The sequence below is a fragment of the Oryx dammah genome, unplaced genomic scaffold, assembly GCF_014754425.2.
Source record: "Oryx dammah isolate SB20612 unplaced genomic scaffold, SCBI_Odam_1.1 HiC_scaffold_19, whole genome shotgun sequence".
Taxonomy (NCBI): domain Eukaryota; kingdom Metazoa; phylum Chordata; class Mammalia; order Artiodactyla; family Bovidae; genus Oryx; species Oryx dammah.
In genome coordinates this window covers 27,557,276-27,845,633 of record NW_024070203.1, presented here as the reverse complement: position 1 = coordinate 27,845,633, position 288,358 = coordinate 27,557,276, and the positions used below count along the sequence as shown (strand labels likewise).

Genomic DNA, 288,358 nt, shown 5'->3' with positions numbered 1-288,358 from the left:
CCATGGAAATTCTCCAGGCAAGACTACTGGAGTGGGTTGCCATTCCCTCTTCCAAGGGATCTTCCCAACCTAAGGATTAAACCTGCGTCCCTTATGCCTTCAGCATTGGCAGGCAGATTCTTTACCACTAGTGCCACCAGGGAAGCCCATATTGTTTGGTCAGTTTGACAAATTTATACACTTATGGAACCATCACCAAAATCAAGGTAATAAACATATCCATCCCCTCCAAAAATTTCCTTATATCTCTTTGTTTTAGTTTTGGCTTTTGGTAAGATGACCTAACATGAAATCTACCTTCTTAACAAATTTTAACCACAATGACATCTTATTGTTAGCTATAGGCTTTGTGTTGTATGGAAGATCCCTGAAAGTTACCCATCTCATATAAATGTAACTTTATACGCACTGAACGACTCCCCTATTCCTGTCCCCCGTCCCTTGGTAACCACCACTCAGCCAGTCAATATTTGACTTTATGATATGTCAGAGTCCAGCTCCAGCAGCCAGGGGATCAGCCTGAAGGGATGAGTGGTGTCAGTGGGAAATGATGTAGCCTCTGACTCAAGGTACCGGTACATGTTTATTTCAAGCATCAGGTTCTCGTTTATCCTTTTTCAAAAGCATTAGGTCAGAGGTTTGACACTTTCAGTTCCCCCTCACCCAGATTATTGTCTCATTGTTGCCCTTCAAACAGAGTTCTTGCTTCAACAATTCTCTCAGAATCATGTTTACTTGTGATTACACTGTAACTCATGCTTATGTCTGGGCTGCATACCACATTCCTCAGTTTACTTCTTATGTTTCTAAATCCTGCTTGCCCCTAGTATCTTAAACTCACTATCTCCTAAAAAGACTTCTAGCTATTCTTAATTATTCCTAAATCCTAAGCTCAGCAAACTTCCTTTGCCATAAACATTTCCCTCACAAACAGGTCTCAGATAACAATCCTTCCCATGGCCTCAAGCTGCAGCCTTTGTGCTCATCCTGGGACATTCTTTGTAAAACTCCTGGAACAAATGTCAATGGTTACTTTATTGATTATTTTCTGGGCACAACTGCAGAAGGCTTTGTGCTTTCTCACGTCTCTCTCAAGAACAATAAGCACCTTAACATTCTTTCCAGCCAACTCAACCAAAGAAAGAAAGAAACAAGTCAGAATCACAAGAGCTAACTCCTTCAACCCAGGTCTGGCCTGTGGAATGAGGAGAGGGGGATGGGGCCATGCCTCCATTTTGTCAGTAATGCCTAACGTGGCTCCCAACATCTCCCCCTTTCTTATTTTTTAGAGCATAAGTATGAAACTCAGTAGATAAAGCAGAAACACTTTGGTTCAGTATTCTGAAAAGGCATGGGGCAATTATACAAACCAGAACCAACAGGCATAAACACATGGCTGCATTAATCATTATTGTAAAAAAGGATCCATGGGAAAGATATCCCTAGGGATTATCAAAAAGGGAATTAGAAAGCCATTAAGAGGAAAAGTCAGACTCCTCCTGCTTCATACTCTGAATATCCTGATGTAACTTAGAAATATCAGTACTAAGATCTGAATGATTCCAGATGCCTAAAATATGATTCCTAATGCGTTCCCAAGAATCTATGGAATCATTCACTTGTAGAGGGGTAATGCACATCCATTTAAATTCACCATGGCACCTTAAAGACAACTTAGTTTTTTAATTTGTAATTTCTTGCCCTATAAGCAGGACTGCTTCTTCTAAAGCATTGACCTTATTTTCTATTTTCCTATCCATAATTTCCTGTGTAGTAAGAGCTACAGAGACATTTTTGGACAGCTGATTGACAAACGAGGCAGTATGTACCTTTTTGACAGGGCAACAGCAGAAACCGTAACTGAAGTAGTTGTGGCAATCAAGGCAGTTATTCCCACAATCAGAGCTGTAATGAATCTCTTAGGTTGAGAAATTAAGCCATTCATTTCAGTTTAGTTCAGTCACTCAGTCGTGTCCGACTCTTTGCGACCCCATGAATAGCAGCACGCCAGGCCTCCCTGTCCATCACCATCTCCTGGAGTTCACTCAGACTCACGTCCATCAAGTCGGTGATGCCATCCAGCCATCTCATCCTCTGTCATCCCCTTTTCCTCCTGCCCCCAATCCCTCCCAGCATCAGAGTCTTTTCTAATGAGTCAACTCTTCGCATGAGGTGGCCAAAGTACTGGAATTTCAGCTTTAGCATCATTCCTTCCAAAGAAATCCCAGGGCTGATCTCCTTTGGACTGGTTGGATCGCCTTGCAGTCCAAGGGATTCTCAAGAGTCTTCTCCAACACCACAGTTCAAAAGCATCAATTCTTGGGTGCTCAGCTTTCTTCACAGTCCAACTCTCACATCCATACATGACCACAGGAAAAACCATAGCCTTGACTAGACAGACCTTTGTTGGCAAAGTAATGTCTCTGCTTTTGAATATGCTATCTAGGTTGGTCATAACTTTTCTTCCAAAGAGTAAGTGTCTTTTAATTTCATGGCTGCAGTCACCATCTGCAGTGATTTTGGAGCCCCCCAAAATAAAGTCTGACACTGTTTCCACTGTTTCCCCATCTATTTCCCATGAAGGGATGAGACCAGATGTCATGATCTTCGTTTTCTGAATGTTGAGCTTTAAGCCAACTTTTCCCCTCTCCACTTTCACTTTCATCAAGAGGCTTTTTAGTTCCTCTTCACTTTCTGCCATAAGGGTGGTGTCATCTGCATATCTGAGGTTATTGATATTTCTCCCGGCAATCTTGATTCCAGCTTGTGCTTCTTCGAGCCCAGTGTTTCTCATGATGTACTCTGCATATAAGGTAAATAAGCAGGGTGACAATATACAGCCTGGACGTACACCTTTTCCTATTTGGAACCAGTCTGTTGTTCCATGTCCAGTTCTAACTGTTGCATCCTGACCTGCATATAGGTTTCTCAAGAGGCAGGTCAGGTGGTCTGGTATTTCCATCTCTCTCAGAATTTTCCACAGTTTCTTGTGATCCACACAGTCAAAGGCTTTGGCATAGTCAATAAAGCAGAAATAGATGTTTTTCTGGAACTCTCTTAAGTTCATACAAAACTTTTCAATGCATAATCATCAAACCATTGTCCTTCTAATTTTACAGGAACCATCAAATATGGTGGTTGTTTTACAATCATCACAGCCTTATAATTACTATAATCATTCCCATCAACACAATTTGATATAAAACAATCACACATTTAACATTATAAACAGTTTTTCCTTCAAAAACTCCCAAATCATTCTGAGTTTTGGCCAACAAAAAGGCATAGGGAGAATATACACAGGCCCATACAATATATCTTTGTTCATTTAAAGGTCTATGTAAAATCACAGGTGTTGTAGCAGCCAATGCTCTCCATATTTCGGGTTGTATGGGACTTGTTCCATCAAAACTCACTAAAGGAGGAACCCATCCATTAACATGCCACCTAGTGATTGCTAAAGGATAAGGGATGAATGAGTCATTTCATATGGATCTATAATGTTTTTCAAAAGTTAAATTCAATCGTTGATCTGAAAGATAGGGGCACCCCCATTCAATCAGAAAATATCTGGTGGCAACAATGGGAATAGATAACTTTAGGGTATACATGCATTCTTTCCAACAAGGAAAACCAGAAATTTTGCTTATGCTTTCCTAGGCCTGTAGTCCTTGTTCATCAGAATCCGGAGGCGGGAGTGCACAGCTCCGAAAGTCCTTTAAATGAGGGGTTGCCTGTTTTATGGCATCATATGTCTTTCTTGTGCCCCCGGCATCAGCAGCTATAAGGACCAAAAGTCTCTCTTGTCATTGTTTCTCGGAGAATTAGTAAGCATGCCTTTCAAGGAAGTGCTAACACATCCATTCAAAACCGGAGCTGATCCTTGTAAGGAGGAAGGTGTGGCAAAACAAATAGGTGGATAAACAGACACGCCTGAAAAAGTGAAGGGAGGGCTGACCACTGCTTTAGCATTATTAGGATAGGTGGAAGCCCCGCCCAAAAGATGAGTATCATTAACAAAAACACAAATGGGCTCATTCATCCAATCAACAGGCTAAAAAGAAGGTAGATTAGGCAAATAGGTCCAATGAACTTTTTCTGCGCTGGAGGGCCTCGGCTGACAAGCCAACACAACAAGCATAGCCACAAACGTTACCATTGGAGTGGCCTCATGTGTCCCGCTTTGTATTAATTCTTTAGCCTGCTGAGTGAGATGTTTTAGCTGGCCCCAAGTCGGCACCGTGCTGGAGGTAGTTGCTTGAGTACAATGACGGTGATGAGATACAGCAGAATACGGCTGGACTCGATCAACATGTCTCTCCTGAAGCGCCAGGTGCCTGAAGTGATATACTAGTGGTGAAGCCTCAGGTGAAGGGTCACTTTCCCTTTGGCTTCGCCTTGGCTCCCTCAGGTCTGGACTCGACACGCTTCTGATCTCCCCATCTTCCCTCGGTCCCGGACTCCAGGACTCCAGGGATCTCAGTGACCTCAGGGGTCTTTGTGATCTTGGAGATCTCATGGAACTGGACATGTCGAATCAGTCTGTCAGGAATCCGGACAGGAGAAGTGGAATCCTGTGGAAACACACAAGCATACCCTCTCCTGCAAATTAACAGCACATCTGGCCCTTTCCACTCTCCGGTAAGGAGGTCTTTTCACTTGACCGGGGGCCGAGTCGTAGCCCCTTCAGGAATCCAGTGTCTCATCATTATAGTTTGCCCCTGTGTGTCTACGTTTAAATGATTAATTACAAACAAAGCATGGTGTAGAACATGATGTGGAGAGGAATACTTAAATTTTCCCTGCCTTAATTTAGCTATCTGATTTTTTAAAGTCTGGTGTGCCCTTTCTACTATGGCTTGGCCTTGGGGATTATAAGGTATTCCTCTTGAATATACTATAGAAAATTGTTAACAAAATCTCCTAAAAGCAGCAGAAGTATAAGCTGGGGCATTATCTGTTTTTATCTGTTCAAGGAGTCCTATTTGGGAAAAGCACTGAAACAAGTGTTGAATTACATCTTTTGCTGCTTTACCTGATCTAGCAGAGGCTATAATAACATGAGAAAAGGTATGCATGATAACATGTACAAAGGACAGTTTTCCAAAGACTGGGGTATGAGTTACATCCATTTGCCAGAGAGCATTAGGCCTAAGGCCTCGAGGATTTATTCCTAATGGTAGAGATGGATTAGATATTGGACAATTTGGACATAACTTAACTATTTGTCTAGTTGCCTCCCTAGGGATATGAAATTCATACCTTAAACCAGCTGCATTTTGATAGTGAATTTTGTGAGAATTTTTGGCCTTGTCAATTTTTTATGTAAGTTTAAAGCAATTACTTTAGTTAATGCATCTGCCAAAGCATTTCCTTCATGTAAAGGGCCAAGCAAGCCAGAATGGGCTCTAATATGTCGCACAAAATATTTCTTATCTTTATGCTTAACCTCCTTCTGTAAATCAAATAACAAGGAGAAAATGGTAGTCTTATTTTCCAGAATATTAGCAGGCTCAATATGAGGAAACAACTGCACAATATAGCAGGAGTCAGTCAAAAGATTGAAGGTACAGTCTCTCAAATGTTGAAAAGCCCAAATAACTGCTCTTAACTCAGCTCTCTGGGCAGATGTCTCTTCAGTTACCTGAACATGGGATTTTTCATTAATAATTGACTGCTTTACCATTAGAGGAACCATCTGTGAAAACTAAAATTGCCCTTCCAAAGGTTGAATAGAAAATTTCCTTGGAAAAATCACAGAATGTGTTTTCAAAAAATGCAAAAGTGGGCTTGAGGGCAAATAAAACAAAATTTGACCCCTGAAATCTACTAGGCAACTTGCCAATCATCACTATTTTGTAAAAGAAATTGCAGTTATCATTATTAAATGGAATCACTATATTTGTTACTTCCTTTCTGAAAAGTTCCACACTTCTTTTTCTACCTTTTATAATTAATTGTGCCACCAAGCTGAGATAAGACAAAACTATTTTTCATGGGGTCACTGGTAGATGGAGCCATTCCAATGGGCCTTCTTGCCACAAGCATCCTGTAGGTGTATGTTCTGTGGCGAGAATAATTAAATCCCATCCTCTGGTAATAGTAATCCTAATTAACTAATCATTCAAAGCCTCATCCACTTTAACAAGAGCTGACTCTGCCTCACTAGTCAATTTTCTCTTAGAACTGGGATTAGGACTGCCCCTTAAGCAATCAAACAAAGGCTTTAAATCTGCAGTAGTCAGTCTTGAATGTGGGCGTATCCAATTAATATCCCATAATAATTTCTGGAAATCATTTAAAGTTAGTAAATGATCTCTCTGCAGAGGCAAAGGGGCATGACTTGCAGTATGGGTATTTAACACCCTCCCTAAATAAGAAAAAGGAGGATTTACTTGTATCTTATCTGGAGCTATTTTCAAACCCCAGTTTTCCAAGGCCTCAATCAATTCAGATAAGATTTGTTGCAACAAGGCTCTATCCTTATGAGCAGCCAAAACATCATCCATATAATGTATCAAATATAGATCTTTATACTTTCCTCTAACATTTTGCACAGCTTGATCCACAAGTTTCTGACACAAGGTGGGGCTATTTTTCATTTCCTGAGGCGAAACCTTCCAGTGAAACCTTTTATAGGGCTGTTTAAAATTAGCTGAAGGGAGACTGAAAGCAAACCTCTTATAATCCTGAACAGCCAGGGGGATGGTAAAGAAACAATCCTGTAGATCTATAACTATCACATTATATTGAAAGGGCACAGCTACTGGAGAAGGGAGACCCATAATCATGACAAGCTTCTTTAAGCTCTTTTAGTAGATTATATGGAACTGGTTCCTATTTTCCCTCTTCTTTCTTTCCCTTTCTGTTTTGGTAAAAACTACTGGAAAGGCCATAGAAAATTCCAAGTCCCCCTGGTTTTCTTCTCTTGTAGCCTGGGTGAGGCCCCCCTGAGGGGGCTTTCTCCAAGGAGCACCTCCATAATTGTGCATGTGTCTGTTTCAAGAGCTCCTTTGTTTCAGAAAACTCTATCTTCCTCAGCCTCAGGCAATGCTCTGGGAGGCTCTCCGGGCAAAGTGGGGAACTCCTGGGCCCCGGGAGGCGCAAACGGAGGCAGCGGAGATGGCGATCACCTTAAATCAGACAGTGATGGATAAATTTTTAAAGGTTTTCGTAGAGAAGGAGGGGCCTCGCTAGGGCACCCGGACTTGCAGGAGCAAGTCCTCTCCTTCCTCAGGAGGTTGAGCACAGTCTCCCTCCTTTTGTTCGTCAATGGCAGAAAACATGATCTGCGCAGAAGGTGAAGACCCACCATCCACCACTGTAGCCTCTCCCATAGCCTCATGTCAAGGGTCCAGGACATCCCTAGTCATATTCTACAGAGCAAAAGCATCTACAGGAACATTTTCTGGGCCATGTAAAGTATAAAACAAAAGTGATCTCCAAACTTAGTCTAGGTTTCTAGATTTACAGTGCCCTCCTCAGGAAACCATGGGTATTGTTCTTGAACAAAAATTAGAAATTTAGACAGTCTTCCTTTGCTTATCTTAATCCCTCTATGGGCTAACATGTGAAGTAATATTTCAATAGACATTCGTCTATTCTTGGATGCAGAGAGACCCATTTTCTTAGAGAATATTCTTATTTCTTTTGTACCCTCCTCACCCTGCCTAAACTGCAGAGGGGTGCTGGCTACCCACAGGTACAATCCTAACCACTCTGCATTGCAGTCACGAAGTTACTTACCCTTCAGATGTCCTCTGTTCGGTGCCACCTGCTGGAGTCCAGCTCCAGCAGCCAGGGGATCAGCCTGAGGGGATGAGCAGTGTTGGCGGGAAATGATGTAGCCTCTGACTCGAGGTACGGGTACATGTTTATTTCAAGCCTCAGGTTCTCTTTTATCCTTTTTCAAAAGCATTAGGTCAGAGGTTTGACATTTTCAGCTCCCCCTCACCCAAATTATTGTCTCATTGTTGCCCTTCAAACAGAGTTCTTGCTTCAGCAATTCTCTCAGAATCATGTTTACTTGTGATTACATTGTAACTCATGCTTATGTCTGGGCTGCATACCACATTCCTCAGTTTACTTCTTATGTTTCTAAATCCTGCTTGCCCCTAGTATCTTAAACTCACTATCTCCTAAAAAGACTTCTAGCTATTCTTAATTATTCCTAAACCCTAAGCTCAGCAAACTTCCTTTGCCATAAACATTTCCCTCACAAACAGGTCTCAGATAACAATCCTTCCCATGGCCTCAAGCTGCAGCCTTTGTGCTCATCCTGGGACATTCTTTGTAAAAATCCTGGAACAAATGTCAATGGTTACTTTATTGATTATTTTCTGGGCACAACTGCAGACAGCTTTGTGCTTTCTCACATCTCTCTCAAGAACAATAAGCACCTTAACATTCTTTCCAACCAGCTCAACCAAAGAAAGGAAGAAACAAGTCAGAATCACAAGAGCTAACTCCTTCATCCCAGGTCTGGCCTGTGGAATGAGGAGAGGGGGCTGGGGCCATGCCTCCATTTTGTCAGTAATGCCTAACGCGGCTCCCGACAAAGATATACTGTCATTTGAAAGGCAAAAAAGAGCAGTGATCTTAAGAACTGCTGTCATAATAAGACCAACTAACTTCAAACCCCAGGTCCCAAGAAGACAGGAAAATATTATATGGTTCTTAAGGAAAAGATAGAGAGTAGGGGAACTGAAAAGTTCTATTAAAACTGAGAAGCCAAAACCTGATATTGTGGCCACCATGTAAATAAAGTATGATTACAAAGGTATTGGAGTTAGATTAACCTTAGTTAAAATCTTGCCTCTGCCCCCAAGGGCTGCAATTTCTCAGACCAGTTAGCTTCTTTGAGCCTTCTTTGCTCAGTTTCCTTCTTGGAAAAATTTATACAATAATGTTACCTACCTCCCAAAGTCATTAATATATTTAAGTGAGATACAGGCATAGGTCATTTTATTGCACTTTGCTTTATTACACTTCCCAATTACTGTGTTTTACAAATTGAAGGCTTGTGGCAACTCTGCATTAAGCAAGTCTTCTGACACCATTTTTCCAACAGCATTTGCTCATTTCATGTCTCTGTATTTGGGTATTTCTGTCAATATCACAAACCTTTATATTATTACTATTATATATACTGTAATGTTCTGTGATCTCTGATCTTTGATATTACTACGGCACTCACTGAAGATTCAGATGATGGTTAGCATTTTTTAGCAGCAAAGTATTTTTAAATTAAGGCTGTACATGGTTTTTTAGATATAATGCTATTGCACACTTAGTATAGACTACAGTATAGTGAAAGTATAACTTTTATATGCACTGGGAAACCAAAAATTCATGTGACTTGCTTTAGTGAGTTATTTGCTTTATTTTGATGGTCTGGAACTGAACTCATAATGTCACCAAGGTATGCCTGTAATGCACATGAAGAGTTTTGCAGAATGCCTGGATTACATCATGTACATTTTGAAAATGATAGATTCTTTTTTTTATTATCAGTGTTGAGAACTGTTAGGCAGTTGTCAAGAACACTCACTAGTTTTTAATCAAACAGAGCTGGGTATATCTTATTAAAAGTGATGAAGGAGGGGACTTCACTGGTGGTCCAGTGTCTAAGACTCCTCACTCTGAATGTAGGGGCCCAGGTTAGATCCCTGGTCAGGGAACTCATCCCACACATCACAACTGAGTCTACATGCTGCAACTTAGAAAGCTTCTGTACAGCATAGGAAACAATCAACAAATGGAAAGGGAATTTGTAGAACGTGAGAAAGTATTTGCATACTATGTATCTGATAAAGGGTTAATAACAAAAATATATGAATAACTATTATAACTCGATAGGAAAAAATAAGAGGTAAAAATGGGTAAAGGGCCTGAAAAGACATTTTCCCAATGAAGACATTCAAATGGCCAATAGGTATATGAAAAGACATTTAATATCACTAATCATCAAGGAAATGCAAATCAAAACCACAATGAGATATCACCTCACACCTGTTAGCATCATTAGTACCAAAAGACAAGAGTTGGCAATGGTTGAATAAAAGAGAACCCCTCTTGCACTGTTGATGGGAAGGTAATCTGGTCCAGCAATTATGGAAACAGTATGAAAATTCCTCAATCTGGGTATATCAAAAGGAAATGAAATCAGGATCTTGAAGAGATACCTGCTCTCCCATGTCCGTTGCAACATCATTCACAATAACCAAGATGTGGAAACAACTAAAGTGTCCTTCAACAGATGAGCGGATTAAAAAAAAAAAAGGTGGTATATTGCTAAAATAAAATAAAATGAAGACTGCTTGAAAATCCTTCAGGCAGAAAAAACCATTTAAGCCACATAAGCAAAACTCAAATGCAGCTTATTTGATGTATGTAAGCAAAACTCAAGTTAATTCTTCCTCCACTCTTTCCAGTTGCTATAAAGTTAAAGAATTAGTTCTGCTGATCAGTTTCATAGTAATAGCAAATCATTATTTAGTATTCACAACATGGAAGACACTGTGCTAAGTACATACTTCATCTCATTTAATCCTGTTAGCCTTGCAAAAGTAGCTTTTGTTATCTTTGGTTTGTAGATAACAGTAATAACAATTTATAGTGGAAACATTTTTGACTGCTTGGCATGGCCCAGGCACTATGTTAAACCTTTAATATAGATTGCCTCTCTTTATTTTTATTAATAACACTATGTGGTAAGAACTATTTTTAATCCCTATTTTTTAGATGAGAAACTAGAAGTACAGGCAGGTTAAGTAACTTGCCCAAGGTCATACAGCTAATAAATGAGACAGATTCAGACCTCTGTTCTCTGTGATTCTAGAGTTCAAGCTTATTCCCCTCAAAAGCCTGGCCCAAGTTTAGGCACAGACATATCTCTGTGTAAGTCTCAAGGTTCCTCAAAATCAAAAAGTCTGTTTTCCCTCTTGATAGCTCCAGCAGCAATTTCCTTCAATAAATCATCTGTTGCCTGACTAGCTTCACGCATGTACACCCGTGGTGGATTCATGTCAATGTATGGCAAAACCAATACAGAATTGTAAAGTAAAATTAAAAATAAATAAATAAATAAATAAGAAACAGGTACAAGATAAAAAAAAAAAATCTCCAGTTTGAATTTCCCCTTATCATTACCTGTTTTAACTACCTCAAATGATTTCTCCATGTAATGTTGTCCCTGAGGCACTGGAAAATATATCATTTGAGAAATAGTTGTGTAAGATAATATACAAAATATGTTTAGGGTATTATCTTAGTCTCCATTAGTCTCCATTGAGACTAACCATAGCAAAATACATTAAGCAGGATTAATATATTTCCACTTTTCCACTTGCAAGTATTTATTGGCAAGTTACTCTCTGCTTAGCATTGTACTTGACATTCTGACCTCTCAGATCCATGACCTCATTCCCCCCCAATGATTCTTTTCTCCTTCTCTCTTTAGCCACTAATCCCCATGGTCATATCTGGCCTGGCCATCGCAAATAATGTCAATACTTTGAACTTCCCTGATGGCCCAGTGGTTAAGAATCCGCTTGCCAATGAGGGGACACAGGTTCAATCTCTGGTCCAGGAAGATTCCACCTGCTGCAGAGCAATTAAGCCTGTGCACCACAACGAAGAGTAGCCCTCACTCACCTCAACTAGAGAAAGGTCACACAGCAACAAAGACCCAGTGCAGCCAAATGTTACATAAATGTTTTTTAAATGTCAAAATCTCAACGTTCAATTAATGCACTCCTCTCTCTGATCATCATGTTCTATTCTTTTAGACATTCTTAATCTTACTCTTCCTCACTCTAGTTTTTGACTCTATAAGGAACTTCAATCCATTGACTCTACCACTTTTTTTATTATCCATCAATCATCTTGTGTCTTCCCTTCTCTTTGAGCCCATCTTATATAACACAGCCTTATCATGACTCCCTTTTAAACACTGTTAACTTGCTTGCCTTTCTCTCTCTCCATACTCCTTCTTTGGCAAGTTGTCAACTGGCTAAACTCAAATATTTGCCAGGCATCCACACCAGCTCCTGAGTTTTTAAATTTTTTGAATGCACCACGTGGCATGTGGAATCTTAGTTCTGCAACCAGAGATCAAACCCTTGTCCCCTGATACGGAAGCACAGACTCTTAACCACTGGACTGCCAGGGGAGTCCCTCTCTCTTTACAACAGAGGAGGAGTTCCTTCTCTCATTAGAGGTGTGGTCTATGGATCTTGCTTGCCCAGGCAGACCACTGCTAGTGTGAATCCCCAGTTTCTTGCATCTTTAAGTTTTCCCCACTGGATAAAGCATAAAGGCATCTCCCATTATCTTTCATCTTTAAAATAAACCTCTTGAGCACACTTATTTATAGCTTCTGCCCATTTGTCTGTTTCACTTCAGACCAGAGGGGTTCGTGCTCAGCTTCTCCACTTCCACACTTCACACTTACTCTTTAACCTGCTCAGTTATACCCCCATCCCCACCACTACCCTGAAACTGTTTTTATCTGACAATAAGGGCAGTGTTGCCAGATCTAGTGTTCACTTTTCTATTTTGATTTTCCTCCAAATTGCAAAGGTTTGTGAGATGATGAACTAGCCTCCTCATGTTAGAAATGCTCTTATTTTTTTGATGGTGCTAAAAGTCATGTGGGATCTTAGTGCCCAAACCAAGGTTGAAACCCATGCTCTGTAGTGGAAGCATGAAGTCCTAACCACTGGACCACCAGGAATTCCATACATTTATTTGTTTTTTGACATCTGGGAAAACACTCTTCTGGTTTTCCTACCATCGCATTGGCTGTTCCTTCCTCTAAGTGTCCTTTAAAGGCTTCTCTGCAGTACTCTGGCATATTCCAGGGATTGTTCCTCAGCTTATTTCTCTACCTACACTTGATCCTTAGGTGGTCTCATTCAGTCCCACAGCTATAAATGCCATCTATATGCCAATGATTTCCAAATCTCTATCTCTAGACTAACATGTCCAGACTCCTGTATCTAGCTGTTTCCTAGACATCTCCAGTTGGATGTCCAATCTGCATCTCAAATGTGACATAGGTAGAGAACTCTTGATTCTACACCAGTTACCCCCAGTCTAGCCTTGGGTAAGCAGCACTACTATCTACCCAAATTCTTGGGTCAAAATCCTAGAAGTGGAAACTTCCCTGATGGTTCAGTGGCTAAGACTCTGCTTTCTCAATGCCTGGTCTGGGATCTAGATCCCATATGGTACAACTAAAAGTTTGCGTACCATAACTAAAGATTCCACATGATGCAAGTAAAAGATCCTGCATACTGCAATAAAAAAATATTTCACATGCCACAACTAAAGATCCTGCATGCTGCAGGGAAGATCAGAGGTCCTGCATGCTGCAACTACAACCCAGTGCAGTCAGGTAAATAAATACATTTCCAAAAACCTTGAAGTGAAATGTCTATAATATTCAAATTTACTGAGACAGAAAATAAAGTAGTGATTTCCTAGGTGTCCTGCATTGAATGATGGCCCCTAAAATGATACGGCTGTGTCCTAGTCCTAGGAGTTTATGAATATGATGTTGTTGGAAAAGAGTTTTTGCAGATGTAATTGAGAATCTTGGGATGCATGCATCCAAGATTCCCCAGGTGGGCCCTAAATCCAATGATAAGTGTCTTTACAAGACAAGAAGAGAAGACATGGAAGAGAGAAGGCCACGTGAAGATGGAGACAGAGACTAGAGTGATGCAGCCACAGGCCAAGGAATGCCTGAAGCTTCCAGAAGCCAGAGAGGTAAGGAAGGGTTCTCCAGTCGAGCCCTGGGAGGGAGCACAGTCCTGCTGACAGTTGACTGTTGGCTTCTGCTTTCCAGAACTATGAGAAAGTAAGTTTCTCTTGTTTGCAACTGTTGAGTCCTGGCAATACACAGGGCTGCCAGGTGGGTGATATTGATGAATGAATGCCAAGAGGCGGGAGGTTTCTTTTTGGAGTGAATGAAAATGTTCTAAAATTATAATAATGGTTGTACAACTCTGAATATACTAAAAAAAACCATTGAATTAAGGCACCAAATGGATGAATTTTTTGGTATATGGAGTATATCTCAAAAAAAAAAACAAAAAACTAAAAAATGTCTCAGAGTTATTTTTTCACTCTGAAATTTAAAAACTAAAGATTTCTTTATGCTCAAATCCAAATCCACCAGCAAATCTTTGGGCTGTCTTCCAAAATGTGTCTCAAATATAACCACTTCCCTTTATATCCATGGCCATCATTTTAGTTCTGGCCTTGTCATCTCTGGACAATATAACCACAAGAACCTGTTTCCCTGTTTCCACTCATTTAATCCCTAGTCCTTAAAGCAGATAAAATGGTTCTCTTACAGTGTAAATCCAACCATGTCACTCTCTTGCTTAACCCCTCTCTACCTATCCCCCATGGCTTTCCTTTGTACTTGGAATGGAATAAAAACTCTTCACTAGGGACTTCCCCGGTAGTCAGGTGATTAAGAATCCTCCTTGCAATGCAGGGGACACGGGTTCAATCCCTGGTCAGGAAACTAAGATCCCACATGCCTACACAGCGCAACTACTGTTGTGCACCACAACTAGAAAGTCCATGGACTGCAATGAAAGATCCTGTATGCCACAACTAAGACTAGAGGCAACCAGATAAGTAAATATTAAGAAAAAATAAACAAAACACCTCTCCACTGAGTCCCAGTGGGCCTTCTATGACCTTCTTGGCCTCTGTCCACATCTGATAGCTCTTCTCCATACATATGGCCTTTGCTCCACACTTTATCTGCCCAGATGTCCCTTTAAGATCCTGGTGGTTTAGTCACCAAGTTGTGTCCAACTCTTGCGACACCCTGGACTGTAGCCCGCCAGGCTCCTCTGTCCATGGGATTTTCCAGGCAAGAATACTGGAGTAGGTTGCCATTTCCTTCTCCAGGGGATTTCCCAGCCCAGGAATCGAACCCGCATCACCTGCATTGCAGGCAGATTCTTTACCAACTGAGCTATGAGGGAAGCCCCTTATAATCCTAGGACAGATAAATCTTTGTTTTTGCCTCAAGGCTTCTGCCCTTGTCATTTCTCCCACATGTTGCACTTGGCTTCCCAGTTGCCCCACCACTGTCTTTTTGTCAAAACCATCGTGACCACCCTGTATAAAGTTCAGTTCAGTCACTCAGTCGTGTCCGACTCTTTGCCACCCCATGGACCGCAGAACACCAGGCCTCCCTGTTCATCACCAATTCCCAGAGTCCACCCAAAGCCATGTCCATTGAGTCAGTGATGCCACCCAACCATCTCATCCTCTGTCGCCCCCTTCTCCTCCTGCCCTCAATCTTTTCCAGCATCAGGGTCTTTTCAAATGAGTCAGCTCTTCGCATCAGGTGGCCAAAGTATTGGAGTTTCAGCTTCAATATCAGTCCTTCCAGTAAACACCCAGGATTGATCTCCTTTAGGATGGACTGGTTGGATCTCCTTGCAGTCCAAGGGATTCTCAAGAGTCTTCTCCAACACCACAGTTCAAAAGCATCAATTCTTCGGCGCTCAGCTTTCTTTATTGCTGGCGACAGAATGAAACACCAACACTGCAGAGTGGTTTGAATCTTTATATTTTAACACTTGCTTCTTACAGCTGCTTTATTTTATATCCCTTGCACAACAACCTACAGGGCAAGTTGCCAAGCACTATGATTCAGAGACTATACAGTGCACAGGTGCAGGGCGAGATAACCTTTACCTTGACTTATTTACTGCAGCTAAGACTTGGTTTTGGGGAACTTCCTTATCAACTTAGAATCCGTTTTGTCCCTGGGTCTGTTCCTTTTGAGGAATCAGAGAAACATCCTTGTGTGCAAGAAATGTTCTTTTCCCATGGGAACAAACAGAGGATTCTTAGCTGAACATCTCCTTTGCAAGAATGTTCAGCCCTGGTTGGGAGTCTCGTTTGCAAGCACTTCTCAACCTTCCTTATACCTTGTTCCCTACATCTCCCCCTTTCTTTTCTTGCAGATGCTGAATAAGCGCTTGAATACGCAAAGCTGCTTCTTTCAATTGTTTCGCTTTTCCGCCAGCGCAGGTAGACTATAAAAGCAATAAAACATAAAGCAACAATTAACAAAGTATTTACAAAGGATGTTGTTAACAATGTAGATATATGCCCTAAAGGATTAAGGTTATCTAATCCTTCTTGAAGACTCTTCAGTATATCAGAACCAAGAATATCAGGCAGCGTCTTACTAAAAGTTGACAATATAGTTTGTTCCAATTCCATAATTTCAGCAGTTAAATTCTGGTGTCCCACTAAAGACCTTTTCATTTTTTCCCAACTCTCACTCATATTAAAGGGAACAGGGGTTACACATAGGTGAGATGAGTTCCAGTCACATTTTAACACACTCTTTGTAGCTAACACAGTCACTTGATCTCCTAACCAGGAAACAGTGTGTTGTAAATTCAATACATCAGTAGCCAATTGAGCGTCCAAATCATGCTGTTGTTGCCACAATAAATGAGCATCCTTATGCCACTCCCTGACAAAATCAGCAGTCTGTATGCCCTGATGCAAAGCAAGACCTGCTACAGTTGCTGTTGCTGTTACTGAAGCCATGGCGAGAATCGATGCGATGACAATGCCAAGCATTCTTCGAGATCGATGGAGAAGAGTTTGTACAGCATTCACAAGATGAGTGACAGCAAAAGAGTCCGACCAAGGTCGAGTAAGATTAACAGGCAACCGAAGTTCAGTCTGTGCTTTCACAATAACCAAAGAGTAATTACTGGAATGGACCATCTTGTTTTCAACATTTTTCCACCAGGAACGGTTTATACTTTGAGTCAAGTTACAATAAGAACATGATATAACTCCCCACATTTCATTCCAAATCCATTGTCCATACAGTAAAGAATAAGGAAATTTTACACATGCTATAGCAGAGTAAGATTTATTAATATGCAAATGAACTTGAAATGGCCCTCTAGGATCATGAATATTCGAAGTAAAGTTTCCCGTCCAATAGTAAGGTTACCTGACACTGCCCATGATTATACACTGGAAGAGTAAAAGCAAATTTATTTCTATCTTTTATTTGCAAAGGAATATTAAAAAAACAATCCTTCAAATCTAAAACCATCAAAACCAATTCCGTGGAATCAAAGCAGGAGAAGGGAGACCTAATTGCAAAGCTCCCATAGGTTCTATACATTTGTTAACTTCCCTTAAATCAGTCAACATTCTCCATTTACCAGATTTTTTCTTAATGACAAAAACAGGAGAATTCCAAGGAGACATGGAAGGTTCAATATGGCCAGATTGAAGCTGTTCTTCTACTAATTGTTCTAAAGCCTCGAGCTTCACTTTTGGAAGCGGCTACTGCTCAACCCATTTAGGGACATCAGTTAACCATTTCAATGGGAGAGCTCGAGGAATCTGAGCAGTGGCTACAAGTTTTCATACGAGATGGTGAGCGTTGTTCCTAAAGAAAATAAAAGATCCCTTCCCCAGATATTAATAGGTATATTAACAATGTAAAAAGAAATAAATACTTTCTTTCCATTAGACAATTGGCATGACAAAGGTTGAGCGCTTCTCCACACATCTGCTATAGATCCTAAGCCTGTTAAAACAAGAGGAATTTTTTCTTTTTTCCAGTCATTAGGCCACTGCTGGAGAGAAATAACCGAAACATCTGCTCCTGTATCCACTAATCCTTCAAACTGTCTATCTTCAATAATTAGTGACGTTGAAGGACGAGAGTCATTAATAAGCATTTCCCAAAATATACTTTGTCCCGTACTTCCAAAACCACCGACTCTCTACAGAATCTGAATCCTCCCCTGAACTCACATCTCTATCTGTCTCTGTGGATGAATCTGTACTATCATCCGGAGGTTTGGGCGGAGGCCAAGGTGAAGCCCCCTCCTCACATTTGCCTTCCTTCTCCTCACTCACAGGCACATCCTCATACGGGGGATCATCCTTCTTAAGAGAACATGAGACGGCCTCACTATCAGCAGCCATTAATTTTAAAGCCTGCATTATAGCGCTACTTAGAGTCCACAGCCTTAAAGGAATCACATTTCCTTTTTGCTGTTGCCTTAACTCTTTCTGCACCACTTTCCATTCCTTAAAATTCTGCTGTACTTCTGTTTGATATTGAAACCAATAGCAATGCTGCTCTGTAAGACAGAACAACTCACTCAAGCGGCGAGTAGACGTTTTAATTCCTATAGAATGCAGGAGCCCCTTAACCAGCTCCATATATTGTGACTTTAAAGACGGGGAATTCCCCATAATTTTTTCTTTTTCTCGAAAGTCCCCCTTTCAGCGTTTCGCTCTGGGGTGCTCACCTTTTCGGATTTTTTTTTTCTTTTCTATTTCCCGAAAGTCCCCCTTTCAGCGTTTCACCCCCGGGGTGCTTACCCTTTCGGTTCCCTGCCCCGCGCTGGGCGCCAGATGCTGGCGACGGAATGAAACACCAACACTGCAGAGCGGTTTGAATCTTTATATTTTAACACTTGCTTCTTACAGCTGCTTTATTTTATATCCCTTGCACAACAACCTACAGGGCAAGTTGCCAAGCACTATGATTCAGAGACTATACAGTGCACAGGTGCAGGGCGAGATAACCTTTACCTTGACTTATTTACTGCAGCTAAGACTTTGTCTTGGGGAACTTCCTTATCAACTTAGAATCCGTTTTGTCCCTGGGTCTGTTCCTTTTGAGGAATCAGAGAAACATCCTTGTGTCCAAGAAATGTTCTTTTCCCATGGGAACAAACAGAGGATTCTTAGCTGAACATCTTGTTTGCAAGAATGTTCAGCCCTGGTTGAGAGTCTTGTTTGCAAGCACTTCTCAGCCTTCCTTATACCTTGTTCCCTACACTTTATAGTCCAACTCTCACATCCATACATGACCACTGGAAAAACCATAGCTTTGACTAGATGGACTTTGTTGACAAAGTAATGTCTCTGCTTTTTAATATGCTGTCTAGGTTGGTCATAACTTTCCTTCCAAGGAGTAAGCATCTTTTAATTTCATGGCTGCAATCACCATCTGCAGTGATTTTGGAGCCCAGAAAAATAAAGTCAGCCAGTGTTTCCACTGTTTCCCCAACTGACTCTCACTCTTGTCACTTTGTTTTGTTATTTAGCAGTTTTTATCTGAAATAACCTTGTTCATATAGTTAGATACTTTTTATAGTCTATTTCTATTTTAAAGATAAGTTCTATGAAAATAAGGACTTTATCTGTCTTGCTTGTTGCTAAATCCCTGCTCCTGCCACAGGGCCTGACAAAACATGCTCGATAAATATTGCAGATGTGAATAAATGAAGGATACAAATCATATTGCACAGCCTTTTGCCCTGGAGATGCTCACAGTCTATCAGAGAGCTAAGACATACTTGTACTCTCATGAAAGATTCAACAGCATGGGACTTCCCTGGTGGTCCAGGGGCTAAGACTGTACTCCAAGTGCAGGAGGCCCAGGTTTGATCCTGGTCAGAGAACTAGATTCCCACATGTTACAACTAAGAGTTTTCATGCCGTGACTAAAAATCTTGCATGCCACAACTAAGACCCAGCACAGCCAAATAAATACATTTTTAAATAAAGATTGAACAGCAGTGTAGACATGAAAACTGCCAATATGTAAATAGAATTATCTTCTCCTGGAACAAATCTGATGGCCATCCCACAGTAAGAAGCTCTGGGAAACGCATTCTTTCCCAAGCCTGCACTGACTGGGCAGCTGGGGTGACTGAAGCGGGTGGTGAGGTCCATGAGCTGTGCAGGTGCTCATGACTTTTGATGACCTCTGCTAAGATGCAAAAGCAAGTTCAGAGACCTGTGGCCCCTTTGGGCCAAATTCCAGGACCAGTTCCTGTTTCTTTACAGTATGTATTTCTCATTCTTATCCTTCTCACCTTCTAGATTTCAGTCTCTACTCTGTGAGTTCAGTGCGTACTTCTGGCTCAACATTCTTGGCTTTTGTGGCATTTTGAAATGTCCCTTTGTTGGCCCAGTCCTCTACAGGACTATCCCCTCAATCCTGGAGTGAGAAATTCCCTTCCCCAACTCTGGTCTCCTAGATGCCCCTCTATCCCCCGAAATCTTCTCTCTCTACCACAGAGGAATTCAGGCAACTGATATCAAGGTTTAAACCAAGATGTGGTATAGAAGAAAAAAGCACGAGACTCGGTGTCAAAAGAAAAGTTCGGATCACAGCCCTACCACTTACTATGTGTGTGATCTTGAGTCTTCCTTTCACCCTTTTTGAATCTCCAAAGTAATGTGTACATGACAGGGTTGTTGAGATGAAAAATAAGGAAAAGCCCTCTTTTAACCGCTATTTCTCCATCACTCCCTTTTACAATGTATTCTGTCTGAGCATTATTACCATTTACCTGGTGGCTCAGACAGTAAAGAATCTGCCTGCAGTGCAGGAGACCTGGGTCTGATCCCTGGGTCGGGAAGATCTCTTGGAGAAGGGAATGGTAACCCAGTCCAGTATTCTTGCCTGGAGAGTTGCATGGACTGAGGAGCCTGGCAGGCTACAGTCCATTGGGTTGCAAAGAGTTGGACACGACTGAGCAACTAACACTCACTTCACCCAGCTGCTCAAGTCAGAAATCTGGGACACCTTCTTTAGGATTTCTCCTTCTTTAGGATTTCTCTGGCTGTTCCAAAGCCAAGACAGCTATCATTCAGGTTCACTTTTTTTCCCCCCATTTCACTGTCCTAGACAATCATCTTCCACCTGGAACATAACAACAGTCTTCTAAAAGAGTCTTCCAACACTGGATCCATTCTTCACAGCAACCATAGTTATTTACTAAATGTAAATTTCAGCATCTCACTTCCTTGAAATTTATCAAAGGCTTTTCTTTGGTATCAGGACAAAGTACACAAAGGTTGCCATGACCCAGATCCCTCTCCAGCTTTACCTTGACCCCTCTTGTGCTGAGCTCCAGACATACTGGCATTTTGTCCCTTCTAGAACCCTTCAAGCTCCATCCTGGCTTAGACACTATCATATACTCTTCAGTCTGCCTGGAGCCCCCTCCTTCTCTCTCCACCTTTCTGTTCCTTGTACCCAGTTTATTTCTGCCCATTCCTCAGGTCTGAATTGAAACATTATCACATCCTCAAAGATTTCTCTCACTCTCACTTCCCTCAAACCGCAGTATGTCCTCCATCAAGTGCCTCCATCACACACACACACACACACACACACACTCCTCATCACTCTTTCAGTTGATTAGTATCTTATTCTCAGCTATATCTATGCTCCCTGAAGACTGTGCCTATTTTGCTTAGCTTTGGGTCTCTGGTGCCAACAGTGTATAATAGGTGCACAAAAAAAATGCTTATCAAATTAATGACAAATAAGACAAATACGTCTAAGTGTTTTTTAAACTATAAGTGGATGGACTATAAAAATAGCAAATTTCACTTTTTTATTGCAGTCACATAATTAGAACATGAGGAATCTAGCGTTGAGCTTGTGCAGTCATCATGCTGCCCATAGCTATGGCATATTTGGGTTCCTGGCTATTTGATGCTAATCTAAATAGCTATAAAAACTTCTGACACTTACATTTCCTTTATCTTTATCCTATAGGTTTCTTCAGCTGATAAAATTAATGGAAGATAGCATACACTTCATAATGGCAGAGACATTCTCTGCCTCATTCATTGCTTTTCCTTAGATGTAGACTGTAAGCACATATTACATGCTTATTGAATTGTTTGCTAATGAATTATCCCTTCAGTTCAGTTCAGTTCAGTCACTCAGTCGTGTCCAACTCTTTGCCACCCCATGAACTGCAGCACACCAGGCCTCCGTGTCCATCACCAACTCCCGGAGTGCACTCAGACTCATGTCCATCGAGTCAGTGATGCCATCCAGCCATCTCATCCTCGGTCATCCCCTTCTCCTCCTGCCCCCAATCCCTCCCAGCATCAGAGTCTTTCCCAATGAGTCAACTCTTCGCATGAGGTGGCCAAAGTACTGGAGTTTCAGCTTTAGCATCATTCCTTCCAAAGAAATCCCAGGGCTGATCTCCTTTAAAATGGACTGGTTGGATCTCCTTGCAGTCCAAGGGATTCTCAAGAGTCTTCTCCAACACCACCGTTCAAAAGCATCAATTCTTCAGCGTTCAGCCTTCTTCACAGTCCAACTCTCACATACGTGAGCACAGGAAAAACCATAGCCTTGACTAGACAGAACTTAGTCGGCAAAGTAATGTCTCTGCTTTTGAATATGCTATCTAGGTTGATCATAACTTTTCTTCCAAGGAGAAAGTGTCTTTTAATTTCATGGCTGCAGTCACCATCTGCAGTGATTTTGGAGCCCAAAAAAATAAAGTCTGACACTGTTTCCACTGTCTCCCCATCTATTTCCCATGAAGTGATGGGACCAGATGCCTTGATCTTAGTTTTCTGAATGTTGAGCTTTAAGCCAACTTTTTCACTCTCCACTTTCATTTTCATCAAGAGGCTTTTTAGTTCCTCTTCACTTTCTGCCATAAGGGTGGTGTCATCTGCATATCTGAGGTTATTGATATTTCTCCCAGCAATCTTGATTCCAGCTTGTGCTTCTTCCAGCCCAGCATTCCTCATGATGTACTTTACATATAAGGCAAATAAGCAGGGTGACAATATACAGTCTTGACGTACTCCTTTTCCTATTTGGAACCTGTCTGTTTTTCCATGTCCAGTAACTGTTGCTTCCTGACCTGCATACAGATTTCTCAAGAGGCAGGTCAGATGGTCTGGTATTCCCATCTCTCTCAGAATTTTCCACAGTTTATTGTGATCCACACAGTCAAAGGCTTTGACATAGTCAATAAAGCAAAAATAGATGTTTTTCTGGAACTCTCTTGCTTTTTCCATGATCCAGTGGATGTTGGCAATTTGATCTCTGGTTCCTCTGCCTTTTCTAAAACCAGCCTGAACATCAGGAAGTTCACGGTTCACATATTGTTGAAGCCTGGCTTGGAGAATTTTGAGCATTACTTTACTAGCATGTGAGATAAGTGCAACTGTGCGGTAGTTTCAGCATTCTTTGGCATTGCCTTTCTTTGGGATTGGAATGAAAACTGACCTTTTCCAGTCCTGTGGCCACTGCTGAGTTTTCCAATTTTGCTGGCATATTGAGTGAAGCACTTTCACGGCATCATCTTTCAGGAATTGAAATAGCTCCACTGGAATTCCATCACCTCCACTAGCTTTGTTTGTAATGATGCTTTTTAAGGCCCACTTGACTTCACATTCCAGGATGTCTGGCTCTAGATGAGTGATCACACCATCATGATTATCTTGGTCATGAAGAACTTTTTTGTACAGTTCTTCTGTGTATTCTTGCCACCTCTTCTTAATATCTTCTGCTTCTGTTAGATATAGACTATAAGCACATATTACATGCTCATTAAATTGTCAGCTGATGAATGAATCAGCCAGTTGCATGACAGTTCAAATGAAGCATTCCTACCACCACCAACATATCCCAAACTCAAATTTGCAATATAAGTGATATGTATATAATAGGTAGATGATGTTTTATTAAAAAGAAAAAAAAATCACTTAGTGTGCTCAGAGAGGAACACAGGTTAATCCATTTCCTTGTTTAAAAGATTAGACTAAATGAACACAGAGTTCCCTTTAGTTATAAAATTCAGATTCCAGGGTTATATGTTAGGTGATTTGAGAACAGGTAGACAAGCTTACTATGAAATCATTGGGTTCATGGGACAATGGTGCAACTGACACCCCAGTTTAGTACTGACTTTTCCCAGGACATTAACAAGGACTTTGCATTAATTAGTTTTAAAACTTGATGACTACAGCATTCCTGTTAATAGATCATCTTGTAACTTAAGAACAGTTTTTCAAAGAGACTCAGAAGAAGGTTCTAAATTCTTCCTCATTAGTACTGGCTTACAGTGGCAAGGCCAAGTACTAGAACAGAAAGAACAGTGGTCTGGAGCCAGAATTGGGGCAAATCCTAGTTCTCTACCTGCACTGACTGTATGACTTTAAATACATCATCTACCTCCTGTCAGATTTAATTTTTCTTAATATGTAAGTAAAACTTTACCAAGTAATCTCTAAAGTACCTTCAGGTTCTAAAGACTCATGATTCTAAGAAACTGTAATAGCTTATAAACATGCACATGTTGTTCCCATGCTTTAAACTTCCCAGTGCTTTCCACTGTACTTAAAAAATCCAGATTCCTTATCCTGGTCTAAAATCTCTGTACGATATGGCTCCTATCTACTTACTTCTCCACCTGGTCTCAATTCTTACCACTTGCTACTTTATTGGCTGTGCCAGGCATGTCGCTACATCAAGGTGGAGCATGTACTTTTCTAGCATGTATAGGCTAGAATATTCTGCCCCTAACTCTCTACTTTGCTGGCCCCTGATCTCATTCAGAGTCAGCTCAAATACTACCTTGTGAGAGAGGCCTTTCCTGAATATGCAACATGGAAGACATCCCCACTCCTCAAGCCCTTCTCTGTCGCTTCATCCTTACCTTATTTCCTCCATTGTACTTACCCTGATCTGGAATTATATTGTGTAGTTATTTGTTTCTTCACTAATTGATTCACCCTACTAGTAGGTGCAGGCATACCTGGAGATACTGCAGGTTCAGCTTCAGTTCACCACAATAAACTGAGCCACACACGTTTTTTTTGGTTTCCCAGTGCATGTAAAGTTATATGTGTACTCTGCAGTAGCCCATTAAGTGTGCAGTAGCATTATGTCTAAAAAAACAATGTACATTCCTCAATTAACAAACACTTTTTTGCTAAAAAATGCTAACCATCATCTTAGCCTTCAGCAATTCATCATCTTTTTGCAGTTATGGCATCAAAGATCACTAACCACAGGCCATCATAACAAATATAATAATGAAAAAGTTTGAAATGTTGAGAGAATTACCATCATGTGATAGAGACACAGTGTTGGAAAAGCAGCACTGATAGACTTGCTTGAGGTAGGTTTGCCAACTTTTAATTTATCAAAAATACAGTATCTGTGAAGCAAGAAAGCAAAGCACAATAAAACAAGGTAAGCCCCTGCTGCTGCTGCTGCTGCTGCTGCTACTGCTGCTGCTAAGTCGCTTCAGCCATGTCCGACTCTGTGCAACCCCATAGATGTCAACCCACCAGGCTCCCCTGTCCCTGGGATTCTCCAGGCAGCCCCTACTGCTGTCCAAAAGCAGTAAGTAGTACCCTGTATAATGCCCCATTGCAGTCCCAGTACCTGCCCAGCCCAATGCCTGCAACCAAATTAGATTCTCAATAAATATTTACTAATTTTCAGGCTCATGGTCAAGTCCAATTATTTTATCTGCACCAGCATTATTTATTTGCCCTGTTGACTTTTTTTGCATAATTAAGATATGCAGTATAACTTTTGTGCAATCAAGCTATGTACCCAAATGTGAAAATGTGTTCAGAAAGAAGAAAAATCAGAGGACATTACTTTAGCTTTAACAACACATCACTGGTGGTCCCACTGCAGGGGACACAGGTTTGATCCCTGGTAGGGGAACCTTAGTTTCCATGTGCCATTTGGCATGGCCAAAAGAAAAAAAAAACAAAAAACACCACATCACTAAACTGAATGGATTGGGGCTTGCAATTACATCACTGAAAAGTTATGGTGAGACCCAGCAATCCCACTATGGGCATATACCCTGAGGGAACCATAACTGAAAAAGACACATGTACACCAGTGTTCATTGCAGCACTGTTTACAATAGCCAGGGCATGGAAGCAACCTAGAAGTCCACGGACAGATGAATGGATAAAGAGGTTGTGGTACATATGTAAAATGGAATATTAATCAGCTGGTAAAAGGAATGCATTTGAGTCAGTTCTAATGAGGTGGATGAACCTAGAGCCTATTATAGAGAGTGAAGTAAGTCAGAAGGAGAAAAAGATTGTATATGAACACATATACATGGAATCTAGAACGATGGCACCGACAAACCTCTTTGCAGGGCAGCAATGGAGACGCAGACACAGAGAACAGACTTGTGGACACAGTAGGGGAAGGAGAGAGAAGAGTAACAGAAAGAGTAACATCAAAACATGTGCATTACTATATGTAAAATAGAGAGCCCGAGGGAATTTGCTCTGTGATGCAGGGAGCTCACCCAAACGAATGCCGATGGCTGATTCATGTTGATGTATGGCAGAAACTAACACAATAGTGAAGTGAAAGTCACTCAGTAGTGTCTGACTCTTTGCGACCCCATGGACTAAACAGTCCTTGGAATTCTCCAGGCCAGAATATTGCAGTGGGTAGCTGTTCCTTTCTCCAAGGGATCTTTCCAACCCAGGGATTGAACCCAGGTCTCCTGCATTGCAGGCAAATTCTTTACCAGCTGAGCCACAAGGGAAGCCCAAGAATATAGGAGTGGGTAGCCTATTCCTTCTCCAGGGGATCTTCCTAACCCAGGAATCAAACCAGGGTCTCCTGCAGTACAGGCAGATTCTTTACCAACTGAGCTATCAGGGAAGCCAATTATATTGTAAAGCAATTATCCTCCAATTAAACATTTTAAAAGTGATGGTATCACTGGATATCTAAAGTAACAACCTTTATCAATAAGCAATAAGGGGCTTAGATGAATGCTATCAATTCATATTGAGCTGCTGAAATTCTTCTCCAATAAATATTCACTTTTTTTGCAATCTGTAATTTGTCAATGGCTAGAATCCTAAAAACTAGCTTGATAAATTGTTTGTTTGCAACCTGGGGTATGTTTGTCCAAGAAAATTATTCTTCTCAGTGGTGACATGTCAAGCAAGGCAAAAAAAAAAAAAAGTACTAAATTTAAGACCAAATTTAGTGCTGTACTAATATATCAGGTCCCCATGATTCACACTGCTTCTATTAAAAAAAAATAGACTATAGACTCCCAGAAAATTACTTCTGGCAGCATCCCTTACTTTACCTTACCCTATCCTCTCAGGCTTCCATGCTTTTGTTTTTTAAAATTTTTTAGTTCTTGCCTTCTCTTCCTTGCCACAACATTAGGCAGTATAAACTGGAGAGCACTTCTGTAAATTCAGCGGAAGGTAAGAGGATGTCTCAGTTGGGGTGCTTTACAGTTTCTCATCTGTATTCAGCTTCAGTGAAGGAGTTCATGACATTTTTGCCAAATACTCTGATGGATCCCCATCAACATGGCAGTCGTCTAAATCTCAGCCCTGAGAGAAGAATTGACTTCACGAATTGCAATCAGAACTTTCACAAAACATTAAAATGAACAGTGAAAGTGAAAAAAGGGAAAGTGTTAGTAGCTCGGTTGTGTTTTTGCGACCCCGTAGACTGTAGCCAGCCAGGTTCCTCTGTGCATGGAATTCTCTAGTCAAGAATACTGAGGTGGGTAGTCATTCCCTTCTCCAGGGGATCTTTCCAACCCAGGGATCAAACCTGGATCTCCTGCTTTGCAGGCGGATTATTTACCATCTGAGCCACCAATAAATATTCAATATGTACATGAATGGATTGTTGGAGCTGGGTGTGAAAATGAAGATCACATAAGCTGAATCTTTTATGTCTCACACAAAAGAGAAAACTGATATGGGGAGACTAAATAACTTATCCAAGGTTACACAGTGGTAGAGTCAAGGTTCCAAGTGACTGCTCTTTCCAGTAGGGGACAGAAGAATCCACTTTGATGGTCCTCTCACATTGCAGGCAAGGGGCTGCTTTAAGGTTTGCAATAAACATTTGTTGAATAAATGAGACTTTTACCTTCAAGTTCTAGCCTTATTTTAGTCCATAAAATAAGGTATTTATCCATAAAATAAGCTAGACACATATTTTCATGACTCAAAACTGACACTTGATGAATTTTGCTCATTGGTTCAATGCAGAGGGCCTTCTTCCCATTTTCCTTCCCCCCACTGCCTGGATTCCATGGATAAAATTTAGGAAATCCATAAACTTTAATGGGAAAAAATTACATCTTCATTATCACTAACCTTCAACTGAAATACAGCAATATCTTCAACTATGGATAGAGAAAACAAACCACAGTATTATTCACATTGACCACCCAGTAGTAATCACAGATGTTTTGTATTTTTCATTATAATTTTTGCAACTATCTCAAATTATTATTTATAATAAACATTACTTAAATATTACAGTAGTGATTGGGCCCAGCATGGATCATGTTATTTAATATATTTTTAAAGAATCACATGTATTACTGTATCATAAATTTGTTTTTATAACTCTTCAGTAGGCATAATAATGGTTCCCCAAACAGAATCAGGGATGCAGAGAAAAGACTGGTGGTTGTCAAGGGGATACTTTGTCAATACTTTGGCCACCTGATGTGAAGAACTGACTTGTTGGAAAAGACCCTGATGCTGGGAAAGATTGAAAACAGGAGGAGAAGGGGACGACAGAGGATGAGATGGTTGGATGGCATCACCGACTTGATGGACATGAATTTGAGCAGGTTCTGGGAGTTGGTGATGCTGCAGTCCATGAGTTGCAAAGAGTTGGACACAACTGAGTGACTGAACTGAACTGTCAAGGGGAAGAGGAGTAGAAGAGGGTTGGATTGAGAGTTTGGGATTAGCAGATGCCTGTGCTTTGCAGAAAGAGAAACCACTGCAATGAGAAGCCCTTGGCACTGCAACCAATAGCAGCTCCTGCTTGCCACAACTAGAGAAAGCCCACATGCAGCAACGAAGACCCAGTGCAACAACAACAAATAATAATAATAATAAATAAGTAAATAATTTAAAAGCTAGTTCCCATTCTAACCTTCAGAATGTGAATACATCACCCTACAGGACAAAAGGAACTTTACCAATGTGCTCAAGGATCCTAACATGGTTAGATTATCATGGGCTATGCAGCTGGGCCCCTTCTAGTCACAAAGGTCCTTAACAGGGAAAAAAAAGAGAGGAGAGTCAGAACAATGGGGCTGTGACCATGGAATCAGAGGGACACAATTGCTCCCTGAATGTTCTGAGCCAGAGAATGTGGGCAATATCTAGAAGCTCAAAAGGCAAAGAAACAGATTTTCCCCTACCTAGAGCCTTTGGAGGGAACACAGCTGTGTCAACACCTTGATTTTGGTGTCACAAGACCTGCTCTAGATCTCTGACCTCCAGACCTGTGAGAGAATAAATATGTGTTGTTTTAAGCCATCGGGTTTGTCATAATTTTTTTACAGCAAAATATGATCATTCATTGCAGCTATCTTCCTTTGTAATTTTCTCTGCAGTTTATTTTTTGGATTTAAAACGTTTTAGTTCTGCCAGTTACTAGCTGTTGTGACGCAGAGCAAATTATTTCCCCTCTGTTTCCTCACCTGTAACATGGGAATAAAAAAAAAAAATCTGCATGCCAGGGTTGTTGTGAGAATTAAATGTGACAATTTATGTAAAAATCATAGAGCACCAGGCTCATAGTAGGAACCCAGCAAAACATTCTTTCCATTGTTTGTTCCCCCAAACCCCAATGATTATGAATTTCTTAATAAATTTCAAGATAATAATCAGCGTAGGGCATTATGACATTTTCCAGACCCGAACAGTGTTGTTAAGTCTTCATTGTAGCTACTGCTAAAAATATCTAGGACCAAGTTGCTTACTTTGACTTTGACCTTGAAATATTCAAATACTCACAGTGTGTTTAGAAGCCTAGTTCCACTTTTGACTAGCATTTTCTGAATAGCTCTGGGCAAAAAAATTTATTGTTTCTATTTATACCATTGCTTCCTTCCTTTGCAGTAACCTTTGGTACGTAAATTCAAATATAATTTATAATTGAGATGGCAATTAAGACAAGGACGTGACTGGGTATTTTCCCCAGAAAGTATGTGCAAGAAACATTACTGTCTTAATGATTAAATTGTACTTAATAAACTCCATATTCTGCCAGTGTTTGAAACAGTCCCTTGTTAAATAGGCACCTTTGAAGTCCTTTGACTTTGGTTGTCTATTTGATATCAGGAAGGCGTGGCAGAATAAGTAGCCAGATTATCCAAGTTTCAAAGTTCAGTGCATTAGAAATCAATAAGTACTTATGAAATCCCTGCTTTTCTATTAGTTCCTTGAGGACAGGGATTTTGTAGTTTTCTTTCCTCACATTTTTGGATAATTTGGACAAATTATTTAGTATGTATTACATTCAGTGATGTCTTCAAAAATTTTAAAGCAGGGTAAGAAAACCCCAAATTGCAAACAAATTACTTTGCAAAAGTTTCTTTTTTCCTTAGCATAGTTTTCTATAGAAACTGTATGTCTTGTTTTCAAGCCATCTCTCTTTTAAAAAAAATTATTTATTTATTTTTGGCTACACTGGGTCTTCATTGATTTGCTTGGGCTTTGATCTAGTTGCAGCGAGTGGGGGCTACTCTCTGCTGCAGCGCGCAGGCTTCTCATTGCGGTGGCTTCTCTTGCCCTGGAGCATGCGCTCTACAGCAGTCTCAGTAGTTGTGGCATATGGGCTTAGTTGCTCCGCAGCGTGTGGAATCTTCCTGGACCAGAGATGGAACCCGTGTCCCCTTCATTGGCAGACAAATTCTTAACCACTGGACCACCAAAAAAATCCATACCTACCTCGGGACTTCTTGCTATGAGAGAAATAAAAGCCCATTTGATTGAACCAGTATGGAGAGAGGTACATTTTCCACCAAGGTTTCAGTGGATTTGGGGTAGGGCTTTGGAAAGTGAGTAAAAATGAAAGTCACTCAGTCATGTCCGACTCTGCGAGTCCATGGAATTCTCCAGGCCAGAATACTGGAGTGGGTAGCCTTTCCCTTCTCCAGGGATCTTCGCAACCCAGGACTGAACCCAGGTCTCCCGCATTGCAGGCAGATTCTTTGCCAGCTGAGCCACCAGGGAAGCCCTTTGGAACCTGCATCTTTAACATGAGCTCGAGTGATCCTCAGAGCAGAAATCCAAGATCAGCCTGAGGAAACTCTGCTTCTGCAGGTGTAAGTAGGAAATTTAGAACTGGGGAGCAGAGGAGAGAAGCGTCACAAACTTAAGGAGTGGTAGCAAGTCAAGTTACAAATTGCCAGTGACACATAAAAGCTTACAGATGATTGTTCAGGCTTTACATTGTAATCTACCAACATGATCCTTATATTTTCTAACTTATGAGATATCAAAGAAAAGAGCTGTTGTTCAACTCAGTCAAGTCAGACTCTTTGTGACCTCATGGACTGCAGCATGCCAGGCCTCCTGTCCTTGACTATCTCCTGGAGTTTCCTTAGACTCATGTCCATTGTCAATGATGCCATCTAACCATCTCATCCTCTGTCACGCCCTTCTCCTGCCCTCAATACTTCCCAGCATCAGAGTCTTTTCCAGTGAGTTGGCTCTTCACATTAGGTGGCCAAAGTATTGGGGCTTCAGTTTCAGCATCAGTCCTTCCAATGAATAATCAGTGTTGATTTCCTTTAGGACTAATTGTTTTGGTCTCTTTGCTATCCAAGGGACTCTCAAGAATCAAGTTCTCAAGAAAAGAGAACTCATGGTAAAACTGGAAATCAGTTTTAGCAGATGCAGTAACCTCAATTCTCATTTAGCTTTATTATGAAATCCTACTGAGTATCTGAAGTGAGAGCATTTTCCTCCTAAGAATGGTTGCTCTATAAAATATTGTCTTGGGTGAACCCATACCAAGATATATAAGACCTATTCAATTTGCCTAAGTGCAATTCAGCAATTCCCTTTCTAAGAGGCAACACTGAATATAATAAATGGATGCCATCTGTGTCTAAATAAGTCAGTGATTTTAATTGTCAATGTCAGGACGAAAAAAAGATTCTAATTTGCTTCTTCCTGAGAGTTTCTTATTTACAGACATTAGCCCTAGTCCTCATTTTGAACCATGACAGATCACTTGCTGAAACAAATCCAAACAAATAATAGTCTATTGCTCCAGAAGAGATACTTTTGTTAATGTTCCTTTTTGTTATAAAATAGCAAGCTCCTTAATGAGTTTAAAATCGGGCTTTACTGAGACATAGCATTAGAATTCTTAAACAGAAAAATTTCAAAAAGTGTATATAACAAATACAATGTCAATGGAGTTTATCTTATGCAGGAGTCAGGCATTTAAGTGTGCCCAGAACACTCAGGTGTAGACATAAATTGACTTTGGAAACCTCTTAAGTCATCGAGGCAGTGTAGCACCAACAGCAGTTGCCTCTGGTCTTCAAAGACATGCATGTTTAATACAGAATTCATCCTTTCATCCTTTCAGGGCTAAAAAGGAGGAGCTGAGAAGAACTGACAAAAACAGCAGGTTGAGATTACCCATAGCTCTGAATCCTCAGAGGGCAGAGAAAAGTCATGACCCACCAGGGGTTCAGTCTTGGCGGGGAAGACAGACCTGAAAACAAATGGGGTGAGTGCTATGGGAGCGTTATGGATTAGCTGCACCATGGACCCTAAAGGAGCAAGTTCTGAGCTCAACTTGAGCTGAACTGAGCCAGAGTGAAAGGGAGGCTGCCAGGGTAGACATCTGAGAAGGTGCTGGCATTGCAGCCATTTCACAGCGAGACGTAAGCAGCTGTGTGTGTTGTCCCCGGAAGCGGGAAAGAGGCTGAGGTCGTCTCCCAGGGCGGGAGCACAGTGTGCTTTAGGAGACAGGCCCGATATTCAGTAAGAGACAGATAAGGCCCATGGCACAAAAAGCCTCAGAGACAATGCCAAGGAGTTTTAAATGTATTTTAAGACGAATGGGCAGTCATTACAGGATACTATGCAGAAAAATGCACTGATTAGACATCCGTGCAAAAAAATGAACTCTGATCAAATTTGGTGTCTATGGTCATTTCTGTAATGAACTTGGTTTTAGAACCATGGCCAGGGGACTTCCCTGGTGGTCCAGTGGCGAAGACCCCATGCTCCCAATGCAGGGGGCTTGGGTTCGATCCCTGGTCAGGGAATAGATCCCACATACTGCAACTAAAAGATCCTGCATGCTGCAACTAAGACCCTGCACAGCCAAATAATAAATATTAGAAAAAGAAAGAAAGAAAGAAACCCTGGCCAGGAATTTCACCTTCTAACATTGACCACTCTGAGCTCTTTATATTTCCTCTGAAATTGGCACTCCAAAATGAAGATGATTTCCCAGGCAACCCTGTGTACTTTTCTGACTTTCTTTCTTTGGACCATTCTAACCCTTGGAGCCTTCTCTTTGAATCCAAGAAATTAACTTAAAAATAATTTAATAGAAACTATTTATCCAATCCTTTTCATTCACTTATTTCCCTTAAAAGTCTAGTTTTTTTTTTCTTTTTTTTTTTTTTTACAGGATGCTTGGGGCTGGTGCATGGGGATGATCCAGAGAGATGATATGGGGTGGGAGGTGGGAGGGGGATTCAGGATTGGCAGATTGTATACACCCGTGGTAGATTCATGTCAATGTAAAATTGGCAAAACCAATACAGTATTGTAAAGTAAAATAAAGTAAAAATAAAAATAAAAATAAAAAAAACAAAAATAAAAAAATAAAACTAATGATGTTAATACTGAAAAAAAAAGTCTAGTTTTTTATTTTTTATTTTTTTATTTTTTTTGCTAAGCTGGGTTTTCTTTCCTGCCTGTGAGTTTTCTCTAGTTGCAGTGAGTGGGGGTTACTCTAGCTGCAGTGGGCGGGCTTCTCATCGCAGTGGCCTCTCTTTTTGCCAAGCCTGGGCTCTAGAGCACAGGCTCTAGAGTGCCAGCTCAGTTGCCCCGATGCATGTGGAATCTTCCAGGACCAGGCATTGAACTCATGTCCCTGCATTGGCAGGAGGATTCTTAACAGTGGTTAAGGTAAAGGTAGATAGTTGTCCAGATCAGAAGTGAAAGATAACACTAATAACAGAAATAAGTAAATGTATATAGTTCTGAAAGGGGCTATTCTGAGTGCTCTGCATTTCTTGACTCATTTAATCCTTAGAGCAACCCTGTAAAGGAAGCTGGTAGTGGTAAATTGTACTACCTCTTTTTGTTCATTTTATTAATTTATTTATTTCTTCCCCATCGGTAAGTTCCCAGGGCTAGCTTTTAAGTGAATCTATATGAGGGGGGCGGGGATGTGACCAGGGACCACCACTTTGTGCTTTAAATGCAAATGATAACTATTATTGAAGACAATGAAAGATTAGCCCAAATCTCTAGTCCTTGGGGCAGTATTTCTATCATATGACACGTTGTATTAGTCTATGCAAAGGAAAATTAGAATCAAAACCTGTTGTAAAGGAACCAGTTTGGAGGATAGAAATCCTGAACAATTATTCCATTTGCCCAGACACCATGCACAAGGATAGACTGCCTATCTATATTTGTTTATCACATAAATCTGTGGCTTCCCTGGTGGCTCAGCTGGTAAAGAATCAGCCTACAATGAAGAAGACCTGGGTTCAATCCTGGGTTGGGAAGATCCCCTGGAGAAGGAAAAGGCTACCCACTCCAGTATTCTGTCCTGGAGAATTCCATGAACTGTATAGTCCATGGGGTTGCAAAGAGTTAGATATGACTGAGCGACGTTCACTCACTGAGTGTAAGGTCACAAGTTAAAAAAACCTCTAACCTGAGCATACTTTAAAATAGAACTCAAGGGACTTCCCTGGTGGTCCAGCGGGTAAGACTCTGTGTGCTTTTAGTGCAGGGAGCACAAGTTCGATCCCTGGTCCGGGAACTAAGATCCCACATGCCACATGGCCAAAAAAATGAACAAACAAACAAGCAATGAAAAAATCCCAAATTCAAACTGTAACATACATCTTCATTTGTTTCTGTTAATTGGGTGTGTAGCATAGTGCCATAGTTGAGAGCAAAAGCTATAGAACTAGACTAACAGGGTGCAAATTTCAGCTCTGTCTTCTGCTGTGTGATCTTGGGTACATCCTTTAACTTTCCAGAGTCTTCCTTTCCTCATCTATAAAAACGGTAGTACAGGACTTCCCTGGTGGCACAGTGGATAAGAATCCATCTGCCAGTGGAGGGGCTGCTACTGTTGCTAAGTTGCGTCAGTCGTGTCTGACTCTGTGCGACCCCTTAGACGGCAGCCCACCAGGCTCCCCCGTCCCTTGGATTCTCCAGGCGAGAACACTGGAGTGGCTTGCCATTTCCTTCTCCAATGCATGAAAGTGAAAAGTGAAAGGGAAGTCGCTCAGTCGTGTCCGACCCTCACTGACTCCATGGACTGCAGCCTACCAGGCTCCTCCGTCCATGGGATTTTTCCAGGCTAGAGTACTGGAGTGGAGTGCCATTGCCTTCTCCGGCCAGTGCAGGAGACACAGGTCCAATCCCTGGTCCAGTAGGATTCTGCATGCCAAGGGGCAACTAAGGCCTTGCACAACAGGTACTGAGGCCATGCTCTAGAGTCTGGGAGCCACGACTACCAAGCCCACGCGTTGCAACTACTGAAGCCCTAGCACGCACGCGCACATGTGCCTAGAGCCTACGCTCTGCAACAGGAGAAGCCATCACAATGAGAAGTCCGTGCACCACAAGGAAGAGTAACTCCCACGCACTGCAATTAGAGAAAGTGCACACAAAACAAAAACAAAAGACCCAGCCCAGCCAAAAATAAATAAGTGAATAAATTAATGTTTTAAAAAGTGGTACAGGGTTGCTCTAAGGATTAAATTAGTAAAGAGATGCAGAGTAATTAGAACAGCGCCTTTCAGAACATTTTATTTGTTCCTACTAGAAAGGGTTATCTTTCACTTCTGATCTGGACAACTATCTACTTTACTTTTTTAAAAGCCTGCAAACTATTTTTAATGGCACAGAAAAAATTCTAAACATATGACTGCTGCTGCTGCTGCTAAGTCACTTCAGTCGTGTCTGACTCTGTGCGACCCCAGAGATGGCAGCCCACCAGGCTCCCATTCCTGGGATTCTCCAGGCAAGAACACTGGAGTGGGTTGCCATTTCCCTCTCCAATGCGTGAAAGTAAAAAGTGAAAGTGAAGTTGTTCAGTCGTGTCTGACTCTTCGAGACCCCATGGACTGCAGCCTACCAGGCTCCTCTGTCCATGGGATTTTCCAACATATGACTATTTGCATAATTATTTTCCTTAAAATCAAACTAGGCACTGTGCAGGTGAAAATATAATAGATTTTTCTAGGATATATCCCCCAAATACTAATACTTGACCCTATTTAATGATCTCTGATAAAATGAGCTTGTATCAACAATATTTCAAAACAATCTTAACATCCTTGGGTGAATGAAAACTGAATAAAAAACTTTATTGAAGTATAGTTGATTTACAATGTTATTTAGTTTCAGGTGTACAAGTAGAATGATTCAGATATATATATATGAAAAAGATATATAATATATATTATATTTTATATTTTCAGATTATTTTCCATTATAGGTTATTATAAGATATTGAATAGAGTTCCCGTGCCATACAATACATCGCTGTTTATCTATTTTATATATTGTATTGTATATCTGTTAATCCCAAACTCCTAATTCATCCTCCACTTCCCCTTTGGTAACCTAGTTTGTTTTCTATGTCTGTGAGTCTGTTTCTGTTTTGTAAATAAGTTCATATGTATCAGTTTTTAGATTGCACATATAAAGCTATATCATATGATATTTGTCTTTCTCTGTCCAATTATATATACAGTACATCTTCTTTATCCATTCATCTGTTGATGGACACTTCAGTTGCTTCCATGTCTTAGCTATTATAAGTAGTGCTGCTATGAATATTGGGGTGCATGTATCTTTTCAAGTTTGAGTTTTTGTCTTTTCTGGATATTTGCCCAGTAGTGGGATTTCTGGATCATACGGTTTTTAATGGAACCTCCATAGAGTTCTGCATGGTAGTTGCACCAATTTACATTCCCACAAACAGTGTAGGAGGGTTCCCTTTTCTCCACACTCTCTCCAGCATTCATTTATTTGTAGGCTTTCTGATGATGGCCATTCTGACTGGTGTGAGGTGATACCTCATTGTAGTAAAACTGATTTGTAATGGAAATCACTCTCTGAGAACAATACTGGTGAGCAATAACAGCATCATTGCGTGACAGGTCCAGACACATGCTCTCCAGCCTGTTAGCTGAGAGAACAGACTAGAACAGAGAATTTCCTGCTTTTAAACTTTGACTTTTCTAATCTATGTTAAGGCAACCACCAAATGTATGGAAAATGTTACCAGTTGCTTAACAGCAGTATTCTCTTTCTTTTGTGATTATTGAGTATGTGTATAGTCACATTGAAAATTTATACCAATTATAATTAATTTACATAATTATGTTAATTTATATTATAGACTTCTGTTACCCTTACCTTATCCTAGAGGCCTAAAAATTTTTAAATATGCACACATCTGTCATTTGGATTGAAGGTCCCAATATAAGTCTTTTCACTTCTTTTTAAGCTATATATGTGCTTGGTATCATATAACTATATTATGTATATTATAAACATATACTAAGATAGAACTTTACAAAGAATGAGTTAAAATGCTTGTTAAAGATCTGCATTAGTTCCCTGTTGCTGCTCTAACACAAACTTAGTTGCTTTCAACAACACAAATTGAAACTCTTATGGTTCTGAAGGTCAGAATCTAAGATTGAGGTGATGGGCCTGTAGACTTCAGAGAATTCATGTCCTTGCTTTTTCCAGCTTCTAGAAGCCACCTACATTCCAGCCCCTTTTCCACATCATTCCAGCCTGTTGCTTCTATTTTCACATCTCCCGTAATGCACTTTGATCCCCCCATCTCTCTCTTCAAAGGACTTTTGTTATTACTTTGGCCCACCCAGGTAACCCAGGAAAATTGCCCCATCTCAAAATCTTTAATTACAGCCACAAAATTCCTTTTACTGTGTAAGGTAACATATTCATAAGCTCTGGGAGCTAGGACTTGTACCTCTTGGGGGACCCATTCAAGTCTGGTGTCCCTAAAATCTCCTGGGTTGCATGAACCTTGCTGTAGAGATGACCAATCTAGACACCCACTGGGGGGCTAAGCCCAGGGAGCTTCACCAGAAAGCCCTCCTGGACCATCCTGTTTCAGGCTAGTAAATCCTGGCAGGCTCTGAACACATATTTGTTATTCATGTAATTTGTTATACCCAGGAAAAAAAAAAAAGCAATAATCATATGAAAGGAGGATTGATTCTCTCTAAACCCTTCCCCAGCGTGACCATGTGAGAAAAGATGTACAAGTCTGTGGGGACTGGATCTTTGAGCACAGAATGAATCAGCTGAAATCCTGGAGGAACCAATTTGAGGGGTGTGTCCTGGATGGGGGTCAGCATCTTCCATGGTTCCCATCACCTTCTGAATGAAAGCCAAGAAGTTCCAAACTGCTCACAGGCCATTCACGATCAGACCCTTGCCTCTCTGTCATCCTCTCCCTGAGCACCCCCTAGTGGTACCTTACGTGCCAGCACAACCAAGGTCCCTTCAGTTGTCCTGTCAGTCACGTGTGTTCTCTTTGCCCCAAAGACTTGCCCGGCACAGGAACACAGGAACTCCTCCTTTAAGGAATTCCTCCTCCCTCGCTGCCTCAGTGAAACATCCCCTCAGACTATGGGTTCTCTTCTCTACCCTCTTGGTAACATTAGTAATTCTGTATCTATTCTAGTGAAGATGGAGCTACATAATTTGTGGAGCTCTGTGCAAAATGAAAAATGAGGGATCCCCTTGTTAAAATATTATTAAGAATTTTAATGGAGAAGGAAATGGCAACCCACTCCAGTATACTTGCCTGGAGAATCCCAGAGACAGAGGAGCCTGGTGGGCTGCTGTCTATGGGGTCGCACAGAGTCAGACACGACTGAAGTGACTTAGCAGCAGCAGCAGCAGCAAGAATTTTAAGACAGCAATAGCAGAGTGTTAAACCAAGGACGAGGCCCTTTTAAGCCCCTGGCCATGCACTATTGCGCAGGCTGCATACTCGTGAAGCTCGCCCTTGACCCAGTGTGGGTCCCCAGGCCTAGGTTAGGGCCCCCTGCATGTTGGCACAGAAATATGACAGTAGAGTACACCCACAAACAAATGGATGAGCTTGTAGCTGCTTCATGCCAGTCTGGCTCCATCAGCACATGGCCTTCTTTCCTCTGTGTGTGTCTTTGTGCGTCATCTTGTCTTCTTCTTCTCTTGACTGTGCCACATGGCATGTAGAATCTTAGTTCCCCAGTGAAAGTAAAAGTTGCTCAGTTGTGTTAGACTCTTTGCAACCCTGTGGACTGTATAGTCCATGGAATTTTCCAGGCAAGAATACTGAAGTGGGTAGCCTTTCCCTTCTCCGGAGGATCTTTCCAACCCAGGGATCAAACTCAGGTCTCCCATATTGCAGGCTGATTCTTTACCAGCTGAGCCACAAGGGAAGCCCAGGAATACTGGATTGGTTAGCCTATCCCTTCTCCAGCGGATCTTCCCAACCCAGGAATCCAACTCAGGTCTCCTGGGTTGCAGGTGGATTCTTTACCAACTGAGCTATCAGGGAAGCCCCAGGTTATCAGGTTAGTTCTCCAACCAGGGATCAAACCCATGACCCCTGCAGTGGAAGTGTGGAATATTAACCACTGGACCACCAGAGAATTCCCCTCTTTTGTTCTTATAAGGACAGCACTCATTGGATTTAGCACCCACCTTAATCCAGTATGACCTCATCTTAACCCATCACACCTGCTAAGACCCTATTTCCAAATAAGGTTACATCCTGAGATTCCAAGTGGAGGTAAGTGAGGGGGAGGGCACTCACTATTCCACCCACTTCATTTGCTACAAAAACTTCAGAATGTGGCAAGAATATTATTTACGGGTAGGTATTTAACAGTTCATATGACTTATAACTTAATTTGTATTTGCTACAGAAACTTAAGGGAGTCATAAAGCCACACAAGCTGTAAAGGAGGCATGCATAAGAAATAGACCTTAATTATAACCTGAAGAACTAAAAAAAAATTGGATGTGATCATGCAACTAATAACAGTTATGATGGAGCATCTTGGAAATATGAAAACTAACAAAGAAGGCGGGGAGGAATAGGATAACACATATTTTTTTCATAAGAAAAGTAAGGTGAAATCCAGAACTGCTCTGTTTTCTTCCACGTCTGTTTGTAAATGACTGGGACTTAACTGGCTAGAGTTTCCTAGGTAGTTCCCCTCCTCCCTGAACAGACTAGGGGAAAATCTAAGAGTTTAGAACATCTTTGGGACTCAGCAGTTGACATAAGTGTTCCTATAAGGGTTAGGAACAATATATCACTTTGAGCATGTTAAGTAGATGGGGATCTGAGAGAGTCCTCTTGAGGGTTTCATTAAAGTGTTGACATTTTGCAGTTCCTTGCTGAACCATTACTTCATTAACTGTTTAAACTATTATGGAAGTATGGAGGGTTTAAGGAACTTTTTTTAGTTTCACTGAGGTATAAAATAACAATAAGTAAAATTGTAATGAGCTTCCCAGATGGCTCCATGATAAAGAATCCGTCTGGCAATGCAGGAGACTCAAGAGACACAGGTTCAATCCCTGGATGAAAAAGATCCCCAGAGTAGGAAATGGCAACCAAATCCAGTATTCTTGCCTAGAAAATCCCATGGACAGAGGGTACAGTCCATGGGGTCAGAAAGAATTGGACATGACTGAGAGCACACACACACACACAATTACAATATATTTAAAGTTGTACAAAATAATGATCTGATATATGTCTACATTGTGAAAGGATTCCCACAATCAAATTAATTAAAATATCCATCGCCTCATGCCTCTTTTTTTTTCCTTTGATGAGAACACATAAGATCTACTCTGTTAGCTGACATTCAGTTCATTTCAGTTCAGTTGCTCAGTCGTGTCCGACTCTTTGTGACCCCATGAATTGCAGCATGCCAGGCCTCCCTGTCCATCACCAACTCCCGGAGTTCACTCAGACTCACGTCCATCGAGTCAGTGATGCCATCCAGCCATCTCATCCTCGGTCGTCCCCTTCTCCTCCTGCCCCCAATCCCTCCCAGCATCAGAGTCTTTTCCAATGAGTCAACTCTTCGCATGAGGTGGCCAAAGTACTAGAGTTTCAGCTTTAGCATCATTCCTTCCAAAGAAATCCCAGGGTTGATCTCCTTCAGAATGGACTGGTTGGATCTCCTTGTGGTCCAAGGGACTCTCAAGAGTCTTCTCCAACACCACAGTTCAAAAGCATCAATTCTTCGGCACTCAGCCTTCTTCACAGTCCAACTCTCACATCCATACATGACCACAGGAAAAACCATAGCCTTGACTAGACAGACCTTAGTCGGCAAAGTAATGTCTCTGCTTTTGAATATGCTATCTAGGTTGGTCATAACTTTTCTTCCAAGGAGTAAGTGTCTTTTAATTTCATGGCTGCAGTCACCATCTGCAGTGATTTTGGAGCCCCCAAAAATAAAGTCTGACACTGTTTCCACTGTTTCCCCATCTATTTCCCATGAAGTGATGGGACCGGATGCCATGACCTTCGTTTTCTGAATGTTGAGCTTTAAGCCAGCTTTTTCACTCTCCACTTTCACTTTCATCAAGTGGCTTTTTAGTTCCTCTTCACTTTCTGCCATAAGGGTGGTGTCATCTGCGTATCTGAGGTTATTGATATTTCTCCCGGCAATCTTGATTCCAGCTTGTGTTTCTTCCAGTCCAGCGTTTCTCATGATGTACTCTGCATATAAGGTAAATAAGCAGGGTGACAATATACAGCCTTGACGTACTCCTTTTCCTATTTGGAACCAGTCTATTGTTCCATGTCCAGTTCTAACTGTTGTTTCCTGACCTGCATACAGATTTCTCAAGAGGCAGGTCAGGTGGTCTGGTATTCCCATCTCTTTCATAATTTTCCACAGTTTATTGTGATCCACACAGTCAAAGGCTTTGGCATAGTCAATAAAGCAGAAATAGATGTTTTTCTGGAACTCTCTTGCTTTTTCCATGATCCAGTGGATGTTGGCAATTTGATCTCTGGTTCCTCTGCTTTTTCTAAAACCAGCTTGAACATTGGGAAGTTCATGGTTCACGTATTGCTGAAGCCTGGCTTGGAGAATTTTGAGCATTACTTTACTAGCATGTGAGATGAGTGCAATTGTGTGGTAGTTTGAGCATTCTTTGGCATTGCCTTTCTTTGGGACTGGAATGAAAAGTGACCTTTTCCTTAGGCCCTCAGAACTTAATCATCTTATAACTGAAACTTTATACACCTTGATCTTTATCATCGCCCCATTTCCCCCACCTCCCACCCCCTCAGAACCACCATTTTGTTCTGTTTCTGTGAATTTACCTTCGTTCTTTGTTTAGATTTTACATATAAGTAAGACCATATAGTATTTGCCTTCTCTGTCTGCCTTATTTCCCTTAGCATAATGGCCTTCAACTTCATTTTATTGAAAAAAACAGCAAGATGTCTTTCTTTTCTATGGCTGAATAATATTCCAGTGTTTGTGTGTATTTGTGTGTGTGTGTCATATTTTCTTTATCCGTTCATCCATCAACAGGCAGATTGTCTCCATATCTTAGCTATTATGAATAAAGCTGCAGTGAACATGGGGGTGCAGATATCTCTTTCACATAGTAATTTCATTTCCTTTGAATATATACCCAGAAGTGGGATTGCTGGATTATATGGTAATTTTAATTTCTTGAGGAAATGTAATACTGTATAGTGGTTTTACCAGTTTCAATTCAGTTCAGTCACTCAGTTGTGTCCTACTCTTTGCGACCCTATGGACCGCAGCACGCCAGGCCTCCCTGTCCATCACCAATTCCTGGAGCCTGCTCAAACTCATGTCCATCGTGTTGGTGATGTTATCCAACCATCTTGTCCACTGTCATCCCCTTCTCCTCCTGCCTTCAATCTTTCCCAGCATCAGGGTCTTTTCAAAGAGGTCAGTTCTTTGCATCAGGTGGCCAAAGCATTGGAGTTTCAGCTTCAGCATCAGTCCTTCCAATGAATATTCAGGACTGATTTCCTTTAGGATGGACTGGTTGGATCTTCTTACAGTCCAAGGGATTCTCAAAAGTCTTCTCCAACACCACAGTTCAAAAGCATCAATTCTTCAGTGCTCAGCTTTCTTTATAGTCCAACTCTCACATCCATACATGACCACTGAAAAAAACCATAGCCTTGTCTAGACGGAGCTTTGTTGTCAAACTAATGTCTCTGCTTTATAGTATGCTGTCTAGGTTTGTCATAGCTTGTTTTCCAAGGAGCAAGCATCTTTTAATTTCATGGCTGCAGTCACCATCTGTGATTTTGGAGCCCCAGAAAATAAAGTCTGTCACTGTTTCCATTGTTTCCCCATGTATTTGCCATGAAGTGATGGGACCAGATACCATAATCTTAGTTTTCTGAATGTTGAGCTTTAAGCCAGCTTTTTCACTCTCCACTTTCACTTTCATCAAGTGGCTTTTTAGTTCCTCTTCACTTTCTGCCATAAGGGTGGTATCATCTGCGTATCTGAGGTTCTTGATATTTCTCCCAGCAATCTTGATTCCAGCTTGTGCTTCTTCCAGTCCAGCGTTTCTCATGATGTACTCTGCATATAAGGTAAATAAGCAGGGTGACAATATACAGCCTTGACGTACTCCTTTTCCTATTTGGAACCAGTCTATTGTTCCATGTCCAGTTCTAACTGTTGCTTCCTGACCTGCATACAGATTTCTCAAGAGGCAAGTCAGGTGGTCTGGCATTCCCATCTCTTTCATAATTTTCCACAGTTTATTGTGATCCACACAGTCAAAGGCTTTGGCATAGTCAATAAAGCAGAAATAGATGTTTATCTGGAACTCTCTTGCTTTTTCCATGATCCAGTGGATGTTGGCAATTTGATCTCTCGTTCCTCTGCCTTTTCTAAAACCAGCTTGAACATCAGGAAGTTCACGGTTCACGTATTGCTGAAGCCTGGCTTGGAGAATTTTGAGCATTACTTTACTGGTGTGTGAGATGAGTGCAGTTGTGTGGTAGTTTGCGCATTCTTTGGCATTGCCTTTCTTTGGGATTGGAATGAAAACTGTCCTTTTCCAGTCCTGTGGCCACTGCGGAGTTTTCCAAATTTGCTGGCACATTGAGTGCAGCACTTTTACGGCATCATCTTTCAGGATTTGAAACAGCCCAACTGGAATTCCATCACCTCTAGTAGCTTTGTTCGTAGTGATGCTTTCTAAGGCCCACTTGACTTCATATTCCAGGATGTCTGGCTCTAGGTGAGTGATCACACCATCGTGATTATCTGGGTCATGAAGATTTTTTTTGTATAGTTCTTCTGTGTATTCTTGTCACCTCTTCTTAATATCTTCTGCTTCTGTTAGGTCCATACCATTTTAGACTATTTTCATTTGTTTCTGCATTTTCTTATTTTTCTGATTAAACTTATACTTTGCCTAAAGATTTTTGTACAGACAAGAGGCAGGCAGAGGACATAGAATGGTCCTTAGGGGGACCCTAAGGTCCCCCTCCATAGGGGGTGAAGCAGGCAGTCTGTCCTGGGAAGGCTCCATAGGGTCCTGCTCAGTTACAGTTTTATGTAGTCTCACTGGTTTAATTTTGCCTTTGTTGTCTTTGCTTTTATTTATTTTATTTTTATTTTTGGCCATGCCTTTAGGCTTGAGGGATCTTAGTTCCTGGACCAGGGATCAAACCCAGGTCCCCTGCAGTTGAAGTGCAGAGTCCTAACCACTGGACCACCAGGTAATTCCCATGCCTGAGACTTTACTGTCATGCCCAAAGAAATCATTATGAAGAACCAACATCCAAGGAGCTTTCTCCTGGGAATTTTATGGTTTCAGGTCTTACATTTAAGTGAAGTGAAAGTCGCTCAGTCATGTTCTGACTTTTTGTAACCCCATGGCCTATACAGTCCATGGAATTCTCCAGGCCAGAATACTGGAGTGGGTAGCCATTCCTTTCTCTTGAGGATATTCCCAACCCAGGGATCGAACCCAGGTCTCCCTCATTGCAGGCAGATTCTTTACTAGCTGAGCCACCAGGGAAGCCCTGGAATAAAAGTCCATAAAAGGAATTTTATGGCTTTAGGTCTTACATTTAAGCCTTTAATAATTTTGAGGTGAAGTTTGTATATGTGTAAGATAAGGATCCAAATTTATCCTTTTGCACATGGATATTCAATTTTCTCAAAACCATTTATTGAAGAGAGTGTCTTTTTCCCATTGTGTCTCCTTGGCATCTTTGTTGAAAATTAGTCGATATGTGAATGTAAGGTTTTATCAATGCATTCCTTGTAAAATTCCTCATGCCTCAATATGTGAAATTTTCTTCCATTAGCAAGAAGCCTGGGGGCAAAATTTTAAAAGGGAAAATCTGAAAATATTTAGGATGGGGAAGTGAGAGAGGAGAAAGGTCCTAAGGAGCCAAGCTAAAGAGAGAAACAGCCACCACATCCCAGAGTGGATTTCCCTGGGCAAACAAAAAGACAGGGAGGCTCCCCAAAGTCCCCTGACCCACCAATGTGGGGAGACCCAAAAGGCCACGCAGATGCATACAGTTGTAGTTGCAGCTGACCAGAACCCTCTTAACCCCATACTTCAGCATCATCATAATTTTGAAATTATGTCAAAATTCCAGGTGCAAATCTATAGCCCAGTCCTCAATGGGAAGATTCTATCAGTTGGGAGGAAGGGAACCTTGAGGATAGAAATTAAGTTGAATTACAGAAAATAAAGCAGCCCTTGCTTGTTCTAAATGTAGTGGATAAGTATCAGGGGCAATTCACGGCCAAGACAAGGAGTCTTTCCTATTTAATTTTCTCTCCTGAGCTGTACTGATGTAGTTGGCATAGGGAAGGGTAATGCCGGATTTTCCTTTCCTTATTTCAGCTTACATGAGAAATGTAAACTTTTGGAAAATCCTCAGCCAGCAACCAGTTGGTTTAAAAATTTTTTTAAATTAATTAATTTGGCTGCACTAGGTCACATAGGATCTTTGTTGTGTCATGTGGGATCTTTCCCAATTAGACTCTCTAGTTTCTGCATGTGGGCTTCGGTAGTTGTGGCCCAAGGGCTTAGCTGCCCTGTGGTATGTGAGATCCTAGTTCCCTGACCAGGGATTGAACCTGAGTCCCCTGAATTACAAGGCAGACTCTCAACCACTGGGCCACCAGGGAAGTCCTAAAAATTTCTTGATAAAGGATCCAATCACATTGTCAGAGAGATTACCTATTAGACTTTTTTTTTTTTTTCTGTTAGACTTCTTAAGACACATGGGTTGAATGACAGGAGATTCTTCAGAGGAAGGCTAAGGTGAGCCCCAACCATCAGATGTGTGTCTTTGCCTGCCTTCTGCATGCACTGACTGTGCTGCTGATGTCTGATAAACAGGTTGCCCTTTTATTCCTTCCCTTCTCATGACTAAGAGCGATCGATGTTCCTGCCCTAGAGCAAATTTCTTCTTGTGAGATATTTCTTTATGCTGTTCTGCCAAAATGAGAGCTAAACCTGAAAACTTGAAGATTCCTGAGACTGAAGAGTGAATTTGGCATGATTAAGACAGGAAGTGGAGAAGGCAATGGCACCCCACTCCAGTACTCTTGCCTGGAGAGTCCCATGGATGGAGGAGCCTGGTAGGCTGAAGTCCATGGGGTTGCTAAGAGTTGGACATGACTGAGTGCCTTCACTTTCACTTTTCACTTTCATGCATTGGAGAAGGAAATGGCAAGCCACTCCAGTGTTCTCTCCTGGAGAATCCCAGGGACGGGGGAGCCTGGTGGGCTGCCGTCTATGGGGTCGCACAGAGTCGGACACGACTGAAGTAACACAGCAGCAGCAAGATAGGAAGGCTGGAACATAGACCAGCAGCTTCGGGCTTTTGTGCTTTTTTCTTCTGTTCTAGCAGTTTACTGAGTGCTGTGTGCTTTTAGTGAGTTAGAAGAGTGTGTCTTAGTGAGTAAAACTTGTGTTGAATGTAATTTTTCATTAGATACTCTACTTAAAAAATTTTTAAATGTCTAGTGTATTTATGATTATATGTGCTACATTATTGAACATATTCCTAGCAGGAGACAACTTCCATTTTAACCAGACATTATCAAGAACTGAATCTTCTGTTTAAAATTGTACCTGTCTGGGGACTTCCCTGGTGGTCCAGTGGCTAAGACTCTGTGCTCCCAATCAGGGGTCCTGGGTTCTATCCCTGGTCAGGGAACTAGGTCCCACATACCACAACTGAAGATCCTGTGTGCCCCAACTAAGACCTGGCACAGTCAAATAAATAAATATTTTTAATAAAAAAATAAAATTATACCTATCTGAAGATTAAAGGAACTTTCTGTACTCTAGTTACTGATGTCTTACTTTTGAAACCTGGTTTCTCCTCCACGAACAGTGTCCTTCCAGTGCTTAGCACCAGAGAACACATTCATGTCATAGCGTGACAGTTGGCCTGCATTTTTGTGTCAAGATGCCCATGAGTCAGCAGTCAGCCTTAGGAGTATACTTCTCAAACCTGAACAGCTAGCTAGAACTTAACCACACACAGAAGTGGATTGCAGCACATAAGTGTATCCCACTAACCCCCAATTAAATGTATTCTCATCTTAACCTGCTCGGTCCCCAGATTCTCTGCAGCCACTTGAAGGTCACTCTTCAAAAGGGAAATGGGCCAGGCGGAACGTGGCATGGAGTAACACGGTGATCTTAACCATTTGTGGTGAAGACATCTTTACTTGTGCAAATTTTACCCAAACACATGACCTAGCGAAACAGTAGTGAAGGGGCCCATGCAAGGCCTTTGGAAGGGGCCTATGCAAGTGAAGGAACCTGAGCTTTTAGCTTCATTTATGTCACAGTAAACCTGCTTCTGAGAACAGGAAGCTCACTAGCTGCTGCTCTGCTGAGAGTGAGTCTTGTGTACCCACCTTAACTCAGCTGGCAAGGTGGCTACACATCTGCTCATCTAAAGCAGAACAGCTTGACTCTGAAATAGTCATTTCTCTCATTATTTTGGCCACACTGCACGGCATGCAGGACCTTAGTTCCCTGACCAGGATTGAACTTGTACCCATTGCAGTGCAAGTTCAGAGTACTACCCACCAAGTTGCCAGAGAAGTCACTGAAAAGTCATTTCTCCACGAACAGTTATTTGCTGTGCACCTTCTTGCTCAGGCACTGTGCGAGGATCAGGACAGAAAGAAAATGTGGGCCCCTGCTCTTGAAGGGGTCACTGTCTGGCCAGGTGGACCTCTCTACTCGGTGGCATGTACCACATGTGAAAAATGAACAGCAACTTTAACGGTCCCCTAGAAGAAGCATGAGCCCCTCCAGACGTGAGGGTGTGGCAGAGGCAGGGAGGGAGGGATGGTGTTGGGGAAGGTAGGGAAGATGATGCCTGAGTTGAGTTTCAAGGCGAGGAGGGTGCAGGTGGAGATGCAGGATAGAAATGCCCTTCAGCCTTCTCCCTGGGCTGTGATAGGTCATCCTAAAGCCTACAGGTGGATGGACTGGCCAGGTGGGTAAGAAGCATCCATTGCGCAGAAGGAAAGAGGGGAGTATGTTCACAGAGCCGTCACTACAGCCACACAAAGGAACTGAAGCAGTCCCTCCAGTGTGTTTCCCATGAACACACCCTTGCAGAGACTTGGTAACACATGTGCATTCAGACTAAGTGTTCACTGGCCCCAGGCTTTTAAGCCAGCAACTCTAATCTCGAGAGCCCTAAACTTTCTATCTACATATTTTATTTATAAATTTTGGAAAAGAGTTATAGTATTGATGTATTATGTACTATATTAAATATATGCAGATATAGAAATTAAAGATATGAGATGTCAGGAAGCATTTAACAGGAGGCTTCCTTTGTGCTGTTTTGGATCTGTCAGGAATTCTCTGTTCCTTATTAACTCCTGAATATTCAGGAATTAAGAGGAGAGGCAAGCCTTTCCCAGGGGCTGAGGAATCCAGACATTTCCTTCATTAGTTTTTCTACACGGTGATAAGTACCCTCTTCCTTTTTATGAACCATATGGTAAAAGTGATTATTTACAACTCTCTCTCTCTTTAATATGGATCGCCTATGTTTTGTAAGTCTGGAATTTTAATCTTTATCTTTGCTGAGTATAACTACAGTATATATTCCCACACCATGTTGATTAAAACACCTTTGCTCCATCAGAGCTTTGGTCCCCGTGTCTTGCTTTCTTTCTCTCTCTCAGCACAGAGGTCCTCTGTGTTCACTTTCCTGCCCGGGCTTCTAAGACCCTCTCGAGAAGGCGCTCTGTGCCTTCACCCCATCGAGAGGGCACCCGAGGCCTTCGTGAACAGAGCAAGCCCTGTGCAGGGGCTTCATTGGCTTTCTGCGTAAACCAAGGAATATCAGCCTCTTTCTCTCTCCTTTACTTTCTTATCGGTCGACTCTGGACCACCAGGTTCTGGTCCATTAAAGGACCTCAACAATGAGATATAAAAAAATTTTGAAATTTGAAAAGTTTAGTATTTCCCCTTCTCACCCACTGGGACCATCTTGCATACTCATGGGGTGTACTCATCATTTTGGAGCCTTCTGTAAAGCAGTGTGGTCAAATTGTTCTTAGAAGCAGTATCCAGAGAGTGTTTAAAAATGTAGATGCAGGGACTTCCCTGGTGGCCCAGTGGCTAAGACTCTGCACTCCCAATGCAGGGGGGCTCAGGTATGATCCCTGGTTAGGGAACTAGATCTTACAGCCTTTTAGCAGCAACTAAAAGAACCCATGTGCCACAACTAAGACCCGGCACAAGTAAAAATGCAGACTCAGGAGCCAGCTGACCTTCATGCAAATCCTGGCTCCACCACTTCCTCCCTGTGTGATAATTTCAATATCCTTTTCTTTAAAACACAAATAATAAGAGTACACACCTCACTGAGTTCTTGGGAAGGTTAATTAAAACATTGACATCAGTGCTTGGCACATCGTAAGCACTTGTTAAATGTTAATTATTATTTTCCTTAGTTCCCCTATTGAAAACAATTAAAAATTTTTTGCTTTACATTGTCCTTAAAAAAAAAAAAAAAAAAAAAGATGGGAGGAGAAGGAGAGAGAAGCCTGGAAAGACTTCCTGAAAAAGGCGATCCCCAGTCTGAGTTGGAACTTTCAGAAACACACTGGAGTTTGCTGGGTGAAGGTAAACAAGAGTCTGCTCAGCCTTTTCTTAGGTAAACTGTACATTTTATGAACACTTTTTCCATAGATGCTATTCTTGTCTCTTAGGTCTCCTTCCTGTTGTTCTTCTAAACTCCTTGTCACGACTCTTTGTTGTTTCCAGGGGCTTTTTCACCTAGCGCCTTAGAGGAATGTCAACCTAGTGCCTGGCTTTTGCTCAGTCTCCCTTATGCGTTCTTGATTAATTCCACAATCAAACAGTAAAACCAACCCCATTTCCAGCCTCCGTAGCTGTCAGAAGATGGCAATAAGACCCCTTTCTGTCCCAGAGGTGTAGGCAGAAGTCCATGCACAGGCACTTCTTGTTTCCTCTAGCTCTGCCCTATTTTTCCTGCCCCAGTGAGCTCACAGAGCCTGGAAAGGCAGTGCCCGTTTCGAAACCATAGGGATGAAAGGATCTCACTGAGGCTGAGAGGGAGCCTGGTGAACTGAGGATTTCCCTGAGCAGCTACACCAGCCCTGGACTTTTATATTTATACACCTCCCCACCTGCTGAGGAGCTGCTGTTTTAGGGGTTTGTATTACTAAGGAGATCCAACCAGTCCATTCTGAAGGAGATCAGCCCTGGGATTTCTTTGGAGGGAATGATGCTGAAGCTGAAACTCCAGTACTTTGGCCACCTCATGCGAAGAGTTGACTCATTGGAAAAGACTCTGATGCTGGGAGGGATTGGGGGCAGGAGGAGAAGGGGACGACCGAGGATGAGATGGCTGGATGGCATCACTGACTCGATGGACGTGAGTTTGAGTGAACTCCGGGAGTTGGTGATGGACAGGGAGGCCTGGCGTGCTGCGATTCATGGGGTTGCAAAGAGTCGGACACGACTGAGCGACTGAAATGAACTGAACTGAACTGAATTATTTGCTCCCAAATACACTCACACGTCTGGATTTACCATGTCAATAAGGCATGTCTAATAGAGATTAATGAATAAAGGCCTATTGGAAAGGATAGGCTCCTTGAGAAGTCGGGAAAATCCAAACCATCTGAAACCCGGGAATTCAGACACTTCAACTACTCTGGTACTGGTTATTGCTGCCATCTAGTGGCAATATTCTGGAACTAAAATTCTTTTTGGCCATGAACAATTTTCACCTGCAGAATTTTCTTTCTTCATTCAGTTACTCGTGTTCAGTCTACAAATATTTTATGAGGAAGTACTATGTGTGGTGAGACCTTTTAAATACAGTAAGGAATATGATAATGAGGAGAGGAAATCCAGTTTCTTGCCACTTCAAACATACACATCTGGGGGAAGAGGGCCATTAATCAAATTTAAAGATGAAAAAGTATTGGGAAGGGCTATAAGAGAAGAGCATGCAGCTATTATATCATTGATAAAGATCTGATTTGAACAGCAGATGGGGAGGAGGTCAGAGACAGTTTTCTTGAGGATGTGCGTATCCAGCACATCCTGAGATTTATTCCTGAAATCTCAGGGAATAACCAGGTTAGAAAGAGAGTGAGAGCAGTCCTGAAAGTGAGCTTCAGTGAAGGGAGGGAGTATGTTGAATACAAGGGAATAAAAGAAGGCCAGGCGTTTAGATACACTCAATACTCGGCATTCTGGTTTCTGAATTGAGACTATGTCTGTGAATTGTAGTGACCACAGAATTACTTCATCTGAGCATGAACTTAAAAAGGGATCAGCTAACACACAGGCCTGTTAGCTCCACCACCTCAAACAGAATACATATTCTTCTTCTCAAGAGCACATGGAACATTCTCCAGGATAAACCAAATACTAAATCATAAAACAAACCCTGATAAATTTAAAAGGATTGAAATCATACCAAAGTATGTTCTCTGACCACAGTGGACTGAAATTAGAAATGTGACAAGAGGGACTTCCTTGGTGGTCCAGTGGGTAAGAAGCCACACTCCCAATGCAGGGGGCCTGAGCCCTGGTCAGGGAACTAGATCCTGCATTCATGCTGCAACTAAGAGTCTGGATGCCGCAATGAAGATCCAGTGAATCACAGCTAAGACCTAGTGCAGCTAAAATAGATTTAAAAGAGAGAGAGACAGGAACGGATTTTTTTTTCAAAAGATGACAAAGAGTTAGACATGACTGAGCAATTAGAAGTGTCACTGTCTAAGGGAGAAAGGTTATTAAGTGTAAACAAACAAATAGCAAATCAGGGGCTAAAGAAGGAATCACCATGTTAAATAGATATAATGTGGAGGGGAGAGAGTGACACTTTTGAGTGTTTAATGAAGGCCTCCTAAGAAGATAACCTTCAGACAAATCTGGCATTGTATCTTCTGGAGAAGGGCATTTCAGCAAGTGTAGAGGCAAGAGCACAAGAAAAAGTTTGGCCTGCTTTAGAAAGCGAAAGGAGACCAGTGTCCCTAGAGCGTGTTTAGCCTTGAAAATAATTTCATCTCAGGCTGAGATTTAGGGGCAGCACGAGACTAAGGGAAGCCTTTCTCCAAATATTGGGCATCATTTCAGGTTCATGTATCTCTTTTGATTGGTAAACAGCATGGAAGAGAGTTCCTGAGGCTTCCGGAGGATACCAACTGATTTGAAGTTTATAAGTCGACAGTTCAAGTCGACTAAGTTTATAAGTCCTTCTCGTTACTAATTTTCTCATAGGCTGGAACAAGTAATGATTGACCACAACAAAGATGGCGGCGGCGGCTTCACACCCAACGGCGACCCCGACGTCATTCGCCAACAAGTGAGATAATATAATTTAGTTCCGGCCTGCCTGTTTGACGTCACTTCCGGCCCCGCCGGGGCTGTGGGCGCTTTTCTTACTGTTTTATGCGTGGATGTGCCGAGGCAGAGCAGAGGAAGTTTCTTGGAGGGAGTCGGAAAGAATGTGGGGCCAGCAACATGGAAGAGGCAGGCGGGAAGCCCACGGCTGTTGCAGTTGTAACTGAGCCTCGATTTACCCAGCGATACAGGGAATATCTCGAGAAGCAGAAACTCCTGGATAGACAGCACCGTGTGAAAAAGCTGCGGGATGGCACCGTGGCGCTACCGGTTCTGAGAGAGGCCCTCCTTGAGCAGCATCTGCGGGAGCTGAGGAATCGTGTGGCTCCAGGCAGCACCTGTGTGCTGAGGCAGCTCCAGGATCCTGTTCCTTCAAAGAAGGCCCAGAGTTACTCACCTGCCCAAAGGCTGTGTCTTGAGGTGAGTCGCTGGGTAGAGGGCCGCGGAGTGACGTGGTCTGCAGAGTTGGAGGCTGACCTGCCCCGATCTTGGCAACGACACGGTGACCTCTTGTTGCTGAGTGAGGACTGTTTCCAAGCCAAGCAATGGAGACATCTGGAACCAGAACTCTGGGAGACGGTTGCCTCGGCACTTGGCGTCCAGCGTTTGGCCAAACGAGGGCGAGTGTCCCCGAATAGCACTCGGACTCCAGCAGTGAGTCTGCTGCTGGGCGACCACGGCTGGGTAGAGCATGTGGATAATGGGATTTGGTATAAGTTTGACGTGACCCAGTGCATGTTCTCCTTCGGAAACATCACTGAGAAGCTTCGTGTGGCGTCGCTGCCCTGCGCCGGAGAAGTGCTGGTGGATCTCTATGCGGGGATTGGTTATTTTACCTTGCCTTTCCTAGTTCATGCCGAGGCTGCTTTCGTCCATGCTTGTGAGTGGAATCCCCATGCGGTAGTTGCTCTGAGACATAACCTTGAACTCAATGGAGTAGCTGATCGATGCCAAATACACTTTGGAGATAACAGAAAACTGAAGCTATCAAACGTTGCCGACCGGGTGAATCTGGGGCTGATTCCCAGCTCTGAAGAAGGCTGGCCCATTGCCTGCCGAGTGCTAAAACAGGATGCTGGAGGCATTTTGCATATTCACCAAAATGTGGAGTCTTTCCCAGGGAAGACTCTCCAGCCTCCTGAAAGCAGTGAGTTGGAGGAGCATTGGCCTTCTCAGCAGATTATCAGCAACCAGTTGAAAAATGGAGCTACCAGTGATTCTAGGAGGAAAGCGCTGTCAGTGGCCACCAAGCCAGAGTGGCAGAGCTGGGCTGAAGCTGCAGAGACTCGAATTGCCACTCTTCTTCATCAGGTGCATGGAAAACCGTGGAAGACACAAATCTTGCACATCCAACCAGTGAAATCCTATGCTCCCCACGTGGATCACATAGTCTTGGATTTGGACTGCCGCCCCTGTCATCTAGTTGGCTAGAAGAGATGGATCCTGAGACGGGAGGATCTACTTGTGAGTGACCCTGAAAGCATCAGCTCAGGCCAGGTCTCACCCCTCTTGTCTCCTGGTAATCTAATATTTTGTGACCCTGAAAGCAGGCTCTCAATCAATACATATAATTTCACTTGTCTTCCATTAACATGCTACAGAATGAGCCATATATCTGGGAGAAAGTAGTGTGGCTTGTTGAAATGAAACTTGTCTGTGCAGTTACAAGTTCTGAATTCTGACCTCAGCTCTGTCAAGTGGAAGACACACGCTGTTTTCAAAATCACTGCAGCTGTAATATGGAAACTTGCCTGGAGTGGTGCCAGAATGGAAGCAGGGAGATGGGTGAGAAGGGCTTCTGTGGTTATTGAGGCATGAGATGATGGTGGCTTGGACTAGGGTGGTGGCAGTGGGAGGAGAATGGACTTGAGAAATAAAATCTGCCCAAGCAGTGGCATCCAAAGCAAGACAGAGTGGTGCTGCTTGGTTATTATGACTAAATTAGGGAGGGGCGAAGACAACAATTACTCCAGTGTACTGATTCCATTCCCTACTTTAGCATTCCTAAATAAGTGTGTGGGGAGAGTGTGTTTTAGGTTCATTGTGGCAGAGAAAGTGTTAAAGAACGACTACATTAAATGATAGGAAAACTAGATTTCCAGGTGTAGCTTGTGCAGTAACTGCCAATTGCTAAAAAGTTTGAGTTAAAATTGAGGATCTTTACAGGCCCCAAATTCCCTTTCCATCTTCCTTCCTGGGAACATCAGGGCCAACATAAGGACCCCTAAGGAATGTCGGAGATTGTGAGTTTTCCAGGCTTCACCTTGGTTTATTGTTGGAATGACTAATTGTAGGGAGTCAGTTTACCTTTGGGGTGACTAATTGTCAAGAATCACCTTTCAGAGCTTTGTTTTGGGGCATTTGAAGCCATATGGGCCTGTTTGCCTGATGAAAGAAATACAGAAAAGTGTGGCTTGGGAATTCATGGTGGCCTAGTGGTTAGGATTCCAGGCTTTTACTACTGTGGCCTGGCTTCAGTCCTTGGTCAAGGAACCAAGATCCCAAGAGTTGTGTGGCCTGGCCAAAAAAAAAAAGCAAAGTGTGGCTTCCTCAGGATTGTGATTGTACCTGGCATTGGGCTGGCTGCCTGTCCTTCTCTTGCAGTGGTGGCAGTAAGGACAGGATTGCTGCTGTGTGTGTTATTCTGCAAACATTAAATGCCTGCTGTCCACATGAGCCACAGGAAATATGAAGAGACATTAGATGCTGTTTCCGAGGGGCTCCCAAGCTAGCAGCAGACCTAACACAAATGCAGGGAGTTGGGACACAGGGTCATGTGGGTGATAGTTGTCGTGGGAGTGTGAAAGTGGGGAAGAAAAGCTCTGAGAATTGAACGGGGAGGTCTTCAGAGAGGTAGTGTTTGAAGTGGCTCTTAAAAACTGGGCAAAACTTTGTTAAGTGTAGTTGGTGTGGAAGCAGGTGCTGCTTGAAGAGACTAACAGGTGCCAGTTTGCTCAGAGTGTTTGAAGTGGTGCCAGTAGATCAGTTTGGAACAGAAGCAGCAGTGAGAGGCAAGCTGAAGATGAGGGTTGATGTAAGGGTTAAAAGGAACAGTGTCTGGTGCGGGGCAGGCCCCCAGGAAATTTGACTGTCACGTGATCCTGCAGAGGGAGCCTGGGTTCCATTCCCATCCTACAGAGCAGCCTTCCTGTGTTTGCCTTCATCATTTTCTTTCACACACTGGGTTTCTTCTCACATGGGTGCCTACTGCTTTCTCCTCAAGCTCAAGATGGCAGGCTGGGGCTTGAGCCAATATGGGGAGGTAGGTGGGGGGGAAACTGAGGAGCGAGTCAGGGAGCCACCTGTCCAGGGGCTGAGGCGCTGCCTTCCTGCCGTAAGGGGTGGGGGCGGCAGCTCATGTCGGGTGCGCCCAAGTGAATTCACTCACCTTGTCCTGCATACCAGGCCCTGAGTGTTAGTGGGGAAGGGAGCCATGTGCGCTCTGCCTTCATGGGATTCAGGTTCACTCATTCAGTTCCTGGCAGGTCTGCACAGAAGTGTGACCTGAGGCAAATCGTCAATCTCTATTTTGTTTCCTCATCTGTAGGTTAGAGTTAACAACTGAACGTGTCCTGAAAGGAAGGTGTTGGGGTTTAAATGAGTTAACATACGGTAACTGTCATCACAGTGACTGGTATATCATGAATATTTCCGTCAGTCTTTGTATGAGGGGTAACTACCATTACCCAGTCCACCTGTGAGTGATTGCTACACATCTGCTTTACTTACAGCAGAAGGTCCTTATTTTGAAAGCCATTCACTGGCTGATGAGGATGTTCTGTGAATTCCGTACATCAGGCACTGGGTAGAGGGCCAGGGACGCAGGTGAGGGAAGCTGAGGCCTGCCTACGTGGAATCACCATCTGGAGGCATAGACACGGGGGAAACAACATCAGTGCCACATACCAAGTGCACATACAGAAACAGATGGGTTTTTACAGGCATACATCGGGAGGCGCTGCCCACATTTGGGGATCTGGGTTGTGGGAGGTGGGGAGGGTGACTGGGAAGGTGAGAGCAGGGATGCCTAGGCTGAAATTTCCAGAGTGAGCAGGAGTTGTGTGTGAATGGAAGAAAATAAGGGTCCCTTAGCCTTTTTCTCCAGTTGAGTATATCCATTTACATTACAGTTTTCTCCAAGCAGTTGCCGGATGGCCTGACCCAGAAGAGACGTCTAATGGAACCAAGGAAAAAAGACGAAAGGAGTCAGGAGGCTCACAGAGTTCCTTACAGATTCAATCCAGGAATCTGTAGCAGCTCTAAAGCTTTCCTTTGCAGGTTTCAGGATTAGTTGCTGATTAATGCTCCCACTTGATGGAGAAGTTGTGATTAAAAAGCAATAATTTTATCAAACTCTTAACTGTGAGCTGTATTCATTAACTCCATAATTTTAATAAATTATATACTTGTAATAATATACCAGTATCATGTATAGTTTTAAATATGCAAATTTTAAATGAGAAACTAGTACATAAAAAGCATTTTGTTTTTTTCCAATTTAAACCACATCTTAGTGTTTTTTTAAGTATAATGGATGTTATTAGGTTTTTAAAATAATTATTCTATTTTGCATAATACATTTGATATACCATAATGAACTACATCAATCAGGATTTAACTGGCAGGATTTAACTGGAATGGAAATATAGGGGTTATGAGATCATTTTTCTCCTAGAAAAAGCATTTTTAATTTCAGTTTTTCCCACCCTGAACATGTGTGAGAAGAAACTCAAAATATGTCATTCTGAACAGCCTCAGGGTGCAGCCACTTCACACTGGACAAGCCATTAAAATAGTCATTTTCAAGCCGAACTATTATTTTAAATGATTAAAACTATTTTCATATTTCTAAAAACATTTTTGAGTTTTGTTCTGGAATACAGTTAAGTTACTTGGAAACAGTTGGATCTTTTTGAATCTTGTTTTTGAGCATTTGTCAGAGCAGCATTTAGTCTGGGATTAATTTTTTCCCATCATGAAGCAAGACCGTTCTTCATTCTCTGACTTACGCCTTGTGAATTAGGACATTTGTCGCCCTTGCTGGTAGGAACAGGAATTACCCACACCCTGTGTGTGAGCTTTGAGTATTGTTTCCTGTAATCCTTTCGGATGGTTCTTCTGTTGGCCTGCGGTAGTTTCCTGTCACGTGGGCTGGCCATTACTCAGCTGAATGCTTTCAGGGCCAGGTCAGCAGATCTCTGGAGTCCCCTCTGTGTGTGGTTCTCTGCTTCCTGGCATTCTGCCCTGTGAACTCTATAGTTACTTGGGCTCCCAGGACTCCCAGCCCCATCTCATCACAGGGAGTCTGCTAGCCTCCCCTCGCTTCTTTTGCCACAGCCTAGAACACTTTTCCAGGCAGTGGACCGAAGCAACTGTATGGCTCACCTTGTTTGTTTTCCAGCTCTCGTGCACCATTGCCCCCTTCACTGCCTATGTCCAGTGGCTTGCGTTGTTTCATAAATTTTGTCTATTGATTTTTAACTATTTAGAAATTTACAATAATTGTTTTGTACATAAATGTACAGCTTTCACAATCATTGAAGAAATTCACTCTAGCAATAATATATATAACACACTTCAGTTGACATGTTTCAATATATAAAGCACATAAGAATTTCTTGCTACAATTATGTTTTAGCAGGGACATCTTTTTGATTAGATATGATAACTTGCAAGATTTCTTGACCAACAATCACACATGATTTCAGAGGCCAAAAACAGAAAACAGGTGTCTGCCTCTGGGTATTTAAGAGGTAAAAGTTGAATCAAAAGCAAGCAGAAAATATTTAATATGAAGCTAAAACAATTTTGGTATAACACATTTAGGCAGGTAGATATAGATGGATAGACTTAGTAATTGAGTTTTATTTTTAAATCAAAGCTATGCATACTCATGGAAAAAAAAAAAAGCAGTTCTGAAGCTCATTTCGCTTCACTTTATTTGTCTACTTTGAACATTCTCAAGTGGGCCTACATGCCAAAGGAGATTCAGGACCTAACCTACATGTACCAACTGGAGCCATGAGTCTGGAACTGGGCCTGAGGATGTGGGATCAGAAGCAACTCCATTCATACAGGACAGAGAACAGTACCCACCCACCCTCTGTCACAATATAGTCTGGAGAGACCTGGACCATCTGAACCTTCCACCGAATGTCATTACATTCATGACATCATTACTACTTGGGCCAGATAAGTAGATAGCATATTGTATTCCCAAGGATAGGAAATAATCACTAGTAGGAACCAGCATCCTTTTTACATCAGTGAAATTTTTAGGGTCTGGTCTGCTTGAATGTCAAGATGTCTCCACAATAAAGAATGAATTTTTGCATCTCATTCATTTTATCAGTATTATTCTGCCACCAAGGAAGCACATCAAGCTCCAGCCTTCTTTGTGGGAATTCAGAACCTGGGAATACTGCTCTGATTCATACACTGGGTGACTGGGAGGCTGCCAGTTTTCAGTGGGATGCAGAGCACATAAAGGCTCTGTAGCAGGTACAGGCTGCAGTGTAATTTAATGCATGAGCCTTAATGCATGAGCCATTCGATACAGGAGATTTTCTACAGGACAGGGGTACCCGATAAGCAAAGCAGTCATAGGAGTTTATGGCAAGACTCCAACTGGAGAATCCCAAGGTAGACTTCTAGTTTCTGTAGCAAGGCCAAGGAATCTGCAGTGGAGAACATGTCATTCACAAATGGCTCCTTGCATGCTGATGGGCCTTGGTAGGAACAGCATTTTGTGGGGCATTAAGTGACCCTATAGCCCAAGTTGCCCGTGATGAGCTGTTTTGTCAGACCCACCAAGTCAATCCATCATAAGGTGAAAATGGCACACCTGGGGGCTGATGACAAGTAGGAACTGGGCCTGAGGATGTGGGGAAGTAGGGCCGGGGAAAAACAGGTGCACAAGCAGGCGGCCCAGGCTCCCAGGTCACACTTACAACTTTTGCACCAGGGTCCCTCCCACGACTCTCAACTGAGGCTGCTTGAGAGGCTCTTTGTCTAGCTGATGGAGGCCAAAAAAGCCCAAGCTAAGTTCACAGATTAGTTTGTTAGGATATGGGTTTAAAACAAAAACAGACTTTGGTTGCCCTACAGTCCCTACTCAGTAGTGTTAAATGACAGGGGAGTTTGGGGGTAGTATTCCTGATCATCCATTTTGTGTGGAAAGTGGCTTGAAGTAAGACTAGACCTTCTTGGCAAGTGGCAAATAAACTGGCTAGGGGATTAGGGGCCTGGAATGAAAAAGATTAGAAGATAGGGGACAAGGAAGCCTGGAGAAGAAGCAGCAGAGACATCTATGGGATTGGGCATGTGAGTAAAGAGCTTTGGGTTGTATAACAATGCCTACTGGGGACTCCACCACAGCAGAGGAACTCACCAACCAAGAAAATGGGCGTGGCCAGTTAACCAGCAGCCGTGTCACCAGCTAACCCAGTGCTGGCATAATGGGCCCATGTACGTAGTCATGTCCAGGAATGCAGGTTAGTGAGAGGCCAACAACATGGCCTCCACTCACCCGCTGGCCACTCCCTCATGTTCAGCCCTGAGCACCTCATACAACATCATCTGCTTGATAGCAAGTAGATTACACTGGACTCCTATCCTGGAAGGACAGTGATTGACCCTGACTAGAATCTTGCCGTCTCCAGGTATGAGTTTGCCTTTCCTGTCCACAAGGTGTTGGTCAGACTACTTAGCCAACGATTTCCAAGTGTTTGATCCATCAGTGTGTCCTGCATAATACTGCCTTTGACTTAGGGACCTGCTTTACAGCAAAGGTGGTGTTTCAGTGAGCACATGGCCATGGGATTCACTGGTCTTGATGAGTGTATCTGAAATTTAATGAGAAAAACTATAAAGTAATTTAGGATCAGAGATTATTTTTTAATTAATTCCCAAGGTCTGAGATAAAGTTATGGTATGTATTTATCCTTTGGGGAGGGCTATCAATCCCTACCCATCCTACCAGCATTGCCATCTTTCATTCAAAGGAAAAAAAACATAATACATTGGGGGGGAGGATTCTAAGTGCTGGTTTCATATTTTCTTCCACTAAGGAAGCTGCTTGTATCCACCCTCTGGTGCAGCTTCTGTACAGATGCCTGTGTGTGTGCTGATGGGTGTCTGACTCTTTTGCCATCCCATGGACTGTAGCCCCCCAGGCTCCTCTGTCCATGGGATTTTCCAGGCAAGAATATTGGAGTGGGTTGCAATTTCCTTCTCCAGGGGATCTTCTCCACTCGGATTGAACCTGCATTTTTTGTGTCTCCTGCATTGGCAGGCAGATTCTTCACCACTGTGCTCCCTGGGAGGCCCTGGGTATAGATATATAATACAATATGCTTGACCAACTGCATGGTCACTCTTGGAGCTTGAAATCTAGAGGAAATAATTAAAACAATTCTCTAATAAAATCTTCTTTTGCTTCAGATAGCCCAGAATCAGTTCCTGTTGCATGTAACAAAGATTTGGCTGATAAAAATATAAACTGAAAATTCAAATTAAGTTTTACACATTTGATATCTAAGGGCTCTTTAGAGCTACTGAAAGGCTTTTGAACCACTAATGTCAAATGAAACCGATTTTTATTTTTGAACATTGTAATTTGTTAATACATAGACACCACATTGTTTTTCTGAGTAGACTCAGTTTACTATATACATGAGCTGTGCAACATTCAAACCAATGTAGAAGCCAGAGAGATTAGATTCAGTGAATTGCAGCTATTTCTTTGAAAGTTTTATCTTTTATCTTAAAAATTCCTAAAATTTTTCTAAAAACTACCTCACTCATATAAATTAATTTTAAGGTAGTATTTTAAAGTCCTTGCCAGGATCTTATTCAAACTTTCATTTTTACAGATGGGGAAAGTGAGAACTAGTGAGTTTAAAGAGACTTGCTTGAAGTTGTATCTGAGTAAGACAAGAACAACTGTGCCACCACTCTGAAAGTTCTGGTCCCAAGGTGGTATTTAGTTTTAATTAGAAATTCTTATACTAATAAAAATATGTGCATCAGATTTAAATCAGAAACTGTTAAAACATGGATAAGAAAGTGTAGGAGAGAGACAAACGTCTTTTCCTACGTTCTGTGGCTGGGGTCCTGGAAATTAAACTGATAAAATTAATTAACAAAAGAAAAAGAAGAGTTTATTGACTCATGCGGTGCACAGACGCCTGGGAGAAGCTAAGCGTTAAATAACTCAAAGAGGTGGCTACAGTTTGGGGCTTACACAGCATCTTAACAAAGAACAATGTATTGTAGAGAAATGGATAAAAGGAAAAGGGGTTTAGGCTTTCAAGGATGGCAAACTCTGGGAAGGCAAACATTTGGGGAAAACTAATGGAAGATAAGGATTAGTTTAATAAGGTTTGAGGGTGTTTGAGTCTGAGCTGCCCTCTTGGTAAGGGGGCGGGACACAACTTTACCAATAGAAATTTACGTCTGATTTTTAGGCAAATAGAGGACTCCCAGATAGCTCAATTGGTAAAGAATCCGCCTGCAATGCAGGAGGCTCCGGTTTGATTCCTGGATCGGGAAGATCCTCTTGGAGAAGGAATAGGCTATTCACTCCCTTATTCTTAGGGCTTCCCTTGTGGCTGGGCTGGTAAAGAGTCCGCCTGCAATGAGGGAGACCTGGGTTCAATCCCTGGGTTGGGAATGATCCCCTGAAGAAGGGAAAGGCTACCCACTCCAGTACTCCGGCCTGGAGAATTCCAAGCAAAGAGTGGACACAACCGAGCGACTTTCACGAAATTAAGATTATTTAAGCAAATGGAAGGGGGGAGGTGCTGAGGTGGAGAGATTTTTGTTTGTTCCTGCTGTGTCTCAACTGTCTTCAGCTTAAAATAATCATGTCAAAGTGTCTTATTCTGAAGTCTTATGTTCTAATCCCCTACAGAAACATTAAAAAGTATGGTCTCTTCCGCCTTGAGAAGGGATTGCCTGGGTATTCTTACCTCAAAGATGTGACCCAAATACCAAGGCCAGAGGTCTTGCCGTTGAAATCCTAATGTGGCCAACTAGGGTTCGCAGTTCTGCCCAATCGGGTAGGAGACAAGGATACAAGGATACACATTACAAGGATAATGTGCAAAGGGATGTTTTTCTCGGTATTGCTTACCACACCCTGCCCAAACCACAGCGTCTGCTCCATAACCCGCGAGCAGCGACTCCTCCAACAGAACCCCAGGCGGCCTGGTAGCATCTTCGCCGGAAGGTGCCTGTCGGTGGAGTTAAGTAGCTCTAGCGGGCGGCGCCTTTTGGCTTTCCAACTACCAGCAGCTCTGAATCATGTTTATGGGACGTTTAATGGGCTCTAATAAAGCAACTAGTAATTCCGGTCCGCGGAAGCAGGGAAACCCACACTACCCCGACGCTTCTAGGGGTGAGGCGGCTACACGGAGGTTGCGCCACTGGGTGGCGCCAAAAGCCGTAAAGGCGCGGAAACCATGGTAGCGAGAGGGACGTCTGCTACGCCGAGCGTGATGACTGCACGGGGAGCGCCCCTAGCGCCGGATTATGACGCGAGCGTCGGCGCGCGGGCTCCGCGGTCTCGCGTGACCGCGGGCGCGGCCTCCCGGTCTGGCAACAGCAGCAACGGCAGAGGCGGGCGGGCGAGGTCAAGATGGTGGCTCCGCGGGCGGGGGAGGCGGTGGAGGGAGGAGGAGCCAGACCATAGCCTGCCGGAAACACCGACACCCGGAGGCCTCCCGGGAGCCGCCGCCGCTGCCTCCGCCGCCGCCTCCGCCGCCTGCTCCAGCTCGAGAGACGCGAGCGGGCGGCGGGGCGGGCCGTGAGAGAGACACAAGAGGGAGGGCGGGGGCGGAGTCGCCTGCCTTCGCCTCCGCCCCCGGCCGCCGTCCCGGGCCCTGCCCCGCGCGGCCCGCCCAGCCCCGGTGTGGCAGCGGCTCATGGCGGCGGTGGGGCCCCCGCAGCAGCAGGTGCGGATGGCCCATCAGCAGGTCTGGGCGGCGCTCGAAGTGGCGCTCCGAGTGCCCTGCCTCTACATCATCGACGCCATTTTCAACTCCTACAACTATGATTCCAGCCATAGTCGGTTCTGCATCGGACTCCAGATCTTCCTCCGGCTCCTTGGTGAGGGGAACGGGGTAGGATTCGTCCGGGGATGGCTCAGCGGGCCGAGAACTGCAGGAGGGGGAGGGCGGCCGTGTGCAGGTGGATGGGGGGTGGGGGCGTATGTGTGTCGACTAGTTTCGTTCCCCCCCCGAGTTGGGGGGCGGCGGCGTCTTTGTAGGCTGGGCGGGAGGAGATGACACTTGTCTTGGAGTTGACAGCAGAGCGGTCCTCCCGGCGAGTCAGCCTCCTGTTGGTTTTTTGCCTCTTGAGTGAGGGTGGGGAGGAAGCAGTGATGTGCGAGCATGTGGCCCTGTGCCTGCTGCTCTCTCGGGGAGTGAGTCCTTTCTCACCGCGTCCTATGCGACAGCCTTGGAAAAACAGCACCTCTGCTTACGTTTTGCCATCTCGCCGTGTGTGACCTTGAGTTCGTCGTGCCAAGACCTGGGCCTCAGTTTCCCCCTTTCCAAAATGCGCAGTATTCGTGTGTTGTCGTCTGAATGACATCCACACGAAAGAGAATGTCAGTCAAACCTTGAGATTTGCCAAAGACCTTCATGAAGAAGGTGATACTTAATAATGAGTCCTAAAATTTTCCGTGAATAGAGGAGAAGGTATTGAGAACGGTTATAAAAAGGTGGCTAGAAACTGATGAGAGATCTATGAAAATCAGTATCTTCGTTGTGTAAGAGAGGAGTGTGAAAAGCATCGTGTACTTCATTCCCCATTTTCTCTTGCATTGCTGGAGTGAGAAGCATTTATGTTTAAGTTTTTAAGGAATTGAAACGTGGCAGATTTTGTTGATGAGGTAAATTGAGTGTCAGGTTTTAGTGAGGTAGTGCCTTTGAAGTGTTGCTGAGGACGAGCGGATGGTGAGATCTTTTCTAAACCTTTCTGAGTTAGAAGCCATCTGTTGCTACTTTATTCTTTTAAAAAATGATAATATTGAGTTTTCTTTTCAGCGATAAATAACAACACTTGACATTTTTTGATACTTTACTTTTGCAATGCATCTTCACTGGTATTATCTAACCTAACTTTCAAAAATCCTTCAAATCCCTCAAAAGAGATTGGGTGGTGTTATGAATAGTTTCATTTTACAGATGAGGAAACTGAAAGCCTAGAGGTTGATACACAGCAAGATCCTAGTCTTAACGTTGTCTTAAGACATCAGGCGTGCCTCATTTTCTTCCTCAGTACAGCTGTAATCCAAATACAGAATGGTATAGCAATGATCATAACACTACGTCTTAAAACTAACAGATGTGAATGTGATGTTCCTTAACACAAGACTTCTCAGTAAGATAATCCCACTTACCGCTGCAGAAATGTGATGCCCTCATCATTTGTAGCAAAAATGGAGCTGTGTGATTTCCAGTATACAGAAATAATGAATCATTATATTGGTCACCTGTAACTATTTTTCTACCACAATATAAAAAGAGAATTAGCAACCTTAATGTTTTGTACTTAACATATTTTGTTTAATCCTGATAGTTGGGGGGGGGATAAAAATGAAATTAGTTAAATAATGTTACGGTGAAATTAATAAGAACAGGAACCTGATGGGAAAGCATTTTTTTCCTGTCATTTAGAAGTTCCTCCTCATAATAAGGCAGTTGCTTGTCTCATTATATAAGTAGAAAGGTGGTCCCAGCTGAGCCCATGACTGCCAACCCCCCCAACACACACACACACACACCCACCCACCTTAATTGATGACATGATAACATACATGCCTGCAGTCAGTACCTGTGCTGATTCCTGGAGTGGGGAGACTGAGAAATGGAGAACGTTGATCGTTTCTATTCCTGAACCCCATAGGAGAAGAGAAAGTTTGCTAGAGAGTAGAAGCCAACAGACTCCTAGAGAACTTCATGAAATTTGAAATTATGCAGTTCTGTTTTGGGCAATAAATAACAAATGTAACATGGACTTGAGGGTGGTAGGAGGGGCTTTCCCTACTTCTGCTTTGAGAGGAGGCAAGAGAGGAGGCCAAGGTGGAGGAGCCAAAAAAAACCCACAAAACTGGGTTTGAGAAGATTCACAAAGTCATTCTGGCAGCAGTGTAGCCAATGCCTTGAATGTTCTGGCCTGTATACTACAGAACCTCTGAGAGCCCCCTGGGGACCAGGTACTTTAATGCAGGATGCTCACGGTTGAGCTTCAGGCTGCTGCTGCTGGTGCTAAGTTGCTTCAGTCGTGTCCGACTCTGTGCGACCCCATAGACGGCAGCCCACCAGGCTCCACCGTCCCTGGGATTCTCCAGGCAAGAATACTGGAGTGGGTTGCCATTTCCTTCTCCAGTGCATGAAAGTGAAAAGTGAACGTGAAGTTGCTCAGTCGTGTCCGACTCCCGGTGACCTCATGGACTTCACACTACCAGACTCCTCCATCCATGGGATTTTCCAGGCAAGAGTACTGGAGTGCGGTGCCATTGCCTTCTCCGAAGCGTCAGGCTAGGGAACTTTAAACGAGTATTTTCTTTGATTAACTCTTTTGTAATTCAGGAACATTGAACTGGTATTTTCTTTGTACTATATCCATGCTTCTTATTTTTGTAGCAAATCATGGAAGTTAGTATTTGACAGGTTAAATAAGAATGTGACTCTGCAAGTTACTTACCTGCTTTGTGCTTCTTTTCTTTACCTTTGTGAAGATGAACCATAATACTGTATCTCTCTTATAGAGTGTTAAGGGCAATAGGTGTGTGTGTGTAGTCGCTCAGCCGTGTCCAACTCTTTCGACCCCGTGGACTGTAGCGTACCAGGCTTCTCCATCCATGGGATTCTCCAGGCAAGAATACTGGAGTGGGTTACCATTTCCTTCTCCAGGGGATCTTCCCGACCCAGGGATCGAACCCGTGTCTCCCGAATTTGAGGCAGACGCTTTAACCTCTGAGCCACCAGGGAAGCCTGGGCTATAAGCTCCTATAACAGTACCTGGAATCTAGTAAGGAACATGTGTCATTGTTAGCTACTAGTAAACATGGCATTAATAACTTTTAAACAAAATTTTTATACTTCAGTTAAGACCATACTACTGTGTTTCAGATATTTTGGTTTTTGGAAGTCATCAGCAAAATGTCGGTGCTGTTTATTTGAAAACTTTGATCTCAGAATGTTCTCTGGGTCAGACTTTATGAAAAATACAAAATATTTTCCAAGTCTTATCTCTTGACTGCTCCTCACATTGCGTGTGTTAGTCACTCAGTCATGTCCAACTCTTTGCGACCCCATGGACTGTAGCCTGCCAGACTCCTCTGTCCATGGAATTCTCCAGGCAAGAATACTGGAGTGGGTTGCCATTCCTTCTCCAGGGGATCTTCCTGACCCAGGGATTGAATCCAGGTCTCCTGCATTGTAGGCAGATTCTTTGCTATCTGAGCCCCAAAGGAAGCTCCTCACATTATGACAATGTAATTATAATAATTTATCATATTTGTAAGAATAATAAGATTATTAAAACTGGTTTTGGTGGGAAAAAATTTAACCCTGAATAAAAATAAATGTCCTAAATATTTGAGGACCATTCATTGAAGGACAGGAGAGCCTGGTGGGTTGCAAAGAGTTAGTCATGACTTAGCAACTGAACAACAAAACAATGAAGCATCTTGTTTTTTATTCAGAGTGACAGGTTTGTGTGTAAAAGATACCCAAAGATGGTTGAAATCAATTTTTTCCCTGGTTAGTTTTTTAATAATTGTAGACATCTCTGTACTACTGAATATAAATCTCAAAATTTGTCAATCTCACCTTTTTCTTAAAGTGGAGTTGTCAAGATGGAAATCTTTTCTGCATCCAGTTTTATTTATAGTGTCTAAAGAATTTACTCTCCTACAAGAAACTATTTTACTACTATACTTTTATTTGTTATCAAACTAATATGAGAATTCTGCAGGTCAGGATATAAAGGATCTCATTTTGGAGATCCAAATTAGCTCATATCATAATATATATAATTTTTAAGAATATTAAGCTATTCTTAGGAGGTGTTAAGTGCTAAATGAAATGTAACCCAGTGCAGTGTAATGCTGAATTAGCAAATCTAAATCCAAGGCAGAAAATGCAAGCATAGGAGTTTGTTTTAATAGTATTACTCATATAATGACAATTCATCGACGTGGAAAGGCCTTTCTAAACATAAGAGAAAATCCAGAAATTACAAAGGAAGTTTTGATAAATTTGAGTACATAAAAATGAAATACTTCTTGATGACAAAATTCTTTTTTACAAAGATTTTTTTTTTAAATGACACACCAAGGGGGAAATATTTGTGTCATATTTAGTTGAAGTACTAGTAAGAGTTTTACTCTGCCAATAAGAAAACTATTTACTCCCGGAGGAAAATAGGCCCCAGGATAAGCATATCAGAGTAAATAAAATGTACAAGGTCAATAAGCAAAACAAAAATTACTCAGTCTCATTTATAATTAAAGAAATGCAGTTAAAATTTTACTTGCAAGATTGGTAAAGAATTCAGTTTGAATAAAAACTAGTTTGGCAAACGTATGGGGAAATAGATGATGTTAAACAGTTTTGGTAAGCTGTTATTTCTATGTAAAGCCACTTGGCACTGTCAACTGAAATTAAAATTCATTATACCTTTTGACTCACAATTCTAGTTCTGAATATTTGGCCTGAAGATACAGTTTTACAGAAAATGTGGGCAAGAATATTCGTTACAGCATTGTTGGTAATAACAAAACAAAAATTGTTAATCTAAATCTCTGTTGAAAGAGAATCTATTCATTGTATATGTGTACTAGTTACAGCTATGCAGTGAAGTTGTTGAAAAAAGTGACTGCCTTTTGGTGCTGTAGAAGGAACTCAGAAAACCTGTGACTGTAAAAACAAAGTGAAGCGATTATGATGATTGACTGCATTGGGATAGCCTAGGGAGTCTGAGCAGATACCATTGACATTTTGGAGGGATAATTCTTTGGTGGTGGGGGTGGCGGGATTGTGGCCAAATGATTGGTGCAAAATCTGATCCTGGTTGAGAACCACTGAGATGGACAAATAGACCAATAAACAGCATAGAGTTCAAAGCCCAGAAACAGATCACCTATGCATGTGGAGAAACTTGATGTGTTTCAGAGGTAGAATTGAAGTACAATTGAGGTAAATTAGACTGTTCTATTTGTGGCCATTTAGTTACTTATATGGAAAAAATTATATTGAATCTTACCTCACATCAGTATATAAATAGTTCAAAGTGGATTAGTATCTTAGTGTGAAAAGCAGAACTTTAAAAAGTTAGAAGAAAATGTAGAACTTCTTTTTTAATTTTAGAGTAAGGAAAAAGTTCTTTAAAAATATATAAAAGCAAGTGTATGAAATAATAAATTCAGTGATATTAAAAATCTCTGTTAATCAAAGGGAGCATCGGAAAGAGAAAAGAACAGCCCTACATCTGGAGAAGATGGTTGCATTACAGATAGCTGCAAAGAGTCTGTAGTCAGAGTATTTTTTAAATGACTATATTCAGCAAGGAAAAATAGCTCCATAAATAAATGAGCAAAAGATAAACTGGCATTTTACAGAGGAAGAAACATGAATGGTCAATAAGTAAGAAGATTGCCTATTTGAGTATTCAGAAATGCAGTTTTTTTGAAAAGGTTAAAAAAGACTCTATTATTATAATGGGATCTCCTTTGGGTAAAAAGCAAAAAGAAGTATTTATCCATGAGTGTGTTTATTTATGCAAAATTTGGTTAATTCTTCATTTTACTACCTATGGGGTTGGACTTTAAAAAAATCATGTTCATATATTTTTAATAAAAACATACTTGTTAAAATTTAAAAGCAATTTATCTTATTAATAAAAGACTTAGTATCTTTTTTTTAAAGTTTGATAGAAAAAAATTTATGCCATAGTTTGTCAGGTGCATCTACAGATTAACATTTCAAGATGTTTTGTTTGTTCTGCATTTCATTGCATAGGTTTCCCTCGGGAGGAGTAAGGCAGTTACAACATTGATTTTAGTAAATAACATTTATTTTAGTAAAATGTTCCATCTTTATTCTGTCAGGTGTTGAAATGTTTTTCCACAGCTTGCTTTAGGTTATATATTAAAAGTGTTTAAGGTACTTGGAGAGTTGTATTATTATTATTTCCTTCCAGTTTTTAGTCCCAAACTTCCAGAAAGGTTAAGGGTGTGAATGGACTTTACACATAAGAGTTGAACATTTTGTTGTATAATGTACATGGTGGTTTGTTTTTTTGGTTTGGGGGTTTTTTTTGTCTGCTTGTTTTGTTTGCTCACTTTTGGTAATCCAAATTGAAAAGACCCTGAACTCTTTCATGAATGGAGTTCATATATATCTTCAGAGTGCCTGAATTGACTTGGATTCCTGCCTCTTTTCCTGCCTTGAGCACTTTAGTAAAACTTGAATTATTGGAGAACGAGATCCCTAAATTGTGATGCTAGTTAGTTCTATTTGTCACTGTCCCAAAGTGATTTTTCCTTGTAAAGCAGCATTTATATATAGCCTTGACCACTTATTGCAGGTCACTCTTAAATCCTAACGAGGAAACTTCTGTCTAGGAGCTAAATTTCCTTAGGCCTACAGGTTAAATATCAAGAGTTGAATGTCTGGAGTTGGGAAAATGAAACGAAACTTTGGTGTTATTGACAACACTTCCTGAAGGCCTTGAGAGGGAAGAGTACTTGAGAGACTTGGAAAGTTGACTTACTTTATTCCCATGAAAATGAGAGCTGATTCTGTATTCCATACACAGGAACATGAGTATAAAGGAAAAATTTAAGAACCTCCTATGCATACAAACTTTGGGTGGGAATTAAAATCATTCTATACTATTCTCGAATGTTTGTGGTGGCATGCATGTGCTCAGTTGTGTCTGACTGTTTAAGACCCCATGGACTGTGGACTGTAGTCCACCAGGCTCCTCTGTAGGTGGGATTTTCCAGGCCAGAATACTGGAGCCGGCTGCCATTTCCTACTCCAAGGGAGTAGGAAAGCTTCCTGATCCAGGGATCAAACCAGTATCTCTTGTATGGGCAGGTGGATTCTTTACCGCTGAGCCACCAGGAAATGTTGGTCATTATTAAATCTTGGGAAGGCATTTTAATCAGGAAAGAGTAGTATAAGATTGTTATTTACAAGGAGATATCCAGTCTTTGAAGTTGTAGTCTCACTGCCTTATTTGCCTGTCATATTCTCTTTTTTTCTTTTGGTACATTTACACAAGGCAAAATGGTACTTTTTATCCAGAAGTATTTCTAAAAACCCAAATCATTCCTTAATCTGTGTGTAAAAATAAGCTTTAGTGGTGGGGATAAAGCTATTAGAATAAAGTCTGGTTATAAGTTATAGCAAAGTTCATGAATATTGACAGGTAAAGATTAATTTACCACTTTGTGAATAGCAAGTTAAAAATAATTCACAGTTATTTAACTCTCTCCTTTTTTAAAAAGTGGCATAAAGTAGAACTGAAGTTATTTTGGTTTAGTTTTGACTTATTTTAGATTAAGTTTTGTCTCAGGAAAAATCTACTGACTTTTGTTTTTCTATTTAGAGAAAGTAAGATTATATATGGCATATGGCAGCTGATTAAATTCCATTTCCTGTTACCTTCCATGGAAGGGGGTTTCTAATCCTGTTCAAAAAAAAAAAAAAAAAAAAAAGCCCATTTTCTATTGAAAGGGCCATTCCCAGCTGTCAGCTTTTTGGGAGATGATTAGTGGGCCACTTGCTCAGCAAAGCAGGTAGTTAGTTCTTGCACGGAGGTTGATGTATTTATCTTCCAGGTGATTGTTTCCTTTTGTTCTCTTTTTCACAAATAACCTGACAGGTCGGCACAAAATGAAATTTGTGGGCAGTCATCATTTGGAGGAACTTGGCTCTTGCTTCTAACTGCAGTGGATTGTGAAATGCCTCCATTGTAATGGGCATTGTTGGTCTTGGTTACATACTGAAGTTACATGGGAGGATGGATGTTTAATTTGGAGTTGGTCACTATTTCTGTACTCCAAGGTTTGATTTCTCAGCTTTGTCTTGTCATAGTTTTTAATTTCCAAGTGGGCTGTGTTTCATGGATGCCTTTAAAAATATAATTCAGAATTCACAGAAATGTTTATTTCCCTAGTGAATAGTAATTGCACTTTATTTTCTACAAAATATTTTGGAATCCATAGACATAAAAGTTCAGATCCTTGCTTGCTATCAAGGACATATTATATAATAGGGTCAGGTTATTATAAACTGGGGCTTCCCTGGTAGCTCAGCTGGTAAAGAATCCACCTGCAACGTGGGAGATCTGGGTTCTATAGCTGGGTTGGGAAGATCCCCTGGAGAAGGGCATGGCAACCCACTCCACTATTCTTGCCTGGAGAATCCTCATGGACAAAGGAGCCTGGCGGGCTACAGTCCATGGGGTCACAAAGAGTCAGACACGACTGAGTGAGCACACACACACAATTATAAATTACAGTATCAAGTAATGTCTGAGTGTCTGTAGGATGGGTAGGATTTGGACAGTCAGGGATTTGGGAAGTTGATGGGGCCATCCTGCCAAGCAAAGAGAAGAATGTTAATACAACTCTAATTACGGCAGAGAAGAAGGGGTGTGTTTAAGAAAGAAATCTGGAGTATTGGTTCCTGTGTTAAGAGAAATATTATTGTTACTTTAAAGCAAATTGGGTCCTTGAATGTTAGAACAAGACCTGTAGATTTTAATCAGTAATATCAGAGCTGCTGCAGTATTTTGAGCACAGACATGAAGAAAGGCAGTTTGGTGGCTTGTAGATGAATTTGAATCAAAGAGTTTTTGAGACAGACTAATAGATGGGTGTCACTGAGGAAAGGGGAGGTATAGGTATAGGTATTAGTAGAATTTGTCACTGATTGTCAGAGTTTGAGAATGGGGGTCTGCTGCTAAGTCGCTTCAGTCGTGTCTAACTCTGTGCGACCCCATAGGTGGCAGCCCACCAGGCTCCCCCATCCCTGGGATTCTCCAGGCAAGAACACTGGAGTGGGTTGCCATTTCCTTCTCCAGTGCATGGAAGTGAAAAGTGAAAGTGAAGTCGCTCAGTCGTATCCAACTGTTCTCAACCCCATGGACTGCAGCCTACCAGGCTCCTCCATCCATGGGATTTTCCAGGCAAGAGTACTTGAGTGGAGTGCCATCGCCTTCTCCAGATGGGGGTCTAGAGGTACTGTTAAAAGAATAATAATGGTAATCTCTGACTGAAATTGGAAATCGAAAGGAAGAGCTGTTTGAGGTCAGTTTAGCTTTAGGTTTTAGAAATTCTGAGTATTGTAGTTGCAGTGCAGAAGTAGAAATAGATGAATATTTGGATGTGGTTTCCATAGTTGAAACCTTGGATAATAACGTTTATTGTGATCTCACTTAAAAGTTTGTCAGAGCACCAAGAAAGAAGGTGCTGGATGCATATGAGACCGTATATTGGTGCTTATAGTGTGGGAGAGGGGAGAACTTACTGAAATAGGTTTCGGTTTTCTGAATGCTGCTTTAGAGAATCAGAAGGGTGACTGTTTGAAGAAAGAGCTTCCCAGGTGGTGCTAGTGATTAAAAAAAAAAAGAAACAATAAACCCACCTGCCAATGCAAGGGTTTGATCCCTGGATCAGGAAGATCCCCTGGAGCAGGGTATGGCAACCCACTCCAGTATTCTGGCCTGGAGAATCCCATGGACAGAGGAGCCTGGCGGGCTACAGTCTGTGGGGTCACAAAGAGCTGGACATGACTGAAGCAACTTGGTACACACACACATTTGAAGAAAAAGATTCAAACATAAGGAGAAAGGAAACGTGGAGGACATGGTTGGTATCTGTAGGAAAGTATGTACAGAAAAAAAGTGAACTTGGATCCAAGGGAGAATTCCCAAATTCAAGCAGCAGGAAAAATAAGAGCCAGCAGGAGTTCACAGTATAAGTAAAACGAGGAAATAGGGGTAACTGTAAATGTAAAACTTAAACTTGACATCCTAAAGAACACTTTAAGAAAAATCTCAGATCTAATAGGAACAAATGTTTAGTGTTTTTGTAATGAAATTATCTTAACTATTTTTTAAGGTTTTCTTCAAAATTTTTTATATTATCAAAGTATGATAACACATATACAAGAGACTAGGAAAATATAAAACAAGGTTATATATAGTTCAATTATATATTACAATTAATTTTTAAGTAGATAAATTAAGATTTTTAGTTGGAGTTTCAATATCAAACTCAAAAATTAATAGAATTAGTATACAGAGAAGTAGGATATAATAGACCTGAAAAGCACTGTGAACCAATTCAACATAATTCAGATGTATACAGTTTTCACACTACAACAGGATACAAATTCTAAGTTCCCATAGACTGTAAACTAGGAGACCCTGGAACATATCCAGGGGCATAAAACAAGGTGCAAAAATTTCATGGTGCAAAGATATTGAGATCATATAGAGTCTGTTCTCTTATCACTGTGGAATTATGTTAGAAATCAGTAACAAGGGATATTTGAAAATAATCCACATATTTTCAAGTGCAATGTGACATTTACCAGGAGAGACCTTCCACCTACCCACTGAAAGCCTCAATAAAGTTAAAGAGGAAAAAAACACGGAGGGTAATTTCAGAGAAGAAAGCATTTAAATGCTTTGGTATCAAGATGAGATATTAATATTAAAGATACTTTAAACAAAATCCCATGTATTTGGAAATTAAATGTCCACTTTTAAATGATAGGTGTATCTAAGAAAACTTTTTGAATAATCTTGAAATTATACATTCTTTCAAGTTTAAAGCTTGTTAAACTGTGTATAGCACAATAATCTCTTGGAAATATTTTTGTAATTTGGTTTCTGGAGATATAATGCTATTTGAGTTACGTTGAAAATTAGAAAATAAAGAAAGGGTAAAATTTTAAGGATATGTTTGATCTGTCCTGTTGAACTCTGATTTTATATAGCACTTACTGGCCTTTAAGGCTAAATTGTCTTGAGGCATAATGTTCATCAGTTTGAAAATGTTCATACTTATTAAAGGAAGAATATCATAACTTTTAGAGGAAAAACATTCTTTAACAAAGTTTCATTTGAATGACAACTTTCTCTCTCTTTTTTTTAGGTATATTTGTATCCAGTATTGTCCTGATCTTGTCACAGCGATCGCTTTTCAAGTTTTACATGTACAGCTCAGCCTTTCTATTAGCTGCGACTTCAGTGTTGGTAAATTATTATGCTGCTTTGCACATTGACTTCTATGGTGCCTACAACACATCAGCTTTTGGAATTGAGCTGCTGCCTCGAAAAGGGCCCTCGCTGTGGATGGCACTCATTGTTCTACAGCTAACATTTGGAATTGGATACATCACACTACTCCAAATTCATTCCATCTATTCACAGTTAATTATTTTGGATCTCTTGGTTCCTGTAATAGGCTTAATCACAGAACTACCATTACACATCCGAGAGACTTTAGTTTTTACTTCTTCCTTGATTCTCACATTAAATACAGTGCTTGTCTTGGCAGTGAAACTTAAGTGGTTTTATTATTCCACAAGATATGTTTATCTTTTAGTGAGGCACATGTATCGAATTTATGGATTACAGTTATTAATGGAGGACACATGGAAGAGGATTCGTTTCCCAGATGTCCTGCGAGTCTTCTGGCTAACAAGAATTACAGCTCAGGCTACAGTATTAATATACATTTTAAGAATGGCCAATGAAACTGATTCCTTCTTTCTCTCTTGGGATGATTTTTGGGACCTCATTTGCAATCTTATAATTAGTGGATGTGACTCTACACTCACTGTACTGGGCATGAGTGCTGTAATTTCCTCAATAGCCCATTATTTGGGTCTTGGAATATTGGCCTTCATTGGATCAACTGAAGAAGACGATAGGCGACTTGGCTTTGTAGCACCTGTTTTATTTTTCATTTTGGCTCTTCAGACTGGTTTAAGTGGGCTAAGACCAGAAGAGAGACTTATCCGCTTAAGCAGAAACATGTGCCTTTTATTAACAGCAGTCCTGCATTTCATCCATGGAATGACAGACCCTGTGTTAATGTCGCTCAGTGCCTCTCATGTGTCATCTTTTCGTAGACATTTTCCTGTGCTCTTTGTTTCTGCTTGCCTGTTTATTCTTCCTGTTATACTCAGTTATGTTCTTTGGCATCACTATGCACTAAATACATGGTTATTTGCAGTTACAGCCTTTTGTGTGGAACTCTGCTTAAAAGTAATAGTTTCTCTCACTGTTTATACGTTATTCATGATTGATGGCTACTATAATGTCCTCTGGGAAAAGCTTGATGATTATGTCTACTATGTCCGTTCAACAGGCAATATTATTGAATTTATATTTGGAGTAGTAATGTTTGGAAATGGGGCTTATACTATGATGTTTGAATCAGGAAGTAAAATCCGGGCTTGTATGATGTGCTTACATGCCTATTTTAACATCTACTTACAAGCAAAAAATGGCTGGAAGACATTCATGAATCGTAGAACTGCTGTAAAAAAAATTAATTCACTTCCTGAAATAAAGGGGAGCCGCCTACAAGAAATAGATGACGTATGTGCAATCTGCTACCATGAGTTTACAACATCTGCTCGTATCACACCGTGTAATCATTATTTCCATGCACTTTGCCTTCGGAAATGGCTGTACATTCAAGATACTTGTCCAATGTGCCATCAGAAAGTGTACATTGAAGATGATATCAAGGATAACACAAATACATCTAACAACAATGGATTTATTGCACCCAATGAAAATCCAGAGGAAGCTGCAAGAGAAGCTGCTGCCGAATCTGACAGGGAATTGAATGAAGATGACAGTACAGATTGTGATGATGACACTCAAAGAGAAAGAAACGGAGTGATTCAGCACACAGGCACAGCAGCTGAAGAACTGATTAATGACGATACTGATTAAAATAGCATTTACTGATCATTGAGGTATTTGTTTAAAATTCAGTTCATCCAGAATGGAGTAATCTGCTTCACTTCAGTGTGTAACCAAGCACAAAAACAGTATCAATGTTGAATCGAATCTGTGAATGGTTTTCCGTTTACTGTGATGTGCTACTGTAAATATACCTCTTTAATTACTTCTGGTCTCTTTGGTGACCTATTTAAATTTGTGTACATTATTGTACATAGAATAAAATGTTTTCACATTTTTATGACAAATTTGAACAAATAACTTTTTAATAGATGTAATATGGTGCGTCAACTGTGCCAAAGATTCCTCAATGAAAGTCTGTGATGTATCCAACTCTGGACCCTAGTTTTTCTTTAAAATGGGTGTGAGAGAATAAAAATGCAAATCAGGGGAAACTATGTTAAATCAAGGAAATAAAACATGACCAGAGGATAAATTCTATATGTATGTAGAGTATTTTGCAGTTAAGGGGAAAATAGGCTGTCCGAAGTGACTGGGACTTTTTTGACACTTGAGATTAGCATTGTAGTTGAGCTGGGTTTGAAAGGAATGATTCAGATCAGAGACTGTGAGAGTTGAGAAGTAGGCTTATTTATATCAACTAACTTTGGTATAAACCAGGATGTGCTAATGGTTTTAATTTTGATGTAAAAGTCAGTATATTTATTAGCCATTCTGTGTTTGCAGCATTGTCATAACATTGTCCTTTTGAACTTTTAAAGAAATTACAAAATGAAATACTTTGGGGGTTTTTCACTATTTTAAACCAAAACATTAAGTGATTTTTAAAAATTCTGATCTGACTTCATGGGTGGTATGCAGTGATATGATACCTCTTTAGACAACTTCCAGCGAATTCCTTTATTGAATCATGAAATTTTATATACATGGTGGGAAAATGGGAGACACATATCAATTACATATCAGGAAAAAATATTTTAATAGTGTTGTTATATAGTGTATTGGCTAGTTCCAGTGGATCTTCATCTCTTACTGCTGACATTATCTCCAGTATTTGACTAAAACAAAACAAAAATAGATGGTTAAACTTCTAAGTACATACTCTGTTTTCAAGATATTTATCTTTTTCCACATAAATGAAAAGATACTGTTTTAGCATCTTTAGCATAAAAAGCCTAACAACAGTATAAAAGTTTTCAGCAGTATTCACAGAAAAGTTTACCTGCTAGGATATTTAAAACAAAGCAATTAGAGATAAATTTCTGGGACAGTCTTGCATGTAACTAGAGCCAGGAACCAGGTTCAAGTAAATTATAAAGCCAGCCCATATTATGTGTCCCACAGTTGTGGAACTAACCAGTGGAAATGAAAAGTCCTTTTAAACTGGGGCTCATTACACATTAGTGGGTCATGATGAGTCGGACACGACTGAGCGACTGAACTGAACTGAACTGGGTCATGATGAACTTTTAAAAAATTAAAAGTACATTTGCATTTAGTAAGGGAAATAGTGTTCCATTTTTGTTCAGGTTATATTTATATATGCAAATATGTACCAAGTCACACAGTGTGGTATTGTGGGGACAGCAGTCAGAGTTTGAAAGCCATTGCTTAGAGAACTAGTTGTCAAGGGCAGCAACGAACTGCCCCATCATCACCAGCACAGTGACAGCAGAGGAAGTTAAGAACATGTTACTTGGAAGTGTGTGGTTACGGGGGGTGGGGGGGTGGGGGGAGAGGCGCTTTCTCTTCCTGTAGGTTTTGCCTTGCAACAGAAAGGTGCCAGTCTTTCACTTTCTTTGCCTAGAACGATGGTAATTATCAGTAGTGTTTTCTAGCAGTATTGTATGTAGACAGAATATTTCTTATGCATGAATTAGAAAATTCGGTTGAATTAAACATTTAAATATTCTTTTGTCTTAAGCTTTTTGTTTCCCTTTATGGGTTTTTAAAATATGAACACCTAGAGGGATCAGAGACAGAGATTAGAGATTAACTGGAACTTTTAAGTTCTATAATAGTGACAAGTGCTTTGTTTAACATATACGAAATGAAGTGACTATGAAATTTTTATCTGACAAAGTATGCTGAAAGCAAACCTATTAACATTTAAACTGACACTAAAGGCCCAGTTTTCTTAACAAATTACAGAGTTTTCTTCTATTAACTACTTCAAATTGGAAACTAATACATAATACTGAGAAATCAGTATGATTCCTGCCACCAGTCTCCCTTCCAGTCTTTTCTCCACACGGATTGATTGATACCAGTTCAATAGCTTTCCTGCTTAAAATCCTCTGGGTCCTGGTAAAACCTAAACCACAGATGGTGGCACACGGGCCACACTCTCTGGCCTATCCTCCCTATCACTTACTGAGCATCCTACTTTCTGGCACACTGCGGTCACAGTTCCCAGCTCTTCCCAGCCTGCCTTTGCTCAAGGTGTGTGTTTATCTCGGTCTGGCCTAACTCGCAGTCCAGCTTAGTAAACAGGTGAAATCCCACTTGAGTTAAGCGCTCTATTTCCCCACAGGGCAGGCAGCTGCTCTGTCCTGTGTGTGTTCCTACCCCTATAACAGCACTGCTGTCTTCGATTATACTTACTGTCTGCTTGTTTGCTCCACGAGGATCTCTGTCAGACTTGTTTAATGCCTTACCCAAAGTGCCTGGCACAGTGTACCTACTTATCTGGTCAGGTAAGGGTGGGAACGGTCTTCATTCTTTCATGTGGGCTCAGTAACCTGTATCTCCCCTGATACTTGACAAGAGCTCCGGAATGTATTTCATGGAATTTACGATCTAAAGTTGTGTGTGTGGGGGGGGACTCTATTCAAATAATTAAAACATAAAACTCTTAATAGATGCTTTATTAGTAATTAGTATTTAGCATTAGACCAGAGGCAAGTTTATTTCTGAAATGTAGTCTAAAATTTTTCAGTTTGCAAATGTTTATTTTCCCAAGGAAATAAAATTCTATAAAGTTCTGTACTTTTTTTTTCAGTTGGAAAAAGGAAATCCTTTCTATGATTTATCCTTTTGTTCACGGCTTCCCTGGTGGCTCAGACGGTAAAGCGTCTGCCTGCAATGTGGGAGGCCCGGGTTTGATTCCTGGGTCGGGAAGATCCCTGGAGAAGGAAATGGCACCCCACTCCAGCACTTTTGCCTGGAAAATCCCATGGACGGAGGAGCCTGATAGGCTAGAGTCCATGGGGTCGCAAAGAGTCAGATGCGACTGAACAACGTTCACTTTCAGAGGCTTAAAGAACAGTGTTATTTCTTAGGTTTATTCAAGCTGTGAAATCATTTGGATTTCCTGCTAAGACTGTATAACCATCAGCAGGAAACCTGCAAGATAACTGAACTTAAGCCAGGTAAGGTGATTCTATCTATGGACAGCTTTAAGAGCTTTCCCCTTCCCTACAAAATGACAAATAACCAGAATCACTTAAAGTTCTTCCTGCTATAATAAAACCACTTTGGGTTGAGAGGGTATTAAAGAAAAAAAAAAAGCTGATACAAATTCCTCCAAGTCACTGCATTAAAATGGTCTTTGATAACTTCATTTGGATTTCACCCAACTTTAATTCTGTCCCTTGAATTCATTTTGTAAACAGTATTGGTGATTGACTTTAATATTCTGAAGGCCATGAAAACAAGATACTTACATTATGTGGCAGGGTTCATTTCTGTCTTTCAAACAGTGCCCGTTTTCCCACTTCTTTTTGGTAGGAAATGAAGTTTTTATATATTTTGATCCAGCATGTGTACTTTTGACTCCACACCAAGGTGCATCTAAAGGTAAGCAAAGAAAGATTCTCAAAGATATTTACCTTTTTAAATTATATGTTTTTTAGTGAATCTTATCAAACTATTATATAGGCCATGATTCAGCTTAAATGGTAAAAGGCAACAGAAAACAGCTTTAAGAAAAGTATAAGATAAAATCTTGAACTGTACAAATTCTTTTAAAACCTTTATTCCTCTTTTCCCCCACTAACAATATGCTTTTAAAAAATAATCTAAAGCTAAAACAAAATACAGTAGTAACATGAAAACGTTTAACTTAAAACTTTTTGCCTCCACTGAATGTAAAACAGTGGCTTTTTTTTTTTTGGCTGCACAATGTGGCATGCAGGATCTTAGTTCCCTGACCAGGGATCAAACCCATGCCCCCTGCATTGGAAGCATGGAGTCTTAACCACTGGACTGCCAGGGAAGTCCCCAACTGTGCTTTGAATACTGGGATTATTTACTTACCTAACTCTCTAATAAAGAATTAAAATACACATTTTACAGCCATTAATAATTTTCATAACTTCCCTAAGGAAATATACCTGATTTCTTCAGAATGACTGTCTTGACTTTATTTAAAAACTCCAGGTGTATAAGAATAGCCTCGAGTTCAGGCTATAGACAGAATTTTTAGCTCTGAACTTTGTATTTTGAGGCAACAGATTAATTTCTAAAATTCTTAAACCCAATTTGATTTAAATGTTTGCATTACTTTAAAAGTACTGTACAGTTAAGCTATTGTATAAAAAAAACTCAAATAGTTTTTGAACTCATTCTTGTTTAATAAAATACCTTAGTTACCACATAATCTTACATTTCATTTTTAAATGCTTAGGCTTAGTCAAGCTTCTAAATTGAAAAAATCGCTTGCATGAATATTTTTCCATTACAGCTCCCCAAAGACTTTCTGACAATTGTTGAGGTTTGAGCATGCTTTTCAAAATAAAATATTTGTTATTACTTTTCTCTAACTCTTGGGGGTATGGTTTAATATGAAAATTAAGTTCTAAAAGCAAACTTACCAGTCTCAATCATTAATTTTTCACTAGGTATTGACTTTAGAACTTCTAAATTAGCTTCAGTTTTCAGTGAGCTTTAAAAAGAAAAGTTACTCATATATAAAAGTGTATTTAATGAATAATAACTTTTTCATACTATCAGTTAGTTCAGTCACTCAGTCGTGTCCGACTCTTTACGACCCCATGAATTGCAGCACACCAGGCCTCCCTGTTCATCACCAACTCCCGGAGTTCACTCAAGACTATAAATTTGTCTAAAACAGATTACAAAACTAACCCAAAATCCTGAAGGAAAACTTTGTTTGGCTACAGTGGAAGTATACTTTAGAAAAGTGTTTGCACATCCTGTCCTTACAGAATCCAGATTAAGATCTGTTCCAAGCAGATCTGGCTTCAGGGGATGAACTTTTTTTGGGGGGGGGGGGTGGCAGGGGAGGGGTGAAATTTTTTGTTTATCAGTTGATCATCCAATAACTTTCTGTAACTGTCTATGTTAATCTTTTAAAGATTTTGCACTGCACCCCTCATTCCTCACCCTCCCAAATCTGGAAACTTGTACGATCTTCCATTACTCTAGACATTCTGAAACTTGATAATGTGTTTAGGCATGAAACTTTTTCATCCATTTAGGCAGTTGAAACCTTCTGATTGAGGTTTTCCCCCATGCCTAACTCAGGGAAAATATGGAAAAACAACGTTTCCTCTTTCATTTTCTCTCTTCCCTCTGGGGCTTTCTTTAGTCAAGTTTAGGACTCCTGAATTGGTCTCCTAGGCCCTGCTTCTTTCATACCTCTTTTTCTGGGGGGTTAATTTTCATTTTCTGACTCTGAGACAGACTGGATTATTGGTCCCAATTCTCTCTCTGACAGAATTATGTATCTGGACCTTTGCCATGATTTCTTAGTAGGAAGAAGGAACCTAAATCTGGCCATGACCTCAAGACTTGCTTTGACCAATGGGATGATACGGCCAGAGGCTTGGAATGCACTTTTGTGATTTACAGTGGCACTCAGGATCTTCTGAGATTAGCATGCACTAAGTAGCTGTTACCCGGGTGCCTAGGCGTCCAGAATGAAAATAGGGTGAGGATCTGAACCCAACATGTACCCTGTGGCAGAGAGCTCACATTATCAATTAAACCTCACCTGATTCAGACCCATGAGTGTTAAAGTTTAACATAATATGCCAGTGAGTTTTGGGATGGTTTGCTATATAATGTGATGATGACAAATACTGCATGTTGCACTTTTTATTTCAAGAACTGTTATAACTGGAGTTTCAAATAGATACACAACTAGAATATATAGAACCCTCCGCCTGTATTGATCTTGTGCATCCACTTATCCCTACTGTCTAATAAAGAAAGTCCAAATGTATGGATTCAACATTTTAACACATCTCTAAGTATAAGGACTTTTTAAAAAACAATACTATTATGTCTAAGAAAATCTAGTATTCAAATTGTCATACCTACTCCTTTTGTTTGACCTAGGGTTCAAATGAGGGACAAATATTACAGTTGGTCATCAGTGTTCTAAATTTAACCTATTAAGTTCTCCTGCATCTCTTTTATCCCCATAAAATATGTTGAAGATGTCCAGTTATTTGCCCTGAAAATCTCCCCGTCCTGATTTCATCTGTGCCTTGTCTTTTAGCAGGGTCCTGCGTCTTCTGCATTTCTTCAGGGAGCTCTGAAGTGCAATCCAGAATCTGGATCGGATTCAAGTTGAATTTTATTTTATTTTTTTGCAAGATTTTCATAGGCGGTAGTATGTATGATCTTCTGTCCAGAAGCACATAATATCTAGTTGTCCTTTAAGTCAGATGTGGATGCCCAATGCCTAGACTGATTAGTTCATAAGGAGTTGCAAAATGATGATACTGTACTTCCATCAGCCTGTCATTTATTAGCTAGAATACCTGTATAAAGAGAAAATTTCTGTCTACTAGGTACTCAGTGGTAGAGGTAAATAAAATCTTTAAAGTGTGTTGATTCCCTGGCTTCCTCCAGTGGTGCTATTAATTTTTAATCTTTTTCAAAAATTAAAGTTTTTTTAATCTTTAAGAAGCTCTTACTTTTATATTTTTCTTGTAGCATTCTGTTCATATTTTATAGATGCAACATCTCAAATCTTTATAGGATCTCTTTTAAAGTGCCTTTCCCTAAATAGTTTCCTCTAATGTTAATTTTTCTGTTTAGGTCTCTTTCTTTCTGCTGGTTCACCTCATTTATCTGATGGTCCCCTGGTTATGTTTAAGGAAGCCTGGGTTGCCCATGCTGGGTTTCCTCTGCTCTTGTGTAAATAGGACTATTTTACTGCCAGCTCTCTGAATGGAGATTGTTCCTGGAAGCTCCTTGTGGGACAGGCCAGAACTGGGCATGTTGACCCACAATTTCATTTAAGGGTGCTGCTGCTGCTGTTGTGTCTGACCCTGCGACACCATGGACTGTAGGCTGCCAGGCTCCTCTGTGCATGGGATTTTTCTGGCAAGAATACTGGAATGGGTTGCCACTCCCTTCTCAAGGGCATCTTTCTGACCCAGGGATCAAACCCTTATCTCCTGCTTAGCAGCAGGATTCTTTACTACTGAGCCACCTGTAATGTACTATAAAATTAATTAAATCATCGATTAAAATATAAAAGCATCTAGGACATTTACTTAGGTCTTAATTCTAGAGCAAATAATTTCATGTTTCTATTCTCAAAAATGGAATTTAGTAAAAAATAATAAAAAATAATGAACTAAAACTGAAGAGGGGAAGGAAGTCTTACTATTTCACAATTTGTTTACTGAGCTACACTGATATCCTGAGAAAAGACACTGGTAAAAACTCACCAAATTAAAAAACTCATTTGGAAGAAATTGAGCCCAGGGACCCAGCATGCTAGTGGACTGGACTGGGTGCCTGAGGTTTAAGTGTGTATAAAAGCAGGAAGGTCACCAAGTGAGGAAGCGCATAAAGTTCTCACACTGAGTGACTTTACACCTGTATCCTAACTTCTCTGTGCCTCCGTTTCTTGGCCTACAGAGACGGAAGACGAGTGTCATAGTGTGACCTTTCCCTCATAGATGGATATCACTTATGTATATGTATATGCAATGCTGGGAACAGATACATGTTTTAAAGGGATAAAATGATCTGAAAATAAACTGCATTGCTAGAGAAAGCTAGCTGCTGACCTCAGCAGAAAATTGTCTTCCATCACTGGAACACAGGGCAGCAGTTTATAATTTTTGAGCTTTAATTTAGAATAGTAACACACTATTTAATTTCTTACATTTATTACTAAAATGCACAGACCAAGATCAATTCAACACACAAATTTTAATAAATTTAAATCTTTATCAGCATTTCACTATAACACAATTTAAGGAATCTGCTTAATATAAAAGTTAAAAAAAAATAAAAGCACTTAAGGACCTACCAACCATTAAACCCTATATAGAGACCCAAGTCCATCAAAGCAGCTGCTGCTTCCTTGGTACCGTCAAATGAATGCACCTAAGGACATGAGGCACAAATTTATTATAATACTTTTTCTTTAAAATTCTAAATAACCTTAATAAGGCTTTCTAAATAAAAATATAAATGCAATATGGATATTTAGAACATGAGATTTCAAAGGTGGCCACTACAGTTTTTATTTTCAAATCAAACCGCACAATTATAACCTGTCATCTCCAATGAGATGAGGAAAGGAGGAGACGGTTGCCTAAAATTTGTCTGTGGCTGTGCTGAGGTCTCTGTACCTCTAGGAAGGGGACTGGAAGAGGGAGCCACATTCTAGGCAAGGCATAAGGAACAGGGGACATATACACAACTGTCTAAAATTTTAGATGTTCACTTTTCTGTTAGAGGATACTTTTTTCCCTAAGAGAATTAAGAGACAAACTTTAAGATCTATAAAGAGATTGTAAGAACATCATTAAATTGTAAATTGTTACATAGTCTATATCAGCTCAGCAAGCAAAATGGATTAAGATGGTCTTTTTCTCCTTCAAAAATAAAGGGGTTAAAGCAAAAATTTTCACACTTTTGATATATTTGTTATTTGTGTAATCAAAACAATATATGAAATGACTCCTTTAAACTCTAAACAAGTGATGTCATGTTAATACAGAATCTAGAGTCTGAACATACTGTGGATAATGTGTTTCTCAAAAATAAAGAAAACTTAACACAGCTGTTCAAAAGGGTTGGTTCTATCTCTCAGCATTTCGAGCTGACTAGAAACAAACAGAGCCTCTGATAGCACCAAGATAATTTGAGATACAACCCTCATAAACCATTGTACAAAATTAGTTCTTTATTTGGAAATTTTTAAAATAAAGGTCAAACAAGTTGGATTTGTTGTTGCCGTTAATTTTTTTTAACTGCAGCTGACCCTTTAACAACACAGGCCTGAACTGAGAAGGTCCAATTACATCTGGTTTTTTCCAATGGCAAATACTACAGTACTACATGATCCTTTGTTGGTTTAATCTGCATATGCAGAACCATGAGGGCAATGCGCATACACAGGCCTGACTGTAAGTTATACATGGATATCCGATGCACACAGGGTCAGTGCCCCTGACCACCACCACACTGTTCAAAGGTCAACTGTATTATTGTTGCTGTTTAGTCACTAAGTTGTGTCTGACTCTTTTATGACCCCACGGACTGTAGTCTACCAGGCTCCTCTGTCCATGGGATTTCCCAGGAAAGAATACCAGAGTGGGTTGCCATTTCCTTCTCCAGGGGATCTTCCTGACCCAGGATCAAATCCATGTCTCCTGCATTGCAGGCAGATTCTTTACCACTGTACCACCTGGGTATCCAACTATATTATAAAATCATCCAAATAAATTCAATTTATAAATAAAATGGTCTGAGGTAGAGCCTGAAGGTTGTTAAGTGACAATCTTAAGGGCATTAATGAAAGCCTCAATCTCCAAGGACAGCTTCTAAAGGACAAATTATAGCATCAGTAAAGTACAGATGATGATGGCATCTGTATAAAGTACAGGAGATGGCAAGAGTGAACATCGACATTTTAGGAATCAGTGAACTAATGACCCATTATATCTACTACTGTGGGCAAGAATCCCTTAGAGGAAATGGAGTAGCCCTCACAGTCAACAAAAGAGTCTGAAACGCTGCACTTGGATGCACTCTCAAAAATGAAAGAATGATCTCTATTCGTTTCCAAGGCAAACCATTCAATACCATAGTAATCCAAGTCTATGCTCCAACCACTAACGCTGAAGAAGCTGAAGTTAAATGGTTCCATGAAGACCTACAAGACCTTCTAGAACTAACATCAAAAAAAGATATCCTTTTCATTACAGGGGACTGGAATGCAAAAGTAGGAACTGAAGAGATACCTGGAATAACAAGCAAGTTTGGCCTCAGAGTACAAAATGAAGCAGGGCAAAAGCTAACAGAGTTTTGCCAAGAGAAAGCATGGGTCATAGCAGACACCCTTTTCCAACAACACAAGAGACGACTCTACACATGGACATCACCAGATGGTCAACACCAAAATCAGACTGATTATATTCTTTGCAGCCAAAGATGGAAAAGCTCTATACAGTCAGCAAAAACAAGACCAGGAGCTGACTATGACTCAGATCATGAACTCCTTATTGCCAAATTCAGACTTAAACTGAAGAAAGTAGGGAAAACCACTAGACCATTCAGTTATGACCTAAATCAAATCCCTTATGATTATACAGTGGAAGTCACAAATAGATTCAAGGGATTCAATCTGACAGAGTGCCTGAAGAACTATGGATGGAGGTTTGTGACACTGTACAGGAGACAGTGATCAAGACCATCTCCAAGAAAAAGGAATGCAAAAAGGCAAAATAGAAGTCTTACAAATAGCTGAGGAGGCCTTACAAATAGCTAAGAAGAGAAGGCAAAAGGCAAAGAAGAAAAGGAAAGATATATCCATCTGAATGCAGAGTTCCAAATAATAGCAAGGAGAGACGATAAAGCCTTCCTACAGGATCAGTGCAAAGAAACAGAGGAAAACAATAGAATGGCAAAGACGAGAGATCTCTTCAAGAAAATCAGATACCAGGGGAACATTTTATGCAAAAATGGGCACAATAAAGGACAAAAAGCAGTATGGATCTAACAGAAGCAGAAGATATTAAGAAGAGGTGGCAAGAATACACAGAAGAACTAGAGAGAAAAGATCTTAATGACCCAGATAACCACAACAGTGTGATCACTCACCTAGAGCCAGACATCCTACAGTCCAAAGTCAAGTGGGCCTTAGGAAGCATCACTATGAACAGAGCTAGTGGAGGTGATGGAATTGCAGCTGAGGTATTTCAAATCCTAAAAGATGATGCTGTGAAAGTACTGCACTCAATATGCCAGCAAATTTGGAAAAAGCGGTGGCCACAGGACTGGAAATGGTCAGTTTTCATTCCAATCCTGAAGAAAGGCAATGCCAAAGAATGGTCAAACTACCTCATGATTGCACTCATCTCACACGCTAGCAAAGTAATGCTCGAAATTCTCCAAGCCAGGCTTCAGCAGAACATAAACCAAGAATTTCCAGGTGTTCAAGCTGGTTTGAGAAAAGGCAGAGGAAGCAGAGATCAAATTGCCAATATCTGCTGAATCACAGAAAAAGCAAGAGTTCCAGAAAACATGTGCTTTATTGACTACGCCAAAGCCTTTGACTTTGTGGATCATGACAGACTGTGGAAAATTCTTAAAGAGATGGGAATACCAGACCACCTTACCTGCCCCCTGAGAAATCTGTATGCAGGTCAAGAAGCAACAGTTAGAACTGTATATAGAACAACAGACTGGTTCCAAATTGGGAAAGGAGTACGTCAAGGCTGTATACTGTCACCCTGCTTATTTAACTTATATGCAGAATACATCATGCAAAATGCCGGGCTGGATGTAGCACAACTGGAATCAAGATTGCCGGGAGAAATATCAATAATCTCAGATATGCAGATGACACCATCCTTATGGCAGAAAGTGAAGAACTAAAGAGCCTCTTGATGAAAGTGAAAGCAGAGAGTGAAAAAGCTGGTTTAAAACTCAACTTTCAAAAAACTAAGATCACAGCATCTGGTCCCATCACTTCATGGCAAATAGATGGGGAAACAATGGAAAAAATGACAGACTTTATTTTTTTGGGCTCCAAAATCACTGCAGATGGTGACTGCAGCCATGAAATTAAAAGACGCCTGCTCCTTGGAAGAAAAGCTATGACGAACATAGACAGCATATTCAAAAACAGACACATTACTTTGTCGACAAATGTCCAACTAGTCAAAGCTATCGTTTTTCCAATAGTTGTGTATGGATGTGAAATTTGGATCATAAAGAAAACTGAGCACTGAACCGTGGTGTTGGAGAACACTCTTGAGAATCCCTTGGACTGCAAGGAGATCAAACTAGTCAATCCTAAAGGAAATCAGTCCTGAATATGCGCCACCTGATGCGAAGAACTGATTCACTGGAAAAGACCCTGATACTGGAAAAGATTGAAAGCAGGAGAAGGGAACAACAGAGGATGAGATGGCTGGATGGCATCACCAACTCAATGGACATGAATCTGAGCAAGCTCTGGGAGTTGGTGATGGACAGGGATGCCTGGCGTGCTGCAGTCCTGGACACGACTGAGTGACTGAACTGACTGACTGAAAGGACCGATGAAAATGTGCAGGATGATAACACCAGAGCAGTGCAGAAAACGTGCATATCACTAGTAGTATGAACTAGGAAGCAGAGGCTAAAATCTTGAGAAAATATACACAAAACTATCAAAGCAATGCAATGTGGGCATACAGTATGCGCTCCTTGCCAGCTCCACCTCCTTCTCTGGCACAGTATAACTATGGGATTTCATACACCTGGATAACAGCTTTGCTAGAGATCTATGAGTCTCCCCTAAAATTCTATGTGAAAATTGTACACGTGAGCATTTTTCTGAGGCAATTTTCAAAGGAGTCTATGATTCAAAAAAAAAAAAATCACTGCTATGGGTATCCGAGCTAAGTGTAAGATAATATTTATGGAACTGAATGACCACAGCTCACAGACGCAAACTACAGAAATGAGAATGTGTCTAATCAGAGTGACAATAACTAACAAATACAGTTACAAGAAATTAATGCAAAGCTGAAAACAGTGCTAAAATATTTTAAAATATTATTAAATTTATATTTTGCTCAAAATTTAAATGGAAAAACACTGAAGAATGGCTGAGGGAAAAAGCCAAGAAAAAGATCATGCAGACTATTACAAGGTGTAGAACTGAATTCATGGGATTTTCTTCTGAACAGAATTCTGTACTCATTCTTGGACTCTGAACAAAGTAAATGCAACTAAAACAGTATGGTTTATATTTATACCTTATCTGGTCCATAGATTCAACAGTACATTTATATGCCCTCAATTAATTTAAGAGAGAGCAGAACCTTAGTAACTTTATTGCTGACATCTAAATTACTTTATAGTGGCCAACCTTAATAACCAAGGTGCTTTTGTGAATCATTTATTAAAAGTAATTTCTATACTTACCACTCCACCTACACACCGATCTCTATTTCTTCTCATTATGTCTGTGAATTTAAAACAGAAACTACTTTTAGCAAATAGCGTGATTTCTGCAAATTCTTATATGATATTAGCTTTAGCTCACCCAAAAATTCAGCATGTGAGTTCCGACAATGAAGAAACATGGGTAATTTCGTTTGTTCTGACAGTTCAAACTGTTTTTCAAAATACCTGCATAATGCAAAAAAAGGTTTTTTTTCCTAAGAATTTTATTTTAGCATGAGAAAGATAATTGTCAAATAATTTTTAAGTTAAAGGACTTTTATTCTCTAGAAATTATAAAACAGAAATAGTGAATTCAGGCATTTAAAATACATCAGACCTACCCAAAGGCTTTTATAAAGACTCCCTAAAGGGTTACTTGATTTTCTGGGATTACAAAATTATTTTCAGAAATGTCTGTTAGTTTTTCCATTATAACTGCCAGGTAATTAGGTAGTTCTTTACCATCTCATTGCTGGAAGTAAAGAGCTATATACGGTTTAAGTATAGTGATGGGGACTGTTTTCCCAAATAATTACTTTTTACTAGCTTTCTGACTAAATCCCAACAAATGAAGTGGACACCCTCCTAATACCCATGGATCCCTTCCCCAAAGCAGGTGTTGGTGGCAGAAGAGACACAGCCAGCCCCTTGTCCCTAAAGCTGGCTGATCACCTCCAGTGGGAATCAGTTCATTCCAGGGAGAAGCCAGGCATTACACTCAGTGGTTTTCATGTGCTGCTATACAAGAAGTTACTGCCACTGAGCAAAAAAGGAGGAGTCCCTGAAAAAACAACGCAGAGGATTTATTAAACAAATGAGCACAAAAACTGAAACACTCTTTTCCAGAAAAATGAAAACTACATGACAAAGTGGCAGTCCTGAACATTTTAGAGGACTTTAGAAAAAAGTTTTTCAAGCACCTCATACCATTATCTCATCTAATCCTCAAAGTAACCCTAGAATAGGAAAGAGCTGATGTCAGAGCGGGTATAAGGCCTTGTCTAAGATCACAACAACACAGGAGGCTTTCAAGAAGCCTCTTCCTGTTCCCAGCATATAATGACAGTATCGCAGGCATGACAGGCTAGAAGTTCAGGTCCCCTTTCATTTCAGTGGTGTTCTCTCTTGGTTTCATTAATGGTCGTGCAATTTAAGCTAAACCAGGAGTTACAGACAAGGGTTTAGCTTTTATTAAGGTGTTTGGAAGAACAATTTTTCTATTTAACTTAAATCTCCTTTGCTGGGTTTTCCTATATCCCATCTCCTGGAAATGCCAGACACCTATTTTCCTAGAGCACCTCCTTTGTAAAACTCTTGACAGTCTTCAGTTTTAAAATCAGAAATAGAAATGTACTTCTCAAAGAAACAGTCATCCTAAAGTTAGTGGTTTGTGTATTATCCATCATTTTTTTGTTTTTTGTTTCAGATTCTGCTGGACTAGAATAAGTAAAAATACTTTCAGTTAATTAGCATAGTGCTCAAACTTCACAGTGTAGGAAATATAAACAAACACTTGGAAGAAAAAAATATTTTAATAATTACTACTAGTCATTACTTCCATATCCTCTAAAGTAATTCAAATGTCAGCAGTGAAGTGTTCTCCAGTCATTATGTAAACTTTACTCTGTATCTGGCTTCTGGTTATACACAGCCACACAACCAAGACACAGATTTACAGAATCTAATGATCAGCTTGGAAATAAGCCTTCCTATCCCAGAGGAGGCAAAAGTACAATTTATGAAAATAACAGATGCCCAAACATGTGCTTACAGATATTTTATATACTTTGAGGAAAGAAAGGTCAATGTGCTCAAGCTAATAACTAGGTATTATATAAGAAAACTAAGAGGTAAAACATCATTCCTAATAATACAAATTGAGGATAATTGGTACTTAACATCATATGACTATTGGCTTTAAAGGAAAAACAACCCACAGTGGTAATGAAATAACAGAAGCTAAAGGGCAGGAAGTGGCATCTATTAAGAGACTTCTCTGCTTCTTTTATTTAGGGTTTTTAAAAATTCAGAAATGGGAATTAATGTTTACTTGAGTTAGATTTGCTCTTTTTAGCAAAGTTTTAATTTGCTTCTGGTTGTAGTACTGCTTCTTTGATTTTAGGGTCAACAAGAGCTTGCAAACTTCAACTTCAGAGTACCAGTAATTATTATAAACATACCTTGTTTTATTGAGTTTCTCGGATACTGTTTTTTTACAAATTGAAGGTTTGTGGCAACTCCACATGAAACATGTCTATTGGCGCCATTCTTCCAATAGCATTTGCTCACTTTGTGTCTCTGTCTCACATTGTGGTAATTCCTGTAATATTTCAAACTTTTTCATGATCATATCTGTACTGTATTGTATTACCGTACTTTCATGATTGGATCTGTGATCAGTGACCTTTGATCTCACTATAATTGTAGTTTTGGGGTGCCACAAACCTTGCTCATACCAGACAGCAAAGCTGATCAACAGTGTGTGTGTCCCCTCATCTCTCTCCCTCTGCTTGAGCCTCTCTGTTCCCTGAGACACAACAACATTGAAATTAGGCCAACTAATAATCCAACGAATGGCCTCTCAGTGTTCAAATAAAAGGAAGCGTTTCAGGTCTCACACTTTAAACCAAAAGCTAGAAATATTTAAGATTAGCAAGGGAGGCACTTTTAAAGCCAAGACAGACCAAAAGCCAGGCCTCTTGAGCCAGTTAGCCAAGTTGTAAATGCCAAGTTAAAGTTCCTATAGGAAACAAAAGTGCTATTCCCCTGAATACACAAATGATAAGAAAGCAACACAGCCTTACTGCTGACATGGAGAAGTTTTAGTGGTCTAGATATTAGATCAAACCAGCCATAACATTCCCTTAGCTAAAGCCTGATCAGAGCAAGATCCAAATTAACTTCAGTTCTATGCAGGCTGAGAGAGGTAAGGGAGCTGCAGTAGGAAAGTCTGAGGCCAGCAGAGGGTAGTTTGTGAGGTTTAAGAAAAGAAGCCATCTCTGTAACATGAAAGTACAAGATGAAGTTTGGGGTGGCTGCAGCAATTCTAAAATAAGACAACCAAGAAGTTTGGTTTAAAGGCGGTTTAAGAGGGAGGGGACATATGTATATCTATGGCTGATTCATGTTGATGCATGGCAGAAACCACCATAATATTGTGAAGGAATCATCCTCCAATTAAAAATAAAAATTTTTTTTAAAGTGCAAAGTGAAATAGCAAGTGCTCATGTAGAAGCTGCAGCAAGGTATCCAGAAATCTAGTGAAGATAATTAATGAAGGTCATTATACTCAACAACAGATTTTCAATGCAGATGAAACAGCTTTACGTTGAAAAAAAGATACCATCAAGGCCTTTCATAGCTAGAGAGAAGTCAATGCCTGGCTTCAAAGGATACACTCACACTCCTGTCAGGGGCTAATGCAACTAGTGACTTCTAAGTTGAAGCCAATATTCATTTACCAACCCCAAAATCCTAGGACCCTTAAGAATTATGCTAGGACCTCCCTGGTGGGCCAGTGGTTAAGACTCTTTGATTCCACTGCAGGGTGCATGGGATTGATCCCTGGTCAGGGTAGTTCCTCATGCCACATGATGCGGCCAAAACAGTGTGTGGGCGGGGGGGTGGGAAGAGAAAGGAGAAAAAAAGAATTATGTTAAAAATCTACTCTGCCTATGCTCTCACTGACGATACACCCGTTCACCCCAGAGCACTGATGGGGATGTACAAAGAGATTCATGTTGTTCTCATGTTGTGCTGCTAACACAACAACCATTCTGCAGCCCATGGATCAAGGAGTAATTTTTACTTTCTAGTCTTATTAGTTAAGAAAAACATTTTGTAAAGTTATAGCTGCCATCCATTCCTCTGATGGATCTGGCCATAATAAACTGAAAACCTGGAAAGGATTCACCATTCTAGATGCCATTAAGAACATTCATGATTCGTGGGAAAAGGTCAAAATCTCAACATTAACAGGAGTTTGGAAGAAGTTGATTTCAGCCCTCATAGATGGCCTTGAGGGGTTTAAAATTTAAGTGGAGGAAGTAACTACAGATGTTATGAAAACAGCAAGAGAACCAGAATTAGAAGCAGGGCCTAAAGATGTGACTGAATTGCATAATCTTATGATAAAACTTTAATGGATGAGAAGTTGCTTCTTATGGATGAGCAAAGAAAGTTGTTTCTTGAGATGAAATCTATTCCTGGTTAAGATGCTGTGAAGACTGTTGAAATGACATGACATAAACTTAGTTTGATAAAGCAGTGGCAGAGTTTGAGAGAACTGACTCCTATTTTGAAAGGTTTTACTGTGGGTAAAATGCTACCACACAGCACTGCATGCTACAGAGAAACAATTCGTGACAGGAAGAGTCAATCAATGCAGCAAACTTCATTGTCGTCTTATTTTAAGAAATTGCTGCAGCTAACACCCTGATCAGTTAACAACCATCAACGCTGAGGCAAGACCTTCTACCAGCAAAAAGACTGGCTGAAGCCTCAGATGATGGTTAGCATTTTTCAGCAATGAAGCATTTTTAAAGTCTGTATATTGTTTTTTAAGACATAATCCTATCACATACTTGACAGACGACAGTACAGCGTAAACCTAACTTTTATATGCACTGGGAAACTAAAACATCCCCGTGACTTGCTTTGTTGTGATGGCCTGGAACTGAACCCCTGGTATCTCCGAGGAATGCCTGTAATTTCGCTTGATGTAAATCCAAAGACCCAAGCATTCCAGCAGTACACCTTAATCTAGTGTTAATCCTGCCTCAGCCAAATGGGAGAGTGAGACACTCCATGCCATCAGCCCTTACATTCCTTAAAGCCCCAAATGATTATTTTGAAATTCTGTCTGATGTCTGATTAAATACCACTGCACAGTATCAACATTCTAAAATCCCAAGAAAAATGCCCAAAGCAAATTCCTCCCACTCAAATGAACATAACTCTTAACCTGCAACAAAGAAAGGAGGGTAGCACCAGGCAAAGCAACCGAAAATGCAGGGTATGCTTAAAGGCTAATCTTTCCATATCTAAATCAGGCCTTTTCCTTATCTACTTGCTTTTCTTTTCTCCTCTTTAAAAAAAAATTTTCAAAAGCCCCAAACAAAAACTATAGCCAGTGTCTTCTTTTAGGATGGCAATATTTCTAACACTTATTCAGTACTGACTCTTTGTCGGGCACAGCACAAGGGACTTTACATACTAAGTGTTAAGAAAGGTAGGCACAGTATCCCCGTTTTAAAGATGAGGAAATTGAAATTTACAAAGGAAAACACCAAAAGGCAGATATGATTCAAACAAAGATCTGTTGATTCAAAAGGTCTTATTTTTAATACTATGTTATCTATTGCCTTTTTTTGTTTGTTTTTTTTTCAGATATTTTGTCTACTGCATAGTAGCACTTTTTTTTTTTTTTTTTGGTATTGCCTCCTTCCTAATCCATTTTATTTTGTTTGTCTCTTCTCATACATCGTTTTCCTGACTGTACACTTTTACTTTAAAAAGCAAAACAATGACAAACTGCACACTAGTAATTGTGTCAGATGGACAACTAGCATATGTAAGCACAGACCAAAGTCTAAATTCTTCCAACAGACTCAACAGTAAAAGCTGAATTATAAACTTTTTATCCATGATGCTCTATAGGAATCAAAAAGATGCTTCCCTCATTATTAAAAATTCTGTGCACATTTACATCGTGCTCAGAGTACTGTGCTAGGTGGCATAGGAGCTAGAACGTGAGGAAGACTTGGTCTGTACCTTTGAAGAACTCAGACGCTAATGTGGTGTGGGAGTGGAAGGGGTTAACACAAACCCACTTATTACAGTGTAAGAAACGTTGAAACAAGAACAGAGTGCTATGTGGCAGAGAATCAGAGTGATGCTGTAGGTACAACTTATGGGAAAAGAGGAAGCAAAGGTAGATAACAGAGGTATCTGTTTCTACGACAAGGGTGTCATTTTTTTTTTTAACTGTCATTTGATGTTTTATAAGAAAATGAAATCTCAAACTGAACTGCCCATCTATTTAAAATTTCTATGGTACTTTAGTTTGTCCTTAGCTTAACCTGCTCTGGAAGAGGCCTCGGTCATATCCTGTCACTTTAGCAAAGCCATCTGACTGCCCCAGAAAGTGAGTCCTTCCCTCTGCTGTTCACATACTTTCTGATAGCTTTTCCAACCAATTTAATTATTTACATCCTCTATTGTCTGTAGAGGCATAAGAACCAAGTCTTTTTTAAAATTTTTATTTATTTTAATTGGAGGATAATTACTTTACAATATTGTGATGGCTTTTGCCATATTTATTCTTTGTATCAGACTGAGGGGACACTTGATAATCATTTACTTAACCAATGGAATTCAACTCTCTCTTACAGGACAACACCTGGACAACTGGCATGTGTGCTGAAGCATAAACTATATGTTGTTGTTTAGTCGCTAACTCATGTCTGACTCTTTTTGACCCCATGGACTGTAGCCTGTCAGGCTCCTCTGTCCATGGGATTTCCCAGACAAGAATACTGGAGAGGGTTGCCATTTCCTTCTCCAGGGGATCTTCCCAACACAGGGAAGATCTCAAACCTGAGTCTCCTGCATTGGCAGGCGGGTTCTTTACCACTGACCCACCACAGAAGCCCATGAACTATGCACTGCTATACACACACTGTTTTTAAGTTCTGATCTTAAGATGATGGTGAAGTATCCACAGAGCTGATACTATCAGTGTTTTCATGTAACACACACAAAAATCAGGTTTAAAGCACTTCGGTTGCATGTCGGAATCAGTTTGTGTCATCTGGATAAAGTCATGGGTAAGAAATCTTGGGGGACTCTGACACTGCCCTCGATGATCATATCACACGATCTATTCACTTTCTGAGGCTCATCTTGACCAAAAACAGCCATGAAAGTGGAGGTATTATGACCTGCAGGCTTAACCTAAGAAACTATTATAGACAACTGTTCCTCTATTTAAGTGTGAATATGTGAACGGTTAAGTGAACTGACCTACATGGTATTCAGGAGAGGTACAGAGATTTAGTAATCCTACCAGTAATCAGTCAATGTCCCTGAAAAAACACAGCAAATAACATGCTACCAACTAAACAGCTCTGAAAGGCTCTATTACCGTGAAGCCTGAAAGGAAGGGTCCATGGAACATTACCCCATCGTGTCACGCGGTTACGGTCCTTCAGGAATTCTGGACGCCTGAGTCTAGGGTACGACAGACTCACTGTCAGTCTGCTCCTCACTGCAGACACTTCACATGGACCAGACACACTGGGGCTGCCACGTGTAGGCAGGGGAGGGCAGGAGGAAGCACACTTCTGGCAGGCACAATTTACAAAGCCCCTTCAGGCCATCAAGCACTGGCTTAACCCAAGATCACATGACAAAAATGGTTATTAAATATTATGAGCAAGCTAGACAGCATCTTAAGAGAGAATTTGATCCAGACTCCTCTGTCTTATTTGAGAATCTAAGCAGGATGAAGGGCTGTTTATTCTTATATGCTCAAGGAGCAGATATTACACCTTATTTATAGTTCTGTATACTATGAGTTCCCAGCAGGTTCTGGCACATACTACTCCATAAATATTTGCTGAATAGATGAATACTTAAATTAGCCTCCTCCAGAAGCTCATTCTGTTTTACCATCTGATAATTAATACACTGTACCTGAAACTCAACAAAATGCCTAGGTCCTAAATTAAGCCCATGACACAATTTTTCTTTTCGGCCTTCAACACAACCCAACAGTCTGGCGACAGGAACTCCAACTAACAGGTATAGGCAATGGCATTATAGGAGGTCTCTGAAGCTTGTGAGCTTGGCGTTTTCTCAGAAGACACCACTTTCAAGATGGCTCCTACAAAAGGATTCTCAACTTCCAATCACAATATCCAAAGCCCAACAAGAGTGAAATATGCTTTCGTAGCTTTGGTAATTGACCCTATACTCTTTTTAAAAAATATCTTTTACTCTTAAGTCATATGCCCCACAACTGAATTTATTTCACTGGAATGGTTCATGTATGAATGCACTTATTATCAAACAAACAAAAATCAAAAGTCTAGCATGTAAAAATCATCCCTGTTTCTAATAAATTAGATAGTTAAACCAATAGGGAACCACATTCTTCCACCCCTCACAAACTCTATACAAGTGTGCATGGAATCTGTTTCACTTAACTTCTCATATACAAAGGAAAAAAAAAAAAAAAAAAAACTCTGAAGCTTAACCTAACTACATTCTGAACTGATAAAAACTGTTTAAAAACCACCCTTAAGTTTTTACAAAAATTTCTAAAGACAATAAATTTCCTTACTTGAGCTGAGTATCTTTGGAACAAAACTGTAGTCGGTCAAAATCTTTAAAAGATAAAAAAGAATCAAGAATTACTCATGATTTGTAAAGAACAAATCAGCTATTTTCAGACTGAGTCATGCGAACGGGGTGAGTTGACACTGACCAAGTCCACATTCCCCTACTGCTACAACTTTCCCCTTGTTGCTTTCAGCAAGATTCAGCAACTCCATCAGGTACTGATCAGGGCCATTCTCTTCGAATTCACCACATCTTGTAGGATGACACCCAACGGTGCTGAAAAACATATCTAGCACAAAATAATGCTTAGGATTATTTTCAAAGTATTTTTTCCATATTTATATTTAGTATGAAAAAAGAATATCACATAATTTCAATTGGTCCATTTTTAACAATACCCATAAAGTAGTCAAACTATCAGAAATGCACGAGATTAATCACATAAGAATTTCTGGAATACTAATGCCATTTTTGGACATGAATATGAAAACTGCTTTAACATGCAGAGGAGTGGAAGAACTGAGAACTTTTAAAAGCCTATCTGTTTTGGATAACAAGTAAGGAAGGTAATATGGAAGTAATATTATGTATGGAAGGAAGTATGGAAGGTAATATTCTTATACACATCAAAAGCCTCTGGGAAGATGTTTTTAAGACTTTAATCACTAAAGTGTCAGTGAATCCTGAAGTATGCATTTTCAAAGATTTCAATAAATAACAGCTTTTAATGAATAAATCAGTATTTTAAAAAATAACATGGAATGCCTAATTCTTTAGTGTCAAGCACATGAAGTATGCTCCTGGCCCCTCCCCAGCAAAAACCACAAAAAGTTTAAGTAAATAAACATCAGATAAAGGAGGGTGTTTTATGTAACTAGGGTTCTTGTAGGAATCAACTCTGAAACTTTATGTTCATATGCCTGTATTTATTTAGTCTATAAGGTGAGCATATGAAGGGTTATATACTATATTATTATTTGCATTCCTGGGGCCTTGCACAGTATCTCTGATCTACATGATAAATATTTTAATAAGTGATCTTTTGTAGCTTAAGTTAAAGAGCAAATAAAAAGCAACTCATATCCTAAACATATTACAGTATACACACAAAAATTCTGTATCAGGAATATCTGAGGTTAAATTCTATGCCTAGTGAACTTAATTCTCATTGACTGAAATCTTAAAATAATCCTTATTATATACAAGAGGGCTCATCTGATATGACAATGGGCACTTTGAATTTTTTCATCTTAATCATGTCCCACTGAAATCAGTCTATCTTCCTGCTGTTACAGTCATGATCTGCTGTATCTGTACCTGAGGCAGTTCTCAGAAAGACTTCTTCAAAATAACTTAATTCACATTGTGGGAGGTAAAAGTAATATGAGGATACCATTTGTTTGTGCCAAATGCAGTGCATCTTTACTGTCTTGTAGATTTCCACCTATAATCATAAACTGAAACAGAAAGGAATAAAATAAGTCCACTTTAACAGAGTGTCAACAAGTTTCCCAAACATGCTTTCCTGCTTTTTTTTTCCAAAATGCTTCTCTCTCTTCGACTGTCACACACCAACCTGCAGAACTCACCTGGTCACTTTTTAAAACTGAGGTTTATTTAACTTACAAGCAGTAGCTACCAAGTGCCCTGATATCATACTAGGGAACTTAAATCTTTATATATATATGTGTGTGTGTGTATATATAGTTTATTATTTTTAATTTTGGCTGGGCTGGGTCTTCATAGCTGTGCAGGCTCATTATTTTTATTTTTGACTGGGCTGGGTCTTCATAGCTGTGCGGGCTTTTTTCTAGTTGTGGTGAGCGGGGGCTACTCTCCAGTTTTGGTGCTGGGAGTTTCTCATTGTGGGGGACTGTCTTGTTGCAGAGCATGGGCTCTAAGGTGTGTGGGCTCAGTAGTTGCAGCTCCCAGCTCTAAAGCACATGCTCAACCAGCGGTTTAGCTGCTTCACGGCCATGTGGGATTTCCCAGATCAGGGATCGACTTTTGTCTTCTGCATTGGAAGGTGGATTCTTCACCACTGAGCTACCAGGAAGCCTTATGGAACTTAAATCTTATTCCCTGTGCTCATGTGTGGGCTAGCTTGCTCCTTTAAAAAATACCAGTTAAAGAGAAATATCTATTCAAACAATTTGACATTGAGCTAAAATTCATTAGCTTCGAACTCTCTAAAAGTAGTAGGAATTCTCCTGATTATTCAATTATTACCATAAAAATTAAAGTGTTCTCTCAGTTGCTTGAAATGTTGTACACAGTATAAAAGCTAAACACGTTGATTAGAGATATATCTTTTTGATGACTGCTTACTTCTAACCAAAGCTAAATTATGTTATAAAATCTACTAATAGTTGCCTCTTAAGAAACCTGGTAATTCAGATGGGTTTTAAAAAAAATTCTTCAAGAAGACTTGGCCATTTACTACATTTCTGATCGCATCGAAGAACCACCCACAAGGTGTGTGTCACTTAAACTGATGAGAACATAATATTTTGATATTTTATTTCATTAACTTGCTAATATGACAATACACGACAAAATGCTAAGTGTAGCATTGGCTCTTTCTCATCTGCAGCATTTTTAACCAAAATTTAGGTGTTTTTTTTTTTTAAATAATAACAAAAATGAAATGTTACCTTTTTAACACCAATCTGAACAGCTCTCTCTATTACGTCTTGTAAGTCATCTGCAAGAGATGAGGCCCACATTAAAATCTGGTAAATAAGATCTCACTTACCTATAATTTAATTATCCTATATTGAAAGAATACATAGAAATCACAGTTACTAAGTCAAAGTCAAATCAATACTATTTGATAAGTGCTTATCATATAATAAGACCTAGTAATACCTTAAAAAAAAAAAAAAGAAACCCATATAAGGCAAAATAGGTGAACTGTACTTGTTTTGTTGACCAAAAGGGCGAAAAGTCTGTTTGGGTTTATGGTTTGCTTTTCATTTAGAAGCTTTTATTTCAATGATGAAAAAAAGCAGTAAATGGAAACTATACTGATTTATAGTAGGCATGCACCTCTACCTGATACTGCTGTTAGTTTCTGACTGGCCCAAATCTTAATTTTCTCATTTAGGCACATCTTTATAAATTTTTTTGGACCCTGATATTCACGGTAAGTTAACTTCTTCCTTGTGGCAGTTTAGTATGAAAATTATGTTCACTGGCTAGCTTCCTTTAACTAAAGGCCTCTAGACTCTCAGGCAACCTGTCCTAGCTTGAGACCCTACTTTATATAGATATTTAAGTGAATCACAGTATAAGGGAAGGAGATAATCCAGAAAGTTGGAATGTACTGTATGAACATACCACACATTTTTGCCATCACCCATAGTCAAACACTAGATAAGGATGCCTACAGTTAAGTACCAAATTACTCTTCCCCCAGACTGCTGCCCTGAGACACAAAGATGTACACTGGTATCCCCAGAAATCTGAAATGAACCCACACAAAAAACAAATTAACAGATTGTTACCTATGTGGTCCCACTGTCAAATTATAGAGCAATTCCACTATTAAAATTATAAGAAGCAGTTAATGGGACTACGAGAAAAGCATCGTCCCACATAAAATAATATTCATCTAGTAGTTTTCCACTCATCTATCAGTTGTTTTCACAAGATTAGCATTAAAAAAACAACCCCAAATACATCTAACCCTCAAATCCCCGCCCACAACGAACACTGGTCTTTGTTCATTCTGAGAGGACAGGATGTCCCAACAGTGACGAAGGTGGGAGCCAATTCCCCTACAGCCTTCTTCAACCATCCCCTCAACTGCTCTTCATTTCTTGAACTACCTTTATTTTCCAAAGAGGTAATGCTGAGGTCAGTCAGAAAGGCTTTCCGAGAAGCCTGCCTTGGATTTCTGCGTCTGCTCCAGTCGTTTCACGATGAACCGGCTTGTATCAATGAAGCGCTCAACGCAGTTCACGAGACAGGCCTCAGCCCGGTTGTCCAACTTTGGTCCAGGCTTGTCTACGCACTTCTCCCAGCAAAGTTCCGTCATCTGGTGCACCAGCTGCTGGAAGCGCTGCTTCTGGGTCTCCACCTCGATGAAATGCCGCAGCCGCGGGTCAACTGAGCCCATACCCAACGCGGAGGATGACGACGAGGAGGAGGGATCCATCCCAGCGCCGCCCCGCGGCCGGAGACAAACCGCGGCAACTCACCGACCTTCACGTGCCTCCGCGGCGGAACCGGAAGCACTATGGCTTGCCTATTATGCATATGGTTATCTCAATTTCTGTGTTCAAAGCTGTAAACTTTGTAACATTTTGTGACAATAGCTATTTTACACATGTTCATGATCGTGGTTTACCAATATAGCTGATACGGGGTTCACTTTGTTTATAGTTTTAGCCAAGACGCACAATAAATCCTTTAATATTTCAGTTTTAAGAGTGGGTTAAGCTTTTTATGCTCTTGAGTCAGAAAATCTGTCTTCATAAATAGCTTAATAAAAGAAAAGTTTACCTTGATGCTTTTGAACCCCCCTATAAATTCCTCTGAACATAGGATCTGTCAAGTTGATACCAATATCTGTGGAAAGCAAAACAAACAAACAAACAAACATATAATCATGAAGGGCCTCTATTTGAAATTTTTACTTTAAATAAAAGGTCCATTTACTTTTCATTCACACATTCATTCATTCACACAAAATCTAAGTGCCTATTGCTTGTCAGTCACTGTGATAGACACTTGGGATACCAAATAAAAGCCAGCAGTCCTGCTCTCAAGAAACTCACTGCAGAACTGGGAAGGCATACCCCTTAATAGCCATTTAAGAAATTACAATTAGGGGACTTCCCTGGTGGTCCAGTAGTCAAGAATCTGCCTTGCAATGCAAGAGATGCAAGTCGATCCCTGGTTGGGGAACTAAGATCCCACATGCCATAAAGCAACGAAGCCCACCAGCCACAACTAGAGAGTCCAGAGATTCAGCGTGCCACAACTAAGATCTGACACAGGATCTTAAGTACTGAAATAAACAAGTATTTTTTTTTAATAGAGAAATCATGAGTAGATACGAGCACTGTGGGACACACAAGAGGACCACCCAACTCAGTCTGCTAGTTGGTCCAAAAGAGGCTTCCAGAAAGAACCACCTCTTGAACTGAATCTTCAAGGATGAGTTGGGAGTTACCCAGCAGAAGACAGGAAACTGCAGATAAGAGAAAGCAGCAGAAACCAAGCATCCGGGGTCTGAAACAGCACAGTGATCGTGGAGAGAAGTGCAGAGACGGGAGTGACCAGAAAAGGGCAGACTCAACCATGTCACAGATACTTGTCTTTAAGACACCAGATGCACCAGGAAGCACTGATGGCTTCCAAGACTGGTATTCTGGACCTCTCCTTCTGGTGTCTTTGTAGAAGGTGGGATCTGAATGGGTCAAATGGAGTCAGGACAGTTCATCTGGAAACAGTCAAGAGTTCCTCTTTGCAATGAAGAGAACCTGAATTAGGGTAATACAAGTGGAGATGCAGAGAGGGCAATAAATTATTGTCTTTATTCACCAAACAGTTATGAAGAGCAACACTATGCCAAATATTATGGAAGGAGTTAGGGGTACAGAGATGAATAAGACCTGTGGCTTGGTCCCAGCCTTCTAGGAATTTACAGTCTATATAGGAACTGCCAACATTTGTGATATAGAATAAAGTGGTTTGACAGAAAACAAAATTCTGTAAAACAATTATCCTTCAATAAAAAAAATAAATTTAAAACAAACACACACAAAAATAAGCTGGACTGTAAGCAACATGAGGCAAGAAGTGTTTATCTTCTTCAAAGCTCTATCCCTAGAACCTAGCATAATGGTTGGACTATAGTAGGAGCTTTATACACTTTTAAGCCTGTAAGTAATCACTTTGTAATAATCCCAAAGCACAGCTTTGTGCTTCAGAGCCCCAAGAAGGAGCACAAACAGTTTTGGCAAGAATGATGAAAAAGCTCCACAGAAGATCTAAATCTTGTAGAAAGCTAAAGCTCAAAAGCTGACATAAAGGGCATCCCAAATACAGGTGTGTGTAGAAGTCTGGAAGAGATTCACTGTGCTGTAGAGCAGAGGTTCACAGTGGAGAGTGATTTTACAGTCCCTCTTCCTTTAACCTCTCCCCTCCCTGCCAACCCCTGCCCCCAGCATCCAGCAATGTCTGTATTTATTTCTCGTCCTCACACTGAGGGGAGTGCTCCTGACAGTTTCTAAGAGCCCCCAGCTGGTTGACCCCCCAGGATCAACCTGAGGTTGAGGTAATTGTTACTAATTACTGCCAGCTGCTCTCTCACTGGTTCATCTGATGGGAGCACAGAAGCTACTAGATGGGCATCTTCTAAACCTCTGCTTTTCAAATGAGGGGTATTCCAGAGAATGTAACACCCTGAGATTTCCTGGAGTATCCATTTTACTTTGGAAAATCTTGGGGATAACATAGCCTTTAATTTTAGAAGGGCACTATATTATTTCAATGTTAAAAGACAAGACATCCAGAGAAATTCTGTAAATGCATCAAGATTTACATACGATCCTTCACTCTGGGTCCTTAAGTGACCTTTGGTGGGTGAGTTTTAGAGCAGGAGGGCTTCCCTGGTGGCTCAGCTGGTAAAGAATCCACCTGCAATGTGTAAGACCTGGGTTCGATCCCTGGGTTGGGAAGATCCCTTGGAGAAAGGAATGGCTACCCACTCCAGTATTCTGGAGTGGAGAATTCCATGTACAGAGGAGCCTGGTAGGCTAGAGTCCATGGGATTGCAAAGAATCAGACTGAGTGACTTTACTTTTTAGAGCAGGAACTCACCAGAATTGAAAAGGGAGCTTCCACTCCATTCCAAATTTTACCACTTTGCAATGATTAAGCATATTCTTATTGCTATTCAGATTGAGAAGACGGTCGCTTGTGGTATGATATGCAGACAATGTCACAGAAATTAGTCTTAAGTATAACCTAAGACACAATCTTGAAGTGTCTCCTAGGAGGGAGCAATATTTCCCATAAAATACAAATACTTCTGCTTCCTGCCCTCCGTCCCCAGATTAGAAACACAGGCAGCCATTGGTTATGCGATTTGAGAAGGGGGTAATATAGGATTACAACCTGGGGATAGTCAGCTTTCCGAAATAAAAATCTAAGATTGCTCTTATAACACTGGTTTAATTTTTCTATTATTGAAAAAAAAAAAAAGTTGGCCACACCTTTTGGCTTATGGGATCCCAGTTGCCCAACCATGGACTGAACCTCAGCCATGGCAGTGAGAGCACTGAATTCCACCCACTAGACCACCAGGGAACTTCCTCCACTGGTGTAATTTTTCATGCAACTGCTACATGTAAAGCTTGTTCATGGAACAACTGTCCATGGGTCTAACAGGTTGTTTTCCAAAGTATTGCTCATGAATACTATAGGCAGAAATTTGTGTAGTGGGTCATAGGCAGAACTTTTTAAACGGCATGGAATAAACTCACATAACAAAGACAGAATGCATAGTATGATCCAATTTTTGTTATAAAAAGACATCTGATATGTTTGCTATTTTTATGTCTCTGTATAAATTTAAAAATTATGGAAGGATATAAAGTTTAAACATTGTTTACCCCTGGAGAGTGGAAATGAAGAGCATACAGAAAGAAATGTTTCAATTAAACCCACCTTCTGTAAGAAGTCTTTTCTAGCTTATCTAGTTGAGATTCCTTTATCAATTTTCTTACCACCTATACTAAGATTACACATCTTTTACCCACTCATTCATACTTCCACTGAACAGTCACTGTACTAAATAAGCCCCTGGGAAACAAAGACAAATACCACCAAGTATCTGCCTTAAAAGAGTGTAGACTAATGGGAAAGGCAGATACATAAGTATTTTAATTATAAAATAATGTGGTAAAGTAAAGGGTAGGTAAAAATCAACCAGGCAAGAGGATATTAGAGACAGAAGGGACATTATGGTCCCAAACTGCCACTCTAAAACCTTTTCAGAAGGAAGAAACAGCACCTCCAAGTGTTTACAGAGCATAAAAGGATGCGGTTGGGAAAGCGGGCAGGACTAGACCATAGAAAGGCTTGTATGCTGTGTTGTGTTCCAGGTCACTTCAGTCATGTCTGACCCTTTGCGACCCCATGGACTGTAGCCCACCAAGCTCCTCTGTCCATGGACTTCTCCATGCTAGAATATACTGGAGTGGGCTGCCACTTCCTTCTCCAGTGCTATGTTAAGGCACTTCAACTATCCTGAGGACAGTAACTAAAAGATCTGAAGCAAAAGAAAAAGTGTAGCTGACTTTTTTTATAGACCACTCTGGATGCTGGAGAAAGGATTAAAGAGACATAAGTTGAGGCAAGGATTAAGTTTTTATTACAAACATAAAACTTTTAAAAAGTTGTGTTTCCTTTTCTTTGTGGAGTGTTTCATGGCTCTCATCCCGTCTACCCCATCAATTATATCACAGACTGTAATAAAGAGGCTGAGAGACACCATACCTGCAAAGTGTCTACAATTTCTGAGGACCTACCTGTCCCCCACACCAGGCTCTCCCACAGTATTTTAAAAAACCTCTTTTGTGGCACTTTAAGGTGCCACTTAAACACTCTCCCCTGCATTTGCTTTGACTGTACATACCTCTCCAGCCTGAATACTAACTGTACCACTAGATTCTTTATAATTCCACATACTTAGCACAATATCTTTGTAAAAAAAAAAATACTGCCCAAAACAACTCTTAGATCTAAGTTTATAATCCTAACCTCTTTGAATGCAAGACATTTCCAACTGACCAGTAACTGTCTCCACCTGATGTCCTGTAAGATTCTCACATTTACCTAACCCAAATGGATTTCCTTACATCTCCCACCCATTTCAGTTTTACATTTCATATTGAGGTATTTATCCCAACCCTGAATCATGTTTACTCTCCCTTGTCATAAACTCTCAGCCACTAAATGCTGCATCTGTACCTCTCCCCCATTTCTCTCTCCCTTTTCCAATGCCCTTGCTCAAGTTCTGATACGCTTCCCTGCCTCTCCCTGTGACCTACCAAACCTACACAACAGCTGTCATTTTCCCACTTCAAGCGGCTAGAAAGTTCACAAAGAAGGCGCATGCTCTGCTTTACCCACTGCTGTATCCCACAGCCCAAGGCTCCCAATGTGAAACTGGCATCCAACGATTTGCTTAAGGAATGCTCCTTGTCAAAAGCCTCCAGTGAACCTCCACTCTATACACAGTAAAATTAAACTCAGCAACACATTCAAGTCCCAAGTCAGCCTTCCAATTCTAGCTCTCACAATATCCGTGCCCTCCCCTCGCCCCAGCCCCCCACCTCTCCTGAGTGCCTGGTACTAAATACGCTTACTCCTTTAGTTCCTGTAGAATTCTTCCTCTCTTGTTCTACCGATGCTGAATGGTTAGTGTACTTGCCAAATACAGAACTTGTTTCTCTTCCCATTGTCTTCCAGTTTCCCCACCAGATGGTGATGCCAGCAGATTAGGGACAGATCTGTGTTTCTAGGCCGATGCCTGGCCCACCAGAGGCGCTCAGTAAATGTGATATGAACTATGATACGAATCAGTGAATGAACGCGTCCCTCGAAGCCATACCCCATCCTCCTCTCCGCCAAACAAACGGGAAGGGGTGGGAGGTGCACGTAGGCTAGAGGCGAATACAACGTCTGGCCTTGAGTTTTTTAGTAATTGTTCTTTTTTTCTTTTTATTGAATACAACAACATGTTGGAAAGAGCACAAGTCATAGCTGCGAAGTTCATCAATTTTCACAAGTAAGCACACCGGTGAAGCCAGCACCCAGACAGCACCAGAACATTACCAGCACCCAGAGGCCTCCCCGCGCCCTCTTCCGCGGAGAGCACGTTCAACCCGGCAAAGAGCTGGCGAGCTCACGTCCTGGGCCCTCTAGCAGCGATGCGCGACGCCAGGGAATCGAAATGCCCCAAATCCTGGCAAACTCTTACCCACGAATTTGAAACGACTCATGACTGCAGCCCCAGGTTCTCCTCGACGGAAGCGGAAACGGCCCCTATCGCCCCGCCCCCAAACAGCCCCGCCCCCTTGCCGCTGACATCCGGTTTCCCGGGAGCCCCCAGGGCCGCTGAAGGTGAGCCGGCTATCATGGCGTTCTTGTCGTCGGCCGCCTATCTGACCCACCAGCAGAAGGTGCTGCGGCTTTATAAGCGGGCGCTGCGACACCTGGAATCATGGTGCATCCACAGGTGGGAGATGGGGACCCAGGGTGCGGGGAGGTGACCCCGGGGGCTCCCACAGAGGCCGAGAGGCCCTTGGTACCGGGCGGCTCAAGGACTTCGGGGACGGGGTGGGAACGCGGCCTTTCGTCCCCAAATCCCGCCTGTAGACCTGGGTTCGAATCGCCCACATCTGGGAGACCTTGAAAACTTGTTTATCTGGCTCGGGCCTCGGTTTTCTAATCAGGAAAACGACGCGGTACCCACGCAGAGGGTTGCATAACAGTTAAGAGAAAGAAAGTGCCGCAGATGGACTTTGTTGTGCCTCCAGCGCTCACTCAATAATAGCTTCCTTCGTGATCGCTTTCCTCATATTGGCAGTAATAACAAGTCCGTTCTTTTCTTTAATCCTCGCACCTCTGGAAGTTAGAGATGATTTAGCCTTGTTTTATGGAGAAGGCAATGGCACCCCACTCCAGTACTCTTGCCTGGAAAATCCCATGGACAGAGGAGCCTGGTAGGCTGCAGTCCATGGGTCGCTGAGAGTTGGACACGACTCAGTGACTTTCACTTTTCACTTTCAGGCATTGGAGAAGGAAATGGCAACCCACTCCAGTGTTCTTGCCTGGAGAATCCCAGGGACGGCGGAGCCTGGTGGGCTGCCGTCTCTGGGGTCACACACAGTCGGACACGACTGAAGTGACTTAGCAACAGCAGCAGCCTTATTTTATAGATGAGAAAAGGCAAGAGAATAACTTGCTCAAGGCCCTGTAGCTGGTAAGTGGCCTAGCCAGGATTAAAACTCAGGTGTCTTAACTCCAAAGCATCATCATCACCACCACCCCCCCCCCATCAGCTTTCCTCTTTATAACTTCATCCAGTCCTTTTTGTTAGCTTCATCCCACAGAATTCTTTACCTCCCACATAATTTTTTTCTTTCCTCTCTTGTCCATTTGGAACCAGTCTTAGAACACAATCTTAGAACACAATCTTAAAACATGGATTTTTGTGATCCTGGGGTAACATCCCAAGATATATATGAATGCAAGGCCTCTACTCCCTTAGCAGAATCCTAAAACCTAGTCTAAGGAGAAGGCTTCTGAGGAAAACTTCTAAGCAATATGAAACTGAGTATGTCTGGAAAAGCTGTGAAGGGCATCCTTGAAGCCCAGATTTTATATATTTGGGATGATTGTACGTCATCGACTTACTTCTCTTTGCTAAGCAGCAGGATAGCCAGGTTCAAGGCTGTAGGGTTCGTTACCTTCCTAAATTTTTTTATTCATGACAGAATTTGCCGTTCAGATTCTGTGCTGGCTGATGAATAAATAAATATTAACAAGGCTTTTTTCTCGGCTGTTGCAGATTAATGGGAAAGATGGACATATGTTAACAGCATAGAGAATTATCAGTTTTATAAGATGAAGGAAGTCAAGCCATCAAGAATTTAGGCAGTGCTGAACTGCATCTGGGAATATTAATATTAGCCTTGGAGGAAAGGATAAATGTAGTTATCATGATAACACTAACTCAATGTTCCTTTAAATTTCCTAACATCTTTTGTCTGTACTTTCCTGATATTTTTTTTCTTCCATTTGCCCTCACAGTGCTATTTGTTCTGCATGGGTCCATCCTAGAAACTTGGTTATTGCTGTATATACGCTGTGCAGCCTCATCTATTGTTGAGACTTGTCTCTAGAGCTGTATTTCCAACTATTTGTTAGATTACCTACAGTGCTCTGAAGCTGAACTTACTTTTGTTTTCACTGCCTCATTTTGACACTCTTCCCAAATTCCCTGCCTCAGCTAATGACATTACTAGTAATATAGTCACTCAGCTTTAAGTCTTAGTATTATTTTCAGGGGCTCAAAACTTACCCCTCTGCCAGAGTCATACACATACATACTTACATGCCGTGTACAACTGGACCCTGATTTTTGTAAATTCTCTTCCCACTGTAATAATCTTAGTAGTTGACATTGAGCACTGAGGATGTACCCAGCACTGTGTGAAGTGTGTTTATATGTTTTAGCTTATAGCATTTTTAAGGACAGCCTGAAGATAAAAGCGTCTGCCTGCGATGCAGGAGACCTGGGTTCGATCCCTGGGACGGGAAGATCCCCTGGAGAAGGAAATGGCAACCCACTCCAGTATTCTTGCCTGGAGAATTCCATGAACAGAGGAGCCTGGTAGGCTACAGTCCATGGGATCGCAAAGAGTCGGACATGACTGAGTGACTTCACTTCACTTCTTCATTAACATTTTAATGGAGGAGGAACCCATGGCCTGAAGACTTGAAGTAATTTACCCTAGATCACACAGCTAGTAACTGCAGAGCTAAGATTCAGTCTTAAGCAATCCGACTCCATAGCCTGCTCTCATAAATTTGTAGTCTGAATATTTCTCTCCTGTCACCATCCATCACTGTGGCCTGCTTCAGGCCCTTACCATCTATGGCCTGTATTATCAAAGCCCTGTTATTACTCAGCCATAAAAAAGAATGAAATAATGCCATTTGTAGCAACATGGATGACCCTAGAGATGATTATACTAAGTGAAGTAAGTCAAAAAGACAAGACCAATACGGTATCACTTATATTTGGAATTAAAATATACAAATGAATTTAATTACGAAACAGACAAAACAAATTTATGGTTACCAAAGGGGAAGTTGGGGTGGAAGTATAAATTAGGAGTTTGAGATCAGCAGATACAGACTATTGTCTATAACAAGGATCTACTGTATGGCACAGGGAATTATATTCAGTATCTTATAGTAAGCCATAATGGAAGAGAATATGAAAAACTATATGTATGTATGTATGTATGTATAACTGATTCACTTTGCTGTACACCAGAAACTAATGCAACATTGTAAATCAACTATTGTTTTAAAAATTAATAATAAAATTTTTAAGCCCCATAAATGATCTCTGCATCTATGGCAGCCCACTCAAGTAACCTTGCCTGGAAAATCTCATGGACAGAGGAGCCTGGTGAGCTACAGTCCATGGGGTCGCAAAGAGTCAGGCACGAGTGAGGAACAGTTTCACTAACACTTTCTAGAACCTGACCAGAACTTGCCTAAGGTCATGGAGCTAGTGTCAAATTCAGAATTTGAACCCAGGTCTGTTTTGAGCCACACTGTTGCCACCATGTTAATATCTGCCTTCCACATCTCTGTGTCCAGAGTTTAGCTCAGTGTCTAGCACAAGGTAGGAGGAAGTTCAGTAAGTTGTCATCCAATGAACTGAATGATCCTCCTATAGAGGAGATGGGGAAAGAGGTTAGGCTGTGCTTATTAATAGGCTGTGTGTATTAATACAATAGTTTTTGCTCCTGGTGTTTGGGGGGGACTGCCAAGAAAGCTGTCATGATGATGCGGCCACTCCATTGACAGGGCCCGGGGAGGGGCTGGGAAGTTGCACTACTCACCTGGGAGGCATTAGTGGAAGTACTGCCTCTTATCAGGTAGTTCTACTGCCCGATTGAGTAGATTACATTTCTAATCTCCAAAACCATTTTGGTTTAAGGGATAAATACCGGTATTTTGCTTGCTTGTTGAGAGCCCGGTTTGATGAACATAAGAATGAAAAGGACATGGTGAAGGCCACCCAGCTGCTGAGGGAGGCAGAGGAAGAATTCTGGCATGGTCAGCATCCTCAGCCGTACATCTTCCCTGAGTCTCCGGGGGGCACCTCCTATGAGAGATACGAGTGTTACAAGGTAGGTGAGGACCACAGGTGTGTCGAATTTCAAACCTCAGCCCTGGAAACCACTCGCCTGTTTAAGGGCAGGTAGACTTCTTTTCTGACAGTTACACAGTTTTTTTCAGTGTCAAGTTTTCTCTTTCCCAGATGCCATCAAGACTTTTCTTTCCAAACTCAGAGCCAGGGTCTTGCAGTAAACTATTTGACAAAGGAAAGTGCTTAAGGAATGGGTAAATAACTCGTTTTTGGGTCTTGAAGTTAAGCAGTTTCAATTGGTGTTTAGTATTCTAAGTGGTATTTCCAAATAACATAAAGCCACGTTGGATGTTCAGAGAGCTCAGGTAGGGGAGGGACGATGCCAGTTCTCTTTGGACTGACCTTGCTGTTTTACAGCCCTAGGTGGTTTCAGTCTAAGGTGTTCTCCTTTATTTTGGTCCTCTGCTGTTTATGGCTTAGTGTCAGAAGCAACTCTGGTACTTAGAATTGTTATAAAAATGCATTGATTTTTGTTTTCTGAGAAGGCCCTCCCTGTGACATGTAAATGTGCTCTGTGGAATGACGCTGTGATTTCCCCTCCTAACAGGTTCCCGAGTGGTGCTTAGATGACTGGCATCCTTCGGAGAAAGCGATGTATCCTGACTACTTTGCTAAGAGAGAGCAGTGGAAGAAACTGCGGAGGGAGAGCTGGGAGCGGGAGGTGAGTCTTGCCTATACTTTCTCTTTCAGGTTGTGTTCAATACAACATTTACAACCACCTTAGAAATAGGTTAAATGTGTTTCCTGGTCTTTGGGCTTTTCTGTTAAATTTTGTTTCTCTCCTCCTTCCCCTCTGTAACCCTTTGCTTAACTTCCCTTTATATTAACCTTCTCCACGAGCGCGTTGGGTATTTTCCACTCGTGATGACTGATACATGTATTTAAAACTTACTCATTTTTTGGCTGTGCGTGGTCTTCATTGCTATGAGGACTTGTCTCTAGTTGCGGCAAGCAGGGGTACTCTCTAGTTGCCGTTTGCAGACTTCTCATTGCGGTGATTTTCTTGTTGTTGAGCATGGACTCGAGGGCATGTCAGCTTCAGTAGCTGCAGCTCCTGGGCTCTAGAGCACAGCCTCAATACTTGTGACACACGGGCTTAGTTGATCTGTAGCATGTGGAATCTCCCTGGATCAGGGATTGAACCTGTATCTAGTGCATTGGCAGGTGAATTCTTCACCACTGAGTCACCAGGGAAGCCCTGATTTTTATTTTTAAAAAAATTCAGTCTTGCTGTAGTGTGAAAAATAAATTGGAGAGGGCAAGTGGAGAAGGGAAGACTAATTTGGGTTACTGGAGTAGTTTAGTCCAAAGACTACACAACTAGCACTAGGATGGGCATGGTGGATGTGGAGGGAAGCAGCTTTAGGATTTTGTTTGCAGGGATGTGAAGAGGGATTGGATTGGGGTGGGGAGGACCGTGTGGAGTGAAGGACAGGGAAGAATCAAGAATGATTTCCAGGTTTTAAGCTTCAACATGTGGAGTTTGGTGGTGGTGTTTATTGAGATAGGGAAGAGAAGAAAAAACATGTCAGAGGACAATCAGGTGTTCAGTTTTAAATGTTTAAAAATGTTAAAGTTGAGAATCCTGTGAGACACCTGGTGCAAGTGTCAGAGGGTGACTTTGGATGTGCAGATTTGGAACTCAGAAGAGAGATTTGGTCTCAGAATAGAAATGTGGGCCTTATCAATTGTTTTGAAAGCCACAGAAGGGGGAATAGGGGGCCTCTTCCCAGTTCCCTCTCCACAGCAGAGGAACTGGATTAAGTGGAGGTTGGCAGAGAGCCACAGAAAGGTTTGAGATCCTTAGATCCAAGAGAAAGTGTTTCAGGAATAGTGGCCAGGGCCAATCATCTTTGATGTGCGCTAGGATCCTAGAAATAACGTCGAAAGGTGTTAGTTACAGAAAGGGCATTAGTGGCCCTGACTTGAGCTACCTGTCACACAAAGATCGATTGGCAGCTGAGGAGGAGGAAATGGGAGGGAGAGATGGCTCTTGAACATTTGCTGAGGAGAACAAAGAAATGGGGCAGTAACTAGAGACTGAGAGATTACTTTCTTTTAAAATAAATAATAATGCATATGTGCTGGTGAGATTTAGGGTGAGGGAGAGTCTGGGAATGCCGATTCGAGATGGAACAGGTACAGAAGGAAAAATTTTAAGGATCCTGAGCCTGTGTGGGGGCCTTTGAAAGGAGAAGGGATTCTTCCTCCATTCTTATTGGACAGAAGCTGTAGGTAAATACTTTTGGGCTAGAAGTTTTGATAATGGGGACATGACAGACTTTGATGTGCTGGCTTCTCTTTTTTTTAAGTGAAATAAGGAAAAGCCAGGGAGTGGGCAAAGCATTTTTGTAGAACACGGAAAGGGTGTGATAATCGTGGGCCAGAGGATGAGCTTGCTGGAGAGGAGCAGGAAGATTGCCATGGGGTGCTAAAGGCCCATTGCGGCTGGGAATAGATACGTTGTGACTCCAGTTTGTTTGAGAATTTCTTTTCTCTAGCAGTACTAAGCTGTACGGGTGCAGGCCTGAAGGTAGACGGTGTGGCTGTTCTCTGTCAGGAGCGACAAGGAATTGGAGTTACTCCACAGGTAGTGATTTTCGTGATGGAATCTAGCTGGATCAAGTAGGGAAGTACACAGGAGACTGATGCAGAGAAGGGCAAGTTAGGTGGGAGCACGTGGGAACTGGTAGCCTCTGTGAGTTCAAGAAGTTATTTTCAAGGGGCCTTTAAGTAAATGAGCTGGAAGAGGACACTAGTTACTGGGATATTAGGTTACTTGAAGTCATGATTTTGTGATCAAGGAGGGCAGTGTTTTCCAAGAAGTATGTGAGCATTTGGCAACTTGAGGTGTGTGTGTTCATGGAGAGCAGCAGATTCATTCTGCAGTTGACTGCTTTGGTAACCTCTCCCCAAAACCTTCCTCCTTTATTAATCCCATCGACATTATTAAACAGCACATGTACTGTGGCCCAGGTTTGCCACAACCCAGAATTAGTTTTCTGTAGGGAGGTTCAAAAAATCATGGCTCTGGAAAGTGGGTGCCTTGGGTCTCCTCCTCTGTTAGGACAGTGGTGGTCTTGGAGGTTCGCTGGAACAAGGGGTAGCTGGGCAGCAGGGGGCAGGACTGAGCCCGTTTGTACCTGATTGCTGTCTGGAAGGCTTTTAAATTAATCCCTAATGCATTCAAATAGAGGTTTCTTAACAGTGCTTTTGGAGACCACTTTGCAGAGACAGGAGAACATGGCGGGGTGGTCAGGTGAAGGGGCCATAAAAAGGGGAACTTGGAGTAGTAATTGTCAGAGTTTCGCTTAATGAGTAGGAGGTGGGATAGGAGGGTTTGTTCTCAGCTTTGCTGTTTTAAGAATGGGAAAACTGTGAAGGAGAACAGCTTTGGTATCTGAGTTAAAATATGGGCATAAAAACAATGCAGTTCTGTATAAACAACCCTTTTCTGTAGTGAGGATCAGAGTGTCAGGTGACACAGTAGAAACAACGCTGACACTGCTCCACAGCGGAGAGGTCGGGCCGTCAGTTCGACTCCTTTTCTAATTGTTCCTTCCTTAACCCTCTTCCAGGTGAAGCAGCTGCAGGAGGAAACCCCAGTTGGTGGTCCCCGAACTGAAGCTTTGCCCCCAGCCCGAAAGCAAGGTGACTTGCCCCCTCTGTGGTGGCATATCGTGACCAGACCCCGGGAGCGGCCCATGTAGAGAGAGGAAGATGCCTCACAGTCACACTCGCAAGTGAGAGGAGTTAACAGGACACACACTTGCCCTAATAAAATAACTCCACCTGGTATGACTGACGTGTTCTTCAGAGGAGTGACATGCCAGGCGATTGGGCCACTGTTATTTTCTTAGCAATTATGCATATAAAGAAAAGTATGTGAAATGTAGTCGGTCAGACGTGTTCTGTTCTTCCCCATTAAGTCATATTGATAAATATGCTATCAAGGGAAAACTGCACAGCAGAACGAGATACAAGGTGTACTTGAATAAACGAGTTGAAGGCTTAACTCAGCTATAATGAGTGGAAGGCATAAGAGGCTAAGACGAGAAAGCCTGGCAGTAGTGAGGGTGTAAGGTATCTTTTCTGTTTCCTGGATTCCACTCATGGAATTTTAGCTTTGATTAAAGGACACTCTTAAGAAGCACACAGTCAGCAAATAACCATGCAGTTTATGGGGTTCTCAGGATTGGAGTTTGGTGGCTGGGATTAAAGTTTGATCTGAATGGCACTTTTGTGACAGTCATTTCAAAGGCAGTTTCCCAGCTTTGCTTTCTCTACTGTAGCTTGGATTGTCTGCAGACACAAAGGTAAGGGTGGCAAAAACTAAATGAAGTTTTTTTTTTTTTCCTAAAGGTAAAGCCATTTAAAAAATTCAGCCAAACCCAGCTAGTTTCTGTTCTTGGTAACTCACTGGAACTGTTAACATTAAACTCACTGAAACCTAACACTTAGGTCAGGCAACTAAGTGTTCTTAGGGTGCACAGAAAGGATGTCAGTTTTCTAAGCTCAATCTGAGTTTCAGCCCATCTTCTAACATTTGACCAAGACCTCAGCCTGAATTTTAATAAGACGTGAAATGCAGGGCTTTTTTTTCTAGTGGTTCTTTATTTATAATGTAGGCTGAAGCAACTGTTACAAGGTAGAAGGGAGACACGTTACACAATTGTTATTTATACAAGTTTAGAACAAAAAACTGCACAGGGAGAGGTCAACTCTCAGTACAAACTAGCAACTAAACCACAATAATTTACCTTTAGAAACAATTTCTTTATTTTTTAGCTGTGACACTGCTTTTACAATATGCAAAAACACAAACAGAACTACCCAAGGTGTTTTGTCACATTCTTTCTACATTGAATTTGGCAACATTTTATATTAAATTTATTCAGATTATACTAACGTTTAAAAACTAAACAAGTGAAAAGCTGTACCAAGGTACAGTTACATCCATTTATTTCAAAGGTTTAAAATACCACTTTGATCTAACGTAATTACCTTGCAGTGATTTCTGCTTTTGCAAAAACCATCTCAAGCATCATATGCACAATGCATCAGCTACTTTTAGTCATCAAGATTGGTGGGCTAAACCACAGGCACTACTGTTGCTTATATTCTGTAAAGGAGCTTGTTTTTCAAAGAAAAAAAGCTTAAATAGTTTCTAATAATCATGCCTTTGCTTTAAAGCCATAACATAAAATGTCCTTGAGCAATCACAGCAGTGTTAAATGTTAATATATAGAACAGTGACTATACAGGCTATGTTTCTTTCACATCCAATGCAGTTATGTATTAAAGCATAAGAGTATGTAGCTGAAGCTTAGCACCAACAGAGATCTGCAGGCCCTGGGGGACCTGCCAGGCTCTTTCTCCTTAGGAGGTTCGGTCCCAAAGGAGCACTTTCAACTGACCCAACTAAGAGGCTGGCTTTTTTTAAAAAAAAACACCATCGCAGTCCCCAAATGTGATCCCTTTAAATCTACAAATCTCTGTTGGCTTTAGGGGATGAGCATTATAACAAATTTAACTTTCACTTAAAAAAGAAAAGACAGAAATCCATTCCAAAAAACATTACCTAGAATACAAAAAAGAGGACAGTATAGTGGTCAGATTCCAGGTGACAAGAAAGAAATCCTCCTCTCCGATGTTTAGTATGAAGCCAGTTAACTGCCACTTATTTAAAAGAAGGTAAGAAAAACAAGCCCCCAGACTGGTAAACACACTGGCAAGTTGCTAGACTCCAAGCTGGTTACCCTTGTTAAATCCGCTCGAGTTTTTTCAAAATATTTGGGCTTTTCAACGCACCCAGCCTGCTGGGCACAGTTAAGTAAAAGGCATTTGCTATATCTAAGAATTCCCTGCTATCATTTTTAAATGTTTTCACATTTTTAAAACTGCCTTACCATTTTGGATGCATTTGGACTCAATGAAAGTGGGTATAACAGACGAGTAACTGAAGTGGGGGTTCTATGTCTACCCGATGGCGGCCGCATGCACAGGACTGGAGGTGGGTGCTGTGTGCAGTCAGGAGGAATCGTGGGAGAAAGGAAGTCCTTAAACACCCTACAGAAACAAACACTGCAATCCAGTATGGCTTATTCGGATGCATTTACCATGAAGCTACTAGAAATTCAACCTACGAGGCTACCCTTAAACGTAACAGGATCGGCTATGTTGACAGTGTGCCCCTCCCCCAACCCTCCCCCCAATCCCAACACAGTCTACCATTTCCAGAGTTACTTCACTCCAGATATTGCTCATCAACTGACTCCTGCATTTCTCATCCCAAAAGTAGTTTGCTTGGATAAGGATTTTTACTCTTTATCCATTTTGTTTGTACATTAAAATAATTTGAATTTGCTCCTAAGCCAGACTACTACAATGCATCTACAAAAGCTTGCAGGAAAACAAAAGAAAAAAAGCTAAGTATAGTTATCCTTTCTTCTGAAATCACTAACTTTGTGGTTCCCCTGCCCGACCTCCCCCCGCCCTTATGCATTTAAAATTTTACAAAGACTTGTAAAAAAGTTAAATGGAATTTGGCACCTTCAGAAAAATCAAAGGGGAAACTTAAGATTAAAATGTGCAGAAAGAAAACTGTTGATATTTACAAATTAAAAGATCAAGGTTATGTCAGTTACATATGTTGCTTTTAATTCTTATCTAAAGGTGTACTTTCAAAAGAGCTGTGTTCTGAGTTGCCTACAAAATCTTTTGATTATAGATTGGAATGGATCAAGACAAATTAGGTCTTATTAATTAGATAGTTCATTCCCCACTGGCAGCATTTCTTGTGAGCCTAAGAGAGCCTAAGAGAAGCGCGGGGCTGAGCGGTCGTTTGTCGTGGTCTTCTTCAGTTTCACGCCTCTTCGGATGGCGTTCAGCATGTCTTCTCCTTGTGGGACGTCCCTTGGGCTCAGGTCTGCAGGGTCGCTCTCTGGAACCTGGCCTGGGGAGGCAGTGGCACTTGGGGGATCCCTCTCCTGGTCTTCGGCCTCGCTTTCTGGAATCGCCTGTCTGGGCTCCTCGGGGATGCTTGGCTTTGGGCCTGGAAGAGGAGGATTGACGGAGGCTTGGCCGCTCCACATTGAGGCGGGCATGCTGGTGACACCCTGGGGGCCCTCAGCCACAGACGGCGACTCTGGGCTGTGCTCACCCCGCTCCTCAGGCCCATCTGGAGGGGCTGGCAGCACCCCGGGGAGGTCTGGGACGGTGGGGGTCTTGACAGGGATCACGGGTGTCTTGATGGGGATGGGACCGGCTCCTATGGTCCCCCGGCGGACAGAAGGCTTGGTGGAAGGGGTCCGTCGGATAGTTGCGACCCCTGGGGTGACCATAGCAGGTCCGAGGGTGGTGGGAAGGCCCGCAGTTGAGGCCGGGCGCTTGGCTTGGAACATCCTTCGATAGGACTGGCTGATGTCGCTGTTTCTCGGGATGGTGGAGGATTTGTCAAACTCCTGCTGCTCAGCCTCCTGGTCACCACTTACAGAGAAATAATCGTAATCTGAAACTGATTATAGGATCCGATTAGAAATCTCCGAGGTGGTGGCTGTGCATTTTCATTCTCTGTATTGGGAGGACAGAAGGCCCCAGAGGCCAGGGACTTCACCCGCAACTTCACCCCAAGCCTCCCTGGGTTTCTGGGCCCCCACCATCTAAGACCTCCTTGATGGGGATTGTCATTTTGTTCACCAAGGGAGCCCTGAGCACCCAGAGCAGAGCTGGACACAACAGGCCTGCACTCAGATACCGCTGAGCTGGGAAGGATGCAAAACTGGCTGCCTCCGAGAACCTCTGGGAGGAGCAGAGGGTGGAAGGAGGAAACAAACCCCACATGGACCATACAGACCTCCCCCATGGTCGTGCAAAGACTAGAAGAACAATGGAACTGGCAGCGAGTCTCTGAAAACTATGCACAAAGACAGGTTCCATCAGTGCAGTGTGCTTACTTCCTCTCCCAACCCAGGGTCACGCAGGAGGGGAAAGCGTCCAGCCTGAACGCCGCCTCAGAGCACGTTTCTGAATGGCAGCACTCTGGCATCTGGGCCAGGTCAGTTTTGGGGTAGGGTGCGGGGGTCTTTGGGCTGTGTTATGGGATGTTTACCAGCATCCCTGGGTGTCTACCAGGGATGCCAGTAGCACCCCCTCCAACTGTAACAACTGAAAATGTCTCTAGATGTTGCCAGGTATCCTCTGGGGAGCAAGACGGCCCTCCACTGAGACCCACTGTCTGAGAGACCTGGATGAAGGACTGCCAATGGGCTTGGCCAACTCACAGATCTCTCCTAGTGGCTGGAATGCCGTCATGCTGGCCTTGTGGCTGTCTGGGGAGAGGGATTAGAGAGGCGGGTTCATAGAGAATTTGGCTGGAACAGGTTAAGAATTTGGGTTTCAGACTCTTGACAGATCTGCTTCTTATTACTTGTGTGAACCCTGGGCCTCAGTCTCCATGTATGTAAAATGAAGATAAATATATACATGGGCTTCCCAGGTGGCGCAGTGGTGAAGAACTGCCTGCCAATGCAGGACACATAAGAGACACAGTGTGATCCCTGGGTCAGGAAGATCCCCTGGAGGAGAATATGGCAACCCACTCCAGTATGCTTGCCTGGAGAATTCCATGGACAGAGGAGCCTGGTGGGCTACAATCCATGGGGCTAAAAGAGTTGGACACGACTGAGTGAGCACGCATACATATAAGTGGCTGTGACAAATAAATGGGACAACAAAGTGCTTAGTCTGTTTTTGTCTGTTTAGTCGCTCAGTCATGTCCGACTTTGTAAGCTTGTCCATGGGATTTTTCAGGCAGGAGCACTGGAGTGGGTTGCCATCCTCCTCCAAGGGATCTTCCTGACCCAAGGATCGAACCTGCGTTGGCAGGTGGATTCTTTACCCTCTGAGCCATCAGGGAAGCACAAAGGGCTTACTACAAAGTGCCAACCACAAATGAGACAGTATCCTTAACAGCATCTTGTGTTCACATGGGAAGTGCCGTGAACCCTGAACGTGAAGAACAAGCGAAGCTGTGAAAGTCTGGCCACTTCCTTGGATGGCAGCTACCTAACAATCACAGACGGATCCCCTCCCGAGCATTCCAAGATGCTCGATGGTGTCTAGACGGATGTCTGCCTCCTCCCAGCAGGGAGGGCCCCCCGTCCTCACCTGGCTCTGCTCAGGAAGCCCGGCTGGAAAGCCTAGGCTGCCTCCTACCTTGGGAGGGGATGGTGTCCTCGGAGCAGCAGGGGGTTGTGGTCTGGGTGCTGTAGCCACTGGAGCACTGAAGCGAATCCCGGCTGCTCCTCTGGGTGTCCAGCTGGAGGCCCCGAGACAGGGCCAGTGCCAGTTCCTCACAAGCCTCCATCTCCTCTCCAGGCTGCAGGTGGGAGGAAAGAGACGAGACCCCAGGGCCATCAGTCCCTGTCTGATAACCCCAAAGCCTTTCTACTCTTCCAGTGGGGCCTTGACTGGACTCCTACTCTGTTCCCATGACCACCACTGGGTCTCTGGGCCCAGGAGGCTGTCAGCTTGCTTGGGCCCTACCCAGGCTCTAGAGAGTTCTGGAGTCTAACTCCCATATGAGACCTTCCCTGGGGGCCTTCTAAATGCCATAGACCAGGGAGTTGGGGAAAGGGGCTCGGGTCCCTCCAGCTGCCGGCCAGCACGTGGCCCCTGGCCAGGTGTGGAGGGCCCCGGCCAGCCAAAGAAAACAAGAGCGTCACCCTGGTGGCGGCCGACACGGTCATGCTCCTCGGCCTCTGGGCCTCCTCGGTAGCAGCGGGGACACCTCCTGCTGCAGCGGGGCCTCCTCCGCTGGGGTCTGGCTCTCGCTTCTCTTTGCGGCGCTGAAGGGTGTTCACGAGAGGCTGATCATAAGGTCCTGGCTTGGCCCAGTCCTGAGTGGAGCAAGTGTGGTCAGGCGCCAGGGCCTCGGCCTCCACTTGGAGGCCAGAGAACCCTCCAGACAGCTGCCCACCCACGGAAGGCGGCTGGTCCCCACAGGGGAAGCTCACACTGGGACAGGCCAGCAGCCCCTTCTCCCCTTACCCAGTGCTAGCAGAAGGGAATGGATAGTCCTTTGGGGACCCCCTGGGTACCTCTCCTTTCCTCATATCTGCCCAAAGACAGAAAACCCACAACTGGGCAGGGAACCTGGGGGAGACTCGTACAGCCACCAAACAGATGACCAACTGCCTGCGGTGTCTAAAGGCACCAGCAGTGGAAAGACATCCCCAGGGCCTAGGCCCTCCCCATGATGGCTGAGGAAGACCCGGGCCTATGGGCTCAATTGATCGCACTTGCATAGCCTGGCCACCAGGGGGCACTAAAGGAACTTCAGACACTTTCCCTGAGGCTGAACCTCACTTCAGGGAAGCAGCCCCCAAGGGCACTTGGGGATGTGCCTTCTGAGGTCCTCACAGAGGCAGGGAAGGCCCCTGGGCTGGAAGAAGGATTCTGAGGAGTCTGAGAGGTCTGTACCTCTTGCTCAAAATGCAGGCTGCCTAGGGGCCTACCATTCCAGTTAGGGACCTCTCAAAATATCCTCTGGGCATCAATTGTACTTACTAGGAAATAATATAAAAACTTGTTTGTATATTAAAGCAATGTTTATTGCTTTAAAGCAATGTTTATTGGTTTATATGTCTTAATATAAACCATTAAGACTAAAAGTCTGCATGTACTTTAAAGATTAAAAAAAAAACCAACACCTATCTGGAGGCATGGTTCTATCACCATGGCCCAATAAGGGACTCAAGGGAACAGTCTGGGGTACACAGTCCTCGATATCAGCAATTCCCTCAGGAATCCCCCAGGAGGGCAGAACCAGGACATACGCTTTGGAACCAAATATCCCCACCGTGCTCCATCTGGGTCTACTGGGGTCTAACGGGGTTAACTGGTGTCTCCTAAAGGCAACCCCTCCAAGCCCAGCTCCGTGTGGACATCTCTTGTCTCAGAGCTGCCTGATGGATTCTGGTTCTCCCCCGGGGAGAATTTACTCAGGGAGGAGGTGTTATGGGGAAGAAGGCAGAGTGTGAGAGGAAGGGGGTGAGGGGAGAATCGGGGTGAGAATTGTAGGGGCAAAAGAGGGGTGAGCACAGAGGCAATGAGGGAGGCGGGAGAGGACGGAGAGACACAAACCTTCCAGCTAGGGATCTGAGATGACGGGAACATGCCGGGCCCAATGGTGTAATAATGAGCGTAGTCTGGAAGATGGACAGAGGTGACCCGAGGGAGCAGGCGGGAGGCGGGCAGGCAATGAGGGAAAAGGCTCGCCCCTACGGGCCCCACATGGGGCTCACTTGATAAACTACAGTGAGAAAACCCGTTAGACAACTGGAAACAAAAAAAAGGGGAGGAAAAAAGGAAAAAAAAATTAATATAACAGGATGAGCGTGGAGGTACAAGACGGCATTGACATTCAAGGGACGAGGGAGACCTGAGTATTTACAAATAAACATCAGGGACTCTGCTGCTCATGGACAGTCCATGATGCGAGAGACGAGTTCCACGGTGCAAAGAATGCACGTTTATCTGACACCAAGCATTCAGTGGGGGAAAATACTGTATCTACTTTTAGAATAGTTTGGAAATGATCGGTGTCCCTAGTGTGCAGTGCTCAATGGTCTCTGATTATTTCAATAATAATTTCAAAGTGATGGTGATTTGCTCATCTCATTGTGCAGCTATCAAAACAACACCATCAGCTGAAGCTGTTCGTTCCAGGTTTCCAAATCATCAGAGTGTTCAGGAGCAGATTCTAAATTGGGGCGAAGAAGGTGGGGCTGCAAACAAAAAGGCAGGAAAGCACACAGCCTCTGACGCAGTGGAATGTCACATCCAACGACAAGGTGACGAGGTGGCCATGGCGGGCGGGGGGTGAGGGAGGGGGAGGAGGAAAGATGGATGACCATCCATGTCCTGGGAAGAAGCCTTCACACCTCCGAGTTCCCCATACCCCTTCCTCTCCCTCTTGATGACCGCAAGGTCACTGCTTCAGAAGCCAGGCACCCCTTCCCGAAAAATCCCTCAGTCTTGTCCCTCCCTCTGTCCCAAGAGGGGCTACTCTTGGTGGAGGTTTTGAGTTTCTGGGTTCCTGCAGCTGTGCAGGAAGTAGCTGGCAGAGGGAGGGTTGGGGGAGAGGCTGGGACCCCAGCCGGTCACCTTCTCCGTGGACGCCCAGGCGCCCATGGTGGAGCCTGAGCTGACTGAGGTGGGCGAGCTGCACTCGCTCACCGACTGGCAGGTTTCCGAGGCTTCGGAGGAGGCCGAGCTGGACGAGTTCTGCAGCAGGGGAGGGACCACACGAGGGGACCACATACCACCAAAAAAGAACATCCGTAAAAAATAAAAAGATGGGGGAGGGCGAGGGCAGGGGGAGGAAAGTCACGCCAACAGAGAGAGAGAGACAGACACGTACACAGAGAAGGGAGAAGCACAGTTAGGGTTATTTCCCCCCAAAGCTGCACCTACAGAGGCTTCCAAGCCTTGGAAAGGAAGCGTGACACCCAGCGAGACCCAGACCCGCTGGACTGTGGCTTCCAGGACCCTGATGTGTGTGTGTGTGTGTGTGGTGCACAGGCTGTGTGCCTGGCCCGGGGAGTGGGGCTCTGGTCAAGGTGCGGACTCCTGTGTTCTCCAGGGCATTTCTTCCCGTGCCACGAGCCCAGGGGTGCCATGCCTTTTATCTCTCTCAGGTGCCCAGATGTTAGGATGTGAGGACTGACCCCCCAGCTTGGGCTTTTGCTCCATGTCTGCCTGTTGTTGTTTAGTCACTAAGCCATGTCCGACTCTTTTGTGACCCTGTGGACTGTCGCCCGGCAGGCTCCTCTCTCCATGGGATTTCCCCAGGCAAGAATACTGGAGTGGGTTGCCATTTCCTCCTCCAGAGGATCTTCTCAACCCAGATACTGAACCTGCATTTCCTGCATTGCAGGTAGATTCTTTACCGCTAAGCTACCAGGGAAGTCCCTTGTCTCCTTAGAATGGCTCTCATTGCTGGAGTCTCTCCCTTTATCACATGCAGCCTCTGGATCCCTAAGGGGTGGTTTCCAGCTGTGAAGCTGTATCTTCACAGGACATGATTTTAGGTCTTTCTGCCTGGGGGGTGATTTTGAGGCTTTGGGCAGTGAAGTCCAGTGGTTAGGGCAATGTTTCTAGGGGCCATCATAGGGAGGGTGAACCATCCAGTGAGATCTGAGACATCACAGAACTGAGGTCTGCCTTGAGAAAACATCTCTTCAGGCTGATCTGATTAAACCTCCAGTCCCTGCCCGTCTCCAAGTGTCAACCAGGCACCTGCTCCCAGGCCCTAACCTTCAGCCGAGGCAGACACTGCCTGTTAATTCAGGACTGCATCTTGACATTCTGGTCCTGTCCTGGCACGGGGCAGGTGCCTAACAGTGCTGAAGGGATGGGTGACAATGGCCATCTCTTCCATGTACCTGTGCACCCCCCGCCCCTGCCCCACCGGGGGGCATGCTCTGGGCCCACCCAGGCATGTGCTTTCCATTTTCTTCACTGTTAACTGCACTCTCATCCCATCCGTATAAGCAAGTCTGAGCCTCTTTACTCTTTCCCTGGAAGTGTCCCTGTTTCACCGGCAAGGAGGCCAGATTCACGTTTCTGTCCCCCAACTTTCACCCGCCAAAGGAAGGTTCCTCCAGCCTTGCTGTGTGTGTGTGGATCAGGCTGAATGAAGCGGGGTTTCAGCCTCCAGTCACGGATGGGAAGCAGAAGGCGGGCCTGTTGGGACTGACTGAAATCTGAAAGCCAGTGCTCCCATCCTGCAAGAGCAAGGAACCAGAAAGGCATTCCAGGTGCACGTGGCTCCTTGGAGCCAAAGCAAGGGCAGACCCCACAGTGGAGGTCCCGGCCACTTCCCCAGCTCAATGTTTGGTTAGCAGTCTAGGGTCTTAAGTCTGAAAGTTTGAAGTCCTTTTTCTGCCACTTCCCAGGCTAGGAACCATGGGTTTAATCTCTCTAAAACCTCATTTCCCCCCCTTTTTAGAATAAGGATCAATAATATCTATTGGATGAAGATTAAATGAGATTGTGTGTGTGTGTGTGTGTGTGTGTCTATGTATGTAGTGCTTAACCAACTGTAAACAAAAGCCAGTTATCATTATAATTTACCAGAACTACTTATTTTGGCTCCTCTAATTAAAATAAGGTCAATTTGAAAAAAAAGAAACAGTACAGCACCCCAGGACTACAGGTTCTTATTTCCTCTTACTTCTGCTCATTTTTTCCTGAAGAGCCCCTTGAGTGGATGGAGTGAACGGTTCTAGGCAGGAGCCCCGCTGCAGACGTGGTCCCATCTCTCCTGGGCACACATGGCACAACTTGTAAAGAGCAGAGTGGAGGACAGTGGGAGAATCCTGAAAACATCCTGCCACGCAGCACTCATTTACACCCATGCACCCGAGGGATTTCCCTGCTTATGGATGTGTGCTCCCTTCCTCCCACCCAAATAAAGGTAATAATACTTCCCCTAGGAAACTATACCCTCTGGCCTGTGTGAGGTGTACAATCTCCTTAAATTTCCCCTCTGCCTTAGAAGCAGCCATAATGCCTTTTTCAAGAAAAACAGAATTCTCAATTAAATTCTGCAGCATCCCTGAGTTTACTCAATCTACCCTAGAGTTGCTTAGCCAAGCATTTATCTTAGGCACTGGCTTTCAGATTTAAGTAAATCAGAACAATCCCGCCTTCTGTTTCCCTTGACATGACTGGAGGCAGAAACCCCGCTTCATTCAGCAAAGCTGGAGCACATGGCCTCTTTTTTTAGAAAGGGGTGTCAGCGCACGATATTTTGTTAATGCATCAGTTGATTAAAAACACACAGAATGACACTGCACATTAGAAGAGCCTTTGAGGAACTGCAAATCCCTGCTCCCTCTCTACCACACTCACTCGAGGCTCACGAGACACGCAGGTGCAGTTTAGTGCCATACAAGGCGGGACCTCTTAGCCAGTGAGTGAGCCAAAGCACCCAGCTAGGACAAGTAGAGGAATTAAAGCTGCAGCTCCCAGCTCTGAGCATTTCTGCTTAAAATTGAATCTCAACCCCAGGAAGAGAGAGAGGCAACAGCGCCCCCAGGGACAGCTGTGAAATGCCAAAGGCGGGGCTCCAAGCTGAGCGCCTCTGGGTTCACCAATGTCAGACGCATCATGCGAGTGGCTGTCTGGCTCCCAGAACATGACAGATACTTCCTCGATGTGGAGTGCTCCCCAGAACACTCTGCTAGGGGCACCTTATGGCCAGGGTGGTGCAGAAAGGCCGCTGGACCAGTTGCTAGAAATCCTCGTTCCACATCCCCGACTGCAGGTCACATAACTGTGCCACTCGGGCAAACTGCATTATATCTTAGCCTGTTTCTCCAACAAAACAGGGATAACAACACTCCAAGCAGCTGCTGGCAGGACTACATAGACAATAGGCAGGACCTCCTAGGACAGTGCCTGGCGCCCAGGAGATACTTGCTGACTCTCAGGCAAATTGGATACCTGGATGAACAAGATAAGCACGTGACCTTCTGAATCCAAAGGATCTTGGGCCAAAGGCTGTGGTTGGTCTCAAAACGTATTATATTGGGTTGACCAAAAAGTTTGTAATGTCTTACTTTGGAAAAACCCTAATGATCTTTTTGGCAAACCCAATATGCAATGGGCTCGCAGTCACCACTCTCTCCAGCAGATGGCGCTGAGGGGACATCCTGGATGTTCAGGTTTCCCGGTTGCCTGTATGTTGTGCTTGCTAGTCTAGACGCCAACCCACTGACACAAAAAAGGGACATAACGGAGCAGGTGAAGGGTGTTTGATGCCCAGCTCCTGCCTTCTGCTCTTCTGCAGCTATTGGGCTGGGCATTTAGTGCCATCTAACCCAACTGTATTCAAAGAGACTCAACACCTCCCCTTCTCCCAGGAGGAAGATGTCCACAGAATTACCTGCATGAGCACTGAAGATACCTTCTTATTCTCATCCTCATCATAAACTGATACAAGGAAGCTGAAAGTGCCAAGGAAGGGCTCCGAGGCGTTGTTCAACAGCAGAATCTCTGTTCCCGTGTGCAAATAGGATAATGACTACATCATGCCAAGCCAGCCACAGGGACACAGAGAGCAGCCAAGACTCCAAGACTTTAAGTCTGTCTACATACCTGTCTACACAAGTGTGAAAACTCTCCAAATCAATGGGGTGACAACTATCACCCGCATGGTGATCATAAGCTTTGAGTGAGTGAAAGTCACTCAGTCGTGTCCAACTCTGTGAGACCCCATGGACTGTAGCCCGCCAGGCTCCTCTGTCCATGGAATTCTCCAGGCAAGAATACTGGAGTAGTTAGCCATTTCCTTCTCCAGGGGATCTTCCCCATCCAGGGATCGAATCCAGGTCTCCCGCATTGTAGGCGGATTCTTTACCATCTGAGTTACCAGGGAAGCCCAATCATAAGTTTTAACCCCCACTTATCTCTCCCTTTAGGGGATCAGCTCATCTAAAGATGAGAAATTAAACCAGAGGTTCCCCATGTCAGATGACCAGGGTCTGTCCAAGCTCTCTGGTTCCAGCCGTCAAGATTGATCCAGGGCCTCAGGTGTGGCGGCTGCTCCTGGGGCCAAGGACACCCTTACCTGGTTGGGGGCCTCAGGTGGCATGGGGGACGGCGACTTGGACTGGAAGGCGTCCTGGGAGATGAACCCTGAGTCGTGGGACGACACGCTGGACAGCCGCACGGGCGCCTGCTGAGCCAGGCTGGAGCCGCGGTAGCGGTAGTGGGAGCTGGGCGAGTGCGAGTGGGAGCCGTGGGAGCCGCTGGACCGCGAGTCGCTGCTGTTGACGCTGTTCAGGCTGCTGCAGGGGCAGCGGGACAGATGACAAGGGGTGACAGGGGAGAACGGCATCATGCAACCAGCCCCCAGCCCCAAGAAGCAGCGCACACAGTGAGACGTGTTTTCAAAACACCCAATCACTAAGCGAGTAAACAAAAGGTCTTTTCTGTGTGAGCAAGGGGCAAAACCCAGCTATGGAGACGTGGTTCTCCAACAGCACAATGAGGCATCTTTAGGATGGAAGGCTGTGATTTTAAAGAGTCAAGTGCTGCCCAGCTCTGCTGTGTCACCGACCAGCAAAGCCAGGGGACTCAATGTCTCAGGCATGAAAGAGGTTCATATCCTCTACTCAGAAAAACCACATGAAGGCTTCAGCATGACCTAGTTGGAGCACCCAAGTGTCTTCCTTAGGTGAACCATCTGGATCAACCTGGCCAACCATCGCTTGGCACTAAGAGATTCCTCAAGGTGACTGCATCCTAAGTGTGCCTAATTCAAGATAACCGTATGTGAGACAACTCTGTGTTTGTGTATTTTACATTTTATTATTAACAAAGTTGGTGGTTTAATGAATGGTTTGACCCTGAACACAGGTACTTCTCTGTTCAACTATCTGTGAGCCCAGCAAACAGAACACCTGGCAAGAGGCAGGCAGCTTTCAGGGACTAAAGGTCATCAATCGAAGCTGTTTGCTTCCAGGATGGAACAGTAAACAGAATGTCGGAAAATGACACTTGCCCTCTGGAGTTCTGCCTGTTCCATTTCCAGTCATAAGCAGTATGTCCTATACTCTGTCTCACCACTCAAATTATGAAACCCAGAAAACTGAACAAAGTCTCCTGGTCCAAACAGGCAGAGCTGACAGATAAAGGGCAGCTGTAGCAGCGTCAGAAGGCGTGAAATAAACAACCCAGACTGGGATTAGAAGATTTGTGGTTTCTGCTCCTAACTTCACAAGAGATTCTCGTCAAATTTCACAAACCCGGCCAGCTAATAAGATAGTCAAGGGCTGACTGCCTTCTTCTGGTGTTCTATACTGGAATGACTTGTTGCTAACGTTCCAACAGATACAGCGACGTGTGCTGGAGATGAAGGATAATTATCATGAGTTTTGCTTCCCTGCCCCGCCCGTCAGCCAGAACAGGGCATGTGGAGACTGACAGCAAAGCTCATGGCAATTTCACTACACCAAGCTCAGGGCTGGCGCTGTCCATATGACAGGATTTTCTGTTGACACTAAAACTATAGAAAGAGACTCACGCAGCTTTGTTTTATACTAACGAGATAAAGTTTACTTTGTTACCAAACAAAAAGAAAAAATCCTCCATAGAAAAAAACCTCAGTAGACGTGTCTCACACACACACACACACACAGAGCACACAAAAGATGACAAGAAACCAACCACCACCCTCAGGCTGTAGAATGTCAGGCTGTAGCATCTCAAGTCTGAACTTCCTGCTCCCTGTACACTGCATGAGCTCAAACATGAAATGAAAGACACACACACACACACACACACACGTGTGTAGAGAGATTCCCACACACAGATTCGGCAGCTCCATCCTGTTCTTTACTCTCAACGCTAAGTCACAGGAAGAGGAAATCCATTCGGCTTTGAAAAGTCAAAGGAAAAGATCAGCAGGGAGAGTGTACCAAGAAGGACATGATGCACGAGGGTGTTTCTACCCTCACGGGAAGGGAATAATCAACTTGGCCATGGGCAAGTCAAGAATGGTCTTGAACAGAACGCTGCCAGGGAACAGTGTTGCTGACCGACGGCAGAACTATTCCGATGGACCCTGAGTCACCAGGTTACCAATGACACCTAGCAAAGCAGTGACGGTGGTGGTGAGAGAGGTTAACAGATCAAGAATTCTATTCACTTTGTGAAGCCCCGAGACAAAGACTGGGGGGCAAGTAAGAGCAGGAACCACCGTCACTGCCTGCATCTGTTCTGGCCCCAGCGAGACGCGTCTGCACGAGAATCGACCCCTGCTCGCCCTTTGGGAGCCCATGTGGTTTCTACTCTGCTAAACAGGAAAATCCAGTGAGAATTCATAAAACGGGGAGATTTTGTACCATATACCCTGACAGAGAAAGCTGTGTCCACCAATTTAAGGTCTGATGGGATTTTTCCTTCTAACCCAAAATTAATTCCAAAACTAAAGAGTGAGACCAAAATCATGATGGGATCCTTTCACCCAATCACCATTTCCTGTTTAAAACGCGCTACTTCAGAGCCCAAGACTGGCTCCAACATTCACAATTAGTGTAAAGCAAAATGACACATCCCCAAAGCAACAGCCCAGCGTGGCTTCACCTACCTGCAGACGCTTGACTTGCGGGACATTGTGGTGCTCGGAGAAGAGGGTGGGGTCTGGTACGACCAACTGTAATCAGAGCCTTTCAAGTCCAGAATCACCTAAGGGGACAGAGCAGGAGGGTCAGCAAAGTGCGGAGAAGGGAAACGTTATCCATCAGATCTTAACAACTGTCATAACGTCGAAATTCCACCATCATGGAAGAGTGGGGATCAAAGAAAAACATGTTGTGAAGAGTTTTCCTTTCAATGGAAGAATCATAGTACCAATCCATCAGTGTCATAATCCTTTTTCTGAGACAAGCAAAGACATAATTAATGGGGAAGGGAGAGGAAAACCACAACATACCTGTCAAAAAGAAAAAGATTTACAGTTATAATTCATAAGAGACATTTACACCAAGGTTAGAAATGATAGGGTTATTGTTTACAGCACAACATAGATGATAATGCTTTTAGGATGTGTTGATTTTACACAATGGACATGAGTTTGAATAAACTCCGGGAGTTGGTGATGGACAGGGAGGCCTGGCGTGCTGCAATCCATGGGGTCACAAAGAGTCGGACACGACTGAGCTACTGAAATGAACCGATCTTACATCTTAGTCACTTGATAGTTACTCATGCCCCCATCTAACCAATAAAACCTGACAGAATCAAGAACAAACCAATTTTTTCATAATTACTTCTACATCTGTCTCCCTTACTTAACAAAGAGCTAGTTGAATGTAAGCCTCTAGTTTCTATTCACATAGTAGGTGCTCAATAAATATCTGCTTATTGAGTGAATGCCTGCAGGCTCTAGTCTAATAAAAGCAATTTTGCAAGATGGAAAATATAAGCTCCCAAATGTGTCTGCTGAGCTGGCTTCCAAGGCAACAATAAGAATTTTATATGAAAGGCAAAAGCATGTGATTTTTCAGCTGTTGCCCCATTGAACATAGTGTTAATGTCACATGAACCAAATGAATCAACATAAAGTCACCTTTTTCATAAGTGAGACCCTCATTCATTCCTTACTTAGAATGGAAGAAATCCAGAGAGAATGATTTACAGTGATGACCAAGAGACCCCATCATCATGTTCCTAGGGGAGTTTATCTCTAGAGGGTCAGTGAACACATGATTAAAAGCACAGGCTGAGGGAATTGACAGCTTGGTTTAAATCCCAGTTCTGGTTAAGTGACTTTATCCCTCAGTGCTTCAAGGTCCTCTGTAAAATGCGGATATTGGTGGGGATTCACAGAGGAAGTCTATGTAAAGAGCTCAGAGCAGAGCCTGGCACACAGTAGGTGCTCTATGATAACCTGTGCGGATGACAGCCACATGTCACAATGTAAAACACGATGCCATTTTAAATGAGAGATTGCTGCAAGGAGCCCAAGGACTTTGAGCCTTCATCTACTGGGTTTGTTGTCCTGAGCACCTACCCCACGATGCCTACCTGTTCACTTGAGGAGGGCAGTTTGTGAGGGTCCATGGTCAGGCTTTTCAGATCTTCCGATATGGTCTGCAGGTGAGTGATTTCCCCCAGCATTGAGATTTCTTCCTCCTGAAAGTAATTCACAACCTGTTACCGTGCACAATTCACTTTATCACCTGGATCCAGCTGTTTTTATTAGGGACACTGTCCACACTTTCAACTTCTCAGAAGAGGAATACAAGGACTGGTTTATCTTTGCTGAAGCCATTCACCAGCCCTTTTTTTGGGAAAATGGAGAACAAGGAATCAGCCATAACCATGGAGTGACTTGTGTGCTACACAGCAAATACACAGGCCTTCCTAAAAGTGTCTGGGGGCCGGCACCCCTGCTGGGGGCAGAGGGGTCTGCCTGTGGGTGGGATCCTGCAGCACAGCCAGGCCAGAGCTCACCTGCCCCCTCCCCCTGGAAGTCAATTGACTTCAGCAGATGACACCATTTGGGGATATTCTGGTCCAGATTTGGCAGACCTAAGTGACAGCACATGTGTGTTCACTGGAGGTTAACTGCCCCGTCTTTGTTTTTTCCATCAACTTAGTCAGTGGCAAGTGAGGCAAACTATGGACTATGGAAGAAGGACATCACCAAAGCAGTAAGCTGGGGCTGTGGACCCAGGTAAGAACGATTCATGGGAAAGCACTATGCTCAGGGGAACAACTCAGATCTGGGCATTTTGCCAGGACTGAGGAAAGGCAGCTGGTACATTTTTATCAGCCTCAAGAAAAGCTCCAGCAGAACTTTTCAAGGCATTCAACTAATTGACTTCAAAACTAAGTCTGCGTTGATTCACTGAGGCTTTTCCCCTATTAACCTCACAGTCACTCCTTGGCACTCATCTCGGTCACTGGGTCTCAAAATCAGCTGGAGGACTTGCTTCAAGAGCCTAGATGCCTGGGTGGGGTTCCCAGCCCCAGAGCTGTGGGTTCAGTAGGTCCGGGTTGGGTCTGAGAATGCACATTTCTAACCAGTTCCCAGGTGATGCTGCTGGTCTGGGGACCAACTTTGGGAACAACTCTGTGGGGCTATCTTGAGGATAAAAAGTAAGCGGAACCAGCAGTGCTCAGAATGTAGAGAGAGCCATGTGGCCATCAGCAACTTATAGACAAGTACTGGTCCATAACCCTGACTCCACCATCATGATTCCTGACACACTGCAACTTCTCAGTGCCTCCAGATAAACAAGGAGGGTCTCCTCAGAACTGGCAGTTTAAGCCTTCTGGAACTTTCCACTGACTCACAATCACGGGCCGCAGCATAGAAATGAAGGTGCAGAACCGGCCGCGTTCTTCGATCAAAGCCTTCCGGACAGCCTGCTTCTCTGTTTCTTCCAACAGGAGATACTTGTCATTGACGTCTTGGAGCGCACTGTCCAGCTGGGGCTGGATGTCACCTCGCCCTGCAAATGAAACAAAGCCCGGAGCTTGGCTTGCTGAAACAGCAGCTCCTGGAAGCAGTGTCCTCCTCCCTCGGGTCCCTGCTGGAGCGGAAACCACAATTCTCCCGGACTTCTAAAAAATCATTTATTTATACCCAGAAAGGATCTAAAGAAGCTGTTTTTCTAGGATCAGCCATTTCCAATTTCTAGTGCCCAAAGGGGATGCTTATCCTGATTTATTTATGACAAGATGTCCTGGGGTAACGTCTCCTGATTTGCATTCTGAAGAGGCTAAGGTATGAAGAACAAGTTGAAGGCCTGTGGATGTTTCCAAAAATGGGCACAAGCTGGTTTTGTTGGGTCATGCTCAATAAAAGAGCCTCTGTCTGGAAGAGAAGTGTCTGTCCCGGAATACAAAGGGGGCTAGCATCAGCTCTCCTGGCTCCGGGGAGCCCCTGGGACTCCCTGGCAGCTAGTTTAACTCCCTAGTGGCGAGTCCTGAAGGCCCTTCCTGTAGGACAAGCTCAGCAACAAAAAGATCCGCAGTCAGAGCTCTGCTGGTGGACTGAAGGGGGCCTGAGTACTGAGGCTGGCCCATGCCTGGGAATCACCTGGCCCCATCCACAGACCCCAGATACGCAGAGGCACCCATTTCTAGACTTTTCAACAACTCAAGAACTTGCTGAGGCAACTGTCTTTATAAATAAAGTTTTATTTGCACACAGTCACACCCATTCATTTACAGCCTGTCTATACCCGCTCTCATCACAACTGCTGAGTTAGGTTGTTGTGACACACACCGTTTGGCCCCTGGACTGAGAATATTTACAGAAGTCTGGATAAACATGGATAAAGCTGGGCAAATAGACACTGTATCAGAGGGTGTGGCTATTGTAAATCTGATCTGAGGACAAGAAGGTGACCATCAGGAGACCAGCTCATGAGCTTCCACACTGGGCTCCCATGCTCACCTACCACCTGAACCAGAAAAAGAATCTCTGAACTCCTTCTGGACAGAAGCTTGGACTCTCCCAGCCTAGCCTGCAGTGAAATGCTCTCTGTATATACAACAAGTACTCAATAGGTGTTTAACAGGTGTATACAACAGGTACTGAATAGGTGTATACAACGGGTACTCAAAAGGTATTTAATAGGTGCATACAACAGGTACTCAATAGGTGTTTTAAACAGAATGTTAGCATGGAGGGGGCACTACAGGTTATCCAAACCAATCTGCTCTCAGTTCAGAGGAGGGGAGAGGGAGGACTGTCCAGGGCCATGCAGGGGCAGGTAGTCAGAGCACACACTGCCTGACCCTCTGACACTGGACCCTCCTCCCTCACCAGCTGCCTCAAGTTGAGGGACTGGATTCCACCTGCCACCTAGAAAGGGACCTGACCAGTCACCATATACCCTCCTCTTTAAGAATGCCGCAGAGAACACTTAGATGCAATGTGTTATTTGGTTTGAAAAAGTACAGAGTCAGGGAAAACTGCCTTGAATGTAGGAATATATTCTGTATTTTCTCACAAGCAGATGAGAAAGCTTCCTCTGGAGCCAGAAAGGCAGTCAGGCGTCAAGAACATCCAACTAGCAAAAGTCACTGGATTTTTGGCACGGGTTAAGTTCTAGGAGAAGGGGACGACAGAAGATGAGATGGCTGATGGCATCATGGACTTGATGGACGTGAGTCTGAGTGAACTCCGGGAGTTGGTGATGGACAGGGAGGCCTGGCGTGCTGCGATTCATGGGGTCGCAAAGAGTCGGACACGACTGAGCGACTGAACTGAACTGAACTGAAGTTCTAAGTTAGCATAAAAGGGGAAAATCGGGGGCAAAAGTCATCCCTGAAAATGCCTTAGATGGCATTCCAGTACAGTCAGTGGTCTGTACATGGAGTCCTAACTGGTCAGGTGAGCATATGTACTGGGTGCAGCAAAATAGTGTTTAATTCCATGCGGAGGGATTTTTTATCCAACAATTATGTGAGAATTTGTGGCTCAGAGGTTAAAGCGCCTGCCTGCAATGCAGGAGACCTGGGTTCGATCCCTGGGTTGGGAAGATCCCCTGGAGAAGGAAATGGCAACCCACTCCAGTGTTCTTACCTGGAGAATCCCATGGATGGAGGAGCTTGGTGGGCTACAGTCCATGGGTCGCAAAGAGTCAGACATGACTGAGCGACTTCACTTTCACTTTGCTCTGAGAACTTTTTGCTGTCATGAGCCACCATCCCTCCCTGACCCTGATAATTCTACCTGTTCTCCCAGTTTCTCTGCCTGGGAGCCAGTTTCACACATTACCCAGCTGCAGAGTCATAGGTTTCATGAGTTCTTGTAGACAAGAAACTTGTTAAAGCACCCTTCCATTCTCCAGGGGGACTTGCGGGGAGGCGAGTGAGCGGGCACTCCAGTCCCATGAAATTGAGAATTTTCCCTATTCTTTTTTTTTTTGACTGGGCTGAACAGCAGGCAGAATCTTAGTCCCCTGACCAGGGATTGAACCCATGCACCCTGCAGGGGAAGCATGGAACGCTAACCACTGTACTGCCAGGGAAGTCCCAGTGGTTAGGACCCTGCGCTTTCACTGCCAAGGGCCCAGGTTCCATCCCTGGGCAGGAAACTAAGATCTCAAAAGCAAGGCACAGCCAAAAACTTTTTTAAAATAAGTAAACAAAATGCTGGCTTGTGCAGCTGAATCCACACACACTGATTGTGTATATGATACAAGCCCTTTGGTAATGAAACTCTCTTGTTTCTCTACCACCTGTCAAACAGCCTGGCCAAGCCTGCAGTGAGGCCCTGTGGTTGTGGCTGGTCCCAAGGCCTTCTTGTAAGCCTCTCAGTCTCTCCAAGGGTGCTCAGAGGGACCACGGAGGACCACGGACCAGCATGTTCTTAACTCCAGAGGCAGAAAGTTTAATTATGGTAACAATTTCTTTCAATACTAGCCTATGATTATAAGAAATTGGGGAAATGGATATCTTTACTTCCTTTCACAAGTTGTAAGGTGCACATCTATCTGTGATTAATGACACTGATTTCTAAAAATACAGACATAGGAAAGCAAAGTGACTAGAACCAAGTGTTATCTAATCTGGTAAATATAAATTTAAATCATTCTATGATTAGTCAAGTTATTTTAAATATGTATTATGTTGTAATTAAAGGACTTTCACATTATAGTATTCTAAAATAAGTATAATCTGTAAAGACTGCTATAATTTTCGTCACAGTGAATACATTTCCATGTGGGATATATCATAACCTAGAAACACACTGTTTATTTCTTAAATTCAGTAACCACAACATCTATTTATTAAAAAAAAAAAAGTGGAAGAAATTATTCCATGTCTCAGTTGGATATACTGGTTCTAACAGTCATTTTTTAGGTCCACAGATTTGGAGTTGCCTCAGCATTGATTTAATATACAAAAGCCCATTCATTTGCCTCCCATCAGCAATGTTGGCAGAGCCGCTGCCTTTGTGGACTTGATGCCGTCTCCTCTTTCGTCTCTGCTCCTCCCACCCTCACTGTGCCAGCTTGATCTCTCACCTGGACGGCTCCATCTGCCCCTAATAGGTCACTCTGACCGCATTTGGACGAGCTTCCCTGCAACAGCCCTGAATTACTTTCAAAATGCAAATCTCATCTCTTCTCAGTAGCTCCCACTGCTTTCAAGAAAGTTCAGTGGGGACTCGCCTGGCAGTCCAGTGGTTAAGACTCCACACTCCTAATGCAGGGGTATGGGTTCGATCCCTGGATGAGGAACTAAGATCTTGGATGCCACCGCACTGTGCAGCCAAAACAATAAAAAGTCCAGTGTCGTGAACATGGCCTGCCCTGCGAGACGTTCGTGGGTCGGTTTCTCAGGCCGGCCTCAGGCCCTCCCCGCTCCTCTCCCGTTGCTCCAGCGTCCGGCTCCAGCCCCTAAACATCCCCTCTCCCTCCAGCCCAGCTGTCGGCCATCTGTTCATTCTCAGGTCACAGTTCTTCACAGAAGCCCTCCCTGAACCTTCTCACCAGACTAAATTCTCGTATTTAATTCTCAGAGATTCCTTCAACACAACCTTCACGACACTCCTCCCAGTTCTCATTTCATCTTTATGCCTCCAGTTCTTCCACGGACGCCAGTCTCCCCTGGTGATCAGGAAACCCCACAAGGACAGAAACCACAAGTATTTTTGCTCAGCACTGTATCTTCTACCTCAGCACACCTGCCTGGAAGGCACATACTCAAATATTTGCAAATGAATGAGGCCTTGATAGGAGCTTCCCAGGTGGCTCAGTGGTACAGAATTCCCGTGCCAGTGCAGGTGCCACTGGAGACTCTGGTTAGATCCCTGGCTTGGGAAGACACCCATGGAGGAGGAAATGGCAACCTACTCCAGTATTCTTGCGTGGAAAATCCCATGGACAGAGAAGCCTGGTAGGGTATGGTCCATGGCAGGGTCACAAAGAGTTAGACATGTCTGAGCACCACGAGGCACTATATACCAGCACGATCTGAGTTTACTGACTGGTCCAACCATCATGCCCTTAAATGGCCTAACACTGGAAAATGAACAATTTCCAGGGCCGCCCATCAGCCAAAAGAAGAGAGGGCTTAAACAGGCTTTCCAGACAAAATTCCTGAGTAAAGCACTGCTTGTGGCCTTTTCTGTAAAAAGTCATCTCAGTCTCGAGAATTTTTTTCCCCTGTGAGTTTCCAGGTCTTGGCTGGATTCATGCTGGAGAATTCTGGTGAATACAGCCAGCAGCTCCTTTACTTCCCCCAACAGGGGAAATCACATGATTATTCTCTTTACAAAAAAATGCTCCTGGGGCAAAAGCACTATTAATAGGCAGCAGGTCATGGACCAAAGCAAAGGACCCCTCAAAGGAGAAAAAAAATTTGATAAGTAGGTAAGGAGAATTCACAAAGATTTCTGGAATGAAACCAAGATTCCATATTTCCCCAACATTTACATTTTCCTTAATCTTTACATAAACATTCAAGGCAGGAATTAACACCTCCATTTGACAGAGGGGTAAACTGAGATTAGGGTGGCGTGCAAGAGCCCTTGAGCTAGGAATGGATGCAGACAGATGCCAATTCTCCGTCTTTCCCATTCAGAAACCTGCATTCTTCGTAGCTTCCTGCTCATAGCACACATAAGCCCTGTGATCAGAATCCCATAAAATGACTTCCACATGTCCCTGACACACTCATGCAAATACTGTGTTTCATCTCAAGATGCTTGCTTTTTCATGTCTATACTTTAAAAATTAAGATATATCTTATAGTCAGTAGGAGTCATAGTTTACACGGCATTTGAAAAATTTTTTTCATCAGTGAGAAAACAATAATGCATCTTACCATTGATGGCATCTGCAGTCAATGCAATAAGGGATATAAACACTGAAATATGGGATATAATTTCAGAGACAGACATGCAAGGTGATGCTGGAGATTAGAATTTGGAATGAAAAATGCCCCCTTTCCACCAAAAGGTAGTTGTCCTTATTATTCCTACATAAGTCATTTTCTACTCTTAATATCCTGCAGCAGTTTTTGATTGATTTTTCCAAAGCAAAACTAACCAGGGATCAAAAGAAGGAGAGATTTCATCAGACAAGACTGGAAGGTTTGGGGCTTGAACACTTTCAAACAAACTCTATTTCTGCTATTCTTTCAACAGGGTGGGCCTCAGTTTCTACTCATCTGTTAAACATAAAAAATATCACCAAGTCCACATGGTTGTGAAAGCAGATGGATTCGTTCACATCATGCACTCAGCACCAGACCCAGCATGTGGTGAGCTTTAGGGAGTGTTAGGCGCCACTGGCAATAACAGGGCATCTTTAAACCCTGGGCATCTCAGCGGGAGACAGCCTGCCTCCATGACCATTAAATGCAATAAAAACTCTGGAGCAGCGAGCTCCAGTGAATACGCTGACATGCCTGGCAGGGGCACGGAGACTGCACCCACCTTGGCCCGGCCTTGCATCCTCTGGAGCTCCTCACCTGGGGGTTCATTTCTTTCCTTTATAGTAAACCAGCAGCCCTAAGAAACATTGCTTTCCTGAACTCTGTGGGTCATTCTAACAAACTTGTCAAACCTGAGGGGGTTCATGGGAGACCCTAAATTTGAGGTTGGCTGGGCACACAGGTGGGTAGCTTGTGGACTTCACTTGTGGCTGGTGATTGAAGTGGAGAAAATCTTGTTCTTGTGCATGGGGTCTAAGCCCACCCCGGGTAGTTAGTATCTGAACTGATGTGACTTGGCAGATACCCGGTTGGTATCAGACAACTGATGTTAGAACATAGATGCCTTTGCCACCATGGAGATGGCTTGAGGGCAGAGGTCACTTGTGACTCCATAGCCGCCAAGGGGATCTAGCCTCAAGAGGAGGCTCTTGATACCTACTTCCTGAACGTGTGAAGACACGCTCGGCTCACCGGGCTCCTCTGTGGCAGTCATGGAGAATTTATGAATGAAAGGCACCAGAAGTGAAACAATTTAACCCTGTGAAAACTGTGATGGGCTGGGAACTGGAGAAAGGCAGGACTATACCCCCATTTGCCCATCTAGCCCTGCACCACACCACCCGCTCAGCATTCTCGGGGTTAATCAACACTATGGTGTGCGGGGAATGGGTATTTCAAGCACGTTGCCCTTTTTAGCTTCTGGCAAAACTAGCACCAAGAAAAGCACTGGGCTCCTGTTGTGTGCTCCCCCTGCCCCCTTAAACGCATCTTGCCAGCTTCTAAATGCAGCCACAGGGAAGCCAGGTGACCCAAACCTTGACAAAGTCTCCTCGTGCACAGGGACATTTCTCCACATCTTTTTGACTCCTGCAATCAGCCATCTGCAGCCAGAGTCACAAGCAAGACACCTGATGAGCTGTATCAGGCCAAGGCTTTCCCAGAGACCAGCTCTGCAAAGGAAAGGCGCTCACAGCTCTGGGCCTCGGGTGGATCTGCTTAGTCTGTTTATAACCTAGCATTCCCAGGTATGAAATAGGAATCCCCTGGCCTCCGAAGACTCCACACTTTTCCCACATATGCAACAGTCCCCTGCGGGAGCTTCTTCAGTTAGATTCCCACATCTCTACCGACCAGAGTCAGGGATAGCTCACTGAACCACATGGGGTCTTTTTTTTTTTTTTCACATGGGGTCTTAAGAGGAAAGCCTGACCACTGCTGCTGTTAAGACGGAAGGAGTCAGGCTGCCCCTCTGGTATGCTTTTCCCCATTAGCCTGTTAGCCCAGGCTGGCACGGCTGGCTGCATCCATTGACCTCTCCTTTCTCCCTGCTCACTCTGCTGATGGCTTTACCTGGCATTTCCTAGGCCAGAATGTATGCAGGCTGCGGCTCTCAAATGCTGACTCATTAAAAAGTCCTCCCCTGTCCAGTTCACACAACTTGTCCCATTGAGTAAAACTGCACCCATTCAAATATTTCACAGGCTCCTCTCACACCTTTCCCAAGCGTGGAAAGAAGGACTGACTCAACGGTCTTCCCTGCTGCGTTACGTGCAGTTGCATCTAAATGTCCAGAGAGGTCTCAAGGCTACAAGTGGTCATACTAGCCCTGGAGGGTCTCAGTGATCACCTGTCTGCATTTACAGCCACCCCCTGCCCTCAGAGGGAACTTTTCCAGCTTTGGTTCCAATAGAGAACAATCATTGGTTTTGGCTCAAGGTACATGTTTCCCAATCGCACTGATGTGGCAATCTACCCCCCTTCCAGGGATGCTCACTGGAGGGAAGCGGGCAGTGGAGAAAACAGCCTAGAACATGGACCCGCTCTTTGTACCCCGACATCTCAGCATTCAGGAAGGATTTTTTTATTTTGGGGTGTCATTTTGCAGAGAGCTGACATGCATCAGAGGGAGGTGGTTAGAGAAAACATCCAGGGGAGACTTCTGGTGCCGCTGCCTCTCTCCAGGGCTGGGTCTCGCAATCCGGATCGCGAGCAGTTCTGGGCAGGCCACCTCCAGCTCCATGCTCACTCCAGTGGCCCAGGAGGTACTGGGGGGACAATTTCTGACTACGCCTGGAGGCACAGCCATGGCAGATGGGGTTAACCACTAGACAGGTCTCTATGTGGGTCGCACCTCCTGAGCAGTCTGCTTCTTCTCCATCTCCCCTAACTCAACAAAGGGAACAGAGCCTCTGCACTATGCCCAGCAAGGAACCCAGGTGACCCACTAACCGATAACCTGGACTTCAGATTTGTAGGTGGGAGCTCCCTCTGGGCAAGAGGGCTCCCAGGGCTACTCCTCGTCAAAAACTGAAGCACAGGGGGTGGTTGGATGGGGCTGAAACACACTCGGTTTTTACCACTGAGGCAGGGAGAACCATCCACTCAACGACTGTAGTTTCTGGGGCATGAGGGGTTTCTGCCAGTTTCATAAAGCATAGAAGAAACCGGCCAGAAAATGCAAACATTCACGCTGATGCGGCCAGGGCCCGTGGAAACCACTGGGCCAGTGAAAAGGATTTGGCATCATTTCAGCTTTCTGCTTTCTCCGTGTGGAGGAAAAGAAGGGTAATGGGGGGAAAAGTCAGTCTAGAACGGGGTCTGATCAGAAATGGGGCTGAGAAATAGAACCATCTGGAGGCAGGTAGCTGAGGATGGGCAGTGGAGGTCACTGAGGCTCTCAGTTCACCCCTAAAGCTGACTCAGGGTCACACATTCCACGACCCCCACCCTGCAGCATGGTCACCCTTCCTTTTGGTTCTGGTGCCCCCGTGTAAATGATGATGGCTCACACACTTCCCTGAACCTTGAGCAGCCCCTGCCCCATTCTCCACCAGCCAATCCCTTTTCATCTTCCTCATCACCTGCCCACACCAAGCGTAAATGGGTTTCTTGCACCTTGCCCCAGTACCGCACCTTCTGCTGACACTCATCACAGCACTGAGCACACAGACTGAACTGCAGTTGACCCTTGAATAAGACGGGTTTGAACACAGGTCCACTTGCACATGGATTTTTTTCCAATATAGAATCGGCATCCAAACCCATGGGTTTTTCATTCGCAGACTGAACCAACTGTGGGTCGTGTACTGTTTACAATCCTTGATGGAGTCCATGGGTTTGGAATTGTGGATTTGAAGGGCTGACTATAGTACCTGAGCATCTCATAGTATGTGGCAGACTCTGGAACGAATCCCCTTGAATCCCGAGGGACAACTCTAACTGGCTTGCCTCCACCAGAGTCTCCGTTTCTGGAGGGAGCAATGTACCCCTGTCTCAGTAGACTTCATTGAGTTATAAATGTCTTCCCTGTGGGGGCCCTCAGTTAACTGCTCATGCAGGATTCAAGGTAAATGCTTCTGAAGGAGTCAAGGTAAATACTACTGACTCAACTGAAAGAAAGTTCCATATATATATATATATATATATGTATTTCTTTTGTTAAACCAAGACATTTTAACTATCATGAAATGTTGTTAAAATACACATGTCCAGATTCAAAAATGACTTAAAACTTGTAAAATAAAATTTAAGAGGGCTTTAAGTCAAATAGCTTTCGTATATCTTTATGCCCAAGTTCACTGCTATGATCCTATGTCACTGTGGCTTAGCTCTGGGAGCCGGCCCCTGCAAGACAGAGAACTAGAGGGGCTGCAGGGACGCTTCCTAGGATGAGCAGAATCTGAGTCACAGAGTCAAAAGGCTGTGTGGTTCCTTCACTCAACCCTAATCCCACTGCCCATCATTTAAAACATGATGCCCCATTTATACCATAGACGGACTCACACCAGGCTTCCAAGCAAAGGTTTTTAATAAAACTTTGTGTCCTCAAAAGGCCACATATTATATGATTCCCTTTATAAGAAAGGTCCAGAAAAGGCAAATCCATAAAGACAGAAAGCACACGAACGGCTGTCAGGGACTGAAGGGGAGGGAGAATGAGGCATGACTGTTTTAAATGGCAGGGGACGTCTTTCTGGGGTGATGAAAACAACCTGAAATTAGACAGTAGTGATGGCTGCACAGCATTGGGAATGCACTCAAGCCAATGAAATGTACACTTTAGAGGGGTTAAAATGGTACATTTAATGTTATATGAATTTTATCACAATAAGCAGAAGAGGGACTGTGTCTTACCTTCCTCCCAAAGGTACACTAAGCTGTGTCATAACCCCAGCATTGAAGACTGGAAAGGATTATCACTTTTAAAAAGTGGGGGACATTACCCCAATGTCACCATGACAGGAAGGAGGCAGAGCTGTGTCCCCCGAGACAGCAGGTCATCCTGGCCCCACCTGCCAGAGGGGACCCGTGTGGTTTGGGTTCCTCGTAGACGACAGAATCCAGTGCAAAAATCTCTTTAGAGCTGTTCAGTGCAAAGGCTCAGAGAACACTCAGGCACACTCAGGCAAGATAAACCACATGGACAGCCCACAGACAGACCTTTCTGAGACAGAGGGACAGCCACGAGACGCCGAAAGCGACCTGAAGTTTTAGCGCTGCCGCCCACAGAATGAGGGTCAACATTTAGTCAAGAAGAATCACTGCGATTATTGAATTTGAAGATCTGATTCCTTCGAAACGAAACATTCCACAAACTCTGCTGAAATAAGAAATACTTTTGATTTTTTTTTTTAAATAAATGATTGGTTTTGAAAAAACCAAATGGTCCTGGGCAGACTAAGTTAAAGATAGTTGGCAAGCTTAATAAAACCAAATCCGATCTGGGAGTTATTTTGAGAAGTTATTAATAATAGCTCTCCATGTTTTGTCTGTGATGTAAATACACACATATACACTTAGATATGTATGTATGCATGTATTTTTTTGCTGTGGAAATGAGGGTTTAAGTCACTCTGTATTTCTTTTTTCCATGAGTCTAATACCGAATTATGAGGATGTAAAGACTCTTAGAATGTTAAGCTAACCCATTAAAGGGTCAAATTTCAAAAAAAAGAAAATGATTGGTTGAAACAAACGCACACACAATTTTCTTAACGTTATGGAAAATTAAGTAGGCACCATTGATTGTTCTGAACTGGGAGGAAAACTGGAGCAACTAGCATAGGTCTGGACAACCACGGAAAGCCCACAGCAAGGACCACACCGTGACCAGCCACCAGAGATCAGGATGACAGACTTACCGAGAGCGTCCACTGGCAGGGGGGCACACGGTGAGAAAGTGCAGGAAACACAATTGACACAAAAAGGAAAATAATAAAGTCAAACTGGTATTCGGGCAGCAGTCTTACCTGTGTTAAAGCAGCCCATGGTTTGCCACGGAATTTCATATTAGGGCGATTAAACCCACAGCCACTGAGAGCTGCAACCCAGGCTCCCTCCCCTGCCTTGCTAAGAGTCTTTACTTTCCATCTAAACAGACATCTTCCTAGTTTGTAACTGTCAGTCCTAGAGAATGCAACTACTTTTTTTTTTCTTTTTTCCTTAAAAAGAGAGATGAAGAATATATTCCTGTAAGAAGTCAATTAAGATGCTTTCACAAGAAAAGCTTTTAGGTGTAATTTATTGTAACTTGGAAAGTCACTAAGGAAACCAGGATCCAAAGTTCAAGCTGGGGTGAAAATGAAAAAAAAAATTTTAAGAACTTAAAACTTTCATATAACAGTGAATAATATGAGACTCTGGGAGTCTGTTTATTAGGTTTATAAATCAGCTCTGCAGTCTCAGGTGAAAGATGACACATTCAACTATTTCAATAGTCAGGCTCAAGGGTTAACATATTAAAATGTTCCAGCAGTTTCCTCCCTCAATGTCTCTGATAAAAGTAGTTATAGATGGAAACGGAAGGCTTTACCATAATTATTTAGGTGAAATTAATAACAATATTGAGGGCTTCCCTGGTGGCTCAGAGGTTAAAGCATCTGCCTGCAATGCAGGAGACCTGGGCTCGATCCCTGGGTTGGGAAGATCCCCTGGAGAAGGAAATGGCAACCCACTCCAGTATTCTTGCCTGGAGAATCCCATGGATGGAGGAGCCTGGTGGGCTACAGTCCATGGGGTCACAAAGAGTCGGACACAACTGAACGACTTCACTCACTTCACTTTAATAACAATATGAGAACTAATTAAATGAGAAATAAGGCTGCTGACTGCATGGTGAGGTGGCAGAAGTGGGCAAATAGCACAAAATATTTCTCATTTCTGATCTGCTCTTACCTCCCCCAGTTGGGTTACAGCCAACTCTAGGACTTTAAAAGTCATGAGCTGATGTCAAGCAGTAGGGCCTGATGAGGGTTCAAGAGACTCCACTCAGAGCCTGGGCTTCTGGGCCAGTTCCACACTTTTCCACCCTCCTGCTACCTCTGTCTTGTCACCCTGACCTGTCAGCAAGACTGACCCTGCCCCACGCATGGACCCCTGGCCCTCGCCTGGAAATTCTTGGAGGGCAGGGACCCTCTCTCCCTCCAGCCCCCAACTCCCCACCTAGGTTTATGCCCCATAGGTATTCAAGAAGCCTGCCTTCCACAAAAATAGGTATATTTACCCACGGCTGGAGCACGTCAAGTTGTTTTTAAATGATTTTCAGATAAAGTCTAATCAAACCCAAAAAACATTAAACACTTTTTGACAGTGATATTTAAATACCTTTAGGCTATAAACTACCATTATCTACAGGATAGTAAAAAAGTGTCAAATACAGAATGTGGCAAAAGGTGATACAGCTGCAGAGTGAAATTTAAGGTAAAATTAGTCACAAGCGAAAATCACATCCCATATGTGTCTATGTCAAAGGGAATGCCAGAATCCACAGTTAAATGCATAAAGGCATTTAAATGTTGAAAAGAAGAGTCAAAAGAATTTTTAGATCAAAGATCACAGTTTTGAAAAAAGGAATGACAAGAAGCTGCTCAATAACCACCTGAAAACACATTTAAAAGGAAGTGATTATTGGGCTGTATAAACCAAATTTAGTTCTATCAGGACCAGAAAAAAATGTATTCAAACCATCCTAACACATGGTGCAAATCTCAGAAGGATCTACCAACATGTTATAAGCCAAAAGTCTAGGAAGCTACCACTTGAAGGAGATGAAAGCGATAGAGAGGCATCTTAGCAAAAAGGGAAACTTCAGCTAACCAGACCCCCCAAATAACTGGGAGCCTCAAATAAGCAGATTTCCTCCAGCCCTTAACCTGTGGTGCTTCTAGTCCATTCTCAGGCCGTGTATCTTCGAGAAGAGCACGTCAGAATTCACTCAGAAGGATGACTCTGGTACCTCCTAGGAAGCTCCAGTCACCCCAGAAATACACCAATGTGAGTTTTTAAGAGGCACTTACATAATTTAGAAGAAAAAAAAATTTATAAAGGAAATAAATAAAAATAATTTTCTAGTTGTTCCCTGGATCAACTAGAAAATCATCCAGAACCCTCTAAGCTACTAATCTGACTTGGCTTGTAGACGTAAGAACACAGTCATGGCTCTCTTGTCTGGAAAGAATACGGTGCCCGAGACCATCAGCTATATGACTGGGGTTGACAAGATGGATGCTTCAGAAACCCCTGATCACAGCCTCTACCGTCTCATCCTTCAGGTCCAAGTGCCTCACAACCAAAAGCTGATTATTCCCCCGTCCCAGGACCAGCAGCATCTTCTCACGCAATACAGTCCGGCACCCTGTTTCCTGACTTGTTCCATCTGGCGCCTTGATGGGGAGCTTGTTACCCTCTCTCCAGACAGCCCAAGCGGTGCTGGGCAAGTCTAATTGCCAGAAACTTCCTTTTATGATGCATTGCAATCCACCTATCAGGCATTCCCTGCAGGTCCAAATTCCGCTAACTGGACAATGCCAGTGACTTTGAGGGACAGACAAAGACTGTTTCAGTCTCCAGGCAGAATTCAGATAAAAGGATTATCACTGCAGCCAAGAACTTAAGCCTCTGACAAGAAAATTCTGGAAGAGAGAAAGAAAAACAGCTACTTTTTCCTTACCTCAACCTTTCCACCAAACTCCCAAATCTTTTTCAAGTCCATAGACTTGGACCCTCTCTGCAAACCCATTCATCTCTCTTATCTCAAAGCTGGCATGGTGTCAATTAGGTAGAGTTCAGCTCCAAATTTTTACCAACCTGTTCTTCCATGAAACCTCAGATACAATGGAATAGTGTGGCAGTTTTATTTATGTTTACCTTTAGACTCACTAAAATGTTACTGGCCACAAAGCCTATTCCACTTGTGGAGTACTAGCTCCCAGGTGCCTAAGTTAGAATGTAAATTGCAGAAGCACCAAGAACAGGAAAACACATCCAAAAGGAACAACTGAGGCCAATACCAATGGAAAAACTGATCGTGAGTGAAAATCCTGCTGCCTTTATATCGACACGGTCTCCTGGTTATTATAAGAACTGGGGGGCAGGGGGTGGGGGGAGAGACGACATTTAGCTTGAAAAGTCTGTCCTATCCTCACTCCTCTTCTACCAACATGTCCCATCTCTCCAGATGTTTAATTCCAAGTGAGAACCACTTGCTTAGGAAAGGGGAACTTTGGTTTTGGAGATGTCTACCTAAAAATGTTGTCTCAAACACACGCTGAAGACTACCCACCCACAGACCATCCTGACGGGAGGGGGAACCAGTTCATCAGCAAATTCAGAACCGGGTATTGAGAAGAGTCTGGAGGGAATATTACATTCTCAAGTTCAAGAAAAGAGTCCCTATATCTTGTTAGGTCTTTAATAAAATGCTTGCAAAGTGGATGTAGCTAGATTTTTTTCTCTTCAAACTCCCAGTTCAAGCTGGAAGAGCAAAGCTGGGTAGCGGATCTGGTAATTAACTGGTCTGTAAACGATGATCGGCCAGGGGGAGGGGTCTTACACCAGCAGTCTCACTTTCCTTACCTGGCTCCCACCGTCAAGAACACCCATGAAAAATCTCCCTATGCAGGCAAGATTCCCAGCTCCCACCGCAGGCTTTTCTAACATTTTCACAAGACTTAATAAAGGGTTTTGGAGATTATAGGCTATGAAGGATGGAGGAGAAAATTACATAATTTCTGCAATAATTACTACAGAATATTTGCATAGAGGCTTTTATGTACTATCCCAAGGCTTCCAAGAAATTTATAGGTCTCATCACAATGCACAATAGACATGGAAACTGTCAAATTTTGGAGATCAGGTTAGGGGAGGGAACAAGTCAAGTACCACTTTGTATCTCAAATTAACAGATACTCTGCACTTGGGGCCTTTGGTTCTGATGGATTCTATTAGCTCCTATCTGTTCACAGGACCATTATATGTAAGGAAGTCTGATTGAAGACTTCCTATTTCAAAGAAAAATCAAGCACGTGTTCATTTTCCCAAAGCAACATATTAATGGCAGAATTTGTAGAGTTACCTTTTTTGGCTTTCTTCTGCAGTTTCAGTGTATCTGAGGACTTCTTTTTTATCTCTTGGCGAGCTTTTTTATATTCTGAGAGAAAGAAGAATATTGAACAATCTTACCATTTAGCGCAACAGAAAACATTTTAGCAACAGCCATTGCTTTTATCACTGAAAGCATAAACTCTGACGTGCAATAAATAGCTTTATTGGAATATAAAATGGTAAAAAAAAATCTTCTGATGCCATTTTACAGCAAAGGGGTCATGAACATGAAAACCAACAAAATGCACCAGGGTCTTTTCCTCCAGCATTCATTCATACCAGCTCTGAGAAAAGATGGCACTTGGGAAGACTTCAATAAAAATGTTAAAATTCACAATTTCTCAGTATAAGTAACAGGAAATATTTCCAGTAATTATCTACTTTCCCAAGGCCCAAATCTACAGTGCTTCACTCCAAGAAGAACCCACATGGTTAGATGCTGGCCAGACGCTACCATTCAAAAATGAGCATCTCAGACTACAGGAGAAACTAGACCACATGGCAGAAAAGTGGGAAAGGCCTGGCTACCTTACGTTCACATTAACACCGAGGCTGGAGGCTGTGGACCCAGGGCAGGGGCTGCCCACACGGCCCACAGCCCCACCAACACTTTTCTCTCCCCCCCCCCCACTCACGCCCACCCCGAACTTTCCCATTTCTGTTGCTGGCATCTCCGTCACCCAGGCACAAACATCTGAAATGACAGCTGGCTCTGATACTTCTCTCCTCCGCTCCCCTCACAGTCAATTAATCACCAATTTGACCAGTTCCCACAGAGCCACCCCTGTCCTTTCCCTCCCGCCCGCCCTGAGCCTATCAGGGCTCTTTTTTACATGCCCTTGGCATCACTGCCGGCCCACACGCTTTCCCTCCACCACATTCACTGCAGGTGGTATGATGCTGGGAGCAGGGTCTCCTGACCCTTCCACACCGCCAGCACCCCTACCCTTTGGTTCCAGGAAGACTGACAGGGGTGATGTCCATCCGGACCACTCACTCCCTAGAGCCGGCACGTGAGGTTCTGAGACCCACCGGTTAAAGGTATATACAAAGAGAATGGCCAGTTCTGGGCAGGAGACTGAAGGCTAACTAACATCATTAAAAGTCTGGTTTTCAAAATGTGCTGAAACGCCTGAAGTGTGAGTCTCTGGCATTTAAGCCTGCGTTAACAATCACTTTGAATTCAGCTGGTCGCACCTGAGGCCATGGGACAATGACGGCATCCTCTGAGTGACGCTGCATGCCCGCACTGAGTCCTGCGCTGGGATCACGTCCCATCCCTCATCCTCCAACACTGAGACGCCCACAGGAGCAGCGGGGGAGGAGCGGGTCCTCCAGATGCCATCAGCGACCCCAGCAGAGGCACAGGCAGCAGCCGCAACCCGCCATCTGAGACTGACGTGCGTCAGCCACCTCGCCCCATACCTTTCGCGTGGTCTTTATCCAGCTGGTTGGCCACTTTCTTCCATTCTTCCATCTGCTCTTGAAGTGGGTTTATCAGACAATCGATTAAAGCACTTGCACAAAAAGACAAAGAGGAGGAGAAATCACACAGATATAATCTGTTGTCAAGGTTTACACTCGGTTGTCAAAACACACCCGAATCATAATTACCTGAAGCAGGACAAGGCAGCACCCTAAGCCCAAGTTCACCTCCAAACCCCCCGATTTCACAATGACTGTGTCCTCAAAATGCTTTTCAAAGACTGTTAAGAAGCTGTAGATGTAACTGGTTGGTGTGACCTCTTCTCATCGCCTTTTAAAAAAATTCCAACACTTGTATTCACAATCAAGGTTGCAGACCAAAAGGGTCATGCCCCTGGCTGCATAAGGGAACCGGCTGGAGGGCTTTAAAAAAGAAGACACCTGGACCTCACCTAATACTTGATAGAAACTTGGGGTGGGGCCCCAGAATTACTTTAAAAAAAAAAGACCCACATGATTCTGATGTGCATTCAGGATAATGAGTCATGACTGCAGACTATGGACAGCCTAGAGAGGATCAGAGGGATGAAGGGTCTCCAGGTACACCCCTTCTTCCTTTGTGCAGGTTCCCAAACAGACTGCAGTTAGACAAGTGGAAAGAAAACACCCCATGGAGAGAAATCATGAGTCAGGGGACACAGGGTTTTCTGTACAATGGAAGGAGAATCAACCCAAGCCTACGTTATAGAGATGTTGTCGAAAAATTAGAAAATACCCATAAATTGTTTGAATGTTGGTGAGAACTACGACAAAGGCAGTTCTCAGACTGCTTTTTGATCCTGAGCCTGCTGAAAATCTCCAAATTCTAGGTACAACCTCCCCGCTTTCTTACCAGGGTCTCCTGGCAGCTCCCACCCTTGTACATCCTCCTCCAGCCTCACTCCCTCCAGGTCTCCATTCAGATTTTTCTTCTGAACAGAGATGCTACCTGACCAGCCTGTATCCAGCAACCACCATCCACCCGGCCCCAAGTGTTTCTCCTCCTATCATTCATTACTGACAGTCTGGCAGGTAGAAAATTCTATAGTGTCTGCAGCGTAAGCCCTGTGAGTGCATAATGTGGTCCTAGTCAGGGCTATGCTCTGTATACCTACGACCATGCCTGGCACATAGTAGGTGCTTGATGCACGGTGGCTGATGGAACTGGCATCTCTTCATCACTACAATGGGATGAGGGTCACAAGACTGGCCCGAGGGTAAACAAGATGATGGGTGCGGGAGGAGGTGCGGGGGGCAGGGTGCCATCACGGGGCGCACTCTCCAGGGGCGAGGAAGGGAGGAGGAAGTTCGATTTCGTCACCAGCTCCAGTGAGTGCTTTCCGCTGTGTGGACACTGTGTACATCTGCACAAGAGCCCTTCAGGGATTCGAGACCCCAGCCCCATACTGCAGGACACTTGTGGCCAGCTGGGGATTCAAACCCAGGCCCGGCTGACTTCAAGACGAGGCATGTTTGCTGCTACATTTGGCAACCTGAGATGGCCCTGCAAGAGGGTCAGACGGCTTCCACCTTGGCAGCCTCTCACGCAACTCGCAATTCACAAAGCAGACTGAGGACGACTGATAATTATGCTGATCTGTTTGGAAGGATGTCCCACTCTCACTGGAACCCTGGTGACTCCAAATCCCCATGCCAGCCACTGTCATTTCTACCCATTGTGGATGCACGTGAAACAGACAAGAGGCTGGCAGTGTGGAAGGTTCAGCGAGCCGCCACTGCCCTCCTAGGTGGGTCTGGAGGATGTGCTCAGGGGCCGGGTAACAGGAGGGCAGTGCACACCCCACTGTCCAGCACGGCAGCTTCTCCTCCTAGGAGGTTCCTGTAGGGGTGGGGCCCAGAGGTCTCAGTGGGATGCCCGGCTCCCCACACTGATGGAGGGTGAGGAGACACATAGAGATCCCAAGGTGGGGGGTATGGGCTCTGCAAGGCGGGGACCCAGGCCATCCGGTTCTCCACCGTATTCCCAGGGCCCAGACCAGTGCCTGGCACACAGCAGTGTTAGTTGCTCAGTCATGTCTGACGCTATGCGACCCCATGGACTGTAGCCCGCCAGGCTCCTCTGTCCATGGGATTCTCCAGGCAGGAAAAGGAAATGGCACACAGCACATGCCCAGTGAAATATTTCCTTGGGGACTTTCCTGGTGGTCCAGTGGTTAAGAATCTGTCTGCCAATGCAGGGGACACAGGTTTAACTCCTGGTCTGGGAAGACCCCACATGCTACAGGGCAACAAAGCCTGTGCCCCACCACTACTAACGCCTGCGTGCCTAGAGCCTGCGCTCTGCAACAGGAGAAGCCACCACAATGGGGAGCCCGCGCTCCACAACTGCAGACTAGCCCCCGCTGCTGCAGCTGGAGAAAGACCGCGTGCAGCGACCAAGACCCGGAGAAGCCAAAAATAAACGAGTGAATAAGTAAACTTGTTCGGTGAGTGAGCAGCGTGACAGGCAGTAATGAGAGACGGGCTGTGGGGATTTCATGTTACCGGGAAATCCGCGCTGCTCAAGGCGGGTGATGCCCCTCCTCAGCGCTTTATAAGCTGAAGTCACCAGGGCCGTCTGAGATCTGGGAGAAACAACGGTCCTCACCTGGAGAACTGCCTCAGCTTGGCTTCTATGCTCCGATGTCTCATGCACATCCTGGTCAGGGCGGACCCGATCTCCCTGGTGCCACCTGGGAGAGCAACAGAAGCAGACGTGAGGGACGGGAGGCGAGTCAGAACCACGAAGACCCTGGAAAGAATGAACAAACGAAAAAACCAGCCAGATTTCACTGCGCCATAACCCAAGCCACTGTCTTTCAGACTTCTCACCAGGCTCGTGCACGCACACATAAACGTGTGTGTGTGCGTGTGCGTGTGTGTGTGTGTGTGTGTGCGTGTAGTCGTTCAGTCGTGTCCAACTCCTTGCTACCCTATGGACTGTAACCTGTCAGGCTCCTCTGTCCATGGGATTTTCCAGGCCAGAATACTGGAGTGCGTAGCCATTCCCTTCTCCAGGGGACCTTCCTGACCCAGGGATTGAACCCAGGTCTCCTGCATCACAGGCAGATTCTTTGTTGTCTGAACCACCAGGATATGGCTATACATCTTAAATAATCACCAAAATAAAAGCTACCTTTACTATATATAATAACACCCTCTAATATTTTCTATTGTTTTTTATTATACTGACTGTGACACAGAAGTTGATTTTACAACCCACTGGATCAAAAATACTTCTTAAGGAAGATGATTAAAATAGTATCTGATATTTAGGGAAAAGCTGTAGTTCTGTTTTGTTTTCCACTTTTGGCAATATCATCCTTCTAGCATTATTCAGAACAGCCAGTGAAGCTACTGTATAAAGTCACATATTCTAGAATACAAGTAATGTAGAGAAGAGCAGGGCTAAAGCAAAATGAAACAATAGGGAATTTTTTTTTTTTTTTGAAGGTTTGGGTAACACCAGCATGAAAAGTCCTCAAACTCAGCCAATGTCAAAGTACACTGAAATATGGCTTGGTTTTTCCCAAAATTCTTGTCGTACTTTTCCTTCAGGCACACCCTTCTCTAAGATTATTTTTGAAGTTCCCTTCCTTCCTCCTCTTAGAAACAACATTTATATCAGCATTTACTTGGGCATGGAGGAGGGGGAGGCAAACAGTAACTACAGATGGCAATTCTGCACCAAGCATTGGAAAGCACAATTATAAATGTTATGAAAACACTGGGGCTCATGAAATCAGAAAGAAAAGTGTCCCAAAAAGCACTATCTTAAAAAAAAAAAATAGACAAGATCTTCAAGGGAAAGCAGCAGGAATTTATTGCAGGTTTAACCAAGTCAATTTAATAGGAAAACAATCCCCTCCCCCATTAGTACTCATGACATTATTTATTATGGGCTGTATTTTCCACTCTGCCTTCTCTCCTAGAAACGCCAGTGTGCTGCTTCACTTCCACCTAGTTTCCATTTTATTCTGCAAAACTATCAGGTTTCCAGAACTAAAACATAGTAGTAATGGTGATAAATATTTGATATTTCTATATTTTATTTTAGTCTGAAAAGAAGCCTCTGCAGCCATTCTTCTAAAACAGGGTTTCTCAGTCTTAACACTATTGATACTTAGGTGCAGGTCCATTCTTTGTTAAAGGATGGTTCACGGCATTCCTGGCCTCAACCGACCAAAAGGCTGTAGTAGCGCCCCCAGTTTGTGACATCCCAAAATGTCTCCAGACAGTACCGAGGGCTCCCTCGGAGCAAATTCTCCCCTAGCTGATTAAGTACTTCTGTAAAAGAACCAGAGTGAGAGTTAAAGGTCATCTGAGGCTGATTTCTAAATGGCCAGAAGGGTAAAATACTGCTCTATAGTTCCTGGCATCTGAGTTAGTGCCGGTGGTAGCCTGACCGTCTACTGCCGCTCGCACTGCTCCACCAGGGAGAACCAGTAGAGGGCGCCGTTTTCACACGCGCCACTTGCCTTCTGGGCTCCCTTCAGATTCTTATGAGCATGGAACACTTGATCCCCGGAGAAATCTCTCCTATTTTTCCAGGGCCTTCATTTGATTAAAAGTTAATAACCTGGTGATGCAAGGAAACTGGCGCACTCACTCACAGCTGGTAAGAGTGTAAACTAGTACTTTTCTGGAGGAAAATCTGGCAGCATTTATCAAGACGTGTCTTACAAAAACAAGCTCCCATTTTGACCCAGCAATTCTACTCTGAAAAATTTTACCCGAGGAAACAAGAGTGAGAGCAAATCCTTACCTACGAGGATAGTCATGGAAATGTTGTTTACCATAGTAAAAACAAGAAACAACATCTTGTTCTAGGGAGCGGGCTGAATAAAACCCTAGGAGGCAGTCACATGATGCAAAAAGCACGCAGTCAGCCAAAGTGCTGGAGAGTGATGCTTCAGGTCCCAGGAAGAAGCTGAGGAAGTGCTGGGCCCCAGGGTGACTGCTTTGCACATCTGAACTCATTAAGCCAGCTCACCTGGTGCCCCATCTTACAGCCAAGGAAAGCACCTTTCGTAATCTGACCAAGGTCACACTGCTAGTAAAGGGGATTCCAACCCAGGCCAAACCTCCAGAGTCTGTGCGTTTATCCATTCAGCACATGGCACTTATTACAGACAAGGGGAGATGGGAGTCAGAGCTAAGAGCCCAGAACATCCTGCTAAGCTAACTTATCTACACACTCTTACGGGTATCAGGGCTTCACGGCCCAGCTCTCTTATTTCGGTTCCCGAGCCTAGAACTGTCCACAGTTGATACCACGGGGACTAAGCTCCGGTCCTTGCTAAGCGGCTCCACACATGACCAAGAGCTGTGTCACTGATTACCCACACCTCAGTTTCCTCAAAATAGGACGCCATGGTTGGAAAAGATCACCTCGAAGCCTGGCTCCCTAACTCCATTTCTCTGGTCCTCAATATCTGGTGGCTTCCCAGATATTTTCACAGATTGCCACTGGACATATATCATCCCTGGGAAAGCCCAAGGCTTCCCGGCAACAACTGAGCTGCGGTGTGCTAACAAGCAGCTCCACACAGACTGCGTGCACCGCTCCACTGGGCTCTGCAGCAGCGGGCCCCTACCCTTTGGGGCACCAGGGACTGGTTTCATGCAAGACAATTTGTCCACAGACCAAGGGCGGGCAGGGGGGTGGTTTGGGATGAGTCAAGTGCATGACACTTATTGCGCACTTTATTTCTAGTATTATTACATCAGCTCCACCTCAGATCACCAGGCATTAGATCTCAGAGGTTGGGGACCCCCTGCTCTGTGGCACAAGGCTTCCTGTGAGAGGAGGAAATGAAGAACTGCAGAGAAAAGTCCCAAAGAGCAGCTTCTCTGTCCAAGGGGCATGAGGGCAGGAGACAGGCAGCTAACCTCCTTTGTGGACGCCAGGACCCAACCGTCAGAATGACTGCGGATCTCCGCCACTCCGGACCCCTAAAAATAGCTTTATCTGTGGATGTGCTTAACAATGTCTTCTGCTCTTCCTGACCCTTGCTAAAACTTAAAAACAAAAAAATCAGCAGGTCTGAAAAGCTTCAGAGGAAACTGGCTTTAGTTACAAAGCCAGAACAGACATCTGGACGAGCTCTGAGCTGACAGTGAGAATATTTATGGAATCAAATGACTGAGACGGTCTCAGCAGCTTGGGAGTGAGGACAAGATCCTACTTGTTTCTGCTTTCCCTGCACCGGCACTGGGGCTGAATGACGGAACCAACACTGACCGTTTCGGAGGGCAAAATGGTAGCATTTTTGGCTAGGTAGAGGCAGAGTGAGGGAATGGGTTTGCCTTTTGTTGAATGCATAAATATTTGTGTAGCTTCTCTGTGCATACAACAGAAGATTCAAAATCAATACAAGATTCTTATTATCTTACCAAAGGTCTATACTGATTCAAGGTCAGCCTGGAGAAACAATGGTGTATTCGCTTCGTGTTTTTTTTTTTTTTTTTTTAAATTGGAGAATAGTTGAGTTACAGTGTTGTGTTATTTTCTGGTGCTATGTATATACATGTGTATACATATATTCTTTTTCAAATTTTTTCAATTATAGTTTTTTACAAGATAGTGAATGTAGTTCCCTGTGCGATACAGTAGGATTTTGCTTATCTGGTTTTCTATTGCTGCTGTAATAAATTACCACACATTTAGTGGTTTAAAGCAGTACCCATTTATTATCTTACAGTTCTGGAAGTCATAAGTCCAAAAATCAATTTCTTCAGGTTAAAATCAAGGTGTTGTGAGAGCTTGATTCCTCTAGAGGCCCTAGGGGAGAATCCTTTTCCTTGCCTCTTCTAGCCCCCACAGGCTGCCTGCACTCCTTGGCTCGTGGCACCTCCCTCCACCTTCAAGTCAATAGTAGCGCCTTCACTCTTCTCTGACCTCCGCCTCCGTCCTCACATCTTCTCTGACTCTGATCTTCCTTCTTCCACCTCAGAGCTTTGTGCTGTACTGCTGCTGCTGCTGCTAAGTCGCTTCAGTCGTGTCCGACTCTGTGCGACCCCGTAGACAGCGGCCCACCAGGCTCCCCCATCCCTGGGCTGTACTGGACCCACCTTAATAATCCAAGATAATCGCCCCATCCCAAGATCCTTAACTGAATGATATGTGCAAAGCCCCTGTTGTCATGTTCAGTAGCATATTCACAGGTTCTGGGGTTGAAGGCATGGATGTCTTTTTTGGGGGGGTGCATTATTCTGCCTATTAAAGATGAGTAGGAGTTGTTAATTTGGAGAATGTATGAGACACTGGGGTCCTCTGTCCAGAGTCCATTCATTCATCCTCAGATGATTAACTGAGACATGATCTCACTCCATCCACTCTGGCAGTGGCTGGTTCAGGGATGAGACAAGAGACTGAGATGTTGCTGGGGAGGCCTTTGGGGAAAATATCCCTGGATCTTAAGATCAACACACACAAGAGACCCCACAGCGTGAGAACAGGAAGCAGGCTGCCCAGCTGCTGTGGTTAACCATCTTTACAGCAGTGGGGACTCCTGCCTTAGGAGAAGGCACATTCTGCAGACGGAACCGAGGAGGAGCCCCAGTCTCCGGGTGAGCTCACAAAGCTGCCAAATTAACACACTGGGAGCCTGCTCTCCTGAACCTGGGGCTCCAGTTCTGCAAATACACATATTTCCGTATTTTTAAAGCCACTTTGATTTGGTTCTATTTCTTGCCAGTTCAAAGAAGAGGGAAGAGAGCAACAGCCTCGTGCTTCCTCCCTGCACCAGGAACCAGCCTGTGGCCAAAAGGAACAGTAAGGACGTCACTCACTGCTGAGGGAGGCACAAACACTTGATGACAACAATTTTCTTTCTTTTTTGTGTGATATGTCGAAGAACGTCCTCCCGTAACAAGCAAAGGTTTTTTTATTAAAAAGTAGTGCACAATCAGTAGGCGATTGAAATGGGGTGATCTGCAAAGGAGACAATCAGTGGAAAGAAGTTTCACACTACATGTGTGAAACAGATTGCTAGCAGGAAGCTGCTGTATAGCACAGGGAGCTCAGCCCATGCTCGGTGGGAGCAGTGGGAGGGAGGCTTCAGAGGAAGGGGATACATTTATGTGTATATATATATGTATGGCTGATTCACTTCATTGTACAGCGGAAAATAACACAACATTGCAAAGCCTCCTTTAAAAACCTCTATAAAGCCTCTAATAAAACATAAATTAAAATAACCTGGTTTTAATAAAGTTGAATAAATATATAAATAAGTAAAAATAAAATAGAAAGAAGTAAAAAGTCTAGACCTTAGGCTATCAAAGTATGAACGTGGGGGCACACGAAGACACAAATCCCACATTTATTCAGTATTGCATTTGTTTCCTAGGCTGCTGTAACCAAGAACCCCACTGGTTGCCTTAAAACAACCGAAACTTACTGTCTCACCATTCTGGAGGTTAGCAGTCTGAAATCAAGGGGGTCGGCAGGGCCCTGCTCCCTCTGAAACTTGCTGGGGAAGGGTTGTTCCCTGCCCACTCTGGTAGGTGCTGGCAGGTAGACACATCACTCCAGTTTCTTCCTCCATCTTCACCTGGCAATTTCCCAGCGTGTATGTCTTCACATGAGACATACGTGAAGGTACCCTCTTCTCTGCGTGTGTCTGTGTCCAAATTTCTCTCTTCTTATAAAGACACCAGTTGCACTGGACTAGGGTCCATGCTAATGGCTTCATCTTAACCTGATGAAGACCTGCAAAGACCTCATGTCCAACTGAGGTCAGATTCACAGGGACCAGGGGTAAGAATAGCAACCTATCTTTGGGGGATGGGGAATCACAACATACCCCCTAATAAGTATCTACTATGCCACAAGGATTAAAGTGACTTCAAAGATGATAAAGGTGGAGGGCCCAGCCTTGGAAGGATTCACAGACTGACTTGGGGGGGGATAGCTATGAAAGGGTGCAGGGAACGTGATCTTTGCAGCAATCCTAGGAGGTAGGTACTACTATCCTCATTTTATAAATGGAAAAACTGAGGCTCTGGAGGGTGACAGACCCCAAGGAGCCTGCAAGCCCCAGCACACCCATAGCAGCTGCTTCCAACTGTGGCTGGTCTGGAGTCTTAGCACTATCTCCTGGCCGTCTCTTGAATTAGTGTTCTGTTCAGGAGAAAGAGCAATCAAGCCAAGGGGTTAAGTGCTCAGCTCCAAAGTCAGACAGCGTAGATTCAAAGCTCGGCTCCCCCGTTCGCCGGCTGTGTCACTGGAAGGTCTAACTTGCTTAGACTCAACTATTGATGACTATATTCCCAAAAAATGATTCTGCCTCCTGGTATTTCCTGCCATCACATCCCGAACATACCATCCATGGGTTCCAGCTGGGGCTTCTTGAGAAACAATGTGAGCTACCCTAGATTTTTAAAAATCACTTTTGTCCTTAATCTTTTAGAACTGCCTCATCCCCACTTAAGCTGATGGCAATCTACATATTTTTTTGAAAAGCAACTTGCTTTTATCTTAGCTTTCTAAACATTCCACTTATTCAGAAACAACCAATCTTGACTTTTCACATTCATCCCAAAGATTTATATACCTTGTAATTAAATAATGTAACGCTGTACAACTGGCTTATACAGGTTTTGGAACACACATCTGACCCCTGGTTCAGCTGACAACTCAGGTAGAAGAAATGTATGTACACAGAGAGAAGTCTACAATAAGTCGAGCTTATTGCAGGCCGAGGTCGGTACATTATTATAGAGAAAATAAAGAGCCCTGGTTACATCGATGGGCCACGTAAGCGGGGCTCTGACATAGCAGTAATCAGTCAAGTCCTACAAGAAGGTGGAGGCCAGAGTAATTACCTCAGCCCTAGCTGGAGTGTCCGCCCACAATGATGTGCTAGCCAGTATGTGACAGTCCCCAATTCTCCCACATCTAATATCATCCTTCTCCAAGGATGTGGCTAACGGATGAGGCCCAGAAGGCAGGGTAACAGTACAAAGGAACAAAGCCAGAATTGTCCCTTTAGGGCTCAGGGTGTGTCACCCCCAAACATGCCATAAAGAACTTGAGAAACGGCCAATGCAAGAGGGACACTCTCCGACTCTCCTTTCTGTGTCCCTGAACGCAAGAACGGCATCTCCCCTGTGACAGGCGTGCTCCCCGCATCTGGAGATGGAAGGACACCCTTGTTGACAAAAAGAGCATTCGGGCCAAGCCTGTGTAAACAAACCTTGTTACCTCTTTCATTAATTACCCCAAGCCCAAACTCTGTTTAGATTCTGCCCTAATTGGGCACCCCAAACCTACATTTCTTTGTCCTGCCTATTTCTTACAGATGTACAATTTCATCTAAAACTCTGCTGCTGCTGCTGCTAAGTCACTTCAGTCATGTCCGACTCCATGCGACCCCATAGACGGCAGCCCAGCAGGCTCCCCCGTCCCTGGGATTCTCCAGGCAAGAACACTGGAGTGGGTTGCCATTTCCTTCTCCAATGCATGAAAGTGAAAAGTGAAGGTGAAGTCGCTCAGTCGTGTCTGACTCTTCACGACCCCATGGACTGCAGCCCACCAGGCTCCTCCATCCATGGGATTTCCAGGCAAGAGTACTGGAGTGGGTATCTAAAAGTCCACAAGTTGCTAAGTTTGACTATTTCCTTAGTCCCGTTTCTATGAGTCCTCCACACACAAGAATTAAAACGCATCTTTTTCTCCTGCTCATCTGTCTTGTGTCAATTTTATTATTAGGCTGGCCACAAGAACTTAAGAGAGGGAGAGGGAGGAACCACCAACTCCCTGACAGCTCCTTCTTCCCAAACATCTTCAAAGACAAAAATGCAAAAGGGAGAGTGAGTGGACCAGGGACTTCTTGGTGGTCCAGAGACTCAGACTCCAGACTTCCACTGCAGAGGGCATGGGATCAATCCCTGGTTGGGGAACTAAGATCCCATATGCCACGTGGCAGAGCCAAAAAATTTTTTTAAAATAATAATAATAATGAAGGAGAGGTCCAGAAGGTCCGCTTGGGAAGGATCTCCGCTCTGTCAACAGTTATGCACCAACCAATTGGTCGTTGGTGGAACTTGAAGCCGCACGGCTAAGAGGTCCACCGGTCAACTGACTGCAGAGAATCTCTCTCTTGGTGAACTATGCCTTCAAAACAGGGAGACCGGTTCCCCGGCTAACCAGCTCTTAAAGGTGTCTCCAGCTGGAGATCTCTCTCTGCTGTTTATTTTTACGTCGCAAAGCTTGGGACAGTTGTGGCACCAGCCTTCTGCTAACAGAGACTGGAAAGAAAAGTTGCTATGAAATCCAGGACCACTTCTGCAATGACCTGCAGCAGCTTGGAAAGCTGAGGGTTCAGTAAATGAGGAAACAGCGTGTCTCTCTCCTTCCTCTCAAGCCCTTGCTTGCTGAGCCCAGAACTGTGAAATGTCAGGTGTCTTTACACCTTGAAGGCTGACTAGAGTCCTGTCTGAGCATTGCATCGCAGCAACTGCCTCAGCATTCAGCGGCCACTGCTCTGGCCAGCCCAGCGGGTGGCCCACCCGCCGTCCCGGGCGATGCCCACAGCTCGCGCCCACCACACTAGCATCACAACTGACTGAAGCTTGGCTCCCTCCTCCTGCACTTTTCACCACCGTGTTTGGGACACTCATTTCACAAGTTTAAGTGTTGGTACACAGGCTAAGAGGGCTTCCTAGGTGGCGCCGGTGGACCTGCCTGCCAATGCTGGAGACAGAAGACGCACAGGTTCAATCCCTGGGTCGGGAAGATCCCCTGGGGATGGCAACCCACTCCAGGATTCTTGCCTGCAGAATCCCATGGACCGAGCAGCCTGGCGGGCTACAGTGCATAGGGTCGCAAAAGGGTCAGACATGACTGAAACAACTTAGTACACACACACACACACACAGGCTTCAAAAGGGACACACACACACGGGCTTCAAAAGGGAGAGTGAGAGTCCTGTACACACACACACACACACACACACGGGCTTCAAAAGGGAGAGTGAGAGTCCTGTGTGCACACGCGCACACACACACACACACGCACACGCACGCACGCGCACACACACACACACACACTTCAAAACGGAAAGTGAGAGTCCTGAAGTGGAACCTGGGTATAAACCCAAATTCCATACGTATAATTATACAATCTTGGGTTTTTTTTTTGTCTCTCCTTATAACATTTTGTTTCGTGTGTGTGTGTGTGGATGTGGATATAGAAAAAGAGAGGTAATAGGCTGTTTCTATACTATACACATTAAGCACAGCAGGCAAGAGCATATGCTGTCTGGGCAAAACCGAGTTGAGAACACATCATTTTATTCATATGTTTGAATGAAAATGGATATTGAATTAGTCAGGACCTATGTCCCTTTTAGTTTTACAGGTGTCAAAACTAAAATTCTTACTCTTTTGTTAATGATAGATGTCTCTGTTTTGATCGTAGTGAAGCTTGAAAATTATCATGAGATTAATTTTCTCATATGCTTGAAGTTTTAACCCTTCTTTGTTGGGGTTTATGTATAATCAGATGTGCACAGCATAAGCATCTGATTTTTCTTCATATTTTTCCTGTGATTTGGGATGTTTTACCTTTTTACTAGTCTTGAAGATGGCTTCTTTATTTGCAATTATGCTAACTGCACTCTGAGACTTTAATAAAAGATTTTTTTTTTGTTTTGAAAAAAAAATTAAATAAACCTGAATTCTAAGAGGAAGAAGGGAACTCAATTCTGATGCCCAGAGAGGCTCAACTGTGATGCGCCAGACAACAAAGTCCATGCTTTATGCAAAGGTTCAGTCTAAGGAACCAAATCAGAAAGGCCTTTGGGTGGACCCCTACTGCAAGATCAACCACAGGGTCATCGGGGAGCCCTGGGGACCCCAGGCAGGGAGACCTCAGCTGGAAGTGGTCACACCTGCTTGAAGCTCTAGAAAGCATATCTTCCTGGTGACCTCCAGGCTGGATTAGATGACCCTCTTTACCATTTTAAGAGAAGTGATCTTATGGCGATCAGGATGCTGGAGGAGAGATTAGCAGTATCCCATATTCCACAAACACCGAGGAGACGCTGCTGTGGTCTGACTCCTGTGCTGTGAGCAGAAGAGACAGCCCCCTACCCCATGGGACGTGGCTCATCTAAACTCAGAAGCCATAGATTTCAGGGTGACCTGCAGGCTGGGAGGTGCCTTGGAAAGTTCAGGAAGCAACAAATCAGCAGTGCCTTGCCGCTCAGCACCCACCGCTTGCCTATAACAAGCAGAGAAGCCCCGGGTGCCCCCTCAGGAGTCCTGCCCTTACTGCCATTTCTCCTGCTCAGAGAAACACGTCTGTGTCCTTTACTGTGTCCTTGTGAGGCGGCTGGCTCCTTTCAAGGGCACCATCATTTTCATTAAAGGTCAAAGGAGGCACTCAGACTATCCGAACATCAAACCAACAAACTGTGTTTCTCCTGGCTTCATTAGCATTTTATTTTTATCCTTAGGCACGAAAAGATGGACCACTGGGACAGATGGCCTCATTTGATGCCCTGTATCTGTTTACATGGAGGGGAGAGTGAGGGGTAAACAATCAGCTCCTGGTCTTACAAGCTACCCTGCAGATCTTCTATCATTTACATCAGCCACATAAGGGAGCCCCGCTCAGGGGAGGCACTGGTCATCACAGATCACTGAAGACTGTCCAAATACTTTATTATGTTAGTCCTGAAAATGGCTTCAAAACTATCCAAACGTTTCTGTTGTTGTGCTGTGCTCAGCTGTGTCTGACCCTTTGCAACCCTAGCCTTCCAGGCTCCAGGCTGTGTCCATGGGATTCTCTAGGCAAGAATACTGGAGTGGGTTGCCATGCCCTTCTCCAGGGGATCTTTCTGACCCAGGGATCGAACCCACATCTCTGGTGTCTCTGGCATTGGCAGGCAGATTCTTTACCACTGCGCCAGCTTTATGAATGTGCTATTTAAATCACCGCAATATTCTTGCAACAAGTACACAATCTGATTCCAAGGAAACGAACGAATGAGAAACATGAGTAGTATTTTAAGCAGTGGAAGGATCTGACCCTTTGTCTTCATGAGGTAGCTTAGGTCAAAAGTAGAAAAACTTTAAAAAATTTTCAAAAATAAACCCTGAAAGCTCCCGGACAAAGGAAGTGTAACTTCCTTTTTGCTACAATGGCAAACCTAACATGCTTCCACCTTCAAGGAAGAGAAAAACAGGCAGTTTCCTGTGCAGAAACTGTATTCTTGGGCTCCTGTATGTGGCCGAGATATGTGGGACAATCCAGGTTGGTGTTCACGGGACACGCAATACTGCGTGTGCAATAAAAGCCAAGGAGGGTCAGCAACACATTTTGGAAAGACATCCTTGTGCCCACGTGTGGGTGGGGTGGAAGATACTGCAAACTTATCAGCTGCCAAACTCACCTTTCCCAACTTCTCCCACTTCACGACTTTTCAAAAAGCAGAGGAAACAAGAAAAAAAAAAAAAACACACACACACAGTCCCACCACCATCTGGCGACTTGAGACCAGCAAGCACGAGATTCTGGCAGGCACGGTACTGGCAGCCACAAAGACCGATATTCCTCTTCCTTTGTTGCTGTTTTAAAAGCAAAGCGAGACTGGTAATGTGGAAACACAACACGAACACGCTCACACTTCTAGGAAAAACCAGAGTAGCAGCGAAGGCATTCCAATGGCGACTCTGCCCGCCTTCGTCTCTGATGGAGTGAAGCCTGGCTGAAAAGCTCTGGCAGGAGAGTCACCCGGAAAATGCCGCTGGCTCCCCGACACCTATCACCATGTACGCCCGCTGCCAGGGTCTGCCTCAGGGGTACGGGCGCAGAAAGATGCTCCCACCAGGGCCAGGCTGGAGGGACTCGTGGACACCAGCTCATGCCAGCAAAGCAGATGTAGGCTGATGTGCAAAACCACACATCATTTTCCTAGCTCATGCAGCTGAACTGTCAGGCAGATAAGATGCTCACAGCCGCTGATCTGAGCATTATCTCCCAGGCAGTTTTCAGGTAAATCAGGGGGTCACTTGATGAATTTAGAAGCAGAGGAGGGCAGTTCATGGTTTTAGGGGTCAGAGCCAGAGTCTGAGGCACCCACTTCCTCCAAAGGGATGAGACCCCAGAAAGCGGGTCCGTGATGCCACCCTTGGGCTCTACTGCTACTGCTGAAAACCTCCAGTATCTGGAATCAGGTTTCTCTTGAGTGTTGCTGGCCTAAGTACTACTCTGTCCCTTTAAGGGGCTTCTGTACCTCCCTGAACCACGCCAGAATGTGCTGACTTTACCATCTCTCAGGAAGCAATTCTGCTGCTTTCCAAATTATTAAGAATAGCTACCATCTACTCAGTGTTGGCAATCTAACAGGCACTTGCAAGCACAATGTGTTCAATTGTAAAATCTCATTATACGCCTCCTGTAGGTACCATGGTCAGATAGGAATTATTATCCTCATTTTACAGATGAGGCCAAGGGACTCAGAGAAGCTAAGCAACTTGCCCACGGTGGCACAGGAGAATTCAGGATTTTCATCCAGGGCTGAGTCCATAGTTAGAACCGTTCTTGAGAACATCTCGCTGTTGCGAATATGCACTAACGTATTTAGTGGATGAGAAGGTAGCTTTTTGCTCCCCATCCCCATTTTGTGACTGAAGGAAAACAAAAACCTTGCCACCCAGACATCTGTGTCATCAGCCAGACTCAAACCACACTGCCGCCACTTCCTGGCTGGACTGTGTGGGCAGGCTGATGAGCACGCAAGGCCCTGGGATCAGGTGGGCACAGACTGTCTCAGCACGCATCGCCCCCTGCCAGCTTCCTGTGGCACGGAGGTACTGTTTAGTCAAGCAGGGGACCCTTCACTACTGGCCACAGCTCACCCTTTAAGCTACTGACCCATCCCAGGAGGGGCCGCTGCAGGATAGTGTCCCAGAAACGGCCCAGCCCTGCTCAGCTGAACTCAGTATCCCATGGTTTTCTATCAACACTGACATCTTGTAAAACAGCACATAATGGGATGTGTGCACATCTTTGGACATAGTAGGTGCTCAACAAACGTAAGTGGGACTGGCAGACACACCAAGCTTTGAGTACGGAGCCTATAACACCCCTTCTTCCCAGTTCTCTTAGTCCATCTCCCTCCTCCCCACTCTACTCCACACTAACGAGGAACCTGTCAGGAGAAGCTAAGATTTAAGATTCTAAGGGAAAAGTGGTTGCATTTGGGCTGGGACTCCACTGCTGGCTCCATAAAATCCAGGCAGAGTTCCATTTTGCAGCTAACTTCCCAGCCAAATTCATCTAAGATCATTCAAATGGACTTATTACCATCTTAGTGTCTTCTTCCCCTTGATTTCTATCTGGGGTTGTACCTTCCCCAATGGTTCCTGAATGACTGGATGGTTTCTGATCAAACAGCAACTGAAATTCTAACCCTGTATAGCCATCAAGAGGCTGGCTCTTACAGCCAAAAATGAGAAAGCAGGTCTAAAGCTCTGACAGGCAAGAAAGCAGCACAACCAAGGTGTCCTTGGCCAGCCCTCTCTCCCAACCTCCACCTGTTTACAAAGGGTGGTGCATGCACGCTCAGTCGTGTCTGACTCTTTGCAACTCCACAGACTGGAGCCCACCAGACTCCTCTGTCCATATGAACTTCCGGGCAAGAATACTGGAGTGGGTTACCATTTCATCCTCAGGGGATCTTCCTGACCCTGGGACTGAACCCACATCTCCTGAGGCTCCTTCACTGGCAGGCAGATTCTTTACCACTGAGTCACCTGGGAAGCCCACTTACGCAGGGCACAAACTGGTTTTAGTACCTCGCTTCCCAATGAGTCTCAAGGTCAGGAAGTAGTAATACAGATCCAAAAGCAATTCATTTGCCCAGTTTCCTGAGAAATCCACCACCCTACAGATCAGATGAAATGCAGGTGGCCCCCATGTCCTGGACTCGGAGGACAGACATGTGGAATGTGACTGCTCACCACGTTCTATCTCCGTAGGACTCGGGGACTTTGGCTGGCACAGGGTCCTGCTGGTGAAGCTTCCCCAACTCCTTCCCAAATGTCCTCCTGCCAGCTGAGAAATGGCTGAGAATCCAGAGAAAAGAGACTTGGGAACATCCGACAATGTCTGAGGGCAAAGTGAGTCAACGGAAGCTGAGAGTGGGTCACCAAGTGGCCTGGGTGCCCACTGGCCTTGGTCTCACCCCATGCCTGGGACATTAAGAAGCCTGCAGAGAACTCAGTATGGAAAAAGGGCATGGAGTAATCTTTCTCTTCTGCCTTTGGGAGGATGAGCAGCTCAGAAGCCTCCAGCATTTGCATTTAAGGATGGAATAGTGGAGGGAAGGAGTGAATAAGGGGACCAGACAATCGCTAGCTCACCTCTGTGCTCCCAGGTACCTATGTACATGGGTGACTCAGCATGGGCTTACTACTTCTTGGGCCTTTGTCCCTCATTCACAGGTGACCTCCAGTGACAATATCTGAGGCACCATGGAATTCCCAGTGTTGGGGAAGATGCATGACCCATCTCTGACTCAACAGATATTTGCAGACAAAAAAGAAGAAGTTTAATTGGATAATATCATAGTCTGAAGAGTTGGACTCAATCTGAGCTCCCAGGAGAGGGCACTAAGAGGTTCTTTACAAGTAAGACTCACTTGTGGATCCACTCGCCGCCCCCCTCCACGCCCCCCCACCCCCGGTATGAAAATAAAAGAAAACAGGACTTCTAGATCCGCAAGCTGTGAGCTCTGAGAGGCTTGTCTGGTTTAAGGTTCAATGTCAGCTAGGGAAAGAGCATATCTAAATGCTAATATGATAAAGAATATTTAGATCAATGTTTGGCTATTCTGCCAACCTTTCAACTGAAATATTTGAGCATCTACTCAACGCCTCTTCTTCCAGGCAAGAACACACACAAAAGAAAAATAAGGAAGGAAAACAAAGAACCAAGCCTTTTTGTTTTAAGATACGGGGCTGATAATGAACCTCAAAAATCCCCATTGGGATGGAAGAGGGCCCATTAAAACGTTTGCAATATTCAGAGTACATTTTTTTTTTTTAGAAGATAATTACTAACAATCTCAGGAAGCTCCAGATCCCCTCATACGCTGTTAGTAAAGCCTTTGCAGGAGCAGCTCCGTTGCCATGACAACAATCACTTGGCAGCATGTAAAGGAGGACAAGGGACCTACCAAATGGTACTCTCAGCAGTCAGCCCGGAGATTTCTTAAAGCCACTTTCTAAAGGACCTTCGGCATCTCAGAGTCACAGAATTTACAAACTGAAGGAGGCCTTAGGAGTAACCTAGTTTTAGCTTGTCACCGTTATTTTTCTAGCCCTTGCCTGAGTCGCCTAGACTCAGCTGAAATATCTCTAGGGCCAGAGACCTTACTCTGCTCCACCCTCAGGGGAAGAGGGCAGGGAGCTTTCCCCCACCCCAAACCCCATAATCTGTGGAGTAGAGTGGGCACAGGATTAGGAAGAGAGGGGGTTATTTGAAGAACCTCTCCCTTCCCAAACAAAGGGCTTCTTTGGTAACGGCTGCCATTGTTCCATGGTTGAACAAAACAAGAACAGCCATGGAAGGTGGCTCCTTGCAGGTCTTAAGGACAGAGCTGGTTTCTAATTCCAGCCACTGAATGCTACCTGCAAATTCATAACTGTCACCTACATAGAGCGCACAGGACCCTGGTAGTATCGTTAAGCCATTTGGGAGGTTGCACATGGCAAAAACATAACGACGTGCTTTGTGTTCACATGCTGTATACACAGCGCACACGCATGCGTGCATATACCCACAAACCTGCCAGGATGTGCCTCTTTTTCTTTTTCTTAATTTTTGGCTGCACCTCACAGCATGCAGGACCTTAGTTCCCAACCAGGGATCAAACCTGCACCCCGTGCACTGGAAGGTGGACTCTTAAGCCCTGGCCGCCGGGGGAAGTCACCATGGATATGACTCTTTAGTCACCCCTGCAGAGCATCGTAAAGGATGGCTTCTCCCAGGTTCCTGGGCATGTTTTTAGATCCATGCACATGGATTCTTGGGCAACTCCCAGGAGGGTACATGTATGTAGCTCAGGTTGGGAGAGGGGGATGGGCTGAGCTGGGGGGGATGGCTATCATAAAAGTGGGTGCAAGTCTGACTGAAGGGGACCCCCACACCTCACCCACATGTGCTGCTAGGAGGAGCAACCCGGCCTGCAGTGGAGGCTTCTAGATTCAGCCAACATGAAAAGGCCACCTCCAGTGTCTCTCACCACTTCCCAGGTGGCTTTGGACAGCATCTGCATCTTTCATCAGTCACTCTGGGCCAGGGCAGCGGTACCCAGACCCACCATCCTGAAGCAAGCTTAACTCATTTCATACAAGAAGGAATCAGAAAAGTGTGAAGCAAAGAATCTGGTTTTAAACTCCAGTATGCTTGATGCCTTATAAAGAATCCCAAAAGCAGAACTGGAAAAAATGAAAAAGGTTTGCACAAAGAGATTGTGCTCTCCTCGATACCAAACACCCAAGTGGGGTCTGATTTTCCTCGGAATAGATTTAATATGAAGACAGCTTCAGTGAGCAGGGGTCGCCCCAAAAGGCGGCCACACAGCTCCCCAGGATCACCCAATCTTTTTTCCTAACTTATTTTGCTGCACCAGGTCTTAGTTGTGGCCCGGGGGATCTCTGCTCTTCGTTGCAGGATTTTTTTAGCTGCAGCGTGTGAACCTTTAGTTGTGTCATGTGGGAATCCAGCTCTCTGACCAGGAATCGAACAGGGACCCCCTGCATTGGGAGTCTGAAGTCTCAGCCACTGGACCACCAGGGAAGTGCCCCCACAAATGTTCTTAATCAGGAACCCAGCACTCTTTTGGGGAAGAACCCAGAAAACCATCTTAACAGTACTTCATCAGCAAACTCTAAAGTCAGAGGCAGGAATTAGCTCCAGGAAGAATCGGCGTCAGTTTGGTGAGCATCCCACAGAGATGGGGATGGCCACTCCGAACCAGTGGTGACAACTGAGGGATGACAGAGGCAGAGAGTGGCTCCCCACCAGAAGGCGGAGGACGAGGGGTGGCGGGACTGGCAGGAGCAGGCTCGTTTCCTTCCAGAAAAGGAGCTGGCCCTCCCCAACCATGGGCCTGAGAGCCGCATTTCCAGATGACCGCGCCGCGCTACGGTAAGCAGCACAGGCACGTGGCCATAGGCGAGCATGGCTCTGTGTCCACACACTGCGAAGACCAGCTCCCAGCCCTGGAGAGGCCGGTTTATTTTAGGAGAACTACCACCAGTTATTACAAAGCTGAAACTGACCTTTCAGGTAGAAGTCTCGGCATCAGGGATCTTTTGGTCCCAAGTGAGAAAACAGGAAAAACAATGACACTTGAATGACCTCAAGGTGAAAGAGTGTGCATCTGTGTCTATGTGTCTATGAGAGACAGACAGATACAGACATGAGTGAACCCAAGGGTAGGGACAGATGAGGGCATCTGACAATACTAAACTACTAGATTAACAAGGAAGGCTGCTACGTACGGCTGCACACGTCGTGCACTGCACAACTCCAGCGGCCACCATTCCCATCGGCAATGAGTGGTGGGCATCCTAAAGCCTGATCTCTACCCCAGTCAAATACGGAATGTGGTCTGAGTGGAATCTGAGTCATGGACTTCCAGCTCTGCCACCCTCATCTTCTGTTTTGTCTTTTAGCAAACTAAAATAGACAAATTCACTCTCAGCAAAGGAAAAGCCCCAACCAGATGGCTGGAGGACAGAATGGGATAATTCTCTACTACTGAAACCTGGTTTAAACCGAGGCTAGTACCAATGGCCCAACACGCATGTTATGTTTTTAAAAAGTCATACTTTAAATTCTCAAGAATTACTCAACTAAGAACGAGGTTGCAACACCCTTTTCCTCACCCTTCTGGGTGGATGAGTAGATTTCTTTTCCTGTTGGAGAGGGGACCACTCATCTTTGTCCTCATTATGGGATGGAAAATCATCTCTGATTTCTGAACCAACAGCAGACCTCAACTTACCAAAGAAGTACACTTTTCAGAAAACTGTTTATACTTCAGTCGTTTTGGAAACAGACATGATTTCTTTACCCCCAGGGAAACAATGAGGTGAATGGAAATTAAGTGCTCAGAGTAGATGACAAACTGAACACATTCCATATCTAAACCACATACTACTGAACCTGACCACATCCCATCACAGTGCTTCTACCAGAAAAAAGTACTCATGTTTTTTGTTGTGTCACACGCCTTGTAGGACCTTAGTTCCCATACCAGGGATCAAATCCATGCCCCCTGCAATGGAAGCGTAGATTCCTAACCACTAGACAGCCAGGGAATTCCCAAAAGTACTCAGTTTCAACTTGGGACATGGATTTTCATGGCAAAGAGAAAAGGGCGAGGGAGAAAAAGAGGAGACTCCTGCATTTGAAAGGATGGCACTCTTCCTGTGCTTAATAAATATTCTACACCCGCCACGCACAGACAGTAAGATGAGTCAATAAAGCAGTCTTTGCTCTAAAAATAGCTCCCAGGCCATGGTACAGAAGGACAGGTAAATGGGAATGGATGACACAAAGTGGTAAGGTTCCAGATTTAAGAAGTCAAGACGAGCTTGTGTAAGCTGAGACAGAAGGGCACAGACAGGCAAAGACAGGATACTTGGAGGGTCCAGAAGGTTGGGGACATAGAGCATTCCAGACTGAGACAAAGCAAGGACAAGAGGCCAGGCAGCCAGAAGCGACAGGGTGTGTCTCGGGGCCTTTAACCAAGTGACCACAGCATCACAGACATGGGGGTGGGCCAGACGAGGAGGCTGGAGGGAGAGGCCAAGTGTGAGAGGGAGCCACCAACAAGGTCAAGCTTTGGGGGGCAACTTCACCCCGAGGCAAACCAAAGCACAGAAAGGTTGGAAAGAAGAGGCATGGTGGAGGAGGTGGAAGCAATGCACGTCCGCCTGTGGACGCCGGATAACAAGGTGTGGTGCTTACACACAATGGAATGTAACTCGGCCTTAGAAAAGGGAAAGGAATACCCAGTGACATGCTACAAAAACATGGATGAACCCTGAGGGTATTCCATCAAGTGGAGTGAAGCCAGACACAAAAAGGCAAATACTGTATGAGTCTACAGATATGAGGTAGCTAATACAGTCAGGCTCATCGAGAAGGAGAATGGTGGTTATAAGGACAATGGTCCCCCCAGGGACTGGGGGCAGGAGAATGGAGAATGGGTATAGACTTTCAGTTTGCAAGTTAATAAAAGTTCTGGAGATCTACTGTAGAACAATATAGATATTCTTAATACTACTGAGCTGTATGTTTTAAATGGTTAAGATGGTAACTAATTCATTAATTTAAAACTAAGGGATGAGTGGCCAAGGTCCCAGATAAAATGGCAAGTTCTTGGCTACTGGTTTTTCTGTTTTCAAAGTAACATAAAGTCAATCAAATCCACCGGAAGCTCTCTGACAGCAGGGCTGTTTCTCATGAAACAGGTGTCCACTAGCCTTGGCCAGTGAAAGATGAGTGAATGAGATGTTCCTTCAGGAAGTGCCTGCTCTCAAGACTGCCTGCAATAACCTACTTAACCCCTGGTCATTTCTGATACACACATCCCACAACCCTTCTGTGCACCGAAATAATAATTTTGTTTCACCTTTCACCTGTGTTCCTAAGAGAAAGCCCAGTTCTTGGCCAGGGCCCCTAAAGAACAGCAGTTCAAGGGCACAACCACCAGAGTCAGACCTGGGTTCAAAGCCCAGCTCCCCTAGTCTCTACCAGTCCTCACCTTTCCCAGCCTCAGTGTCCTCATCTCTACAGAGAGAAGCAACAGTAACAGGTTGCTGAGAGGACTCGGCAAGACAGCATCTATAAGACACAGGGCCAAGCACACGGTCAGCACGAGTGCGGGGGCTGTTCTATGTAGAACCCCTAATGCTGTACCTGGTGCAACTAATAAATAGTTTTTAACGGTAACATCACTCAAAGGTATTCAACAGAATGGCAGCTGTGGCTTCCAGGCCCAAGTGAAGCACTGGAAAAACCTTTCAACAAATGTTAACAGTCGTATTTGGTTTAGATGAATCATAACACCTCTTAAAAGCAGAGGAAGTGGCCCAGGGGGCCCTCAGAAAAAATGAGCAATAGCATCTGGATGAGCTAAAGGGCACCCAAGTCCATCAGTCATTCTTAAGCCGTACAAATACCTACTCAAAGGAGCTCTACGAAAGGATGTTGTCAAACCTTAAGAAGGAAGGAAATCCTGACACAGGCGATGGCGTGGATGAAACTTGAGGACATTCTGTTGAATGAAATAGTCAAAAAAAGACAAATACTGCCTGATTCTGCTTATGAGGAGGTGTCTAGAGCAATCCAAATCATGAAAACAGAATGTGGAAGAGCCAGGGGCTAGGATAAGAGGAAGATGGGAAACTGTCACCTAACACGTACACTTTCAATTGCGCAAGATAGGAAAGTTCTAGAGACTGGCTGCAAGACAGTGTGGATATACTTAACACCACTGAGCTGTAAGAGCTTCCCTGGTGGCTCAGTGGTAAAGAATCTGCCTGCCAGCACAAGAGATGTGAGATCAATCCCTGGATGGGGACAATCCCCTGGAGAAGGAAATGGAAACCCACTTAAGAATCCCATGGACCAGTTCATGGGGTCCCAAAGAGCCAAAAAGTTTAGTGAATAACACTACCACACTGAGCTGTATACTGAAAAATGGTATTTTAAAACATAAACATGGAAATTGTTATATTATGTGTATCTGCCCATTATTGAAAATGAAAAATGTCAAAGGATCTCAGCAATTTCACCTCAGCCTGAGTTTCTGCTCTGGGGATGGTTCAGGAGGAGGAATTGAGTCCAGCACAGGAATATGATGCCTTCACCAACCAGAGCAGTCTGGTGGCCTTAGAAGGAGTCCTTCAGAATCACAGGATGAGCCTGCCCAGGCCCCCAGGCCCTTGGAAATGGCAGGGTCCCCTGTCCCTCCCCAGGACCACTTTCTCCTTTGCCACCATCAGAGGTGACAACATAGGTCTTCATGACTCTGGGCCACATTTGCCTCCAACCAAAACAGGAATGCAATTTCACGTTTACAGATGCAGGCACAGATCAACCAGACCCAATAGGAAGACGCTCAGAGTACAAAGGAACAAGCCAACACTCTGCCGTGACTGTGTCAGAGGCTCTGCACTGTCCTGCGCTTGAGTCTGCAACACATGGTTCCAGGGCCGTGAGCTGCACACAGTGCGATGTTCCCATGCCTCTGGGTGGACTGGAAGCTGGTGGGGCTTAAGAACACGGCCTCTGGCACCTTCTTGGTCTGTGTTGCTGCTGCTGCTGCCACTGCTGCAAGTGTGCTTGGTCTCGGGCAGTAAAAGCACCCCATCAGTGTTGCTCTGTGTGTGGGCTTGGCCCACCCATATGCTGTACGTCTGACGTCCTGCCCACATGCCAGCATTGTAGATGGGACATATAAAAACAAGTAAGACCATGCCTACATGAAGGAGTCCATAGTTTCATGAGCATACATGCTAAGTCACTTTAGTCGTGTCTGACTCTTTGCGACCCTATGGACTATATAGCCCGCCAGGCTCCTCTGTTCATGAGATTCCCCAGGCAAGAATGCTGGAGTGGGTTGCCATGCCCTCCTCCAGAGGATCTTCCTGACCCAGGGATCAAACCCACGTCTCTTATGTCTCCTGCATTGGCAGGCAGGTTCTTTACCTCTAATGCCACCTGGGAAGGTCTCATGGGAGCGTTAGATAAATACACAAATGGGCACCTGCTCATCACAGGTATTAATCTTATGATGCAATAGGGGGACTGGAAAGGAAGAAGATGGAATAACTGGATCCAGTAAGCACCTACCCCCGACCCCTCATCCTCTTAACACACTCCCTTTCTGAGTCTGAAGTGATTGCTACTGATGATAATATTCAAGAGAGAATTAAATTCTTTCTCAATTCACCACTTGAGCAACAAGGCATTGAGCTGTTGAAATCTTGATTGCTTTTTCATTTCAGATTCTGAGCCCCTTTAGGAAAACGGGGATTGATTAGCAAACAATCAGATTAACTGGCATAAATCCACACCTAAGGACTAGCATTTCATTGGCTCTCTGCCTGCAGCAAATCCTAATGTCTTTCCAATCAGGATTATGTAAGGAGGAGACCCACAGCTGGAAAGGCTCTCGGCTCAAGGTGAGGGCAGGCTGTCTGTCTACCTCAGACTTAAAAGTCTGTGCTCAACGTTCTTTCCAAGATTCCTTCCCAGAATGCTGGTGGCAAAAAGATTCTTTGTAGGCAGCCTGGGTATCCAGTGAGGGCTTCCTCCCTCCTGGAAGAGGTGCTGATGTGGCTGCCATGCAGCCCAGAGTCATTGGGCGACCAGAAGCTGCCACCAAGAGGCAGGGACCCCACACCTCTCTCCTCCCACCAGAGGGCCAGCAGGGTCCTGGACAGTCCCCATTCGGGTTGGGCAGAGCAGACATTTAGATCCAAAGGCTATTAACTCCCTTAACCCATTTACCTTCATTTTCCTGGCTAATGATAAAAGACCTAAAATTCAGTTCTTCTACTCTTCAGAAATGAGAAAACCAGAGGGAAAGTGAGAAGGTCCTTGAAAAACCATCTGGTCCTTCAGAAGGGATCTTGCCCAAACCAGAAATTTGCAAAAAAGAAATTTTTGTTTAAGCAGCAAAATGCTATTTCAATATGAGATGTTTTGAGGAAGAAAACATCCATATCTTGCTGGAGGGGGTGGGGACATAAAAGGGGGTCTCAGCAGATACTGATCTCCACCCCAAGGCCCTGGGGCACCCTCCAAGAATCCACTTACCAACTATACCACTCAAAACCAGAGCACACCCAAACTTTAGAGACTTGTGAGATTTAAAAAAAAAAGCAGTTAGCAAAATTTATGACCACAGGTTATAATTCTTGCTTGGGCCAGCAATCTTGTGTTAGGCAATGAATGTACTAGATTTCTAATATTCATGTCAACACTATGTGCTGGGCGTGACTATTCCCATCACAGATGAGGAATAGCTGGGACGTAGAAGCTGCAGGTATTCCAAAAGGTAGCCTAGCCCTTATCCTTTACCCTGCCCCCAATTCTGTTTTTGAAAGGGGGATTCTTTACATGTGCTATGCATATTTTCTCAGTCTTGCACAAAGTAATGTGTGAAAGTATTCCTTCCAGATGGTCTGGTATCTAACACTTCCTCAAAACATTCTCAACCTGCCCATGCACAGAGAGGATAAGTAACCTGCCGCAGGTCACACAGCTAACATGCAAGGGAGCTGGCGGCCTGCAGATCAGGTCCTGTGTGTCCAAAGCCCATGAACCTTCCATCAGACTCACCACTTCTCTAAGTAAGCCACCCCCCACCTCCCCACCAAGCTGCTGCCCAGGCTGCTCAGCAGGAGCTGAAGAGAACCAGGCGCCATCCCCCAGCTGAATCAATTTTTCACAAGCGAACGGACAAGTACTTAAAACACACTCTTCTGCTTCACAACGTCTCTGGCCCTCATTCAGGTGGAGAGGAAGCCGCTGCTGCATCTTTCCACATTATCACAAGACAGATTTCCAAAGGTGATGTCAACGGGACAGAGGATGAGGGCCAAGTTTTCCCTATGGGATCTGCAGTTGACAAAACAAATGCTTGGGCAGCTGGCAAAGCAGACTCAGCGGCCCTGCAGAAACCACACCTGCCTTGTGCGCGTCGTGACCAGGCAGAAGGACGGCAAGGAGGGGCAGGAGGCCACGGCCACTCCTCTCATTCCCAAGGGGACACCAAGTACAGGGCTTCCTACCCATCCTTCCCCAGATCAGTGCTGAGGTTGATGACCCTGGTTCTCCAGGAGTCTCCAGAAGTCGGGAGCCCGTTCACCCTTAGCACCACAAACACAAGGCCAAGAAGAAGGGGCTTCCCCAGACACAAGGGAAGAAGAAGGAAAAGAAAACCACCCCCCAAAGCATGAACTAACAACACGCAGGCTGAGATACGGTTCTAAGAACCAATGTAAAAGGGAACAGATGTGAAGTCATCTCAGGCTTAACAAGGACTTCCGCACACCCTCAAAGTCATTCCACAACAACGGATTTATAACATTCAGGGCTATGACGGCTGGAAAATGTAAAGATGCTGTGCTCTGCTCCAAATGGTTTGGACAGATGTTTGCTAAGTTGGTTGATGGCAAATTTCCTTGTACTCAGTATCAGAGGTAATTAGTATTCACTAGGAGGAAGATTTCACCTGCACCACATAGAGCTGACATCCATTTGAGTCAACAGACAGAAAGGCGGATCGCCGTGAATGTTCTTTTAAACTGGCACCTGAGAATCTTCGGGAAAAAAACAAAAAAAACAATCGGCACAAACTGCCAACACACACGCTCCAGGCAACAGGCACCCTAGCAGCTTCCAAACATCTCGGCCTCCCTAAACCCTCGTCCCTCATCTTGGTACATGCTGGGACTCTGCCCTTCTCACCAGTGTCTGTGCCCCCATGTGACCCTGTTTGGGTGTTGCCAGGACTGAGCAGCATTCCAGGAGCTCTGCCTTTAAGGGGCTCCCTCTTGCTTGAAGTCTGTGTCCATCACAGCCTGTCACACATCATCCTGCCACTGTTTCTTTACTCCGTCTCCTCCACCAAGACTAAACTTCCCGCAGGCGGGGCTCCTGTCCGCTGCACAGCGCTCAGCATGAGCAACACTCAGCAGACACCTGCTGAATCAAGGGGAAAGGATGGGAGGAAAGGGAAGGTCGGGAGTTTGGGAAGGACATGTACACACTCTATTTAAAATGGATGACCAACAAGGTCCTACTGTATAGCACGTGGAGCTCTGCTCAGCGTTAGGTGGCAGCCTGGATGGGAGGGGAGTTTGGGGGAGAATGGATACACGTATATATACAGCCAAGTCCCTTAGCCTTGTTCATCTGAAACTATCACAACATTGTTAATTGGCTGATCCAAAATAAAATAAAATGTTAAAAAAAAATATGTTGGACAAAAAAGAAGCTGAAAAGTTGGGAAGGAAAAAAATCACTTGAGAAATAGAGTGGGGCAACAGATGTCATTAAAGCTAATGGAAAAGCAAACATATTCATACAAAATAGACTTGGCTTATCTTTTCAGACTTGTTTCAAAAGACTTGTGTGACATCTTTAGCTGGATAAATACTTGGACTTCCCAGGTGGCACTAGTGGTCAAGAACCCGCCCGCCTGCCAATACAGCAGGCGAAGGAGACGCTGGTTTGACCCCTGGATCGGGAAGAGTCCCTGAAGGAAGGCCTGGCAACCCACTCCAGTATTCTTGCCTGTAGAATCCCATGGACAGAGGAGCCTGGCAGAATAAAGTCCATGGGGTTTCAAAGAGTCAAACGCAACTGAAGCAACTTAGCAGGCACACACATACCACAGAGTTTAGACTCTTGGAACTGGAAGGGATCCTTGGTCATGTGGCCCAGCATTCCTATAATGCAGGAAACATATGTCTGCTTTGCTCCCCACACACCACTAATGCTCTGTTACCCTGGCGGACACTTCTCCCTGAAGAGCCATCAACTGCAGGCTAAAGAAAAACAGTATACAAACCACAGCAGATTTCTTTGCTTTCCACTGCTTCAACTTTCTCGCTGCTTATCATGTCCATCAGAGGGAAAGAAACTTACGAGTTAGGGCTTGATATGCAAAGTTTGAAGTTTGTCTTTGGGAAAATGGCATGGGGCAGTCAGAAAATGGAGAGCTTCTGCTCAGCTCATCTAGATAAGGCGCTTGAGAGGTCATCAGACCAATTCCGATGCCCAAGGGTGCCTAACAAGATCTTGGCAGGCAATGGAAGCTCAAAATATTTCATAGTTGATCTTATACCATCGTAAAACCCAATGTCAACCACACACCTTCACTTTTGAGGCCCTCAATTTCTTCCCCAGAAATTCCCATCATGTAGAACAGGACGAAAAGCTTCTTAGGAGTCACCTAAAGCTTAATAAGGGCTTCCCTGGTGGTTCAGATGGTAAAGAATCTACCTGCAACATGAGAGAGCCAGGTTTGATTCCCGGGTTGAGAAGATTCCCCTGGAGAAGAGAATGGCTACCCACTCCAGTCTTCTTGCCTGGTAAATCCCATGGACAGAGGCCACAGTCCATGGGGTCACAAAGAGTCGAACGTGAGTGAGCAACCAGCACTTTCATTTTCATTTTTTACTTTCACTGAAACTAATTAAGTCAGCCAGTTTTATAGCAGAGTAATAATGCCAGGGCCAGACCCCCGTGAGGACAGACATTTCAGCGGCAGGAACAGCAGCCTTGTACACACAGCAATAACACTCCAAGAATCTCCAAACATCTCTTCTCTGCCCGAGTGCAAAATTAAATTAAAAAGCAGAACAATGGGATTTCGATGTCTCACCAAGCTCTGATAGGGCAAATGAAACACTATCTAGAATGACTGGAGGGGGAATATGGTTTCTCCTACTGAGCTCAGCGCGGTCTAGTTCAAAGGCCATCCTCGCCCACATTCCAGCCCCTTCCTGGCATCCCGCCGGAGTAACGAGACAAGAGAAAGCAAAAGAAAAGTAAGAAGGAAAAGCACAGCCACCCTGATCACCTGGAATCCCTTCACCAGAAAGGTAGCCCCTCACAAACCACCTCCTTTCAAACCAGCCCCTTTCTTCCCATTCCACACCCAAATCCACAAGGAAAGAAAACACGGGCGCCACTGCCATCGCCATGACTCAGACCTGTAAATGTTTAACCAGGGATCTATTTTTTTAGAGGTAGATAAAAAGGTAGGTGATTCATTTTCAACATGAGTCACAATATCCCCAACAGTGAAATAGTTAATTAAAAATGTAATGGCCTTAGGTTTTGTTTGAGGCACCCTTGATGGCGAGGCGTGTTCTCACTGGTCACAGTCTCATGGCTGAAGGGTCGGCCCCAAGAAGGGAGGGCGGGGTGCCCTACGCCAGAGCTGGGAGGCAGTCCCGGGGGTGGGAACGTGGCCAGCGTAGCAGCAGCATCTTTTGGTCACGCAGAAGCAGTGACCTCTCATGGCCTAGTCCCCATTGCTTTTCCCAGAGAATCCTCCTTAACCCTTGGAGACACATGAGGATTCTCAAGGGGCGCTTGGCGTTGACCCGCAGGGTTCCGGATTTGGTTGGGTTTTGTTTCTCTTGGGTGATGTGCTACCATGAGCTGGCCTGAGTCTCTCAGTTCAAAAGACCCTCGCTGATTGGAGTCGCCAGAGAATAAGGAGAGTGGGGCCTACAGTAAGGTCAGAGTGCAGGCAACCCCACCCCTGTACAAGAGTAAGAACAAGCTGACCTACTTGCCTTTATTGGCCCTTTCAGGAGCTGAATGAAGTCCTGGGGATTAGAGGAAGCAGTCCAGTGACATCTAATCCAGAGGAGGGCTTCATCCAAAGGATTCCAATACCAAGAGATTCCCCACACTACTCAGTGTAGCTGTCACAGGGTGTGGTTACCCTCCTGAAAGTGTTTAATTTCATTTGTTGTCATCAGAACTCACACAAATACTTTCCTTCTTACAAAGAACACAGGGGACTAAACTGCATGTATTTGAGTTCATACGTATGGATTAAATTTGTCTTATTTCCCCCAGATAATTTCCACTAAGGTGCTGATCCATCAACTTCACAGGTTCAAATACTGAAAGGCTAAAATTATTAGAAAATGCAATAGGAACACCATATTTTCTTTTTCCCCAACAAAAATAAATCCAGAGATCAAAATAGTTTGGTGCCCTGACCTTCTCCCCAAACCACTCATCTGCACAGTGAATTTCTACTGAACTAACAAATTGGCCAGAAAGAGTGAAGCTTATAATATAGACCATCCAATTTAACTATTTGGCTTTAAAAAATAAAGAACATCTAAAACACAGAAACACCTTCTAAAATATGTTGCCATCTTGCTCTTCCCTGAGAACATAGGGGGAAAATGCCTCCTCTCTTGTCAGCTCATCAAAGCTAGCAACCATGGGACTTCCCTAGTGGTCCGGTGCTTAAGACTCTGTGCTCCCAACGCAGGGGCCCAGGTTCGATTCCTGGTCAGGGAGCTAGAGCCTGCACACTGCAGTGAAGATCCCATGTGCTACAACTAAAACCCAGCATAGCCAAATTAAAAAAAAAAGCCATGAGCCATTGCTTCCCTAGGTGAATTGTTAACTGCGGGTTAAACCAGCTGAAAACAAAGGGGAGAGATTTCCTCCAAGTCTGCATTTAAACATGCTAGTCAGTACTCATGCATGGATCTGAGAAGGCTCATGGTGTGCAAAGACCTGGAAGGACAAAAGAGGAACAAGGCAGCCCTGCGCCCAAGGACTAGATCCCTGAGTTGGGGGGGGGGGTCGGGGGGGACGGGAGCCTGCACACACAGCTTTAATGTGAGCTACAGAAGAGCTCCAAACCCACGGGCTGTGTTCAGATGCCAAGGGAGTGCCATCTTCCTGAGCAGGGCGGGGTGGTGACCAGTCTGTCCCGGCTGCAGGAGGGTTGATGAGAGGCAGGGACCAAAGTTCAGAGAGGAGGGGACGGAAGGCAGACGCAGGGGGCGATGTGACAGAGAGAAAGAAAGGGACGGGCATGAGAGGGCTTCAGGCAGCCGCACCTGTTCACCTTGAGATCGGGGAGAGTGTGAGCAAGGCAGGATCAGGAATCAAAAGCAGGTCTGACATCTGCGGTCCAGACAACCTCAACTGGGAGTTCCATGAACAGACACGGAAATCAAGAGGCGGTGGTTTGGTTTGGCTGAGTCTCAGGTGCCCCCGGGAGGGCCAACATGCCAGGTGTGTCGATGGGGCTGAAATAAACGTCTGTCCAGATAAACGGAGACCAACCAGCAGATGGCGGGAGGGGACTGGAGACTGACCCAAGAGGGTGGATGTGCCCAGCGCGGGGAGGTGTGGGCACGAGAATGAATGAGCCCCCACACAAAGCTGTTCCCTTCCCGCCACATGACAAATGACAGATGTCTGGCAAATGCCTGGCGATTTCCTGATGCTCTCGGCTCATTGTACTTGTTTCACAGACGAATGCTATGGACGATGTGGCCACGCGTCCCCCGCTACAGACCTCAGTGGCTGGAATAGCGTGAGGCCCCCAGTCTGTCAGGAGTTTGGGTGTGAGTGTTTCATATCCAAATATGCAAATCATGCCTTTTCAGGGGGCCAGGGGAAGGAATGCCTTTCTGAGCAGGACTTGGGAGCCAGAAAGAAGAGTGAATGAGGAGACATGTACGAGTGGTTGTCCTCTTTGTCGGGCAGAATCAGGCACACGTCCTGGTTCTGCCTCCTGCTAGGTATGTCACCCTGGGAAGGATTTTTTTCTGAACCTCAGTGTGCTCGCCTGCAAAGGGGGCCTTTTAAAGATTCTAGTTAGGGAACACAGAAAATAAACCATGCAAATAGCTCCACCAGGGCAAGAGTTTCTTGGCAAGGGGCAGGATCCTTCAAATCTTTGCAACTGAACCTATCACAATAATTCTGACTCATTCTTATAAGCAGGAGGTCTAGTCCAGGGAAAAGAGCATGTGGTGGAGAACTCAAGGCTAATCATAAAACCCCAAACTTGAGACAGACCAGTACTTTCAGACACAGATTTTTGGTTCCCCAACACAGCGGCTTTCATGGCCAAGTTCAGCTGGTGCAGACCATCTGCTTGCGAGGCAAACTCTACCCCCAGAGACAGCCCAGTCTTTGCTCTGAAAGAGAAGGCCAGTCAAGGGACCCCGCACCCTGAATACACACACACAAACTGCAGCTTTGAGAACCACTGTGAGAGGCACTCAAAGGCCCCAGCTGCAAGTGCAGCTATGCTGTCTTCTTTAAACACATTGAGGTTTTTTTTTTTTTTTTTTTTAATTTCTTGATGAACAGACTCCCTGGCACTGCTGCAGAACAGGAAGGCTACACATCCATTTTCATGAGCAAACCCTCATACACAGCAGGGTATCGATCCAAGAAATCCAGATGACAGGATTACATGCAGGCGACGTCCCCAGTGCCCCTCACACCTTCCAGGCAGCTTACAGGGTCAATTTTCCACAGTTTGCGCCTTTGAAGTAAGCAAAACGAACACCCACTACATGTAGGGTACTGTGCAGAGTCTGATGAGAACAGGAAGGAGGAGGCTGAGATTCAAGCCTAAGTGTGACTACTCCAGGGCCAGATGTCTTAAGCACAACACTGTGCAGACAAGGATGATAAAGATGAGAACGGGTGAAGGGACCAGACAAAAGCAAAACCACCGCCAATCAGAAGGGCTGTGGGAGAGGAAGTTCGGTTGCATGAATCTCCCAGGAGTAAAGTAATTTCTCATCACACGGAGCATTTCTAATGTTTCATGGGTTCTTTCCCAAAGAACATTCTACATGCACCATGCTGGGTTGGTCCAGCCCACAGACAGCCTTTCAGCTGCCTTTTCTGCCACGATGCTTGAGCTAGAAAACGATCCCATGGTCCAAGCAGACCCAGGCAATAGGAAGAGAAGCCTGAAGTCCAGAAAGGAGCAACCTCAGCCACAGAGCAGAAGTTCATAGGTGGAGATGGGGATCTAGTGGCATTCCATTCCCTGAGGCAGTGTCTGTTGGGAGGCACACCACCTGCCCTTAAAAAGAGAGGTGATGAGATGTACCTGGTCCCAGGACAGGGTGGTTAGAAATGACCAAAGCTCGGTGAGGAGAGATCAGAGTGTCCTGCAAGTTCCATCTGGGATACCCAGCTGCAGGTTTCTTCCTTTGGGCATGGCTCTAGCCTGTTCCAGCAGGCGAGAGAGAAAGGAAGGAGGGATGGCATCTCCACGGTGACCATCACAGGGGCGGCGCTAAGAAGGTCTCCGGAGGCATCTCCCGGTTACTGCGGCTGATGAGCCAGCGGTCTGCTCGCAGCCCCTGGTCAGCCTGCACGGCCGGGTGGGAAGTGAGCCTGTCACAGGATGCTGCTCCACCCCTGGTGTCCTCCCCACATTTCTGTTCACCAGGTCAAAGTTGGTGCAGAGAAAACCTTCCAGAGCTTCAAGAAGCTACCACCCAGTTCTCAAAAGAATACCCAAGGCTGTGTTTATCATCTCTGGCTCCCTGGCATCTCTGACAGTGTCTTCGTGGTGCCTTGGGGCTGTCTGAAGACCCGGAGTCCTCGTAAGCTATTTAGAACTGGCTGCTCCATTAGGCTATTTAAGTGAGTGCTCAAAGGATGAGACTTGGAGATCAGGGAGAGGTTGGAGGCCAATCACTGCGTGAGCTAACATTTCTAAGAGCCACTGCATGCACTGGGCACTCAACACTTCCCCTTCCGCACAACTCCACAAGGCAGACTTGATAAAGGGGGAGACTGAGCCTCACAGAGGTTGTGTCACTTACTCAACATCACAAGCGGAGAATGTGCTGGGGCCAGGATTCAAAATGGGGCTGTCAGGTACCAAATCCCCAACTTCAACTCCTCCTCCACAGCAGAGCAGCAGACGAGGAAAGGGGGCCTGGGACCAGGAAGACAGGAAGGTGCCAGGAAGAAGTCACGGAGGGGACAGGATGGGGTCGGAGCCCAAGCAGCGCTGTGGGTCCCTCAGGGACCACCCGGTGGGTCAGGTAGGGAGCTGAGAGGCCAGCCTGAGTATGTGAACTTCCTCAGGCCACAGGGGCCCAGGGAAAGAAGCACCGGGAAGCCACGCGGGCTGCATTCAAACAGGAAAAAAAAAAAAAAAATCACCATTTGCTTCACACAGAGCTACCCAATGGATAGAATACTAGCTGTGTAAGGTGCAAAAGAGGCCACTAGAAGGAGCAGAGGCTAAAAGCTTGGCGGGGGAGGAGGCGTGTTTCCCATCACAGGAGCAAGCCTGAGCTCCACCAGCCTCCCACCTCCGTCTTCTCACTCCCCGATCGTGCTCCCCAGAACGCTGTGCCAATTATCTCTTCCAATTAAACCACCACCACAGGACACTAAATCCAGTGACACAAATCAGCCTCAGGATGCTCAGCCAGCCCTGGGCTGGCATTTATGACCCTGATTAGCAGGAGGGCTCCCACAGCTCACCCAAGAGCGTGGGCCATAGGTGAGCCCAGTGGGAGCCCTGCCTCCATGCCCACAAGCCCCCACAGCAAGTGCTCCAGAAAAAGGCAAGAAGACACTGATGGCGGAACCCGGAGAAGACAGGGCTCACTCATCTTAAGTCCACTGTCCTGCACCAGGAATTTATTTGGGGATTATTTATTTATTGGGATGCTGATGGCAAAGGCAATCAACCCCAATGGGGGTTCTTTCACCACTGACGAAAGTAATTTACAGAACATCCAAGTTATAGGCATTCTGTTAGTTGCCTAATAGACTCCTAAGATTAAATGCCTACATTGGGCCAGAAACTGCAAGAAGCACCTGATATAATATCATCTAATCCTTGCTTATGGCAACCCTCTGAAACAAGTGTTAAGCTACCCACCCATCCCACTTTTAAAGGTGAGGAAACAGGCTAAGAGAAAGCTTCTGTGTGTGGGTCAACCTAGGATTCAAATCCGAACAGCCTCTAGCTCCAAAGTCTGTACTTCGTGCCCCATCACGCCATGGCACCTCCGGAAGGAACATGCGTAGATTTTGTGTCCTCCTGGACTACCTGCAGGAAAGTTTTATCCACCAAGATAGTCCACAAGGCAAAGAGGGCAATGGGGAGCTAACATACACGGAGTGCTCAAGAACCAGGTCAAGGTGTAAGCTTTACATATATGTTAATTTATTTTTGTTCCTTCAGCAACCCCGTGAAGAGGTACTATTATCATGACCGTTTGACAGATGAAGAAACTGAATCTCAGGGCAACTAGGTCACTTAAAGTAACACAGCTAAGAAATGCTCAAGCTGGGTACTGAGCTCTCAGGAGACCTGACTCTGACACCCAAGATCTGACCACTGAGCTACACTACAGCTGTATTTTGTGTAAGCTCCTCCCCAAAACAGACCCCAAGTGCCTACGCTCCCAGTCGCTGAGACAGACACAGTACCTCCAGCTTTACGTAGCCTCCTGTCCTGATGGAGGTTGGGCAGGCACTGTTTCCACCCCAACCCACAGAGAACCTGCCCCAAGAGATGCTCTCTTCTCCGATAGCACAGTGCAAGGCCTCCCCCGCACCCTGGAAGAATGAAGGATTTCCCTAAGTGAATCATCCGAACAACTAAAATTCCCTCTGCGAGCATCCGTAAGTCTTCATTTTAACTGTGAACTTTTTAAAAATATATTCCACACATTACGCCATCCATCAACAGAGACACAGACAGACAAGCTGGTCCCCCTTACAGAGATGGTGTCATTCACATGGGGATGAAAGGTGATGTGGGGCTGGAGGATGAGCAGAGCACAGACCTGGAGAAAGAGGAGGAGAAAAGACTGGAAGAGGACGAAGGATGCCACTGATATTTTTAATTATTTTGGTTTTCAAAGATTTACATGATTTCTCTCTGCAATTCTAAGGAAGGAGGAGCAAACAAGACTTGATGTCCTTGGGTTACAAATAGTGCAAGTGAGAATCAAGGAAATCCAGCCACATACCAGGTGGTGTAGACAATTGCTATACAAGGGGACCCATAGCCAAGCAGCAAGACCTGGGAGCCACCCACTCCAGACCTCCTACGTCACAGCCTGCATCCCACCAAGACTCTTGGTAATTCATAAATACTTTCACTTTTGAGATGTGCTCACCTAGTGCACAGGCTTTGGGGTCAGAAACATCTGGGTTCCAATTCCAGCAACACCACTCACTGGCCATGTCCCCTGGAGCAAGCTACCGAGCCCAGCAGGCCTGCTCACTGTCATCTGTAAAGCAGGACTTATTTACAGGGCAGTTGTAAGAAGCAGACAAAACAATGCATGAAAAGCACTTAGCACAAAACCCGTATCCCCACCTCCCCCAAACAGCAGTGGGCTCTGCTACTGCCAACGTGCCAAAGTAGAACCCAAGTTAGCAGACACTGCCTCTTGTTGCTTCCATCCTTTGGAAACTTCTAGACATGGCACTCTAGAACCTGCCTGGTAGGCTGCAGCGTCCTGCCACTCACACTGTGCTCTTAAATACACAATTTCACACAGCATTTTCACCTAGATAAGCTGCCAACCACACTTGCAGCCAAAGATCCATCTGTATAAGAAAAGGCAAATAGTGACCGATGGAGGCGGCACCGGACATCTCATCAGCCAGCACCCCGAGGCTTTGCTTTTGAGCCTAAAGCACCTCACACATTGGCACTGAGGTCAAAAGCAAGGAAGCCTGGGGATGGGACAAGCTGGCTCTTTTGGACTCTGATTCCAGGCGAGCTGCCTCAGCTGGGGGCCGGGAGGACAGCACAGGCCAACGGTCACTACCTTGACCCATGAATCTCCTCACTGACACAAAATGTCCTTTACTTTCAGAGCCAGCAAACACACCGATTTCACAACAGGGGAGACCTTTTGGACACCAAATACATGCGTGCTCAGTCACTCAGTTGTGTCCAACTCTTTGCAACCCCATGGACTATAGCCCGCCAGGCTCCTCTGTCCGTGGACTTTTCCAGGCAAGAGTACTGCAGTGGGTTGTCATTTCCTCCTCCAGGGGGGTCTTCCCGATGCAGGGATCGAACCCACGTCTTCTACATCTCCTGCGTGGGCAGGCTGAGTCTTTACCACTGAGCTACCAAAGGCCCATATGAAATCAAGGCTGTCTACCCAACAGGTAGACCACCTGTGCAGGTCAGACCCTGTTCCAGGTAGCGGACATGACCCCACTCATAACTCAGCTTTTCCTCTGAACCTCGCCAGGCTCCTGGTCTCAAGTCCTGGTCACCTCCACCCCGCCCCTCACTCACCCCATCTGTGTCCCAAGATGTCCCTGGCTCCATCCTGTGCACTTCATGCCCAAAGCCCCCGGGTCTACCAGCGTCTGTCTCTCCACAGCTCAAACCATTTTCAGCACTACTCTCGTCTCTGTCAACCTCCAGCAACAGATCCTGCCTTCCTAGGCCCTCCTGCTGACAAAACAAGACTCAGGGTTCCCCAAAGCCAAATGCAGTTAAGCTAAGGCTCCATCACCGTTCACTCCCAGCCTTCTGGAGTAGCCTGAGACAACAGATCCGGGGTCGGCTGGTGGTGGTGGTTGGCTGTCTGGTTTGGTTTTAACACCCCAGGAACATGGCTGTGGGCCCCAATGTTGTGGAATACTGGGGCTTCTTTTCTGAAAAGCTCAGCTATAAGTTTACATGTAAATAGAGAAAAGTGAAATGCTTGACATAGCCCAGCCAAAGGCCCTAACGCCTCTGTTCCTTTAAAAATCCCCCATCTCCCTCCAGCCAGGGCACAGCAAAGTCCTTATCACACCATCACCCCATCACCTATTGTGGGTTAGCTCCCATCTGCTATGCTAAGCTGCGTGAGGCTGGACAGAGTGGCTTACTCATCTTTACAACCTTCCAAAGCAATGCAAGACCCAGGAGACAGTGAGTGCTCAATCACTGCTCTTGCATGGATGTCCTGAGCTGTTCCTGTCTGTACTGGAATAGCCCTAATTCGAGGTAGACTCCACTTATTTTATGACCCTGATTTCACTCTTGTTCAATTGCTATCATGTTTTCCACCTGGTTGCTAAACAAAGAGAAAGTTTATCTTGTCTAAACATTCTCACCTAGGCCAAATATTGAATAAATGCCCTATGCATACACCAAGTACTGAAAAAGTCTCTGAGGAAGGCCCTGAACACAAAGGTGAGAGGGTCTGTTTGTCAGGCCTCTTGGGCTATGATACAGCACCCAAAGCGGCCTCAGACACAGGTTCCTGGGTTTATCTGCCATTACTGCCGGATTTCTTTTTTTTTTCCCCCTCTTTTAATTTTTTAAATTATGAAAGTATGATAACACATTTACCAGAGACTTGGAAAATACAGAACAATAGCCAGGCCTCCCTGTCCCTCACCATCTCCCGGCGTTTTCCCAAGTTCATGCTCATTGCATCAGTGATGCTATCCAGCCATCTCATCCTCTGACGCCCTCTTCTTCTGCCCTCAATCCTTCCCAGCATCAGGGACTTTTTCAATGAGTGCTGTTAGCATCAGATGACCAAAATACTGGAGCTTCAGCTTCAGCATCTGTCCTTCCAGTGAATATTCAGGGTTGATTTCCCTTAAGATTGACTGGTTTGATCGCCTTGCTGTCCAAGGGACTTTCAGGAGTCTTCTCCAGCGCCACCGTTCAAAGGCATCAATTCTTTGGCATTCTGTCCTCTTTACTCTATATAACTATATATAACAATAATATATAGTTCCACTATATATTACAATTTTTAAGTAATTAAGTTTTTAGTTGGAGTTTCAATATTAAACTCTCAAAAATCATTAGAATGAATATACAGAGAAGTAGGAGGATATAGTAGATCTAAAAAGCACTGTGAACCAATTCAACATAATTAAGATTTATACAATCTTCACCTAACAGTAGGGTGCAAATTCTATTCAAGTTCCCATAGACTATAAACTAGGAGACACTGGAACCTATCCAGGGACATAAAACAAGGTGCAAAAATGACATGGTCTAAAGGTACTGAAATCATACAGAGTCTGTTCTCTGATCACTGTGGAATTATGCTAGAGAGATTTCTTTCTTTTTTTTAATTATACATGTTTTGAGACTCCAAATGCAAGGAAACTGTCACAAAGGTTATTAACTCAGGGAGCTTACCTCCACAAAGTTTTCCAGAGGGCAGCCAGTATGACACGATCATTCTGACAGCTATGACAAATTAAGCTTTATTTGCCCGAGAGCCCTCCCTCTTCCTTTAGCTGTGATCACTGAGTCCTCGTGATCCTCGCTGAGGAAACGCACACCCGGCTGTCATTCAGAGCTCGTAGATGGAGAGTCTCCGAGGATTCCTGCACAACCAACCCCTCTGAACACCAGCACCCTTGGGGAGGGTGCTCTGGAGAGGCAGCTGTTTCACATCTTGGCACGTGGGACTCCTTGACCCATCCTGATCTTAACGTGATGGCCTCAGAGCCTCTTTAGCAGACCCAACGGTCAGCATTTGCTGTGGGCAGCATTTGCCAATGGCAACTGACTCTACTGATCTCATCCCTTTCAGGACTTGTTTACATCATTTAAAAATTCAAAGGTATAAAATTTGGAACTAAGATGAGACTTTGCTCTGGTGTGCATGGAAATGGCGAAGGAAGGATCTTTTATATAATCTTTTAACTTTTTATTTTATACTGGAGTATAGTTGATTAACAAAGTTGTGATAGTTTCAGGTGGAGAGTGAAAGGTTGTTGCTGACACATGAAAAGACGCCAGGATTCTTGGCCTCCAGGGGAGAAGAATTCAATCCGGGGCCAGAGACGAGGCTTGACTGCTCAGAGCTCTGTGTAATAAAGTTTTATTAAAGTATAAAGGAGATAGAGAAAGCTTCTGACATAGGCATCAGAAGGGGGCAGAAAAAGTACCCCCTTGCTAGTGTTAGCAATGGAATTATATACTCTCTAATTAGTTATTACAGTGAATCAAAAGAATGTCTGGAGGTTGTAAAGACCTCACTAGACCTACTCCCATAATTTACATTTTAAGATAACAGGATTAGCCAGAAGGTTTTTTTCCAGAGACTGTCCTCAAGCAGGATACATTATTGTTATATAATCCTAAGGAATGTAGAGGCGGGAAAGTTTGTCCTTTCTTCCTCCTTGAGAATTCCAGACCCCTCTCGCCTTGGGGACCCCTGGACTTCTTATCAATCTCCCTAGGAATTGACTCTCTCAAGAGCAAAGGGGCTCAGCCATATGTATACCTATATCCATTCTCCCCCAAACTCCCCTCCCCTTCAGGCTGCCACAGAGCACTGAGCAGAGTTCCCTATGCTGTGCAGTAGATCCTTGTCGGTTGTCCATTTCAAACAGAGCAGGTGTACATGTTGATCCTGAACACCCTAATTATCCCTTCCCTCAAGGGGAAGGATGTTTTAATCTTCTGCTGTGTGCCCTGTACCTTACATGCCCTGAACCTTACATGCCCTGTACCATCCCCTGCTCCGATATCACGGCAAGCCAGAGAATTAGACATTTACCCCAAAGACCAGGAAACTGTGGTCCTGCTAAGACTACAGAAGTAAGCACCAGGCTCCGGACTGTCTACTCTGAAGCAAGTACATTTGTTTCTTCTTTTCTAAGGAGCCATCCTGCTCCCTCAAAACAGAGTTCGAATGAAGGTGGTTAGATTTTTAAATGAATTTATTAATCTAATCCCTCCCAAGGAAATATCCTATGAAATGCAATAGAACAGGGAAATGGGATGGTAACTAGAGAAGCAAATAGAATCAAGAGAGGTTTAGGATGGTGACAATAAAAGATATGTACAATAACAGGCAATCCCAAATGGTGGGCTAAGATGTCCGAGAGGGCTGGAGAAGGTGGACAAAAGCCCAAGGAAGCAGTTCTCCTGAGACAGAAGCAGAGGACAGGGCTCTAATGCGAATGAGCTGGTGGGGTGGGGCGGGGGAAACGTGGTACCGGAAGATGAGCACTGAACACTTGTAGAGCTACAGGCACGAGGGCGTTAGAGCATTTGCAAACCCTTGGCCTTGGCCCAGCTGTTGTTTCACACTGGGCCCTGTAGGAAACAGGTGGTCATTTCCATTCACATCCTGGCAGGAATGGAATTTCTGCGTCACATTTGGGCCTCAGAGTCTTCACCCAAAGCAGCATTCTCCCGATGAGTCTTTAAGTGAAGGGGTGATCTGCCTCTAAAAGTTAAAAGGGCTGGGTTTCAATAGCTACACTGTGGATGCAAGCACTTGTTCATTCGTTCATTTCATACAAGTACCTACCGAGCCCAGGAGTGAAAGCTGCTATGGGAATATGAAACCCTATCAGCCTAATCTTGCCCTCAAAGAAAGTCTGCTCTCATAGAAGACTTAAGACACAAGTTAGATAAATTAAGGAGGTAAAACATGTTTTGGAGTTTACAGAGAAGTTAGATTAATTTCAGCTGGGAGTTAGGATGGTCCTTCGCAAGTCTTCCTGCGCATAATAAACATCGCCTGAGAAACTTCCCCAACAAGGTCTCTTATGAAATTCTGTGATTCCTGTATATTTTAATGGCAGAAGACAGTGACTGCTTTATGGTTATCATCCTTTAAGTCAGAGAACGTAGCCTTCGACTATAAATCTAAAAAAAGATGTTAATCATACACATATTTTTAACCTTAGAAAAATCCAAGGAAAGTTCAGATGTCATGACTACAGAAGCTTTAAAGCTTGAATACCACTACCCTTCTATCAATAGAGAAGACAGTTAAGAAGCTGCAGGCAAGTGTTTGTGACCAAATCCACAACCCCAAACTGGCCTCACCGTAGCACTAAGTAATGCTGCTGAACCGAGCTTCAAAGGAAGCCCCAGTCATCCAAAAACAAGCTTGGAAGGAGAAGAGTCCTGTCCGAAACAGGAAAAAAGATCACACTCGGACATTCCATTTCCAAAGTTCCTTCCCTGGTGGAGATCTGTGCCCTTTGGAGCACTGACAGGAAACTGCAGGGTCCGTGATGGGATAAGCAGACACCTGCTGTCCCCACATCCTCAGGACAGTTCTGGTCTCCCTGAGGCTCCAAGAGCACAGAAAGGGCCACAGAGCTAATTACCACCATTCAAGCATGAAGCTGAAATATCCCCCAAATGCCTCCCTCATAATAACGTAGGAGTTTTTAGATTAACACCCCTCTTAGGTATTATTTCCTGCCACTTCGGTCAGGACGCAGGAGGGTGACAAGGACCCTGAGGCCACAAAAGAATGAGGAGAGGACAGTGATGCTTTTCTTAATCACTAGTAATTATTGTTTTAATGTTAAAAGCAAACAAATGATAAATATCATTTTTGAAACACAGAAACAGCCCCCAGGAGGTAAAGAATTTTAATTAACTGGGAAGGCCACTTTGAATTCATCAAAAAGCTGAACTGGTAATACAAATGGGTATATTAACTACACGTTTTTAAAATCTGTGAGTATAATTGCTTTACAAAGTTGTGTTAGTTTCTGTTGTACAACAACATGAATCATACATTTTAACAACAACAAAAAAAGACTTCATTTTTCAAATGTATATATAGAAATGAGCTAGGTTAAAAGGTGTTTGTTGGCAGCAGAAATCCTGGAAACCTGTTTTAATGAAGATGTAAAATTCTCACAGTGAAACTGTGTAAATAAACTTCTCCTAAGTGCCATAAGAACAGATGCTGTTAAATAGACAATCTTTGATAGTATTCACTTGCCCTGTAAACTTCTTTTCTATGTCACGTTAAGACCATTATGTCTAAATGTTCATAAACTTGGGATCTGGGAAGCCTAACTGAACCAGATTTCTGCTAAACTTCTTCCCCTCAAAACTAATAAACATAATAGCGAATAACAGGAACATTATAAAGACCGAGCTATACAATAAGCCTATCATGTTTATGAGCATCTATTATGTTGAAGGGCTTCCCTGGCGGCTCAGATGGTAAAGAATCTGCCTGCAGTGCAGGAGCTGCGGGTTCAATCCCTGGGTCAGGAAGGTCCCTTGGAGAAGGGAATGACAACCCACTCCAGTCTTCTTGCCTGGGGAATCCCATGAACAGAGGAGCCTGGCAGGCTACAGTCCATGGGGTTGCAGAGTCAGACACCACTGAGAGCCTAACAGTTTTTTCTTTTTTTTTTTTTAACACTGTGAAAAGGCACTTTCACATATACCATTGACTAGCTGGATGCCCCTCAACTGCAGTGCTGGGCAAGAACTGTTCATCCCATTTTACAGATGAGGAAACTGAGTGGTTTCCCTTAGGTCTTACAACTGGCCACACTGGGTAAGAACCCTGCTCTCTAGACTCCCAGGCCGCCCCCTCACTGTTCTTTCACCATCTCACACCTATTCCCCACCAATCAACCAGAAGTGATGCAAGGTAATGCAGCCACTCTGGGTCAGTGGAAAAACTGTCCTGTCTGATGAGATGGTTGCTTGATTATTTTAAGAATTCAGAGCAGGAAAGGACTCAGAAACTATATATACACCCCTTAAATAATTTACTTTGACTTAAATCATTCATTCCTCAATCTTGTGATAAAGGGCAAAGGTCTTTCCTTTTGAATATGGATCTGCTTAACGGAGAGGTCTGTGATCTTTCTAGCAAAAAAACCACACCCTGCAATGTCCGATTTCAGGTTCCTTTAAGGAGAGCCATACTACCTGAAAAGAGAAGAATCCTTCTAGATTTTAACCACCACCATGCCCCCTCTTAATTTGTACCAATGCAGCTCAACCACATCTAACACACCAGGATTTTTTTTTTAATAAGTTGCTTTTTGAGTCTTTCCAAAACACACAATGGAGTTTTCAGAAAAACAAGTTTTCTTCACACTCAAGATTGTGTCCGTTAATATATTTCATTCAATGACATAATTACAAATAGCAAGAACTAGTGGTAACAACAACTTTGGGGGATAAAGCACAACTAAGCAGGAAGCAGAGAATTGGTCTGGAGGAAGCAGACTTGGTCGGGCACAGAGAAGGGGCAATCACAGCCCCACCGAGGGCCACGGGGAGGCACAGAGGGCAGCGCCTCTGGCCAGCTGGCCCACTGGAGGCCAGTGAAGACAAGGTCTGTCACACGCACCTGTAAGCACCACGGGACACACACTAGGCGATTTCATCAGAAAGCGGAACAGTACCAGAGCAGGAGGAATGATGAGACCCAATAAACACGGGTCCAAAGAACCACGACCTTAGCAAGCCCCAGGACCTCTCTGAGCCCCCTAACAAGTGGTTAAAAGGGTCTCTCTTGCAGCTGCTGCAAAAATTCAGTAAGAATAGATGGAAAGCATCCAGCCTCGGCCTTGGAACATAGAAATGCTCAATAAACATGAGCTTCTTCTCTGCCTGTGTACTTTTCCCCCTCAGAGCCTGGCAACACGCTTCAAAGTGGAAAGCACTGCAGAGAGAGGGAGGGAGGGAGGGAGGGACGGATGGATGGACGGACGGACGGATGGATGGATGGATGGACGGACAGAAAGAAGGACAGCCGGGTAGACAACTGGATTGATGGCAGAACTTTAAAATCTCTTTGTTTTTGTAAATTCCTTGGCTCAAACGGTCCCAATAAATGAATCAAGAAGCTATATACTGAAGCAGAGTTTTCCCCACCGGAAGACGAGTTGTAATTTTATCAACAACATGGACATGGATAAAAGGAAGAGAGGCAAGCAGAAAAGAGTTCAGAACGTATCAGTCATGCATTCCATAAATTTATGGGCATATTTCCATGAAAGATTGCCCTATTTCATTCTGGTTACTCCCATAAATGTTATATTTTGGGTATTATTTAAAATGATCTTAAAACTTATTTTTCTATTGTTTGCTGGAATATAGAAATTCAACTTGATTTTTGCATATTGATTTTGTATCTAGTAAACAGGTTAAATCTATTAATTTAAACAAATCATCTATGCCTTCAAAAAGAAAATAAAAGAAAATAACAGTCCCAGATGTTAAACAGAAGAACTGGCTCACAGGTGGACAGATCTTTTTTCTCTCTTCCTTCCAATTGTAGTTATTGAGAATGAGGATACATAGAATGAGTGTGACTTTTTTCCAAAGGGCAGATTAAAGTACAGACAACTAAATTCAGAGAAAATATAAATTATTCACCTTTAGTTGTCAATAAATAGCAAGTCTGAAACGGAAAATAGTTCCAGAAGGACAACCATGTGGCTTGGTTTCAAGTACTGAGCATTGCATAAAATGCACAGTTAACTGGAAGGATGCTTAAGCTCTGAAATGAAACAGGTGTGGAACACATACTTTCCGTGGTGGAAGTGATATGAATGAAAACACCGGCAGAAGGGAAAGCCCTGAGCTCAACACATCTTAAGGTTTTTTTTTCTTTAATGAATCAACTACTGCAAATAAGGCTTTCACCAACTCTGTAGACTTATTTTAAACAAAAGCTCAAAGTGCTAACAAGACATACCCAAAACACCTTGGGAGGGGACATTATTCTGGGGAGAAAAACATCTCAATTTTAAATAGTAGCCAAAGTCAGCTTACCCTTTTCCAACAGTTTCAGCTAATTCCCGTCTTCTTCCAACAATCCATGTGGGTCTCACTAAGCTTTAAAATAGCCAGTATTTTCTCAGCTAGTAACATACACATTAACCCACCCAATCTGGAAATATGAGTCTCTTAAGACAGCCTTACTTGTCTTCATTGTAACTTAAATAAAATATGAAAACAGTCAACAGCCTCTGTTTCTCTAAGCCTCAGTGTCCTCATCTGTGAAATGGGGATAGTAAAACCTATTTCAGACAGCTCACTCACCATCCAGTAGGAGGGTATCTTGCCAAATCCTTCCAAAAGAAGCATCTGGCAATACAGAACAAAAGCCTTAAAAATGCTTGTGCTCTGACTCAGTAATTCAACCTTAGGACTCGGACTGAGGAAAATAAGATATGCAAAAAGATGCACAGCAATGCTTGCTGTGGCATCACTTATAATACTGGATCCCTAGAAACAACAAAGATATAACCAACAGCCAGGAAATGGCTACAGAAATAGTTGTATGTTCACATGTGTTAATGTTTCTGTGGCCCAGAATTATCACAATATATATAGTTTAAAAATTAAAACCTGTGCCCCAAACTTAGAGACTTTATATGTGATATATAAATATATTTAACACAGTTAAATTATACACATATGCACGTAGATACGTATATGCATATTTATGGAAAATATTAGAAGTACAACAAAATATTATGTTAGGTATTTCCAGATGGTGAAATTACAGGTTATTTTTACACATTTGTAAGAGGAAAACTGCTTCCTGTTTTTAAAATTCTGTACAAAGAATTTATTTTAAAAATCAAGAAGAACATTACTAAGTTCGTGGGAGAGGGAAGCGAGAGGGGCAATACAGGGGTAGAAGATTCAGAAGTGCAAGCTATTTACATAAGCCACAGGGATATATTTATTGTATGACATGGCTATATAGGCAATATTTTATAATAACTATAAATAAAGTATAAGCTTAAAAAAAAGTTTGTGAAGTGTGTGTGTGGGATGGAGAAAAAGTACTGAAAGAGAGATCCCACAGTGTATTTTCACAAAAACCAACTGGAAGGGCATCATTAGTAGCTGATGCTTGAACACACAGAAAAAGGGCACAGAATATGATCCCCTGAGGCCCACAGTTTGAGCTATATTAAGCCTGGGATCATTTCCTTGAAGACCTAGGCACACGGGCATCACCCCTCTCCACATATGTATATCATCATTTGTGTGTGTGTGTGTGGGCGGGAGCTCCCAAACCACAAACCACATTGAAATGCATGAGTAGCACATTAATTCTGCAGTATTTTGGTTTCCCTGGCAACCTTATCTCTGCCTTCTTTGATCTCAGCTACAGTTGAAATCATCTTTGTCTTCCAAAGTCCCTGAGACCTACTGCCAGCACCAGAGTGGCCAATGGTGGCAGAACGCGCACTCGCTAAGAAGTGCTAACTAACAAATCTGTTCACAAATGGATACATTTGTTCATAACACAACGGATCATAAAGAGCATAATCTTGATATACTCACCATTTGAGTTCCAAACTCTCTGATTTTCACATATTACCAAAAAATTTAATTTTAGCATCACATAAACATAATTAATCTTTTTCATAAGGGGAAGGAAAAAGGAAATTACACTTAAGTCTCCAACTTTGTTAAACAGTACTGATGTCTAAACATTTACCTACTGGCTCCACCTGGTGTCCCTTGACCAGCCAGTGGAGTGTTTCCCAGACCTAATTTTAACAAGTGAAAGCCAAAATGAGGAAAACAAAAACCTGCCTTGCTGTGAGAATGGCTTTGACATCTGAACACTATGGGCAGAAACTTATGTAGCGACCAGGAGATAATTTCAAAGAGGGGATGAGGAAACTGAAGTTATCCATTTATGACCTGGTAACTATTCCATTCTGAAGGAGATCAGCCCTGGGATTTCTTTGGAAGGAATGATGCTAAAGCTGAAACTCCAGTACTTTGGCCACCTCATGAGAAGAGTTGACTCACTGGAAAAGACTTTGATGCTGGGAGGGATTCGGGGCAGGAGGAGAAGGGGACGACAGAGGATGAGATGGCTGGATGGCATCACTGACTCGATGGACGCGAGTCTGAGTGAACTCCGGGAGTTGGTGATGGACAGGGAGGCCTGGCGTGCTGTGATTCATGGGGTCGCAAAGAGTCGGACATGACTGAGCGACTGAACTGAACGATTAATATAAAGAGACTTAAAATGTTTTCTGGAAATGTGTCTGCTTCTTGAGTCATTTTTGAGGATGGCTCTGGCTAGATAAGCTGGATAAAGTTAGGCATGTCATGCACAGTCATTTAACCACAAGCATCTAGTGGGGGTTGATCATTAGTCTGGCAGTGTGATAAGTACTGGGGACCCAAAAGTCAAAAAAATTCACCTGACTCAGAGACCCTCTCACATTAGCCAAAATACATCTTTTCATGAACACAACAAAACAGGGGCTCCCATACACGCAAGGTGGCTGGTGGAATTATTCTTTCCCACAAGAACCCCAGACACTTATCTGAGAGCAACTACAATAACATGCATCCACTGTGAAATCTCAAGTGGAAAGCATACCCCTTTACCAGATTGTTTTGTGTTTTTTTTAAAAAAAACTATTTTCCCCAAATCTCATTTTCTCTGTTACAGCTCAGCATGACTTCTAATTTCAAGCCCAGGCCTTTGACTTCAACTCCTTATCATGAGTGCCCAGAAATAATGACCACATGCATCTTACTATTCTGAGTGCTTCTAAGCTTTCAATTTAGTAAACGAAGATCATGGCATCTGGTCCCATCCCTTCATGGGAAATAGATGGGGAAACAGTGGAAACAGTGTCAGACTTTATTTTGGGGGGCTCCAAAATCACTGCAGATGGTGACTGTAGCCATGAAATTAAAAGACACTTACTCCTTGGAAGAAAAGTTATGACCAACCTAGATAGCATATTCAAAAGCAGAGACATTACTTTGCCAACACAGGTCTGTCTAGTCAAGGCTATAGTTTTTCCAGTGGTCATGTATGGATGTGAGAGTTGGACTGTGAAGAAGGCTGAGCATCGAAGAATTGATGCTTTTGAACTGTGGTGTTGGAGAAGACTCTTGGGAGTCCCTTGGACTGCAAGGAGATCCAACCAGTCCATTCTGAAGGAGATCAGCCGTGGGATTTCTTTGGAAGGAATGATGCTAAAGCTGAAACTCCAGTACTTTGGCCACCTCTTGCGAAGAGTTGACTCATTGGAAAAGACTGTGATGCTGGGAGGGATTGGGGGCGGGAGGAGAAGGGGATGACAGAGGATGAGATGGCTGAGTGGCATCACTGACTCGATGGACGTGAGTCTGAGTGAACTCCGGGAGTTGGTGATGGACAAGGAGGCCTGGCGTGCTGCGATTCATGGGGTCGCACAAAGGCTGACACGACTGAGCAACTGAGCTGAACTGAACTGAAGCTTTCAATGGAAACAGTTGTCCATGTTCCCACACAGACAAAGCCCCAGCTTCTTTCTCCCTCAGCCCAGGTGGTAACACAATGACCTTTGCTCTTTTGGGTCAGAAAGGTCAATGAACCTCACCTGGTTTCAAAGAGACTGTGGTACTACCAGGAGCTGCTAAGGCAGCTAAAGGCAAATGAATCCCAATCAAGCCTGCTATATGTCTCCCCCTCTCTCCAGGGCTAACTTAGAAAAAGTAATGTTAAGTACTTTAAATACACTTAATGGACAGTGGAGGTTTTTTAAAATTACATTTAATTCATTTTTTAAAGGCAGTCCTGGGATATCTTGTTTCAGCTCCTTCAGGAAACCAGGAATTCATTTTCTCCTGTATTTTCTTTCCTTCCTCCCAAGGTAATATTACCAAGGCTGAGCTCACAAGCTTTAGTCCTTTAACCTAATGGATGGGTCAGTCAACTCATCTTTAGTCAATTACATATTAAAGAGTTTATGACCTGGAAAATGCATACTAAATATAGCTGTCATCTAATCAGCATTTCTTTGTAAATAAGTGGAATAAATAAACAGATACTAGAAAATTTTTTGAAGCTTCTGAACATATTTTCCTGGATCACAAAGAATAACTAAGTACTGGAGTTTCTCAAATTATCTTTAGATAAGACATCTCTTACACATCCACTGATTTTTAAACTCACGTTAAATCCATACTTTGATAATTCAGACAACCTGCAAGAAATCCAACAGCAAGATCCCTGAAAACTTAAACTACTACTGAGAAAAATGGTATGCAGTATTTGGATGCCATAGAAATAAGATTTTCCAAATGCTCTGAAAGACTAAATGCCCCTGAGTTTTTAAACCTTTCAGACTGAAAAAACTATTAGACAGCTATTACCCAGTACCTTAAAGGAAATTTTCACTTATTTTCACTAAATAAACATGTTATATTATCTACTGGATGATAGCTAATAGCTATTTTCTACATGGTTAAAAATAATCTGCTGCATTTCACAGACCTTTTTAAAATAAAAGAAATTTACATCTTCAAGAACTATCTTAAACTACAAATTCATACTATTTATGTGTGTGTTATGTAATTTCTGTTTGGATACAGCCAAGAGTCTGGCACCTTTGTGTAACAATTTGCTTTGGGCTTTTATTAGACATCAAAGTTTTCATGTTTACCAGTTTTTATCCTTAATAAAGCAAGCTCTAATAAGCAAAAATGTGTCAGTGTGTGTGCATTTTGAAGTGTTCCCATTCCTTCTACCCTCGTTATCATGTTTTAACTAATTTCAAAAGTACTACGAAATAATTTCTCACTTATTCCTAGTGTTGTAGCTGGTCAGTGGTAGAAAGTAGGACAGTTCCAACTTTTTGAAATATAACTATGTAGTCATATCTAGGCTAAGGTCATGGCATGGAAATCTAGAACTCCTCTCCCTAAAACCAGAGGATAAATGAGAGCTCCTGGAGTCACTCACAGCTCTCTGGTGTGACCCAATCCATCCCAAATGATGGGACATGACTCTAGAGACCTCCATCTTGGAAATAATTGTCTGCAACTCACCTTACGTTTCAAGAACAGGACGGCAACCAGGTGGGCTACAGGACCGAAGCAGATTTCTGCCTTCAGGGCTAGAATCCTATTTAAGGTAGGCATGGACCATCAGGTTCTTTATTAACATCTGAAATCAGGAGTGAGCAAGACTCACCCCATCCCAGCATCTCAAAGCCTTTTACAAACAGAGGAAAACCCTGAGGACAGAAGAACACAGAGGAGTTCCCGGAGCCGCTGCAGAGATGCGCTGCTGCACGGGGGCTGGGGGAGAGAGCCAGGTGAGAGGGTTTTGCTGTAGACACCGTTTAAGTTTGGGGTTTTGTTTGTTTTTAAGTATTTCAAAGCACCCACCATGGATGGGCTCATTAGGTCACCCTTGACAGTGACTTTCTGCCATTTCAGCAGTCGGGCCATGCCATGAATAATTGCTTAAAAAACCTGATAGACGCCAAGCAGCCCCAGACAGGGACTGCACAGCCTCCCTGGACACTCAGCTCATCCTCCTCCTTGAGCTCCTCAGGCCCACAAAAGCAGCTTATTGACCTCCTCAGCAAGGTGAGGAGACTAGCACCCATAGGCGTGCATCCATTTTCAGATAACACGTTAACTCAGAAAGGTCTGGGGCCCTGGCACCAAAGCCGGTGGGAAGCTCAGTGGCATTTCCCAAGGATGTCCAGCAGCCACCCAACACCCTGGTGTCAGATTCAGGAGGCAGGAAGCAGAAGCCACCCTCCACACAAACTGCAGGTATGCCCAGAGATATTTCAATGCAAAGTCAGTGAGATTAAGTGAGACTCCAAGGCTGCAGGGCCTACCATGAAACAGATGTGAAAAAGCTGTGAATACACCAAGATGAAAAATGCCTAATTTATCCAACACCCGTGGGTTCCATGCTTGCATTCACCAAGCTGTGGGGTGCATACAGCCAGCCGTCACACAGCTTCTACAATATCCAGACTCTGTGAGAAGCCCCCCAAGTAAGAATGGCTCGTGATTTAATCACCTCCAAAAAAAAAAGTGACACTTTTTATCTTTGGTGAGCTCATCTGTTGTCCTTCTTCCAAAACAGTCATGAAATAATAGTCCTAATAATAATATCCATTTCCATTCAGACAAAACCTTAAGTCAAGAGTTGGTAGGTCATACCCCACAGGCCAAATCTGGCCCACTGCCTGTTTTAGTTAAATAAAGTTTTATTGAAACAGAGCCAGGCCCACCCAATTACCTATTTCCTTTGGCTGCTTTCGCTCAACAATGGCAGAGTTGAGCAGCTGTGACACAGATACTCTCAAAGTCTGAACTATTTACTCTGCAGCCTTTACAGAAAAAGTCTCCCATAACTGGCACAAAGCATTTAAACCTCTAGGATATACATATCGTTATCAGCAGGAAGCAGCCCTCACCTAAACAATGCTCTGGTGTGGACAGAGGGCTGGGGGCCCTGTTTCTTACCAGCTTTTGAAACCACATGATGCTGCCAGGCCGCAGTTCCTCTGTCTATACAATTAGGGCTGCGATACCAGCTTTACAAGGCTGTTGTGAGGCTCAGACATGAAGGCATATATAAAAAGCCCCTAGAACCAGGCCTGGTTCTTCAACGTGCTCCATCCATACTAATGACCCACACCAGGACTCCTGGAGTTAAGAATTTAGTGCTAAACGTGAATCACCAAGAGCAACTCACTTCTATGAGTCATGAAGGCTTTCTCACCGTGATCTCGAAAGGATCACGGACTCAGAGCACTATAATCCAAGGAAAGGGTGCAATGTTCTTTGCTGAGTCACAGAAAGTTAAAGGCTCTGGATTCTGTTCTTATGCTTGAAGGAAAATAGTGTGAATTATTTGAGGGTGGACTCCTTCAATACAAAATGGAAGGCCACCCTCTGGATTCAAGACTTAGCCAGCAGCCCAGGATCTATCTTCAAACACTGCGTGTATAACCTTAATAACAGGCAGCAAGTGGAAGAGGGGATACCCAGAGGGTGACCAAAGCATGCTGCGGGCCAGCCAGAGCGGCAAGGAGGCAGCATTTTAAAGGGCTGTGAAATCAAGCTTCTGTTGCTTCACGCTGAGGGCTGTGACTCCGGCCGGAGCACACACAGCGACGACAGGGAACCGGATCATCAGGAATACGGGGCCAGCTGGGTGCCCGACACGACCTCATCACAACCACATCCCGGGAGCCTCTCCTCAACCCTCTCTCCTGCCCTCCCATTTCCACTCCACCTTCTCTGATGTTTGCAAACCAAAGCCATGCGCACACACACAGCCTTCAACCACCTGAGACTGCCTCCAAACACTGATATGACACAGGGCAACTGAGGCTACAAAACACACCTCAAGAGGCAGGGAGGGCAGAGTTTAGGTACCAGTTTTCGAGTTGGGGAAACTGAGGCTCAGAAATTCAGTATGACCTGGCAGCGAAATCACATCTATCAGACTTGTTTACCACTCCATATCCATCTCTAGGCCCAGCAAGATGTTGACAGTTAACACAGGTGCCCAGTTCATTGCTTAGGACCTAGATTCAAACTCCAGCTTTTCCATCTACTAGCCTTTGACTTTGGGCATGTCAATTTACTTCTCTCTGCCCAAGTTCACTCCTCTGTGAAAAGGAAATAACATTAATCTAGCACACAGGGTCACCATAAGTCTTAAGTGAATTAATACACGAAGACTGCCCAGGACAGCGCTTGCCACTAAGTACAATTCCATTAAATGCTGGCCACTGTTATCTGCTGAATCAAATCTATCCGACTTAAACCCAAATATTTGGACTACTTCTGCCTTCTCATTCACAAATCACTCCCCAAACACGCCTATGGCAACTTTAAAAATTATGATCCAAGGGGACTTGCCTGGAGGTCCAGTGGTTAAGACATCACCTTTCAAAAGCAGGGGCTGTGGGTTCAATCCCTGGTTGGGGAGCTACAATCCCACATGCTTTGGGGCCAAAAAAAAAAAAAATATATAAACAAGTAGCAATATTTGTAATAAATTCAATAAAGACTTTAAAATGGTTCCCATAAAAAACTTTTTTAAAAGTTAAAAATATAAAATTATGAATTAAGAAAGGCCAACTCTCAGGTGGTATAAAAGCACCAGGCAACAGGAGCCTTTTTCCAAAGGACATCTGGCTTAAGCTGATAATATGCCACAAAGCAAACTGATAGCACCCATCGGTCATGCATGTTAAGTCTAAAACGAGAACTTGAGCGTGGCACGTAGCACGCTCACAGAAGCAATGCCGAACGGCTCTGCCTGCTTTGAGCTACTAAACACGGTCCTCGCTGGCATTTTTTGGCCAGACATGCCTACAGTTGGGAACAGGTCACATTAAAAGCATGTCTCTAGGGTTCTGCCCTCTAAATAAAGGCCCCTGATGATTCCTGACTGCAGAAGGGCTCATTTCTGAAACCACAGGCCAGATAAAGAACAATGTGAAAACCTTCAGATGTAAAGCAGTCATTTTCAGCTGTTCTGGGACCCAAGTCCCCACTGGGCGGCACAGTCCCCACCGAAAGCCAGCAGGAAAAACCCCGCACTCAGGAAGAACTTGCTACACCACCGAGGATTACGGGGACAGGAGAATCACTGGGCTTGGGTCACCATGATCCCCACATTAGGGACCAGTGATGCCCTATTTCTGGGTTTCAGCTTTCTTGTCTCCAGGCTGCTGCGCGTGCTGTCCTAGAGGGAGAGCTTCTTTTGTGCTTATCTCCCAGACCCTCCTTCCTCCTCGGGGGCAGAGGGTGGGCCCTGCCTTATCCGTCGTTGGTGGTGGGGGTTGGGGGAGCCCCATGCAGTTTCCTTTTCCCTGAAGAATCTTCACTCCCCAACTTCAAAACTCATCTAACCGCCAACTGCCTCTGAAGCCCTTTCATGTATATTCCACCCATTTCACCCACCCCTGGGGGTTCCTTCTCATCTTCCCTCCCTTTCTGTTTACCCAGTCATAAACTCTTTAATAACTGGATGAGACCCAGAGAATACCCATTCTAATTTCCTACCCACATTTTCAAATTTCTAGTGACCACATTAACATAAAAAGAGATGGGAAAAAAATAATTTTAATATATTTTATATAACCTAATATATCTACAATATTGTCATTTCACTATGAAACCAACATACAAATTATTAAAGAGCTATTTTAATTCTTTTTATTTCCCAGAATAAGTCTTTGAAATCCAATGTGTGATTTCCACTGGAAAGTACATCTCAATGGAGACTAGTCACATTTCCAAGCGCTCAACAGTCAGACGCGGCCAGTGGCTATAGTAAGGGTCAAGGCAGCTCTACACCATGGTCTGTTGGCATTCCTACAAGCGCAAGGGCTGCCCTGGCGGCTCAGGTAGTAAAGAATCCGCCTGCCACGTGGGAGACCTGGGTTCGATCCCTGGGTTGGGAAGATCCCCTGGAGAAGGGCACAGCAACCCACCCAAGTATTCTTGCCTGGAGAATCCTATGGACAGAGGAGCCCGGCGGACTGTAGTCCATGGGGTTGCAAAGAGTCAGACATTACTGAAGCGACCTAACACTCAGGCACATCTGTAGTCTACACATAATTTAAGACCAAAACTGTTTTAGAAGGCAGCACAGCTCTACTTCCTCCGAATAAGCCCTAAATTTCTGAGATGTAGGAAATTCAAGTTTCACCAATTCAGTCCAATGTTCCCCTTCCCGCCCTTAACTGGAATATGAGGACTAGCATAAAGGGAAAAAAAAAAAAAAAGGTAATCACACGCACAACAAGCATTCCTCTTAAAAGTACAAAACAAGTAGTATTTCTCTTGTCTAGGGGCCTTTAAGACACACCCAGTTCCTCCTTCCATCTCCAGTGGATACAGTGAGACAGTGAACCTTTGTATCTTTCAAAAATGGATAGGAAACTATAATAACTGTCATCAAAAGTGCTTCCAAACATCGATCCCATGGGTTCTGCTTTAATGAATAACCACCGAAAACATCCTGAAGTTCTTCCCTCATGGGAAATACCCGTGAGGAGTTAAGCTCTGCAGTCTTATTCACACCACGGCTTGGCCACAGTGAATTCTCTGCCTCACCTGGACCACCTGTATTCCAACCTCTCTGTCCCTTTGGGGGCAACATTCAAAAGGGAGTGACTGGGGACTTCCCTTACAGTCCAGTCATTAGGACTCTGTGCTTCCCCTGCAGGAGACACGGGTTCAGTTCCTAGTCAGGGAGCTAAGATCCTGCAAGCCATGTGGCACGGCAAAAGAAGTGCCTGATTTAAAGCCAAGACATATTCAGTTCTGTGCCCAGACACATGGGGGCTGGCCTTTATTTGGAATGCCCAAATGGGGCACAAGCACAGGGCAGATGTGAGTGGGGGAGGAGATGGGTAGGGACTCAGAAAGGTGGGCCTGATGGGAAGTCCAGACCGGTTCCCCATGCCAACAAGGGGGTGAGAACTGGGGCTGGGGCGTCCAACACAGCAGTCCTCTGTGCAGTGACAACTGAGGACAGGACAGAAAGGCTGTGGCTCAAAGTTATGCCAAGGATACTGTGTGGCTTAGTCCGCCATCTTGAAACAAAATGGCCAGCTAATAACTTTCCACAAGCTTTGTCTTTTATAAGTTTTTATTCATTATAACTATGTAGGTAGAACATCAGGGAAGAGAGATATGTGCTTTAAAAAAAAATTTTATTGGAGTACAGTTGATTTCTAATGTGTTAATTTCGGGTGTGATTCAGCAAAGTGATTCTGTTATATATATACATATATTCACTCTTTTTCAAATTCTTTGCCCATCTAGATTATTACAGAATACTGAATAGAGTTCCCTGTGCTACACACTAAGTCCTTGTTGACTGTCTATTATATATACAGTAGTGTGTGAATGCTAATCCCAAACTCCCAATTTATTCCCCATCCCAACCACATCTCCCGTTTGGTAACCATACGTTTGTTTTCAAAATCTGTGAGTCTGTAAATAAGTTCATTTGTCTTCAAAATCTGTGAGTCTGTAGATAAGTTTATTTGCATCCATTTTTAAAATTAGATTCCAAATATGAGTAATATATATGACATTTGTCTTTCTTTGTCTGACTTACTTTACTTGGTATGATAATCTTTAGGTCTACCCATGATACCTGCTATCTTTAAAAAAGTACAGAACAGGCCTTCTATAACATTACTATACATAAAATACTCCTTTTCCTCCTAGGACTCACAACACGTATGAGTTTCTGTGACAATGATGGGGAAACTCTACAGTCCATAGAACCACTAGAAGAGTTGCTAAATTGTGTCTGACTCTCCATAACCCCATGGACTGCAGCATGCCAGGCTTCCCTGTCCTTCCCTAGATCCCTGAGTTTGCTCAAACTCATGTCCATTGAGTCAGAGATGCCATCCAACCATTTCATCCTCTGTCACCGCCTTCTCCTCTTGCCCTCAATCTTTCCCAGCATCAGAGTCTATTCCAATGAGTAGGCTCTTCACTACCCTGGAAGAATGGTGAAAACTTAAAAAAATCTTAACTGATTCTCTGAGTACCCATTGGGAGGCAGATGGAGGCTTTGGTTACAAAAAAAAAAAAAAAAGTCCTCTTTCCTATCACAGATTCAGGCAAAGCAGCCATGTCTCAGGTTATTTACATTCCAGAGCTCCCAGTGCTGGGCGGATGCTTCTGGAAATATCTTACCACTCCCCCACATGAGGGTAACGAGGTATATCACATCACTAACTGGCCAGCTAATAGCAGGCTCAACTCCAAAGAAAGAAAGGACAGGCCTGAGGCATTCCTGAGGATAGTTGCCAACAAAATCCTGAGGAAGAGAATCTTGGCCAGATGAATTATTAACCTATTTTTAAGCATTTGACCCTCTTCTCCCATCCAGTCTTCATTTAAAAGAAATGCATCGTTAGCAAAGATTCACTGTCTTGCAAAGCATAACAGAAGCAGAAGTTCCCACCTAGCCCTCAGTCTCTGCCATTTTCCATGGTGATAACAGCGTCTATAAATGCAAGGCACATTCATAAATTATATAGCAGAGATCAGGAGAAAAGGATAAATCAAAATTATGAAGAGTTTTAAGAAAAGCAAGAGTTTTATTAAGTATAAACATTCAAAGGTTCACACTAAACCACATGAAGCATATTCTTATGCCAACATCACCAAGAACCTTAACCCTAAACCCAGCTCGGTCACTACTAACAAGGTAACTGTAACCAGCTGAGAATCTCTCTAGGTCTCAGATGCTGTCCTAACAGAGAGAGGTCATAATTCATACAATTACTCTGTGAGGAGCAACATGTGACCCACCTATTCGCAAACCTGATGACTAACATAAACAGCCTTTACGGTTTGCTTAACGTCTCATCAAAGAAGTAGTATCTTCTGCTCATTCTAGAAAAGAACAAGCTGAGGCTCAAATAACAGGCACAACTCATTTTACTGTGCTTTGCTATACTGCACTTCAAGATATTGCTTTATACACACACACACACACACACACTGAAGGTTTATAGCAATTTTGCATTGAGTAAGTCTACCATTTTTTGAGCAAGGTGCCGTTTTTCCCACCAAAACTGCTCACTTTGTGCCTCTATCTCCTATTTTGGTAATTCTCACAGTATTTCAAACTTCTTCATTATTATATTTGTTAGGGTGATCTGTGATCAATGATCTTTGCTGTTACTGTTGCAAAAAGATGAATCATGGATGATCAGAGATGAATTCCACCTTCTGCCATAAAAATTATTTTTCTGCCTGTTCAGAACGGCTATTTCTGACATTGTTGGTGTTATTTAGTAGCTAAGTCGTGTCTGACTCTTTTGCAACCCTATGAACTGTAGCCTGCCAGGCTCCTCTGTCCATGGGATTTCCCAGGCAAGAATACTGGAATGAGTTGCCATTTCCTTCTCCAGGGGATCTTCTTGATCCAGGGATCAAACCCATGTCTCCTGCATTGGTGGGCAGATTCTTTACCACTGAGCCACTACGGAAGCCCACTTCTGACATTAGGGCAACTTTAAATAAATAACAGCCAAATGGTATCAATTACCACACTGATTTAAAGTTCAGATTTTGTATAGCTAGCAGTAATCATTTACTAAAATTTCCCCATTAGTCTTAATCCATTTCAGTAACTTGAATCTCAGGAATGATCATAGATATGGCAGGCCTTTATTTGATAATATCAGGAAAGTTTCCCTTTAAATAAAGCAAAATGCTTGGATCACAACACATGGATCACCACTCTAGGCTTATTCCAGGAAAGCTACCTAAAAATCACACGGAGCTACTCAGCTCATTTCTCAGGGGATTAAGGCTGAGAATTATGATTTGACTTCAGAAAAAAACAGCCAACACAGTTAAATCATACTGTTCCCACTGATTAAATTACAAAGTCCACAGAAATCCTTGGGCGGAAAGAGACCAAGCACAATTGTCACAGGATCCAAAGAGATCACATCAAAGTAGCTGGTCATCACCTAGAGCCTCTCCCTAAGCACAGATGAGACCACACAGGAACCATTCTCCTCCCACCATGGTGCTCTCCCTGCCCTCGTACAGATGCCCCTCCCAGCCTCAGATCCCATTTCCCCTGGGGCTCGTTTCCCAGGAGTATGTCCATCTAGACCAAGTCCCTGAAGGAGACTCACACATCTTCTAATCAGCAGCATCAAGCACCATGCCTGGCACACTGCTCGCACTCAAAGTGCGAGTGGATGGCAGGTGGGTAGATGGATGAGTAGAGAACCCACTCAATCTAGCCTGAAAAATTAACGAAATGTTCAGAAGCAGCAGGATGAACTAAAAGTACCTTGAAGACATTAGCAAAAGGAATGGGTATTTATATAAGAAATGGTTGAATCAACTTCAAGCAGTGAGAGCTGTCCTGAACATAGAATTAAAGGAGAGTCCAAATAAAAATCACTACATAAGTAGAAATAAATTCACATATACACCACTAGCAGGAATAATGCCTCCTCCTGACTCTGTTAAAAGCAGACCTTGTGACCTTTTCCCAAGGGACTGAAACAACAAAAGCCACAGAAAATTAGAGACAGTCTCTACTTCCACAGACTCAATGGCTCTGTCTGCCTCGCTGTCCCCTCTCAAATGTGGCAGGCGGGATGGCCATTCTAACCAGGCAGACCTCAAAACCACACAACTGTCCCAATGCCATCCTGTACTTCAAGACAGTCTACCCATGGACATTTTCAGAACTTTGAAAAACCCTACTCTTCTCTGGGCTCAGCTATGGAGGACGAAAAGGCACCAGGCAGCCCTGAGTTAGGTTTCAAAAAAGCACAACCATTTGAGCGATTTAGAGTAGGTTGGGCCAATGGAAACACGAGCCTCAAACAGAGGAGCATTTAAACCCAAAAAGCCAACAGCGGAGGGGAGGGGGCAAGCAACAACGACCCAAGTTTATAGTTAGAAGGCATATTTTGGTATTTAGAAAGAAGCACACACACACACATATCCTTGACCGGGGGAGGCAAGATCAAGGCAATAAATCAGCAAGTCCCTCACAACAGCAGGGATCACGGCCCTGCTCCTCCAGAAGAAAGGCATTTCCTGGGTTAGAGCTTAACCGGCTCCCACACGCCTGGGCTGAGATGCCTCCTGCTACTGGCCAAAAATGAGGCCAAGCCTTCGTGTGGGGATCCACGCAGTCCATGGGATGCACACTTCTATGAAGCGAGTTCTCAGTGCATATGGCACCAGTGGTCCTGAAATCCTGAATGTGGTACAACCTCGTGCTAATTCAGCCCTAGAAGCCCCCACACTCTTCCTTGCCTCCCTTCCTCCTGGGTCCACCCCCTCCCCCCATAAATCCTGGGTCCCCCCCCGCCGGGAAGGGGCTTCCTTCAGTGTCCTCCTACCCAGGGGGGCAAAAGGATGAGGGATCGACACCCTAGAGGCACCGCTGAACTCATGCACACACAATTAATTTGGATCACAGTCTAGCCTCTGAGAAGTTTCACCTCTCATCCCTGAGGCCATTTTCAATCTACAGAGAAAATGGGAGACAAGGAGGCACCCCATCTGTGAACAGGAAAAACCAGAGCCAGTCGCCAAGCAAGATGCCAGAGGGCAGGAGGATGAGCTTCGTCATTAGAACGCTCATCACTCAGAACCTTCACCCTCCAAGGAAAGAGAGTTCCTGTAAGAAAAACTCACTAACCCATCTATGTTTTTAAAAACACAGCTGACTGCTTTTTCTAAAACCAAAAGGGAACAGTGCAAAGTAAAAAGGCTGAGATGCTATCACCCATAAAACCTACCACCAAAAACAACTTGAAAATTAGATGTGTCAGTTTATTTCCCCCAGGTTTTTTGTTGTTGTTGTTCTCTAAACAGATGGATATTTGCAAACAGTTCCTGCCTGCACAAGCTGGTTATTACAGTATCTAGACAAAGGGCAAGCTTCATGATCCCCAGTTCTCACCAAAGCGCTCGTTCTTAGAAACAGAAGCCTCGATTGTCTCAGGCTAGTTCAAAAAGAACCATGCAGTTGAGAATATGCATGTGACCGTCACACAGGAAATGGTTAGGTAGTGGGATCCTAGCAAAGCCACTGGGGCAGACCCCGCTGAGCGAGAATAGAAACCAGAGCCTCTCCTGGCCAGGTGCAAGCCTTCCTTCCTGGCCCAGCCTCACCCTTCACAGATGGAGCTGGGAGTTGTGGCAGGGCACCTGGGCATCAGCACAGACCCACGAAGGATTCTCTGTTCACTGAAACCACCAAAGAGGTCTTAGTGATGAACCTGTTCACAGTTTGCACAACACACATTCAGAACTTGTTACACCTTTTTTGCAAGTGTCGGTTTGCACATATGCCTCCCAGCTTAGACTAAGCAATCCCTAAGGTTTGGGGCTGTGTTTCATTCATCTTTGCTCAGGAAATGTTTGCCGAGTCCATGGGCAAACCCATGAATACAAGGAGCGAGTGGAAGGGGCAAGCCATGAAACTTCGGTTTCCTTTTACATTAAAGAGAAAGGCGCAGGCTCCATTCCAGTCTTGTCTGCAGGTTCTATTCTTTAGTCTCAATGGGAAGGTCAGGGTTGCAGTTTCAGATCTATTTAGCCTGTTTGCTAACACTGACAGTATTCCAGGGGTCCCTTCTGGGTGAGTTGGGTTCCAGGTTCATGGTGGAGAAGGGAATAACCACAATGCTGTTGCTACCAGGTATCTTATATATGGCACCTGGGAAGAAAACCAGGATTCAATGATGCCTAAGAAGGAACAGAAGCTGGTCTCCACACTCTGTAGGATCTAACACAAAAGGGACCCCCCAGGGGGGTGATTCCAGGAGGACCAACACCAGCGGTGCTCAGCACTGTATTCCAGGGTCAACCCCACAGCAAGTGCTCAATAAACACTTCTGAGTGAAAGATAAAAGGTGCAGGGGACCCCAAGATACACGGAACTCCACCTCTGCCCCGAGGAAGCTTTCCCATCTAAGGCAACAGATCTTAATCTAGGCATCCATCACAATTACCCAGAGATGGCGAGCCTTTCAAGAACACTCAGGAGCCCCACTCTCCCCTGGACCTCCCGAACCGCCTCTGAAGACGGGGTCTGGCAAGTTTTCAAAGAGCTACCCAAGTGATTCTGACACACGGTTAAGAACCTCTGCTCCAGAGAGTAAAACTCAAGCTATTATTATATTTATAAATATTGGAGGGCAGGTACGGGGGAGGCACAGGTTAATTTTTTTTTTTTCCATTTGTAAGGACCAACCCCTTCCTGCCTTCAGCTTTTCTAAACCTGATAAGTACCTGGCATGATACAGAGCACGTAGAGATCAAGGGCATCTCCCCAAGGGTCCGAGTGATGGAGCTGTGACCCTGAGCCATTTCAGACCCCAGAGGCACCAGCCCTCTTTAGCCAGATGAAGACACTGGATGCCACGGTCCCTACCCGACACGCCTTCTGGGGCCGCTGTGGCAGGAGCTGACCACCTGGTCTTCAGGACACAGGCTGTCGGTGCTGACCTGCACCCCGAGGTCTGCGAGCACGTCTCCTCCACCCACAGCCCCAGACACCCTAACTGCGCTTGCAGTTCTTCCCAAGTCACTTGCTCAAACCTCACCAAGTGAACAACGCATGTCTATTAAGAAAGTCATAGCCTCAGGTGCCCTCTGCTTCTAGAAGCCTCGCCAAAGAGAAGCTAAGGACACTCATCCCTGGAGTGAAGAAAACCCTAGCAACTGGTGCTCGCTGGCGGGTCCAGAGCCCCCTCCTCCCAAAGCCTCTGAGAGCAGGACCGGGGACTCAGGCGGCCAGTGGGAGCTTGAGCTCCTATGGGCACGACTGGCCCCGAACCATCCACCGGCCCGAGCCGTGACTCCGTTAAGGTCAAGAGTAGGGCTGTCCCAACCTCCTCTATCCCATGCTCCTTAACGTAGTGGACTCTGTGCATTCGTTTCCCTTTCTCGGCAGGGCCCACACGGCCCCCTGTTCATCCACATTCAAGAGCTGCCTTCCTCCTCCTCCGAGGACACTCAGAGTATCACCTTTGCTCTCTTGCTCTGCCCAGTGCCGTTTTGTAAAGGACCTACTATGTATAAAGCACAGGAGATGGAAAGATAAATAAGATGCAGCCCCATTCTCCAAGGACAAAGACAGAAAACAGAAAATTATGGTAGAAAAACAGGACAAAAGAGATAAGCCAGGGAACTGGGGCTGAGTGAGGATCAGAGGGTGCCCAGCCTGGGTCCAAACCTAAGGACGAGTTGCTGACGGCCGAGTGGTGTTTGCAGAGCGGGAGCAAAACACAGAGGGAATCCTGTTGGTCTGTGGGAAGAAACGAGACACCTGAGTGCGACCAGTAGGTGCGGTGTAGGTGGAGATGGCAGGCAGGGGCTAGCGCTGCAGGGCCACCCTCTCTCGAATCCCGCAGGTGCCACCCACGCTTTTGCTAGGCTTTTCCCGGGGTGGTTTCATGCCATAGAGCCGCAGACCTTATTTCGACCTGTCATCACGGGGCAACCAAGTTTACAGCTCTAATTAAAGTCGCCTGAGACCCGGGTGTGGCCCTTTCCTCCCAGCAAGGCCTGTCACTACATAAAAGCTTCTCGACCACAAGGGCCAGAGTCCAGGTTCTCCATGCAGCTTCCCACTGGCCTGTAATGTGGGAGCACCCAGGCACTCTAGCCTGCAGCTGACCATTTATGGTTACAAAACGTCTCTCTAATGGTTGGGAGTGTGGAGATCAGAGTGCAGGGCTAAGGAGAGATTAGAGGCCAGGCTCTGCAATTGAGCCCTTTGCCCCTCCTCGGGCTTGGGAGAGGTCGATGGCCACTGGGTTGCAGCGTGCCTAAAAGCACCCACGGTCACAGCCCGCAGTAACACAGAATTACAGGCAACAACGGCTCCTGCCTGTTCAGAGACTCGACCAGTCTGAAATCTGCACAATCTGCAGAAAGAGCACTTCCCGGAGAGCTTTTGCTTACACAAGTCATTAGTCACTGCAGCCTCCAGGCCTGCTTCCTTCTCCATGTTAACACCGCCATCACCATAAAGATCTGAATTACTGCTGTTTGTCTGGCACTGTCCACGAGAACCCTAGGAAGCAGATACTGTATTCCATTGATTCCAGAACAATCCTAGACTCAGTTCTGTGGCCAATCCTTTTTTGTCCCATACTTTTAACATCTCTGAAGGGCATGCCACAGTTTCATTGGCAGGATTTTTTCCTGAGTGGTACAAAAAAATTAAAGTTGCAGCTTAACTGAGGTTATCTTGGGGTTGAGGAAGTATCTGTTTTTATCCTATTCTTCCTGATACAGACAGTGAGAAGGGAGAGGGTAAATGACTCACCCTAATGCAAAGTTCTGTTACCAGGTAATCTGCTGGGTGGCTTGCAGCATGGAAGTCATTTGAATGTGCATATAGCCAAGAAGCAGAGCTGCCTTTCAACACTAAAAACAAATATTAGCCCCACAAAGTTTAAGGCATTTTTCTCTCTCTAGGATTCTTTAAAGATTCCTCTGCTCAATTCAACAATCTACACACAAGTTAATTCTATTTTCCCCCCCTCAAGCTACTCAGGGAATACTGCCTTCCTCCCCTTTCCAAGCTCTACAGACCTTCGTTCATAAAATTTCATCCGAAGTTCATTCACTTACTCAGCCTCACCTTTGGACCTCTGCTTACTTTGTCTCTATACTGCACCCTCCTCCAGGAAGCCTTCAGGGATTTCTTTCTGGCTACACTCTCTACTCCTTGACTCCAGCCTCCTTGTAGGGCCCTGTCTTCCTGCTTGATGGATGGGGACAGCTGAGGGAGAATGAAGGGAGCCACAGTTCAGAATGAACCCACTGGCAGAGGGTTAGAAAACCAGTTGGTAGAGTTTGAACTTTAATTAGTAGCAAAGGGGAGCTATGGAGGGTTTTCAAACAGGGTAGGGGAGTGATCAGATCTGAACTGCTTTAAAGAAAATCCACCAGCACATGGAGGTTAAGTAGGAGAGGAGGAAGAAGACTGGCTGGGATACTACTGGTGGAGTTCAGGAGAGAGAGATGGAAAAGAGGGTGAGAATAAGAACAGAGAGCAAGATTCCCATTTCAGGAGCAAGGAAATATTCCAGTGAACCACAGACAGAAATCAAGTCTTGAGAGCTCTATAAAAAGGAAAGAAGAACAACTCAGGGAGCAGGCTGAGAGGGGAAGACCGCCTCCATCTCTTTCCCTCTTAGAATTTGATTTTAGTTTGTACGTTGGAGGTGTGGACGGGACATCCGTGGGTCACTCTTCCTGGGAAATCTGGAATGTACTCATCACTAATGAGAACTTCAGTGGAACAGAACAGGAAGCCTCATTCACCCAGACTCTTCATCCACCCTTAGCAACAGATCCACTGAGAAAATGCATTTCTATAGGTAGTACCAATTAACATAACAGATTCTTAAGAGATGTCCAACATTTAAGACAGCAAACCCTCTTGAGGTGTGATATGGTAGAAAATATGCCACAGAGCCAAAAATCCCACATTCAGATCTCAGTTCTTTTTTTTTGGGTGGGGGGGGTGGCGCAGAGAGAATGGGGAGTTATTGTTTTGGGTACAGGGTATCAGCTTGGGAAAATGAAAAAGTTCTGGAGGTGATGGACAGCAATGTGAACCTACTTGATGCCACTGAACTGTACACTTAAAAATGGTGAAAGTGGTGGGAATTCCCTGGTGATCTAGTGGTTAGGGCTCTGTGCTTTCACTACAGGGGTCACAGGTTCAATTCTTGGTCAGGAAATTAAAATCCCACATGCTGTATGGCACAGCTAAAGGAAAAAAAAATGGTGAAAGTGGTAAATTTTATGTTATATATATTTTACTTCAATAAAAAATAATAGCCCTGCAAGGTATGATTATCATTTCTCAAGAGAGAAAACTGAGGCTTAGAAAGGTTCTGTAATTACTACAAGGTTGCACAGATGCTAAGCTGCGGAGCTAAGATCCAAGGCTTTCACCCCCACTGGCTGACTCTACAACCAAGATGGCGGCAGCACAGGGCAAACAGCCCAGTGGGTTCCCTCAGGCCGCTGAGGGGGCTGGAGGAGGGTGACGTGATGGTGTCTCTACTCTCTATCTGTGTTTTCTTGCAAGCACGATCAACTCCACAAGTTACAGCTTGTCAGTATCATTTTATTCTGGCTCTCAACCTACAAACATCTGCATGGAGAATGACACTGTAGACAGGAGGTGTCCCCAGACCTCCTTGATCCAAAAGACACAATGTCAGGTTGCCACACCTCAGGTAAGAGCCACAGCAGGAATTTCGTCCTATCTCTTTTCCTGTCTCAACCTCCCCTTTCTCTTGCCTACCCCTACTGGGTCTGCAGACAGTCCTCATTTCCATGTGACCACAGCCAACTGAAAAATTCCTCCCCATCAGCCATTTTGTTTCAGCCATTCTGTTTAGACCTAAAAGGTCAACTTAACATATATACTGACACTCGTTAACAGCATGCCAGATTTGGTTGGGGGGTGGGGGTGGTAATCAATACCTTTGAATGTGACCAGAAAATCAAAATGTAAAGATGTCTAAAGCAGTTAAATTGAAATCCAGGTCTCAGTGTATTCAACCAATCAGTCAAAACTGACCTCCCTTTTGAAGACAATTCCTTTAACCCAGAACCCAAACTCCATTCTTAGCTTTATCTTCAGATCTCACCTGCGCTAAGCTTTCATCCAGCAAATTCTACAGAGCTTATCAGCATGTGACTCACTTTGTTCCTATGACGTAAAAGAAAACACCTTTTGGTACACACGGGCCCTTCCCCATACAGCTATGGGCCTTCAAAGATGTTTTGAATGTACCAGGTTCCCAGTCTAAGCTGCTGAATGCACACAAGCCTCGTGGTTGAGACAGACATTTTTAGTCTATCTGGGTTTCAAACCTTGTTTCTGAGTGGGTTTACCGCCACTGGATTTCATTTTGCTGCCCTTGAAACCTTCAGCAGAATCTCTTAGCAAACACCAGCAGCAAAATAAGACCCTCACCACCCACATACTCCCAAAATGCAATCCTTCGGAGATGATGATAACACGGTACAATTAGAGAAGGTTTCAGACCCACAGTTTTAGATTTTCCCTATAAATACTTACTCATTTTCTAATTAAACAAACAATTAGTAGAAAGCACAGCCTGAGAAACCGCGTGGGTGTCACTGTCTTACTACTCGGAGACTGTGTGACAAATGACACTATCCAGGGGGCAAATAAAACGTGTTTGGCTCCAAATGTTTGCACAAGCTGAGATGACCCACCCAGCCTGGCTTTTAAAACACAGCTTGCTCCAACTCTGAAATATACACACTTAATGCTAGACATCCTAAGTAGAAAACAGTCCCTTTAGATATAGACTAGATTTCTTGGACTGGGCTGGGTGGTAGGGTGGGGGGAAAGAGCTTGGCTAGGGAATACATTCAAGGCAGGTTTTTAATTTGTTTTATAGGATGCTACAGTACTACAACCAGTCCATCCTAAAGGAGATCAGTCCTGGGTGTTCATTGGCAGGACTGATGCTGAAGCTGAAACTCCAATACTTTGGCCACCTCATGCAAAGAGTTGACTCATTGGAAAAGACCCTGATGCTAGGAGGGATTGGGGGCAGGAGGAGAAGGGGATGACAGAGGATGAGATGGCTGGACAGCATCACTGACTCGATGCATGTGAGTTTGGGTGAACTCTGGGAGTTGGTGATGGACAGGGAGGCCTGGCGTACTGCAATTCATGGGGTCGCAAAGAGTCGGACACGACTGAGCAACTGAACTGAACTGAACAGTACTACAAAAGGGGCTTCCAAGGTGGCTCAACGGTAAAGAATCCACCTGCCAGTGCAGGAGATGTGGGTTCAGTTCCTGGGCCAGGAAGATCCCCTGGAGAAGGAAATGGCAACCCACTCCAGTATTCTTGCCTGGGAAAGCCCATAGACAAAGGAGCCTGGTGGGCGACAGTCCATGGGGCCGCAGGGTCAGACACAACTTAGCTTCTAAACAACAACAGTACTGCAAAAGGTACCAGCCAGAAATGAGTCAAAGAAAATGAATCATATACTTTCGGCTATTTTGGTTTCCTTTACAAATATTCAGTGTCTCTGTCTACACAAAGTCAGAGATACAAGGCAAAGTGATGACCTTTCTAGCTCATGTGCTAAAATGCGTTCATTCCACTTGACTAAGCAAAGTTAATATTTGTTCTCCTTGGTTTAGTTCTGGTAAAAGAAAATGGATAGTTACAACAGGAGAACCTCTCTCCACTACATAAAGGCAGATGGTAGGAGTCTCCCTCATGTCTACTAATAGTATCCAAATATCACCTCCACAGAAGGATGTGTCTGCAAGCACAAGCTATTTTTAAATTCATTCATTTAAAATTCTGACCCGTTCATTCATTCAATAAATCTTTACTGAGTGCCAGGTACTGTGAACACAGAGGTACATAAAATTCTGCCCTCACAGAGCTTACATGCTAATGGAAAAGAAAAGAGATAAAAAGAGGTCATGCAAATAAATTAAAATTCCATATAATTATAAAACACGGCAGTGAACCAGAATGACTGGGGGAAAGAGAGTGCAGAGAAAGGAGGGTGGAGGTATTTTATCTGGACTGGTTGGAAGGTCCTTCCAAGATTACATTTGAGCTGAAACCATACAAAAGTCTGGGGAAGGACATTTCCAGCAGGAGGACTGCAAGTACAAGGATCCTGGGATGGAAAAACATTTTGCCAGTATGACTGAGCACAGCAAACTGGGGTGGATCAAGAGACGGTGGGGAGGAGGGACGGGGGCACCCCATGCAGGCCTGCAGGCTGTGGTTAGGAACTTCTGACTGTGTTCTCAGGTGGCGCCAGTGGTAGAGAACCCACCTGCCAATGCAGGAGACGCAGGTACGATCCCTGGGTCAGGAAGAACCCCTGGAGGAGGGCATGGCAATCCACTCTAGTATTCTTGCCTGGAGAATCCCATGGACAGAGGAGCCTGGCAGGCTACAGTCCAGGGGGTCACAAAGAGTTGGAAGTGACTGACGCAACTGAGCATGACTGTGTTCTACCTGCGAAGGAGTCTCAGATCCCGACAAGGAGGTATTACTTAGAATGCAAATGTACAGGTGCTCTCAGCAAACTTACCACATTTAGAATTGATTATTTGAGAGGATAAAAATAAGGAAGTGGGCTTATGATAAACACCATTTATATAACACCCCAGGGCCTATCAACAGCATTCACTGCATCTCATTTGGATGGTTATACTGAAGGCAGGGCGCCGCAGAGGTTAAGGACCAGCTCTTAATTACTTGAAACCAACTCGTCCCACCTCTGAAGTGGTTAAAGAAGATAACTCCAGAGACTGTAGATGAAAGAAGGTGGCTTTACGGCTCTTCTCCCACTGAAGACTTCAAATCATTTCTTTAACACGGCTTCAGATACAGACCTATGAGTCCAAAAGGCCTGGTCATCAAAACACCAAAACAAAACCCACATGTGTCATATTAAAATACGAGACACAGGCATCCTTCATTTTCCCTGTTGATCAGTTCCACTGAGACCTTCTGGAACACTTGCCTTTTGGGGGGTTTGTGTGTGTGTGTTCTTGAAGTGCCTTCTCATCCCTGTTGCTAAGCTCATCAGGTCTAGGCTGCCCCTACCACTATCTTCCTAAACTAGGCTCCCTTCCAAGTGTATCTAGACCTCCTTAGACACTTCTCTCCCACTATACTCCCTCCCCAAGAAATCCCACCACGATCAACATCCATTTCCTTTGTAAACATAACTTAGGAAGAAGAGACTGAGATCGTCCATTCATAAACATCATGATCAAAACTATTTGTACAGGACAAGAAGAAGACAAACAAAAGCTCGATTTCTGCTCTCTTCAGTGACTTTACAGGAAAAATCCCAACTGACATAACACACGCTAAGGGTACATGTCTCCATACCTAATAAGCACCATTCTGCAGAAGTTTTTAGGGAAAATAAGCAGCCAAAGCCCCACTACATCTTTAGAGATGCCACCTGGAATTCATGCTTTATAATTATCATAGGGAACACAAATGAAGATGCATTTTTTTTAAAAAACACATGTGTGGAGTAACAAGACGTACCCAGACTGTAAGGAACACAAAGGCAGCATGAAATCATCATATTATTTTCTTCCACTTAAAATCATGGAGAAGGGCATCGTGAGAAATGAAGCCTTTCATTCCCTGTCTGGGAAAGAGAATCAAGCTGACTTCTAAGGGACTGGCTAAAAAGTTTGTTCAGGTTTTTCTGTAGCTCGTATGAAAAAAACCCAAATGAACTTTTTGGCCGACCCAATACCTCCTTTCCTCTTAAGTTAAACCTCAAGAGCCCTGTCCATGCCCTCAGCTCTGGGAGTAAGTAGTCAGGACCTCCTTCAGGGACTCTCCAAGCCTGAAATGAAAAGCTGCACGCTGGACTGATGTGTTATGTTAGTGAGGCGAGGTTGGCTTTAAAGTGGTTCTCAAATACGTAATGACAGCTCCAGAGAGGTGAAGGAGGGCAGGCCAGCTAAAATGAAACACCAAGAGGAGACCACACACATTCCTCCTCTTGCAGAAAAGCACCCCTCAGAGGGCTGCACTGGGGTCAAGGCTGATCACGAGCACACGCGTGACCCAGAAACAAACACGCAGAGTGAGCCCAACATGAGCCGAGATGCCAAAATCCTGCGTGAAAGTCCCCAAGGGAGATGAGAGAGAGAGGGCTGCTGTCAACCCCGCCACCCTGTGCTATTTTAAGCACGATGACTTCACTCTTGTTTGTTCTGAAGCAGCACAGATGGGCTACATCAATTTCTGTTACTACAGGAAGATAGGGAGACCGAGACTTGAAGAAGCATCTTTCTCTGGCCGCCTGTTCGGGCATTAAGAAGCTGGAACCGTGACGTGTCAGCAAAGCTGAAAGCACTGTTGCTTTTCTTTTCTTTCTCCTTTATTTTTAAAGTCTAAGAGCATTTCACAAACATTGCCATATTTCACGGAACCAGAGACCAGATCCACCTGAAAAATGAATGGCTCAAGGTGAACTGCTGGTAAAGCACTTCAGTCTTTCTGGTTTTGTCAAAGCTACCCAACTGCAAGAGGAGCCCCAGCCACCCTAGACACAGGAAGGCTGGTCCTCATCAGAGAGCAGAAGGGGAAATGCTCACAGTTCAAGCTAGAGTGCCAGTTAAGGTCACTGAGCCTCCCACGCCAACTCTATGCAAATACACCTCTAAAGGCACAAGGCTTTCTCCTTGAAGCTTGCCAGAAAACTTAATGAACCAGACTCTACTGATACAAGGGGCAGGTACATATGTAACAGATAACATTCATTACACCTCTCCCAGGCACAGCACATCTTATTAAGAATTCCTAATGATCCTCTTCTAATTCTTAATAATTCTTTTTTTTTTTTTTTAAAGTAAACCAGCTCAAAGAAGTGGGAAAGAACCAGGCAAAAAATACACAGCTAGTAAGAGTCAGAGCAAAGACTAACTCGTCTGCTTCACGGTGGAGACTGTCAAGAAACTTTATCTTTGAGAGAGGCAGACTTGAAGCTTCAAGAGGAATTTGATCCTTCCCTGGTCTATCCAGTTTGTCAGCTTCTGCCACCCTGCCAGTAAGCATCATATGGAAACAGGGAAGACAGGAAAACCTAGGAGCCAGTTCTACAACTGCCGCTTCCTAGCGACAAGACCTTGATCAAGTCCCATCAGCCTTGAGCTTCCAGCTCCCCACTTGCAAAGGTGTGTGTAGCTCTCCTTCTGTTACAGCTTGGAAACCAAGGACGCCGAGGACTGACAATTCCTGGCAATTCAGCAGGTGTACTACACACGGTGGCATTGATGCCAGTTATGTGTGTGTATATGTATGTGTGTGCATACACGCTTTTACTGGAAATGAAATCACGTCTTAACATAAAATTATGCTTTTTAAGTGAAATTGATGTAACATAAAATTAGCCATTTTAAAGGGAACAATTCAGCGGCATTTAGTACATTCACATCATTGTGCAAAAACCACCTCTATCTAATTCCAAAATATTTTCACTGCCACAAAATAAACTCCCAGGCTCACAGGGAAGTCAGTCTCTATTTCCTCTTCCCACCATGAACTTGTTTTCTGTCTCTGTGGATTTACCTATTCTGAAAAATTTCACATAAGTGGAATCATATGAGACCTTTGTGCCTGACTTTCGCATAGTGTAATGTTTTCAAGGTTCATCCAAGTTGTAGCAAATACCATATTTCATTCCTTTTTATAGTTGAATAATATTTCATTCTGTGGATATACCACATTTGTTTATCCATTCATCCCAGGATGGACAGCAGGGCTGTTTCCACATTTTACCTAATGTGAATAGTGATGTTATGGATATTCACATAGTGGGCTATCTCTTAAAGCACTTCTATAATACATTTGATTCTGACAAGTTCGTGAGGTAGACCTAGGTCATATGAATAATATTTGAGGTGCACTGCTTTCATTCATTTATTACACTCAACATCCCCACTCCACTCTTTTTTTAATCAATAAAAGGGACTCCTGGACATATATCCAAAAATAGATGAAATCTAAACTGAAGAGATACATGCGATCCCAGTGTTCACTGCAGCACTATCCATAATAACTGAGACTTGGAAGCAACCTAAATGGGCATCAACAGATGAATGGATCAAGTTGTGGCATATATACACAATGGAATACTACTCTGCCATAAGAAAGAATAAAATAATGCCATCTGCAGCAAGGTGGATGGACCAAGAGACCATCATACTAAGTGATGTAAGTCAGACAGAGAGACAAGTATCATACGATATCACATATGCGGGAGTGATATTTATAAAACAGAAATAGACTCACAGACATAGAAAGCAAACTTGTAGTTACCAAAGGGGAAGGACCGAGGAAGGATAAATGGGGAATTGGGGATTAACAGATACGCACTATCGTACATAAGACAGATAAACAAAGATCTACTGTATAACTCAGGGAACTATATTCAATATCTTGTAATAACCTATAATGGAAAAGAATCTGAAAAAAAGATACACATATACATGTATAACTGAATAACCTTGCTGTACATTTAAAACTAACACAACACTGTAAATCAGCTATACTTCAATTAGAAAAAAGACAAAGAAAAATGGCAAAGGACTTCTGAGGCCAAATCAGACACACAAGGACTCTGCGTGGCAAGGAATGAAAAGCTGTAAATTAATGATTTAATTTTTTTAAATTCATCATAACTGAGCATGTGTAACAGGACTTACATCTGGACATCATTCTTAATGTGCGGAAAACATAAAGCCAGTGAAAAAGATTAAATTCTTTAAAGAGTAAAGATACTGCAGTAAAGAGTAGACTAAATCCTTTAGAAAGTAAATGGGAGAGAACAAATGTCAACCCCTGGTTCAGCCTTTCCTCGCCATCTCATTCAGGGCCTTCAGGACATGCAGCCCTTCCCTGGAGCAATTACGCTGACACTTCCACTCCTGTCCAGAGACTTTCAGCTCAAAACCCTAAGCAAGGCAGGCAACCCGTGGGCAACCGTGAAAGCATGGGGACCTTCACAGACCCTCTCTGCACTTGTCCAAGGCTGGTCCAATGGAAGGACAATTTGCCCAGATCTAAACAGGTGGCTCAGTGGTAAAGAATCACCTGCAATACAAGAGACGTGGCTTCAATCCCTGGGTCGGGGAGATCCCCTGGAGGAGAAAATGGCAATCCACTCCAGTTTTCTTCCCTGGAGAATCCCATGGACAGAGGAGCCTACAGTCCATGGGGTTGCAAAGAGTCAGGATACAACTGAGGACTGAAACTTTGGCAAATTAACATGGTCATTGTTTGACTCCCAAGACCACTCCTCATTGAGACAGAGAGACCCAACACCTTCTCAGTGTTAAGACGCTCAAGTTGTCAAGAAATAAGTCCCAGTGCCTTTGAATTCTCTGTTCATCCAAGGTTTGGAATTTCAGATGCAGTGTAAAGTGAACCCCATCACAACAAGGGCAAAATGCAACCTCACTCTAGGAAAGAACCCTGCCTGCTACAGGCCCCCTGCCCATGTTGATTAAGAGCTTGGCACTGCTCACTAAGTCACGTCAAGCACTCGTCACTGTAGCCATAATAAAGTCAGTCAGATGAACATTCTCATACTGTGATGCAAAGAGAAAAGCTGGCTGTTCAAACTGTTAAAGGTACTGGATTGAGACACAGAAGGGAAGGGAGTGAGAACCATAAGAATCCTTTCGCTGAACTGTATCAGAACCTTCCTTCTCATGGGGTTTTCCCTGGCGATGCAGTGGTCAAAACTACCACTGCAGGGAGCGTGGGTTCAATTCTTGGTCAGAGAACTAAGATCCTGCATGCAATGCGGTACGGCCAAATTTTTTTTTTAATATTTTAAAAAGAACCTTTACTCTTGCTATCTCCACAATCGCCACTTGTTAATTTTTTTCTTTCGTCTTCTACAGTCTAGATTCCAAATTTATGGATATGCAAATCCATATCCATAAATTGCATTTGGGGGGATTTTTTAAAGAGATTCAAATTTTACCCAAAGCAGGGAAAAAGTAAAGAATAATATTGTCCACCTTTACTACCCTCCCCTACCCTTTCTTCCCAAGCTACCTTGCTTTCAATCAGGGATCAGCAAACCTGTCTGCAAGGGGTCATTTAGTAAATATTCTAGGCTCTGTGGGCCAGTCAGTCTCTGCTCCTTCACTCTACCGAGGCCGCACAACAAAGTAGTCACAGATCGACCGTGGACAGAAAGGAGCTGGCTGTGTTCCAATAAAACTTTATGGATGGACTTCAAAATTTGAATTTCACATTAACTGTCACATGTCACAAAATACGACTTTTCACATTTTTTTCCAATTATTTCAATTATTTAAAACAAACATTCTTAGCTCATGGGCCAGCAGCAGGCAGGATTGGGCACAGAGGTTATAGCCTACCAACCCTTTAAATTATTGATGCCAGCTTTTTAGGGATGCAGTGTATATGACTTCTCATTTTTCTTTTTCTTTAAGAGGAGAGGGAGGCTCAGAGATCTGTGTAAAGCAGGACAGAACCAGGGAAAGGGAGGGTTACAACAGTATATTTCAGAAAGAAACCACATACCTCTGTTACATAAATCCCAAGACAGTTTGAAAACTCTTTTAATCACCTCTTGGCAGAGGACCACGAATTTTAAAATGTGCCTTTTTACTTCTGAAAGTTAAAAGTTTCACCCCCTTCTCTTTGAAAAAGGAATGTAAGAGACATTATATTATCTGAATCAGATCAGCAACTCACTAGATGCCTCTGTGTGTTCACTGGTCACACTGCTGGATGTGAAGGACATCAGAAAATATCTCTCCTCCTAAAGGTCTTTGGGAGCTTAGCTGGTGGCTCAGATGATAAAGAATCCGCCTGCAATGCCAGAGATCCAGGTCCAATCCCTGGCTTGGGAAGATCCCCTGGAGAAGGGCATGGCTAGCCACTCCAGTATTCTTCCCTGGAGAATTCCATGGACAGAGCAGCCTGGCGGGCTATAATAGTCCATGGGTTCACACTTTCACTTTACTTTCAAAGGTCTTTGATCCCCAAGAGCTTTCAGGGGTACAGCCCCAGTATGGAGATGACAGATTAGGGTTGATCCCTCCCAAACCATACCAGTTGATTCTCCCTTTGATCCACTGCAACCATTTTAGAGATGATGTTAGCTCAGGGTTAGCAGCATACATGTTCATAAAAGCAACAAAGTTAGCAGAGTACTGTAGGAACAATTCTAGGCTTTAAAATACTGATTCTGCCATAGCTCTGTGACCCTGGGGAAACTAATGAACTTCTCCAAATCCTTCATCCTATAAGAACACACATAAAAGCAAGTTTCTCAAATAATCCCAACACTCTGGTGCAGGGTCTGGTAGGCACTAATTCATCCTCTCATTCAACAAAGGTTCAGTGAGCCCCTACAATGTACAGGGCCCCCGGCACACAATGAACAAGGCAGATCCAGCCTCCAACACTGGGACTTACAGACCAGTGGTAACTCATTGGTTTTTTTCATTAACAACAAACATGCATGCCAAAAACACCCCTTAAGCTACAAAATGCCTATCCTTCCTTCACTTTCTCTCCTTTTAATTCCACTTCAACCTGCACTTCTGAGACTGACACCAGCTTTGCAACAATCACAGACTCAGATCAACACATAAGGTCTGCCAGGTATCTGCCATTTTTGCATGATTTCAGGAGACCACTAACATCCAAAGAGTTAAATGTCCCTAGGGACTTCCCTGGGGTCCAGTGGCTAAGACTCTGCCTTCCAGAGCAGGAGGTGTGGGTTCAATCCCTGGCTAGGGAGCTGAGATCCCACATGCCTCACAGTCAAAAAACCGAAACAGAAAATATAAATGATATTGTAACAAATTCAATAAAGACTTTAAAAACGGCTCACATTAAAAAAAAAAAAAAAAGTCTTAAAAAAAATAAACATTCCTGATTGAGGCTATTCTTAAGAAATCCTACAGCAAGTGCTAACTCATGGTTGTGCCAAGGCAAAGTCTGAATCCCTTCCAGGGATCATGATATGCTGCCCTCCAAGATGCCACTTTCATATCAGAAATATTTTAAACTGAAGGGATTTGAGAACCGGCAGGTGCAGGAAGGACTCACTGACCTCGGAAGGAGGCCAGGAGGGATCCAACCAAACAGACCTTGCTGTGTTTCCCCAGTAACTACCCTTCGCTCACTCCCTTAGGGCCCATCATGTTTTCCCACGACTTTCCACTCTTCATCAAACTAACTATAAAAACACTCAGGTTTAACTGTTTCTCAGGGTCTTCATTTCCCTACAAAGTCTCTAGTGTCACATAAAACTTACATTAAATAGATTTGTATGCTTTTCTCTTGTTAGTCTGTCTTGCGTCAGGCCAATTTACAGGGCCCCAGATGGAAAACCTGAGAAGGTAGTAGAAAAAGACATTTTTCCCTCCCCTAGAGAGGCAAGGGTGGTTTGGGAGGGCCAGTCGTTTAGCTAGTGAGTAAGCCAAGCTGAGCACTGGCATCTCAACTCACGTTTGTTCTCCTCACTTAACAAATGGTTGTATTTAATCCCTGCAATTGCTCTAAGTCAGTACAACCATATTTATTGACCATATGTAGAACCTGAAAGTAACTGCACACTGGAGACTTTTTTAGCATTTCAAAACCCACAAGGATCTTGTGCTATCAGCATCCAATGTTCAGCGGTGAAAGCAGTGGCTCCTGACCTCAGCTGCAACCCAGGTGCTTCAGAAAATAGATGCCCAGGCCCTGCTTTTGATTGAGTTAAATCAGACCATCTGGGAGTGAGTCCCAAACATCAGGATTTTTTAAAGGCTCCTCTGAATCTTTGGGTAGAAGTTGGAAAGTGACAGCCCATGGGCCAAATTTCATTGGAAAACTCTTGAAAATCAGAAGCTCTCCCGTAATTCTCAGATTTTGGCTGCATCCACAGCTGCGCTGCCCAACACGGTAGCTGTGAATCACCATGTGGCTCTTTAAATTAATTCAATTAAAACAAAATTAGGAATTTGATTCCTCAGTCAAAGTAGCCACACTGCAGGAACTCAAGGGCCACATGTGGCTGCCATATTGGATGACGCAGACAAGGGACATTTCCACCATCACAGCACTGTTCATAAAAATCCAAGAATCGAGGCCCAAATTCCAACGATACAACCCTGGTCAGAGGGTCATCTGTCTGCTCCAAACAGGGTACACGCTCTCTTGCGGGCAGGCTGGCTACATTCATTCATTTACATGACCTTCCCATCCCTTAGACATCATATGGAAACCCTGCCTAGACATTACCCTGCTAAATAAAACCTGCCCAAGGGCTTGACTAGACAGATCTCTAAAGCCTAACACCATGAGTTGTATGTTTCCTTTCTCCTTCCCTCCCTCCATCTCCTGGTTTTTGCTAACCAGGAGGGTTAACCAGTATGACAACAGAGTCTACCTGACAAGTGGCCTTCTGGCTTTTGGAGTTGGCCTCTGCATGCTGAACGTACACTTTTCTCACATGGTTCCCTGTGCTTTGAGAGATCAGGTTCATCCCCTGTCTACTCAGGAATTCATACTCCAACACCCACGGAAACAGTCCCTTTCTCCTTTGAGAGACAGGTGTTAAGGGACATGCATTCTCTCCCATTCTGGACAGTCAGCCCTTCTGGGCCCAAATCCTTGTCTAATCTGCTTTAGAAGCTCTTTCCAGGAGCTGGCCCTGTCCTCCAACCATGGAACGTGCTCAGACTGTGTTGGCTGAACCAAAGAACCAACTGCCATTTGGTAACAATGGGAAACCTGGATGCAATGCAAAACCCCACAATGTCAGTCAACTTGTAACTCCTCCATATCCAGGCTCAAAAACGAACTTCAGAGAATGCCAACAGACGAGTTACAGATTGTGAACATCTCAAAATTACCCACACTTTCACAGCAAGGCTTAAGTGAAAGAGCCTGGAAAGCTGTGTAACTCTTCAATGGGCGAAAATTCATACAACACTTTATACCTGGATTTAAGCAGGACTAAACCCAACAGTCATCCTCAAAAAGGTAATTAAAACCTCACACACCCACTAATTCAAGATTTAATTAAAATCTCCTCTAACCACTGCCAAGACATTCTTTACATTTAGTCTTTTATTATCCTCTCCAGAACTTTTCTTTTTTAGGATCTAGGGTTAGCAAAATAGTGAGTCGGGTTCTCCTGATTGCTATTTATACACTAAGCCTGGGAAACACACAGGGAAAATGAAGAGTCCTATGGGAGTTTCAGTTTTCAGTACATAAAGCGTGAAAGACAGAATGGGCCCCTTGGAGGGGGGTTTTGAATGGCAACGTTTTTCCCACTGGTTCAGACTACATCCTAGAACATGGCGCTTCTCCCAAGCAGAACAACTCAGCCCCCAGCTCAGTCATCAGGCACTGAGACAGAGTACCAGGACTCTGTCTGTCCCTCTATTGCAAGACTCAAAGCCAGGAGGTCTGGACCAGGAGAGGGATAAGCCACCTACAAAAGACCTTCATCCCTCCAGACATCACACCTGCAGGAGCCTGGGTCACCCAGCTGTGGCCTCCGCTCTCAGCTAAAAGTGACAAAGAAGGAAGACTTGTGCACGGATGTGCTGAGAGAGGAGCCCCTTACTCCAAGATAAAGGTAGGAAGGAGGATAAGAAGAAACAAAGGCCTTTTATATGCCAGAACTAGGGCACTTAGCTCCCAGAATCCAATAGCATTTCTATTGTATTAATAGTATATCATATACCTATTACACTAATAGTATATTATCACAATACTTCTATTATAGTCATCTCTTTGAAAAGACACCCAGAAACTGACCACCAAAGTACTCTTCATAGAGAAACTTGACAACCTGTTACATGCCTCAGAGAACAAGAGAACATTCACTGGGGCCAGGCACAGGTTTCTACAGAATGAATGAAGGGCACGCCCCTCAGCCAAGCAGGAGAAGCTGCAGGAACTCCAATCACCACCCTCACTGCCTTTAACACCCTACTATGGTGGTGGTATAGTCGCTAAAATGTGTCCAACTCTTTGTGACCCCATGGGCTTTAGCCCACCAGGCTCCTCTGTCCATGGAATTCCCCAGGCAAGAATACTGGAGTGGGTTGCCATTTTCTTCTCCAGGGGATCTTCCTGACCCAGGGAATGAATCTATGTCTCCTGCATTAGCAGGCTGATTCTTTACTGCTAAACCACCAGGGAAGCCTCCAATGCCTTGCTATATCCATTTGTTCTTATCCAGCCCTCCTTCCTACAGGAGGAAAGCTAAGCCAAGCCACAAAGACCCTCGAGGCCAGAGTGGTGGTTTCCTTAAACCACAGCAAAGGAACTACCGAATCACAGGAAAGCAAGTCCGTGATCTATTCAAGGCCACCTGGGGATGCAGCCACAGAGCACAGAGGAGGAAGGTTCCCCCCACACCTGTGCCCACCGCCCCCTGCAGTGAACTCCAAAGGTCAGTGTTAGAAACAAAAAGGAGGATTGTTGTGCTCAGCCTCCTCCAGAGTGAAAAGCTGGACTTTGGAATTCTTACAGACTGTCGAGCTCAAAACAACACAGGAAGTGGTGTCATACTTTAAAAAAAAAAAAAAAGATAAACTCAAGTAACTAACCTTTCACGTGGCATCACCAATCCTCTCTCAGTGGAGAGAAGAGCCGGCCCCAAGGCTCCTGCATGTGGTTACACTGGAAAAGCTATTTCAGTCATGAAAGGGACTCGTCTGCACCATTCCCGGTGGTTGCGTTGTTGGGGCGTGTGTTATTTAAAATATCCACAATGAAAATGTACACATCCTGCATATATTTCATACTGTTTCAATGACAGACAATCTGACCACTGTTTAAAATCAACACCACCCATCTAAGAACAACTCTCCATAAAGATTAATTCATACAATCTATACCAAGCACTTAGCACAGTGCCTGGCACGTTCATGTGTCCTGATACACAGGTAAAAGTGAAACTGTTAGGCTCTCAGTCATGTCCAGCTCTTGTGTCCCCATGAACTGTAGCTCACCAGGCTCATCTGCCTATGGAATTTTCCAGGCAAGAATACTGAAGTATTTCAAGAATACTGAAATACTGAAGGGCTGCCATCTCCTCCTCCAGGGGATCTTCCCTAACCTAGGGATTGAATCCCAGTCTCCCACATTTCAGGCGGGTTCTTTACTGTCTGAGCCACCAGGGAAGCCACTGATATATAGAAGCTCTCCTTATTTATAACAGCAGCATCTGAAGGCAACTATGGACCAAGCATTGAACTCTGCCCTTTACACACAGTCTCAAAGACTCTTCCCCACAACCCTGCATAGGTGCCCTTATCAAGTCCAATTTACAGATGAGAAAACAGAGGTACACAGAGGTTAAGCAATTTGCCAAAGGCCATGTGGCAAAAAAAAAAAAGCAGCCTGTGATTTAATTCAAATCGAAGATTCTTTGCCAGTGTGCTATGCAATTTCTTAACTCTAATGACAGGGCAGCATGCGCACCAGAATAATTTACTGTCTTCTCCATTTCACACTGCAATGATTTTTCTGGTCGTTTTCATGTGGAATGAGAACAGGGTGGGGAAGCCATTTATCAACATGTGCCCAACACTGTCAGAGGCCATCAGCAGCCAAGAGCAGCCTCCCTCACGCTGGGCTCAGCCCTACTACGTGATAGATTTTCCCTGCAGCCTCAATTCTTGCAGGCTAAGAATACACCAGAGAGTAGGCTGGCATGGCCAGTCTTGGCCCCTGTGATATAGAAGGAAGCAAGTGAGGACATCAGAAACTGTCTTAGTGAGACGGTCAACCAATGGCTAGACGGGCACACTCAGGACTGAGGCAATGCAACATGGTGGAGAAAAGCCTGAAGGCTTGGGAATCAGACCCCAGCTCACCTCCTGCAGCGATAGGACCAGAAGCTGCCCTGTGACTACAGTGAGTCAGCGAAGCCACACAGTGAGGGCCGTGGTGCCCACCCGATAGCAATCCCATCACCTCCAACCCCAACACCTCCGTGACCAAGCCAAGAGTGAGCTTCAGCTCCCTGGGGGGCGGGCCACAAAGTGACCTAAGCCTTGGGATCCTCAAGCACTGATCATCTCAACAAATGGAATTTTGCACCTGCCAACAGCAGAACACTTTAGAGAATGGAAATGATCGTTTGGTTTGCGGCCATGGCCAAAATTTTGAGACCTCAAATGCAATCACAAGGGTAGAAACAGCCGCAATAAAACCAAAACCTTTCATTATGTTTGTTTTTGTTCCCTAGACAAATGAACTGTAAGCTATTTTGCATTCTTTTCAGCTTTTTTTTTTTCCTGATACGATGGCTATTAAAAACAATCTCTAAAAAGTCTTTGTTTGAGCATCAAAATGAGACAGCTGGGATACTGGCATGAGGAAATGTTCAATCTTGTCATTCTGCAAAAGGAATTCATATTCATAATTAATGATGCTTTTGTCTATGCCAGAAAGAAAATCTAGAGGCTCAACTATGCTTAAGTAAATTCTACCCAAGCCAACTGCAATACAATTTTATAAATTATAGAGCAACAAAGAAAAACAAGATTTTATGACTTGTGAGCATAAAGAAAAGGATTAACAAGGCAGCCATTCTTCAAGGACAAAATCGGGGTAAAAATGTTGATTTCTGAAAGAACGGTTACATTTACTTTCTTCTCCATATAGGAAAGAGTAATCAAAAACTTTAGCATCCTAAGATGTGACATCATTACATGTATTTGAAAGACTCAACACCTCTTTGTTCCCAAGTGCACCAGTCAACCACACCACCAGGTACAGAACCAGTCCACCATTACTAGCCCAAAATGTAAACTAAAAAATAACCAAGATGAGCAGATAAAGTACAAATTACCTTTGGTTTTAGAGGCATTTCTATGGTAATATCAGCAGAGAAGAAACCCCTTAAATTAATTTCCTTAAAGATAACTTTTCCTACTTTTCCCATTAAAGAGCCATTGAAGAAATATACAAAGACAAATCAAAGTTAAAATAAAAGCTCATTTCATTCATTCAACAAAGTTTTATTTAGTAACAGCCATGTTGTTGTGTAGTTCCTAAGTCATGCCTGACTCTTCTGCGACCCCATGGACTTGTAGCCCACCAGGCTCCCCTATTCATGGGATTTTCCAGACAAGGATACTGGAGTGGGCTACCATTTCTTCCTCCAGGGGATCTTCTCGACCCAGGGATCGAACCCATGTCTCCTGCATTGGCAGGTGGATTCTTTACCACTGAGCCACCAGGGAAGCCCAACTATCACGTTAGGGGCTAAGGAAATAATGATGAATAAAACACGAAACACTGCCAAGGAGGTTGCCAGAGGAGATGAAGGGGGTTTGAGGGCAGGGGGCAATAAATGTTTAATGGGCCTGGTTTTTGTTTTTTGTGGTGAAATACACCTCCATAAAATTTATCATAATTATTTTTAATTAAGATTTTACTTCTTTAAAGCAGTTCAATGCTCACAGCAAAACTGAGGAGAAGGTACAGAGATTTCTCATATATTCCCTGTCCCAAACACACACAGCTTCCACAACCGCCAACATCCACCAAGAAAGGGGGTGCATTTGTTACAACTGATGAATTTTACACAGATACATCATTATCCAAAGTCCACAGCTTAAAATTAGGGTTCACTTTGTTGTACATTCTCTGTATTTGAACAAATATTTAAGGACATGTATCCATTACATGGTATCACACAGTATTTTCACTGCCCTAAAAGTCCTCTGTGCGGTATAAGCACTCTTAAGGGTACAGTTCAGCGGCATTCAAATACACTCACGTCGTTATACAACCAGCACCACTACCCTACCCATCTCCAGGACTCTTTCATCATCTTGGATTCGGGGTTTAACTTGGGGTGTGGAAAGGGCTTTGTCCATGGGGTCTCAAAGAGTTGGACACGACTGAGCAACTAAACTGAACTGAAGGGCTTTTTGCAAATAGATAAGAGTGATGGCTGCACATTACCGTGAATGCACTGAAGGCCACTGAATCGTTCCCTTTAAACTGGTTAATGTGGTGCTATGTAAATTTTGCCTCAATTTTTTTTAAAAAAAGGAACAACAGTGCCAGGCATACTACCAGCTCACTGTTTGTTGATGAATGAATGAGTCCTCGTCTTGGAGAAGCTCAAAGGTTGGTAAGGGAACATCAAGAGGGCAGCAGGAGGCCAGGTTCAGGGCTTGGAGCAGAGCAGGGCAGCTCCTAACCCCTCTGAGGACGGAGAAATGCATCACCAGAGGACAGACTGCCAGAAAGAAACCTTAAGGGATCAGCTGGAGTATGTAGGGGGAGAAAAGGGAGAGGAAGATTCCAGGCACTGGGAAGGTGACAGATTCCCTATCCCTGGATATGAGGGAGACATCTTAAACACTCAACGTTCATCACACAAACTGGTAACTATGTCAGGCGATGAGTCAATTATATTAATTACCTTGACTGTGGACATTACAACATACAATATGTATATGAAGTTATCATGCTGTAGAACTTTTTAAAAGATCTCACTGTAGTACCGAATCATACACAATTTTCATTTGTCAATCATACTTCAATAAAGTAGGAAACATTTTAAAATACAACATTAAAATAAAAATCGAAATTCATTCATGTTCTCGTAATACCCTAAACTTAATGAACAGTATAATAATCATTCAGTTCAGTTCAGTCACTCAGTCGTGTCTGATTCTTTGCGACCCCATGAATCGCAGCACGCCAGGCCTCCCTGTCCATCACCAACTCCTGGATTTCAAACTCACGTCCATCGAGTCAGTAATGCCATCCAGCCGTCTCATCGTCTGTTGTCCCCTTCTCCTCCTGCCCCCAATCCCTCCCAGCATCAGGGTCTTTTCCAATGAGTCAACTCTTCGCATGAAGTGGCCAAAGTATTGGAGTTTCAGCTTTAGCATCAGTCCTTCCAATGAACACCAGGACTGATCTCCTTTAGGATGGACTGGTTGGACCTCCTTGCAGTCCAAGGGACTCTTAAGAGTCTTTTCCAACACCACAGTTCAAAAGCATCAATTCTTTGGCACTCAGCTTTCTTCACAGTCCAACTCTAGTAAGATGTGGACTGGTCACAAAGTTTTATGCACAACTCAGCATGGTGGTCATTTCCCAGATGAAATCAAGCATGGACCATCAAGTTTCTAAAATCCTGAGTTATGAATAATTTAAAGCCTAGCTTAAATGAACCAAGCTGTCCGTGACTACCTTAAGAAAAAGCACAGCCACAGGTCCATTAAGCTGTCAAAGAACACGACCTAAGCAGTCTTGCTCAGTGGTTCTCCACCAGGGTCATTCTGCACCCCAGAGGATATTCAGGAATGGCTACATATTTTTGACTTTAATAAATGAAGGGCTGAGATGCATTGATGCTGCTGAACAGCCTTCAACACACAGGACAGCCCCACACAACAAAGATTTACACAGCCCCAAATGTCTGTAGTGATGGATTGAGATTCTAAATTCCCAGGTGATTCCAAAATACAGCTGATCTCGGAGGTGGAAAGAAAGTGGATTGATGGGTCCCAAGGAGGGGATACATACACGCCAGGCTCTGCTGCTGCAGAATTGTGTGGCATTTTAACCAAGGTACTTCAAGTCACCAGCCAGTTACCCCTGTTTGCAGAATGGGGTTCCTACTACCTTCCTCAATGAGCTTGAGCAGCTGAAGGGCTAGTTGAGAGCCTCAACAGGTAGAGGGCCCTCAGAAGACCTTCAAGTTCAAGGCTGGACTAAAATCTCAGCTGCCTGCAATAGTCAAAGACTCCAAGGTACTTCACTTTCTAAACAGAAAGCACTCCTGATATTTGCTTTATACAAACACATTTGGAAGAACAAACACCAGAGCACAAAGGCATCCATCTAACAAGGTTGGAGGCAATTTTATTATCCTTCAATCTCTGGAAACAGGAGTTGGTTGATAGGCAGTAGGAGCCTGGCACCGGGGATCGCTGTGTCTCCTGCACAGACATGCTGTAAGCCCACCTGTGGCCGCTGACCGGCAGGACCGCCACCACCCCTGGGAGGTCAGGGGGTGTGTTTACACGGCTCATTATGTCCTCTGGTTCCAGTATAAGCGACACATCTTGCTTTAAATCGTATTATCCAAATGAAGTACCGCTCTCTCATAATCAGCATCCCCTTTCAACAAGCACAGATGGCTCTCACGTGCTTAAATGGCAAATCGAGGGGCAAAAATTCGGACGAGCTCTCCAGGCGTTCAGATCTGGTTCTCCAGGCGGGTTCTGAGAGAGAGGAGGATGAAGCAGGCACACGCCAAGAGCTGAAGATCTTTTGTCTGCCGTCAAGCCCCGTGGACAAACTAAATGGGCTCAACCAGAGTCAGTGGGAATAAAGCGGAGTCAGCCTTACACGCCCCAAAGAGAAGCCCGCAGGTCAGCAACACAGGAAGAAGGTCTCCCTTTCACGATCTCCTCCACAGTCTCTTTGTATTTTATCAAGTATCTTTGGCCATATTCAGAGAACGGTACTACCCCACTATAGATCACATTAAAAGGGTACATTTTAAAGATCTCATTCTGCCTTAGCTCAAACAGTATTTTCTTTTTTATGTGTAATCACTCAGCTTTCCCCCTCCCCTAATTTCAAAGGTGGTGGGGAGTGGGCAAGAAGCAACATTGCAGCTGACTGTGCGATGCACTCAAACGCAGCTCTCAAGGCAAGCACCATCCAGCGGCTCCATATTGGTTTCCATGGTAACCAGGGTCCCTGGGCCCTGGCACTCACAGCAGGAAATGCTGCAGATTTCCAAAGCGGTATCTTTTCACTAGACATAAGGTGTCCCATGGCGATTTTAAACATTTGGGCATCGAAAAACACTCTGTGTGTGTGTGTCTGTGTATGTATGTGTGTGGACTGTATATGTGTGTACGCGTGTAGGTGCGCACGTGCACATAGCAAGATACAGTCACAAAACTAATACAATGTAGATGAAAGAAGCCGAGCTATTGTTACAGATAAATATGCTTCTGTCAAACCTAACAAATTATTAAAACACAAGAAAACAGGCTGTCACACACTTACACACACATACGAGTTAAAGGAAAACAAAGTCATCTTTAATAAAAAAAGAACTGCAATGGAAGTGGAAAACTGCTTTGGAAAACCAGATGACCAAGGATTCCACATAAACAAGCCAACAAAAATCTTGACTAATGATAACCAACTGAGAGCCCAGGACAGAGCTTTTTCCCATAGCTCATGATCTTTCCTACTTGAATGGTCTCAACAGGCGAAATTAACAAGTGGGCCAGGAGGCTTTCAGGGAAAACATGGGACAAAAGGCCCTGCTCTAGAGTGAGAATCCCACTGTCCCTCCGTGAGCTGAGCCGCCTCAGGCAAATAACTTCAGCTCACAGCCTGCCCTGTGAAAATGGAAAGGTTGCACTAGATACTATATGGTCTAGAACAGACCTCTCCACCTTCTAAAAATAAAAGACCAAAGCCTTATATTAAACAAGACAACAGACTCCAGGTAATTGTCATGTCAGGCCACAGATAGGTTTCCAAAAGTAGTATATAAAAATCAAATTTCTTCAAGATGTACCAGAATTCACTGCCAGATTCCTAGTGACAGAAGACCTTTTGAATATTCTTTCTCTCTTCTCTGAGCAATTTCCCAACACCGGATCTTTCCTTCCGCAAAGCACACAAAAACAGCTAAGGTGCAAATTTTAGTTCATAGCAGCTTTCACATTTTGTGCATGTTTTCAGGTGGGGGCTTTATCAGAGCAGAGGGGAGGCAGCTACACGATCAGGCAAAATAGACTCAGCATAGAAAAACACTAGTTTGACAAGTGCAAGGGTCTTCCAAGGCACCTCTACACTCCAAATGGTTATTTTTACAACAGCAGAACAAACCAAGTTCACAACTCTATGGCAAACAATCTTCTACAAGCATTGTTTTAAAAAACAAAAAATGCCTCATGTGTATGAACTGAAATAACTGCACTTTTTCATGAATGGTAATTTATGTTTTACGAAACGTGACTGTGTATGTGGTTAGCAGGATGGGGTGAAGGGGAATTAGTTATTTTAAGCCAAAATGAAAAGCAAAGGGGAAAGAGCTAGGGTGGGGAGGAGGGTGGGAGGGTCCCCACCGCCCCAGGCAGATGGCTCTGCAGGCAGCTGGAAGCTTGGAGCTGCTGAGTAAACCACTCCATTATGCAAACTGCCTATCGACACAAACAACCGTGCGCACAGACCAACTCAGTCACCCATAAAAACACACATCGCCGCCACGCTTGGACCTTCCTCCCCACTGCCGCTGCGTAATTCACCAGGGTTTATTACAGCTACTGGGTTAAACAGCACAGTATGCATCATAATTCAAGCATCACCAGGGAAAAGAAGACAAAAAGAGGAAACACTACTGACTTCAGGGGGAGCAAATGCTTCTCTTGGTTAGTGGGAGGATGAGCTTTAACTGGACACTCAGCCATTGGTGTGGGATTCTTCCATCTCGAGCTCTCCCTGATAGAGGATTTTAGGATTCTGGGGACATCCTGCCCTGGATAACGTGGGAGTCAGGTTAGTGACCTTCTGGTGAGCACACAATAACTGTTCAAGTGTCATTTTGAGAAGATGCAGTGAAAAGTCAAATACCACCTAGGCGGGACACAAGGAACCACAAGGAAATAGCCCATCTCTGGCAACTGTTGCTACCCAACCAAAGATAACAATAATAACCACTTGTAGAGTGGAGACCAGTGCTGCTGTCAGAGATCAGTTTTAACATCAAGATCAGTGAGGACGGAGAGGAGGGATTTTCATTTCAGCAGCAGTGATGTCAGTTCACTATTCCAAACTTCCTGAAATACACAAATTTGCCCATCAGATACATAAAGTCCCCATCTCCCAACTCCTTCAACCCCCAAAAAAGGGGGGGGACAGAAAATAAAATTTTCTTTTAGAAATTTATTAAATAAAAATACTCAGTAAATATGTGGATTTCTTTGTTATTTCTAGTCCTTACCTATAGTGTGATTTGTAAAAGAAAAAAATGTTTAAAATACACATGCCACCTTACTGTGCTAGTCAACACCAAGTCTATAATATAAAACAAACCAAAAAATAACTTTAAGAAAATGGAAAATGGTTAAGACAAACTTGATATTCATAGTGCCATCAAAAAAAAAAAAAAACCTGTTTTATCCTAAACAGAATATGCAGGATTAAAGGTATTGTGCTAAACAGTTAAAATACTCAAGGTCTATCAGAGTAGACTTGCCTGCAATGCAGGAGACCTGGGTTAGATTCCTGGGTGGGAAATGTCACTTGGAAAAGGAAATGGAAACCCACTCCAGTATTCTTGCCTGGAGAATCCTGTGGACAGACAAGCCTGGCAGGCTGCAGTCCATGGGGTTGCAAGAGTCAGATATGACTTAGTGACTAAATCACCATCAGAGTAATAAAACACCAAAATAATGAAACTCAAAGCAAAATGTACATTTATCAACTCATTTTAAAAGGCATTAAACCTTTTTATGTCACCACTTACTAGGTCAATGATAGCTCCTTGAAACTGTATTTACATAACAGGCATACAGTTTTAGCTAGGTTACATATTATTAGAAACAGCAATAATTTACAAGTTTTTTCACACTTCATATGATTGAAACTCATAAGTATTCAGTATAAACATAGATGTATATATACATACTCAAATTTGAAGTGGCTTTAGGGGCTTTAAGGAAGTTAATGAGGCTGCTCAGTCTCATTGTTTAGCCGCTCAGCTCAGTCGAGTCAAACTCTTTTGCGACCCTATGAACTGTAACCCTCCAGGCTCCTCTGTCCATGGGATGTCCCAGGCAAGAATACTGGAGTGGGTTGCCATTCCCTTCTCCAGGGGAACTTCCCAACCCAGAGATCAAACCCTCGTCTCTTGCACCTCCAGCACTGGCAGGCGGGTTCTTTACCACCGAGCCACCAGGGAAGCTCTCTGTTAATGAGGCCACACTAAAGCTATTCCAGGTTTTGGTCCCCTCAGAGCCCTCAGCAAAGTCGTAAGCATATCAAGGATGAGCTCTGCATAGAAACCAGTCATCCTGGAACATAGAATTTGTGTGTCTGTCATTTTAGGCAAGAAACTGCTAAGACCAATCTAATGCTTTAATTCTTTCAATTAATAACATACACACACACACTTATGTGTGTGTGTATATATATATATATGTTATATACACAGGTTGTTATATATGTTATAGATATTGGTTGTATAGATACTATGTGTATAGACAGACACAAACACACACATCCCCACTAAAAGGATTACAGCTATAAAGCCCAATTAATAAAGGACTGTTTAATACAACCCAGCATTAAAATTGTTCTCTGCATCACAGTTAAGAATATTTACAAATAGTGAATATCTAACAGTGAGGTGGACCACTCAGTCTTGGCTGCCTCTGAATCCACTTATTATTCAACACTAGGTAACTTTATGATGAGTCTACAGAGTTTGTTAATATGGATTCATTTTGCCAAGTTATGGGCTTCCCCGGTGGCTCAGAGGGTAAAGCACCTGCACGCAATGTGGGAGACCCGGGTTCGACCCCTGGGTTGGGAAGTTCCCCTGAAGAAGGAAATGGCAACCCACTCCAGTATCCTTGCCTGGAGAATCCCATGGATGGAAGAGCCTCGTGGGCTACAGTCCATGGGGTCGCAAAGAGTCGGACACGACTGAGCGAGCTCACTTCACTTCACTTCATTTCAAATAAAGGAGATACACCAACAGCAATCACCCTCCTCAAGTTCATGAAAATTACTTAAATGCACTTGGAAGGAGGCAACAAGCAAAAGGCTGACCTAATGTCTTAAAAGCTTAGGCTTCATCACAAAATAGTTTTGTCAAGCTTGTCCCTTTTTTCTGCTCCCATAAAGAGCCTTTTTGGACACATTTTTCCTAATCAGCCCCCTTCCTCATAAAATGTTAATTTCACAGACGTGTGTATGTTTGCATATGTATTGCATGCATATCTGTACCTGATATATAAAAAGGGTAAGACCTCCTTCCCTTCTTAAGAACCGATTACCCCCAGCCCCTTTGGAACGATATCTTATCCATCGTGAATACATGAAACCGATGAAACAGACATGCTATAAAAACAAGTGGGCAGCATTCCCCGTTGGGTATTATTATTGCTTACATGCCTGTCTAAATTCTTCTACCACCCACTGACCCAATGCCTCACAGACACCCACCTGTTTCCATTCTTTACCAGGTACCTCGTAAACTCTCAATATAACAGATATAAAACAGAATAAATCAGGTGACTCGTAAACTAGTACATTTACTGTTAAAGGCAAAATAAGCCTTTCTTTGTAGACATTGTTATACTCCTTACATCCATGCTGTGTTATGTGGTAGCTACTAGGTATATGTGGCTGTTTAAAATTAAAATTAAAAAATCAGAAATTCACTTCTTCGATTATACTAACCATGTTTCAAGTACTTGATAACCTCAGGTGGCTGCTGGTTATCATACTAGACAGTGAAACTGTGGAACACTGTCATCACCATAGCAAACTCTATCACAGAGAATGGCCCTGGCCCAGCCTAAAAGCTCCATGAGGCCAGGACCACATTGGGGTCACTCACCAGAGCACACACAGGACACGTCAAGTTCTGGCATAAAGCAACACAATTAAAAAGAGACAAACAAGAAATAAGAGAAAAAGGGTGGCTTTGTCTTGGCCTTGCCAATTTCCCGCTTTAATCAACTACAAATATTCTTATTTTTCATAGCTTTGTTCTTACACCCCACACCCACCTAGAACACAGCAATGAGAATTTTCAAAATGTAACTACCAGCAGAGCAAAACTGGCTTCAGGCTTCCTCAGAATAATTCATGTGAATCAAAATCAAGAGGTCAAATTCAAAACCATGAAAATGAAAGGCAATAGAGTTTCTAGGTCACTGTCAATACAGTCTGCCCAGATTCATGTTTTAAAATGTCAGAGAATACAGCTGCTGGTCCATCCACTCTGTAAGCAAGATACAAAGTACTTCACTTGATCAGTTTTTATTTAACAAATCAGCAACTGCTTCCTGGGCATCTATATGTGCCAAGGTTCCAGAATATTAGAGCTTGGTAATAATTTTACTTAGAGCCTGTGTAGGGTTGTCAAGGTGCCCTTGTGAGAACCATACCCAAACTCTGAGTAAAATTCACACCAGCCAGTTTTCTGTAATACTTTGAGGCTCCGGATGCTTTCTGCTAGGTTCCTTTTGCTCCCCAACACTTCTAAAGCCTCAACTGGAATAAGATCATCAGAAAAATGAATATACTATTCTTGAATGTTTCAAAACCATAAACTTGGCTTTTAAAGAAAAATTACAACGGAGCTGTCTCCTCAAATACTCATAAGGGCTCTCCTCTTTTAAGAATTGTTAAGGACAATAACCAAAAATGATTAAGGAACCTGAACTGGCCTGAGTATAAAACCATTTTAGTGATCAACACCCACATCTAGAGATCAGTAGATTGCAGTTTTATGCCTTTTTCTTTTTAATTAAGTGAATGTAACTGTCCAGGATTCTTTAAGGTCATCTTCAAAGAATATGCAGTTCCAGGCCTGTGAAAAAGTTTTTTTATGACCTATTTTGGAGGCTTCCCCATTGGCTCAGCAGGTAAAGAATCCTCCTGCAATGCGGGAGACACAGGAGATGCACGTTTGATCCCTGGGTTGGGAAGGAAGATCCCCTGGGGAAGGAAATGGCAACTCACTCCAGTATTCTTGTCTGGAAAATCCCATGGACAGAGGAACCTGGTGGAGTACAGTCCATGGGGTCGCAAAGAGTTGGACAAGACTAAGTAGGCAAAAGCACAATGGCCTTTTTTATTGTTATTTTTTCAGTTTGTGGCTGAGTAGCTTCCTAGGTAGAAATCCTGCCTTAATTACATGAAAGAGAGTTCAGGTCTGAAACACTGAAGTCAATCCAGAAGTTAAGGGTCAATGAAGTTTTAGTTAAACAACCTCGTTAAAATAAAACTTGTGGGCAAACAAAACCAGTATAGCTGCCTCTTGGAAATAGCTTGCCAGCACCTCCTTCCCCAAAAGGAAGATTTCCCCTTCTTTTCCAACTCCAGCCAAGAGCAGACAGCTGCCATCCATCCACCTGCCCATTTCCTATGACCCCCATCACTGATGTGCTGGGCCCTCTTGGGCAACAGTAAATTATGAAGTCACATAATCCAGAGACTCAATCATCGAGAGGGGTCCCAAGATTTGAATTCTGAACTCCCAAGTGGAATCTGGCCAAAGACCCCATGTCACCAGGCTCCTGCCTCCAGAGATGACAGCCTTCCTCACCCAGATCCACCAAGGACTGCGTGCAACGTGGTCTGCACCTTCCTAAATGCCGGATACTTATTAGCACTTGGGTACCTGGGTTCCTCAGAGAGCAGCAGGACCCAGGCCCTGCCCTGGAGGTGACTGAGTCTAGCGGGGAGGATGGTGACCACAAGGAGGCAGAGGAGTGAGACCCCATTTACCCTGGGGATGGAGGAAGGAGGCGGTGAAGGCAAGCGTTTCACAGGTAACCTGACTCTTAAACTGGCTCTAGGAAGATAAGCCAAAGATCCTCAAGCATCTAAAGGGGGTGGAGAGGGGGTGGGCTGGGAAGGGCACCCTGGGTCTGGAATGCACAAGTGCAAGAAGAAAGGGATCAACAGTTTAAAGAGATTCAGGGAGCCAAGGGCATTTTTTTGTGGGTGGAACTGCCGGCCGTGGGCAGAGATGTCACTGGGCAGGTGGGTGACAGCAAGATGGCGAGAGGCCTTATTCTTCTGGGAAGCCTTTAAAAAATCTAAGGTGTCTAAGCTCCACTCAGTTAATCAATAACCACAGGTATAAGGCAGGACTCTGAAATCTGTACTTTTTTTAAAAAAACTTTTTATTTTACATTGGAGTATAGCTGATTAACAACATTGTGATAGCTTCAGGTGGACAGCCAAACAACTGAGCCATACACGTACACGTATCCTGTGAAATCTGTAGTTTAAAACAAGCTTCCTAAGTAGTTACAATCCATCAGTGACATAATGAGAGCATAGCATTTATCACACTGTAGAGGAAGGGCTTCCCTGGTGGCTCAGAGGGTAAATAATCCGCCTGCAAGGCAGGAGGCACCGGTTCGATCCCTGGGTGGGGAAGATCCCCTAGAGAAGAGAATGGCAACCCACTCCAGTATTCTTGCCTGGGAAATCCCATGGACAGAGGAGCCTGGCGGGCTACAGCCCATGGGTCACAAAGAGTGAGAGACTATTGAGCGACTAAGCACATACTAAAAAACATCACGTATTTTTATGAACCACAATTGCTTTTAATCAGTTTGAGTCCTGGAGACTGTCTTCATCAGTTCACAGAACCTCAGCAATTGGGCTCACTGATTAAAGTCCAACTCGACTGTCTTGACCTCACTGGGTGTCCTAAAAGCTCCAGCTTCCATCTGCCCTCCTCACGCACACCCTGAGGGTCTCTTCTAACCATATTTCTCACCTAACCTGCTCACTCTTTATCCTCCGCTTACCTCTGCTTCCTTTGTCCCCCAAGCAAAATACAGAAAACTGTAAAGATACTACAGAAAAAGAAAATTTAGACTGTCCAACTTAATTTGTATTTTAAGATTTAATAGGGACAAAGCAAGATCTTAAATTATAGAATATTAGAGCCAAAAAAAGGTTACTTGCAACTATCTAAGGCCCTACTAGATCCTGGGAAAACCCCTTTTACAAATGGGGAAACCAAAGCCTGAAGAAGCGAAACAAAATTACTTAGGGTTACAGAGCTGGCCAAGCAGAAGACAAACACAGCATCCAACTTCTGACCTAGTCGTCACTTCAAGGAGCTACATAGATTGGTTTATTTTCAATACAATCGGGATTAATAAATTTAAAAGCAAACTTAAGGCACCTCCTTGACAATCCATAGGTTAGGACTCCACACTTTCACTGCCAAGGGTGTGGGTTCAAGCCCTGGTCAGGAAACTAAGATTCCCACAAGCCATGCAGCCAAAAAAAAGCAAACTTAAGTTTATACTAAACCCAGCAGCTTCTTACATAAAGCATCATAATTTAGTTGTTAAAATCCAGACTCTGGGCCAGGCTCCAGTCTCCTCACTTCCAAGCTATATGACATTGGTTGGTTTAGATAAGCTCTCTTCACCCAGATTTCATTATCTAGAATAAAGATCATAAGCACTGATCTCAGAGAGCTGTTCTGAGAATAAAAAGACTCACTTCATGTAAAGCACATAGGACAGAGCCTGGCCTGTGTTACGTATTCAACAAAGGTGATTAGAGACCATCTAGTCGGCCGGGATCCATTTCCTTCCTTCTTAGAATCTTAAACTCCTCACTCTGGGTCTGGTGCATTGTCATCTCAACATCCCAGAGATGGTTGTTCAAAGCTATGAAGCAATTACAGAAGCATACAGAGGCAGCGAGAAATGAAAGTCACACAGCATTATGCTCTCCAAAGGCCCTTGCTGACACCAGCAAATGACGCAGTGGCCGCGAGGGGCCAGTGCTGACTCAGACGGAGCATTTCACCAGCAACGTGCCCCTGCCTTGCGGTGAGAGGCGGCTGAGGGCCTGGTGGGCACCAGGCTGCACGCGTACAGGTGGAGGAACACTGCTCCCCAGTACCCACCACCAAGGGCTGAGAAGCCTCCCCCACACCTCTGTGCTTTCTCTTTTCTTTAAATAACTCAGACAACTGTGCCCCAGTCAGTTCAAACCACTCCCACAACAGCCCATGTGCTAGTCCATCATGGACACAAGGGAAATGGAGACCCTGCTTCACAGAGTCAGGCATTCTTTGTACACCAAATGCCAAGACACTAATTCTTTGTGGCCAGTAACAGGCAAACAGGTGTACTTTCATACTGAGCACAAGCTGTATATTCATTCCAGAATGCAAAGATCAACAAAATACAGAACTGTATGTATTATGGTGTTAACTCTTAAATTCCATTACAGTTTAATTATTAACCTAAACATACACATTACAGTAGCAGCTTATACTCTTTAAAAAAAATGAACAAAACAGCTCGAATTTATTTCCACATTCATAACTACTTAACAATAGTTACAGGACTAGATTGACTTTGCTGTCTTAATGACTAGCATTTACAAGATTTTTCTAAATAAATTACTTTCACAGCCAGTGCAAAATATTTGCTAAAAAGGACAAAAACGTTTCAGAGCCATTTCCTCTGGGAAACAATATGGAATGCTAATATTTTGGAAACCAGAGACCCGCTAGTTTGAGATTCTGGATGCCTGTCCAAAACAGACACATATAAGAATAACTGTAACTCCCTTCCCTGACTTAAAGCAAGGGCTCGAAAAACATTGCATCACAGGCACTAAGCAGGCTTCTCTGGCGGGCGAGTGGTTAGAAATCTGCCTGCCAGGGCAGGGGACATGGGTTTGATCCCTGGTCTGGGAAGATCCCACATACCACGGGGCAATGAGGCCCCTGCTGAGTCTGTGCCCCCTAGAGCCCACGCTCTGTAACCAGAGAAGCCACTGGAATGAGAATCCCGGGCACCACAACAAGAGACAGCACGCATGCAAAAATAAATGATCGCACTAAGCAAGACACCGGACTCTCCACAGTGTGTGGATATCAAACTGCAAACTGTGTTAGAGTTGCAGCCTGTAACGACTGCGAGCCAAAATATATCTGCTGCTGACCAAAACAGCTTGAAGCACTTTTTAACAGATTCTTCATTTCCCTGGAGATGCATACAACCATTAAAAAGAGATTACCCATAGATCTCTAGAAGCAAGTACACATGGGTATCAACTGCAGTGAAGTGTGTAACAGTGAATAAGTGGAGATAATCTAAACATCCCCAAATAAAAGGATGATTAAACCGTGCTATATCCACACAAGAAATTCCATTTGGTGGCCAGAAAGAACGAGGTAGATTCTCTAGGCACTGACATAGAAAGATAATTATAATATACTTGGAACTAAAAGCATGGGAACAATGTTTCTCATGGGCCACCTTTTGAAAAAGATCTTAAAAATATATTTTATTCTATATATCAATTTACATGTTATTCTATGATTAATTTTTCCTGCTATATGTGTTTAAGAATGCAAAAAAAGTCTGTAAATGACACTAAACCCCATCTCTGCAGAGGGTACTCCAAGGGTAGACTTTATATACTTTGTTACATAACTTTTTTAAACTAAGGAGCATGTTCTGCATTTTTCAATTGTTAAGTAAAAACTTAACTTAATAAAACTAATTTGACATTTAATTGAACATCAGATGTGCCTTCAAGTTTCTCTCCTATGGCCATAAAATATACCTTTGTGTCAACCATACATTTTTTCGGTCATGTGAGTTCTCACACTCCTACATTTAATAAAAATTATTTCCTTCAAATGCGTATAGATTCTAGACATCTCAAGATGTAAAGTACTGTGGTAGTGCTAAAAAATGACCTGAAATCAGATGGTTTAAAAATAGATCCAAGTAGGGATCTTGTTCACTGTGACATTATTCGTCTTCTGTCAAAGACATCGCCTCCAAACTCCTTCTCTGCCTCCACCAGGGCCACAGAGAGGTTAGCCCGGTTTCTTTTCCCACAAACAATGGTTTTTCCTCCCTTCAACCATAAGAATTTGCAGGCCCTTCAGTTTCCCACCAAGAACCCTTTTCGGCAGCAACTTGTGCAAAAACCCAGGTTCCTGTTGCAGGAAATTATGGACAATCAGAGAATACCTTTGTATTCCATCCTCTAGGTTCTACTGAGTAATTAAACATTAAAATTTAAACTAATGAATCACAGAGCCTCAAAAATGCAGTGCCAGATACTTAAGTTCTTATAAAATAACAGAGCAACTCTTTAAGAAAGACACGCTCTGATGGCCATTCTAGAGAGACATCCTTATGACTGGTGAGTCCAGTCCCAGGTGCTGCTGTGATGGAAGAAAATTATAAAACAGACCCAACAGCACTAACAGCAGTGAACACTGGCATGAATATCATATTCCTCGTTACACTTGTATATTCTAAACATTTCATAACTAACACACATAGGGTACATAGAAAGTTTTTTTAAGGGTCTTAAAAAGATACTGGTTAAGACCCTGGTCAAGCTGACAAACCAGACGAAAAAACCAACCCTCTGGGTCTCCATCACATTCTCCCAGGGAACCTTTGAAAACTCCACCGGCATCTTGGAAATGAGGAGAAATATTACCTCTCCTGGGAGAACTTCTACTCCCTGAGCTGAGCTAATTGCTCACTTTTCCATATTCCCTGAGCACTCTGTCCCACCACTATTACCATACCAAACATGTTTTTTCTACACTGAGATTCTTGATTTGCAGGTAGCATTCCCCCTACACGGAAAACTGCAAGCCCCTCCAGGATGCAGAATAGAACACGCTAACTGTTGTGGTCCCAAGACAGTGCCTGAAATATCAGTAGTTTTCAAGCATGTTGAATGAGAAGAGTCCTCATTGTAAATTTATTTCAATATATAATTAAGCACCTATGATAAATAAGGACGTACTGAAGTCCACTAGAGGTACATACCCATTGTGGGCTTCATAGGTTACTGTTGTGTGACTGGGAGCAAATCCACCCAACACCAGCCCCCAACACCCACATTTTCCAATGTCATCATGACAATAACAAGAACAGACCTGTAGCTGTCAGTGTACAAGGAGACCCAGAAAGAAGGCAAAAAAAAAAAAAAAGAAGCAGCAGCAGAAGAGATTCTCTGTCTTGGAATGAAATGGGAAGCACCCCGCTTTTTGAACGGGGGTCTCTAGGTTATGGGTAATGTCATACTTCTAATGATGGTGCTGGGTAGAGAAAGATTTACTTGCTTCTCTACAGACCTTTCACAGGTTATAAATATTCTTTTGCACGATTCAATAGTCACTGAAACCAATACAAATTTTCAAAGAATTCCCTTTGTTCACGGATTTAATAAACACACTTTAAACATCTACTGTGTGCCAAGTGCTATGTTTTGGGAAAGTTCAGACACACACCAGTCACAGTCTATACCTGGAGGGGTTTGCAGTCAAACATGGGAGACACAAACAACACAATAGGATGCTACTTATAATGGGCTCCCTCATTTTATGGGAACCCAGAAAAAAAAGGTCTAACCCATCATTCTCACTGCTTCTCATCCCACAAGGGAATGAGGAAAATCTTAAGACAACACGCATGAGGAGGGAAAAACAAATTGCAGCCAAACACACAGCTCAAGACTCTGCAACCAGCACGTCGTTAAAAGTGATGACAAGCACATCAAGCCATCTCAGGCATAAACACTGGTTCCTTTTGGTTTATTTTTCCTTCTTCTCATGCACTATATTATCTGGAGAACGATTTGCAGCATCTACTATGCAGAATCCCCCAGTTGGAAATCTATATATTTTTAAATATGAGTCAGCTAAGCTCTGATAACTTGAGCTCCATCTTCGTGTGAAGCCGCCAAGGGTAAGAGCCCACATACTGAATGCCACCCCTCCATCTGCTTACCACGTGTGTTGGTGGCCATGTCAGCCACTTTCTGGAAGGCGTCCAAGAAGGCAGCTGCTGCTACTACTGCTGTCCTAAAATGCAAACAGATAACAAAAGCATGAGGGCTGTCTCACACCAGCACATGCGTGACAGCAAAAGGGCTGGAATCCCTGCCAGGGACTGAAAGTCACCCTCCAAGAGGGAAACCCTGACTAGATACAGACAACCATCGGCTTAGAGGACCCTTTTTTTTTTTTAATTGGAGTATAATTGCTTTACAATGTTGTGCTGGTCTCTGCCGTACAACAACATGAATCAGTCATAAGTATGTGTATGTGTGTGTGTATATACCTTTATATGTGTGTGTGTGTATATCTTTATATGTGTGTGCGTGTATATATCTTTATATGTGTGTATGTGTATATATCTTTACGTGTGTGTGTTTCCCCTCCCTCTTGAACTTCCCTCCCACCCCCTACCCCATCCTACCCCTCTAGGCTGTCACAGGGCACCAGATTGAGTTCCCTGTGTTATATAGCAACTTCCCATTAGCTACCTGTTTGGCATATGGTAATGTATATGTTTCAAAGCTACTCTCTCAATTCATCCCACCCACTCCTTCCCCCACTGTGTGTGGACCTACTTTTTAAAGACTTTCTCCTATTGCACTGTACCCCAATAATGTATGGCTCATGCAGTACTAATTAACAAATGCTAACTATTCTTCCTACTTCATTTCACCTGATGGTATAAAATTATTAACAAGTAAAATTTCACAAAGAAGGAAAAGACAGGTATTTCTACCTAAAAAGAAAAGCATCTTAAAAAAATATATAAGTGGTATGACTGAAAGATACTTTAGAGTAGGAAAACAATATAGCTACATGGATTGGTAGAACGGATCCTGAAGAGATCTAGGTTAAACTATTCATCTTAGAGATGGGAAAACTGAGATCACCAGTTCATACCACAGCTGAGACTAGTAGCCCGGCGTGACTTACAATCCCATGTTCATCCCACTACAGGATCCCAGCTATGTGACTTTCCCCCCTAAATCATGACTATAGTGAAACCAACATACTATTTTTTCACGTTAGAATGCCATCTCAACAGCATCTCCTGAATTCCTAAAAGCTGAGACCAAGGAGGGGTTACTATCTCATTTACTTTCCTAGAAGTTCTCTTGAATTCTTCACATTCTCTTGAGCACTGGGAGATGCCTTGAGCACTTTGTGATCTACTAGTCCCTAGAATCATGGTCCAAGATGTCATTCAACAAAGTAATCACCACTGCATCCCAAGGCTGTGAACAACCAGGACAAGCAAGCCAGCCCCAGGCTCACTCACAAGAACCCGTACAACAGAGTTTACAGCCTGATGTTAACGTCCAAGTAGTTCACATATGAATACAGTCCTTATAGGGCATCCCTACTAATTCAAAGTGGTGAAGGAAGAAGATGAGAAAAAGAAAAAGGACTGAAAAGAGAAGAAGATGAGAAGAAGGATTTAAAAAGGAAGTTCAAAATGGAGGAGGGAAAAAAAAAAGAAAGAAATGACCTTTGAGCCTAAGCAAGGTAGCTGCAAAACAAAAGGTTCTTGGAAGGTGCTAGAAGTGGTCCCCAGGAAAACCTGGGCAATGGTCCCTTAGAGCCAAGCTTCAAAATGAGGCCTGATATTTTCCAGTAGAGCAGGAAAACATTCTGGTCAAAACACACACACACAGACTTACACACTAAACAAAAACAAAAACCCACTTCAAAGCATATTTCTTGAAGAGTTGGCACCAACTGCAAACCATGGAAAAGTTAGCTTTACGCTCTGAGATTTATAAACAACTCATTCAAATTTATAATTAATATCTGACCCAACAGCTGTATTTACTCTCACTCAAGTCAAGGCCGATCTTCCAAAAGAGCCAGCTGTAGAGGTGCCTCAAGTATTACACAGTCACCAGGGCTCCCGTGAAAACAGACTGTGGTCAAGCGTGAGGAATTAAGAGCTTTTAAACACCGCCTTCTGATAAGCCATATTTCACGGACTGCTTCTGTCACAGGACATCTTAGCCCTCTCTGATGGCGCAGAGCGAACATGCATCCATCAGCAGGAGAAAGGAGGGATTCAGTTTACACACTCCAAGAGTCTGCCTCTTCTCTGGTCTTATCCTCATCCACTCTCTTAATACAGAAAATTAAACCACGGGCTTGAGCTTTCCATGGTGCTCTCAACCAGGTACTAGTAGCTTGACAAAATAAAGAAATGGTCTCTGCCTCATGGGGCCTATTGTATAACATGTGTGTATGGCTTCCCTGGTGGCTCAGAAGGTAAAGAATCTGTCTGCAATGCAGGAGACCTGGGTTCCATCCCTGGGTCGGGAAGATCCCCTGGAGAAGGGAATGGTAAGCCCACTCATTTTCTTGCCTGGAAAAACCCCATAGACAGAAGAGCCTGGCAGGCTACAGTCCATGGGGTCACAAAGAGCTGGACATGACTGAGCAACTAACACTTTATATATATAACATGCATATTATATCTATACAGCATTGGCCAAAACGTTCATTTGGGTTTTTCCATAAGCTGTAACAGAAAATCCTGAATGAACTTTTTGACCAACCCCAATATATTATAATGTACTTTGTACCAGTGGGGATAAGACTGCTTTAAGTCTTATTCTGTATGTTTAAAACAGCCAATCAGGTAATTATTTTAAGTTTTAGCTGCTTCACTGGTAAAAGGAGAAGAGCATCTTTTCCCTGCTCAACCCTGAAAACCTGCCAGACAATTAAATGAGGCCAAATAAGAAGAAGTGGGGGGGGGGGGAGGGGTTGTACTTACATGTTTTACAACAGGCGGCAACCTCCTACAGGAGGTTTGAAATGAACCTATTTGAAATGAACCATGATGGCGGTAGAGTTGGGGGAAAGGGCCTTACAATCTGAGAAGAGTAGGTTGGATCTGATCCAGGACAAAGTAATCATAGGTTCTTAAAGAAATGGCAAAGGACTCAACAAGCAGCAAAAGGGCCACACTCTGAAGCCCACGGTCCATCTGAATGCCCACTCATCACTCTGGAAACCCCAGGCCCCACGAAGCTGAATAATGGACTGGGAAATTTCCCCATCTCTCAAGTTCTCTCCTAATCTACAGGGGAGCCAGGGAACGCCCAGTCCTGTAGCCAAAGTTCTGGGCAGGAACCCGTGGGGTCAACAGGCAAAGTCCTAAAGAACATCATGTTACCCCTCCTTCCTCTGTCTGTCATCCTCATAGTTTCTTACCCCAGAAAACACCGAGCTGCTTCATTCTCTGGAAAACCATCCCCGTACACCCAAACCAACCCATGTCACCCCCACAGCCATGACCAGGGTCATGAAAACAACCTCTTTCTCAAATGTCCCAGCTCTCTTGAAGCACCCACTAAGTGCAATCACACCCCTCCCCCCACTGCTTGTAAAAGCATATGGCTTTAACAAGAAGATGTTGCCATATTTTCTACTGTATGTCAAATGATGTATTACCAAGCACATGATGAGGCAATAATAATAGCCCCTTTAGAGCAGATCAGCATTAGATCTCATTGTTTTAAAACAACTTTATTGAGACATAATTTGTATACCATAAAGTTCACCCTTTTTAGGTGTGTAAGTTAACAATTTTTCAGTAAATTCAGAGTTATGCAAATACCACCACAATCCAGTTTTAGAATATTTCCATCACCCCAACAAGGTCCCTCATGGCCATTTGCAGTCAACCTCCTTTCCCACTCCTAGCCCCAGGAAACCACTAGTCTCCATCTGTCTCTACAGATTTGCATTATATGACAATTCATGGAAATGGAATTATACAAACTAAGCTTTAAACTCTGTAAGGACAGGCAGGAAGCAGAATGAACTGTGGAGCCAGACTGCCTCAGTTCAATTCCCTGCTCTCTCATTTACTAGCTGTGTGAATTTGGGTAAGTAATTCAGCTTATCTGTGCCCCAGTTTTCTCATCAGCAAAATGGGATAACAACTATACTTACCTCTTGGGGTCATGAGATTTAACTGTTACCATATACCTGGCATGTAGGGAACATTCTTTATATGTCATCCATGACTACCTTACATGTAACTGACTTTTGACCTTCAAAATTCCAGTGGAAGGAGGCAGAGCAGATATGAGTTGATTTCACATACAGCAATCAGTGGTCAGGACACATGGCTAGTAAGTGGCAATGCCACTGCATGCTCCTCTACCTGTAAGACTTCCAAAAGTAACCCTAGTTCAACTCTTGGGTCCCTGTTCTTGCATCCTTTGTCTAAGGCTGCTGCCATTTTCTTGGAGATGACATGCTTCTACTTACCGAAGCTGGGACTGCAGTTTTCCGGCTTTGTTAATGAAATCTTCCCAAACCGGATAACTCCCCTACAACAAAACAAAGCCATCGATCAGTAAGTCCAGCTGTGATAGATATCTGATGAAGACACTGGTAGCACACCCAACTCCAGTGATAGGTGGGTGCAAATTCTAGGTATGTGGAACATGTAAGACTCTACCCTGAACCACCTGATCATGCCTCTGGCTGTTCTCCTCCTTACCCCAGAAGGCAGGGAGGAGGGAACCAGAGTGTTTGCAGCTCCTCTCCAGGACAGGAGGCTACTGGCAAGCATTGGATGGTAACAAATCCTCCTGCAATGTGGGAGACCTGGGTTCGATCCCTGGGTTGGGAAGATCCCCTGGAGGAGGGCATGGCAACCCACTCCGGTCCGGTATTCTTGCCTGGAGAAGCCCCATGGACAGAGGAGCCTGGTGAGTTACAGTCTGTGGGGTCACAAAGAGTTGGACATGACTGAGCAACTAAGCCAACAGTACATCATTAGTCTAGCAGAATCTCAAGGTTGGGAAGTTACCTAAATAAAGCTGCTCAGCTGATGGCTTGAGACCAGCATCTACATACTACATGGTTATAGGTGGTTCCCAAGCATATTACAGCTAACAGGACACTCGTCACCCTCCATGGCAACCTACCTACCTCTATCCACGCAGTCTTACTCCTAACCTAGGAATCCACAGAGTTAAATCAATACTGCTTCCACATCCATCTTTTCAAAGAACTAAGGACAACCAGCACACTCATTCACAGCATTCCTTCTTTCAGCTCTCAACCGCAACTCCATTTCTACACGGGACCCTGTCTCACATCCCCACAGTGTCTTGGGGATGCTCCATTATTCTCTACTCTTCTAAGTAGAGTATCTGCGTGTGCTTAGTCGCTCAGTCGTGTCTGACTCCTTGCAACCCTATGGACTGTAGCCCACCAGGCTCCTCCGTCCATGGGATTCTCCAGGCAAGAATACTGGAGTGGGTTGCCACTTCCTTCTCCAGGGGATCTTCCCGACCCAGGGATCGAACCCAGGTCTCCCGCATTGGAGGCAGACGCTTTAACCTCTGAGCCACCAGGGAAGCCCATTTAGACATAGAACTACCTCTAAACATCTGGCGGATTATGGTTGTAGGATAGAATATAAATGTTATGAACCTTGACAAGGTAAAAATAACATATGACACCTCTTGATTTTGTCATTAAGGAGAGAGGATGGAGAAACTGTATATAGTGAATCATCTCATTTTTTATTATAGAAGCCCCATCAATCCCCAGCTAGCCTGGAGCACAGAACAGTGGGGCCTTCCATGGGAGCTGTGGACTTCTGTAAATACACTAAAATATTCTAATTAAAGCTATGCTCAGGAAAAAAAAAGAAAAAAGAAAAAAAGAAGTCCCATCAAAATAGACTAAAACTGAAACTGAGTTAAAACATAATGATTTCAGCTTTCTAATTTTTTCCCCAAATAATTTTAATAACCTCTTCCCCCCTTATTCTTTATTTCAGTTATTATTTATTTCTATTGAAATAGTTATTTATATCTTTTTCAAAATTATAAATTTATTTTTTAATTGAAGGATAATTGTTTTACAGAATTTTGTTGGTTTCTGCCGAACATCAACATGAATTAGCCACAGGTATACATATGTCTCCTCCCTCTTGAAACTCCCTCCCACCTCCCACCTCATCCCACCCCTCTAGGTTGTCACAGAGTCCCAGTTTGAATTCCCTGAGTCATACAGCAAATTCCCATTGGCTATCTATTTACAGGTGATGTATGTTTCCATGTTACTCTCTCCATACATCCTCTTACTCTTTAAGAGCACACTTTCTTAACCTTGCCACTACTGACATTTTGAGCTAGATAATTTTTTGTGTGTGTCAAGATGGAGGTGGGGGGCTGTCTTGTGCATTACAGGATGTTCAGCAGCTACTCCATTCACTAGACGTCAGTAACATTCACGGATGTCACCGGATGTGACAAAATGCCCCCAGACATTGTTCCTATGGGAACAAAATCACCCCTGGTGAAGAACCACTGCTTCAGAGGAATGTCTGAGAAATGAGTTTCTTCTAGTGAAGAAACAGTTATCTGAAGCTCAGCAATTTCTTCAGTATTACTTCATTTCAATTTCAGTTCTCTTAAAGTAATTAAATAATTATTATTTTGAAAATATGCTGCACAGAACATTTGTTCTAAAAGTGTGTTCATTTATATATTTTGAGTCTTCTGGACAGCAAGAGGATCAAACCAGTCAATTCTAAAGGAAAACAACCATGAATATTCATTGGAAGGACAGATGCTGAAGTTCCATTACTTTGGCTACCTGATGCAAAGAGCCGACTCATTGGAAAAGACCATGATGCTGGGAAAGACTGAAGGCAGGAGGAGAAGGGGGTGACAGAGGATGAGATGGTTGGATGGCATCACTGACTCGATGGACATGAATTTGAGCAAGCTCCGGGAGTTGATGGACAGGGAAGCCTGGCGTGCTGCAGTCCATGGCGTCACAAAGAATTGGACACGAGTGCTGAACAACAAGATATTTCTCAAGCTGTCAAGTCTGTCTGAAAATGTGCAAGATGTCAGGAAAACCACCTACCAAACATTAAAATGGAACATTTCTGGGAGCTGAGATTTGGACCACTGTGTTGTGTTCCTGTTTGTACTTTCCTCCATGGCTATAGTTTCCTGTTTTTTTCTTTTAAATAGGGTCATACATCATTTTTACGAAAACAAGGTAGTCACCACTACACTTAAAAAAATTTAAGATCAAATTAGCGGTTCTGGCAATAACAGCACCGTGAATTTACAATCCACACAGCCCCTAAAATCTGTTTCACCCCGGCTGCTAGATCACATCCATCAATTCTGCGTCTGTGCACTGGGGACCTGCTCAGCCCAATTGCACACTCTGGATTTATTCCTCCAAGTGGCAATGTGCTCCCATGGGACACTGAGCTGCACCAGGCCAGGGAGTCTGCCTGCTTGGCTCCTGGCAGAAGTCCTTTGACAGCTACACCTGAGCTACTGACACCAACACTCATACACAGGTCTGGTCATCATCTGCTAAACCACTTAGCCTCCATCCCAGCTCTGTGACCCAAGGGGTCTCTTTAACCCCAGAGCATAACTTTGTTTGTTTTTGAATGGAACCTCTAAGGGCTCAGGCTACCTTTCCAGGTCCATTAAGACATTATGGGGAATCCCACCTATAGCATTTACCATTTTGTTATCAATACCAAATATGAACATGCCTTCTATTAAGATATCTACATCCAGGTAATTAGGGGTAAGGACCAAGATCAGAGTCCTCTGGCTGGGCACTAGAGATCTCTGTTCAGATGGACTTCAGCATCCTTCAGAACGTGAGAGCGTTACCAACCAATTACAGCCTCATCTAGCTAGTCCTTCCCTTTCTGGTAGACAAGACAGCATGAGAAGCTTTACGAAAAGCCTGAGGATGTTCACAGACACTGAGGATCAACTTCCAGTCAAAGGAACTAGCATCTCCCATCTGCACAGAGGACATGAGAACTAGGTCCCCTCTCTCCAACACCAACCACTCCTATCCACGGAACCCCCGCAGAAGGTCACCGAGATGATCCACAGTATATAAGAAAAAGGTGAGACACATTCAGCAGGAACATACCAAATGGCGGGAGCACCAAATCCTGAGTTCTAGCCATGGCCCTGGCAGTGAACGATGCCGGAGGGGGGAAGTCACTTGAACTCTCAGGCCAGCTCTTTACAGTGGTCAACAATAAAAAGTTATAATTCCATCACCATTATTGAACACTGACATCACAGGAATGTAGGAAAGAAATGGGGAACACAAACGCCGGGGGCCAACCTGCTGGCTAGAATCTCAGCTCTCCACACCTGCCACATGACGGCGGGCAGGTGGGCTGACTCCGGCAAGCGTCAGTCACCACTGCCCCGGACTGGTGCAAGGAGGAGATGAGGTCAGTCATCCCAAGTGCCCAGAGCAGTGCCAGGCACTCCGTAAGGGCTCAATAACCTTTGACAGGTTTGATCCGAGCATCTGCAGGCTCCCAAGAATCTCCTTCGGGATGCTGGGAGAGATGTTTACAACTCTGCAGGTCGGGACTCCCCTGGGGGTCCAGTGGTTAAGACTCTGTGTGTCCACTGCAAGGGCGGCGGGGCAGGGGTTCGATTCCTGGCCTGGGAACTAAGATCCCACAAGCTATACAGTGTGGCCAAAAGACACTCCTGAGGTCAGACAGTCCACCCAGGCTGTAATCCCTCCAAGAACAGAGCCAACTGTGCATCCTGAGTTCCCCATAGTTAACGCAGACATGGAGAAGACAGCGGGACACACAGTGTCTGCCAGTGTCTCTGCCACTCCTAGTACAAGGCGAACGGAGTACTCAAACCCGAGACGCATGTGCCTGAAAACAACTGCTGGAGCCACTTTAAAAATGACTTACCTGCCCCCACCTGGAGCCTCATTACAATCTTTACCAAATTAGCAACAAAAGGAGGGTCCCCGCTGCAATTAGGAGGTACAGCACCCAGCTCTCCGCCTACGAACACCCACTCTGCCAGATGAAGGCTGCCAACAGCCACTCTCTCCCGACTTAATGATATTTGACAGTCTAGATATCTGACAGTCTATCAAAGAGTATCAGGCCCACCTGTTTTAGGCAATATATAATTTAATGGATTCTAAAAAAAAAAAAAAGAACTTCTAAGAACAGAAGACAAAAACCTCCTTGTTGAGAAATGTAAGTGTGTAAACGTTATTAAAATTTTAAAGGCAAGGTGATGTTGGGTTGTTCCAGATTTGTTTTTTTTTCTAAGTTTCTTTCAAGGAAAAAAAAGTTTCTACCCACCTGAAAATAGTTTTACTACAAAAATTCAAAAGTTTGGAGGGAATGAAGAAGGGACTTGGAAAATGAAAAGGTTACTGAGAGAAAAAAGCCCTGGGTTGTTCTAGACAACAAGGCTGGGTGAAGGGGAGAAGACTCAAATTTCAGAAGAAATTTGCCAATCAAGGCACCATATGCACTGAGAGGCCTTGTAGAAAGCAAGTCCAGTGTGTGGTCCTTAAGTTTCTAATCTGCGCTGCCCACCAAGAAATCCCAGAAAGCTGTCTCTTGACATTGTGTCTGGAGGGGCTCTATTCACGTTTAAAGAACCCCCAGGGACGCATCCTCAAAACTATGAGAAAGTCTCAACACAGACCCCACTGTGGAGCTCACCAGACAACACAGACAGGTTTCACAGCTTTCCAGACAGACGAAAGTCAAGGAAAACAAGACTCCTGCCGAGCACGTGGGTTCCGCCAAGTCCAAGTCATGGGCGAAGGAAAACGAGACTCTCCTTCTGGAATCTCCTTCTTGAATTTCTTTGGGGGTGCCGGGGGATGCGGGGAGGGCAGGGAGGTTTTGAAGCCTTGGCAGTTTGTTGAGAATATAACTCAGATCACACCGGGTTCTGGGAGAAAGGAGAGACCTCTGTTGCTGGAGACTGCTGTGTTTGCAAGCATGGGGAGGACTCTCTTTAGCAAGCCGCCTGACCTTGCCCACTTCCTACAGGGAGAGAGACGGGGCCTGCCTGAAGACAGGTTCTAAGTCTGCAGCCACAGGCAGGTACCCACCACATAGACCCCCCCACCCCGAGCCCCCACCCACACCGGCTGTTCTCTCTTCTAACCTCCGGGGGCATTCAACAATCTGGAAAACTCCTACTCAGCCATCAGCACCCAGTTCAAATGTCACCTCCTGCAGAGTATCCTGGGACCCCCCCGCCCCCACCGGCTTCCCTCACATCACACAGTTCACTTCTCTGAGCCTAGGTTTTCCCTACTGAACTGTGGACTTGAGGACAGAAAAACAGAGGGAAAAAGGGAAAGTATTTCCAGTAACAGGGACAAAGACAGGGAGACAGGGAGGACACATGTGGGCTCCTCCAAGGGACACCAGAGTGGCACACTGATGTTGGGAGAAGCAGGAGATAGGAGGACGGACAGGGAGAGCGTGGGCAGCTGTCTAGGGCAAGGTCCAGGGTTGAACTACAAATGGGGCTTCATTCAAATGGCGGGTGACATGAACCCAAACCAGTACGGCGACAAGAGAACCTGGCGACCCCATCACATGCCTGAAGGCAGCCTGGTCCCCTGAGGGGTGGGGAGAAGAATAAAGTCATCTTCTTACTTCTGAGAAAAAGGCCTACCTATCTTGGTCAATTCCCCAAGAGTTTGCTGACCACTTGAGCAGACAGACAAGCAGGCTGCCCTGGGTGTGTGCTAAGTTGCTTCAGTTGTGTCTGACTCTTTGTGGCCCCAGGGACTGTGGCCAAGCTCTCTGTCCACGTGATTCTCCAGGCAAGAACGCTGGAGTGGGCTGCTGTTTCCTTCTCCAGGGGATCTTCCCGGCCCAGACTTGAGCTCTGGGGATACCGAGTCCCTATCCTCTCCTCCACTTATCCCACAGCCAAACGGCTGGGCAGGCCACTTGCTGGCTTGGGGTTCTAGTTTGCTTTGTATTAAACAGAGGCCCGGGATGGCATCCCACATAGAGCAGAAGAAAAAAACTGTAACTTCCTGGCCCGGCCAGTTCACAGTGCCCCATGAATAATGCAGCCACCGCCTCTCCCAGCCCTGCCCACGTGACAGCGGAGCCTCGGGGACAGCTGAGGGAATGAGACACCAGGGCTGTCGTTTGGGGAACACAGAGGAGCCCGGAGCCTGGGTCGGAGGAAGGGCCATTTGAGAGGAGCCAGAGACCCAAGGGGACTCTCAGGAGGAAGGAGGATTTGCTTCAGCTGAAAAAGAAATAGGGACCAGCGGGGACAAGTTACAGGGAATCAGGTTCCAGAGAGAGCTGGCTGACCAGTGGCTATGGCTGATGAGAACCCAAGTTCTAGATATATGACTAGACAGGTCACCTCCCAAACCCCTTTTCACCTTGATAAGGGTGATGGTCAGCACCCTCATCATTACACATCACCATGTTCTGAACAGCTGCTAGATGCCTCATAAACAGATCAGCACGTCTCCAACATTAACTGACAATACTATCATCTGGAGATCTTGCAAAAATGCAGTTTCTGAATCTCTTGGTCTGAGGTGGGGCCTGGATGTTGTATCTTTCATCTGAGTGATGCTGAGGCTGCCGGTCCATAAACCACACTTGGAGGGGCACAGCTTGATACACACTTTTACTATGTGTTCAAAAAACCCCATGAGGCAGGTGCTGCTGTTATCCCACAGCTGAAGAAACCTAGGGCCAGAGAGGCTGCATCTTAGCACTCTAGGCTGAAATGTGATCCCTGATCTGCCCCTCCAAGCACTACTCTGACTCTGGAAAGAGCAAGCAGCAAGATACACAGACCCGGCCCAAGGGCTGCAGGAAGCCCAGTAGGCAGGCTGGATCCTGCTTTATATCTGGGTTCAGTAGAACCCAAAGAATTGATGCTTTTGAACTGTGGTGTTGGAGAAGACTCTTGACAGTCCCTTGGACAGTAAGAAGATCAAACCAGTCAGTCCTAAAGGAAATCAACCCTGAATATTCATTGGAAGGACTCCTGCAAAAGCTCTAATACTTTGGCCACCTGATGCAAAGAGCCGACTTATTGGAAAAGACCCGAAGCTGGCAAAGACTGAAGGCAGGGGGAGAAGGGGATGACCGACAGAGGATGAGATGGTTGGATGGCATCACCGACTCAGTGGACGTGAATGTGAGCAAACTCCGGGAGATTGTCAAAGGCAGGGAAGCCTGGCATGCTGCAGTCCATGAGGTCACAAAGACTAGGATACAACTTAGTGACTGAACAACAATAAGTAAACCAGATAAAGTAGGGTGGGGAGCAAGGGCTCCCCAAACAAATAACCCCTGATTACAACTGCAAAGGATCTGGGAGAGCTGTAATGTCACCTTAGAAATGGTCAGGATCCACAACCACGTGAAAAATAAAACGTAAAAGAAAAGCCCTTTGTGCAGAAAACATCACACACCAGATAGACACACACCGGAAATGTTGAGTCACCACCATCAGCGGTGTGATTAGGGCTGATTCTGTCGCATCTTTAGGTTTCCTGTGGACACTGGACCTGATCGGCTTCTACCAGGAGGTGGGGGAGCCTGTCCCGAGCATCTCTCCAGGCTTCCATCCCCAGCCCTGCCACAGGTCCCTCCCCAGGGTGAGTGTGAGGGGTACAGTCCACAGCATCCCTCCCCTTCTTCCAGGGACACCCCTAGGTGAGCTCAGCCTTCAGGGAAACAAAAACAAAGCTTCAAGAGGAAGTTTCTGACCAAAGCAGGAGCACCACTGGACTCCACACTTCTTAAAGCATGAGGCAGGAATCTTTGACTTCCAGAAGTGGGTACCTGTCACAGCTTTGTCCCCAAAGCCACCCTTCCCCACCTCATCCAGCAAGATGAAGGGTTCCCAAGGTCCTCTGATGAAAGGAGCTGTGTAAGCCCCTCCACCATAAAACCATTCCTGGGCTTTTATTTTCTGATTGGGGCTTGCCTAATCCACTAATTACCCCTGTCCATCAAGTGGATGACAGCCTTGCGGATAATCAGCGGTTGCCTCCTTACACGCCCACCCTCACCCACCTACCCAAGCTAACCAGCAATTAAAATGCCTATGAAAAGAACCTTACAGCTCTGTGCACACTTCATGGATGCTGGCACCTCCCACTTCAACAGATTTTCCCTCCCACCAAACTCCACAAGCCCCAAACCCCACCCTGGCTGCTAGGAATAACACCTGGGCAGGAACCACCAAAAAGGGCTGTGCCTATTACGTCTACAGTCATTACTCTTTTTTTAGTGTCTTTCCACTGAATGTCCATCTCTCTGCCTGGATAGAAGGCCCTGATGAGCAGCCATACCCAGTGTCTAAAAGGATCAGTGTGGTCTGCTGGGTGGAGTCAGGCTGCCCAGCATCAGATCTCCCCAGACCTACATGATTCACTCATCCGGTGACACTTTATCTTCATCTGTAAACGATGACCATGGTAGTCCCCTCCTCAAAGGATGCTAACGAGGGTAAGTCAAAGAAAAGGAGGGTGCAGAAGGGTGACTAGCACCTTGAACTCCAGAAATGCTAGCAACTGCCATTTTAATGAGTCACGTACAAGGCCACCCAGACTCAGACGTTTCATGAGCTTTCAGGTTGGGCTTCCCTGGTGGATCAAACGGTAAAGAATCTGCCCACAATGCAAGAGACCTGGGTTCGATCCTTGGGTCAGGAAGATTCCCTGGAAAAGGGAATGACTGGCTACCCACTCCAGTATTCTTGCCTAGAGAACTCCATGGACAGAGGAGCCTGGTAGGCTACAGTCCATGGGGTGGCAAGAGTCGGACATGACTGAGTGACTAATAGTACTATGCACAGGCACCGGGTGGGGCTTAGAAGAAGCCAAAGTATTGAGGAATGCTGCTGTGTAAGCCACTGATCCCGGAGGACACCGCATTCTAGATACAAAGCCCTGGAAGGTGCAATTGGTACAAACTTCTGGACGGGAGTGATTCCTCACCGGGGTCCTAAATGACTGTAGCCCACCGGGCTCCTCTGTCCATGGGATTCTCCAGTCAAGAATACTGGAGTGGATAGCCATTTCCTACTCCAGGGGAATCTTCCTGACCCAGGGATCTAACCCACATTTCTTGTGTCTCTTGCTTTGGCAGGCAAATTCTTTACCACTAGTACCACCTGGGAAGCCTGGAAGAAGAGGGGGAAAGAAAGGACGGGAGGAAGCCTTCCCTGCAAAAGAAAAAGAATTAGCCAAGGATAGGAAGCACAGGAGATCATGCTACATTCAGACATGAGTCACTTTGTTCACCTGGAAGACATCCCGGGAAGGTGTGATCTGGGGGACGAGAGTTGGGAGTGGGGGGGGGAAGAGCAGGGAGATCCCACCCACTGCACAAGCTGCAGAGGAGGCTTGTGGTGGCTCAGGGAGGCCCAGGAGCCACCCCCACCTCTTCTTACCCAAGGAAGACTCCCAGCACAAGCTCCCACAGACTCACCACCAGGGAATGCCTGCTAAACCTACAGATGCCTGCAACCAGCCCCAAATCAATACAACCAGATCCCTGGGGGTGGGGCCCAGGGGTCAGCACTTAACACATTCCCCAGGGGACACTCACGCTCTGATGGCCAAAATCACACACAGATCTGAGACTCATCACTCTAGACAACAGGCCACAGCCGTCTGAGGCCTGGATACTGTGGCCTCAGCGATTTCTCAGTCCTGATGTACAGGCCATGCTCCTATAGGAGTAATCCCCAGTGATAACCACCTGCACAGGGGAATGTGAACAGACACACATTTTCTGAAAGGCATTCGGCACCGGGTTTCAAAAAAGCCTTGAAAGTATGTGCCTTTGACTCAGGATAAATCTCTCCGGGGAAACCACCAATGTAAATCAAGGTGTAACTGCAAGGATCTATTTGCTGAAGAGCTGCTCAAGGTGAAACACTGGACACAGCCTGATCACAAATCACTATGGAACTGGGCTCCTGACTCAGGGCCTTTGCACGTGCTTTTTCCGTGCCTGGAACACTCATTATTTCTCTGATGTCCACATACTTCATAAGTTATCGCCCAAATGTCACCTTCTCTTTTGAGGTGAGGCTTTCCCTAACCACCCTATTTAAAAACAACCACATAGGGCCTGCTTTATCACACACACTTCTAAAATACAACACAACTGACTTATTCAGTTTGTCTGTCCCAGACGCCCATCCCTTGTCCACTAGAATGTAAGACCCAGGAGGACAGAGACCTGTGTCCTCAGCACTTATAGCTTCCCAGGTGGCTCAGAAGGTAAAGAATCCACTTGCAATGCAGGGGACGCAGGTTCAATCCCTAGGTCAGGAAGATCCCCTGGAGAAGAAAACGGCAACCCACTCCAGTATTCTTGCTTGGAGAATCCCCATGAACAGAGGAGCCTGGCGGGCTAAGTCCATGGGGTCACAAAAAGTCAGACAAGACTGAAGTGACTTAGCGCACACACACCCCTCAGCACCTAACACAGAACCTGACCCACAGCAGGTCCTCCAATAGGTGCCAACTAAATCAGTTAACTATGAACAAAACAACGGACCACCACACAGCCATTAAAACTAACCCGGCTTCTAATTACAAGCACGGAAAGCGTTAAGTGAAAAGCTAAGTGGAAAAAAAATTTCTAGCAGGGGAAAGGCTGCAATAGCCCTCCTCTAAAAGGTGTGTCCAAAACCCACTTTGGAATCAAGTGGTTATGGGTGACTTTTATTTTTTACTAACCTGAGGTCTCCAGGTTTTTTTTTTTTTCTTCCATTAACTTTCAATTACTTGCATAATCTTAGAGAAGTAATCCCTCGAGAAACGCTCTCAAAACATTTGCTAACACTTCATGCTAAATGTAGGGGAAAGCTTCCTTCTCCGTGATTTAATTAGGGTGTCCCTAATTAAGGCCAGCCCAACATCAAAGAGGCCAGGTTCCCAGGGACCCTGGCTCCAGGTCTACTCCTGGTGGCAGGATGACTCCCCGCCCCCAGCAGTGGCTCGGAGTCTCCCAAGGCCCAGATGCCAAGGGCTTGGCCATCAGCTGTCTCCTCCTGGCCCTGCTCCCCGCTACTTGCTTCCTATTGGGGTGCTTCATCCAATTATCCAGGTCCCAGATCACATCCTGCTGGAGAGCGGGCTTTGAAGGTTCAGTAAACAATCACTTCAAAACAAAGAGGGACCATTAAACCAAACTCAAAGACTTCCTTAATGGCCTTGCGCTCAGCTGCCACCGGGCTGCAGCAAGCCAGGCCTCAGAAGTGAGACTTAGAGGTCTTCCTGGGAACTAATCTTGCCGCCATTCCAACTGCCTCCCCTACACGGCCCCCCTTTCTTGTTGTGCAATCCTGTGGGCTGCAGAGCTGTTACTGGGGAGACCCTGACGGAGGCGGGGGTTCTCCAGCAAAACAAACATGTGTCATGCGGTTGTCACCTCGGACAACCATGTCAGACCCTTGTGAACCGCACCCCGCCTGCACCCCACACACTTCCTTCCGTGGACAAGTCAGCAGCCCAATGATTTCATGTTGTTGGCTGGTCCAACTCCCTCCTGAAATAAAGGGAGGCAGAGCTCACAGGAGGGCCTAGATTTTTACTGCTTTATCTGGTTCGTCCTGAGTCCTAAAGTTATCAGTAGGATGATGATCAAAGTGACCACTGATTTATACCCACTACGGAATCTGAAAAGGAAATCCTAAAATGCTGTAAGAGACAGCTCATCCCTGTGGATTAAGGGCACAGACTCTGGAGCCAGACTGCCTGGGCTCAACTCCCAACTGTTCCTCTCCTTACTTGCATGATGGGGGCAAATGGCTTACCCACTCTGCACTTCAGTTTTCCATCTGTAAAATGGGAATTATGGCAATAACACCCTCACTGATAGATGCATTTGTAACTACCTTCCTGGGTTGCTGGGAGGATTAACAGTCTCTGTAAAGCACTAGTATAGTACCTGGTTGTACCATACAAATGCTTGTTAAGTAAGTAAAATAAAACCTGGGGGAAGGTTTTGTACCTGTACCAATACCCTACCCCTGGTTCTGTCTCCCAGCTCCAAATGAGAATCAGAGGTCTTCCCCTGGCCCCTCTCAAAATCTCACGCTGACATCTATCATGGCACTGATCACACTGATTTCCAGTTACTTGTCTGTGACTCCTCTAGACTAAAAAACTGTCGGGCAAGGTCACGGATGTGTTTCTACCCGCCTCCCCCCGCCCCAGCAGTGCCTGGCAGAGAGCAGGTACTTTGTCATATCTATTGAATATGTGTACCGCATTCTCTCAAATTATTTACATGCTGAAAGTTGAAAAGCATTTCACTCTTGTCTCTACTGCATTATCAAAGCAAAGGTACAGGTTTCTTGTATTTTCGGAAACATCTGAGTACCGCTGTGGGCAGCGTACTCTGCTAGAAATTATCAGAAGATTTCTGGGTTCCGTTGTGGCTCAGCTGGTAAAAAAATCTGCCTGCAATGTGGAAGTCCTGGGTTCGATCCCTGGGTTGGGAAGATCCCCTGGAGATGGGAAAGGCTACCCACTCCAGTATACTGGCCTAGAGAATTCCATGGACAGTCCATGGGGTTGCAAAGAGTTGGACACAACTGAGTGACTTTCACTTTCAGACATAAGAGCATTTTATCTATTCATGCTAAGCCCTTTGCATATACTTTCTCTTTTAATCCTCCACAACTTTAATAGGAGACTATTACTCCACCCATTTTACAGGTAAGAAAATCAAGGCTCAGGGAACAAGAGTAACGTGCCCAGAGTAATAGAGCTAGGAAGTGGCAGTCCAAGGGCAACCACTTAAGGAAGCATGCAAAGAGTACAGGTAGAATCAACATGCCTGTGGAAAAATGCCCAAGAGTGCCTGATGTGATAGAAAGGGGAGGATGGAGAAATGAGCAACCTTTCTGGTGAGGCCTTGAAGGATGAGAAAGATCTCAGTAATGCAAAACATGGCAGAGAAGGTCCTCCAAGTGGGACAACAGCAAGAATGAAGAGCACAGGAAGTGTTCAAAGAAGCCAGGGAATCCAGGTTGGGGGACATGGGGCACAGAGCAGGCCACTCCACTACAGTCAATCATAGGGAGGCCCGAAGGCCTGGCTAAGATTGGTGGGCCATAGACAGCTAGTAGGCAGATAGCGAAAGTTGCTCAGTTGTGTCCGACTCTTTGCCACCCCCTGGAAGTTACAGTCCATGGAATTCTCCAGGCCAGAATACTGGAGTGGAGGGCTGTTCCCTTCTCCGGCAGATCTTCCTAACCCAGGAATCAAACCGGGGTCTCCTGCATTGCAGGCGGATTCCTTTCCAGCTGAGCTACCAGGGAAGCCCCAGTAGGCAGGTAGGAAGAACCCAAACATGGCCAAGTCTTGGGAAGGGACAGAAGCCAGTACAAAGCTGTTAGTAAAATGGAGACTAGAGGCAAATGAGACTGCTTCTCAGGGTGCTCACTCCAGAAAAAGAAGACACAACTCAAACAAGGTGGACAGGAAAAGACGGCCGGTACAAAGCAACCATCTCTCCTTACACTGGTGCAAACATTTCTATAAAGCTTTTTTATTTTAAGCATTAAAAGCCCTGAGGACCTCAGCCAGGCACCCAGGCCTTCCCTACCTTTACAGAAGATTTGCAAATAGAGAAATGCCAATAGGCCCTGCTGAGCCAGATGAGGTTATAATGAATTCAAGGAGTGATTTATATACTTAAAACTCAACTTCTCCATTTCCTGCAACTTCATTTGCAAGTTCTAAATACAGCTCAGTAAAGGGTGGGTCTTGTTTACCCTCAGAAGTGGTGGAGATAATTATTGATTTCAAAACTACAGAACACTTCATTCCCAAATCTGCAAGACAGAATATAACCGCAGCGAACATCTTAGTCAGGCATGGTGCAAAGCCCTTTAACAAATACAATCTCATTTCAGAATCCCCACAACAACATTGTAAAGATGGGCACTTTATGAGACCCATTTCGTAGAAGAGGAAAATGAGGCTCAGAGAGATGAAGAAATTGGCCCACAGGATTTAAAACCAAATCTCTCTGCCATTTCCTTCTCCTCGTGGAGAAGGAAATGGCAACCTACTCCAGTATTCTAGCCTGGAGAATCCCATGGACTGTAGACTGTCAGGCTCCTCTGTCCATGGGGTCGCAAGTTGGACACGACTTAGCGACTAAACCACCTCTCTGCCTCCAAGTTCAGCAGTAGCTCCAGAATTTCCATAGAAGGGGTTTAGGGGCAATGGTGTGGCCAGAATGAATAGGATGTGGGCAGGGAGCTGTGCTGCTGCGCAAGCACTGTTTTCACTTGGATGCCATGTAATAGATCCATGCTGTCCATATGGTAGCCATCGGCCACATAACTCTTGAAACAAATTGAAAGTAAATAAAATTTAAAAATTAGTTCCTCGGTTGCACAAGCCACACTTCAAGTGCTCACGAGTCACATGAGGCTAGTGCTTAGTGTATCTGACGACTTCCATGATAGTATAAAATTGTACTGGACAGGACTATTATGGATCAACTAAAAACACCCAAGGATTCTAAAGATGCTTTTTTCCTGTTGCTATTTTTTTTAATTTATTCACTTTAATGTTTCACTATAAATTTATTTTTGTTAATTGTAGTAAATAGACAACATTGACCATCCTGAAGCCGGGTAGTGTTAAGTAGATTCTCATTGCTGTGTCACCATGGAAAGACACTTTTACTCAGGCAAGGTTGAGAAAACATGTCAAGGGTGCTCAGACTGTGCATAGCTGGGGGTACTTTAAAAAATCCTAAAGCCCAGAGTGTACCCCAGAGGCACTGAATCAGACCCTCTGGGGAGCAGGGTCCCAGGTATCAGTGTCTTATGGCTCCCAAGGAATCCAATGCATTCATCGCTATAGCCTTGTCTGTTCTACCAAAAGGGGCACAAAACTGCCTCTTCCTCCTCTGGCCAGACCCACCCCTCCACCCCCTGGAGACCCCTGCCTGGGGGAGGTGGCAGGGAAGCGAGGCTCAGGCCAAACCCACCGTCCACCTCTAGGACTTGGGAGGCGGCTGGTGCTGACCCAGCTAATACTTTCACTGCTGTCCAAATTCTTCAAGGGAAAGAAAGCAAATAAAAAGACACAGAGCTCAAAAGGCACTCCATTGATTTTTGTTTTTTTTCTTCCACCCACTTAAACTAGACAGGAAAAGAAAAACCACTTAGACACTATGATGGAGGTCATATATGCCAAGAAATCGGCACAGAAGGGAGGTTTTCTTGGTGAATTCCATCAACTTCCCCCAAACACAGTCTTGCCATGGCTCGACCGACTCAACCCAACTGGAGGGTGACAAGGAAATAATTCAATACAGAAAGTCCTTTTACAAGAGAGTTCCAGGGCTGGACACAAAGTGAATTCAAGGCAAGGTGTTCTCATTGAGGAGCTACTGAACTTTGGGTGAATTTACTTAATTCATGTAATTGAGGGTACCGACAAGCATAGTCACCCAACCTCAGGGACCAGTGGGCTCCATGGACATATAAAGGTAGCCCTCTGGTCAGTCATGGAGAAGACCATAGGGGCTTTGTATGGGGACAAGGACAGAAGCCAGGGTTGGGGGTAACTTTCCCTTCTAGGAAGCCAGGAGGAGGGGAGGAGAGAGAAAGATAGGTTGTATCAGAGAAGACTGGTAAGTAGGAGGATCAGGGAAGCCACAACATGTTGATATATTATAAATTAAACCATTTCCACAAGAGTGACAGCCAGATGGGAGCCTCCCACCCCCATCTCCGCTCCCTCCGTCCCGAGTCCTCCCAGAGTCTCAGCTCAGGTTCACACCCCCAGGCTGGCTCTGGGCTGCAGGAGCTGCTATGTGACCCGATTCCTTGCTAGGTTCTCCTGCAGGACTCAGGCAAGTGAAATGCTGCCTTCTAGAAACTCATCCACAGCCCCCTCTCTACCTTAGGCATGCTCTAAAAGCTCCAGCTTTAGGGTCAAATAGACCAAGGTCTGAATGCCAGTCTACCTCACCAAGGCGTTAAACAAATGACCAACTCAAAGTCTCAATTTTCTCAACTTTAAAGTGGGGGTGATGTGAAGAGGATGACAGGAAATCCTGGCACATAATAGATTCTCACTGAGTCCCTTCCAGCCCCCTGTTCACTATGTGCAATAAATACAGTCGCTGTTGTTTAGTGGCTGAGTCATGTCTGACACTTTTGCGACCTCATGGACTGCAGCCCCACCAGGCTTTTCTGACCATGGGATTTCCCAGACAAGAATACTAGAGTGGGTTGCCACTTCCGTCTCTAGGGGATCTTCCCGACCCAGGGATCAAACTTGAGTCTCCTGATTGGCACAAGGATTCTTTACCACTGAGCCAGCAAGGGAACCCAAATAAACACAGAGCATCTGTATGCCAGGTGGCACCCCAGAACATCTTAAACCGGGAAGCAGCAAATGACACAGCCCCATGCCAAGGTCTTCCCTGGACTAAGAGGTAGGAAACACTGATAATGTTGGGGGGTTGGTTTTACTTTGGGGGGGGTGGTTGTAACATGTATGTGTGTGCGTGATACAGACTCAGATGAACCCTTCCACAGTCTCCAGCTCATTCAAGGGAAAACCTTGGCAGTCAAATACAATGCGATTCCTCAGTGCTCATCCAATTAATTTATTCCATTTGTCTCTCCAGTTTGCTACTTAATAAGGACATATCAGCAGTGCGATCTGAAAATCTGAGTTAAAACGGCTTCAGGCATCACGGTTCCCTTTCAGGGTCCCAAATGTGGCGTGTCTGCTGTCCTACGCAGCTGAACCTGCCCTGTAGCTTTTGTTTGGCTCGGGGAGAGGTATTTCTCTGTTTTTGCAAAGGTGTGGGTTTTAGGGGAAAGTGTCCTGAAGGCAGTTCCGAGAAGTAATGGCAAACTCAAAATGATCTCATTTTCCCATACCCGATCGGAATATCTAAATGGTCTTGCTATAGAAGGAATCTGGCCAGCTCTTGCTCATCCCTGGGAAGATGGAAAGGGCCTAGATGAAAATTATAGATAAAGAGCCTAATGAATCAATAGTTTCAACCTTTTCACCCTCCAAGCACTTTAAAGACCTCAAGTGAGCTGGCCAAATTGACACTGTTTTAGTTTTTTCTTTCTCTCTATCCCAAGAGGCAAAAAGAGTTTGAAGGCTAAAAGGTCAGCAGCAGAGTATGCATGGGACATACTTGTACCAAAAAATTATTCACTGTCTCTCTGAAATACAAACTGAACTAGGGACCCTGTATCTTTACTTGCTGAAAATACAGCATCAAGCTCAACACTTGTGACGACACCAATGCTTGATCAATACTGTAGGACTGTGAGTACATGTTACTCTCATAAGAACTAAATGATGGGACTTTCCTGGCAGTTCAGTGGTTAAGTCTCCATACTTCCACTTAAGGGACATGGGTTCAATCCCTGGTCAGGAATATCTCGCATACCACATGGCATGGCCATAAAATATATAAAATTACTCTCTTAAAAAATATAAATAAAAATTGGAAAAAGGAAAGAACTAAGTGATAGCTGAACTGGGCAAAATTCAAAGTCAGCCTACCTTCCATGCAAACTGTGACTAAGAATGACCTTCTCTCAACTCATTACCAACTAGGATCTCAGAATACAAAGATTCATAGAATCAAACAAGTTCTAAACAATCTGGTTAAATATGATGTATAAGGGATTCTCCCCTACAGAGATGCTCAAACCAAGACCAAAAAAAAAGACTTCTTCCCAAACTGGGACAAGAAAAATTACACTTAAAAACCCTCGAAGATTGATCTACAGAGAGCAAACCCTGTATCTCTGAACAGGCACCATTCCCGGCAGTTCCCTGCTGCCGGTTTTATGACATCTTCACTTCTCTTCCTTCTCCCAGAGGCCTATACTGAGGAAGCTGTAAAAGCCTGGGCAAACACAGCCATTTGCTAAGAGAAAAAGCAACGTGGGGCCCATCTGTACTTTACAAGGGCTTGGCTTGTCTGTCTTTGCATGTCACCATTTACAGAGCAGCCCACCTCCCTCAGAGACTGGGCCACTGGCGGAGGCCTTGGGTGGACTTCCAGTATCTTTCTAGAGAAAACTTTTTTTTTCCCCTTCTTTTGAAAGAGTCAAACGGAAGTCCGACAGGGGCTGACCAATGTCCTTTCCCAGGCTGAACTACCAGCCCCTCCTTCATGACCACCATATTGAACTGAACTAGACAAGCAGCTCTCCAAGCGCAGCCTTGGCTCCTCCACCGCCCAGCAAAAGGCCTTCCACACAGCAGGCCTTCAACAAACCCTGAGGAAGTGAACCTCTTGTCTGACAGCAACCCCAAAACAAAACAGTAAGGGGTGGGAGTGGCGGAAAAAACCCTGAAATCATTATCCAGCCCTGGATTCACTGCTCACATTCTTGATCTTGTGATAAGTAAGGGAAAATATCATGATGTGTCTTCAAACCACAAAAGATTTCCATGGAATTCAAGAAGTCCCTTTAGCAGGTCTAATTTTAGGTAGAATTTAGGAGGGGAGGATACTGGTGGCAAACAGAGGTGGGGGGCAGTGGAAGAAAATTGAACAAGGGCCCTATTCTGCTCGGCACAGGTGCTGGTAACAGGACACCCTTGTCTAAACTGAGACGTGGGTGGGGAACTCAAGGTGATGTTGGGTATTCTTTCACCCCCAGTCACATTATATAACCCCAAACATACTCTCCAAGCCAGTACAAAGTTCTCCCTGCATTCAGGCCCCACACAGCTCCTAACATGCTGACTCTTGAGCAACAAAGCAGAGGAAAATATGTGATTTTAGCATCCAACTTCTTGTTTTTTTTAACTAAGTTAATTATTAAAAAAAGACAGACATCAACAGAGTGAACTGACCTCAAGTTTGGCCAGGGTCTCCTGGTCTTAGAAGCTTTCCAAACATCACCGAATTCTACATGCCGGTTCAATTACTTAACTAAAAAGATTTTCAAACACAAATCTTAGGTCGGTATGTTGTACACCTGAAACTAATGTTACGTGTCACAGCTCAGTTTTAAGGAAAGTAATGGCAGAGATCTGCTGTTTGAAGCATTAGCTGTGTTTCTTGGGACTTGGAGAGAAATTCCAAAAAGATTTCAGGATCAACTAATTTAGTCAACAGGGATGAAACACCAGAAGTCAGTCATCTGGCCTTCCACAGTTGCTTCAAGCTACAGTTCCCCTAGACGAACTGCCGATGGGCCCGTGCCTCCAGCCACATGAATCCTGTCTCTCCTTCCCTCTGGGACCAGCTCACATCAGATGACTTGATTTATGTGGAAAGGCAGCCAGTAAGTGATTTTGCACACCACCATTCATTAGTGACCACCACAGTAGGGTGGAAGAAAGGGAAAAAACACAAGGTTTCCTCTCATCAAGGAATCAATAAGTTATTTAACAGCTGCTGTGGGATCCCAGTGGAAGAAAACGAAGGGTTTCTTCACTGCCCCTGTCCCCTTGAAAAGGATACAACACACACCCTGACAGCCCAGGACTTAGCCAGATGAAGGATCGTTAGAAGAAAGCAGAAAGAATCCTCCCTAGCTTTTCCATGTCTTGAGGTTCTTTGGTTTGGGAAGATGGATGGGGCTAAGCCTTGAAATTACTCCATTTTTTGTTGTTTTCTTTTTTTTCTCTCCAAAGAGGAAATTGACTCCCTTCCTGTGTTGCTGTACATTTTGGAGAATCAAATGCTACTTTAAAACAAAATTTTTTTTTCCTTACCCTTTCCTCACCCCACTTCAACATCACTTCTGAGAAAATAACCTAAAAATGTTCTCAAGATGGCATTTCAAATGAGCTTCCAAAACGTACATGTGTCCTTCACAGCAAACAGAAAGGGGACCACAAGCGTCGTAAACCTATCGTGGGAGTTCAAGAAGAAAGGAGGATAAGCAGGTCCTTAGAAAGACAGCCCACTTCAGATATTAAAAAGTGACTTTTATTGCTGACAACTTCATGCATAAGCATACCACACAACGCTACATGCCCAAATTTTAAAATTCCCCTTTAAAATGTCACTGCCTTCTAATCCACGAAGAAGTCTTTTCCAAAGAAAACTCCATGAAAAACACTCTGCAACTGTCTTAGGCATAAACAATCATGGAAATTAGACACCCCCCCTCTTTTTCCCTTATTTCTCTACTCCCCAAAAGTCTGAAATTCTGCAGATCTCAAGGCATGTTTTCATCTTCCACTCCACTTCACTTTGAAAACCTTTGACTGACAAAATAAACCTTTAAAATAAATGTCTTCCCAACAGGATGTTGAACAAACCCGACTCAATTCAGAGAAAGAGCTCAGGAACCACAAACTATAGATCCAGCACTCAAAGGGTATTAAATAAGTCTTTATTTCTAACTGGAATCTTGTGGAAGGAGAAGCACGCCACGTTAGCACCCATCCCCTGTCAGAAGGCACTGCAGGGCAGCCAGGACACACCAGGCGGAAAGCATGGGCACCCGCCCTGAAGTGGGTTACTTTCTGAAGGGCTTGGGGTTCCAACCCATAAGAACTGAGCCTGGATTCTGGATTAATGAACAAAGAGGAGAAAAAAAATCAGGTGTGAACACACTGAGACTGCAGTGGGGACATAGGTTAGGTCACTGGGTCCAAGTTATACAGAGGGACTAGAAACATCCATTTCTCTCCTCCAAAACACACAAGCAGTTCTCCCAACCCATCTCAAATTCTTCCCCTGGTGATCATAATCCACGTATGCCTCCAACCAAATCTTGTTTGATTACAAGGCCGTTAGATTTCACTTAACAAGAAATATCCCAGAGTCCACAGAGGGACCCAAGCTTTGTCTCAATTATTCAATGGGGGTTGGGGGCAAAGGAATGAAAGGGCTGTCTTTGAACAGGACATAATCCATCTAATTCCAAGGGGCTGGATTAGAGGCATTCCTGGGCAAGCGAGGTCGCTGAACAGAATGCTCCACGAATGTCAATTTCTGACAAAAGGCACAGGCTCTGCAGGAGGATTTCAAAATGGACCAGACCAGGACGCAGGCACCTTGGCAAAGTTCACCCTGGGTGAGGTGGCAGTTGGTGCTAAGAGGAGAAAACAGGCCATGACAGCTGAGCATTCCTTCCCAAAGTCCATCTCTCAGGCGGAAACCCTCTCCAAACCTTACATTTCAACAGACAAAAGCACCTCCAGACGTGCAAGCAGCGGCTGAAGAGGGGCTGTCCACACCCACTCGCTGCACAGCTTTCCAAACCTGCCCACTCGTTTTGGAAGCCGAGCTTTTAATTAAACACCACCTCCCCGGATCTGTTGAGGCAAACTGGGGCTGGGCTAGAGCCAAAGAGAAGCTCCCTAAATACACATGAAAAAAAAAAAAAATTCCCCCCACCGCCCCCAATTCCCACCTCCAGCCAGCTCGCGCGGCTGGTTATATTTCCTTTATATTAGTAAGTAACACAGGGCCCTGGTCTATCTCTATGCACAGAAAATCCACATTCAAGGATCAGGTTATCCCCAGTCCCACCCTTCGCAGGAAAAAGCCTGGGTGTTGTTCCCCGCCCCCATCACACACACTCACGCGCGCGCGGGCAGGGGCGCGCGCGCGCGCGCACACACACACACACACACACACACACACGGTCTTCACAATCCTTGCAAGAGAAAACCTGGTGTCTGTGCATGTTAGGGGGGTCGGGGATACAGTTGTTTAAGGTGCCCCAGTCCCGCCTTCGGGCTGGGAGCCTCAGTCTGGGGACGTGGGGTCCCCCGCCAAGACTGCTCTGGGAACTTCTGCTCCACGCCCCAGGGGAGGGCCGAGGGGAGGCACGCAAACCCTAACCAGCTTTGGAAGAGCCTAATTAATACCTAATTTGCTCAGCTCGCCCCCAGGTGGACCTGAAAGCCCATGAGGGAGAGGGAGGTCTCCCTCCCAGTCTCTCGGGCTGGGGGGCTCCTTCGCACAGCTGGGCAGAGCCCCTCCCTTGTCCCCACCACCGCGCCAGGCGCCCCCTCCCGTACCCCGGGGAATCAGGTGTCCGCCCCAAGCATCCACCCCCTGCGGGTCGCAGACACTCAGACCAGCGACAGACAATGGAAAACTTGGAGCCAGGGCCCCGGGCCCCCAGGGAAATGAGATGATGCGGTCCCCTGGGACAATGAGCGGGAGCGGGCAGGGACCATCAGATACCGCTTCCCACCCCTCGCCCCCACCAAGAGAAGCCGTCCGCTCGGTGACCCAGCAGAACCCAAAGCGGCGCCCCGGGTGAGCAGGTGACACCCGGGCCGGAGCGCTCTCGCAGGTGGCCGGCGGCCACAGCGCAGGCAAGGGCCGGGCGGCTGGCCCGGGGCGGAGGCGAAGACGCGCGGCGAGGTCAGAGCGCAGCGGCGGCCGCAGCCGCTCACCCAGCGTCCTACCTTCATGTCGCTAATGATGGTCTGGAAGAGGCCTCCGAGCGCGCTGCATTCCTTCTCAATCACAGCCTCCATTTTCCCGGCGCGGGCAGGGGCAAGACACACACTTGGAGCCGCCTGGACTGTGTGCGGGGCCGGGGATCTCTCACCCTGGAGGAATTACACCGTCCGAGTGACCCACCTCCGACTCGCAGCCTCTTCTGCAAAGAGGACGAAATGCCCGAGATCGACTGTTCTCTGCCCAAAATAATACTAAAATATTTTAAAAGCCAAACCGCTCTGTAGGGCGCCTACAGGCAGCGCTCCGCTCCTGGCCTTAAAAATGCCCGGAGAAGACTGACAATCAGGCCACCACTGGTGCCCACGACAGAAACGGCAAAGCCCATCTTGAAGCAGAGAAAATCGCCCGCTGACCCGGGGCCAGCGCCATTTCAAAATGCAAGATTTTCTAATTTAACTGATGTTTCTGAAATGAAACCAAAAAAAAATCGCCCAAGAGCAGAGCGGGTCTGCTCGCGGAGCCCTGATCTGTTGCTAGCAGCCGCGGCCGCCGCCTCCTTTTCTGTCCTGCGCGCCCAGCCCCGGCGCTCGCTACAGCTCAGCTCTTGCGGACGTTCGCAGGGGCGCACGCGCGCTCGCGGCCTTGCGTCCGCGGGGAGGCGCGGGGAGGGCGCGCGTACGGGGCCGCGCGGCCGCCGCACGCGGGCGGGGCTGGGAGCGCGTGCCCGGGAGGCGCGTGGGGCGCCGGCCGCAGAAAAGAGCCGGCAGGCGCGCGGGCGGTGCGGGGAAGATCCAACCCCCGCGGGAGCCTCCTCCGCCGAGCACCCGCCCCCCCGCCTCCCCTGGGCCGCGGGTCGCAGAGCCGAGAGGGAGTGTCAGCACGCGGCTGGTCGAGCGCGCACACCACAATGGCTGCGAGCACCCGGCACGGAGGGTGCAGCCGTCGGCCTCGGGGACTTGCATGGTGGCACGATTAGCGCAGTACCTTGCAACTAGGGAGCGCTCGGTAGGGCGGGAAAACTGCCGCTACTGCTGTTGCTGCTGCAGGCTAAGAGGCCCGTTCTCTGCTATCAGGACTGCAGAGCCAAGTCACTATTGCAAGCAGCCAAATACGTAATTAGGAAGAGTTCGGGGGCGTATCCTGCAGCGAGATGCCAAGTTCAGTAAGTTGCAGGATTATGGGAAAGTGGATTGATTTTGCTATTGCAAAATAAATGGCATTGCGCTTCTGTGTCCTGCTTGTCAGTTTCTGGAGACTGCTCTCTTCCCCTGACTTGGGCGGTGGTTTTTCAGGCGCTCTGAGGACATCCGGGTGGTGGTGTTACTGCAGAGAGCCCCGCTGGGAGTTTTAACCTGGAAATGGTACCAAAGGACTCAGGTTGATTTGGGAGCTGGTGGTTTGTTTTCCCAACTCCACCGCATAACCACGCAACCAGATCTGTCATTTAGATCAACACCAAATAGACAAGGAGGAGGGGAGTCAAATGAGTAGATTTGCAAAGACCTGAAAACAAGCCCCCAGGTCTGGGCTGTTCCTTGACCCTTGAAGCACAAAGCTGTTCCCTTGTTTGAAGCACAAAGCAGGAGGAAAGGAAAATAGGTGGGAGAGGGTAACAAAAGAAACTGCAAAATGCTGTACAGGCTCCTAGCAGACTCAGAACTAGGAAAAGATCTGGCTTTGAAAACTGCGTGAACCAAAGCGATGCATGGAGCTGTAGAAGATAATTTTCCTCTGGGCCACCCTGCCCCATTCTTGGTCATCGTCTCTCTCTCCACCCCTGTTCCCCAAGTCATGAGTGTTACTGCTAGAATTAGCTCATCTCTTGGGCAACCCCCTGGATCCTGTCCCCAAGGTCACTTGGATTCATAACTCTCATCTTCACCTTGCCAATAACCTTGATACATAGTTTGCTTTTGATCATTATCATTATTATGATTTCAATATTATCAGTATATCAGAATCACTGCTTGTAGGGCCAGATTGCCTGGGTTCAAGCTCTGGGTGAAAATCAATTCATGGTATGAGCTTTGGCCGTACTAAATGGGCCTCAGTTTCTTCACCTGCAAATGGGGATAAAGGGAGCATCAACTGCATAGGGCTGTTCTGAGTTTTACCCGCACTGTTATACATAAAGCATTTAGACCGGTTCCTGGCCTATAGTAAATAAGCACTCAATAAATCTCATCAACAGAAATAGATTCACTGCAGCACTGTTCACAATAGCCAAGATGTGGGAACAACCTAAATGTCCATGACAGTTAAACTGATAAAGAAAATGTAGTCTGTACACACAATGAGACATTAACCTTAAAAAGGAAGGAAATCCCAGGATTTCCCTGACTCTATGCTGCCAATGCACGGGGTGCAGATTCAATCCCTGGTCAGGGAAATAAGATCCCATATACCTCGAGGCCAAAAAATAAAAATAAATAAATAAACCTTTTAAAAGAAGGAAATCCTGCATTATGGGACAACATGGATTAAACTAAGGACATTATGCTAAGTAACAAGACACAGCTAAGTCAGAGGACAAATACTTCGAAATTCCACTCATATGAAGTGTGTAAACTTGTCAAGCTCATCAAATTGGAAAGATAAGAATGCTGGTCACCAGGAGCTGGGGGGTGGGGGCATGGGGAGTTTCTAATCAATGATCATGAAATCTCAGCTACGCAGGACGAACAACTTCCAGCCATGCCATATTGTACACTTTAAAATCTGTCAGGCAGGTAGATCAAATGTGAAGCGTTCCTACCACAATGAAATAAAATTTGAGAAAGAAGTAGGGACCAGGTCAAGGGTCATTCTCAGCCTGATCCCAGAGTGCATGTCGCAAGCCTATAATGTTGGCATGCTGTCCCACTGACATGGCTGAGGGCCTACTGTATACAGTCTAGGTGTTTTACCTGTATTTTATCTAATCATCACCACAGACTTGAGAAGAAGGTGGTCGATCAAGCCTTTATTTTACTGTTGGAAAGTGGCAGGCAGGACTCCAGCTGTGGATGGCTGACTGCCATGCCTGAGGTGTTCCTTCTACCCAGTCTCCAACCCTCCTGGGCTAGAGCCCCACGCCTAAGCCCAAGGACCCTGCGACCGGCTTCCTGCCACATGCCTGCATTTAGATGCCCCCAAAGCCCCAACTTGAGCGGTGTTTCCCAAAGCTCACCTCTTTTGCCTCCTTATTCTTTGGCTCTACGCTGGCCACGGATCTGAGAGGCAGGCCCTTGTCTTTTACAACTAAGTGAACCATCCCAAATCACCTTGAGAGGGAGTCTGGGAGTTTCCACAAGGCAGGAAAAGCCTAGAGGTGAGACAACACTTGGTGTTTTTAATAAGGTGAGTCTGAGAAACGGAGGGATTATGAGCAGGAAAATAACAAAGTCAGACTGACACCCCGTACATGGCATGCTTTCCCCCATGCTTAGAGCATCCCTCTAAGTTTTTCTATCTTCAAAACACCCAACACTGAGCAGGCATCAAGATTTTATTAACATGCAATTCGTCCCAGGAGTATTTGCTTGTTTTTTAATAACTCTTAGGAGGAGGAACACAAAGTAATGAATCTACTGGAGGAATTTCAACTCCCCTGATCTTGGGAAGGAGAGTTGGGAAGACAAGGAAGTCTTCCCCAAGCAGTGCCCATCACCCTCCTTGAACTAGGGTGTGCACCACCATCTCCTGGCTTTGTGACCTCGGGGACACTGTATGATCTCTGCAGCCAGCCTCTTGGGAGTTCCTAACCCATGGGCCTATTACCCTGTAATGCCTCACACCACAGTTACCTTCCCTCCCAGACGTGAGTCCTAGCCTTGGGTGCATGAGCTGCACAAGGGCCTGGCGTGGTTCTCAAACTTGGCAATTGACATGCCATGGGGGAATTTTAAAACACCCATGCCTGGGCTCCACTCCCACGGGAGCCTGACTTAACTGGTCTATGGCCTGGGCCTCAGGACTTTAAAGTCTCCCAGACAAGTCTAATGTACAGCAAATTTAAGAACCCTGATCTAAGAAAATTGAACAGAAGATACCCATGCCCAGGTCCTACCTCTAAATAACTAGAATCTCTGGGGACTGGGATCCAGAATTTTTTAATGTATTATACAGATTTCATTCCATCTTCTTAAAAGGATGTATAGGCATGTGTGTATGTGTGTATCTTGTCACTATTTGCCTTACATAAATGAGATCACATCACACACTCACACACACACACACACACACAAGCACATTTCTGGATCTTGTAAGTAACACTTTTATTAGCACCTCTTGCTATCAACAATTCCTGGAGAAATCCCTCCAGGTCAGTTAATATTGTCCTACTACGTTCTTTAGTTACTTTCACTTTTTAAAAAAAGTGTTGATGAAACTTCAGAGGTACAGAAACGGTACAAGGAGAGTGCAGGTCTTCTCCATCACTCTTCATTCGAGTCCCCAGATGATAACCCATTATGGTATTTGCTCCAGGCCTAGGTGTGGTTTACAGCCTTCTCAGCTGATTCTAATGTGCAACTAGATTGCGTGTGAGGCTCCCAGTTTGCTGTGAGACTTCAGGCAATGTTAGTAAAACCCCTGACCCTTGTGAGGGGTCTTTGCATTAGAGGGAGCTGTGTGAGGTGGTTGAGTGGATAGACTCAGAAACAGACTGCCTGGCTTTGAATTCTGGCTCATCTTCGTCCTTTTCTGTGCCTCAGTTTCCTCATCTGTAAAACAGATCATGGAAATACAAGGCATTAAGGCTATATGAGGCCTGAATGGCATTACTTTGTCTAGTACTTGGTACATAGTAAGTAGTCAATAAAGGCTAGTTATTAATATTTTAAAAATATTTTGGCCATGTAGCATGCAGAATCTTAGTTCCCTGACTAAGAATCGAACCCCAGGCCCCCTACAGTGGAAGCATGAGGGCATAAGCACTAGAGCACCACGGAATTTTCAAGTTATTAACATATATTAATCATTAGCACAGCTCTTCTATGAAATAAAATTGGTTTAAGCTCACTCTCATGATCTCTAAGCAGAACTCTTTATGAGCCCAGAGCCACCAAATCCCTTGAAAAGCCAGGAGTTGTCAGTGCATTAACGGCTTCCCCGGTGGCTCAGTAGTAAAGAATCACCTACAGTGCAGGAGTCGGCGATGTGGATTCAATCCATGGGTCAGGAAGATCCCCTAGAAGAGGGCAAAGCAACCCACTCCAGTATTCTTGCCTGAAGAATCCCATAGACAGAGGAGATTGGCAGGCCACAGTCCATAGCGCCACAAAGAGTTGGACACGACTGAAGGAACTTAGCACGCACGCGGTATATCAAACTGTCTCAAATGTAGAGTCAGAGCCCCTTTTGAAAATGAAACTAGCAAGAGTCAACAAACCATATCTGTGGCAATGACTCACCTTGAGATGTTTGGGATGTGTTTGTGGATGGTGGCCTGGGAGACACTCAAATGTACCCTCAGTGTGCAGAACACGTCACAGGGGCAGGAAACTCGTGAAAGAAGGTCTCGCTTCATGAACTGATTGGCTGCCAGGCCAAATAATGCTGCAACAGTGGGGCCACAAGCCCATGCCCACAGGGGTCAGGCAGCACACCTGAGTGAAGCAGGCCAGGTGGAAGTTCACCTGGTCAGAGAGACTGTCAAGTTCTGAAGAGCAAGTTCTCCTTCTAAGTCCAGCTGCTCCCCAGTCCAAGGCCAAATGGGGAAGGTGGGCCCTGAATTTCCACATATTCCATTCCTTCTGGTAGAGCTGAAAGCTTGGACTTTGATGAGAAGTTTGCCCAAATCAAAATATTTTAAAATTTCCCTGTTTTTAGAAACTCGCCTGGAGACCAGTGTGCAGCTTCTGGTCAAGGAATCAAATACAGTAATTCCCCTACATATGAACAAGCTCTGTTCTAGGAGCACGTTCTTTTTCTTTTCTTTTTTTTTTAACGTATTTTTTAAAATTTATGTTTAACTGAAGAATAATTGCTTTACAGTATTATGTTGGTTTCTATCAAACATCAACATGAATCAGCCATAGGTTTACCCATATCCCCTCCCACTTGAGCATCCCTCCCACCCCTCTAAGTTCTTACCGAGCCCTGTTTGAGTTCCCTGAGTCATACAGCAAATTCCCATTGGTTATCTATTTTACATACAATAATGTCTGGAGTTACTCTCTGCATATATCCCACCCTCTCCTTCCTTCCCCCTACCCAGGCGTGTCCATAAGTCTGTAAGTTCTTAAGTCCAACTTGTACGTAAGTCCAGCAAAGTTAGCCTGGGTACCCAAGTAACACAATCGGCTCCATAGTACCGTACTGCAATAGGTTAATAATACTTATTACAAAAATAATACATACATAAAAAAAAAACATCAAAAATACAGAAAATGCTTTAAATCTGATGGTATAGTACCTTGAAAAATACAATGGTACAGTACAACAACTGGCATATAGGGGCCTCTGACATTCTTCTCCTTATTTATATTCTCCCAAATGCCTGCTGACTACCAACCTGGCTTCTGAGTAGCCTTGATATTGAGAACGGGGCTCCCAGGGGAGTTGATATCCCCATTGCATTTTTAGAACAAGAGTGTCCCAAGCCTGATTGCTTCTTCTGAAGCTTAGCTTTTTCTGTTCCACACAACTCTGATGAGACAAAGGAACATTTTGTATGTAATATATGAGTTCTGGTTAGAGTAGCAATAAAAGAAGATGAGAAGCATATTATTTGAGAACATCCTACCTTTAACATACCATGCAAAGCAATTGAAAAATTAGTTATTTCTAATCAATCAGAGCCATCTGAGTTGACCTAGAAATGGAAAATATTACACATTACACAAAACCCAACATTTTGTGATTATAAACAGTCTGAAAAGGTGACTTCCAGTTTTCGTAGAGAGGCAGATTCTATAACCTGAAAGCCCTCCAGCTATAGCCATGAAGACACTCAAGGTACAGTGTAACCAGAATCCTTTCAAATACATGGCAGAGCTGGTATGAAGGAAAGGAAGTCCTCAGAGGCTGGAAGCAAAGAGGAAGATAACAACTAGCAGAGAATATGTGGAGCTGATGCCTCCATTGCCCTGGGAGGAGCCCTTGGTTTCAGTAATCCAGGGGCCCAGATGTTTACCCACAAAAGGGGATCAGAAAAAGAGGCCCTGGACCAATACATCTTCCATGTATGAAGGATACATAACTGAGAGCCCTCTTCAGAGTCAGAAAGCCCCCTCCCTCCTGCAACCACCCCCCACAATGGCACAGCTTCAAGGACAGGTGGACCAGGAAGCACTGTGCCTAGTAGGACAGGTAGCCGACGCAAAGTGTGATAGCCTTGGTTCAGGCTCTGGGTAGGGGGCCAAAAAGCATACAATGAGAATGTGCAACCAGAGGCCTGCATCACAGCTGCGTTTGGAGTTTGAATTTGTTTTACCTTGAATAGATCCAAAATGCCCAACATAAGAATTACTGTGAAAACTTGTTACTGGCCTAAAATAATCCTGAGTAACCCAGCAGAAGCAACAGCGAAATGGCTTGGAGGGGACCCACTTTCAACCAAGTCCTCGTAGGATTCCCAAACATAAAGGCCCTGGAATGAGTTCAGAATTCAAAAGTATATGTTACATAAAGGAATAGACCGAGAGTCAGCAGACAGGGACTTCCCTGGTGGTCCAGTGGTGAAGAACCCACCTTGAAATGCAGGGGACATGGGTTCAGTCCCTGAGTCAGGGAACTAAGATTGCCAATGCCTCAGAGCAACTAAGGCCAAGTGCTGAAACTACTGAGCCCACACAGCACAGCTAGAGCGTGTGTGTGCCACAAGGAAAGAGCCCACATGACTCAGCAAAGACCCTACGTGCCGCAACTAAAACCAGACACAAAGAAATAAAATTTTAACAAAAGAGTCAGTGGACATAACTAATATCAAGATTTAACCCACAAGAGTTAAAGATAACCCAAGAGTCTGAGAGATAAGTATATCTAACATGGTTGAAATAAAGGAGGAAACAAAAGCACAACACGCTTTTCCTCTTTTCTGAAAAGGGGAAAAGCACTGTGGAAGAATCACGTTGACTGCCTAGTAATAAAAACTAAAATCATTGAAACTACCATGTGTATTTGAACTTTGTGTGGACAGATTAGGACAAGTTAGAACTGAAAAGAGAATTTTTGATCAGAAAGATCAGAAGAAAGCACATAGAAATAAAAAAGTAGAAAATAGAAAAAAAGAGGTTAGGAGACAAGGACATAAGGAGAATAAAGCTTAATGTTAGAGAAAGAGGAGACAGGAAAACAGATATTTCAAGAGACATTGGGTGAGAATTTTCCAGAGTTGATGAAATACATAAATCCTCAGATTTAGGGAACACATCACATTCTGAAAAAGATAAATTCAATAAATATATATATTCTCATACTGAAAAATTGTAATTTCTACTGTATACTCATTTCCTTCAAAGTGGTTAAAAAAAAAACTTACAATAATAAAACTGTTTTTACTGAACATCCTTGCTCCTGGAAAGTATAGTAAAATCACTTATTATCAGAACTTACTATCAGGGTTAACCACCATCTGCAGAAGCTGAAGGAGGGTTGGTACAACGGCCCTTTGGAAGAGATAGCGGTATCACTGTGCTGACCACACTTTTCCTTGTCAAATTTCTCTTTCAGGCTGTTTATCTGGGGTTTTGTATCAGCAGGGTACTGGCAGGAAACAGATGGCCCAGTGCAACTGAAAATGGAGGAAGTTTAAGAAAGAGACACGGGCAGGGCTGAAGGAAACCAGTGGGACTGTGCGGTTCCGGGGGCCAAGGCAGGATGCCATGGCCACTCCTGGGACTGAAAGGCAAGGAGGGCTGGAGCCTGCAGCCACGCAGAGAGGGCCACCTGGTAGGAGCTGTCAGCTTCAGCAGAGTGAGGCAGCCAGCCTGCCCTGCAGGGACCAAACCCCAACAGAAGCAGGACCCCTAGTTTGCCGAGGAGAGTTTGTTCACCTCCATTCTTCTGGTCATAGCAAACACCCTCTTCCAACAACACAAGAGAAGACTCTACACGTGGACATCACCAGATGGTCAACACTGAAATCAGATTGATTATATTCTTTGCAGCCAAAGATGGAGAAGCTCTATACAGTCAGCAAAAATAAGACCGGGAGCTGACTATGGCTCAGATCATGAACTCCTTATTGCCAAATTCAGACTTGAATTGAATAAAGTGGGGAAAACCACTAGACCATTCATGGTATGACCTAAATCAAATCCCTTATGATTATACAGTGGAAGTGACAAATAGATTCAAGGGATTAGATCTGATAGACAGAGTGCCTGAAGAACCACGGATGGAGGTTCGTGACATTGTACAGGAGACAGGGATCAAGACCATCCCCAAGAAAAAGAAATGCAACAAGGCAAAACGGTTATCTGAGAAGGCCTCACAAATAGCTGAGAAAAGAAGAGAAGCTAAAAGCAAAGGAGAAAAGGAAAGATATACCTGTTTGAATGCAGAGTTCCAAAGAATAGCAAGGAGAGATAAGAAAGCCTTCCTAAGTGATCAATGCAAAGAAATAGAGGAAAATAATAAAATGGAAAAGACTAGAGATCTCTTCAAGAAAATTAGAGATACCAAGGGAACATTTCATGCAAAGAGGGACTCAATAAAGGACAGAAATGGTATGGAACTAACAGAAGCAGAAGATATTAAGAAGAGGTGGCAAGAATACACAAAACTATACAAAAAAGATCTTCATGATCCAGATAACCATGATGTTGTGATCACTCATCTAGAGCCAAACATCCTGGAATGCAAAGTCAAGTGGGCCCTAGGAAGCATCACTATGAACAAAACTAGTGGAGGTGATGGAATTCCAGTTGAGCTATTTCAAATCCTAAAAGATGATGCTGTGAAAGTTCTGCACTCAATATGCCAGCAAATTTGGAAAACTCAGCAGTGGCCACAGGACTGGAAAAGTTCAGTTTT

The 288,358-nt window shown here is 44.2% G+C and overlaps 6 protein-coding genes across 21 annotated transcripts; 3 read left to right on the top strand and 3 right to left on the bottom strand.

Moving 5' to 3' along the window:
• The first annotated feature begins 51,354 nt into the window (after nucleotides 1-51,354).
• Nucleotides 51,355-75,140, top strand: TRMT12 (tRNA methyltransferase 12 homolog). Of its 4 annotated transcripts, none has more exons than XR_005724663.1 (2): nucleotides 51,355-54,651; nucleotides 56,997-59,205. XR_005724663.1 is itself a non-coding variant. In XM_040261843.1 (2 exons), exon 1 carries the CDS (start codon nucleotides 52,915-52,917, stop codon nucleotides 54,295-54,297), a length of 1,383 nt encoding a protein of 460 aa, XP_040117777.1. In that variant the 5' UTR covers nucleotides 51,355-52,914; the 3' UTR covers nucleotides 54,298-54,330; nucleotides 75,056-75,140. The 4 variants fall into 4 exon arrangements, 2 of the variants coding, with proteins under 2 accessions (XP_040117777.1, XP_040117776.1); XR_005724662.1 differs by having other exon boundaries at nucleotides 51,355-56,691; XM_040261843.1 differs by lacking the exon at nucleotides 56,997-59,205 and adding an exon at nucleotides 75,056-75,140 and having other exon boundaries at nucleotides 51,355-54,330.
• Nucleotides 63,465-77,214, top strand: RNF139 (ring finger protein 139). The gene is made up of 2 exons (XM_040261841.1): nucleotides 63,465-63,975; nucleotides 75,056-77,214. Exons 1-2 carry the CDS (start codon nucleotides 63,792-63,794, stop codon nucleotides 76,870-76,872), a joined length of 2,001 nt encoding a protein of 666 aa, XP_040117775.1. The 5' UTR covers nucleotides 63,465-63,791; the 3' UTR covers nucleotides 76,873-77,214.
• A 503-nt stretch (nucleotides 77,215-77,717) lies between these two features.
• TATDN1 (TatD DNase domain containing 1) lies at nucleotides 77,718-108,656 on the bottom strand. Of its 3 annotated transcripts, none has more exons than XM_040261846.1 (12): nucleotides 108,560-108,656; nucleotides 103,069-103,134; nucleotides 101,217-101,266; nucleotides 99,956-100,019; nucleotides 98,708-98,851; nucleotides 98,564-98,606; nucleotides 90,320-90,405; nucleotides 90,199-90,239; nucleotides 85,082-85,158; nucleotides 81,657-81,727; nucleotides 80,508-80,634; nucleotides 77,718-77,900 (listed from the first exon to the last, which is right to left on the bottom strand). In XM_040261846.1, the coding sequence occupies exons 1-12, from the start codon at nucleotides 108,579-108,581 to the stop codon at nucleotides 77,798-77,800; spliced, it is 894 nt and encodes a 297-aa protein (XP_040117780.1). In that variant the 5' UTR covers nucleotides 108,582-108,656; the 3' UTR covers nucleotides 77,718-77,797. The 3 variants fall into 3 exon arrangements, with proteins under 3 accessions (XP_040117780.1, XP_040117778.1, XP_040117779.1); XM_040261844.1 differs by having other exon boundaries at nucleotides 77,728-77,900; nucleotides 99,880-100,019; nucleotides 108,560-108,618; XM_040261845.1 differs by lacking the exons at nucleotides 103,069-103,134; nucleotides 108,560-108,656 and adding an exon at nucleotides 102,393-102,476 and having other exon boundaries at nucleotides 77,728-77,900.
• Nucleotides 77,721-102,732, bottom strand: LOC120878927 (mitochondrial import inner membrane translocase subunit Tim8 A-like). 5 transcript variants are annotated; one of them, XM_040261851.1, is made up of 11 exons: nucleotides 102,393-102,732; nucleotides 101,217-101,266; nucleotides 99,880-100,019; nucleotides 98,708-98,851; nucleotides 98,564-98,606; nucleotides 90,320-90,405; nucleotides 90,199-90,239; nucleotides 85,082-85,158; nucleotides 81,657-81,727; nucleotides 80,508-80,634; nucleotides 77,728-77,900 (listed from the first exon to the last, which is right to left on the bottom strand). In XM_040261851.1, the coding sequence occupies exon 1, from the start codon at nucleotides 102,719-102,721 to the stop codon at nucleotides 102,422-102,424; it is 300 nt and encodes a 99-aa protein (XP_040117785.1). In that variant the 5' UTR covers nucleotides 102,722-102,732; the 3' UTR covers nucleotides 77,728-77,900; nucleotides 80,508-80,634; nucleotides 81,657-81,727; nucleotides 85,082-85,158; nucleotides 90,199-90,239; nucleotides 90,320-90,405; nucleotides 98,564-98,606; nucleotides 98,708-98,851; nucleotides 99,880-100,019; nucleotides 101,217-101,266; nucleotides 102,393-102,421. The 5 variants fall into 5 exon arrangements, with proteins under 5 accessions (XP_040117786.1, XP_040117785.1, XP_040117783.1 ...); XM_040261849.1 differs by having other exon boundaries at nucleotides 99,956-100,019; XM_040261850.1 differs by having other exon boundaries at nucleotides 85,086-85,158; nucleotides 99,956-100,019.
• NDUFB9 (NADH:ubiquinone oxidoreductase subunit B9) lies at nucleotides 108,653-116,766 on the top strand. 2 transcript variants are annotated; one of them, XM_040261847.1, is made up of 4 exons: nucleotides 108,653-108,817; nucleotides 112,322-112,514; nucleotides 113,082-113,195; nucleotides 116,113-116,766. In XM_040261847.1, the coding sequence occupies exons 1-4, from the start codon at nucleotides 108,717-108,719 to the stop codon at nucleotides 116,242-116,244; spliced, it is 540 nt and encodes a 179-aa protein (XP_040117781.1). In that variant the 5' UTR covers nucleotides 108,653-108,716; the 3' UTR covers nucleotides 116,245-116,766. The 2 variants fall into 2 exon arrangements, with proteins under 2 accessions (XP_040117781.1, XP_040117782.1); XM_040261848.1 differs by having other exon boundaries at nucleotides 108,664-108,702.
• Nucleotides 116,767-117,978: 1,212 nt separating this feature from the next.
• On the bottom strand, nucleotides 117,979-279,031 carry MTSS1 (MTSS I-BAR domain containing 1). 6 transcript variants are annotated; one of them, XM_040261837.1, is made up of 15 exons: nucleotides 278,401-279,031; nucleotides 255,439-255,500; nucleotides 251,120-251,193; nucleotides 153,969-154,053; nucleotides 151,322-151,413; nucleotides 149,868-149,942; nucleotides 145,657-145,668; nucleotides 134,411-134,568; nucleotides 133,136-133,243; nucleotides 131,697-131,794; nucleotides 129,174-129,393; nucleotides 124,703-124,822; nucleotides 122,260-122,433; nucleotides 121,751-121,913; nucleotides 117,979-120,050 (listed from the first exon to the last, which is right to left on the bottom strand). In XM_040261837.1, the coding sequence occupies exons 1-15, from the start codon at nucleotides 278,470-278,472 to the stop codon at nucleotides 119,350-119,352; spliced, it is 2,214 nt and encodes a 737-aa protein (XP_040117771.1). In that variant the 5' UTR covers nucleotides 278,473-279,031; the 3' UTR covers nucleotides 117,979-119,349. The 6 variants fall into 6 exon arrangements, with proteins under 6 accessions (XP_040117771.1, XP_040117769.1, XP_040117772.1 ...); XM_040261835.1 differs by lacking the exon at nucleotides 124,703-124,822 and adding an exon at nucleotides 123,680-123,874; XM_040261838.1 differs by lacking the exon at nucleotides 145,657-145,668.
• Nucleotides 279,032-288,358: the final 9,327 nt, after the last annotated feature.

Bases quoted from the DNA above. Each gene is read 5' to 3' on its own strand.
- TRMT12 (XM_040261843.1), top strand. From the start codon at position 52,915: ATGCGTGGATGTGCCGAGGCAGAGCAGAGGAAGTTTCTTGGAGGGAGT.
- RNF139 (XM_040261841.1), top strand. From the start codon at position 63,792: ATGGCGGCGGTGGGGCCCCCGCAGCAGCAGGTGCGGATGGCCCATCAG. The intron at 63,976-75,055 runs GTGAGGGGAACG...TCTTTTTTTTAG, and splicing joins GATCTTCCTCCGGCTCCTTG to GTATATTTGTATCCAGTATT.
- LOC120878927 (XM_040261852.1), bottom strand. From the start codon at position 102,721: ATGGATCCCTCCTCCTCGTCGTCATCCTCCGCGTTGGGTATGGGCTCA.
- TATDN1 (XM_040261846.1), bottom strand. From the start codon at position 108,581: ATGAGTCGTTTCAAATTCGTGG. The intron at 85,159-90,198 runs GTAAGTATAGAA...TCATGTCCTTAG, and splicing joins ATCGGTGTGTAGGTGGAGTG to GTGCATTCATTTGACGGTAC. The intron at 80,635-81,656 runs GTAAGTTTGCTT...GCTTACCTTTAG, and splicing joins AAAATTAATGATTGAGACTG to ATGCACCTTGGTGTGGAGTC.
- NDUFB9 (XM_040261847.1), top strand. From the start codon at position 108,717: ATGGCGTTCTTGTCGTCGGCCGCCTATCTGACCCACCAGCAGAAGGTG. The intron at 108,818-112,321 runs GTGGGAGATGGG...TTTTGGTTTAAG, and splicing joins GAATCATGGTGCATCCACAG to GGATAAATACCGGTATTTTG. The intron at 113,196-116,112 runs GTGAGTCTTGCC...ACCCTCTTCCAG, and splicing joins GGGAGAGCTGGGAGCGGGAG to GTGAAGCAGCTGCAGGAGGA.
- MTSS1 (XM_040261835.1), bottom strand. From the start codon at position 278,472: ATGGAGGCTGTGATTGAGAAGGAATGCAGCGCGCTCGGAGGCCTCTTC. The intron at 151,414-153,968 runs GTGAGGACCGTT...TTTTTGTGCAAG, and splicing joins AAGCTGAGGCAGTTCTCCAG to TGCTTTAATCGATTGTCTGA. The intron at 131,795-133,135 runs GTAGGCATCGTG...CTGTCCCCTTAG, and splicing joins TGCCCTCCTCAAGTGAACAG to GTGATTCTGGACTTGAAAGG.